Source organism: Micromys minutus (assembly GCF_963924665.1).
Source record: "Micromys minutus genome assembly, chromosome: 13".
NCBI lineage: Eukaryota > Metazoa > Chordata > Mammalia > Rodentia > Muridae > Micromys > Micromys minutus.
In genome coordinates this window covers 45253334-45541691 of record NC_137982.1, presented here as the reverse complement: position 1 = coordinate 45541691, position 288358 = coordinate 45253334, and the positions used below count along the sequence as shown (strand labels likewise).

At 44.0% G+C, this 288358-nt stretch overlaps 5 protein-coding genes and 1 pseudogene across 8 annotated transcripts in view; 3 read left to right on the top strand and 3 right to left on the bottom strand.

Moving 5' to 3' along the window:
* Nucleotides 1–91550, top strand: part of WIPF1 (WAS/WASL interacting protein family member 1) — a 96130-nt gene extending 4580 nt beyond the window's left edge. Inside the window, exons 2-8 of the mRNA XM_080927011.1 lie at nt 73690–73778; nt 77091–77220; nt 80095–80259; nt 82916–83653; nt 85164–85376; nt 86115–86228; nt 88700–91550. Coding sequence (XP_080783137.1) covers nt 73728–73778; nt 77091–77220; nt 80095–80259; nt 82916–83653; nt 85164–85376; nt 86115–86228; nt 88700–88755 — 1467 coding nt within the window. The 5' untranslated portion in view covers nt 73690–73727 and the 3' untranslated portion in view covers nt 88756–91550. The remainder of the gene's footprint in view (nt 1–73689; nt 73779–77090; nt 77221–80094; nt 80260–82915; nt 83654–85163; nt 85377–86114; nt 86229–88699) is intronic.
* On the bottom strand, nt 8970–9445 carry LOC308429196 (small ribosomal subunit protein eS24-like; annotated as a pseudogene). Its single transcript has one exon. The product of its transcript is annotated as a small ribosomal subunit protein eS24-like (transcript).
* Nucleotides 91551–129587: 38037 nt separating the features above from the next.
* On the top strand, nt 129588–172596 carry GPR155 (G protein-coupled receptor 155). 3 transcript variants are annotated; one of them, XM_080927327.1, is made up of 17 exons: nt 129588–129692; nt 132932–133095; nt 133473–133949; nt 141843–141906; nt 144148–144313; nt 145153–145308; nt 146884–146967; nt 147691–147808; nt 151014–151098; nt 151191–151281; nt 152038–152248; nt 158606–158710; nt 161486–161622; nt 163322–163417; nt 165566–165630; nt 166616–166753; nt 170359–172596. In XM_080927327.1, exons 3-17 carry the CDS (start codon nt 133496–133498, stop codon nt 170678–170680), a joined length of 2292 nt encoding a protein of 763 aa, XP_080783453.1. In that variant the 5' UTR covers nt 129588–129692; nt 132932–133095; nt 133473–133495; the 3' UTR covers nt 170681–172596. The 3 variants fall into 3 exon arrangements, with proteins under 3 accessions (XP_080783453.1, XP_080783451.1, XP_080783452.1); XM_080927325.1 differs by having other exon boundaries at nt 141507–141906; XM_080927326.1 differs by having other exon boundaries at nt 141507–141906; nt 170306–170408.
* Nucleotides 172597–177750: 5154 nt separating this feature from the next.
* On the bottom strand, nt 177751–202211 carry SCRN3 (secernin 3). The gene is made up of 8 exons (XM_080927014.1): nt 202127–202211; nt 199300–199460; nt 197302–197483; nt 196351–196547; nt 193344–193553; nt 184517–184679; nt 183564–183738; nt 177751–179696 (listed from the first exon to the last, which is right to left on the bottom strand). Exons 2-8 carry the CDS (start codon nt 199456–199458, stop codon nt 179526–179528), a joined length of 1257 nt encoding a protein of 418 aa, XP_080783140.1. The 5' UTR covers nt 199459–199460; nt 202127–202211; the 3' UTR covers nt 177751–179525.
* Nucleotides 202212–202295: 84 nt separating this feature from the next.
* CIRSR (corepressor of RBPJ and splicing regulator) lies at nt 202296–228632 on the top strand. Its single transcript, XM_080927200.1, has 10 exons — nt 202296–202425; nt 204252–204346; nt 207420–207493; nt 207916–207926; nt 208021–208085; nt 208361–208409; nt 209622–209739; nt 224263–224369; nt 225511–225596; nt 226833–228632. Exons 1-10 carry the CDS (start codon nt 202354–202356, stop codon nt 227503–227505), a joined length of 1350 nt encoding a protein of 449 aa, XP_080783326.1. The 5' UTR covers nt 202296–202353; the 3' UTR covers nt 227506–228632.
* Nucleotides 228633–237374: 8742 nt separating this feature from the next.
* Nucleotides 237375–239930, bottom strand: SP9 (Sp9 transcription factor; the record flags this gene model as incomplete). Its single annotated transcript, XM_080927179.1, has 2 exons — nt 237375–238817; nt 239910–239930. The coding sequence occupies 2 exons, from the start codon at nt 239928–239930 to the stop codon at nt 237375–237377; spliced, it is 1464 nt and encodes a 487-aa protein (XP_080783305.1).
* Between the last annotated feature and the right edge of the window lie 48428 nt (nt 239931–288358).

The window sequence follows — 288358 nt, the reverse complement described above, 5'->3', positions numbered from 1 at the left end:
GCCTTATCAGACAGGACCCTCCCATTCCTGGCTTCTGCTAAACTGCGGTTCCCATTCCCATCTGAACGCCTGTCCATCAGCATCCCTCCCTCTGCCTTCTCTACATCCCTAGGTGAGTTCTACAGACTTTTCAGATTGGTCACACATTCTTAAGAAGACAGTAACAGTAGGGTTTGCTATTCTCTAGAGGAGCATAGATGGTAAGTGAGTGGGAGGTTCTGTTAGCCCCACTCCTCTGTGGTACCGATGGTAAGCATGGCTCACACTGTGTGAGAGCTCACTCCTGCACACTAAATGCCCCCAGCTCCCTTGGCTCATGCTTCTCAGCCATCTGTCCCTGTTAGCTTGAGTCTCACCTGTACTTGTTTTCTGTTCTGTCCTGTATTGTGGTCCTTTGTTTTTTCACCTTTGACACACAGCGGGCTCTTCAAAGCTGTCACGTTTTAAAAACATCCATTTTTATTCTTACTCCCCCCAAAATGTTGTTTGTTTATTAATCATCATTAAGTGATGGTAACTTTCTCACCCTGTCAGTCAGAGGTGAGGTGAATGACTTTTCTAGGAAGTCAAGACAGATCCTTGTTTTTGCAGAAAACTATGATTTTCAAGATGCTGGGAAACACCTTTCAACCTACAACTGGACTTTCTACTCTGAGTGATCTGCATAAAGTGACATCCGTTGCCATGGTTAATTTAGCTATTGAGTTTCTTTATATCCAAAATAGGAAGTAGTTCTGATAATCCATGGGATTTGTGTTCTTGTTGAAGGGATGGATGATCATTACTAGAGATCCTAAGAGGTAATATTCTCTGCTCCAATCCTGCCAGAGACAGAGGTAGGTAGATCCCTAAATAGAGGCAAGTAGGGACAAAAAGCTCCCGACTAATCACGGGGGTACATTCTTGAGGTGACACAGGCCAACAGCCAGGAGCATCCTGTGGGAGCATCCAACAGTTAAGACCCAGGTCTGGGGGTCCCACAACAAGCCTAGGATAAGAAAAGCCCAGAAATACAAGTTATTTTAGGAAACAAAGCCAACCTACATCCTCCTATTCATAGTGACTCCTGAAAGGGGAAAGATGTGGGGAGGACAGACCCCAGACCCAACTGAGAGCCCTATCCAGCCTAGTGGGCACTCCTTTAGAACAATCAAAGTGACTTTCGCTTGCTCATTTGTTTTTCAATGTATGAAAACCCCAGACAGTCTTGTGGGCATTCAGTTTTTTCCAGGAGCTTTTTCCTTTCCCTCACTGAACTTCTCCGCTCACTCACTCTGATGAAAGGGAGTGCTCCAGAGGCAAGGACTGATCCAGGACCTCGGCAGCTTCTCTTCACCTGAGTGTGAAGGCTCAGCCTGGGGCTAAGAAGAGGTGCACAGCACAGCTCGAGAGAGAAGTTTAAACAAAGCTGAAGGACACTGGCCTCTCTGGTCACCGACTCTGGTGACCTTGGTCCTGCTGTGCCCGGGGCTTGCAGCAGGAAGGAAGTGATGCATGAAATGGGGCCCCAGATCCGGTTTTCTGGGCTAGTGGAGTCAGTTATAACTTCAAGCCAGCCAAAGCGGATTTGTTCTTTACATATCTTTAATTTTTCTTACACAGACAATGCATGCTCCTTTAAAACATGTCTCTGTGTTAAGATGTTTATATAGTCTCCACTAAGCAAGGCTTGTTGCTTTAAATACTTGCAATCTGTCTGTCTTCTCTGTCTGTTTATCCCTGTCATGCCTTGTCTCCTCATACTTTGACCAGCCTCACAGAATTTGGGGAAGTGCTACACATTTCTGTCGTATTTTATTTTTGACTATATTTGTGGTAAAGTAATATATATATACATATATGTATGTATATGTATGTGTATATACATATATACCGAGCAGTGAAGCATTTAGTGTTTCTTGGACACGAAGCTGTACAAACCTCCTCCTCCTATTCGTGGTCATTGTTATATGGAGCTGAGAATCAAACCCAGGATCTTCAGCATGCTAAACACACAGAGTGCTGTGCCCCAGCCCCCTATCATGTTGTCTCTAACAGCTGTGTAGCATTCTGAAAGTGGGATGTATTTAACTAGTCCCTTATTGTTGATCACAATCACTCAGCACGTTTACTGCTAGTAAACCGCCAGCTCACCTGTTAGTTTACTCTGTGACAGAGTGTCTCATGACATCATTTACTGTGGACCCTGCATAGACCAGAGGGCTGTTGGGTGAATTTTGGGTTGTTTTGTTTTGGCCACTTGTATTTCCGATGACCTCAGCTCATTTCTTAAACATCCGCAAACATTCTCTCGTTGACATGTGCAAGAGATTTGTGTGTGTTGAACAAGAAAGACTGGTCTCTGCGAAGTGTTACATTAGCCATCAAATAATGCCCAGGAACCCTTGGGTGGCCCCTCCCCCAACAGAATAGATTTGCATCCCACAGAGCCCTGAGAAAACATGTATCCTAGCTATTTACTTTCCGGGAATGTAAACAGAGAGCGCACTGTCTTGACCACAATAGTGGTGTGTTGTGGAGATGGGTAATGGAATAGTGGAGGCGGTCAGACCAGGCTGGGGCAGAGGAGAAAGGAAGCAGCCAGCTCTTATCCAGGCCACATCCCATCAGCACCGCCCCCTCCCCAGCCAGCCCAGTGTGTGCCATTAGGCAGGCAGGGGGTGTGACTTCCAGGAAGGACTATAGTAATGGATTGCCCAGGAAAGGGTTAGATTGTGGAGAAGCGAGAAATAATGAACCAGTTCTCGACCCTACATCTCAGACAGCAGGCTTAGGAACATAAAGACAAGCTTTCAGATGTGCCAAAGATTCCTGATTATGTTTTTGAGGACCTAGAAAAAGGCAACATAGTTGGAACCCTTTATAAGACTTTATAAGCCAATAAGGTGGTTTATTTTAGTCAGGGCTTGTGTGTGTGTCCATTTCTGTAATCTGATCACCATGAGCACACTATGAAAGAGAGAACCCAGAATGGTGGTTTTAAAGAATATTGGGGTTTTATAGTAAAATCACACATTGTCCTTTCTCCTAGTGTTAACACTCCTTACTTTCAAAATTTACATTTTTTCCCTGAGACAAATCAAAAAATTAGGTTGTATATGGGGGCTATAGAGCTTCTGTTAGTGTAGGTTCGAGAGCTGGGAAGTCATTTTCAAGACAGTATAATTCCCTTTCCCATTAATCTGTTTTTGAAAAGGAGCTAGAACCAGAAAAGAGCAATCTCTCATGATCAAAGAACTATGAATATAATATTATGGTCCTATTTTAGCCATAAAATTCCTTTGTGTGTAAAAATATTTTTCTTTTTTCTTTCTAAATACTTATTTATTTATTATATATAACTGCACTGTAGCTGTCTTCAGGCACACCAGAAGAGGGCATCAGATCTCATTACAGATGGTTGTGAGCCACCATGTGGTTGCTGGGATTTGAACTCAGGATCTGTGGAAGAGCAGCTACTGTTCTTAACCGCTGAGCCATCTCTCCAGCCCTATGTGTGGGAGTCTTTAATCGACTATCTCCATTGCTATGATAAAACAGTGCATTCTTTTCCCTTGGAGCTTGGGAGAAGTTTTATTCTCCCACAGGCCAGGCACTCACATCTGTGCTGCCGTCTCAGCCCAACGTGTGGCTCTGTCACGTTTGGAAAATTATAGATCACAAGTGAGTATGTCCCTGCTTGCTGAAGACATGGCTCTTTGGAGCGTCTTTGGATCTTCCACACAAAAGTCAAATATATCTTTTCATGCTTATGATCCTAGGACTGCCCGGGGAAGACAGGTCGATCCAGAAGCCAACCAGCCTACCAACAGTGAGCTTCAGGTTCAGTGAGAGACCCTCTCCCAAACCAAACCGAGAATAGAGGTTGACAATGGGTGTCTTCCTCTGGCATCTTCATGTCTGCACACTCGAATACAGATGTGTGCACACATACATAAATTTTAAAAAGACAAAAAGAAATGTGTATGAAAAGTTGATTCTTCTCTCTCTCTCTCTCTCTCTCTCTCTCTCTCAAGCTCTCACTTCTAAAGATGATCAATGTCAGTCATGCTGACACATGCTTTCTCTCTTCTTACACAACTATCAATACCCACATTTTCACAAATCGTTTCTAGCAATAAGAGTGGACTTCCACACACTAGTGTACAATTCTTTTTCTTTCACAGCACTAAGGATTAAACCCAGGACTTCAAACAGCTCCAGGCCACAGTTCTTTTGAAATACAATAAAGCATCATAGGTGTCCCCTATAGATAAAAGAAAAAGCCTCAGTTACAGCATGGATGTTTAAGATTCCTTAACTTATTCTTCATTCACACTGTTTCCAGATTCCTTCTGCAACAGTCGTTCTTCTGAGAACATGCTCTGCACGTGTGTTTGAACATGTTAACACACAGAGAGGCTTTTTTTCTGTCTGCTGGTCCCTGAGGTGGTATTGCTTCCCAAAAGCTGTAGCAATTCACAGTCTACTGAACACTATTTGAAAGTTTGCCTACAGCCCTGCCACAGGCTCACTTTAGATACAAACTTTCTGTTCCCCTTTGCTTCATCTGTTTTAAATGATTCCTTTATGAAGTCCTTGTCACTGTCTTAAAGAGAGGGAAAAAAAGCACATATTCGAATGATTCATGTCCCATCTTTTTCTTAATTTTTTAATATGTGTATATGTCTTCTAGAATCAGAAAAGAAAAACTTGTGCCTAATCTCACAGAGATTAATTGTTCTGTGGTAAACTAAAGCAAAACACTTATTTTCTACTTATAATAATGTTAATAGAGACCTTTCAGTCCTGATTTTTTTCCCCTTCTAGACGTATATTATTTAAGACATTGTCTCAGAAAATATAAATGTATTAATGGGAAGAGCAGAAATATACCAAATACAAAGTTGAGGATACTTAAGGACTCTTAAGCCTACAGAGCTAATCGGGTCCCTCTCAAATCCAAAACTCTGAAGAAAAAGGCTCTTTGAAGACATTCATTGCAGTCTCAGCCAAAATTACACACAGAGGAACCTTAGCAGATAGGGATGGAAACCTGGCGGGCACCCTAAGCTCCGCCCTCCCCACACCTGCTGATTGTTCTGGGAGGTGAGACCACATTCCACACCCCCTGCCCTTGTGCTTGCTGTGTTCATTATAAAATTATTTGTATATAACTCCAGCAGGACACTGGCTAATCAGAAACAGCTGCATAACTGCAGTGGTTTATAAGAACAGAATAACAAAGTCAGTCAACAGGATTTTTTTTTTTTTTTTTTTTTTTTTTTTTTTTTTTTTTGTCTTTGAGTAGGTCAGGCCAACTTTGTGTAGCCCAGAATAACAGTATTTTTGTAACTAACCTTACACAGATGGGGGTGGGGGAGGATCACTGGAGCCGCAGAAGTAGGAATTGAAAATTAGGAAACACTGTGGGTTCTTAATAGCCACCATAGTAAAGTGGTGCTTGTCTTTGATGTTAATTACCACTTAAAGGGCTAGGAGGATTCATAAAGGGACATCCTGTTTAAAATAAAGACTCTTCTTTAAGGGTTGGGTCCCCGGAGTAAAGGCTGAATTGTCCTCCTCAGTGTCCCCAAAGAGAAGTCTGTCAGACTTTTAGGACTGAGGCAAGTCCCGGGCTTCATGCTTGGACAGCATAGCAGATGAGACAGACTGACAGACATCTCTGCCCGCAGAGATCTGGACCACATCAGGCACGAGACATCTGTTTCCTAGGAACCCTGAAGCCAGTATCCTATTGTGGTGAAGAGAATTTCAGTGATCCATATGTCCTTGCACAGAGCCCCAGAGACCCACTGCACCTGGGTGAGGGCACAAATTGTTCCTATGGAGACTCCAGTACTGAAGGACCAGAGGCAGGCTGGTGGGGAATGTGCTGCCACTGTGAAGGATGCTGTCCCTGCAAGGCCATGTCCCTATCTGCTCCTTTGCTCCAACTGGTCTTCAGACATAATGCAGGCCCCAGGAATGCGTGCTGGTCTCAGATTAAGACTCGACTATCACCAGGCTCCATGACTCAGTCCCTTTAAGACCCTGCGTTAAAGGCAGAGATGAAGGGAACAGGGCAGTCAAGAAGCTTTGTTGCATAAGAGTCAAATGAACTTGGCAGTGATACCGCACTCTTCAGAAGGAGAGGTCACAGATCTGGAGGGAGATAAAAGTTCAGGTCTCTCTGGTAGGACAGCACTTTTCACCTCACTGTTGGTACTAGAAACTGTCAGAGATCTGATGAGCACGAAGGGGTTTTACTGTGTGATGAAGAAGGGAAGGACGATGCTCTCATATTTCTCACTGAGCTAAGGTAGCACACGGGTAACATGTAAGATTAAGTTAGACTCTATGCAGCAACTAGAAAGCTGCGTTTATACTCAGTGTGCACCGGCTGAACAAAAGACATTAGCTGGAACAATTGTTTAACTATGGCAAGGAGGCTTTTAAAGCAATATTGCTTTTCTAATGTTTAATAATTGTACTATGTTGTTACATATTATGCTGTCATATACTATATATATGCTATAGTAATATAACTTTGATTTAAGACAGGGTCTCAATAGGTAGCCCTGCCTGGCCTGGAACTAACTTGCTATGTAGACCAGGCTTGAACTCACAGATTCTTCTGCCTCTGCCTCCTAAATACTGGGATTAAAGTGTACACACACACACACACACACACACACACAAATTCATAGACACTTTGAAAGTCATTGCTTCCCAATGAGTGCTCTGGACAGTCCCAGTTCAAACCTCACACGACTCTATGTATCATGGAGGACACTTGCCATGATACTGGTGACTCCTGAGGGATAAGAACACCCACATGGAGAAGCACCACTGAGAAGTCTGACCTGCTGTTGGTTGGTGGCTGTGGCCATTGCTTTTATTTTTACTTAGGAGGAACAACACATTACTGTTTTGGCTCAGCTTGGACTATGATGGATGGCAGCCAGTGAGAGCTGAGCAGTACTCTTGAAATGTCTTGAAATGTCGCGATCTTTGCTGGCAGGGCAGGGCTCCCAGGTGTGCATGGGAAGGTCCCATCTCTGCATGCTGACCTGTGGTTTCCCTATAAACTCAGATGTCCAAGACAGTGGAATCGAGTCCTAGTTAGCGTCGTCTCTTTGTCATCCCTGATCCTAGAAATTCTGAGATGGAGAGGAAACCCCGGGAGGTTTCTGGGGAAAGGTCCAGTTTATCAGTAACAGAAGGGTAGGAGTCAGGTGCTTCGGAACTTCAAGGAGAGGCCCAGCAAGAGGGCCAGGAGAGAAGAGCAGCAACCTATCTTCCTCAACAGGGATGGAGAGCCTCTTATAACTGAGCTTGCAGGTAGCCGGTAGTGCCTAGAGCTGGTGACTTAGACTAAGATGTGGATTCGAAGGAAACACTCATTGGAGGATCTCACGATTACTCAGCCTCTGTGTAGGACGCCCCCTCCTCCTCCTTGCCTTGCAAGCTCCCTGCCATCTTTATGTTTTAGCTCACATGTCCTCCTTCAAGCATCCCCATTGCCTTGCAGCGAGCATAGCATAGACCTTAGTCTCTCCCATGGTCAGTTGAGTGCCTGCCTCCCTGTTGGGTAGTGAAATGCTCGACGGACGGACGAAGCAGGACTTTCCATCCTTCTTTTCCTCCAGCACCAAAATGCTTAGTGGATAGGAAGTGCTCAAAGTTCCTAGCTGGATGAAATGTGTGTAAACGCCTTCTCAACACTGTGACATTGAAATCTTAGCTACTGTTGATACCAGTTAAGTAGGTCATGGAATTGAGCAAGCCCCCCCCCCCATTATATTGGCAATCAGTGCAGTTCTAAACTTAGAATGACAAAACTTTACCTATTTTTTTTTATCAGTAACCAAGAGTTAGGTGTCTCCTAATTTCTTCTTGACCTGGGTGTTTCTCACTTGGACTTTGCCGAGTTCTCAGAAATTGGTGAACAACCATGTTTAGAGAAGTAGTGGTAATCCAGTAACAATGTTCATATTTTTTAAACATTTATTTAATTTCCTCTTTGTGTGTATGAATGTGGACTTATGCATGGTCTGCTGTGCAGGTGGAGGTCAGGATGTCTTTTGGGACTCTCTCCCCCTCTCCCATATGAGTCCTGGGAGTTGAACTCAGGTTGTGAATGCCTTTCTCCAGTAGGAGGGGATGGAGCTAGTTTGGCTTAATTCATACCCCAGTTCAGTGACAGAACAGGAACACGGAGAGAAATGGTCACTTCCTTCTTGCAAGGAGAACTGGATCTCAGACATAGCTTTGAAGGGCTTAGGATCAGGGAGCTGTGGCCCTGCAGGCCTTGGGGCTGGAGAGGCAGTAAGTTATGGGTTCTTACCAGGCTCCAGGGTGAAGCTTGAAGCCTTTCGTAGAGGAGGTTTGGGTGGCCTTTGAAGGCTTCTCCACCAGGTGTTATGACTCAGCACTGTCAGGACCAAGATGGCTCCTGTTGCCCCAGACCACCCTCATACCTATAGAACAATGGCTTGGGGGTCCTCAGAGCTAGGAGGAGAGTTCAGTGTTTTATAAGATAAGACAGGGACACCTCTCAGCGAGACCTCAACACAGCCCCAGGCAGCAGGGTGGGGTTGAGGGCTTGAAGGGTTGAGGTACAGTCCTTTGTTGCTGTGCCCATCTGGGGTAGGGAGGTGTCACTGTTAGGAACTGGGAATCTTTGTCTGTCATAGTAAGCTTAAACATTTAACTTAAATTTAGCAGATTTCTGACAAGATTGACAGCTAGTATCTACTAAGGATATCTGAATGAGACAATGTGTGTCTGTTTTTAATTATTTGCTCTAGATTGTATATTGCAAACAGGTTATCAGGCAAAAAGGTTACATTGTAACTTAATGACAGTAACAAAAACAAGGCTAAACATATTTGGAGGCAGTGATCATTAGCCTTTTAATGTTATCAATCTTTAAAGTAATATTAAAATTACTATTTATCAAGGGAGGATAGAACCACGTGAAAATCTTATCTCAATTGCAGTGTCTTTGGAGATTTTTTTTTAAGTTTATTTTGTCCTCTCAGAAATCCGAACATCAAGTCACCGCAGATCGACTCCTTTGGCCTTTTACCAGCACCGACACTGGCCTTGAAGCCCCCCTGACCTTCTTCGTTCTGTTCTTGCGTTCCTTTCGCTGTTCACGGGAGGTCTTTTTCTTCTCATAAAGGCCGTGCCTTGCAAGTCTGTGTTTAGGCTCATTCTTCTTTGCATAATCTGAAGAATCGTAGATCATGCCAAAGCCAGTTGTCCTGCCACCACCGAAGTGGGTTCTGAATCCAAACACAAAGATGACCTCTGGTGTGGTTTTGTACATTTTGGCCAGCTTTTCCCGAATCTCTGTCTTCGGTACCGTTGCCTTCCCAGGATGAAGGTCGTCAGTGACCATCTGTTTCCTCTGAAGCAGACGGTTCGTCATGAACTTCCTGGTCCGGATGGTTACCGAGTCATTCACGATGGCTGCGGTGCCGGAGCTATAGAGGAGGTAAAGACTGTAGAGATCTTTTAAGTCAGGTTATTCTCAAGCAAGGCAGTGGTGAAGCAGGGACTTTCCACAACAAAGATGGCGGACAGTCATGTGACTGCCTTTAACCAAACCAGCACTGAAGCTATAGCTAGTCATGTGACTGCCCTTAGCTAAGATGGCACTGAAACTACAGGTCCTCTCCCCTCCACCCTTAGCAAAGGTGATGGAAAGTCATATATTACATCTTATAATGGAATGGCATTTATTTTCAGAATCGCGGCTATGTATTAGCAAAGAGACGAAGAGACATAAAAAGACATGGAAATGTTTCGCTTGGTGACAGGACAGAGTATTTTGTGCACGTGGGATCTCTCCCTACCATGTGTAGAGCAAGTCCCACCCAAGGGAATAGGTCTTAAGGTAGGGTGGGGTGGAGGGGGCTGTCAGCTGTAGCATGAAGACCGTGCCTGGGAGTTCCTGCATTCATGCCAACCAGTGGAGTAGCTTACCAAATCGCTGATGTTTGGATGGATTAGCGCTCTGACGGCTGGAAAATGGGTCTGAATGACAGGCGGGTGTGTCTGGATGTGGTCCGTGAGGCCGTGGGACCATGAACCTTCTAGTTTACGAATCCGAGTCACAACACCGTTGATTTGTTTTGTAATGTGGTGGCATGAGGCAGCAGCAGGGGATGCCTTGGCGGGCCCATGCTGAAGCTTTCCCGCCCCCCACCCCCACCGAAGTACCAGCCATACGATGGGTCTAGTATAAAATGAAGCTTATTTGGGGCATGAGAAGGTGGGCATGGGAAAGAAAGGGGACAGAGAGGGCCAGAAAGAGAGAGGAAAGAGAAGAAAGAAAGAGTCTGGCCAGGAACATGTAGAGAGAGGGGGAGAGGGAGAGGAGGAGGCTAAACAGTCCTATAACAAGCCAGGCTCCTACTAAGCTGTTGTTAGGTAACTGCTGAGCAGAGCCTAGATGAAATGCTAAGAGCAAACCATCATTGGCTTGAAGCTGATCTCAGCACGGGTTCTACACAGTTCCCTCCACAGGAAGAGCGTTTGAGGGAACTGAAAGGGCAAAGCTAGCGAGCAGGGATGTGAGACTCTCCACGGCAACTGTGGAACACCACACTTTGTAGGCTGGATGAGACACGGTCCATTTCTTCCCTCCACCCCTTCCGTCAGGGCCCACTGTCAGCTCCTACCGTGAGTCCTTTGCTAGAAGGCTTCCTGGTCACCCTTCCAGTCCAGGAAAAAGATAAATCAAACAAACACCATTCCCAAGAGCATGTCGACGGAAGTCATGTTCACTTTCACCTTATCAGATGTGGGGGCCAGTTTCAAATCCATGGTTCAGTCATTGCCTGTCCTGCCTTCTTTCCTTCCTTCCTTCCTTCCTTCCTTCCTTCCTTCCTTCCTTCCTTCCTTCCTTTTGTATGTATGTGGAGGGTTGCACACATGTGTATGTTTTTAGAGGCCAGCAGTCAGCTTTGGAAGCTGTTTCTCAGGACAGGTATCTCTCCACTTTGCCTTTGGAGACTCTCTTACTTAGACCAGGCTGGCCAGGTGTGGCCAGGTGTGAACCTCCTGTCTTCCTCTGTCACGCTGGCATTTCAAGTACTGCTTCATGTGTGGTCTTGTATGTGGGTTCTGGGGCTGTAACTGGGGTCCTCAGGCTTGTGCAGAGACTACTGTGTAAACGGATCTGTCTACTCCAGTCTGGTGTGACTCAGGCCATTCCAAAATGAAGGAATTAGAGGTGGAGCTAGGCTTCTGATTTAGATGTTTCTGATGTCCAGGGTTTTATACCTGCTTTGTTTTTTATTCGAGTGACACTTTAGGACCTGCTGTGGGGTGCGTTACTCTGTCATGTTATCAGGCCTCCTGTGAATGTGAAGTTAGGCCTCTGGGCACATGCAGACTGCCGCCTTAGAACCGGAAGTTGTAGAGAATGGCTTTAGCCTTTCTCCTAAACAGCCAGGAAGAAGCCTTCAGGGAGGGGCCCTGCACCATGTGACCCCAATCTCCCCTACTCTCGCCCCAGCATAAATCAGTGAACTCCCTTGAAACCAGTAGTGACTTGCTTGCTTACAGGAACTTGAGAGTATACTGTAGTTGACCTTGTTGTGTAAGATGATTCAAGGACTTCCTCCTTCCCCTCCCCCCATGAAGAAAATCAAAAGGGCCCACAGGAGAACAACTTTAAGAATAAACTCAGTTCTAATTTGAGCCCTTTGAGCGAGGGTGTTTGCATTGTGTAGATTCTAGGGGTTAGGGAAGCAGATGCCAGGGTTACTTCAAAATTTCCCAGAATTAAAATATTGGTATTTATTTATTTATTATAATAACACTGAAAGTCTTCAGACACACCAAAAGAGGGCATCAGATCTCATTACAGATGGTTGTGAGCCACCATGTGGTTGCTGGGGATTGAACTCAGGACCTCTGGAAGAGCAGTCAGTGCTCTAACCACTGAGCCATCTCTCCAGCCCCCTGAAATACTGTTTTTAGAGAATATGCTAGTGTAACAATTTGTAGGAGGAGCCACAAGTGGTGGCACATGTCCTTTATCCCAGCACTCTGGAAGCAGAGGCAGGCTGTTCTCTGAGTTCGGAGCCAGCCTGCTTTATATAGTGAGTTCCAGGACAGCCAGGGATTCAAAGTAAGACCCTGTCTCAAAAAAAAAAAAAAAAAAAAAAAAAAAACCACCCCAAACCAGCACCTCCCCCAAAGGAATCTGTACATTGAAATAGGAGCATATGGAGCGTGCTCAGAGTTGGGACCCTCTCCTACACCAGAATAAGTGGTAGACATGAAGAGACAGTGTGGCAGCATCTGAAAGAAAGGTCTTTGTAAGCATCGTCTAGTGTGTAAAGAAACAGGGTCTGAAACAGTGCCTGGTACCTGCTTTGACTGTGGTCCAGTCAGAGATACATTTTCCATTGAAGTTGGGTAGATGATGTATATATGTATGTGTGTATGTATGTGTGTGTGTATGTGTGTGTGTGGGTAGGTGGATGGATGGGTGGATGGGTGGGTGGGTGGATGGGTGGGTGGGTAGATGGATGGGTGGGTGGGTGGGTGGGTGAATGGATGGTTAACTAAATGGATGGGTGGCTGAGCAGATGGATGGATGGGTGGATGAATGGATAGAAAAAACTGTTTTATTGAAAAATTCGCATGTTTGTCAAATATACTAATTGTCTGTTCTAGAATGTTTTTATTTCTTTATTATTTTACTGACTTGACTGAGATCATGAGGTTTGGAAGCAGGGAGGTGCCTTTAACGTCTAGCATGTTTCTTAAAATGAAAATAAGCTGGGGCCAGGAAGACGACTTTTGGGTAAAAGGTGCTTGGCATTCAGCCCTGGAGACCCGAGTTTAACCCGGGGAACACACGTGAAGGTAGAGGAAAGAACCAACTTTACAGAGTCGGCCTCTGACCCAGCAATAGAAGAAAAAAAAAAGGAAAAGTTGATTGAAACTTGCCAGGGGATGGGCAGAAACTCGGTGCATGAAAAAATGCCAACTTGAACAAGCATTGATCAGGCAGGTATAAACCAGTCTCGTGGATGTTTCATCAGATTTCTGCAGGACCCAGCGACTGAAGCTGTGTGGTAGGGGTGAAGTTTGCCTCTCTCTTGCAGTCACTCCTGCTAGTGAGGAGGTGGAGGAGCACAGGGGTGATGGTTGATGGAATAAGGACATGCTGAACCTCCATTCTGTTTGGACCGGAAACGATTACTTTGTATTCCTGATGCAGAAAAGTCACGGACCCTGTTCATGGCTGCCTATAGTTTCATGTGTGTGTGCTGATTGGCGTGGTATTACATTTGAAATCAGTATGACTTTAGAGTGACAGAGAAATGAGTCCCCAGCAGGAACCATGATGTAGGGAACAGGCTGTGTTATGTCTCTAATTCCGTGTCTCTTATGTAGGTATCCAATAAGTGGCCTTGCATGCTCTGCTGTGCCGGGAATGTGTCTCAGTAGCAAAGTGCCTGCCCCGCATGTCTGAGGCCCTGGGTTCAGCACCCCAGCACCACATACATCCTACATGGAGAAAAGGAGAGGAAAGCATGCTATTTAATACTTTCAATTAGAATTGTAATATTTTAATTGTATCTCTATATAATATAGATACAAGAAAATCTCATTACAGATATCAGTGTTGCTAATGAAGTGTTCATTTGAAGAGCACTTGATCAAGGTAGCAGAGAAAGGGACAGAAAACTTAGGTCATATAATAGAACTATCCAAACTTATTTGGGCTGAAGGGGAGTGTGTGTGTGTGTGTGTGTGTGTGTGTGTGTGTGTGTGGTGTATGCAAAGTACGTACGTGAATGTGTGTGTGTTGGTCATCACATCCTGACTGTCCAAAGCTGCTCTTTAGAGCTGGGCTGAGCTCTCCTTCCAAGGTCAACATTCCAGATGACCTGACTCAGGCTTCTGTCAGCCTGGTTTCTACAGGGTAGGTTTCTGTGGAAAAGAGGATCCTGGTTCTCCAGGGGTCTTTGTGCTGCGTCTAGGACCACTCTAGCGCTAACAGGTCTGAAGAGTCAAGGACGGTGGAGACCCTAGTGGAGTCCACGCAGAGTTACGTGCGCCCTTTGCACCCCGCCTCCACAGCGCCCTTCAATCAGGGAGTTCTGCTCAGCTGACGTTCCCTGTAGCCGGAGACCTGAGGCTTCAGACTTCAGCTAGACACTCTGTTGCAACATGGCAGTAGCTACATACTTCTTTCCGAGAGAGGGGTGTGGGGACAGAGGGAGAGGGAGGCAGAGAGGGGGAGGGGGAGAAGGAGAGAGAAGGAAGGAGACATTTTACAGTTCTTCCTCCAGCTCTGCCACCATCTGTTATGGCCTTGCCTCAGTTTCTTCATCCACAAACTGGGGAGGCTGCAGATGTGTGTGACCTCAGCTCAGCCGCCTGTATCTCTCCCTCTCTGGCCCGAGGAGTGTTTTCTGGCAGGAAGGAGTGGCTGCCAGGGTTTCCTTTCCAGGCAGCCAGTGAGGACATTCTTTCCTGTGCCTGCATATGGAAGCAATTTCTAGATTAGCCAAGGCCCTAGTGCTGCTGAGCTCACCCGGAGCCGAGGAGCTGGGGGAAAAAGAGAAGGATGTGGTATGTGTTTCCCTGTGTTTTCTACCACAGCGCCTCTCCTATGATCTGCTTTTCGGTGCTCGGTTTGGGCAGGGCAAGGCTTGAGTGTATTTCACAGTAAAATGTTAATAAACAAAGCCAATACTTAGCTTGCAGCTTCCCCCTGGAGGGCTGAGCCCAGGGCTAAAGGGGGCTGTGAGTTCCTGAGTTCTGTCCCACTATTCACTCTAACCTTTCTCTCTATCCATTAAAAGTGAGGGTGGTTAAGGAATGCCTGCCCTGCTCTCTGTAAAGTGAGAACATCAGCTGAAGCTTGGGAGGGGAATTGTTTTATTATTTCGTATCTCTTCTGTCAAGCAACTCCTTTTCTAGTGTATCCGCCTGAACCCCTCGGGGCTGGCAGGGATTGTCACACAGACTTGGCCCCTAAACCTAGTCCAGGAGAGGGACTTTCTCTAGTGTGCTCTTTCTCACCAAGCTTTATCTGTTGCCCAGGGCCCCATAAATGAAGACTGCTTACGTCTTCCACCTCTCAGACCCGAACCCCAGAGACTACTGAAGAGGACATGTTTACCCAGAAATGACTCTCATTCCCTTCATCCTGTCCCTGTCTCCTCTACTGCCCAATGCGCCACTGGTGGAAAGGTTAAGGCTAATTTTCTTGAGCAGAGCTATTTTTTCCTAGAGATGAGTTCTGAGCAGTTACGGAGATATACATCCTTACCAACACTCAATAAAGTTATTGAATTAATGTCCTTAAAACAAACAAAAAACCCAAAACTATGCTTTCCAAATTGTTTCTGGAAAATCTCCCAAAATCAGTAGTCTGATAGATGCCAAAGGTTTCTTAGCATGGGACACATTCTTTATTTGTTTTGTTTCCAGGTCTGTGGTACAGAACCTTCTGGCCCATCAGAGGGAGCACATGCTTACAGTGAGCTTGCAACCCGGGAGGGCTGGAGATTCTTTACACCGGCCATCAGAACCTTTTATGGTTGGCCCTCACCTCAAGATGCACATGATTAGCTGAGGTTTGTTTGACATGTATGGATTCCCTTACTCTATAGAAAGCAGATGAGAAAACCTGGAGCATTCCACATTTATAGAGCTGTTGGAGTCTCTGCAGTGCTGAGTAGAAATGACCCACTTCAGGTTTCCAGCTGAACTACCATCCAGGAGACAGAGCTGAAGGTAGCCTTCCTTTCTGCCACTGATGTGGAAGGTCACCTGGGGTGAGGTCGGGTGATATATTTCCCCAGTGTGCTTCCCACACAGCACACATGCCACTGACCCATAGGGTTGAACCCAGCACTCTGGGAAGCCCCCCTGAATCTCCTCGCCTGTCCAGAGCCTCCATTTGTGGTCTATATTTGTTCAGTGGGTATTTGTTGAGCACTCACCATAGAGGCTTAAGGCAAGGTCCATGTCTCCACAGAGTTTGCCTTCTGTGAGGGAGAGATAAGTGTGAGCAGGAAGATGCATAACTTAGGTAAATTAAGATAGTGATAAACTGACCTGATGATTGGTTAGAGCTTTGTTTCTCAATCTGTGGGTCATGATCCCTTTAGGGATGGACCAACCCTAGGATTATAAAATCCTAGATACTTAACATTATGATTCATCACATTAGCAAAATTACAGTTATAAAGTAGCAGAGTTATTTTATGGTTGGGAGTCACCGCAGCGTGAGGTGTGGTTGCAGGATTAGGAAGGTTAGAGAACATTGGAGATACAGCTTGTGATACAGTTACCCAGGAAACTTGAGATTGGAGTGGCAGGGACCAGGCACGTGGCATCTGGGGAAATATGTCGGGCAAAGGCAAAGCAGAGGTCCTGAGGTGGAGAACAAACTGCACACACCAGTTAGAGAGAGGGAGTGTGGGCTTGTGGGAGAGGGTGCAGGCCAAGTCAGAGATGGGGGCATGGGCAGATCTGAGGCCTGAAGTCCAGCTGGGACAGTCTGTGGGGTAATCAAATCTGGCTTATGTTTTAGTAACTCAGTCAGCTCCAGGCCCAGCTCTGCTGTGTTCTGATGATGATAACCTCACACTCTGACCCATACCTGCCAGGTCAGATTGTCGTGAGGTCTGCCTGCCAGTCTCCACAGTTCATCCACCCACCCAATAAACACTTACTAAATGCCTACTAAATAAAATCACGGGAGAAGACGCAGCCTGGAGGCCATCAGTTCAGGAGAACAACATTTCTTGTGCCAGGCTCTTTTCTTTCCTACAAGGTGAAAACTCGTGCCTGGTGCCTTTCCTCTGCCCCTGCTCTGCCCTTGAAGTTACTCTGAAGAAAGTTACGGACTACAACTTCCGTTCTCTGTGTCCCTGGGTCAGCAACTCAGCATCTATTCAAGTGTCATTATCTAGAAGAAGGGAAGGTGTGTGTGTGTGTGTGTGTGTGTGTGTGTGTGTGTGTGAGTACCTGTTTCTATGTGTGTGTGTGCATGTGTGTCTGTATCTCTGTGTGTGTGTCTGTGTGAGTGCCTGTTTCTATGTGTGTGTGTGCATGTGTGTCTGTGAGTGTCTGTCTGTGTGTCTATCTCTCTCTCTTTCTCTGTGTGTGCATGTGTGTGTCTATGTATATCTCTGTGTGTCTGTGTCTTTCTCTCTTTGTGTGCTCATGTATGTGTGTATGTCTGTCTCTCTCTTTCTGTGTCTGTGTGTGTGTCAATGTGTATGTGTGCATGTATGTGTTTGTGTATGTCTGTCTCTCTCTTTGTCTCTGTCTCTTTCTCTCTGTCTCTCTCTCTTTGTATGTGTGTGTGTCTCTTTCTCTCTGTCTCTGTGTGTGTGTATGTGTGTAGACTAGAAACAGTGGGCTACTCTTTCTCACTCTCCATTGTAATTTTGAGATAGTGCGTCTGAACCACCTAGTAGCTGGACTCCAGGGATGAAAGGGTTGTCAGGCTTGGTGACAAGCTGTTTACCCACGGAGCCATCTTGCCAGCCTGCTACTTTTCCTTTCAGTCTGCTATTTCATATAAATGTTACATTGGTTGTCACATAAATTCACCGGGTGTAGTAACTGATTTTCTTTTATGTATGGAGTTAGTGTGTTATATGTATTTGTATGATACATGTGTTTTAGTTTTCTTTTCATTGTTGATAAAACGTCGAGACCAAAGACGACTTAAGGAAGAAAGCATTTACCCAGCTCACGGTTCTAAAGGGAGCGTCTGTCATCGTCGGGGAGTCATGGCGGCAGGGAGGTATGGTGGCAGGAAGCTTTAAGATCACATCTTCTCTGAACCTAGGAAGCAGAAAGCAGAGTAGGAAGCAGGGTGAGACTATAAACCTCAAATTCTGCCCCAAGTGATATCCTTCCTCCGCCAAGACTCCACCATCTAAAGGTTCTCAAGCTCCAACAGCGCCAGCAGCTGGGATCATGTGTTCAAGTATACAAGCAGATGGGGGACAGCTTTCATTCACATTGTCACAATGTATTTTAAATGTTGCTGTGTAACGAGTCACCTTAGAACAGTGTTTAAAGCATCAGTCACTTTACTTGCCCACAATCCTGTAGTCTGGGCTGACTTCACAGCTGGACAGCTCTCCTATTGTCTGGGGTTCTTTTCCATCTCCTATTCTAGCTGGGCAGGAGGTTCCTGGGTAGCGGAGTTTAGGTGCTCTCTCTCTTTTTCACGTAGGCGCAGGATTGTAGAACCAGTAGGCTCTCGTGTCTGAAGTCTTAAGGGTCAAAGTAAATCACAGCGACAGAGCGAATTCCAGGTGGAAGACTACGCAATGTGAATGTCAGTGGGTATGGCTTATCGGCAGCCACCAGAGGATTTAGTCACCACACAGTTGTTTTCAGTCAGTGGATCCAGTGAGTACATGCGATGCCAGGCACGGAGCATCCAGTGAACAAGTGAGGTACCGTTCTGCCCTCATGGGCACGGTCCACGGTGAGCACACCTCAGTCATCGTGACGTTGGCACAGTGTGGAGAATTCTGGGACAGGAAGCAAGAGGATTATGACCTAAACCAGGCTTGGCTAAATACCGTAAGACCCTGTGTCAACCCCCCTTTCAAAATTATAAACATGACATAGGCTTATCTGTCATGAATGCACAAGCATAGCAGCTGAGGTCACTGGCACTCAGCTTGCACAGACCTGGCTAACCCAAAGTCAGCTATGGAAGGAGGAGAGCCCTCCTACTTAATGTGGATTGTTGGCAACTGACAGAGTCTTGGAAAGAGGAGGACATAGTACTCTCAGGTGCATCCCTACGGCATACCCACAAGGCTCCAGTGGATGATTTCAAACCCATGGACACAGATCGTATGTGTCAAATTCAGTGGGACCCCAAAATCATAAATATGGGAAAGAGATTTGTAGGGAAGAAGAGGATATGGCAAGGTAACAGAGGGTAACCAGACATTGTATTCCATGTATAAAACTGTAAAAGAACACAAGCTAAAAAAAAAATACCAAACAGAGCCAAACCAAAACACAATCAAGCAAAACCACGGGAATTCTCGGTCACAAAGCCAGACACGCCTTTTGGCAAGATCACATTGACTGTGGCAGACTGAGGATGGAGGGATGTGGGCCTGGAGACTCCCAGAAACAGTGGCAGAGGGCCAGGCCAAGGGGCGTGTGACACGTGTCAAAGGTAAGAGGGAGTGGATCTGTACGTGGGCTATGCAGGTGCACGTGAAGAGGCTGGGCTGACCGTCGGCTTGAAAAGTCAGTGACGGTCTCATCCCTGCAGTAGGAGATTCTGGGGTGAGACAGAGGGAGTGGGAAGGTTGTACTAAAGGTTACCAAGGGGACTCTTGACACATGAGATTGGATGCTGTGAAGACCTACTGTGAGCCCCTCTAGTGCTCACACCATGAACACTGGTGATCTTTCTGCTTCTCTCCTGCCTTCCCTTAGAGAAAAGGGGAGTGTTCAGGTCTGAGGCACAGCATCAGGGTGGCTGGTGACAGCACTGGGGCTGGAGAATTGAAGGATTCAGGGTTGGTGGGTGGCAGAGGCACGCTCAGATCACAGGGTTGAGAAATTCAAAGATGAGATCGTTGAGAGAGAAATTGAAAATAGAGAAAAAGAGAAAAGTCCAAAGTTAAGCCATGACCGAAGAAGACATGAAAAAGGAAAGAAAAGCTCGTCCTGTGGGAGAAGAGGATGAGCGCAGACTGGAGAAGGCGACATGAACGATTTGGTTCCAGAAGCTATGGCTCCTCCATGGAAGGTTCTAGAATCTTGTTCCTTTAGGCCTCCTTTTAACCTTAGTCTCTAAACATTAGAAAAGTAAAATGGGCCTTTTTCTCCCCCCTGAAGCCCTCCGTGGGCAGAGAATAGGCCTTTAGATACAGTCCCTGCTGTATAAAAGAAGAGATGAGTACTTATTATCTGAGATAATGTTATCTTGATAGTTATCCAAGCCCCTTGACCTTTCATGATTAGGATCTGTAGGAGAAGAAAGGACGTGCAAATGGTTAACGTGAATTAAGAAATCGAGTGAAATGCTTTGTTATCTGTTCCCAAGTGGTCTGACAGAGAAATATCCGTGGCCTCGGAGAACGGAGAGGGAGCAGTCCCCATGATCAATTTTTAATAAACATAAATGGCATAATAAATTATGCATGGAGGAATGGCGCAAAGCATTAAACAATGAAGAATAAATTATTTAAACGATTAAAAATTGTCTGTCATACATGTGATGTATGAGAACTCTTTTCTCTTCAAGGAAATAGAGCAAGGTTTTAAAGGGAGCTTCTTCCAAAGAAGGTTCATTAATGGGTGGATCTCATGGGGTCTGCCAAGAAAGGTGGTCCAGTTTGGAGCCCTGTGTCCTTGTGCTTTCCTTGTGTGTGAGAAGCGACTTGCTGGTGAATGATCCGCCATCACGTGACTAGTTGTGCAAGCACTGCCCATGCTCCAGAAGGCTCAAGGTCTCTTTCCAGGTACCTAGGGCAAGTGTCGGAAGTACAGTTTCTTACACAGACTTAACATTCCAGGATTCCTAGATAAGAGGCCGTCCACTGCATAGTCCTGCCTCAGGCACAGAAGTCCCAGCTAGGCCCGCCTTTTCTGGCCAGCCTCGCCTTAGAGGAGTCACATTTATTCAAAGCATCGTGTTACAGGGCACGTCTTATCACCGAATCAAACATATCTACGAGTAAACTCCATCTCTGCTGAGTATCAGTTCTGGCTCTTATACCTGTTCATTTGATTTGCCACAAGCTCAGTTTTCTTATTTGTAAAAGAAGTCTAGAAATATCCACCCCAAAGGCCGTTGAGCATGGACCCAGAGCCTGGCCGAGACAAGACCCTCAGCGAGTGTTTATTATTAACCACAGAATTAGACAATGAATGTCAGAGTCTCAGAGAGGGATGAAAAGCATGGCTGGGCACAGTGTGATAGAGGAAACACTTGTCTAGCAACTACAGGGCTCTGAGTTCAGTCCCCAGAATGAGGAGAGAAAAGTAGCAACCAGAGAGGACTGTGAATAGACCAAAACAACTAGAGAAACCCCCAATGATCCCAGAAAATGACCCATTATCTGATCCAAATCAATCGTTATAAACTGTGGGCCCAGGGCTGAGTTTTGAAATGTATTTGTAAAGAAAACAAAACCACCCCCCCCCCAAAAAAAAAAAACCCAACAAATCCAAATTCCTTATGCAGAGTCACAAGCTGTCCACTGTTTATTTCCATTCCCTGTCCCCACCTGCCTGTGCACCTCTGCCTGCTCTGGGAGCTTGAATTTGCTACTTGAGGTGGTCGTTGTCTGCAAGCTAAATAACCTCCCGTTCTCTAGAACCTTAAATGTTTGAATGTAACTTCTGAGCATCGGAGTGACCCATACCCTTAGCAAAAACGAAATGAGGTTTTTGCCCAACTGATAAATTTTAATCAAATGAATGGTTCACTTTTTTTTATCAGCTATCTTCTTTGTTGTTATTCCAAATTAATATCTACCCAACACCAGTGCAGACCTTCCATTGCCTTGGGACTTTGATTCCTTCTAATGCAGAAACTGGCTAATTAGAAATGTAATTATAGATATTTATGGCTGGTTTCTACAAATAACCATGTTTATCAACGGAAGTTCAAGTTCAAAATGTTTTAAAAGGTGCCATTAAATAATCACACTTGCAGGTAGGAGGTGGGTCTGTGTCCTTTTTACTTTAACCCAGGAACTTCTTCACTGGTACCATCTGGCAGCAGTGACCCCGTGTGACTTCCAAGGCCGGGTCATAAAAGGCTGGACTCGGCTTGTTCAGCGGGAATAATAGCACTTAGAGCCTTCCTTGAACAAACCTGTGCGAAGCACACCTGGGCACGGTGGTGCACACCCATAATCTTAGCACAAAGGAAATTGAGGAGAGAGGATTGCCATGAATTCTAGGCCAGCCTGGGCTACATAGTTTTTTGACCCTGCCTTAAAAGAGAAGAAAGGAAGGAAGGAATTCAGCCAAGTACTGGGGTATGTGCTATAGTTTGGTACTGAATATTTTCTTAGCACACATAACCTGAAAAATAAAGAAGAAAGGAAGGAAGAGAACTATAGACGTTTTTTTGTTTGGTTGTTTTAAAAGGCTGTGTGTATATACTCTGCTTGACACACTCAATAGCTCATCTGGCCCTTCTAGGCCAGGCATGTGTATAAATGAGAGGCCATCTTGGAAACAGACCCCCAGCCCCGGTGTTCCTGCTTCCAGTGCAGATGGCGAACCCAGTGGAGACCACAGATGTTACAAAGCAGTTACAAAGCTGCCTCCACTGTACTGTTTCTGAATTCCTGGTGACATGAGTGATCCACAGGGGCAGTGAAATGGTGAGGGTCTTCTACAGCTAGCTGTCGGGTCATTTAGTACATGCTAATGCATACCTGGAGCAGCCAACCAGCAATCTTGCCCAACTTTATAGAAGGCTTGGTAGCTATCATATAACATGTTGTACTTGCCCAACTTTATAGATGGCTCTTTAGTTACCATATAACATGTTGTACTTGCCCAACTTTATAGATGGCTCTTTAGTTACCATATAACATGTTGTACTTGCCCAACTTTATAGATGGCTCTTTAGTTACCATATAACATGTTGTACTTGCCCAGCTTTATAGATGGCTTGATAGTCACCATATCACATGTTGTATTTGCAAGGTCATGACTGAATATCACCCGTCCCATCAAACTGTTCCATACAACTGCTAGTTTTTGTTTTTGTTTTTCTCATGGAAGATAGTCAGGGAGATAGTAATCTTTTATTCCTTCATGTTTTGGTTCTATAATGTCCCCCAAGGTCCATGTGTTAAAGGCTTGGTCCTAAATGGTGTACTACTGAGAAAAACCTTTGAAATATGGGGCCTAGTGGGAAGCACTTAGGCCATTTGGAATTATGGTATCCAGCTCTTCCTCACTCTCTTTTGTGTCCTGGCCTCAAGGTGGTGAGCTCTGTAGACTTACTTTATGTTCCTACCATGATATGACAGTACCACAGGCCAACGCTTGGGTCTTGCATTGAAACACCCAGCTCTGTAGGCCCAAGTAAACCTTGAAACATGTCTATCATCTTAGACATCTGCTATAACAACACAAAGCTAACTGACACGTCTAGCTGATAATTTGGAGCTGGGATAATTTGTCACATATGAAAGGTGACAAATCCAGGTTCTCCTGTAGTTTTATGGCTTGCTTGGAAGGTGTGTTACTTATATTTTCATTTATTGGTAACTGAAGGTCATCACTTCCTTACTAATGATAATAAATTGGGCACAATCACAAAAGGGTACTTTGAGCTTTTTAAATAATAACACTGCGAATATCCATAAGCAATAATTTAATGTAATAATTATTCATGTTTAATGGTGTCTTAGGGTTTTACTGCTGTGAACAGACACCATGACCAGGGCAGTTCTTATAAGGACAATGTATATTTGGGGCTGGCTTACAGATTCAGTGGTTCAGTCCATTATCATCAAGGCGGGAAACATGGCAGCATCCAGGCAGGCATGGTGCAGGAGGAACTGAGAGTTCTATATCTTATTCCAAAGACAAATAGGAGAAGGCTGGCTTCCAGGCAGCTAGGACAAGGGTATTAAATCCCATGCCTCAGTGACCTACTCCAACAAGGCCACACCATAGTCCCTGGGCTAAGCATATATAAACCATCACACATGGGCAACATTGATAATTTGTGTGACTATGAGCATTTGTAAAGTAATCTGAGCCCATAGGGCAGACTAGGCTCTTGGGGCCTGATGTAGCTGGTGTTTCACAGGCCCTTGGGATGACGTGACATGTCAGTCCTTCCTTATGGAACTACGTGAGTTACCACTTTGTTTACCATTGTTGAAGAGCTGGAAGCTTGGAGGATAGGACGTGGCCAATCACAGGGTAGATGATGGGATCCCACAATGCCCAATGACCAAAAAGCTTTTTATTACTTCTTTGTATGGAGAATTCTGGAGTTTTTGTTTCTTAAAAAAACATAGAAATATAATAAGGCATGTTTTCATTTTAATCCCAGATGGGGGTACGGGGCTGCTTTGCAGCAGCTGACTATGATTTGCCTCATGCTCTAGCAGAGGCACGATTTTGCCTGCTGCAGATAGTTTCTGCGGTTGTGTGACATCTGGGATTCTGGGAACTTTTCAGAGTGTATGTAAATGGGAGAGCCCCAATAGGAGGGGCTGATGGCTGTTGGTCATTCAGGGGGTGTTGGTTATGGTTTGTTAGTCATGCTCAATGAAGAAACAAGAAGAAAAAGTAGATTTAAGGATGTCTCTGTCTCTCCATCTCTATCTCTCTCCTATCCTTTCTGATCTCCTTTCTGGTGATAGGAGGTGAGACAGGGGCAGAGGATAAAGGGTGGGAAAAAGAAGAACCCCAGACAGACCTTTGTTCACTGTGTTTTTAGCCTGACAAGAAGTATAGGCTGTGTCTGGCATAGCAACTCTATGGTGCATCTGTGGTTGGTCAGTAGGGCAGTTGGTTCTTTTCAGGCTATGTGACAATTACCCAGAATGCACCCCTGCCAGCCGCCATGACTATTTTGCCATTTCTCACAGTGCATCCCTCTGAGGAGAGCCCACAGGTACTCAAAGCACAGCCCCTAGTAAGTGTTGGTTCAATGTTCTTTTTTTTTTTTTAAAATATCCCTCTTCTTAATAAGAACACTGTTGGGAAGCAGTCTGCTTAACAGTAAAGAGAAAACTCAACGGCCCAAGTAGCTCGGTCAGTCCTGAAAAGAGCAGTCAGGAAGCTGTTCTCACGGGCCTAGAAAACGCTTTCCTATACTGAGACCTTAGGAAGATGAGGATGCTGCAAGTGATTAGGAAGGATGACGCAGAATCTTGAGTCAGCACTTCTTACTTTGGAGCATGTTGTGTGCACAGTGTGGATCACTGACAGACTGAGGTAGGCTGTGGCTCTTGAGAATGAGGGGTTCTCTGTATGTTCTCTATAGCTGGAAGACAGTCATCTTCATTAGAAGATGCCAGCCAGCTTTCCCTCGAAGGAGGAAGTACCCCTGGGTGGGAGCTCGGGCTGTAGTCTATACCGGTGCCATGATAGGAGAAGGCCATGAGCCTATGTGGGCGGGTCCAGAAAGAAGAAACTGACCAAGGCAGAACACCTCTCCTGCAGTACTTGCTCTGACAGAGGCCTGACAGTCTCCTCATTTACCTTACTCAAGGGAACTGAATTTGGAGGGGCTGTCACAGAAAGGGTGCTCATCACGGAGCGGCAAAGTCACTGCAGTGGAGCATTTTCTCAGCTGCTGTCAGAACAGGAAGAGCCACTTTGGAGACAGGCTTCTGCCTCCACCCGGTTCAGTAAGGTTAGGTTCACAGGGCCTGCGGAGGTAGAAACACATCTGCTCAGTTAGTTTTGAGTGCTATTTCCTTGACTGATGTCCGGACGGTCTAACATCCTTTACGTAATGGTAAGTCAGCTGTGGCCCCAAGCGGAGACAACAAAATCAACTATGCTTGGAAGTCCTAGAAGAAAGGCGGCCGGCGTGTAGTGCCTCGGAGCGCTGCTTGTGCACTGAAGCCAACTGGCTAATGGCAAAACTACTCTCCCGGAGAAAAATATTTAGGCCAGATACTTTATCAGAGATTCTGCAGAAAAGGCAAGTCAAGACAGGGTAGACCTTTTAGCCTAGCTAGTCTGAATTATTTTGGAGGACTGCAGGCTGTGGGGGTGGTCCCTATTTGCCTGGTTCTTGGCCCTGGGATAATACAGGCCTCCCAGGTGTCTGAAAGAGGCAGTCTGGCTCTGCATTGGTGAGCTTGCTTTCTCAGGGACATGTTCTTGGCTGAACTCTTACCACCTTAAGATTTGGATAGCCCTAGGACAGGGTCTCCTTCAGTTAGAAAGCTTTTGATGTCTTTAAGATGTTAAAACCTCTTAAATATGTATTTGTGTTTGTGTATACATATAGTCAGTACAGAGATGAACTTAAATGGTTATCATTCATAGACTCTGGAATATGAGAAGTATACATCTTTGAAAACTGGAATCACATCTAGTCTGGCAGAGTGCAGACACACCAGGAGTCTCAAGAAGGCTGCAGGTTTGTGTCTCATTTTTGGTCACTCTGAGTGTCATTGTGGTATAAGAGGGGGCATGGGATGGCCACCCCTTCTGCCATGTATACTGTACAAGTAATCCTCCTGTCTCAGTCCACAGATGGGTTATAGGTTTCCCTTTGGTTGGTTGGCTTTTTTTTTTTTTTTTTTTTTTTTTGGTAGCCCAAGGCAGTTTATCATTGTGACAATCCAGGGTGGTTGTGATGTTTGCTTTGTAACATTAAGTTTGTACTTTTAATCAGGCTAGGTGGCTTTTGTTAAAGCCTTATTTGAGCATCTTGTGTATTCTGTAGCACGCTGTGCTTGAACATAATGGATTTTCTCCCACATGCACATTTCTTCTTACTTAGGAGAGCTTCACACCTATAATATCTACTTACTCGAAATATGATCAAGCTTTGATACATATTATAGTTTATATAATGATTTCCCAATAATGGGGGAAGTAGAGTTTATTAAAAACTGGGGCCAGAGAGGGCAATGGCTTAGCTGGTAAATACACTTGCATGGAATCCTAGTGACTTAAGTTCCATTTGTGGAACCCACATAAAGATGGAAGGAGACAGCTGACCCCACAAAGTTGTCCCCTGACTTCCACACACATGTATAGTGGCACACATGCTTCCACCCCATGCACACACATAATACACACACACACACACACACACACACACACACACAAACACACACACACACACACACACAGTATAATTTTTAAAAAATTATAAAAACAAAACTTGCAACTGGTGACTTCCGCTGTCTCTTGCCTTTGTGACTGATGCTCCACGGTACCCCAAAGTGAAAGTTCAACCTACAAAATGTTCAGGAGACACAGCTCAATAAACACACTTCATGATATTAGACAGAGATGGTTGATTATTTCTGTACATAAATTTGTCCTTGGAAGTTAATTGTTGGGTATTATGTTGCATTTAGTACCTAAGGATACCATTGAAGTATATATGACAGTCATTTAGTAAATTTGAGGCATCACCCAGAGTACTGACTTTATTTTCCAAGAGCTGATTGAAGGCAGAGAAAATAATAGAGGCTGATACACAAAATATGGTGTTTCTCATTCATTATGACTGTTACTAATTAATAAACTCTTAACAGATGTTTGTGTTTTGTAAATTTACTTCCTTTGCAGAACATGTAATTTAGGCTGTCTGCAGCCACTTCAAAATCAAAATCAGAGTCCAGGAAAAAAAAAATAGGATAAACACACCAGGTTGGGTTTGATGCTGCTCAGCTGGATATGACCCACACTAATTATAACCTGCATAAATCTGAGGCTTCCCACGACCAGATTCTCCCTGGAGTCTCAGTCAGAGAACAGCCACCTTAATACCAGAAGCCTTAAAGAACAAGTCTCTTTAATCCAGGTTCTTCCAAAGGGCCCTGAGTAACTGTAGAACACAAACACTTCCCCCAAGTTCAGTGGTTCAGTGAGGATACCTGGTCTTCCTTCAGAGCCCATGGCTGATTCTCAGCCTCATTTTATTTCTCTCCACCACATGGCTTCCTGTCACCTATGGTGCCTTTCTTCTTTATCACAGTGATGGTGTAAGTCATGTACCATTTTCCTCTGTGGTTCTAGATGAATGCAAGTAATCCCAAATCTAGGAACAGAAGTGCCACAGAATCACCTGCAGGCTTACAGCACTGACTGTGGCTTTCTAGAATGATCTAAACTTCATTCCTCCTAATTCCCAAATACCCCTTATTGTCTGTATGCAGAGCACCCCAGAAATGAAGTTCTTTGCTTGACTTGCTAATCTAGAACTTCCCAGGCATAGAATTCCTTGCCTATCAAGAATGACACTCCTTCAGTCTACAAGAAAGAACAGGGCAGCATGGTATACGTTCTTGCCATGGTAGTGTGAAGATCTGAGTTTGGTCTCCAGAGCCCACATAAAAAGTGGCCCAGAGCAGTGTGCTTATAATTTAAGCACTGAGGGGTAGATACAATCCAAGTGGAGATCGCAGGGGGATTCCTGGGGCTTGCAGGGAAACCAGCCTAGCAGAATCTGTGAGCTCTGGTCAGTGAGGAACCCCACCCCAGGTGGAGAGAGAGAGAAATTGAAGAGAGCTGATGTTAATTTCCAGCTTACACACAGACATACACATGCATACAAACACACACATACACAGGATATACACAAATACACATATGTATACACACACAAATATACACATACACACCACACATACACACACAGACACTGAGCAGCATATGAATACAGGCATCTTGGTTCTTAGGACTGTTTTGCCTACTTCTGGAATTCTGTATTTATTGAGGTTCTTAACCTCATCCTGGATGACAACAGGGTCTTATTTTAATGACCAAGAATGATAATTTTTATTCTTAATAATTACATAATTATCATTTTGAAAATACTCAAGCATTCATAATTCACTTAAACTAGGGACTTTCTAAACATTATTTTATCTATCAGGGTTTTTCCTTTTATTGAAAACAGTTTTTTCATATCTCTATATCTATCTATCTATCTATCTATCTATCTATCCATCCATCCATCTATCTTCTATCTATCTATCTATCTATCTATCTATCCTGATTATAGTTCTCCCTCCCTCTGCTCCTCCCCAACTCCCTCCCATCTGGATTCACCCCCTTTCTGTCTCTCATTAGCAAATAAACAGGTTTCTTACAGATAATGATAAAACAGGAATAAAAATAAACATATTGGAATAGAACAAAACAGGTGGGGAAAGAGCCCAAGAGAAGACACAAGAAGAGACACACTCATTCTCATCCTTGGAATCCCACAAAAACCTGTAAGGTATGCAAAAGACCTGTAGGGTAAAAAAAAAGAGAGAAGAAAAAAATGAATATTTAAAAATACCAAAAGAAAAGACAAGAAGAAAAACTCAACCCAACACTGAGATGGTGACCCAACAAAGACGCCCTTGAGCTTGCTTTCTGTTTGCCTTTACTTCCGGGCATGCCCTACCCTTAGGAGCAGTTTGTGTCCCCAGTGAGACTCCCTTGGAGAAAACTAAATTTTGATTTTCTAGTCATTATCAGTTGGAGCTAGTGTCAGGGTTAGGGACCTGGCATGTATCCCTTTATCCTTTCAGCTCTAGGGCCCCACCTGGAGGAGACCAGTGTGGACAGCGTGACTTTTGTCCCTAGCCAGTCTTTTCATGAACAAAGGATTTGTCATTTCCATTCTGTCTTGATTAGCAATAAAGATGAATGAACAGCTTGGTTATTTGCAACTTAATTCTATAAGGTTGACAAAAGCCAACACGGTTTATGGTGTCAGGCCCTGTGGCATGCCAAATAGTGACCAGGCTAGGTAGGGCTCTGACTTTGGGAGCAGATGGCCCAAATCCTGTTAATTCCAGCTTCTACTACTTTGCAGCCACACAAACAATGTTCCACTGTGTGGTGCACCATCAGGAGACCTTTGTTGACCTTTCAACTTCTCTTTAACTGTTCCAAGGGCTTACAGATATGGTGCATACAGTCTGTTTGAATGAGTGCTGGGGGAAGGCCTTTGTGTGATGTAATGCCTCAAAAATCCCCCCACACCAGTTGCTCCCTGGTGTGCCCAACCAGCTGACTTACACTGTGAAGCTCTCGAGCCAAGTGCTTCGCAGTGCTCTGCCCCTTCCTACACAACCCAAGGCAGTGTGCACGGCCTCTGGGCTCACATCTCTTGGAGGCCGAACAGCAAGGGGACAGTTTGCACGTGCCCCGGAAGTGACACTGGACGTTGTCAGAAGCTTTGGTATCAAATCCCAGTTCCACCACTGAGTTACTGGTTCAGGGGAAATCCCTTTGGTTCTTGGAAGGCTGGGCTTTCCATGCCGGACAATAAACATGAATAATTAAAACTGATCTAGTTGTGCTTACACAAAAGCACCGTTATCAGTCGGACTATCACTTCCTGGTTGTCCTATTTCTTACCAGTTTCTGAGCAGTAAATCAAGTTCCTAGAAGGCATTTTAATTGTTCCTAGACCTCTATCCCCCTTCCTTCAATGTTGCTCTAGTCGGTGAAAAATTAAGTATGGAATTTAAATGTTAGCAGTCATTCAAATGCACACATTGTAAATGCACACACACACACACACACACACACACACACACACACATGCATGCACTCGCACACACGTGCGCACAAGCTCACAGATGTACAACCAATACATGCATTTTGTGGCCAGAATTTCTTCCCCCATCTCTTGTTATACCAATGCTTAAATGAATGACTGCTACCTTGTTTCCAGAAAAGAGAAGTTTACAGGGTTCAGTTCCTCTGACTTCTTAGCTGCCCATTAGGAAAGTCGGACGTCTGGCTGTTTTTCTCAGTTGAATTCCTTAGCTCTTTAGAGGATGTGTTAGCATTCCCGTGATCCTGCCTCATTCTAGAGCAGATACCTTAGCTGGTGACTCTATCAATGAAACGTGAAGTAGTCACAAACACCTTGGGCAACCTCCCTTCTGCACACACGTCTGCAAGTTGTCCTAGTATCTGTAGACTTCAGAGCCTAAAGTTTTTAGAGACTTTTTTCCCCAAGGATGGTTTTTGGTTGTGTCCCAGCTTTGGCTTCCTGGCTGCTTCTCTACTCCACACTTGCTCACATGATTGGTTAGAACTATAGTCTACCTGGAGATCCAATCCATGTACAATCACCAAACCCAGACAATATTGCTGATGCTAAGTACATGCTGACAAGGGCCTGATATAGCTGCCTCTGAGAGGCTCTGCCAGATCTTGATAAATAAACACAGAGTCAGATGCTCACAGCCATTGAACTGAGAACAGGGTCCCCAGTGGAGGAGTTAGAGAAAGGATTGAAGGAGTTGAAGGGGTTTGAAACCCCATAAGAACAACAATACCAACCAACCAGAGCTCCCAGGGACTAAACCACCATTTAAGGAGTACACATGGAAGGACCCATGGCTCCAGCTGCCATATGTAATAGAGGATGGCCTTGTTGGGCATTAATGGGAAAAGAAGCCCTTGGTCCTCAATGCCCCAGTGCAGGGAATGTCAGGGTGGGGAGGTGAGGGGGATGGGGGACACCCTCATAGAAGCAGGAGGAGGGGATGGAATAGGGGGTTATGGAGGGGAAACCAGGAAAGGGAATAACATTTGAAATGAAAATAAAATATATTCAAGAAAACAAAAGGAACTCTAGTCCACCCTCCATACAGGAAGAGAGGAAGTCAATGGACACATTGCAGTTTGCACTCTGATATCAATTTCTAGAGCCTGGTGTAGTGTTACTCCTGAAATCCCAGCCTTCAGAAAGCTGAGACTGGAGGATTGCAAATTTGAGCTCAGTCTGGGCTTCACAGCAAGACCCTGCCCCATCCTTCATGTGCCCCAAAGAGAACCATTCCTGGCTCTGTAATGTCATCCTTTGCTTTGTCATTGTCGTTACTAACACGGCGTTATCACTTCATTTCCTGGAAACGGTGACTTTGCCATTACCAGGGTCCTGCTGACAGTGCCCTGTCACTCACCCAGAAAGGTAACATGTGTTTGATATCTAGAGAAAAGTATAGGTAGGATTTCCAAATTGTTAAAAATTGAAAGCACACATTCACAGTCAAGGTTAGGGGGTATTACAATAAAAAGCATGCTCGGTCAGCAAACACTGAGAAAGGGGGAGACTAAATGGGAAACATGATGCATATGCTCAGAAAGAGATAAATGGGGGTACATTAAGTTCTTCTAATAAAACCACAGGGTCTCAGATACATCAAACGGATGATCAAGATGTAGTCACAGCTTGTCCACCGGGACTGAGCCAACTCAGTTCAACTCCCAGCACAGGAAGAGCAAAACGCCCCTCTGACTGTTTGCTCTCTCAGGATTGTATGTCAATTAACACTACACAGAAATTCAGCCGTAGCCGGTGAATGCCAACTAACACAACAAATGTAGGAATGGAAACTTTAATATTAAATATAAAAAAACAAAAGCAAAGCTTTGGACACGAAAGAGTATAAATCCCAGAAGAAAACTTAGCCACAGTGGACAGGACTATGTCTTGTCATTTAATTAGGTGAAGCAAAATCTGGGAGTGCAATTGAAACAGTAAAGCACAAGAAAATATGACTAAAATGTTTCTCATAATCATATGAGGAGAATTTAACAAAATCTTTTCAGACTTGCATTGATGAAGAAAAGACATGCAAGAGAGTCTTTGAAATGATTAGACACTGTGTTAAAAACTTTTGTTCAACTGACCAAGGAAGAAAGAAGAGAAAATTAGACATGAGTTGTCCACATGTAGCAACAGAAAAGTATTAAAACTTTCTTGGTATTTTTCTGTCTGCGTGTGAGAATTTAAAACATGTGTACTTATAACACGGGAAATACAGCATATCTGTGACCACAGTCTAATAGTTTGCCACGTGTACAGAACTGAAACGCTGGGCTCAGGGTAGCCAACACATCATCACATATTTCTCCTTTGTGCTCCGAACAAGCAAAATTCTTTCTATTGCTCTCTGCTTGAAGAAGACGAAGTTAATTAGCCTGTTAGCCACAGTTACCAGGCTGTGCTGGAGGACCTTGAACTTGTTCTCACCATGCAGAGGTGTCCCTGTATCTACTGGACATCTTTCATGGGTGCACCAATTTACATGCCCACTAACAGTGTAAGAAAGTTCCCCTTTGCATCCTCAGTCAGCACTTGGTTTTTATTTTTTATTTTTGGGTGTTTTGTTTTGTTTTGTTTTGTTTTGTTTTGTTTTGTTTTGTTTTGTTTGTTTGTGAGATAATAACCATTCTAACTAGAGTTAGATGATATTACTTTGCGGTTTGGATTTGCATTTCCCTAGTGCTCAGAGAGAACTGAGCATGCTAGTTGCCTTCAAATTCATCAGGGGACTCTGAGCGGTTTAGTGATTCTAAGTGTGGTTTCTGATGTGTAAAGTAGAGATGACCAAATCTAACTCACAATATTGCAAAGAGAATTAACATCTGTATGTAAAGCACTTATCTGGGTGTCTACAGATGGCAATGATCTGATAAAGTCACTGAAGGAGACAACCAGGGTAGCAGCATGTCTTCCAGCCCCTTCTGTGAGAAAAGGCTGGGACTTTGTCTGTGTTCATTTGTGAAGATGTGTATGTGGCAGTGGCACATTGCTCCAGGAACAGACTGAGCAGAGAATCTGGAGAGAGGAAGGGTAGGCTGTGCTGGTCTGCAATGCCTGCAGCCCCCAGTAGGGAAGCAGGAGCAAGGATTCTCACCTCACTACTGCTGTCCCCACCGCTGTCCCCACCACTGCAGGGCATGTGCTCCTCATCCACCAGGCTGGGCTGGGGGCGGGGGGTGGAGTGAGGAAGCAATCACTAGAGCCAGAAAGCAAACCCCTCAAAAGAATGTAAGGCTCAGAACTTGGCGTGAACTTGTGATTTGAGGTAAATAGGCCGTATCTAGTAGTGGTTAATAATCCTGCATTTTAAAAAAATCTGTACACACTACATACTGAATTACTTTCATAACAATACTTGTTCGTTTGGGGGAAAATAAGGGAGGAGAGTTAATTGATGTTGAGTAGTTCCAACAAGAGTTAATTATCCACCGCTTCCCTCGCCCCAAGACACCACCAAATGTAAGATAATTCCTTAGCTTTTAGCATACTTTTCTTTGTCCCAGAAAATATCCAGCTATGGACTTGAGTTAATGTTTCAATATCACCTCACTCACTCTTACTTACATCTCCTATCAAACATTAGTGATGGAGGTGACTGGGTGTAGAACATATGGGCTGTCTGTATGCTCTCAAGCTTCCTATAGCTTTCCAACTGCTCTAAAAAATAAAATCCTGCTTCACATAGAGCCCTTACTGTTTTTCCTCCACAAAGTTCTTTGTGGTGCACATCTTTAATCTCAAAGCTTGGGAAGCAGAGGCAGAGAGGCTGGAGAGGCTGGAGAGGCTGGAGAGGCAGAGAGGCAGAGAGGCAGAGAGGCAGGAGAGGCAGGAGAGGCTGGAGAGGCTGGAGAGGCAAAGAGGCAGAGACAGAGGCAGTTAGATCTCTGAGTTCAAGGCCAGCCTGATCTACAAAGTGAGTTCTAGGACAGCCAGAGATCCACTGAGAAATCTTGTCTTGAAAAACAAAACAACAAACAAACAAATAAATAGAATCCTAAAGATTGCAGAGTGGGGTTGATAGATCTGGGGTTAAAGCCCTTACCACACAAGTGTGAGGACGAAGGTTTGGATTCCCCAGAACCCATGTAAATGCTTGTGAGTGTCACCCATGTGTAATTCCAGCATCCAAAGAGGATCCAAAAGGGTATCTAGCCGGTGAGATTAGTCATCCTAGCAAGCTCTGGCGTTGACTGAGAGACCCTTCCTTTGTGAACAAGGCAGAATGATTGAGGATGATTCCAATATCATCCATGTGGATGCACATACAAGTGCACCCTGCACATGTGTACCCATACATATGAAAACATACATATGCATACATGCAGACCACAGACACATGGAAATGGGAAAAAAATCTTTAAAAATTTGAATTATATCCTAAACATTTTTAATTTAAAATTTAAAAACAAAAGACACGTCCACGTGGAGAAGCCCAGTTAGGTGTCTGAAGATGTTTACTGACCCTGCACACCACAGCGCATGAGGACCTACAGACCCACTTAGTAGAAAACAGAACTAGAAACTGAACTTAGACTGTGAGACACCTAATTGCTGCCACGTGTTCACGTGAAGCCTTACTGTTTGCCTCCACAAAGATGGCGAAGACTTACCATTATTTGTATTGTAAAGCTGATGCTGTGTCTCTAGGGGAGGCAGCCATCTTGGCTCAGCTAGCTAATCCAGATGTACATACAGTTCCCAAACCAGCCATCAGCTGTCAGAACGGGAAAACAGTTACGGGTGTTCCTAAAGCCAGCGCTGTAATCATGTGGTGAGACCCTAGAGTCTGTCCGTTATCCACAGGGCTCATTCGGGGCTAATTTCCTTACCGTGGGGCTCACATGGAAACCACACTCAAGAGCCACATGGAAAATACTTCCGACCCTTGACACTCTTGTCTATAGTTCCCTTGCTGAAATCCAACCCCCCCCCAAAAAAAAATCCCTTTTAAAGCATTTTTGAACAAAGAATTTTGCTGGGATAGCCAGAAAGAAACCATTTTGGGGCTTTTTGGCAAGAGTCAGGTTGGACAGATTGGAGCCAATTTCTGCTGGTCTAGGACATAGTTTTAATCCCGCATACCACTTCCTACATCCACACGTTTCTGAGAGTTTGGACCCTCTTGAGAGGACAGCCAGACAGGAAAGCTAGAAATCGCTCTCCCACTGCCTTCTCCCTTGTCCAGGTCAAAGAGGCACATAGCCAGACACCCTTTCTTCTTTTCATGCATCAATGTCCAGGGAAGCCGACAACACAGTAGCTCTGTTTTCTAACCCAAGAATTAGGGCACAGTGTCTGACAGCATCACTAAACAGGCTGCATGAACTTGAGACTCTCAGGAAGTTCAGGGTGAGTGGCCACGGTTGCGGTAGGACCCAGAAATAGGAGCCCAAACCTGGTTCTGTTCTGCTGGCGATGGTGTATCTCCTAGAGGAGAATGCGGAGACATCACAGCAACAGAACTATCAAGGGTCCTTCCTTAGATGTCCCTGGGTGGGCATCAGTCCCAGAGACCCAACTGCAGGAGAATGTCTCCCTTTGTAGGTTGTGGAACCCCAACTCTAGACTGGAGAGCCCAGGGAAATGCCTCTCTCTTTCCCTGTTTTCCTCTGTCCTACAACACGGGGTTTACCTCCAGTCTTATCTCTTCTTTACTTGTGCCCTATGAACTCCCCAAAGAGGCCAGGGGACCCCCGTAAGAAGATGGTCTTTTCTATAGGTGCAGGGCCATCCTGTGTAAAAAGAGCAGCTGGCCGGTTGTATCACATGCCTCTGAGCAGTTAGAGGGGCAGGCAGAAGAAGGTACCGTGAGGAAGTGCAGTGTCACATGTAGCTCACAGGAAGCCGGCCAGAAGATAGCCGAGGACTGCTGCGTTCAGTTATTTTTCAGCGGATTGGAACAACACAGGTTAGTGCCTTCTTCTGTCTACAAACCCTCCATGGTGGCTCTAAGTTAACCACTTGTTTGACTCCCATCCCTTGACCTGACTTTACGTGTGTTTCTAATGAAGAAAAAAAAAAAAAAACTGCCCTGGCTTTGAATGTAAGAGTCTGTGCAAAGCTGGTAACCACACGTTGTTAGAGGAACAAACATTGAGCCTCTGTGGTGAAAATGAAATTCTCAGAATCGCTGGCTTCCTTGTTTAGGACGTCTATTCCTTTAAAAAGAATAAACTTCAGATGTTTGTTAAGTACGTTATTTCGTGGAATGCAGCTAAGCCTCTTCCCATTTTTACTCACTAGCACAAATCTGAAACAGGACTGGTCAACTTTGTGTTCGCAGACAATGTGTGGGGCATCTGTGGGGTGTTGGAGGAGAAATACCGTGGCTAAAACGTGCTTCAAGGCTGTGTGCAAAAGCTTCTTGTTTTATGGACTTTTCGTCTCATAAAACCTATGAGGTTTTTTTGGCTTGCATTTCATGTAAGAATAACTTTTCAGGCCCATACATTTTTTCTGCCCCACCCCCTTCCTTCCTTTCCTTCCTTACATGAGCTGTGGGGAGAGAAGAGGGGGTAGGGCCGCTTGAGAGTAGATGGGGAAGTCCTCGGTTTAAGAGGCAACACAACCTGGACGGAGGCTGAGCAGGTTCGGAGAAGCCTTGGAGCTTGGTAATGACTAAAGCCTCCTGCACACTCTCCTGTGTTCCACGTGGTAAAGAAGACTGGGTGAGTCTAACACAGAGTCAGAAAGTTGGGTGAAGGGTTGTGGGAGTAGTTCTCTAGAGCAGCATCTAACCAGCCCGGAACTGATCATCTGATCACCACCGAGGGCACACTTCCACACGAAGAGCAAAGTCAACAGACATTCTGACAAAGTAAGTGGCTGCTTCCAGACCTGTAAGGAGCAAGGAAAATGTCTCAAGTCTGAGTCAAGAGGAAGAAGGAGGTCATGCCGAGTTAGAACAGCTGAGTTAGCCCCCCGGGGGGGGGGTTGTTTTGCTTTTGCTGGGGTTGGGGCTGGGGCTCAGTAGGTACGACACTTGTCTCCAGTGCACAAAGCCCCAGTTTGGTGCTGGTAACTGCAGCACCACGTAAAACTGGGTGTGGTCCTGCATATGCCCGTAATCTCAGCCATCGGGAGGTGGAGGCTGGAGGATGGGGTCTTTAAGGTCTTCTTCGGTTACATAATGAGTTCAAAGCCAGTCTGAGCTACCAGAGACCTTGTCTAAAGCCAAGTACATAAACAAATAGCAAAAGCTAGAGGCGACTAGGATCAGTTTCCGGTTTCCTCCGTCTTGGGTCTGGCTTTGGTTTTCTAACGTGTCTGTACAGAAAGAAGAGCAAGGGGTGAAAGGTCGGAGGACTCACGTGTTGCTTACATTCCAGTAGTGCAGAACAGCCAGGGCAGTGATGAAAGTACGCGCTGGCATGTACTCGGACGGCAGCGTATTTTCATTTTTTACTAGCGCGTTGTGCAAGAAAGTGGAGAGGAAGCTGATGCTGAGGGAAGTTCTCTAAGCTGAGATCTGAGCCTCACTGTTTTCCAAAAAACATTCCCTAGTGCTGACAGGGGCAGCACATAATTCCATCGGGTGGAGCAGAGCAGGTCGGGCTCCCCTGCCATTGGAGCCTCTCACACAAGTACAAATACCGTGAGTCTGCAGTAGGGCCGGCTTCCTGTTACATGGTGCTACCCTAGAGCAGGGGAGAGGCTTGCGGCTCAGCCTCGGCTGGGTGTCTCTGGAAGGAGCACTTCATTTTGCTTCTTTTTTGCTTTGTAGAGTTTGTCAGAGAGCTCTGCTGTTCAGGGAGTTTTGTATTATGCTAATCTGCTGTTCATAGTAGAAAGGGCCTTTTTATTTTGTTAAAATGCTTTCCAGATGGACCTGATGTCTTTTTTTTTTTTTGCATACGTATTGATCCAAAAGCTGTTTCCGTTTCCTCTGCTCTCCGTAGGCATTTCTTGGCCTCTTCTTTTTTAAACCAGCTTTCTGCCTCCACTGTGTTAGAGATGCCAGAAACGTTTTCTGAAGGGTTCTCCATATACATCCTGACATCCAGGCTGCAAGGGGTCTAAAGAAAGGTGGGTGCAGGGTGGCGCATGGGAGTCGTGCTGCGTGGGAAGGTACCAGAAAGGTTTAGTTAGGCACTGCCGCCAAGTTACTCAGATCTCGGCTTGAAGGTGAAGAGAGATGAGTTGTCATCTTAAAGCTGGAGAAAAATGTCCGTCCTTGTGAGAGACAGTATGGACAGCTTATGGAAAATCTAGAAGCGGGGGCCCTAAACCTTTGTTTCCTCCAGATCTGACACACGCAGTGACTTCCCCCCCCCCCCAGAATCCCATGTGACTCGAGCGTAGCGCTGTGACTCATCAATGTGACTCATCAATGCCCCCAGCTGTTTGTTTGTGGATACTCCTTTACCTATCAGTTTGGTGACTTCTTCATGCTGATGAAAAGTTATTGCTTTGAGACCGGCTGAGGAGGCAGCGACCGGAATGTCTGTTCCGATGCTGCCCGTAGTGACCTCGCCTCCTCGGCACTGTGTTCATCCTGCATTTCGCTACGGGTTTTACAGTAACATCGGTTTGTGGTTTAGAAAGACTTTTCATCACTGTGACAAAATGTCTGCTACGAGCTGTGTGATGGAGCAATGATTGGTTTTGGCTCACAGTTGGGAAGGTTTCAGCCACTGGTTGGCTGGTTCCTGTACTTGTGGCATGACAGGACCACTGTGGAGTAAGAGAATGGCAGAGGGAAAGAGGCAGGAAGGGACTGGGATAAAGTATATCTTCCTAGTATATCTTCTTAGTGGCTGCTACCGATAAGAAGGCCCCACCTGTACTGTCCACCACCTTCCCATAATGCATCCATCGATGAAGTCAGAGCCTTCAGGATCCAGTCACATCTCAATAGTCCTAACTCTGAGCATCGCTTCAGTGGGAGCTGAGCTTCCAAAGCATGAACTACAGGGAGAACTCAGATCAAAGCTATAGCAGCTGAACATTGTAGTGTGACATAAAAGGAAGTTGTAGACTTGTAGTAAGGAGTGTGTGTGTGTGTGTGTCTGTGTATGTGTAGTATGTGTGGAAGAACCCCTTAGGGATTTTATTTTCTTAGCTAACAACTGTTGCAAGAGCTGGGCTCGAGGGTGCACGCCTTTAATCCCAGCACTTGAGAGGCAGAGGCAGGAAAGTTTATGAGTTTGAGGCCAGCCTGGGCTACATGGTGAGACTCTGTCTGAAGCATGATTAGATGGTATATTGGAGTCTATAGTTATTTGAACCATGTTTAGACTAAGAGGTTACACATGTACGGATGCTCTTTTGGAGAGGTTGCCAATGGGTACTGCTCTCTGTGTGGTGGTACTTTTAAGTGTCTTCTTTGATCTCTGGGACACCAGTGGGAAGACTCAGTCTTCCTTAAAGGCATTAGAAAACTGTAGGAAGTTTCTGACTTCAGAGTACTGGATACAGGTCCAGAGGAGGAGCTGCCCAGTACCTCATCAACTTGCTATGCAGAAAGTTGTCCGGAGAGAGAGAAAGAGCTATTAAAGGAAAAGAGTTGGTGTCCAGCTCAGCTTGTCCCACACTGGGCCTTCTCAGGAAAATAATACAACCTCCATAACTCACTGAAGTGAGCGTGCTTGAACTGCCAGGAATTCTCCCAGGATCTCTCCCACAGAGCACCATGCCTTCCCACCTTCTCTTCGGTCCTCCCTCTTCATGTCTTCTCCCAAACGTCTCTCCTGCCACTCCATGCCTATTGCCTTCTGAAGGCTCAAGCTAGAATTTTTATGTGTATATGATATGTTCCCTCATGCAGCCGTTCCACCCAGAGCGTTAAACAGGTTCCCTGTGAAAAGAGATCACAGTGAGGCTGCTGAGCAGATGTGTGCAAGGGAAATACTTCGGGAAGAGTAGCTAGTATGAGATAGATCCTGATGAATCAGGAAGGATGAATAGTCTACTAGTTTTTTTTCTTTTAAGGATTTATAAGGAAATAGTGTTAAGAGAAGACCTGAAAAAGTCAGAGGTAATTGGCCCTAAAAGACTCAAATGTTGTTATTGAAGAACTGTTTTTCCCTTCCTCGGTGCCAGGAACATCTGGCTTTGGGAAGAGTTTAGGAAAGAGACTTGCAGATGCTCTTGACATTATTTAGAATTCAAGGAGACAAGTAGAAAAAATATATAGAGAGAGAGAGAAAAAAAAAAGAGGAGATGTTAGGACTTTTAAATATTGGAAACAGACCCAGAAACGTCAAGTGACCTGACAGAGGTTCGAACAGCTTGTGAGTGTCACTCAGACCGAGGACTGATCCCAGCACTGGGGTTTGGTTACAGGCGCCTCTGTGGTACCCAGAGCCCGACTCATGCCTAATGAGGGGTAGACCAAGCATAGCCTCTGCTTGCAGCTGCTTCCTCCTACACACTCCTGACAGATAACAATGCATCTGTAACCTCGTGGGCATGTCACCCAGATGAAGCATGTGTGTAATGACCTGGTCCCGGAGAAGTGAGGGAGAGGGACAGTCAGCAATGGGCTAGGACAAGAAAGCAGACTGACTCTTGCAGACGCATGTGTGGGTCAAAAAACGACAGCCGACATCTGTTGTGAGGTGTGGATGAGTTTGAGGTTCACTGGCCTGGGTGAAGCAATCCTCAGGAGAGCTAGTCACCGTCAGCACTGGCTCCATGGCTGCTGGTCCACCTCCTGAAATCTGCAGCAGACTCTTGTGAATTTTAATGAGGGTCAGCTGAGGACCTCTTTGGTGAGGGCTGGATTTGAAGTTGTTAACCAGCCTCTAGACCAGCTCCCATTTGGACTCAAACTTCTTCTTTCACACACTCACAACACAGATCACGTCTCTGACCCTAGAAAGCATGAGGGAATTCACACTTGTGAGTGAGCAGGCACTCTCCAATGTTCTCTAACCAGCTCAGTTCTGCCCCGGTCCACGTCGAGACATCGTCCAACAGGTGGAGGGCTTGGTGCCCAAGACTGCTCCCCATCTCCCACCTCCCACCTCCCCACTTTAGATGTGAGTCGTAAGTTGCAATGCCTGTGGGTCTAGCTCACGGGCTGCAAGTCGGTGTCTCCACAACCCTGCCTCGGGTTTGACTAGCTTGCTAGAGAAGAGCTTGTACAACAGTGGGTGACGGTCGTGCGTACCATTGATTATAAAGTGTGTCTATCACAAAGGACTCTGGTAAGGAGGTTAGTGTGTCACAAAGGACACAGGCTAAGATGTGGGAGAAGGGACTTGGTGTGCCCCTTCAGCGGCAATCTGTGGACCTTCCAGCTCTCAGGACACTCTAGCCCCGTCCTGCTGGGTTTGGTAGAAGCTTCATTGCAGAGGTAACGCAGGATGTTGACAGACCAGGGAAACCTGTCTGTTCTGCGTTCTTGGCCTTTCTAGGCAGCAATCTGCCATCCGGGGTGTGGGGCAGGGAACCCCTCGGGAATGGAGGGCCTTCTGACTACTGTAGGGCAGAGGCAAGTCAGAGAAATCCTTTGTTACCTCTTCCGAGAATAAAAGGCTGGAGATTAGATGTTTCGTGATCCACCTGGGAAAGTCCTGGCTTCTAGGACCTGCCTTGGTCAGGAACTGCAAATAAAAACCACAAGTTGTTCCTTTTAACAGCGCAGCCACTGTTTAGGGTCGTTCCTGGGCAAACAACAGATTCTTCTCGGTGTCACTTCCTCTGTTCTCTAAAACATCCCTAGCCGGCTGGAGAGATGGCCCAGTGGATAAGGGCACTGGATGCTCTTCCAGAGGACCCAGATTTGATGCCCGCACCCACACAGCTCAGAACTGTCTGTAACTCCAGTTCCAGGAGACCCAGTGCCTTCTACCAACCTCCGTGTGCAACAGGTGCACACCTGGTGCATACATACGTGCAAACAAAACAAAACCTACGCACATAAAATCAATAAGATACCACAAGCGGGAAGGGTGTTGAAGGCTTCCCCTGATGTTCTTCAGCACTGATTCAGGTAGACTGGCTGGCCAGTAAGCCCCAAACATCCCCCTGTCTCAGCCTCTGCCGCCCTGAGGTTACCAGCAGGAATGGCCACACCAGGGTTTTAAAAGTGGGTTCTGGACACTTGAACTAAGGATCTCAGGGTTGTGGAGCAAGCACTTTATCACCTGGGCCAGCTCTCCTGCAGCGTTGCAGGAAGACAGGACACACACAGGCTTTGCCACTAGAACTCTTTAGGATCCTGGGCTTTATTACATAGTCATGCTTGGATTTTGCTTGACTTCCCCCCCTCCCCTCCTCTTTCTTTCTCCCCCTCTCTTCCTCCTTCCCCTCCTCTTCTTTTTCTTCCCTTTTCCCTCCTTCCTTTCCTCTTAATTCTGAAACATCTGTCAATCACTTTCCATGTTAGACCTTCCCGTCCAATTGGAGACTATGAACCCTGAGCAACATACCTAAGAAACACTACATGATTTTTCCATTGTTTTTAAAGCAGCATCACTCTGTAGCTCGGACTGGTCTCAAATTCACTGTCTTCCTGCTGCAGTCTCCCTCGTTTGGGGATCACAGACGTATCACCATACCCAGCTTTTTCTAAAGTACACGTTTAGAAAGTTGGAGTCATGCTTACTGAGTAAACAGGAAGGGGAAAGACAGAGGCAGTGGTGGGTGTGTGCGTTTGGGTGATGGTGATGGGGACGATGCTCATGAGAAGTCAGCACAGACTTGATGGGAGAAAGCATAGGACGGGGAGGCAGGAGCATGCCTGGAATGGCCACAGAATAACCAGGAGACATTGCAATTCAGGCCAAGTAAAGGAGAAAGCAGATGTGGGAAGCAGGGTGCTGGAGGTCCAATAGGCTAGTAGGGACTTTGTCTCTCATTCAAAGTGAGAAATAACTTTGAGAACTCTGGGGGGCGGAGGAAAGCGTGGTGGCCTTCCTGTACTGTAGACTTTGGGAGCAGAGGAAAGGGAGAAAGAAACAGTTAAGAGTCCTGTGTGCTGCAGCAGTGAGAGAGCTAGAGAAATAGCGCTGTCAAGAGCACCCGAGTTTTCCCTCCAGGACCCATGTGGTGTGGCTCACAGCTACCTGTAACTCCAACTATAGGAGACCCAACGCCCCCTACTGGCCTCCTTCGGCACAGCACTCACATGTACATACCCACACATACCCACGATTAAAAATAAAATCTAAAAAACAAAATTTGGTAAGATTAACTGTTGGGTTGAATAGCATTTGGTGGAGAGAGGCGTCAAGGAAGATTCCCAGAATGTTGGCCAAAGCACATGAAAAACAGAAATGAAGGCAGCGGGCAGGGGGGTTATACAGCAGGGTTTACCAAGTTTAAGATTCCTGTTTGAGGTCCACGTAGAAAGTGGGATATACCCAAAAGAGTGTTCTAAAAGACCCCTGCCACTCTTTCTCAGAGGTGTCACTGGTACAGTGTCACTCCAGAATTAGCCTGTGACCCGTGAAGCACTTGTAGAGGATGTGGGCAGGGCTGCTGTGCTGTGTGCAGCCTCTAATTTCTGAGTGTCAGCTCCGAGAGACGGTGCTCTTAGGGGTAAGCGGGAAGAAGGCACGCTTCTAGTCTCAAGACTTACCTTCAGTTCCTTAATCACCAACTGACTCCACAGTGTTTGTTTTAAGAAACAAGAGTCTGCATTTTAATAGAACTAGCAAGAACAGTGGCTGATCAAGTCCAGCCTGCCTTTGCTGATGTGGGAACAACATGGAGACAGGTCAGACGACCGCAACCTTTATGTTTATGTTTATGTACGTGTTGTATTAAAGATAATCAGGTTGCATTAATCCCAGACATTGCGCAGTTCCAAAATTTCAGGGAAGTAATCTTAGGTTATTTTCCTGTGAAAAGGAGGTGTATTGTATAACCAAGGAGAGCTGAGTTCTCCTAGATGAATTCTGAGTCATACATGCAAAACCGTTAACTTACTTTTAGACACTTTAAGTCACTTTTTGGGTCTTTGCTCTAACTAGCTGTGTGAGCCTGTTGTGAGTGTGTATACCAATAACCGTAGGATTCGGGAGACAATGGCAGCAGGGTTGTAAGTTCGAAGCCAGCTTATCTACATGGTCAGAACATATCTCAACAAACAAACAGAAAGAGGCTTATGCAGACACAACCCAACTACTTAATATGTATATTTAGTATTCGTTAACACACTGCAACAATACTGGCATTTCTTCACAGAAACAGATTAAGTTCTAACTTCTTATTGCTGCTCTCGGATACTAAGAGCACATCTGTCACATCTGTCTGTAAATTATCTCCTTTGGATCTTCAACCTGCATCAGAGGCAGGTGCTGTGGGAGTCTTGTTTACTGAGATGAGAACTCCTAGGGGGGGAGATGACTTGGTTGAATTCCACTGAGGTCTCTCTCTCTCTCTCTCTCTCTCTCTCTCTCTCTCTCTCTCTGTGTGTGTGTGTGTGTGTGTGTGTGTGTGTTTTCCGAGCTCTCCCCATCTACTTCCCAGAGGATGAAGTAAAACAAACTGGAACATTTTAGTAGTTCAAAAGACACTTAGTAATTTTGCATGTGCGCCCAGCGGCACCGCAGAGCGATCTTCATGATAAATAAGCCTAAAATAATGCGGAATCTGTACATTTCCAGTAGTTGCTCTTAGGTGAGAAGATCCACGAATAACATGTTTTTTCCTTGGCCTCTGCCTCATTCAGTGATGGATGGACACTTTGGGTGTGATGTCTGTCACCTGCAGGCTAAAGACATGGATCCTGCAGATCCACAGAGCACCTGACTTCTCCCCAACAGCAACAAAAGCCTTTGGCCAGCATCAGTGTCCTAGTCTGTGCTCTCAGATATAACTGGACGTGGGGATACTGTCAGGCAAATGGCCCAGAGAGATCCGAGTGAGAGGCTCTGCAGGCCTCAGGAGTAATCCAGGACCCAGAAGCTCTGGCCACAGCACAGGGCACTGGGAGGAAAGCTGGATTCTGTCCCATCCACGCAGGCCAGAGTGCTGTCTGGATTGAGGTCAGCTCCAATAGCAACACCCTCCCCCAGGGATGAAGACGTTAGGAGGGGCAGTGTTCTCCATAGTTGGTGTTTGTTCTTGTTTCCCCTGATGCAGAAATGCTGGATATTAAACAATCAGGATGCTTCAAAACCAGTTAGTGAGTTGTTCGCAGCTTCTGGTGCCTGAGCCAACAGCAGAGTCACCAAGGCTTCTGCGATTCCACAGCCGAAAGGCCAGTACCAGGCACTGCTCTGGGACCCAGTTCCAGCACTAGACACAGTCCAGTTAGGAAACGAGTTGCCCGTGGCCTCTGTCTTACACTGAGAAAATGGGAACAAAGCATTCCCGTGAGCAAGCGACAAGAAATTTCCACTGAGATCCAGGGTGGCAGAATTGAAGCCCGTAGTCGTATGTCTAGTCAACTGGTACTGTGGCATAGCCTCATCCACAGCAGCCCAAGCTGTCCCACATTTGCTGGCAGCATGGGGACCACTGTCATGACTATGGAGTGACAGAGGTGAAGCGCCACCCTCCTCTCCAGGGATACTTTAGATTATTCCTGTTCTCAGTGGCCCCAGTTAAAAGATTTCAATGTTTCTGCAGGAAAACATTTATCTCCCCCGTCTTGGTTTTTTTTTTTTTTTTTTTAAACTTTGCATTAGAAACGTGGTTGTTACTTCAACTGAGGGCTTATTTGTTCCTATAGCTTGCTAAGATCCACCTGCCCAAGGTAAGCAAAGGGTCCTTACTAACTGAACTCCAGGAGTTAGTTACTCACTGGGGCCAAACATTTGCCTTTTGCAGCTATGAGGAAAGTCTTCAGAGTTGGATATATTTCTGAGTGGAAACCCACTTTTTAAAAAAAAAGATCTCTCACAGACATAGTAAACCCAGATGGTGGACCACAGGGATGTGTGAAGAATCTTTGTGCCCATCCTTAAAACACCCAACTGGCTTTTAGATGGTGTAAGATATACTGTTTACTTTATATGCAGGGGCTTTCAACCTGAGGTCTATAAACTGGATAGAGAAATAGTGCTTCTGGGGCTGGAGAGATGACTCAGTGGCTAAGGGCACTTAACCAGTCTTGCAAAGGACATGGGTTTGATTCCTGGCACTCATGTGGCTCACAATTGTCTATGACTTCAGTTTCAGGGGATCCTGTGCCGCCTTCCGTGAGTACCAGACCTACATGTGGTGCACAATCATACATGCAAGTATGACACTCATACACATGAAAGAAAAAGGCAAACAACTAAAAAGGAAGCTGCGTTTCTGTCTTTACCAGCCCCTAGGAATTTTGCATTTTCTTGGGTTGTGAATGTAGCCAGCAAAGCAAGGTAGGGCTGGGGGCCCTTGTGACATCTCCTGCAGGAAACTGTAGATGTTTTATGTCACCAGGTAGCAGGCAGCTTACAAGACAGTGTACCCCTCCTTCAGACCCACAGTCTGCGATATAACAAGCGTCCGCTGCTGGTTAGCTGCCCTGCCTGAGGAACGGATTTAATGATTCACTTTGGTGAAGGGCATGTAGCGGAGAGGAAAGGGTGGCCTTCTGAGATCAAGTGACAGAGACTTCCGCTTTCATCCTCACTGTCCTGTTCTGTGAAGAAAGACAACCACAGTCTCATGAACAACTATCCTATAGAGAACTATGACACTGAGCCAAGGAGGACTGGGGTGGGCAGAGACTGAGCGTGAGTAAGCTTGGAAGCAGTCTCCTCCTCAGTCAGACCTTCAGAAGACATTATAACCCTGGCAGAAACCTTGGCTGCAGTCCTGTGGTAGTCAGTCAGAGGCATACAGCTAGGCTGTGTGCGAAGATCTCCGCCCTGTGGGTTCTGTGCTATAATATAATAGTCTTGGCTTTGAGTGCTCATGAGGTTCTGGGGTAATTTATTACACACCAGTAGATTAATTGGCGCATATTATAATTGCAGACGTCTCTTTATATTGTTTAGGCTCATTTCCAATTTGAAGAGCCTAATAGGCTAACCACTGGATCTTGGTATTCAACGCATAAGGAAACACACACACTCATGTATAGCTAATATGTCTTAAGCTGTTTCGATGCCATGAAACTCCCTCATTGAAATTTCTCAGTTTTAAAGTCTTAAGAACTTATGGATAACTCAAATTCAAAATCAGTAAGCTAGGGCTGGAGAGATGGCTCAGTGGTTAGGAGCACTGACTACTCGTCCAGAGGTCCTGAGTTCAATTCCCAGCAACCACATGGTGGCTCACAGCTGTCTGTAATGGGATCCGGTGCCCTTTTCTGATGTGCATGAAGACAGGGGCAGTGTAATCACATACATAAAATAAGTAAATTAATCTTTAACAACAACAACAACAAAATCACTAAGCAAACGAGGAAATGTCAGGAGGGCATTGGTAGGTGTTATAGCTCTTTCTGCCATATGAGATGTACAGATGGAAGCTGAATCTCCGAACTTAATCAGCTCTGAAAACTCTGGAAGCTGAGTAGTTCCCTTGCAGGTGGGGCTTCCAGCTGTGCGGTCGAAGAGCTGGTGGGAACAAGTGCCAGCTAGAGCAAGGACAGTCTGAACAATAAACAGTGGGTAACAGTGGCTCCATGTGGGAGGGTAGGGATGGTGGGGGAGGGGTGGGGAGGGGCAGGGAGGGGTGGGGAGGGGTGGGGGAGGGGAAGGATGGGGGAGGAGTGGGGAGGGGTGGGGGAGGGGGAGGGTGGGGGAGAGGAAGGGTGGGGGTTGTTCCCCAGCAGACTCTATATGAGAAGGTGTCTGCCTGAGCTGTCACCCTTCCCTCCCTAGCACTCTGTCCTGATCTCCTTGGTGGTTTTTGAGAACCATGGATAAGCAATTCTTTATTTAAATAATTATCAATTAAAATATATCTTATGGGGAAAAACATAGTGCCATATGAAATTCAAGGCTCGGCTGGTAGCCCATGCAAACATGTCATTGTCCCCTGTATCCCAGGATGTAGGAACAGGAGGATCAAACATTTGCCTTAGCTATATAAGACCCTGACTCAAACAACACAAATCAACACCAACAGAAAAAAAATTATCATGGATATAGCTTTTTTTTTATTAGGATGTCACCCAAATATTAGATTAGATGAAAAATAAAAAGATTAAAAATAAAAATTAGATTCCATTACAGATGGCTTTGAGCCACCATGTGGTTGCTGGGAATTGAACTCAGGACCTCAGGAAGAGCAGTCAGTGCTCTTAACCACTGAGCCATCTCTCCAGCCTGTATGCATGGCTTCTTATAGAGGATGATATGGTCTCAGAAATGCATTGTGGGTGATTTCATCCTTGTGCTAACATCACAGAGTGCACTTATACAGAAGGCAAAAGCACTAAGCAGTGTCCGACAGGGCCCCCATCATCTCTGAGGTCTTGTCCCTGACTGCAATGTCATTGTGTAGTGTTATTTTGTAGTGTGAAATTGTCACAGAATTGTGCAGTTCATTATAAATGCCGGAAGCTGAGAAATCTGACTTAAGAAATTGCCAAGAGTCTATACATGTCCGAATATTACCAGATAATCTGTTGAGGGGCTGGTGAGCTGCTCTAATGGTTAAGAACAAATGCTACTCTTCCAGAGGACTTGGGTTCAAGTCCCAATACCCACACCCAGCAGTTCACAACCACCCCCATAGGTTTAGGTCCAGAAGGATCCAACACCTTTGTCCTCTTTGGGCACTTTATTATGTTCACATATCTACACACAGATACAGACATATGCACATTACTAAAGATAAGAAAAATAGATGTTTTGAAAAGGGAGATAATCGGCTGTAGTTGTGGATCAAAATTCAAGGTTGCATCGGGGTGTTTTGTAACCTAGGAGGCCCAGTTTAGAGGGAGGGATTCCCTGTGCCTCCCAAACTTCCAGTAAGGTGTACATACTGCCTACTTTGCCTTCCCTTCTAGAGCAGAGGGAAAGGGTGGGCAGTGACTTGGGGACCCTCATCTGCAAAATTCTATTCCACTTCGTTTACTTCCACAAATTCCAAGGCTGAGAGTCTTACTCGTACAGAAGTCAGCCCAAGGGTGGTGTCTAAGCATACAAAATCCAGTGTCGTGGTCGGACTGGATATGGCCAGGTCATGCTGAGACTGTGTTAGAAGCAGAGAAGACACATGCATAGCACGTGAAGGCTTGGTACAGACAGAATGTTGCCATCTTTCAGGAGAGAGGGTCATGCTCTGGGGGAATGAAGGAGAAAGACAACCCACCTGCACAAGGCCCATGGTGAAACTCGATACTTTGTATGTGAACCTAAAAACATTAATTTACAAAAAGAAAGATTTACTTCAGTGGTTATAATGGTGTTTTAGATATCTTAGTTACATAAGGTGCAAACTTGAAGCTGAGCATATTTCATGTCACCTTGTGAAATGTAGCGATGAGAAATTGCAAGTTTTGCCTGGCATATGTTCCTCCTGGACAGTGCTGGTCTGCCTCTACCCATCCGCGGAAAACAAAGAGCTCTCTCTGTATAAGTGTGGGAGGGTCGTGGCTGTAACCTGATGGTGCTTGTCTGTGGCTCTGTTTGCCCCTCTCTTGATCTCTGGGTTTGTGATTCCAGTGGTTTTCTGCACACACCCAGGAACTCTCTGGATCTCGAGCTCCAAGTGCACAGATCTCGCTTGTGTGAAAGCTGACCCTGCTCCTTTTTTTACCGTTCTGTTTGATAACTCCCGCTCCTGTCTTGTTATTTCTTACTGTTAAGTATTACTTAGGCACATCTCATGTTTTCTACATCCCACCCCGGTTGAGACAAGCGAAGCCAGCCTGGACCAAGACATATTCATCCCCCGTTGTCAAAGTTTCTAGCCTTTTCCCACATTGCCACTAGAATGAACTTGACAATGGGCAGAGTGAATAGCTTAAATAGTTTCCATGGATTCCTCAAGCGTTCTACACGAAGGCCCAAATTCCTGAACACTGCCTGGCCCTGACACCACTCCAACTTCACTGTGCACATAGGTTTCTCCCCGGGGCTGTGCATCTGACTGCACTTTATTCAATGCCCCTCTCCTTCTACCCCGGGCGCCTGTAAGCGCAGGCGCAGTTCCTCTGGGAACCCCTTTCTTTTGCTCGGTAGCATCTATGGTACGTTCTGCAAGCCTGTCACTGCCCAGTCAAACACGCTATGGCGTGTTCATGTACCGTCCTCCCCACCTCTCTCCAGCGTGAGTCCCTCACTCCTTGCCGTGGGACTCTCCTCTCCTGTGTCAGTACTTACACAGGAACTTGCCTTTGTAGAAGGTTAGTAAACGCACATCAGATAAGCGCTCAATGGATAAATGCTGACTGTGTTTATGGTGCAAAGAAATAAATAAAAAAAAAAAAAAAAAAAAAAAAAAAAACCTATAGATCCAAGAGGGATCTTGCTGAATAAAGTATAATTTAAGATGTTAACATTTGCTTTTTCCCTATAAAAAGAATTCTTTCTGATTAAGTACATGAAGACAAAATAGAATTTAGAGCATAACTTCTTTTGCAAATACATCTGTCTAACTTTCTCCTTATCTTGGTAATGGTGAGCAGTTGTTTCCATTAGGTTGGAGGGCCAACCCAGACTCAATAAATGTCTCTTGGTACATTGGCCAGGCCACTGAACCTCTCCAAGTTTGCTCACTCTATTCAGACACTAAGATAGTTGATCGGCTCAACAATTTCTAATGCAGTTTCTATTCTGAAATGATTTTAAAGCATGCTATGCCTTCTGGGGTCCTGAAGTTGTGACTTCCAGTCAAAATGGGTTTGTTCTTAATAATAGGTCAGCTCACCTTCTAGAATATCATATATGAACAAGGAGTTAAAATGTATGGGCCACTGTTCTGACCCATCGAGGAAATAAATCAATTAGGGTAAATAAATAAATCAATTTTCCGAAAAAGTTACCTTTTGTTATAACCATGATGCCGCGTGTGAACATTCACTTTATGTGGCCAGAGGGAAGGAGGGTGTGTGAGCATTTCAGTAGGTCATTTGTACTAAACAAGTGTAAATTGTCCAACTTCTGCACAAGTCTGTGTATAGGCATTGGTTTTTCAGACCTGGAACTTGCTCTGTAGATCAGATTAGCCTCAAACTCACAGCAATCCCCCTGCCTCTGCCTCCTGAGTGCTGGGCTTAAGTGTGTCTCCACATCCAGATTACATAAGTGTATTAGTGTCGGCATATTTATAAAGGCAAAGTTGGACTAAGTGGATAACAGCAGGGGGATGTTAGGGGGAAAAAACCACTCTGCTTTTACTTTAAAAATCACATTTCCAACGAGCACTTAAGTAATATGAAAGAATAAGAAAAGCTGGGCTGGAGAGATGGCTCCATGGTTCAGAGCCCTGGCTGTTCTTGCAAAGGCCTCAGATTTGATTCCCAGAACCTATTTAACAGCTCACAACTGCCTGTAACCCCACTCCTAGGGTTTCTAACTCCCCGTTCTGGCCTCTGTGAGTACACCCATGCACATAAAATAAAAGCAATTTCTAAAATATATTTATTTATTTAATGTGAGTACATTATAGCTGGTTTTTTTCAGACAGACCAGAAGAGGGCATTGGATCCCATTACAGATGGTTGTCAGCCATCATGCGGTGCTGGAAATTGAACTCAGGACCTCTGGAAGAGCAGCCAGTGTTCTCCAGCCCCCAAAATAAATACTTTTGAAAAATAAAACCTAGGTGTCAAAAGATACTTCAGAACCACATACGTGGATAATTCTGACTTTAAAATATTTGAGGCATACATGAAACTAGAGGAAAACACTTTCCAAAGTTATCAGTGGATGAGTGGATACTGTGGCTGATATCAATAATCATGACATTTGGGAGGTTGAAGCAGGAAGGTCAGGAGTTCGAGGCCTGCTTGGGCTAGACAGAGATATCTTCATGAGACCCTGTCTCAGAAAGTTATCAATATTCACTGCTTCCTATCACCACTATAAAATCTTTAAAAAACGTGTGTGCCACCGGTTTCCAGAGTAGATGTGTGCTGCTCCCATGTTTTAGGGGTACGGGATGCTTGTCAAAGGCACTATTCTGAGTGCTGTAGACACGGAATGGCGGAGGCTTTGGTGCCTGGTGTCTAGTAACACTGGATTGCAAGGGCCACAGACACCTGGCACTAACTGGGGGACTTGGGACTCCAGGACAGAGGGGACAATAGGCTAGTGAAGAAAGAGGTGTCTGTGCGTCTCACCTCGGGTGACACCTCGCCAGGGCACATAAATGCCCATGGAACCATCTTCAACGGTGTCTTCTTTCAGAACAAATCTAGCCAGCTTTAGTAGGACACTGGGCCACCCCTTAAGGTGACTGACCCCACATCTCAGGAAAGAAGACCTCCAACAAAGCCTGTGCCATGTCTGCTGCCATTTGGCAAGCTTTTTGGTTGTTGTTGTTTTTCTATTGCAACGTCAGGGTTTGAACCTAGGGCCTCAGTTAAGTTAGTGAATACTCTGCCACTGCACTCAAGCCCTGGCCTTCTATGTGAATTTTTTAAAAGACTTATTTATTTACTTTATGTATGTGAATACACTGTTGCCGTCTTCAGACACACCAGAAGAGGGCATCAGACCCCATTACAGATGGTTGTGAGCCACCATGTGGATTTGAACTCAGGACCTCTGGAAGAGCAGTCTGTGCTCTTAACCGCTGAGCCGTCTCTCCAGCCCCCTTTATTGTATCAATCTTTAAAAGCCCCCATTTAGAAATGATTGACTCAGTGAGCTCCAGACACAGTGCATTATTATGCAAAGTCGAGATTTGCAAAGCTAGGCTGAGGCAAGGTTTCTCTGTCCCAGAACTCACTATGTAGACCTGGCTGGCCTTGAACTCACAGAGATCTACCTGCCTCTGCAATTGAGTGCCAGAATTAAAAGTGTGTGCCACCACACCCAACCACCTAGGTCAGATGTTTTTATTAGGGGGTTTTCTTGTAAGGATGGGCAATAAAGGAGGCAGGAAATCCAGGACCAGCACTAAGGGAGGTGCTTACCGTATTGAAGCATGTCTCTCCTGAGACAGATCATGTAAGTTCAGATTCTTCCTATGTTCTCTGTCTTGTGTGTGCTTCTACTTCATCATTATCTGCAGCAGCACCCCCACTTCAACATCATATCAAACCATCACCGCCACCCCCATCATCACCACCATCACCATCCCCCACCGCCACCCCCCACCACCACCCCCCACCACCACCACAGTCATTATCATCAACACCATCACCATGTTGTGAAACAGGAGTTGATGACATTTGAAAGCACCTATAGCACTCCTTATCACACAGCAAGAGTTCAGTAACTGTTAGTTATTGTTGTTCCTAGTTATCGTTCTTGGTATTCATAAGGATTGTGGAAGACTCAGGTGCAGTTGGGTACCTCAGAGTCCTCCGGGTGCCTACATCCCTACAAAACACATGCTGTCCTCTCCTCTGTCTGTGAGCTCACTGCCACTTCTCCTCTTCGCTCTCCTCTGCCGGGACTTTATGAGTCCCATTTAATTCTTCAGAGACTAGGAGGGGCTGGAGGTGTCTAGGGGTCCCTTCTTCCTTCCTTCCTTCCAGGCCAGAACAGTTCACAGTGTGAGCTCCATCCTGAGTGTGACTACCCTCGTCCAGGGGTCAGCTCTTTTCCAGTTGGCTAGGGCCGGAGCCGCTCTCACGAGGGGAATGAAGGCACATCAAGGAAGCTCTTACAAATATAGAACTTCAACTCCAAATAGTCTTAGAGGCTGTGAAAGAAAACATTTCTAAAGGACATAAGACCATGGATAAGGAACAAGATGAACTTTAGCCTTTCCCCCGTGAAATGGGTTCATTTTCTAAGACTTGGTAGTTATTGTTAAAGTCCACAGAGGAAGCCATGTGACTCAGAATTATGGGAATAAAAGAAATCCTCAAAGACATTTGCTGAGCTTGGCCCTTGTTGGCCATCCCCGCCCCCCCTCTACAGCAGTCCACCTTGTAGCCTGCCCCTCTCTTCTGCCTGTTCACAGAACAGCCACGAAAAGCACGGTGTGCATAGCACATGGAGAGATACCAGTGGGGCTTCTCATGCTTTTCTGAAACTGAGAGAGACCCGTGTAAAAGCTATGGAGGGATGGTAACACTGCACGTAGACCTTCCCACAGACGGCACGTCTCTGTGTTCTGACACTGCTAAAGAACCACACATTTCCACTTCTCTGTGCCTTCAATGTGATAAGAAACCTATTCATTGCAAAGTTAGACCACACTAGTCTGCAAGCTGTGTCTGGCCTAAACTACTGTACCTCTGGTGCCAATGGCTCAGTGTCTGCAGACAGCCGAGGACAGGCAGGTGGACACGTAGGCGGGCTAGTGCTTTCGGGCTTGGAGAGGTCTTTGTTCCTCTGGGCCATCTGTCTTTTCCAGATGCCTTTGATTTGGTATTTCCTCTGGCCAGAGAATAGCATGGAAACACTGAACACAGTTTGCTCTAGCCCTTAAGAGTTCTTTCCAGAGAACTCTCTAGGGTTCTGCTGGGTTTGACCAGCTGCAGAGGCTGGCTGAGCGGCGAACCACCTAGAAAGACAAATGGCAGAAAGCGTAAGGCTTGGACAGCCCTCAGGAGCCCACCGTTAGCAAGCAGTCCACCTTCAAAGTCACAGCCAACCCCTGAAGAAACAAAGTGCTGTTTGGCTGTTGGAATTGCTCCATCATAGGATCTGGACCCTGAGTGGTTTTTAGTTCAAAATCTCACCAACCTGTCGAAAGCTGATGACACAAAATATTAGTCACCCTTTCCGTTTTCCCCTCCCATCCCCAAGGGACAAAGGGAAAAGAATGGTCCATCAGCCATGAGGTCAGTTTTCTTCTAGGAACAAAAATGAATTTTTTTGTGTACCCTTAACCCTATCTGGTTAAATATGTCAGAAGAACAACTTAAAACCTAGATTAACAGCAAGATTCGAAGAGTGGCTGACGAGGCTTTTCCCAAGTTTATTTGAAATAAACATCAAATGCCTTTTGAAATTTTGTTGGGTAGGTGGCACCTCTTTACTTAGAAAAATAACCGCTTTTACAGAAAATGATGCTTCCTAAAATCAAGTGAAATACTGGTCTCTATTACTGATGTTTTCACCTCAAGATTTAAAAATTATCATCATCATCATCATCATCATCATTATTATTATTATTATTATTATTATTATTATTGTCAGGGTCACAGTACATAGCCCCTGGCTGGCCTGGTACTGGATGTATAAAGCAAGCAGCCCCCAAACTCAAGAGCCCCACCTGCTTTGCCTCCCAGGAATTAAAGGCACATACTACAAGGTCCAGCTACAGGTTGTTTTTAAATGAGCAAAAATGAAAATTCAGTACTGGCTAATCTCAAGTTGGCAGTTAGACCAGGTATTGTTAGGATTCTCTTCCCTCTATTAGTTTTTCAGGGAAAGGACCCAGGCAAGAAGACTCCATAGACAGGTCTCAGCAACGGGAGACAGTTGTGGGCTCAGAATGAGCTTCCAATTGGGAGCGGCCCAAGGAAGGAGGTGTCAGACGTGTTTCCCCATCTGGCTTCTGGAGAGCAAAATAAGAGAGGGCCCACCTGTCTCTTAAGATGGGAAGCCTCTCAGACTCGGTTCTGTTTCTGCAGCCGCACCAGGTCCATGTGTCTTTTACTGCATCCCGATCTCAGGGTGCACAGCCTTGCCCTTTCATTCCTTTAACACATAACAGAATGGCTGTATACACTGGAATTCCTGCTTTCTACATGTATGTAGCTATGGCCAAAGTAGACTTGTCTCTTGGGTTTATTTTGAATTGGCACTAGGTGAGCTATTTATTTCCTTTAAGCCATACACAGGTACATTTGAGCTGTCTTTGTAGGTGAGGACTTATCCCCGCCAGGGTATCAGCACCCCACCTCCTCCCATGTCATTGCTTTGAAAGAGTTTTGTATCGGGAGAGCAGAGCAGCTCTACCCTGTGTCTCAGGTTTGAGGAAATGATGGTTGGCAGTAAGATGGCCGGGGTCTCCAGGAAAAGCCGCACATTGCCACGGAGACATCCGCCCTGTTGACACGCAGAGGTTTAGGTGGGGTCGTGTTCCCGCTTGGCATCTGCCTGATCTGAGAAACCCACACAGAGCTTTACAGTGTGGCCGTTACTGAATCGCTGATGCTTCCAGATTCTCTGGTCCTGATACACTTTAGAAATTGAAAGTAGTCGGCTTCTGGGAAGATTAAGTGTGGATAATGGGAGGTTCTGTGACCAGAGTAAGATTTCACGTTGGCCTGCATACCGCTTTCCATGGCTGCCCTGCAGGGAGAGTTGGCCGCATGAACTCTTTTCTGCGAGGCGCCATGTTTTACGGCAGCTTTATTCAGCCCTTGTCACTGGTGTCTTCCCAATCAGGGTGCCGTCACCTGGCAGTGGCTGAGCTTGGGCAGATAGGTAGGCTGGTGGCCCTGTTTCCCACTTGCTTAGGCCCCTTTTCTCTGTTCTGCACTACCTCTGGAAACGTTCACAGACAATTACTGTTCCTTTGTTTACCTTTCTGCCTCTAGGCTCTCAACCTTCCTAAATCCACAACCCTTTAATACAGTTCTTTGTGCTGTGCTGACTCCCAACCATAAAATGATTTTCATTGTACTTCATAAGTATAATTTTGGTAGTGATGAATCCTAATGTAAACATCTGATATGCAGGACAGGTTGTTCACCCCTAAAGCTGTCATAACCCACAGGTCGAGAACCATTTTCTCTAGACTAAACTGTGGGACGGGACTTCTGTGAAGTGCTATTAGTCATCTTAGTGAGTCCAAGAAAGACCATGTTCATTGTAGGATGCTGGGACAAGTGGCTCCCCTTTCTTCTGGACCGTAAACTTCCCTATTGGTTGGAAACAGCTCTATTCGGTGACATATAAGGTAGTGAGCATGAAACCAGTTTGCCAGTGTCTAATTTGGCTCGGCCTGTAGGAAGCCCCATGTCTAGGTGTGTTGGACACTCTTCTGTGCTAGTGGTTGGGAACTGGGCTGGCACTGGTTGAATGGATCGATGTCAGATATCTGAGGTGGGGATGAGGATATTTGGGAGCTGCGTCCGAATAGACCGAGGTGACCAGTACATAACGTTTTTCAAGTACCACACGAATTCAATTCTCCCCTGCCTTGCATCCCTCTAATACCCTTTCGCCCCCCTTATCTCTCAGCGCTACTCTGCCCCAGCCTACCCATGTTTCCTCCTGTACCAAGCACAACCTGAGAAACTCTGTCCACTGATGATGAGATCACCTCTGGTGCCCAGTGTCCACTGATGATGAGATCACTGCTGGTGCCCAGGGTCCACTGATGATGAGATCACCTCTGGTGCCCAGTGTCCACTGATGATGAGATCACTGCTGGTGCCCAGTGTCCACTGATGATGAGATCACTGCTGGTGCCCAGTGTTCACTGATGATGAGATTACTGCTGGTGCCCAGGGTCCACTGATGATGAGATCACCACCAGGCCCAGTGGCTAATGTTCCATTTTGTTTTTGAAAAGAATCATGAAGCTTAGTATGAGAGTGCTTGTCTACACACGTGAGGCCTGGAACTGGTCCCCACCACTGAGGGAAAAAATATATTTTGCTTCGAATAGAAGGAAATAAAAGACTAACCCTGAAATTTAAAAACAAAACTCCAGTAACATTTAATTAAAAAAAAAAAAAAAAGATGTCATGGCTGCAGAGATGGCTCAGCAGTTAAGAGCACTGACTGCTCTTCCAGAGGTCCTGAGTTCAAATCTCAGCAACCACATGGTGGCTCACAACCATCTGTAATGGGGTCTGATGCCCTCTTCTGGTGTGTCTGAAGACAGAGACAGTGTGCTTATATATGATAAATAAATAAATAAATAAATAAGATGTCATAAATAATTAATAAATAAATAAATAAGAAGTAAACAAATGTGAGACATTGTTGGTCTCACCGATAATCAGAAGTAAAACTAATGTAGCCCGTGTGCACAATTTTTACCTAATATGTTGGCAAAGATTGATATAAAATCTTGCAAACAATGTAATGGGCATGGGATGGGTATGTCATCTGAAAGTCTGAGGTAGCAAAACCCTTAAAAGAAAGAAAGACAGTTAGTATTTCCCATATGGTCTTTATACTATAAATGTTGCCTCCTGCCCTGTCCACATTCTATCAGGAGCTGTCACTGGCCCAGAGCTCAACAAGTAGCCCAGGCTGGCCAGCAGGTGGGCCCCAGTGAGCCGCAACCAACTTTCTTTAAATCCTCACATACTCAGTGCTGGGGTCGCAAGCACACCACCATACTGGCCAGGTATTTGTTTTGTGGCTTGTTTTTGATGTGGGTTCTGGAGATTGACACTGGGCCTCATAATTGCAAGGTAAGCTCTTAACTGACAGGGCTAAGCTACCTCCCTGGCTCCGTGGTTCTCAGCCTTCCCGATGCTTTGACCCTCTGATACGGTTGCTCATGCTGTAGCGATTCCCAACCATAAAGGGTTTTAAAAATTGCTTCTTCATAACTGTAATTTTGCTACTGTTGTGAATCTCGATGTAAGTATCTGACATGTGAAAGGATTGTTCAACCCCACAAAGGGGTTGCCACCCACAAGTTGAGAAACGCTGCCTTTAGATGCTCCTTCCTCTTTAAGAGATGTTTAATTTATCTGTTTATTTGTTCGTTTGGTGTGTGTGTGTGTGTGTGTGTGTGTGTGTGTGTGTTCATGTGTGTGTGTGAGAGAGAGGTCTAACAACTGAAGCTGCATTTAAGTCACATTATGAACCAGACTTCTGTGGGCTAGTCCAGAAGTATGGCTGAATGCAGAAAGCCCATGCCTACAGACCTCAAACAGCCGAGACTGAGCTGGAGTGCTGTGCATTTGTATCAGCATTGACCCTCCGTGTGTGAGCTGGAGAAGCTAAGATGAGCTCAGCCAATACTAAGTTCATGTAGGTGGGGAACTGGGTTTGTTTAACCACTCTAATACCCTAGTATCTAGAGCGACAGGGGCATGTGGCAGGTGTTGTGTATATGTTGAATAGTGTTGCTCACACAGGGGTCAGGTGACGACATCACGTCACAGGGCACTCAGTACTTCTGTGCCTACAAACCATGGGCGTCGTGTGTTTAGCTAGAAGAGGAAGCAGAAGGACTCCATGCAGGGTCAGTGCAAGAGGAAAAGACCAGGATTGTCAGGGCCTCAAGCTTAGAGAGGCTTATCTAGACAAGGAAGCGTTGGTGAGGGAGAGAAGCCATGGGACTGGGTCACGTCGTGAACAAGGGTGGAGGTGATGTTGGCATGTTCTGTTACACCGGCTTTACCACAGCACTCAGACAACCAACCATCTGTGAGTTGCCACGACATAAGTGTTACTCGGAAGCCAAGAGTAGGGCCCAGGTCGCGTTCGATCTGTTGTTTCATTTTCTTTTGGTTGTTCCGTCTGTTTGTTGTAGTGAGTGGTGATGGGGATAAGACAGGGAGAAAGTGTTTAAATTGCCTTTTCCCCCTTCTCTTCTGTATGCTGCTGTATTGTCCTGGAGGTAGCCGAGAAAATATGAACCATGTGTTTTTATGCTGCTTGGTATTTTGTTATCCTCAAAGCTGTCAATATTTAATTGTAGTCATGGAGCTTCTTTGCACACAAGCCACCAACTGGTCATCCTGTTGGAATGGACCTGGAGGCACAGCAAATGGTCCAAGACTTGGGTTGGACAGCTTCTGGGTTGCAGGGGAAAGAGTCATTTATCAGTAGAAAACCCTGCCCAAAAAAAAAAAAAAAAAAAATTGTGGAGTTGCTCGTCTTGGTTGCCTCTTTTCTGGCCTTTGCACACACATTTGGAAGCAAGGATACTGACTCCTCCGCAGACAAGCTGGGAGGTTTTTTGTTTGTTTGGTTTTGGGGGTTTTGTTTGTTTGTTTGTTTTTGTTTTTCATGTTTTCTCAGTCAGTCATTTGGAGAACTCAGAGCAGCCAGAGGGAGGTACTTGGAGGGAATCTGGGGTCATCTGGGTAGAACAAACTCTGGTTTGGCAGGTCACAGAGAAAAGCACAATGTGCTAAGAAGCAGGGGAGAGACACAGGGACCCAGTGAAGCGGGGCAGAGTGTGAAATCTCCCCTAGGCGGTGGAGAGTAACAGAGTTGTCGGCTGCTGCCCTTCCACAGCCGCAAAGGAGCATGGGAAGTTCGCCACCGGAAGTGGTTCCCCTGCTTGCCTCATGCAGTGTCCACGGATAACAAGCGCATCTTCAGAGAACTTAAGTGAAGTAGCCGGGCCTCCATACATCATTTCAGTTTTCAAGAAAAGTCAGCGTAAACAAAAGAAATTTTCTTTCTACTTCTCTCTCTCCTTTTTTTTTTTTGGAGACAGGATTTTAGTGTGTGGCCCTGGCTGTCCTGGAACTCACTCTGTAGACCATACTGGCCTTGAACTCAGAGATCTGCCACTGCCTCTCTGGTGCTAGGACTTAAAAGCCTGCTCCACCACTGCCCGGCTAACCTTACATCATCTTGGGTGAGGGTGGCGGCACAGCACACAGAGCCAGTGGCCAGGCATCTGCATCTGTGTGTGGAATCTCCCTGGATTCCACAGCAGCCACTATAGACGAACTGAAGCTAGAGACTCTCAAGACTGATTTTCAGTGTCCTTGGACACATTGTTTTCCAAACGTGGTGACAAGCTTTTGACAAGAATCTCATAAAAAGAATTTTTTTTTAAAACAAGGACAGATTCTCAAAACAAATACTGATATTTACTTGGGAATAACAGAACATTGAAGGGGGATTGTGGTAGTGAACTTGGGTGTGTTCAAAGGGCTTTGAAGGCAGATCCTTCAAAGCCAAAAGTGAGGATCAATATCAGGTATTTTGAAACAATCTTCTGGCCATGGTGATTGATAAGGTGGCTTCTGACAAGGCAGATGCTCTTGGAGAAGTGCTTTTTCTAAAGGTATCTGGGTGCCCTGTGCATGTTGTGGTTCTGGTCAACCACGTGTAATGGTTGCTGTTAGGCCACGTGTTTTCATAACATGCCAGCGTTATTATTTTTTTAATTTATTTTATATATGTGGCTACACTGTCCCTGCTTTCAGACACACCAGAAGAGGGCATCAGATCCCATTACAGATGGTTGTGAGCCACCATGTCGTTCCTGGGAATTGAACTCAGGACCTTGGAAGAGCAGTCAGTGCTCTTAACCACTGAGCCATCTCTCCAGCAACAACCTCCAACTCAGCTTTTCCCCCCTTGTTGTTAGGGTTGACACAGTAAATCCTTTTTTATTCTGACAACTTTTCCTTCACAGTCTGAACAACCCTCTTCATTGATGGCATATTTATATTTCTGGAAAGTCAAGCAGTGAGCGTAACCAATATTTCCAGAATTAAGGCAGTTCAGCTTCCGGATTTCAACTTCATGGTGCAAGGCCTCATGCGTCAGTATCGACCACGCTTTGCCCGTTGGCCTCCTGGGCACGATGCTGGGCAGTGGCAGGAATTTTTGATAGCCTCTGAAGGGTGAGGGGAAACAAGAAATGAGCACAACCGATTTATTTTGTACGCTAGGATGTTTAGTTGATTGCATGCAATCTACTAAATGTAAATTTACAGCTCTTTTTTTTTTAAGTATATTTTGAACTGATACATAAAACATTCTAACAGATACATATTAATGGAATGATGTCTGGATATCTGTAATATTTAAATCATTTAGACGTGTCTCTCCTCAAACATCATTTCTTTATGTCGAAAACTCTCAAATCCTTCCTATAACTTTATTTTACGTCTCTGATATCTGCAGTCACCCCATTGTTGCTTCCGTCAAACTGTAACTGATTACCAGCCACACTATTTTTACCTTACAATGGGTTGTTAAGTGGTAGCCCACCTTGTAAGTCAAGGAAGGTATGTAGTTACTTTACATTTACATAGACACTGGAGTCAGGGTCCTGGATGAGGTCACTATATGCTTTTTCTCCACCTACACTGGTATCCAATAGAACTTTTAAAGGGACAGCTCTGTGCTGAACGGGATAGTCTTTCATATGCTACAACGCAAATGTCTCAGTCCCAGGAAAGTCACTCACTGGACCTGCAGATGCCCCCTGTTTCCTCTCTTCACAGAACAGTGGGGTCAGCCTCTCTCAGGAAACATCACCAGCCAGGCCTGGCCCACAAGCAGCCATGGGACTCCAGGGGGCATCTCGGGTCAGTGTGGTCTCCTCAGTGACATCTGCAGAGACATGATGTCAGGCCCCAGAGTACAGAGTTGTATCTACCCTTTCCCCCTGGGATTCCAGAGAGACTTTCTGCTCTTTATGGCCCTGCCCTCCAAGAGAAAGCATGAAGGAACTCTGGGCTACAGAGAAGGCTGGCGAGATGCCATAACCCTCATCCTAGAAATGCTTGTAAGGGCCTTATTTGGCCTTCAAACCATCAATAGCCAACCAAAAAGAATGGGTTTTTAGCCAGATGTCAGTAGCAACTCCTGGTATATGTGCAGGGACCAGACACGACAGGTTGTGGAGGGGACTTTCCAATAGTTTGCTCCTTGGGCTGTAAGAAACCAATCTCTGTGTTTTGTATGGGTTTCCCCTGGAGACACTTGTGCTGGAACTTGGTGACCAACTGGAAAATTTTCACAGTTTAATGAAATTACTGAAAACAAGAGGGTAATCTCAAAGGATACATGCATGGACTTTCGATGAACAGAAAAAAAAACCCAAACCATTTTTTTTTCCTACAAAGAAATGAGGTTAGTGATGTTCTAACCTGGAGCTGGGATGTTCCCTGGTGCCTTTTTGTGTGTTTTGTAAGCTCTGTGATGTGTTAGCTACTGTTCCAAACAGCCGGGGAGACAGTATTAGGCGAGACAGCTGCCCTCAGCCATAGTGGCTACTGTAGCGAGAAAGGCAGATCATGTCAATAATGCCTGCTGTGAGTGAGGTGGACAGCCAAGACGGGAGTGCTCTTCGGGGAGGACTCAGCAGGCTCAGAAGAGGGAGAACACAGAGATGAGGAGGGCAGGAGAAACTGGCCCTGCTGAAACTGCCAGGGGAGGGCCGGCTCCCACTCTACATGGAAGGAACTTAGACTTCATTGGCTGTAAACGGAAGGCCGCTGAAGCTTTGAGCCCACAGCACCTCTCAGCTGAGGATTCACCTCCGCATGCCCAAGAATGCCTAGTCGGTGTCCAGAAATGGCTTTGAACGTGAGGAAGTCTTCCCGGGCATTCATAGCTAGAGCACAGAGTTGGGTCTAGGTGAGCTAAGACTGTCCCGGGAATGGGTTTGTATGTTAAAGGTCATCCTGGTAGAGAAGACAATGTGAAGGCGGGCCCCACCCACCAGTCCTGAGCCTTCTGTGTTAGTAAGGCACCTCCCTCCTTACCCCTCAGCTGTTTCTCGTTGCTTCTTGGAGTACTTACTGCTTTCTTCTCTTGTTTCTTAGCTCACTGCTGTGGGATTTTACTTACTCGCTTACTTTTTTTTATTGCCACAGTTACTAAAGTCTCTGATTTCAGTCACAAGTATCACTTTCAGTAACTTTAATCCTTTCCTAGAAAGAACTACCTACGTCCTCGGCTATTATGGGGAAGACTTCAGTGTCCCCTTTTACCCAAAAGCCAAAGAGATTATTTTGAGGTGAACAAACTTTTTCTTAACTCCACACCCAAGCAGGCTGGTAATGAATCAGGCTCCTCCAGCCTCTAGTGGATGAAGAAGGGAACGAGACATAGGCTTTGTTGCTTCTTGTTTGCTTGTTTTTCTTCAAATTTTGGAAAGGTAAGCACAGTGGTGCGCAACCCTAATGCGCATTCCTTGCTCAGCTTTCAACCAATCATCTCGGGACCGCGTGGTCTCTCCTGTCCCCAACCACTTGCCTTCATTTTTCTCTAACTTTGACACTAATCCAGACAAATCATTTCATTCACAAATACTGTAGTATGAATCTCTAAAAACTCAGGACTCCTTGTAAAAATATAACAATTACAATAACACCTAATCTAAAATCACATCAGTAAATAGACAATCAGCATTTAAATTCTAGTCACTCTGTGGTTTTTTTTTTTTTTTTTTTTTTTTTTTAGTTTTTTAAGAGGCTTTTGTTTTCATTTTTTTTTTTGTTTTTTTTTTTTTTGTTTTTTTTTTGTTTATTTGCTTGTTTGTGTTTTGAATTGGGAACCTTACACATTGCATTTGATTTCTCTGCTAAGTCTCGGGTTCCCTTCTAGCTCTTTCTGAATCAGCCTCCTTCTCAACCACCCCTTCCCCACGTTTATGACATGCTGCAATACAGCCAGCACTGGCCCCACGAGTCTTAGGATACCTCTCATTGGCGCTCCTTTATTCGGAAGAAGTCACTTGTTCATCTCTGAACCTGACACTGCAGTCAGGGAACCCTGAGGCAGTAATGAACCCAGTGGTTACTTGCTGTTAGCCCAGTTGCTACAGGAGCAGTGATCTCTTCCCAAATCTGAACTTCTACTCTAAGGAAGGAACCAACTACTCTTACTTATCACGTGTGCCCTCAGCCTACTCAAAGCACAATGTGAACACACATCTGTAGTTAGGGTTGAGCGCAGGCAAAGCTCAGCCCTCAGACTTGCGTTCTCTCCATCCCAATTCCTGCTGGTGTTTAGTTTCATACCCAGGGTGGCCAAAGGATGCATGTGGCAGGCGGTCCAATCTCTGCATCCTCACAGATCACATCCGCTCTCCTCCCAGGCCGTTCCCTTGGTTCACATTACATAGTGGGCCATCAGCAAAAAGAGGTCTGAAGGTCTAAGCATATGCCAGAGCATGGGCAGCTGTGTACCACTGTCCTGCGGACGCTGTTGCTGCATATGCAATGCACTGAGAATGTCTCTGGATCTGAGAGGGAGGGAGGACGTTGCTCCACAAAGTGAAAGGGCAGGGGTTCAGGTGGACCTGGAGCCCCCAGACAGGAAAATCACTGCTGTTTGGTGCTTGTCTGGTTTATGTGCGAGTTTCCAGGTTAGCGGTTATGAAAACGCCATGACAGACATGACCACGGGCCATTCTCATCACGGCAGCTCCTCAGCTGAGCTCCTCTCTTCCCAGGCGACTCTTAGTTTGTGTCAAGCTGACAGCCGAAGTTTGGGAAGTCTGGGAAGGAATATCACGTTACCGTGGAATTTCCAAGAAACTCAAAGCCGCTACTTATTGAACACCTCAGCACTGGGATTAGATGCTGAGGAGACAATAGAGAGCGAGACAAACAGGGTCTCAGCTCTCACGGAGCTTAAATCGTGGTGAGGACGACGTACGAACTGGTACAACATCAAGTGATGGTGTAGGCTCCTCAAAGGGAAAGCGGAGCGGGAGGCCATTTTTACTGCCAGCTGGACGAGGGAGGACACAGGGACACAGGACAGGAAGGCCCAGGTGAGATGACTTTAGAGCTACAAAGCCCCGAGATGTAAATGAACTTGGGACAGTTCAGGAACAGAAAGGGGTCAACCAGCACAAGGGTTTGAGCCAAGCTGTGGTGACGCACATCTGAAATCCAGCCCAGTGTGGGCTGAGGTCAGGGGCAAGGTTACAGCAAAGCGAACACCAGCCGGGATGACAAGGGCTAGGAAAAGAGGTCTCGTAGGCCTCTGTGCTGAGGCAAGGTGTTGGCGTTTGTAAATGAACGAGAAGTGTTGGAGGGGTTTAAGCAGGGGGCCGTTGTCAGATTCACATTCTATCTCGTGTGTAATACACACAACTCAAGTATAGTCCGTGTACACCGTGTTTGCAGATCTCATTAAAGATGAAATGGTCCCGGTTCTATATATCTGCTCTCTGGAGTTCTTGGGAGCTCCTGCCTGCTAAGTGACATTCTGCCTTCTTACTGAGCTTCACTGATAGATGGAATAGCCTTGGAAAACACACATATAGAACAGTCTCTTTGTTTCTCTCTGTGTCTATGTGTCTGTCTCTCTGCCTCCCCCGCCCCTTCCTGACCCGAATGTGTGAGTCTGGGGTGCCTAACATAGTGAACATCAAAATAACTCTGTAAATCCGTTGACAAGTCACCCCAATGTTCTCGTTTTAGAACCCGCTATAGTTAGACTTCCTCAAAGATTCACCCAAGCATTTAAGTTCGAGGTGATAATCTTTTCTGTTGCCCCAAGGGCTTTCAGAAGTGGAGGCTGGCTGCCAGCCTCTGCCTCCGCTTGGCCTCGTGCCTAACAAGTCCTGTTTGAACACTACCTGCACTAGACCCCCGCTTTAGGCAACAGGTCCTGCATCCCTTCAGCCAGTTCCAAGTGAAGAAAAGCGCCTTAGTCATTTTACTCCTGGACCTTCACTTCTAGGAACTGGGCCCACGGCCTAACATCATGACATGCTCATTTAATTCAACTCAGATCTCAGGGAATTTGGGTTCACTGCCTTTTGAATTCAGAGCCCATTTGCCTAGCACTCAATATCAGTATTTCTGGTACTGGGGTGGAGCTATCATAAGCACCAGAGAAGATGTAATATTCCTGGTCCCAGTGCACCCTACAGGGGTCTCCCCCAACCACTTCCACTGATGCTGTCTCCCAGCTTTTCTCCGGGATACCCACTCAGGTAAGGGAGTTTTGTCCTGGGGCTTTGTCCATCGGAGTCAGGATCCCACTTGCACTTGATGGAGTTTCTGTAATTATATCTCACTTTTCATTCTTCCACCTGAAGCCATTTTCCCCAGTTACATGATATATGTTGCAAAAATGAATGTGAGTTTCTCAGATGCATCAAGAAAAAGGTATGGATATTAGAGAACTGTATGGATATTTTATGTTACTCTATACCGGACCCGAGGCTGTGAAATCCTGAGTTATAATCCCTTGCCATCCACCTCAGAAGTAAGAAACCTGTCTTCCCCTTCTGCCCCCACTCTCTGTCTGCTTTTGTCAAACATCTAGCAGAGTTGATTGTCGCCCCGTAATTATGGAGACAGGAAACAGGACAGTCAGGTCTACAGCTTCTCTGTGTACCTTTATCCTGGCGTAGGCCCTGGTGGCATTTCCAACCTCACTTGCTCTGATGCACACCTCCCCTGCGTCCTGACTCTCTCCCGGCACTCTTGAACGTTCTGCAAATGAGGAAGGCTCACTTACGCTAATTCTTGGCGTGCTTAAGGGTTTTTATTTCTTCAGTGACTTCTCAATATTACCAAATGAAATAGTCAGAATTCAAGGTTGCGCTTTCTAATTGAATTCTTTTGAAGAAATTTTAAGTTCCAGGAGTAATTATTTTTGTAGAGGTGTTGGGGGGGGCGTTACTAGGAGAGAGGCACACAGATCCACTTACCTCTGCATCAAGTGGAAGGAGAAATATTTTTCTTTTCTTTTCTTTTTTTTTTTTTTTTTTGTTGCTTCTTAAGTAAAAACCAATCTAGTTTCTCTTTCTGTAGCAAAGGAGGAAGGAAGAAACGAGAAATTAATCAGGCAGGAAGTGAATACCACAGAAGGATGCCTGCCTCTGACTTGGTGTGTCACACTAAACAAGAAGAGGCCAGAGCTTGTCCAAAATGGCTGCCCAGAAGCAACCCCTCGCCTGTGTTAGGCGCTGATGCCTTTCTGAAGGACAGCTCTCCCTTCTGGCTCTTGTCTTGCTTGTCTCTCTCTGTCTGCGTCCCTGACCATGCCTTCCTTTTTAACGGTAAGAAAAACTGTACTCAAACTCAATTTATTTCCTTTATCAGCAAAAGGGAAGAACTAAGTAGTGTTTAATGGGCCATAGTCAGATAAAGATGCTTAATTGTTCTGTGGAACAGCGTGTGACTTATTCCTGCTATGGTGAGGGTGAGTACTTCAGAACTCGTTCTGGGCCAAGATGTAAGTGAGCTTTTCTCTGTAGAATTTTCCCTGACCATTGGACAGATTTGGAGCCACGTTCGTTTCTTTCCCATTTCCCCAGAACATGGAGGCGTATGTCAGTTAGCTTGGCTCTGCTCTGGAAAGTCAGCTCAGCTCCATAGAGTTGCCTGAGTCCTCAGCCTGATCTGCCATGGGATTTTTAAAGTATAAGAAGTCACTGTCAGTTTCAAAGCAAGCCCCACCCTACCGGCACCCCTTGCTTGCCTGAGGCAGCAGCTGTCCTGCTCAAGAGGTGAGGTTCTGGCTCAGGCAGTCTATTAGGAAGACATTACTTTGTCTTTTAGAGTAATTCGATCCGAATCAGAACAGTGCCGAGGCATCTACCGATGATAATCAGACTCAGAGCCATTTGTCATAATTAACTTCAATATGATTAAGATTAAATGACGTCAACCATAAAATATAACTTTAAAGCTGTGCACACAGAGACCGAAATGTTTTACGGAAGAAAAAAAAATTCTCTAGGCTGTGTTTGAAAAAGTAATTCATGTTCCTCTTTCCCTTTGCAAAAATATCGAGCGACACTTTTCTCACTAAGGAGGGCGGGTACAGCTTTAGTCAACCAGCACCAGCGTCTTCACCAACTCGATGGCGCAACTGTTGTGTAGAGCAGAAACACAAATGTAAACGAAGGCTGCAGAGAAGTCCCGTGCAGAAAGTAGACAGTTCTGCTTTAGACCTGACTAGACTAAGAGGAGAGAGAGGAAGGGGAGGAGCTAGGGAAGGCTCCTAGATGGTGGATCTTAGACTATTTCCCTCCCCAGGGTCTCCTGTTAATCTCGCAGCACTTTGCTGAGTCTGATCCAGTCAAAACTCCTTTATATAGGTCTGAAGAGATTGAGCGATTTGCCTAAAACACATTCGGCTTCTCTGATGCTCTTTGCAAAGTGTATCGGTAGGTGCTGGTGCGCACCTCGCCGTACCTCCGTGTAAAATGTGGAGCGGACAAAGAGCGAGGAACAACTGTGCTGGAACGTGTTCCCTGGGGCTAGCTTCAGTGTCATTCCAGCTCTGGCCTGAAAGCCGGAACTCCCCTAGACCCATGCTTGACCTGTTGGAGGGGGTGAGCTACAGAGTCCCAGACCCTTGAGGTCTTGTAACATTTGAATGACGTCATTTCTTTAAATTCTGATGCATTTGTGCCTTAAAGTTTGACTTTTAAAAACAAGTTATCTATTTACCATGTGTGTGCCATGTATTGGAAAGAACATTTACTCTGGACTGCCCTGAATACTCATCTGTATTTCGTGATCTTAAGTTTTAAAAAGTAAGACAAACAAAAAACAAGAGTAAGAGATGAGTTAACTAGGATACTTTTCTGGAAAATTTAAGATGGGCTTTATTTTTTGTTTATTTGTGTGTGTGTGTGTGTGTGTGTGTGTGTGTGCCTTTGTGAGTTTGTGTGCATCATGTGCACATAACCTTGCCTGCTGAGACAAGATCTTAGAGGATCCTCTGGAAGTAGAGTTAATAGCAGTTATGATATGGGGGTTGGGAACCGAACTCAGGTCCTGTGGAAGATCAGTAAGAGATCTTAACCTCCGATCCATCTCAAGACTCACTGTATACACGTGTTTCATCTCCTTGTGATTCAGCGGTGGCGTGTGAGTGCACACAGGGGCTGAGGTTTCACTCTCTCGTGGTTAGAACGTAGGAAAGATGGCAGCACCCATCACTTCGCATGTGATTTGTCCTTACGGTTGCTCATTCTTCTTAAAACCTTGAACAAATGGCCAATTCTTAATAAGCCCTGCTTCATCTAACTTTTGAGTAGCTCTACTAAGAAGACAGCTTCATGTCCATTGACAGTGAAACGGGACTTAGGCAGGCTAAGTCGTCTGCCCAAGGCCACCTAACTACTTCATGTAGAGGAAAATTTTCTGGGTTCCAAAAACTTTTTCCACCTGCATAGCTGGGAGACCACATGGTAAACTGAACAACTGGTTTCCAGGTCTTTTGCTAGTCCTGAGAATCAGGACTAGAAATTATCACAGCAACATTTAATATATGCTTAAAAGGATTCATCACAAGTAAAATATTTTTCTTTCTAAGTGTTTTGACCCTTTTAGAAATAAATCTGGTGACATTTTGGCACATATCACAAGGCTATACTTGAGATGATAAAATCAACATATTCAGCGCTCTCTCCTCTCTCTCTCTCTCTCTCTCTCTCTCTCTCTCTCTGTGTGTGTGTGTGTGTGTGTGTGTGTGTGTGTGTACTGCAGATTGGAGGCAGAGATTAATTCCTCTTGGGAACACTAAATGTGGTGCTGAGGATTTAGGGAAACTTCAGCTTTGAGAGTTGAGCTCCTTAAAGAAGGTGCTTGTAAAAGACAGAAGATGGGGAGAGAAAATTGGTGTGGCTTATACGGATAAAGTAAAGGATTCTTGGTCCTTACCCCTTAAGCTAAAGCACAGGTAGCTAAGTCACCCAAGTAAGCTCCGTGTTCTTAGTTTTAGAAGGGCCTGGCATGCCTGTAGTTTCTGTTAAATTTTTAAATTAAATAGGCAAGATCCTGGGTTAGAATGCACTCTTGGTGGTAACCACTGCTTTTCCTGTAGTGGCCACCACTGGAGTGAAGTTATGAGTCTGTCTCCCGGGTCCCTGACACTCCAGATTGCTCTAAGAACACTTTTAGGGCCACAAGCTGGCACCTGCTCTACCACCGAGCTGTACCTCAGCCCTAAACCAGCTCCTTATCTAGAACTCTGAATGAAGTGGGCCTGAGTTAGCCATGCGAGTGCAGCAAGTACAACCCACTGAAGTTGTTTCAAATGAGCTTCGGAGTAAAGAAAAAGTGTGTTGTGGGAAGGGGGTGGAGTGTCCCATGTGCGGCCAGTGTGGGTCCCACTGAACAGGGGCAGACCGTCCCTCGTAGGGACTGTGGGGGTGCTTACTTTGCTTCCTCCATCCTCCTGTTTGTCTCCTTTGGATTTCCTTTTCCCTAAGCAGAAATATCAGCTCAGAAGAGGTGAAGTAATTAGCAATAAGACCAACAAGCCTTTCTGCCAGGGTATTAAAAGTCTCTAAGATGGTCTGAGAGGTCTCGGGGGTGGGGGTGGGGAAGTTGCCTAGCAACTGGTGTCATAAAATAGAAACTACAGGCAACTGCACCTGTGAAAAGTTTGTGTTAAAGAAACAGGATGACTGTGGTTAACTGTGAGCATCAGTTTTCCCGTTGAGCCCTTTTACAGGAAGTTGAAGAACAAAGCCAAAGTCACCTTAATTAGTTTTAGCGGCTTTCAGGCTTTAAAGACATCCAACTCAGTTTGCACTGTGGAATCTCTAAAGAATAAAAATCCAGAAGAATTTTTCCAGTAGGGAATCTCAAAATTCTGAGCTTTAAAAAAAAATCGTAATTTTAGCCACAATTTCATATTACTAAGTAACTTTATGTGCCTTCAAGTGGGCCCATAGTTTCTGGAATGAACATCCTTGTATTTATTTATTTTTCTGGTTGTAATAACAATGTGAATTAAGACATTTGACTCATTTAGACACTACTGAGTTTTGTGTATTCTAAAATTTCTTAATTAATATTTCTTGGCCAAATGTGGGGGGGGGGAGCGGGAGAGAGAGAGAAAAGGAGAGGGAGAGGGATGGAGAGGGAGAAGGAGGGGAGAAAACACATTTGCCCAGCCTGAGCATGGGGGATGGGTCCCCAGGCATGCATGCTTACATGTATTTATAAGCTAGCAGAATATACATCAAAATAGGAACTATTTCCGGCTGTTATTTACCCAAGGTCCCTTTTCATCTAAAAGTTAATTATTACTGAATCCTTGTTTTCCGAGTGAAAGGAAAAGATGATAGGGCACCAATGAACGGAAAAGTCACAGGGCACCAATGTTGTGAAAAGATGACGTTCCGGGTTTCAGCACCAATGTTAGGGGAAGGGTGAAGAGAGTGGGGGCATATGGCCCATGGAGGTGCGGCGAGGCCTGAGGACAAGGGAGATGCCTCTGGGGGGCCCATGTTGGGAATCCTTTCTCCCTGAGGGACCAGCCACACAACAGTATAGTACAGAATAGAGTTTATTCAGGTTATGGGAGAGTTAAGAGGGTGGTAGAGGAAGAAAGAGAGAGAAAGAGAGAAACAGAGAGACAGACAGAGAGAGAAACAGAGAGACGGGGGGGGGGGGGGGGGAGGCCGGCCATGAGTACGTGGAGGGAAGGGGGGGGGAAGGGAAAGAAGAGGAGGGGAAAAGGTGGGAGAGCAAGAGAGGCAAGAGAGAGAGAAGGGGTCAAGCAGCCCCTTTATAGTGTCAGGTCACTGGGGCGGAGCATACTTGGCTACTGCCAGGTAATTGAGGGGTGGGGTTTACAGACTCCCATTGCTGAGGACAAGTAGGACTTCCAGTGTATTTACCGACTGCTCTTCTCCACAATGCTCCCCTTTGGAATCAGGGGAGAAAACAACAAAGCCAAGTTGGAAAGGAGCCAGGCGCACGCACACAAAAAATCATGGAAACAAACTAAGGGTGTTATTCAGAAGCTCTTACTGGACTTAAATGGGACCCAACCACAGCGTTTAAGGCAATATTTACAGAGCAAGATACTCCGAGTTTTCCAATAGCCCCCTGCAATAATAAACCATAACCGGATAAAGCCGCTTCCAGTGGCCTCTCATAGAACCCCTTTCCCCCAGGATTAGAGAGTAATGAGTAAAGAACTTGGAAAATATGGTCCCTTTCAGGATTTCTCTGCAGTTCTGGCTAACCTGGGCTTGCTATATAGCCAGACTTACTGCATAGGCCACAGACTTACCATGCTCTTCTGCCTCTGCCTCATAAGTGTTTGGATTGCAAGGGCGTCCCAGCATGCCGGCCTAAATTCTGCTCATAGTTAGCTCGCTTTGAAGGCGCTGGATCCCAGATGTCCCCGGTCTGGTTTGGAAGCAGGTGTGGGAGTCTTTCTGTGTGGTTCTCAGCAAGCTGTCCTGCAGTATTTTAATGGATGGTTTGTCTTAAGGTGTATATTTTCCACATTAACTTTTTAGTGGTTGAGCCAAATTAATATTTAAGGGCTAAGAAGTTGTTTTCTGCAGTTGGCAAGACTATTGAGGATAAAGGAAAATAATTCCTGTGTTTGGAATTTGGGCATGATGTTGCATAGACTTCAGGTCATCAGTGGCTGCTCACTGGCATAAGGCTCAAGCTTTGTAACAGAGATTCTAAAATTTCAGCACTTTTGGAGCATCTAGGGATCTCGTTAAAATGTTGGATGTGTCCAAGGGGAGAAAAGATGGGAGAGTGGAAAGAGTTCATGCAAATCGGCGAGGCAGAGTAGGTGCTGCTTGAAACGTGTCTGACCAGACTGGGATGCATTTCTGGTAGCTTCTAGAGATTCTTCCTGCTTCCGCAGGCACAAGCTTACATCTGCAGACACATGCTCACAGCTGTCCTATGCCGCTGTGGCCTGCAGTGCAGGGACAGAAATGGACAGTGTTAGTACTGGGTGTGACATTTAGTGTCCTGCCATCTCCACTCAAACACTCCCTCTCACCAGGGCCCCTCCTGAACAGTCCCGCTAGGGTAACTGAGGGAAGTGGTCCATGTCACCGTGGAAGAGAAGTAAGGAGCTTCCAGCAGGCTATTATCAAGAGATCTAATGCACCAATATGTCCTGTTTTTACAGATTTACCCTCAAGACTGCTGAAATTCTAACTATCCAAGATGCCTGTCCCTCCCCCACCAGCACCCCCACCTCCACCAACATTTGCACTTGTAAGTATATTGTCTTTATTCAGCTTTTGCTTTTTGTTTTTAAAGGCAGCTTTTTAGGAAGAGTCTTCCTGTATAGTCCGAGCTAGTCTGCCCGAGACTAGGTTATTTCTGAAACATACTCATACAGTGGATTTCTCCCTTCACTTCGTGCATGAAGACGACCAGACAGGTCAAATGCTGACACATGGTTGTGTTTGTTGTAAATGCACTGGCCATGTAGGTCTGCTTTGCCAGGGCCGTCTTTTCTGAGGTTAGAACCTTCTTGAGACCTCTGGAATCCACATAACATAAAGAATATGTTTGGTCAAGGTCTCCTGGGATAGAAGTTTACAGGCCTGGAGTGTTAGTCTTCCTGGATTATTAGTCTTCCTCTACCCAATCTATCAAAGCAAATAAGGCTTTGAGGGAACAGTTCTGGAGCTCAGAGGCAGGGTGCACTGTCTCCCCATTCAAACAGCCTTAACTCCAGGAAGTGAAGGAGTTCTGCAGTGCATTTGATATTAACTCCAGGAAGTGAAGGAGTTCTACAGTGCATTTGATATTAACTCCAGGAAGTGAAGGAGTTCTGCAGTGCATTTGATATTAACTCCAGGAAGTGAAGGAGTTCTGCAGTGCATTTGATATTATCTAGCTTCACTTCTTCCTTCTCTGCTTCCTCCCCTTTCTTTATACACTGTTCTCGACAAATGTTACCCCCACCACCACCTTCGCACACACTCTCACACCCCACTGAGCCTGTCCTTGTGTCTGGATAAGTACTTTCCAAAGGGTTTCAGCACTGGACCCCTCCTGGTCCTTGGATAAGGAGTCTGTCAGGGAATTTTAGGACATCCACCTTTAGAAAGACTCCAAGACTCACTTCCTCCCAAAGCCCCACCCACCATGTAAGCCTTTGCTGCTTGGGAGCCACACTGATGATCGATCCCTTCATTTCTCGTATTGGGAAACTGAGGCTGGGGAAGAAAAGTCTCCCGCTCCAGGTTCCTGTGGCACACATTTCTATCACTCTCCTGACACCCTAACCTACTAACAGTTGCTCCCCCAGCTTCCTGTGCGAATTCCTAAGGGTATAAGGACAGAAATTGTGTCTTAAGCATTTAGAAATATGTATAGCAATTTGATGGAAGTTAGGTTTATTCTCAGATAGGATTTGTGTATCTCTTTAACCAACTCATTTTTTTATAATATTTATTTTTCATCTTATAAGAGTGTCAGCCTATGAAATTTTTAAGCAGCCCTTGCTTGGATTAATTAGAAAACACGCTTAGCTGGCTGATATGGCAAGAGCAGTTTTTCTTTATCCCTCCCAAATGGGAGCTGCCGATCACTACTTGTTGGCGCATGGGTTACATTTTAGAATTTTAATGCTGATATACTTACTTTAATATGTGTTCTAAAAATGTATGATTGGCATATCAAAGCCAGTAGCTTATTTAAAAGCTGGTGATATAATTTAAGAGAGAGTGTTCATTTTTTTAAAAAAGATTACAGTAAATGAATTTAATGAAAATATTAAGTAATATGGAACAGAGAAGACTTTAAAAGTCATAAAAGCTCATCCTAAGAATTAAAGGTTGAAGGTGGATGTGATGAGTCGCCTGTAAGCTAAACTCTGGAGGCTGAGGCAGGAGAATTGAGGCCAGCCAGGGATATAAACACAGAACTCAAAGAGCAAAGCCAGGAGGAAAGGGAAGATAGATTGGTGGTCACCAGGCAACACTGACCTAGTTGAGGGTCCTGGTCTGCCACTTGAGAGAGGTTTGCATAAGGAAGTCAGGTGACAAAATAAATCTTCAAGCTAAGGGCGGGGAGCCTCTGTGGAAGCTGCTGACTCAAACAGAAGATGTCCAGTGTGGGTCCATCAGAAAATCTCTAGTTGATTTTTATTCTTAAAGGGACCAGGTGGCTTTGAAGGTATAATAGAACACAAAATTGCTAGCAAAACCAATTTAGCCATGGGAAGAATGTGTGTGGAAGTACAGTGGAGAAGCTCCCTACAGGTTGATTCCAGGGGATGTTGGGGGCTGATGGGGAAGGAACATGTGGAAGCCCACAGTCACCCTCTCAGATAGAGGCAGGTCCTGGCATCAGACTGCTAGAGTTCAGACCTCAGCTCCTCGTCCTAGCCTTGATGCCCCTGCAACTAGACCAAATGATTTAACTGACTACACTGCAGGTTTTTGTTGGTGTTTTTGTTCTGGGTTTGTGTGCACATGTCTGTAAAGCAGAAATAACACGCAGGGTCAATGAAGACTAAATTAAAATGAAATAGGATCTGCAGAAAGTGCAGATCGCTGTCATCGCGGCAGAAGGACCTCTCCCCGGTTCACTGCATCTTGGTGCACAGTAATTCTGCCTCTCATGCTGGCAATAAAAAGCTGAGGGGGCATCAAACCATATGCTTCTCACCTTCTATGACCAAAACTGGCTTATCTGGGACCTCACCTCTTCCTGAAGGGTGGGACCAGCCCAGGAGACTCAGGTCAGCCAGACCTTTGGCTTTGAGGTAGCCACATTGACCCTGGACGGGATCCACACAGGAGAGGTGCTTGCCTTCAAGCCTATGTGTTAGACTTGAGTGTCTGCATTCCTAGAGTATCCCTAAAGGACCAGGACCTCAGTTTCACAGTCGGTAACTTTAGGATTATTTTTAAAAAATAATAATAATGCCCAAACATCTTTAAGTAACTGTGTATTTGCTCTGGGCCAAGCTTTCAAAGGAATTAAGTATCAGAAACATGTTATGGTCAACTGAATGTGAAGGAATTGTGGGGTAAGGAAAAAAAATATTCTATTCTATAGTGGTGTGAGCTGACAGGAGTGATTTGATGTATGTAAATTATGCCCTAATAAATCTGACGAATTAAAAGAGAAACACACTTTTCTCAGTTATTCAGAGGGAATCATTTCCTAAAGTTTTAGAGAGTTGAGAAACCCACTCTGGTTTGACAGGGTCCAGCATTTCCTTGCAGCAGGTGTGGGCAAATAATGGGAGAGGCTGTCTGCTCCTCAGGACAGAGCAGACAAGGGAGTCCCCTCAGACTTACTGTCCCAGGAAAGGACCAGCATGCCCTAGCTTTCATGGGCAGAGTCTGAAAATTGAGATTTTTATCAGAGACTCAGTATTTTTGTGTTCTGTTGCTGTATCTGCTCCCAGGAATCTGGGTCTTAAGGAGAATGACATGAAATCCAAACACTCCCACAGAGTGTTCAGCCCAGAATCTTAAATCCAGGTTGCCTGTCTGACTGGGTGCTCCGGGGCAGGGTTTTATGCCCAAGAGCAGCTGATGAGTCCATGTGGTTGCCTTTCAGGCCAATACCGAGAAACCCACCTTGAATAAGTCAGAGCAGGCTGGGAGGAATGCGCTTCTCTCTGACATCAGCAAAGGGAAGAAGCTAAAGAAGACAGTCACAAATGACAGAAGTGCGCCAATATTGGACAGTGAGTAACGGCTCTTTCCCATGGTTCCAAATGGCTTCTATCTTAGTGTCAACCTATGCCTCCAACTGGATCTGTCTCTGTCGCTCTTTGTCTGTCTGTCTGTCTGTCTGTCTCTCTCTCTCTCTCTCTCTCTCTCTCTCTCCCTGACAACAGCTGCCAAGCTAGCAAAAGACAGAACTGAGTTAGTCATTGTAGCCACAGCCTTAGCTTGAGCCCTCTCTAATGCCTCAGGAAGCCAGCATAATAATTCTTTGTCCAAGAAACACACAGCAGTGATTCTCTGAATTACTCACAGCGCTTTCTGGAGATTAACCCGTTGCTCCTGGCACCAGAGACAGTGAGGCAGCGTGAGACATGGAAGTGTCCGAGCTTTAGAATCAGGAGTCAGGAGTCAGGGCCTGACACACAACATCATCAGAGCCAAGCTTTACTGCCTTCATTTGGAAAGTGGAGACGGGCACCACTTTACTGGCCACACAAGTCTGTTGTGAGCTTCCAAGGAGACAATGCTTGTGCAGTACTCTCTTGTCTGCTAAGAGGAATTCTAGAGAAAGACGTGATTCCCAGGAGCTTGGAGACAGGAAACCTGCCTGGAAAGAAGCCAGTCTTGCTGTTTTGTGATGACCCTTTTCAGAACTAACTAGAGTCTTGTGAAACCATATTAACTCCTTCTGAGAGTAGTAACCATCCCCTTCAATGGCCTCATCATTTCCCACCAGCCTCTGTTCCCTAAAGGTTACACTCTCTCTCTCAGGAACACACTGAGGACCAGGTTTCCCACATTAGAGCCTCGAGGGCTACATTTAAACTATATAATACTTCGATATATGAACAATGGGTAGAACTCCAGGGAGACCATGCTGATGGGTGTGTGTGATAGTACAGCACACTTTCGGTTTACAGCAGAACATAACTGTGTGCGTGTGTGTGTGCATTACGTGTGCATGGGCATGTGCGAGTGTGTGTGCATGGTGTTCTGAGCTGTCTTATTTAGTGATGAGTAGTACTTGAATGAGTTATATTATCGGTAGTTAGAAGTTAGTAAAGTTTTAGATGTCATACTAAAGCAATTTCACAAGCACTCTTGAAATTGTTGCTGTAATTGGGTTTAGCCTGTTAGGTAAAATAGTCCTTGTTAATTCATCACCAGGATATGTCCGTAGCAGAGAGCTGTACACCTAGGAAAGACAAAGAACTAATGGCTAAGTTAGAAAAACACATTAATGAATAAAATGAAACCTCCCAAAGTCAATTCAGAGATTTGAGGTGGGTTTTCTACAGTTGGAATAGAATAATGAGTCTCATGCCGAGACATCTTCAGATGGTTCCTTTTGTGAGTAGTGAGATTTACAGGTGTGCTTCATGATGCTTGGCTCATTTTAAAATCTTGAAGTCAATTTCCTAGGAAACCACTAATTTGTCAGACTTTACTCAGGGAGCCTGCATAAACACCAAAAAGACAGAGACTTTCTAAGATTAGTTTCTCTCTGAAAAAATGTGCATTAAAAGGGTTTTTATTGCTAAGCTCTGTGTTTCAGTTTTCCATAAACAGCTAATTCAAAACTGTATGAATCTTTCCCAAGCCAGAAGCCACAGAAAGCTTTTTGTTTAAGTGTCATAAAACTGCCACTGTCCTAACACCAGAATGTGGCCCAGACACTGTACACACAGGGGGTCCACAGGCCAGTGTGATCCACCTGGGGGCAATCCTGCTTCCCAGAGGACGTGTGGCCATGTCTCCAGATGTTCTTCTGAGCGTTTTGTTTCTTCCTTCTTGCTTTCATTTTGTCATGGGGATGGAAGCCGTAGCCAAGGGCATGTTAGGCAAGCCCTTTACCATTGAGCTACCTGACCCGCTGAGCCTGGGTGACACCCTTAGCCATCTCTACCTGGGTAGAGCTGGGAGGCTTGTAGTGGGCAGGATCAGAGACTCTGTCAAAGGCAGGGCAGCCACCCAAATAAATGTCAGCAAGGAGTTCCAGAAATAAGAAAATGACATTCGGGCTGGAGAGATAGTTCAGCGGTTAAGAGCACTGACTGCTCTTCCAGAGGTCCTGAGTTCAGTTTCCAGCAACCACATGGTGACTCACGACCATCTGTAATGGGTCTGTTGCCCTCTTCTGGTGTGTCTGAAGAGAGCAATAATATACTCAGATACATAAAATAAATAAAACTTTAGAAAAGAAAGAAAAGCAAATAACATATACCATTTATGAATAAGAAAACACTAAGCAAAAAAAGTAATTGATCAAGACTGAAAATAACCCCATTTTTAGTAATAGATTTAAAATCTATTCTAAATATCAAATAATAAAAATTTAATAAAAATAAAAATCAAATAGGTATTTGATACCTAGTTAGGTATTTGATAAGATTCCACATTATAAGTCTTTAAACCTAAAATAGAAGAATCCTCCTTTTCAGTAAATATTTTTTAAAATTATGGTAACCTAATAGTTAATATTTAGCTTCAGAACAGAAGCGGTCTCATTAAAATCAGAACACTGTTGCCGTAGCAACATTGATAATCCACATTGTTAAGGCGGTTCAGCCATCAAAGTAATTATTTATATAAAACAGAAAGAAGGAATACAGTTCTTAGAAAGGAAGAACATTTATTATTTGAAACTGTGTGTCTATTAGAAAATGAAAGGTCATTTTTTGTGTGTGTGTGATTTTTTAAACTGAAAACATACAGCAAAGTGGCCAAATCAAATGAAATTTCTTGGTGCTAATACTAAGTACAAAATGTAAGAGGAAAATGTCCCTTTTGTTTTAAATGCCCAAGGTCAGCGCGTTCTGTTTCCTCTGTGTGTTACAGCTTCCTGGTAAATGCTCCTGCATTTTCTCAAGTGTCTTTCCTTCCGTCTGCAGAACCAAAGGGAGCCGGTGCCAGTGGCGGTGGTGGCTATGGTGGAGGTGGTGGTGGAGGAGGCGGCGGTGGCGGTGGAAATTTTGGTGGGGGTGGTCCTCCAGGACTGGGAGGACTATTCCAGGCTGGAATGCCGAAGCTGAGGTCCACCGCCAACAGGGAGAATGGTAAATAAAATTCTTTCTCTGATGTTCTAAACAAGGGGCAATTTGGCAGTTAGGCTCTGCCCTTTAAAACAGGTACACTGTTTGTTTACGAATTTCAAGGGCTCCTGTGAACCTTTCTGTTTTGGAGGTGCCTGGACGGGGGTTTGAATAGAAGATGTGTCAGATATGCGTTGTGCTGTCAAGAATTTTGCCATTAAAGTGCATTCTAGAACTTCTGGAAATCAAAAACAAAACCAGTTACACCTTTCAAGATGTCAACGTCTTATGAGGGATCAGGGTGGGCTTCTTACCAGTAAGGACCAGGCAGGCCTGTAGAGCTATGTATATTTGGACAGTATCCTTAGGTTAACCCACCCTCCAATGCTTTTCTAAAGGGTGAGCTGGAGTGGGAAGAATGGGGAATGGAAAAGAGAAAGGGGGACCTGCCTCACCCACCTCCCCAGACTCTTCCTAATGACCTAGGAGTGCAGCTCTCTTTGTCAGACAACCTACGGCATTTTCAAGGACATGGTGGAGGGTGTCCTAGAAGACACAGCTCTAGCCCTCACTCAGTAGCAACAGGAGTTTAGCACGGCAGACACTTGGTATTAGAAACCAGTGCTCTGAGCACAGATAGAGCAGCCCTTATATGAAATCCCTGAAGGTTGTATTTTCAGTCTCGGATATTGCATGACCGTGATGAAATTGATTGAGGACAGGACTCGTGCCTAAACAGAGTTCACATAGGTTTCAAGTAGGCCTGTTACACTCAGCTTGAAAGTAGTCTCATGCACCGGGATGAAAGTCTCACACTCTTCCGAAGGCAAAGCCACTGGTCCCTGGGTGGCTGGCTGTAGGTCCTATTTTTCTAGTCTTCTGTTAAAACGTTTTTCCCCAAAGCACACAAAAGGATGCTAGGCAGCTGCCAGATGCATGCACATCTCATGTGTAAAGGGAGAAGAATGGAACAAAAGGAAAGTGAAGAAGGCTTTGAGGCCAGTGCCAGGGATCCTGTGCTGGTTTAAGATGGATGGTTAGCTATAGCTTGCATGTGAATCTGGAAGACATAGCATAAGCTAATGGTACAGGATTATACCACCTACTCAAGAAAAATACGTGCTAAAGTCAAAATTTTAAATGATCTTGGGTTCATGTTACTCCACCGACTAAAGCTGATCAAGTGCTTCTTGTGCGGAGGACAGACTCTAACGACTCCCCTACAAAACTCCTAGTGGCCTGGCCACGTGGACCTCCTTTCTGTGGACTCAGTGCTCCTGTGCTGTGACCCCAGGCTTCTGGTGTGGAGCCTGGAGCTTCTGACCATGACTACCCTCTACTTGAGGTGTGCTTGGCCTCTTCTCCCAAAGTGTGCACGGCCTCTTCTCCCAAAGTGTGCACTGCCTCTTCTCCCAAAGTGTGCACGGCCTCTTCTCCCAAAGCTGCTCCTTCTTGTTAGGTCTCCGGGTCACATGGCCCGTCCCAGAGGCACTGTCTCTAGCACCCCACCAGGCCTGGCCTTTCTGGGCACTCTCGATCCATCAGTTTCCTTTTTGTACTAATGACCACCAGAAAGTGTCTCTTTACTACTTTATCATTTGCCTCCCATAAGAACAGAAAATGTAAGAAAGATAACTTTTTTTTTTTGCTCGTCCACGTCTGTTTCTAATATCTAGAAAGTGGGTGTAGAATAAATATTTGTATATTACTTAATTCATGGTTGAAGTGGGAGATGTTTCCATGGCAACCATTTTTTTTCCAAGAATGACCTTGTGGGACTTGAGAAGCTGCTCTCCCAGAGGACCTGGGCTTGAGTCCCAGCACCCTCATAGCCGCTGACAGCTGTCTTAACTCCAACCCCAAATAATCCAACACCCTCTTATGGCCGGCCAGGGCACTGTAAAATGTGGGGTGTGTGAAGGCAAAACACTCAGTCATAATTTTAAAAAAATTAATCTTAAAAAAAAAACTAACTTGGTTTGAGATTTGGGGAGAGACTGTTGATACTCCCTCCTCTCTTCTCCACTTCATTCCTCCTTAAACCACAATTTAGTTCGACCAAATTCCACAACACTTGTTCAACCAAAGCCTTACAAAATTGTTACATCTTGCCAGTACTGAGGATTGACCTAAATATGGGGGAGAAGCTTGTCTACTTCTTTGCAAATAAAGTTCTTACTCATACAAATTTTTCCTAATTATTTTAAATGTCATAATTCTTCACTAAACCCTCCCCACCCTACCCCACACACATTTATGGAGCATTTTTTCTCTCAAAGGGATTAGATACACACACACACACACACACACACACACACACTGGGGTGGGGAGAGACTTTCTTTGGAGGAACTACATTCGCACACCTAAGATGGCTGACTGAATTCTTTTTCAGATCTGAGCAGTACAGGGCGCAGGGGAATGGACAGCAGTGGAGATCCAGGCTCCCCATGCTGTCCCGTATTGTCCTCTAGTCATAGCAACCTTTCCAGAACTATCGCAGGTGATGCGGTAACACATCCTTTTGAAAGCCCAGCTGTAAAACCTGTACCTGGCAGATAAATACCCACACCAACATGTTAAATAATTTAAAGTTATCCGTAGGAAAGGGCCAGCACTCACCCTTGCCCTCTGGCTTATTTGGGGCTCCTCACGTTTCAACCCTGTTCTCTTGTTCTTTAGATTCTGGAGGAAGCCGAGCACCGATTTTGCCACCAGGAGGAAGAGCCACATCTGCCAAGCCCTTTTCACCCCCAAGTGGCCCGGGGAGGTTTCCTGCACCCTCACCAGGCCACAGGAGTGGGCCCCCAGAGCCGCCCAGGAACAGAATGCCTCCCCCGAGGCCTGATGTGGGCTCAAAACCAGATAGCCTTCCCCCTCCGGTACCAAATACGCCAAGACCCGTCCCGTCGAGTCTGCACAACCGGGGATCCCCAGCAGGGCTGGGAGCCCCCAGACCCCCCTTTCCCGGAAACCGAGGTGCTGCTTTTGGAGCAGGCTCTGTGCGCCAGAACCCCTCGAGCTCCTCCTCTCCATTCCCCAGGCCCCCTTTGCCCCCCACCCCAAGCCGCGCCTTGGATGACAAGCCCCCTCCACCACCCCCTCCCGTGGGCAACAGGCCTTCCATCCACAGAGAAGCGGTCCCCCCTCCCCCCTCACAGAACAGCAAACCTCCGGTGCCTTCCACCCCGCGGCCTGGGTCGGTTTCACAGGCACCACCTCCTCCGCCACCGCCCAGCCGTCCAGGGCCCCCTCCTCTGCCTCCGGCTTCCAGCGATGAGATCCCCAGGCTGCCCCAGCGGAACCTGTCCCTCACGTCCTCAGCGCCTCCCTTGCCTTCACCCGGACGCTCGGGGCCTCTCCCTCCCCCACCCAACGAGAGGCCCCCTCCTCCCGTGAGGGATCCGCCAGGCCGATCAGGTATGGCAAAACTGGGGATGGCATGTCCCTAAGTCCCTGCTCTCCCAAATGTCTAAAGCCGTGCACGCTGCTCCCTACCGATGGTGTAATGTCGTGGTGGGTGCGTGGACATCTCAAGAAAGGGGCCAGATAGTTTGTGTCCAAAGAATCGAGCAGTCCAGCTGACTTGGTCAGCCTTGAGAATGAAAAGGGAGGGACTGTCATCTTCCACCATGCCCTGCTCTCCTAAAGGGAAGCTGCGCTGTCTTGGTTGGGAGTAAGTTCTCCTGAGAGTTCTATAGACCAAGCAGTTACATCGCAACCAGAATTAACTAGTTCTAGCTTCCTAAGCCAAGCTTTGAGTCCGCTTTCTCTGCCCATTAAAGAAAAATCTTTTAAAAACCCACTTTGGAGGTTAAGAGCACTTCTAGCATTAGAAACAGATATCCAGGCAAAAGCCTGTAGCCTCAGCTCAGGGAGCCGTGGGAGACCAGCTTCGGGTGCCCCAGGTTCAGGAAGAAACTCATACTTTACATATTTTTTTTTTAAGGAAATGGTTTCAAATGTATTGGTAATGTATATTTTTATATATGGGCCCCAACATAGCCAACAGCACTTTCGGGAGCAGAACCCACTACCTACTGTCTGTAATGGAAGAGTAAGATCAGCAGTTTCTCACTCCTGAGCTTCTACACACACACACACACATACATATACACACTGATTTTCTACCCACACACCACACACACACACACACATGTACACCATAGACATATACACACACACATGCACCACACACACACACTGCTTTTCTATCCACATACACACCACGCACACACACAGGAATGAGCAAGAAGTGACTTGTGCGGTTCTTCAAGTAACCAGTGTTTGGCTCCTAGTGCCACTTGTGCCTGATACCCAGTGCATCGCAGAAATATGCTTGTGTGATTTCCCACAATACTGCACACATAAAAACTTAGTACTGTACCAGCAAGACAATGGGCTCAGCCAGTGAGAACATCTGTGACTCAACCCTGGGATCCAGGTGAAGGTAGAAAGCAAACACAAGCTTTCTAAAGTTGATTTCTGACCTCCATGTGTGCGCCATGGTGCAAACACACACACACAAATAATTTTCTTTACATTTAATAAAGACCTAAACTAGCTTTATAAAGGTCTTACTCCTTTTAAACAATTCTTTCGAGGTATCACAATAATTAGCTCAATAAGTCTTTAAAGGGATAAAATGTTTTTTCAATGACATGGTTGTCAATATAAATAGATTATTAACTGTTTCCAGTTTCACTGTTTGGTCCCCAGTCCCAGTGGTTACTTGAAGCCAGTTAGCTGCTATTCCATGTGCTTGGTTTACATATCCACTGGGTGTGTGTCCCCTTCATGTTTCCAGCCATGCCCAGAAAGGCCCCGCCGTCTCTCCTTTTCCCTAGTTGGAGGGTGTGTGTTCAGCAGACACTCAACCTCACGCAATGTGGATTTAAGGCAATGCTTCCCTAAATGTCTTTTGCTCCAGGCCCCCTCCCACCACCACCTCCAATAAACAGAAATGGAAGCACACCTCGGGCTCTGCCTGCCACCCCTCAGTTGCCATCCAGGAGTGGAATGGACAGTCCCAGAAGTGGGCCTAGGCCTCCTCTTCCTCCGGACAGGCCTGGTGCTGGGGCACCGCCCCCACCCCCACCATCCACATCAATTCGAAATGGCTTCCAAGACTCATCTTGCGAAGGTGAGTGACGCTTGTTTATGTGACGTTCCTTGTCCTGTCAGTGACCCATACTGCACAGAACTAACATTCCATTTTAGGACTCTCCGTGACCCCCTATCGAGATCGCCTCTTCCTCCCGCCTTCCAAAAAGGCATCTCATTTTGTTTTTCTAGTTTGTTCCTTATTTGAGTTTCAGGGTGGTTAACTTAATTCACCAGAGATTTTATAATGGTTTTTGGATGTGTGTGTTTGCAAATTACCATCTTATGATCTGCATTTCTGAACTGTGAGCTGGCTGTGAGCAAGGCCCAGTGGCCTAGTTATTCAGTTGCTTTCCTCGGCCATGTTATCAGAAAGGACCCAGTTAGACTCACCTGTTCTTCTAGAGGACCTGAGTTTTATTTCCAAAATCATCTGATGGGCAGACATACATGCAGCCCAAATACCCATACACATAAAATTAAAATAAAACGAAAAAAAAAAATTAAATGACCGAGTTGTTCCTGGGCCTACTGGTGGGAAGAAAAGTACCCTGCATCTTAGCCTCCATCGAGACCTGGGGATGAGACCACTCCAGTTCAAACCATTCTTGCTTTGCTTTGCAGGCCAGGATCATTGAGGCAGCCGGGCACATTGGTCTCGCTGTGGCTTCTCTGTTTTCTTCCAGCCACAAAACTGGAGCTGGTTTCTGTGCATGTCTGTCTGTCTGTCTGTCTTCCCCACGTCCTTGTGCTGAGGCTCTGTTTGTCTCTCCCACAGATGAGTGGGAGAGCAGGTTCTACTTCCATCCGGTTTCTGACTTGCCACCTCCAGAGCCATATGTACCAACAACCAAGACGTACCCCAGCAAACTGGCCAGAAACGAAAACCGGAGTAAGTGTCTCTGCCGTAGCATTGTGCAGGCTCCTACTGTGAGAGCCTGGGTGCCCGGGGATGGCCTCTGGAGTGGAACAGGAAGCGCCATTAGGAGCTGTGTGCACTCCGGCAGTACACCCAGAATGATCAGTAACTCCGTGATGGTGACACTGCCATCTTAGAACGCGTCTGGAGGACCAGGGTTAAGTTATCTTATTTTGCTCTTTGGGTCATCCCCTCCATTTTGACCTTCCTAGGAGAGCAAAGGTCGGTTACTCTTCTACTTCTACTAGTTTGAGACTGGCAAAATGTATAAATTAAAACAAAGTACTACCTTGATCATTTAAATGCATTATGACCATAGATTTGTATATGTATTCAACATATATACATATATATGTATATATATATATATTCAACAGTTTCATATATATACATATGTATGCATATATATATATATATTCTCACAGAACAGACATTTTCATTCTACCAGACACTCTTCCTATTGTTTTCCATCTAATTCTGACTTTTTACACAGTTGTAGTGACACTAGACCGTATTTGGTGGCAAGGTTTTACATAACACTACTTAGTAAACACGCCCCTGTTTTATCACATGGTTTCATTCCATGGAAGTCCATTAAGTCTCCATACAGGAACTTCCCAGCATTGCACATCTGGATTATCTCCCATTGCTAGTGTGCATGCCGCCTGTATCTTCTCTCTGTAGAAGGAGAAATGTGAACCAACAGGTAGAATAGAGACATTGGAACTTCACACCAAAGTATGCACGGGGGTAAGGGGGGGTGAGAGAAAATAACGTGGAATATGTGGAATATGGAAAGGTGGCTCTGCTAAGATTCAGGCTCCCAGAGACCTAAGCCTCAGAATGAATCCCTCAAGTCTGACAGTAGGCCCAGCACCCAGAGCTAGGTCCTTGTTCACTAGCACAGTACCTCAGAGAAGCTCGGGGCCTACTGAGTCCTCCTCAGCACACAGCTCTTAACTGCTGGTCACTGGGTGCCCAGCCTTTGAGCAGCTTAATATCAGTTGAAGTCAAGGCTGCTTAGAAGCCTTTCAGGGAAACTTACCAAAGAAAGAAAGAAAGGAGGGAGGGAGGGAGGGAGGGAGGGAGGAAGAGAGGGAGGGAAGGAAGGAAGAAGGAAAGAGAAAGACAAGAAAGAAAGAACGAAAGAAAGAAAGAAAGGAAGGAAGGAAGGAAGGAAGGAAGGAAGGAAGGAAGGAAGGAAGCAGAGCCAGATCAAAAGAGGAGTCAGGGACACAGAATTGTGCCTTGGGCAGTAGTTTCTGTCATGTACAATGTACACTTTGGGGTTAATGAAGTAAGTCCATTTCGTCTTGTGCAGACTGCTGCTGCGACTGTAAAAGGTTAGAATATATTGTAAGGGGTTCTCCAAGAACAAATGGCAGAAACAAAATATTCCTGCTTGAAAGGAAAACTTCAATCCTAAAAATTTCATTCACTTGGAATACTGAGTTTGTAGACGGTGCATGCCCAAAGTTATAACTAAGGAAACTATCGTGTTGGCGGTGGAAGTTTTGGATAAAAATGAGCCTTTACATGCAACAGATGCCTTTAGCTGTTTTGTGAATGAATGTGTACATGCGTGTTCATCGATAGGGCACATCTATCTGTTATAGGAACAAGAACAAATTCACGTGAAGAAGCTCTTTGCTTAAACTCTAAATAGTTTCCCTCATTTATCATAAACATTCTTAGTGGAACTTAACTATCACTTAGATTTTTTAAATCAATAACAGAACCACTTTCCCTTGCCTTCCAGATTTTTAATGTTATAGCCAAGCACATTCCTTCTCCACCCCCTTTATGACTCCAGCAGTGACCGGAGCACCAGGACAGTGACCGGAGCACCAGGACAGTGGCCTGCTCACTACCTCAGCTTCCCTGAGCAACAGCCCCTGAAAGAGAATAGGCTTTTGAAGTGGTTTTTAAGTTGGTGATTCTTCAATGCCTAACCCCCTAATCTTACAGATTCGCTTTCAATGGTTCTAGGATGTACTTAAAACAAACCTAAAGTTGATTTTAATAGAAAATCATTTAATGAAAATGAAGCCTTATCAGATAACACATTTTATTCTGCTCTTTTCAATACCTCAGCCTCTCAGACAACCTTGAGCAAGGTGGGGCACACCCTGAATGCTCCCTTTTTGCAGCATTGTACAGGACCACCTCTCCTCTAGCTGGCCACTTGTGGTGTATCAGGTGACAGTCAGACTACATGACTTATGCCTGTCTTACATAACCTTGTGGAGGTACTCAGTAGCCAGCACCCATCATGGACTCAGTAACCAGTACCCACCATCTTCTACTCACAGGACTCCGTGTTTCCTTACTCCCAGCCTCAAGCTCTGGGTAAAGCAGTGAGCACCTTTGCAGCCGTCTCAGACTTTCCCCAGTAAACACAAGCTTCTAACCAAAATTATATTTTATCTGCTTTCTCCATCCAGGTGGATCTAACAGAAGAGAAAGGGGCGCCCCACCCCTTCCTCCCATTCCGAGGTGATCTCTGCCTGCCGGGCTCTTCCCAAAGTTCCAGAGCTGCTTCTGTTGTGGCTGTTTGAAAACTGCACGCCCCCCCCCCCCCCTCGCTTTGCCCCCTCAGAGAAGAGTAGGAGTGAAGAAGCCGAGGAGGGAGCCCTGCGCCCGCCCGCCCCGTGGGGGTGGGAAAGAAGCGCCTGGCTCTTTATGTTGTAAATATTCCTGAGCTATTGCTTGTGTCAGCCTCAGCCTGCCAGGGTTGGCTGCTGGGATCGATGAGCTTTTGTTAGAAGGAGGCAGAGAAGAATTGTATCCCAGCTTTCAGCCCCACGGAGGTCAGACAGTCACTGCTTTTTTTTTTTGCTACAGGCTGTAGTTAAATTCCCTGAGAGCAGGTTTTCTCTATGCCTTCTTGCTCACTCGGCTTCCGGTCTGTTTCCACGAACCACAGACTGCCGGAGCAAGTTGCTGAGCAAGCCTTACTCCGTGAAGCCCTGTGGTTGCAGGATGTCCAATCTTTGGCAGGCCGAGGTAGGCTCCAGGACAGAGCTGTCTAACAGAAACATAATGTGAGCCCCATACCCAGGCTTCAAGTGACCATGCTTTAGAAAGATAGAAGGAAACAGATGAAAAGAATTCCATTTTACTTAGCTCTTCGCATCTGAAATATCACTTCAGCCTGTATTATTAATGAGATATTTGCATTTTTGGTACTAAGTCTTCATACTCCAGTACTCACAGCCAGATTTCAAGTGTCCACACGTGCCTAAGCACCACACTTTCAGACAGTCTGGAAGACGGGCTAGTGCAGAAAGCTTGTGCCTAACAGGGCAAATTGAAGTTTAGCAATTCTAGAGATGTCCCAAGACAAAGTCAGAACTTGATATGATGTTTGGCAGACAGTGAGACCTTAGCTTTTTGACCCTCATTTTGCCTTCTTCCTTAATATATATGTACAGGTGTTTTCTTCAAAGCATCTTAGTCAGAAAAGTATCTAGTACAGTTTACAGTCGCATGGAATAAAAGCCACTGCAAGAGAACCACACTGGTGTGGGCACTTCCTGGCTCAGAGCCTCCCTGGTTACGGCCTTGCAGATTTTCTGTGGCTCCTTAGTCTTCTACTCCAGAGAAAACTTCTTCCTCAGCTCAGGAAAGGCTAGGAGGGCAAGATAGGAGAAGAAAGTCAGAGAACGTACCAAATCAGAATTATGGGAGAAGGGGACAGCTCTGATGATGGGCAGGACTCTGCACAACCAACTGAAGTAGAGTAGATTAAGGAGCTTACCAGTGGCACCTGGAAAGCATTGGTTTTGAATTTCTCCGGAGAATTGTTGTCTTGGATCTGTACAAGTAAGTTCCGCTAAAGGACTGACTGCAAAACGGGCCAGGCTTGCCTTTTATATATATATATATAATTTTGTTTACAACATTTTACTGGGACTTTCAAATCTAGCTGTAGAGTTGGGAAAAGATTTCCACTTTGATGTTTTATATAGTCATGTTTAATGTTACCATGGTCTATGAAAGCACATGGCCACATATGTGTAATCTACCTGAACTTTGTATTTTGGGTCCAGTGTATTGTTCACATGTTGCTGGGAGATGCTAACAAAAAAAAAAAAAGTCAGTCCAAAGAAAAATGGAAAGACATTCCTATTTATAGAATGATTGTTTCATTTATATAAAAGCATAACTTAGGAGTTCTAATAGATGAAACGTCTAATAAATTATAATGTGATTGATTTGAATATATTGTATTTTTATAACATTTCTTGCCAAAGCCCTGGCTAGTTCTTTAGAGAGTAATTTTCCTTCCTTCTCCACCATTTGTCTGCCTTCCGAGAAAACAAAGAAATAAAAGGTTCAACAAGCTTGACAATTTTTTTTATTTCTAACATTTTAAAATATATTTTCAGTTCTTTAATCTGATACACACTAGGATAAACATCCATTTGATAGACACTCCGTGACCCACTTTACTGAAAATAGACTCCTTCCTTGTGCTGTGAATGGCAGAGAACGGTCGGACTCAAAAACTGCGGGTCTGACTATTTTAAGGGATAGTGAAAATTGGATAAGTCCTGGTAAACCTCAGTTTTCCGGGTACATTTCTAAGTCAGGAATGGGGTTACAGCTCAAAGTTGCCATTCATAATAATGAAGGTTTAGAATATATTTTGCAAAGAATGTTTCATTAATACACCTACATCCTATCTTTGGAAGTCAGTGACCCAATTGCATTTAAAACTCTAGAGAAGTTCTGTGTTTGGTTTAATCTATGGCAGATCACAAAAAAAAAAAAAAAAAAAAAAAGACTATTTTCTTCCCTGAAATCAAAATCAAAGCTTACATGTATGATTTTTTTCCATAATATTTCCAGTTATGTGTATTTAAGATGCAATGTAGTATTTTAACATTTGCAAATCATTTTATATGGAAATATATTACAGTATTAAAATTCAGTGTTCTGTGTCTGTTTGACTATGCATTTTATTTACTGAAAGCTGAGAAAATGTTTAACCCAATGGTGCCTTACTTGTGATCTGAAAATAATCGACTTTTTATGTCTAAGTAGTGGAATAGCTGCATATTTGTAAAGACTGTTAGGCCTTTATATTTTAACTTGTAATATCAATTTTTTATTTTAGTACCAAAAACAGGGTGGCTACTGAAGTTTTGGTATGAATATAATTTTCCCTGTTTATAGGCAGGAGCTGTAGGGTTTTTTTTTCCATGCCACTTCACTGTATAAACGGACACAGAGATCTGTGCCGTCAGGTAGTTAATGGTAGGGTAGAATCTACCTTAGACACCTGCATGTTTGTAAGTTAGCCAGACAATAAATAAAAAGCAGAATGATACGATGTCCACTTGTGGCTTTCTTCTCTGTGCAAATATAAACCAAAAAGCGAACGTCTGCCCCCTGTTTCGTACTGTGGTAGTAAAGACAAACTCAAAAAAAAAAAAAAAAAACCTCTTAAGTATGTAAATATTCGTGAGTCATCACACCTCAGGATCCCTCTGTGTTTGGTTGGTTTTTTTCCTTTTTCCTGAGGCTGCATCTTAGTCAGTAAAATGGATGCTGGAAGCCATGGAAGAGGGAGATGTGAACAGAAACAGTAAGCCTTTGGGAGCTCAGGGATCCCGAGAGCCCCCCAAAGCATCTGCCGTGCACACGTGCCTGGGATGCACACGCCTTGGCACAGCACAGCAGTCGAGCACATAAGAAGGCCTGGCCTCATCCTTCTGTTCGAAGTCGTTTCCCTAACCCTGTGCTGTGTGTACAAAGTGAGGAATGGTCCAACGGCACCCATGTGTGTCAGACAAGGTGAAGCACTCTGCTGGCTTACTAGAGCAAGGAAACACATGGTTGCTGCTAGCCGTGTGCAGCAGGAGGGCAAGCAGCGATCCCACATTTATCGGAAGGCGATCAGCTAGCAGAGGATTCGAGGTGTTTTACAGGTAGCAAACATGAACAGGGAACCAACCCCATCAGCATTGCAAGCTCTAGACTCATGGCTTGAGGATGCGGGCCGCCCACCGTGGCACCGGAAGCCGTGCACACATCTGGAAACAGACAGGACCAATACCGGGTCTCAGCTTGCTTTTTCTCCTTCCTGTTCAGTCTGGGAACGCCAGACTGTGGAATGGTGCTGCCCACAGCTAGATTCTATCTTCTCACCTCAATTAAAACGATCTAGAAACTTGACAGTCACGCCCCGAGGTTTGTTTCTAGGTGATCCAGGTCCTGCAGACACTTTTAACCACTACTCTCTTGTTACCACTCTCATGTAGGTTCAATCTGAACTCACAGAAATTAAGAGCCAAAAAAGAACCTTCTAGATAGGGCAGCCACAAAGCTCACATCTGCAGTGGGATACTTCAGGGTGGAAAGTAATGATCCTCTTCCATGGCACAGCGGGTAGCCATTGAGGCTGCCCCAGCAAACGAGGCCATGTGTCTTCCCTTCTCAGAAGTCAGCCAGCACAGTCCTTGTCACCTCTCAGAGGGGCAATTTAACATCCACCAAATGACATGCTACAAACATGCTACAAACATGCGGACACACAGTGCAGTGGTGAAAATCCTTCCTGCCCTTTCCCTGTTCCATGAGTCTCAAATTTGTTGCAAAGAAAAACCAATGAAGAGGCCACAGAGTCAGTATGCTCTGTACACATACACACACTTACGTATACACATGTATACACACACCATGCACAAACACATGTGCACATGCACACACTCCATTCATACTTAAGCACACACATACACAGACACCATATATAAAAATGCACATGCACACACACATACATACACTCTTTACACACATACACTTACACATATATACACACACATACACACATGCACACACTCCACACACAGACATGTACACACACACCATACACAAAAACATACACACACTCTGGCCTCATCTGTCCAAACTGGGACTGTTCACTTATTTATCTATTCAGTAAGAGTCTAGTGAACACTGGGTGTGTGTTAGTGTCATGGCAACAAAAGCGCATCCCACCATGTTGGTGAAGTGACATCCCAGTACCAGGCCATCAGGCACAGTGGGACCGCACTCAGCCAGCAGGGGGCTCTCTACAGTAATAAACACTTCAGCCCAACTGAGTAACATAGTTGATGCCTTAGTTTCTGTCACCTCAATGGACGAATTATATCTTTTTTTCCTCTTTAATTTTTAACCTACAGTAAATTTGAGAGAGAAAGAACCAAAACTACTTAGAAGGGCTTTTGCTGGTCAACCAGAGGTGTGGAGGGAAGGTGTTGTTTTGATTCATTTGAAAAGTAAACTTATGGGTTCCCAGGTCTCCAAATAGTCCAACTAACCAAACACTTCCTAGATTTTTAATGTCACCCGTGTCCTTTCTCTCCTGTCATTCTTGTGGCCTTGCTCTGCCCCACTTGGAACACCTGCTGTTCCATGTCTAGTCAGGGAGTTACATTTAACACAAGGCTGTGGTTCTCTTGCTGGCGGGTGTTCAGAACTCACCAATCAACCTCACAACCCAGATCCCTGAGTCTTGCTTCTGTTAGTATCCAGGTGCGTTTTTCTTAAATCTGATTAAACTCAAGCTTTAAGACCCCCACATACACACATAAGAGAAGTCCACTCATTAAGGAGGTTTTTACGGTTTGGGTTCTCCTTGGGTTTCTTTTGAGAGGTCTCACTGTGTAGTCCAGGCTGGTATCAAACTGACAGAGATCTGCCTGCTCCTGCCTCCCAAGTGATGGGAAGTGTGCACTACCAACCAGACCTGGCCAGGACTTTGATACCTGTTATATCAAAATATCTTTGATATATTTTAATACAGCATTTTATTGTTTTTCTTAAAATGTCATAGCTTTGAGCCTCATGATACCCAAGTCCCCGATTCAGTAATCATTCTCCTTACCTTCTGGTGCAGAACTGAGCCTAAAAGAAGGTCCTAAAAACTTTTCTAACGGGTTTCCCAGGAGTGATGAGGATGCGGACAGATGGGAGGCAGCCAGGCGTTCACCTCTCAGCACGACCAGAAACACTCTTAAGATAATTTGCTGACCGAGCTGCCTACACTCGGAATCAAAAGCACCACAACATGACCTCTCTAGGGAAATATATTTGATCTCTGAGGTGCTTGGAGGAAGCGAGCCTGGGAGCCTGGATGTTCTCAGCTTAAATCTTCAGCATGCGAAGCCTGCTGAACACCTGGAATACACATCACAGGGACCTCCCCCACCCCCACCCCTTCCTGTTTACCGTCTTTCTTAGGGAAGTTAAAAGTCGTGCACCAAGATTGGCTTTCGCTTCTGATAGTCCCAGAACAAAGCAGCAACAGACCAAAAGAGAAGACCCAAGAACAGCAGGAAACTGAACGGAGGTTCCTTCTTCCCAGGTGACTCTACATCCAGAGATGTTCTTTGGCACATGTGACCCCCACCACACACACACACACACACACACACACAAACACACACAATCGACAAAAATGTCTTTTAAGAAAAAAGAAACAAAGAAAGAAAAAGGAAGGAGATATCAAGACCCAAATTTGCCTCAAGACAACCGCTTCCAGTGGATCCAGGATTCAAACTCAAAAAAGACTGCTATTCGGGGGGAAAAATACTGCTATCCAGACAGGAAGTGCAGCTAAACAGCATAGCCTGATGGGAAACTTTACATTGTCCTTATTTTGCTCACTGGACCATGGTTGGATTGACTTTAGCCCCACGCCAGCATTTACAACCTGGGATATAGTGACAGCCCCCTCTATCTCCCTTTGACTCTTCTCCCTCCTCATCCTCCCCATCCTCATCCTCTTTCTCCTCCTTTTTCTTCCCCTCCAGGTCATGATATACAGCCTAGGCTGCCCTAGGTTCTGGGAATCCAGGCAGGACCAGCATGCTTGCCTGCACACTATTCGATGCGTGTGATCTAACCTCCTTCTGCCTCTGTTCCTTGCCTACAGCCGGTGGCTGTAATGCATTGCCTTGAAGCTTTAAAAGAAATGGTTAGGACTGTGCTTTTCAGCCTCCCTGTCAGAGACCCACACCATTTTAAAATGACCTCAGAGAAGCTGCTGAAATTTCAGTGAACAGTTCAGGTGTCTGGAACTCTGTGGAGAGCGAACGTTCTCTCCTGCACAGCTCTCTCCCTAGCCAATATTTTGGGGCCACTTGTAGGGTCTGTATCTTAAATCTGTGGTACCGAGTTTATCTTTTATCCCCCCTCGGAGCTGGAAAACGAGGTGGCCCCATTAAATAACCGATGACAGGAGTTGCTCTCTATAAAAGTTTGGAACAGACTCTGCTTCAGTCTCCCAGCCCTGCACAGAGGGGAAGTAAGGTTACAGCAAAAAGACAGGCTCGTGTCTGACAAGATTGAGACAGCGCCATCAGTTTCGGAGGCTTTCCCTGTGCATTACCTCTCTGAACCCACAGCATGAGGAACACGCAGAGCTGGCAGCACTGAGAAGTGACAAGCCGGTGGCAGTCTCGTGGGGTTAGTTGGTTAGTATCTTTGAGACAGGGACTAGCTAAGTAGCCCACACTGACCTAGAACTCATGATCGAACCTACCAAGTGCTGGGTTTACAGTCCTGTTCTGACAGCATCTCACAGCGTTTGTGTTGGTTTTAAAAAAAAACAAAAACAAAAACAAAAAAAAAAAAAAAAAAAAAAACAGGGTCAGGCCAGGTATTGTGGCAAGTATACAGGCCTGTGAGCCCAACTGTGGAGGCTGAGGCAAGGCCGGCCTGGTAATTAGCAAGACCCTGTCCCAAATTTAAAGGAAAAAAAAATCACAAAAGGCTTTAGATGTGGCTCAGCCATAGAGGGTTTGCCTAGCCTGTACTAAACTCTAAGGTCAGTCCCCAGTATGACAAAGGGGTGCCACTGCACCTCCGTGACCACTCCAGTCGCACTGTTTTGTGGCATTTTATCATAATTGTCCTAACTTATTTGACACATATTACTGAGCATTGTCTCAATTGTAAGGACGCAAAGGGTCAGATCGGCTGCAGAAATGAGGGCCTGCGTTACTTAATGATGATGTTTCAGGAGTTTTTGGAGCTAGCCTGTAACTCCAGAGCGAGGCAGGGCACGCCACTGCTCAGAAACGCCTTCTGAGAACTCACAGAAAGAGCCCTATGGAGCTGGGTTGAGCCGTGTTGATTCACATGCACATCGAACATCAGTGCCCCGTCACCTTGGCTTGGATTCGCAGTTTCTCACAGCACTGGGTGAGAACCCCTGCCTCAGGACCACCACAGAACCGGTCAAGGGCAGACACCAGAATTCACCAAAATGAAAGTCTCCAGAACTCAAGGAGCAAAGTTTCAGACTTAACCATCCTTTGGCGGGAGTGTGGCAGCATGCAGGCAGGCATGAGGTTGGAACAGTAGCTGAGAGTTTATATCTCACCAACCATGAGTCACAAAGCCCTGTGACCTTAGGCATTCAAACAGAAGATAAAAGCTACTAGAGAAAAATCTAGCCTTAAGACTCTCAAGGCAGCCTGTTAGAAGGTCTTCCTCCCCAGGGATGATGCTCCTTCAGTTAGCAGGGCATTACCACAGCATAGGTTCCCTCCACACTCAGCAAGTGTTTCCAGTAGCTGAAAGAAATCCTTACAAGATGCGCGGGGGGGGGGGGGGGGGGGGCACTGGTCCTCGTGCAAGAGTCCCCTGAGAACGTGTTAGGGATCCTGGATCCTCTGCTAGAAATTTTGAGTCAAGAGATCCTGGGCAGAGCCTGAGAATCTGTTTCAACAGGCATTTTGATGCTGCCTGAAGCCACTGGTGACTTCTGCACCTTCGATGGCCCTGTCTAACTAAGGCTCACATCTATAATAATTAGCTTTGTTTGCATTAAAGTATTGTCCACAATCTCCATCGACTAAGCTGATTAAAAGGGTAACGCAGTCAGCACGGTATTGTTGTACCTAGAACATAATCTACCTGGCAATTACCCCACCCGCTCTGACCATTAGTCCTATTTCCCAGGCGGCGTACTGACCTCACGGCGTGCTGACCTCACGGCGTGCTGACCTCACGGCGTACTGACCTCACGGCGTGCTGACCTCACGGCGTGCTGACCTCACGGCGTGCTGACCTCACGGCGTGCTGACCTCACGGCGTGCTGACCTCACGGCGTGCTGACCTCACTTAGTTGTTGTTTCCGCTTTACGCCGCATATCCCGCCGCTTGTAGTGGGGATCCAAGATGTTAATGGATGTTAATTATGGATTTTTAAAAAATCAAATCAAAACAGCAAAAATCACGAGAAAGGCTGACAAGCCTTCACCCTTAATCATCTCAGGGTTAACTAATGATCGGGATTCTCTTCGTTGAGGTACTTATGCTGCATCTTGATGTTGACTATCATAAATATAACCGAGCTATTAGGCTCTATTTTTCATTGCAGATGAAATTGATGCATCTTTGTGTGGTGTAGCCTGACATGGTAAAATTGTTGCTCTCTAGGTAGGATATTCATAAAAACGTAATTATCGTAATCAGAACACTCTTTAGGCTCATGAGCAGGGACTGGCAGCTTCGTGATTGGCAGTCCTCAATCACTTCCCGGAAAACAGAGAAACTTCTTAAAGCAGCCTAGGGATCATTAATGTCAGAAACTATTCCAACCAAACAACAAAGGGTGCCCAGATGGGCCAACAAGAGCTCGGGGCAGCCGCCTCTGCCTGCTCTGAAATCTTAAGGTATTTCACTTGGTTTACACATCAAAAGCAGCGCTGCTTGCTGAGAGAGAGAGGAGAAAGAGATCTCCTTTGTGTAGTTCCGAAACCATTGCAAACTTTATGCTCCCGTTTGCCTTCTTGCGTTCATAACGAAATCGAGGACTAGCCCTGCACTGCTGTGAACGCACCAAGCCTCTCGGGGAGAAGGGATGTTGGTTTCGGGTACATCGTGTCCCAAATGCTGGCTCGGGCTTTATACCTTCTAAGTTCGGTGGTACTGAAATGTTGACGACTTAGAGGGACGAACAAAGTGAAGTGAATAGGCTTTTCAGCTCAGAAGAAAGCCGTCCATTCAAACAGGGCAGGCCCATAACCGCCTCTTTTCACAGTCCTTAGCAGGGAAACAGTGCTCGCCTTTCTCCTTAATGAACCCCTCCAACATCCTATGACTTCACCATCTTAAGTGAGACAAAGAATTCTACAGTCACTTTCTGTCTGCACCTTCTCAGCCGGAACTCCTCCATTTTCTCAGACGAGGCCTTCCTGCAGGGGAGGAGAGGCAGTGAGGAAGGCCCACTTTTTCTCTGTGCCCCCACCTCATGGACAGTGGTTAATTTGGGGCTCTAGCAGGAAGATGGGAATTAACTGACCATCTCATGCAGCGGCTTCTCTCTTCCTGAAGTACACAGCAAAGCTGTTCCTACCTGTGCTGGATCCTCTCAGGGGTCCTTCACAGACACTGCTGCCCAGCACGTCCTCTAACATGCCTCGATTAGCCAGACTCCCTCAGCTCTGCAGCTTCCCGGTGTTGGAACCTCACAGCCCCTCTAGGTGGCCCCATTGGACAGAAACTAATGTCTCCTTTGACCCAGTCCACCCAACCATGGTCTCCAGCATGGCTCTACCGTCCGTCCCTCCACAGGAAGACCAGCTTGCAGTGACACTGAGCAGTCAACCTGTCTCTTGTCCTGTCCCCTTCCAAATCTTCAGTCAGCTGAGGTTGGTTGTGGGAAGGAGTATGAAGAACCCAGCGCATGAACTGCAGCACACTGAGCCAACACCACTCACTCCGACGCTAACGTATTCACTAACACCACACAGTAAGCTGTAACTCACCAACACTACTTAGTAAGCACACCAGCATCACTTACAGAACACAAGGTCCAGCCCCTTGCCTCCTCCTTCTGGCCCAACTCCGCCACTAGCTTTAGTCATGGAGTTCTGTTCTGCTAGAAGGTTGGCTAGTCTAAAGCTCAAGTATAACCAACAGTCCTCTTAGTTGGCACACCAAGCCTGGCCTCCACCTTGGCCTCTCTCATTATAAAGGTAATCAGTGTTTTTCCTGCATGTATGTCTGTGTGAGGATATCAGAGCCCCCTGGAACTGGAATTACAGACAGTTGTGAGCTGCCACATGGGTGCTGGGAATTGGACCCCCCCCCCATCCCATGCTCTGGAAGAGAATCCAGTGCTCTTAACCACTGAGCCATCTCTTCAGACCCCCTTTTTCCGATCTGTATAAAACCTGGAATGGGAAGAGAAATCTCAGAGGTCCAGTATCTTCTCACCTTTTATGTAGGCAGGGAAGTCAGGCATGACACCATGAGTCAAAACCAGAGCGTTTAGGAAGTGGAAGAAGGAGGATCAGGAGCTCAAGGCCAGCCTGGGATACATAGTAAGGCTAGCCTGAGCTATTTGAGACCCTGTTACGAGGATGAAGGAGAACAAGGAGGAGGAGCGGGTGGGGAGTAGGTATGAAAAATTTGAGTCATGATTTTCTTTTTTATACTTTTTTCTGATGCCTCTCTTTGGCTTGTCACATATGTTCCCCCTTGGTGACTGGGTGAGAACTCCTTATTTAATATTCTGAAATGTGTCATATGGAAACTAGCTAAAAGCTTCTAGAATTTTCTTGCGAACTGATTATAACAACTATTTGAGGACATATATAGCAACGGAATGAGGGCATTTTAGATAAAATTTGAAAATATTTCAAAGAGAAAGATTACTTTCAAAGAGATGCGGATTTCTAATCTCAGTGGTGCCAGAGGAAAGTAAATCCCTGCACTTTGTCAGAGCCTCGTCTAGTCCACTTATGACATAAAGCATTTAGCCTAAATAACCTCTCGAGTCCATCCCTAGCTCTGTTTACAAATGTGTAAGACCTGGAAGGAAGGCAGGACTCTGTTTCTGCTATCGACTAGACGAGCTGGTGATGTGAGCACAGAGAGCTCAGCTCCACCAGCATGCAAGACCCTGGGTCGTTTTCCACACCAGACTCAGCCCCGAGTGTACGAGAGGTAGCCCTTGACACAAGGAACTCACAGACATGGAGGAGAAGGTAGGCATCGTAAGTGCTACTGAGTAGACTGTCTTATTTACCCAACAAGCATTTTGGGAAGCTCCCCATTCTGTGCACTAAACACCATGGAAGGGTCACTGGAACTGAGCCTGGGGTGTGGCCAGCATAGCATTTTTAAATCTGAGCTTTGTGGTTACAAGGAAGAGACAGTTCCAAATAGAATGCACTATCAGTGACAGTCAACAGTCCCAAAGAAGTCTGTGTATCCACAACCCCGTGAGTCCAAAAACAGCAGACATTGCAGTTGGAAAATGATGATGGGCTTGTCTTCCCTTCTTCCTTTTTTTTTTTTTTTTTTTTTTTTTTTTCCTTTAAAGACATTATCAGTCTAGATTCATTCTTTTCTAGTTTGACTGCTTCATTTTTTTAAAAAGAAAATGTACCTCTAGCATACCTAATAGTTGTAAAAAGGCTTGGGGAAGGCCCAGAGAGCCAGGTAAATACACGGTATTTATTCAGCTGTCCCGAGTCATTGTCCATCTCCTTACTCCGAGGTCTGTCTGTCCTCTCCCTCCCAAACTATCTATATCTCGAATCATTCCTATAAGAAATCCCTTAGAAAGGAAAACAACCAGGAAAGTAAAAAAAAAAAAAAAAAAAAAACCTTGTCTTCGTGAAAGTTATCCTCAAGTATAGTCCTCACTGCATTGAAGACTGGCCTGCTTGTCTTTATGCTACAGAGGCAGCAGCAAATGCACTGGTCAAGTGTAAACTTTATCTGAGCCTGGCACTGCCCTCAGTACCATCTTAGAAAGTCCCCGCGATTCTAGCACATTCTCTGTCTTTGGTACCAGAGCTATAGCAACTTGGGTTACTGCTCTCGGGGAGCAAGCAGCCCCAGTGGGCTCAGAAGTTACTCCCCACACTTCTGTGCCCTCCCAGCCTGAAACTGACCTGCCTTCTCTTCGGTGACTTTCCCACAAGTCCAGTGCAACTCTAGAGTGCACCACTCTGCGTGTGCCTAAAGGCTTTAAACTGCACTGTGACCACGGACATTTTAACTCTCCCAGAATTCTCATCGGGTGTCTTTTCAGGAGGGGTTTGAAGTCCCAGTTTACTTTGCCTCATTTCAATATCTTATATCTATGAAGTTGAAATCCCTTCTCAGCAGGATCTCTGAAGAGACCGGTCTTCCTCCTGAAGATGCATGGGGAACTTTGCCTGTAGGACTCAGGAGACGGGAAGCCTCCTACAGAGATGTTCAAAACGAAGAGCATGCGGAGGAGCCCTCCAGGGGAGTAGAAGAATTAGGAGTCTTAGAGCTATTACCAGAGTGATCAGACTTTCCTGAGACTCCAGGGCAGATCGTTTGATATCTGGGTTTATGATCACCATCTTCACAGTGGATGAAGCCAGCAAGTGCCAGTAGCTGTTCGGAGTGAAAGCTATGAACAATGAATCCTTGTGAGGGAGCCATGGGGTGGGTGGGGAGCCTCCCTCGCTGATGTCACCCACTTAGGAGCCAGTGCTTCCTCACCCAGCACAAAGATGGTTTGTTGCCAGGGCTCTTCTGGAACCAGAGCTGTCATCACCTTGCTATCTGCAGGGACAAAGGTGTAATCTACTGACCACAGCACAATAAAGCTTTGCTTCCAGACAGCTCACTCGAGGGTGGCAAAACGCAAGGAACTGGAGTGGGAACAGACAATCAGTAGGTGTCCCAGACATTTTTAACTCTAGATTCAAAATTTTTAGATTTAAGACATCATACTACACACACACACACACACACACACACACACAGAGTATATATAACACATGTATGTCATATACTATGCATGTGTAGTCCTGGAGACCAAACCAGGGCTTCATACATCCAAGTGCTCTACCACTAAGCTGCAGCCCGGCCCACGCTATGTTCCTTTTAAGTAAATCTTCACCTCTCTGCCTGTGCATCTCAAACATTCTGTTTTAAACTCGGCTGTTTCACTACAAAGGATGCGATTCAGAAATTCGAATTCGCCTACCTAGTGAGAACGCACTGTCAAGCCAAATGCAGCAGGAGAGTCTTCCCTTTCTCAGCCACGCTCAAAGTCAGTTCGATTATGGACTCGGAGAATAACCCTTGAGATACATTTTCCTTCCAATACTTATTTGCCAGCACAGAGAGAGGACACTGAACTGCCGTCTCTCCTTAAGTTCTGTGTCTTTTGAAATCTGAATTCCACTCAAAGCTACTCTTACTAACATAATACTATATGGTCAATTCTGCTAATCTAATGCTTTGGACTCTAGTAGGGTAGGAAGCTTTATTCTTCTTTTTCCACAAGTGTGCATGAGTGGTCTGCATCCATGTGTGTACTCTGTGTGTTTGTTCCATCTGTATGTTCAGTGTGCACGTGTGGAGACCCATGGTAATATGGAGAATCTTCCTGAGTAACCCTTCCACTTTTCTCTGCAGCCTGGTCTTTCACTCAAACCTAGAGCTCACCAATATGACTAGACTCACTAGGCAGCTTGGTCTGGGGCTATGGTCTCCACCTCCCAAGACTGGAATTATAGGTGGGTGCCACACTCACCCAGCATTTATGTGGGTTCTAAACTACAGTTTTCTTGCTTGTTCAGCAAGCACTTTAACCACTGAGCCATCCCCCCACCTTCTTGTTTCTGCAGAGCCAGTGACTGAACCCACGGCCTTGGGTATGCTAGGCAAATTCTCTCTCACTCGGTTACTTGAAAACTCAAAAGAACGATTCATAGGCTTCCTCTCCAAGTACCCAGGTTTTAAATAGCAGACAGCAGTGCTAAAGAGATATATTTGAGTCCAGGCTTTTAATCCCAGCATTTGGGAGGCAGAGGCAGTTGGATCTCTGAGTTCGAAACCAGCCTGGTCTATTAAGTGAGTTCCTTGATAGCCAGGACAACACAGAAAACTCTGTCTTGAAAAACTAGGTGGGAGGGGTTGTGGTGGTTGGGTGGGTGTTGAAGTCATTAATGTGTTTGTTGGTTTGCTTGTGTCCATGAGTGATCACTTAAAAATGGATTAAACTGGTACTTTTCTTCAATATGAAGGCTGGAAGTTCAGTGTTCGCAGGCTGGTATTGTGTGGTAATCTGGTAAAATCAAACTAAAATTTAAGATTTTTTTTAAAACAAGAATGATTTGGATCCAGAACCCTGAGCAACCTTAGTTAATTATTCCAAGACCATTTCTCTCTTTTTACATCATTCTGACACATTGATATCAATCTGTAAGCTAGCCCTCTGTGCTCAAGATGGCTGCCGCAGCTCCAAATACTCTCCACAGACTATCTGTGCATCATGGACAACATGTGAGTATCCCTGGTAAGGACAGAGGGGGCTTCCTAGAAACCATCAGAGCTTCAGAGACCAAGTGTGTCGTAGGCCATAGCGGCAATGGGATTTCCACTGGGTGGGGAGGAAGGGCGGTTAATAAACACAATAATGGTGTCTGACGGGAGGAGGAACTTAGAAAATTTGACTTAGACAGACTAAAAGTTAAAAGAGTCTTTTGGTTGTTTTCCAATGGCATCTTATCTAGAAAAATGAGCTTATGACCAAGGAACCATTTTCTCCTGTTGCAACAATACAAGAAGCAGGTGTGTGGGACTGAGAAGGGGGTTGTAAATTTATGACCAGATTGAGGGGTGTCATCAGTAAAGAAAGAATGTACAAGGTTAGTTAGTTGCTGCAAACATCATGAAACAAAAGTTTGCACACGCCACATACCTTCATTCAAAAGCCCAACATGTCACCAGTGAAGTCCTCTTGTCAAGCACCCCACCGCACACATACTCCAAATCAGATGAAACTTCTAGATCTTTTAAAAGCCAGCTCAGAGGCAGCATAGGAAATAAGGGAACTTATTAAATTGCATCAAAAGGACAACAAATTTCAACCTCCAAAGGAGTTGCACTGGACAGAATCAGTCATTTCTCTCTTCCCAGAGCCCCATCCAGGCCAGGTGTTGGCTGGTCTCCCGTGCAGGGGAATTAAAATCAGGAAACACACTAGTTATGGCTCTGAGCTTGACAAATGGCTTCATTTCCAACATCTCTATAAGGCTGGTAGCAGGTATGGGCAGAACTGGCCAGTGAAATGATTCTCCCATTCTTTGTTGTCTGCACAGGGTGACGTCACAGAGGGAGCTGAGGCTCCAGTGTGTATCTCTGTTTTTATTCTATGGGAAACTTACTGATAGAAGGGAAAAAGTTGTTTCCTCTTCTCTTTCTTACTAGAAAAAAGAAGCTTGCCTTAACTCATTCCCTGATGTGCTTAGGTAAAGGAGTTTTACAAGTATCTGTGCACCAAGCACCTTGGAAAAGCTAGGAAGCTTACCAATTCTTGGATCTTCAAAGGGATGTCCCTAAGAAGGGGGGGCATGGAGCTCACTACATTGCTTCCAGTGGGGGACAAGAAACAGACACACCCCAGAAATGGCATCCTCAAGGGGCCAGAGAGGCATGGACTTCCTGCATATGTGTGTAAGGCAACCCCAGAGTGTTCCCTCCACCAGAGCTGCAAAAGTCCACCTTGGACTCAACCCCAGAGGTCATCCCAGCTTACCATCGACTCATGATAACTACAGCAAGACAAGAGGGGCGGCCATTCCCTGCCCACCTGCAATGTTCCAAGACAGCTTTCCTTAGGGCTCAGAGTGCCCAGAACTTCTGGGGATACCAAGCAAATGAGAGACCTGTCCAGTCTGGTTTTTCTCCCAGTCTCTCTCTCTCTCTCTCTCTCTCTCTCTCTCTCTCTCTCTCTCTCTCTCTTTCCTCCCTCCTCCCCTCTTCCCCCCTTAATAATTGCCAAGAAGCACCTGGTTCAGTGCCTTTGGGGTTAACACCAGGAAATCTTAGCTGTCATCCACAGGGTTTGGTCATCTGGAAACACATTGGTGGCTGGTTGAACTTCTTGTTCAATGAGAAAACAAAGCAGACTGAATGAGTGAAAGAAACCAAACACTGGGCAACATAAACTCTGTGCCATTTACATAAAGTTTGAGAACAAACTAAACCCAGAGGTGGAGAGATGGCTCAGCGGTTAAGAGCACTGACTGCTCTTACAGAGGTCCTGAGTTCGATTCCCAGCAACAACATGGTGGCTCACAACCATCTGTAATGGAAATTCTAGGAGATTCAATACCTTCTTCATGCAGTCAAACCATAAAATATAAAAATAAAATGGATCGAGAATAGAATTAACTAATAGAGAAGTTATCTTTGGCCACATATTGACTAGGAGTGGGTACAGGGGGCTTTGAGGGAAAGGTTTATCACGTGACTATGTTACCAAAGCAGGTATCCTTAGGACATTACCTGGGAAAATCTCTTCCTGGACTTGTCAGGCTTGGGGGCTAGGGGTCAACCAAGCATAAAGAGATACAAGTCCAAGGCCTGATCCCCCTCCCTCAGGGTCTGGAGGTGTCTATGCTGTGGAATAAACAAAGTGGGCTGAGGTAGGAGAAAAGGTAATTAGAAGGAAGATGAGCTAACAGCGGTCTGTCAGGTGTAAACAGTGTGGCTCTTCACTTTGAGAAAACAGCAGCATTAATTCAGTTTAACCAGCATATGCTTGCCCCTCTGACATCAAAATGTCACCCACAGAACACTTTCTGCAGGTGTTTCTGAAAACTGTGGTTTCAGCCAGTTTGAACCACCCAAGGCCTGATTCTCTAAGTTGCTTTCAAGAGGCCGTAAGTACAGAGCAGAGATGTGCAGGCCTGTGGTTACAACTGAGGCAGGAGGAAGGCTTGAGCTGAAGGGTGCACGGCCCACCTGGGCACCGTGTTCAGACTGCGACCGAGACGTCAAACGGTGCTGCCAAGGCGACTACACATCTGAGCTAGTGCAGTTCACTCAGGGATGTCCTGGGTTGGTGTTTGGTTTTGGTGTTTTTGAGTCAGACTTCTTAGGTTGACCTTGAACTTCAATCTTTCAGTCACAACCTTCCAAACCCCCGGGATTGCAGGTACACCCAGCAAGCTAATGCCCCGAGTGAGTTTTAAAGTAAAGATGTGCTGTGAAAAAAAATTTTTTTTAATTAGAAAAGGAGAATGACTGAAGCCTCTTCAAAGAGGAAACAGGTGAGACGGGAGAGCTGGCTCAGCAGTTTAGAGCGTTCCGCTGGCTGCTCTTCCAGAGGACCCGGGTTCGATTCCCAGCACCCACATAGCAGCTCACAATGGAGGATCTGACACCCTCACACATGCAGGCAAAATACCAATGCAAATCAGATAAAAATAAATCCTACAAAGGGATAAAAGTAACAGGGTGGTGGTGGTGGCACAAGCCTTTAATCCAGCATTCAGGAGGCAGAGGCAGGCAGATCTCTAGGAGTTCCAGGACAGCCTGGTCTACCAAGTGAGTTCCAGGGATGAGTTCCAGAGCAGCCAAGGCTACCTAGAGAAACCCTAGCTTGAAAAACCAGGAGAGGGTGAGAGAGAGAGAGAGAGACTCCTTATAGGGACCAGGTGTCACTCCCACAGGAGTAGAATCCACTGAGCTCTAATCACTTATGATCCATGTGCCTTATTGTTATGGAAATGTTACCTTCACTAAAGCAACATTGTAAAAGAAGGCAAGCCAAGAAATAAACACTGGCTCTAAACAGTAATAGACAGGCTGGCTCCAGCTCACCTATTACTGGGGCTGCTTACCTCCCCCTCTGCTGACTCAGTTCCATTGCAACTCTGAATGAATCTGGCTAATGAATCCCAAACTGCGTGGGAAAGTCATAAGACTGGAGGGGAGGCCCTAGCAGGAGGGGCTTCTGCCTAAGGAGTGGAGCGAGCACGGAATTAACGTGCAGAGATGAGGGACCCAAGCTCCTGAGGTTCAAGTTCCTGCCTTGCCACCACATCGTTACCTTAAGCAGCTTTCCCTCAGCTTTCTGTTCCTCAGTTTCGTATCCTAACCTGTAATAGGATTAACAATGAGGATTAAGCAAGAGAAATCCACGTAGGTGCACTGAGGAAATATCCAAAAGCAACATATGCCAAACCAGTACAGCACTTGCTGGTGTCACCTCTGCTATCCTTGCAGGTCACCTAGACTCTGTCATCCCTACCCCAGAGATGGAGCTCCGAGGCCAAATGTGCATCGACGGCAAATGGGCAGAATCGAGATGTGAATCCAGACCCGGCTTGTCCTTTCCCGCGGAAAGGCTTCCAGTGCTCGAGAGGTGCTCAGTTGGCAAAATGCTTGTCACGGAAGTGTGGGGACTTGAGCTCAGAGGGCCCAAATCCATGCATAAGCCAAGCATGGCGGCAGGTGCCTGCAATCCCAGCACTGGAGGTGTGAGACAGGAGGAGTCCTGGGTTTGCTGGTCAGCCAGTCTAGCTGAATCAGCAGCTCCTGTTTCCGTGAGAGACTTTGTCTCAGAAACTTAGAGACATTGGATCTCAACCTCTGGTTTCCATGTACACGTGAACACATGGTTACAGGTATGAACATGTACATATGTATACAACACGCACATATGCACAGAAAGGACTTCCTAAAGATAACTCCGATCGTCCCAAACCTCCACCCCCTTGGTTTGCCCTAGTGCAAGCCCATTTCCTGTAGCTAAGGAGTGAGAACAACCAGCTTGAATGACAAATCATTGCCAAAAGATGGTGAACCAAAATTGTGTCCCCTCTCAGCCCCGATCTTCTAGTAGGGGAGAGATATTTTTGTATCCCAGAAGTGGGGCACAGGAACACGTGTTCCTACCAGGAAGTGTTGGAATACCTGGCAGATAGAAGTTAAATAAAATCAACATCGACGAGATTAGAAGGGAAGAAACCGAAGAAAGTGCATCAGATGAATAATTAGACCAGGTTGCCACGATGGCAAATGGCCAAAACCCCAGCACACAGGAGGAGGGGGGAGAGAGATTGTGAGTTTGAAGCCATCAGAGCTCCGTAGTGAGACCCTGTCTTCAAAAGTAAATTTAAAAAAGATCCAACCGAGAGAGGATCCAAACTCAGAAAAGCACTTTGGTGGAAAAAAAAGGGGGGGGAGGTCTGAATCAACCAGTAGAGTTTTAGTGTGAGGAGTTTATGTACGCCATGACCTTCTAAACTAGCTAGATGGAAGTCTGGGTGGGGGAGAGGCCCAGGAGGAAAAACACAGGAGGGGATGTTAGTTAGGAAAAGCAGTCTGCAAGGGAAGGCGAGCACCGCTGGCTTCTTCAGCGTCCCGGCAAAGGAAGCCGGCAGACGTGCAATGTTCATCTTCTATTGCTGCTGAAACAAACGGGGAGTATTGTGGCTTTCGACAACACACATTTGTTTCCTTAGAGTTATAGTCAGAAGTATAACCCAAGCCCTAGAGGTTAGAAACAGCACCCAAAGTACATCCTCCCCGAGGTTTGAAGGAGGCTTTCCCATCCACCTGGTGCCCACCCATACTGCCACTTGTCAGCTTGCTCCTCCTCTTCGATCTCCAAACCCAGCATAAGAGGGGCTCTGGTGCTTTTCTGTAGCCACGCCCTCCCCCTCCCAGTTCAGCTCAGCTGGGGAAGATCATCCCTGTCCTAGCATAATCATTCTACAGAGTTCAAGGCCATCAAAGGCAACAGGGAGAAACCCTGACTTGAAAAAACAAAACAAAACAAACAAAAAAATACCCAACCAACAGGAATTGATTTCTGGTGCTTATAGTCAAGAATTCTGACTAATCTTTTGTTTGTCCCACCCTTACTTATCTGTAAGTAAATGCTTCCTGTGGACATTTTCATACACCCTCATGGAGAGATGTACTCGTAGATGTGAGAAAGCCTATCAGCTGTACACCCTCACAGAGATTAAAACATCTGGGACACGGGTCTCTCATCATTGGCCTGGTCTTTATTTGTAAATCCAGCTCCTCATATGTAGTCAGGATTATCAGATATTATGGAAAACAAAACAAAAACAAATATAAAACAAAAATAGTTCCGTAAACATTTTGGGACAGATCCATCCTGTCTCGGAAGAAAAAAAAAGGAATAAAAATAAAACCTTAACATAATACCAACAAAGAATCCAGACACACTCCAGGACACTAAGCATAGTTTGCCCACCTACAAGAATACTTAGGTCATAAAAAGAAGTTTGTAGGGACTGAGATTGTAGCTTAGTGGGAGCACCTGCCTAGCCAGTGAGGCCTTGGGGAGGAAGGGAGGAGTCAGGGAGTAATGAGTGAGAAAGGGTTTTAGAAAATGAAACCCCGTAAGAAATCATGACTGGTCTGTCACGCATCGTGAACTCACTAGGTATTTGTGGAATGGATAAATAAAGGCTGGAGCTTGTACAACTGGAAGCTCAAAGGTGAAAAACTCCCAACACTTACAGGAAGGGGAAAGCAATCGGGAAATATAAGACAAACCTTTAGCAGAAGGGAGAATTAACCCAGATGGTCCAACATGTACCACATAGCAGCTCAAGAAAGGGATGCACGGAGGGTGGGATAAGGTAGAAAGGCTTTAAATATAAATGTTTTTGAGCTGAGACTTTTCCCAACAAGGGTATTTGTCCTGGAAAGGTACAAAGGACCACCTCTGAATAGAGAGAAGTCCTGGCCCATAGACAGATGGCAGTTTATAAAGGTAAAAGAAGAAATGCTGTGTTAGGCTGAGGTATTTAATTTTAACTGGGCATGTTAATTAGGTGAGCCAAAGGAGGCCTTTGCTGAACTCCAATAAAACTCATGGTTCACCAAATTGTACTTTGGTGGTATCCTCCTTGGATCTGCCATAGGTTCCCTCTCTGGGATGATAGATGTGTGTAGCTTCTCCCCAGGAAAAGTTTTGTCACACAGCAGAGGTTGGTACTGTGGTCCATGTTGCTGAAGCAACCATGTACCTACTCGGAAACATAAATAGCCCAGGACTCTGAAGGGCTTTGTTATGCCAAGGACTCTTAGCCCTTTGGTTGCCCATTATGTAAGTGGAAAGGAAAGAGAACCAAGGTCCTGTTCTGATGTGTCTGCACAACACTACCCTGCTTATGATGCTCCGGAACCAAAGCGGCAGCTCCAACGTTACCACCCAGGCAACAAATCAGCAACCCCAAGTCAGAACTGCAGGTGTCACTGAGGTTGGGCTCCCACGACACCACAACAGTTTCTAGAACCGTCATTGCCTCCGTCATTATTGTGGAATAACCATCCACACAGAGCACTAGGCGGAGCTGGCTACAGCTTTGGATGTTTCCAGGAGAATTCCTGTCACTGGGGAAATAAGGCCAGTAAGGGGGTGGGGTGGCAAACTGTTGTTGTAAATAGTTAATATTAATTGGGGGTTTTTATACCTCCTTGAATCATTTAGTCCCCAGACAAAAGATACAAACCTTTACATTTATAGGTCTTACTAGTACTAGAGCTGGGCAGAGATCTACCCTCTAAGCTATTTTATCTACTTTCCCATCAATAACTCCAAGTTATAACTTGTCATGTTCTGCCTGGGCTGCTCTTGCTCCAACTGGCCAGCTTTCCTGACCATGTTCCCAAAATTCATTTACACCAGGGCATTTGATCTTCTCTCTACCTTCTCTCTCCTTTCATGGTTCTGTCTCAGACCCCAAGTCCCCTAAATGGAGAAAAACACTGCCTACTTCTCTTCTGCTCAGCTATATGCTGTAGGCATCTTTATTGACCAATTAGGGAAAACTTGGTGGACAAGGTTATATAGCATCACCTGGTATACATGAGGATCCCCTCCTCACTACTGAGGAAACCAGAGCCAGTATTTAGTGTTACAACACACAGCAACAGACCTCAACAGTTTTGAATTAAAGACCAAGGTTTGCACCAAAAAAGTTGGTAAACATGAGAGAATTCACCCATAGGCCCAGACCTTCAGATACAGAATTTAGCATTACAATACACAGCCACTGACCAAACCTCAACACAAACCTTCACACCTGACTTCACTGGATCCTTTTCCAAGTTTGAAGATGCAGAAGAAACTCTCTCCCTTTGCACATTCTGTGGAGAGGAAACTCCCCCCTCCTCCACCTCTTCATTAGATTTTAATAAAATAATGAAATTCTGTATTTTCAGAGCCAGGTTCTGAAATGTCATTCATTAACATTAAAGATAGAATGCCAAGGGGTGGGGCTTAATTTTAGAAACAGAAAATGGAGTGTTTGGTGAAGTGGAAATTTCTGGTTTCTTTGGAAACTCAATTATGCCATGTGACCCCCCGCCCCCCCCCCAACTGGAAGTCGTCTTGTGAGAGAATGTTCTAAAGAAGACACATGAGAGGGCATGTGATGTGTTTGCTGGGGCAGATGCTGGAGAGGGTGTGTGATGTTTGGAAAGAGTATAAATGGAACCCCACAGACAGTGAGAGGACGCTCTACCATTGCAATGCTGAGTAACACTTTGCAGGTCCTCACTTAATAGACAGAAACTCATCCAAGAACTTCGTGTGGTATTCCAGCTGATTCTTGCCGCCTCCGCTGACTGGAGCCAATTTGGTGGAGCCTTGCAGTTTCTGCTGGATGGAGCTGCTGCTGCTGATTCGTGTCTGGCGTTTACTATTGACTGAACTGCTGGTATCCTGACAATGAAGAGGGTGCTGCCCCCAAAGAACTCCTTCTAAACAGGTCCACAACCCCCTTTTCCTGTTAAACTTTTTCCTGTTAACCTTCTTCCCAATTTCTTGGGTTAGAAGGGAAGATGAAGTATTCAAGAGCCCTAAATAAAGTCGACTTATGCAAAAATCTAAGCCTACGGTTTAGATTTGATTAGGTAAAATAGAAATAGTTTCCCTTCTTCCAAAAGGCAGTCTGATGGCTACAAGACTTCTATCAGAGCCCGGTGGGAAGGCTCCAACTTGTTGGGTAGCCTGCTGGGAAGCCAGAGCAGTCACTGGAAAAGGACTTAAGACACAGGCCCTTTTGGGAGTGCCGTTTGAAAGTGTTGTGTAGTAAAAACAAAAGAAGGCTCTGAAAGGAGGAGTGGAGAGACAGGACACAGCTAAGGGAACCACAAAGCAAGGAGTTTCAGTCTAACTCTGTGGCAACTTCACGCCCAAGGCGAGAAAGGGCGCCTGGAGGAGAGAAACGGCAGAGACAGGGTGACAAGATGCAGAGACATCTGGGAAACGATAGAGATCTTTTAAAGGAAAAAGGCCAAAAGATACAACAAAACGCGAAAAATAAAAACAAAGCACCACCCAAAATAACATTTAAAAACCACCAGAAGGCAATCCTGCAATTTAAGGGAGGAATGGTAGTTTGTCCTTGTCTCTTGTGTGAGGTTTAGTCTTGGAAGGGGCGGAGCATTTGAACAGTTTGAGTGATTGTGGACCGTTCTGGGAGCTAGGCTCAGATCTCTAACCACAGTCTGGTGAGCGCTGAGAACTGGCAGGCTCTTCAGGAATGGGAAGCAACACTGAAGGCAGCTCTTCAGTAAACCGCTGAGGAGTGGGGAGGGTGAGGCTGTTGTGATTCTCCAGGACAGAGGAGGACAACGAACCCCCAACAGACAGGAAGAAAACAACCCCAGAGGCGCCTGCAGAAGGGCGGGGACGTGTCTGGGGTTTGGGGTGAAGATTTATCTAGTCCCTGGGTAGCAGATACTAAAGTTCCTGCGTGTTTCCTCCACGGAAGCACTGGTCCTGCCGCAGGCACCTCCTAGTGCTGGCGAGAAGTCTCAGTGCAGCAAAGATAAAGAGCCTAGGACACAGAATAGTGACGGAACTGTGAGCTGGGAGAAGTTGTGAAAGCGGTGATGACTTCTTCCTCCATCCAATACCTTGCATGTTCTCCTTCCTTCAGCATCCTCTGTACAGCTATGTGGACACCCCAGCAATACTGAGAGAGCTTAGTGGACCCAAGGGAAACCACCACTTCTACACCCTGGTCAAACACCTTTGTGACCGGAAACAAGCAGGCCCACCTTTAGGAGATGACTGTTCAACCCCTCTCAGGTCTGGGAGCGTTCAGCATCTTTTGAGTGTTCTCCTTTTTGAAGTGGGAAAATGTTATTTTCATAGAAAGCACTAGATGGCACTTGTGATGTATTCAATAGTTGCCTCTGCTCCTTTTTGGATAAGGTGTGTGTGTGGGGGTGCAATAAATATTAAAATGGGAAAATCATCATTACAATAATGAAGATCAGTATCTCATGATTGTGTTTACCGTGTTACTATGTATGAGCGATATCTTTATGCAGTGTTTGCATTTAAAATCTGGGCTTCACTCTATGAGAACTGCAAGACGGAACTAACGTCTCTAATATATGGAAACCTGTCATCAGTAAAATAATAAAATGAAAATAATGTTTGATTTATACAGAGGTTCATTACACGGTTGTGTTTTTAATGGTCGCCCTCTTCCATTTGCAATATTTCAATTTGAAATAATGAGAGTTGCAAAAAGAGGTTCCCAGTGTCCATCTACTGCATAAAGCAAAATAAGTTATCCTTAATTTCAAAGAAAGCATTACAGTTTAAAGTATTTCTGTGTTCTGTTAACAAAAAGAAAGGGGAGTGAAGGGAAGGGAAACAGCAGATGTTTCTCGAGTTTCACCATCTTTACAGCACTAACAAAGGCTTGAGGCACATACATTCTTTTGTGTAGTTCAGTAGTAAGTTCACCAGGCCACTTGCTTAATGATCTCCTGGTCCCACTTTAATGTACAGAGATTGTAAGCTTTTATCACAAATGCCGGCTGAAACAGTTCCTATTTAAAGTACAAAAAAAAAAAAAAAAATGTTGCCAGATACCATGGCAACAAGTGTAGCCTGCAGTTGTCACATCTTACCTCTACCTGTTGTGGAGCTGGCATAGGAAAAGTCTATGCATTAGGGTCTCCAGTGGCTTTCTCACTTTCTAGTCTGTCTGTCTGTCTGTCTGTCTGTCTGTCTCTTTCTCTCTGCCTCCAGCCCCATGGTTGTTCCTTATTTTAAATGTACTTTTTTTTTATTGCTATAGCTTTCTAGGATAATTATACACACAATGAAATTCTTTGGGAACAAGATGGGTTATAAATAATAATCGTTCTAATATGACGTCTTGTAATGGCGTTAATTTGTAGGTTTGGGATGACATTGACATCCTGAAAGTAGTATCTCAGGGAATAGTAAACTCAAGTCATCATAACTCAGAGCTAAATATGGAAAACAGTGGCAAGACTGGGAAACATCTTAGATTCAAGTAAGGCTGACTCTTTAGATGCAGGGGATGGGTTCCGGATAACTGAAGCACAACGAGACTTCCGTGGCACACTTGTCAGGAAGTAACTAAATAACTGGGAGCCTGGGGCCAAGACTGGACACTCCTGGATTCCAGGTAAGACTAGCCTTCCATTCTGTTGTCCCATGTCCCCAGCCTTGTGTTCCTCTCCTCAAGATGAAGGGTGTGGCCATCCAGATTTGTCTGAAATAGCCTAAGAAAGATCATTTTGACCCGGAGCTACTTCACCGCCTGTGTGCTGAGTCAGAGAAACCTGACCTTTCTTAGCTAAATGTGAAATCACTTCAGCGTGTTCTGTTCATTCACAGATTTATGGTCCCCCAAATATGGGGAATTAAGTCTGGAACAAAAGGCATCTCTTGAAAGGTTGTTAAGCATAAAGTGGTACAAATTTACAGCAAGAAACAGCTCAGTAGTCCCATAGTCTTAAATTGTGTAAGATGTAACTCCTTTACTATAGGCTGAGAAATACCAAGTTTCATTCCCACCAAGACCACCTGTAAAGGAAAAAGGGAAATCCTCTTACCCTAAAAACAGCCCCATGCGTGAGCACACCACAGGGTGGGGGGAGTTGGGGGGATGTGTGTGTCTGTTAGGCTACAAAGATAGATTGGTTGAGTACCCCCCCAACACCCTGAAAAGACTCCAAGTTTCATTGTGGCTTTCTTTGAAAAGAGTTACCACAAATGTAACTAGTCAAGGTTCAAACTGAGCTCTTACTGTATCAAGTCGGGAAAGTATAAATCCAGCGAGTTTCCGGTATAAGACACAACAGGACACACAGAAACATGAGGAGGAAAGGCCTAGAGGAAGAGGAGAGCAGAGCCTGGAACGAGTTATCTTTAAGCTAAGGAACGCCAAGGAGGGCTGGCAGCTACTAGAAGCTAAGAGGATTGAGAGGTTCTATCTCCCTCAGCGTCTCCAAAGGAAGTAACGCTGCCCACACTTTGGTTTTGGACTTCCGGCCACCTGAACGGTATGAGAATATGTACCTTTCGTTTTAAGTTACTCAGTCTGTGGCTCTTTGTTATTGTACTCCTTGGAAATTAATACAACTTTAAGAGGTTTCCTTGTGTAAAACCCTAACTGGTAATGCCATGGAAATAGGTGTGTGAAGGAGGGGTGTCTTAGTACATTTTATGCTACTATAAGCACATACCTGAATCATGAGACTTTATAAATTAGAGAGGTTTATTTAACTCATGATTCTAGCGGCTGGAAGATCCGAACAGGAATGGTGGAGTCTGGTGAGTACAGTTCCTTTCCACTCTTGGATTGTATCACTTGTAGGAAAATAGTCACATACGGAAGGGCTGAGCTTGTTGAGTGGCCTCACATTGTGACAGCATGTTTTCAGAAAGCGATCAGTCTCATGGGCCCTATCCCACTCCTGGGGACAGAGCTTTCCTGATTTCATTAACCCCACTGGACCTCCCTTTTAAAGACTCCTTCACCTAGCGCTGCCTCCACCCTGACAGGCCATCGGGAGCAAGTATGGGGAGATGGAGCCGGAACCTCTGGCTGCCATGTTGACATTGGCAGAGGGTGTGGCCAGGATGTACTGGGAGGATATCACTGTCATGGTGGTGTTTTTTTTAACTCAGGTTCAATTGTAAGAAAGGTTAAGAGTCTCACTCTGTTGCTAAGGCTGACATGAATGCCCTTTAGAACATTTCCACTCACTCCTCAGTGAGCAATTCAAACCTTAGTAAAGAATAGGCAGACAAAGGATGCTGGGTAATTAACAGAAGAGAGGAAGGGAAACCATCCTCAGTGCAACAAACAAACAAACATTAGGACAAACATTTGTCCTGTGGGGACTGGTCGGTTCTTCTATGCAGCAGACAGAGCTTGGGAGTCAGGCTGGAGAGATGGCTCAGCAGTTAAACACACTGACTGCTCTTCCAGAGGTCCTGAGTTCAATTCCCAGCAACCACATGGTGGCTCACAACCATCTGTAATGGGATCCAGTGCCCTCTTCTGGTGTGTCTGAAGACAGCAATAGTGTATTCATATAAATAAAATAAATCTTAAAAAGAAAAATAAAAGAACTTGGGAGTCCAGAGCCAATACTGGTCCCTCCATATGGATCATATACTGATCCTTCCAAGTGATCTCTCCATGTGGATCATATAGTTTATTTCTTTCATAAAGGCTATTGAGTGTTCTCTGCACTTTGGAACGAGAGACACAGTGGTGAGCACATCAGACCAGGCCAATGCTCTTATGGAAAAGGCACGTGAGCTTCATGCAGGTGAGATCAGGTCTTTGACAACACGTAAGAGGATGGTGTGATCTAGAGTAATAAAGTGTGGGGAGGTCTGCTTGGATTGAGAGGTAAAATAAAGAGATGAGGTGAGCTCTGAGTCACGAGGAGACATGAACAGGGGAAGAACATTCCAGTTAGTGGAAACACCAGAATGAAGATGAAGATTTCGAGAAAAGAAGGAGCCAGGCTGGGCTTTAAGGAGAGACAGGCCGTGTGTGCGCATGGAGAAGGAGAGGTAGGAGCCAGACAGTTGCTATGGTTTGAACCTGACATCAGGTGATGCTGTGCAGGCTAAGGGGGCAGTGAGGAAAGGGTCCCCAGATCAGAAGATGGAGGTGGAGATGAGATGTGTTTCTGTGGGACTGTGGAGAACTTGCAGTTCTGACCCTATGCACGGCAGCGTTTGCTACGACTAGTCAGTGGTAGTTATGTGCGCTTTCCACGAGCGTGCGCGCACACACACACTCTTCTATGTGAAGACACTTATGTCCAGGAGCATTGCATTAAACAGGGAAGCTGTTGTCATTGTCATGTGCTTCTCAGCATCCTCATGTGACAGTGGATAAAGAAAGACCCGGGAGGTGAACACAGGGAAGGCTATGTGAGCTCGAGACGGGTCATGTCTTTGAAGACACATAGGGTTGGAGAGCCGCATTCCGGATTAGCTGAGAAGGAAAATGGATGGGGAATGCGTGATACTTAGACAAATAAACTCATCTGAGTGGATTATAGCATGGATATAAAGTGAAAAGAAAAAGTCAAGTTGAGATCTGCAAAGCAAAGATAGATGACAGGGAGCTTCAAAATCTAAGGTTGTTTGTTGAGACAGAGCCTTGCTGTGGACCTCAGTCTGGCTTTGAACTCCCAGGAATCTGCCTTCCTCTGCTTCCCGAGTGCTGGGGTTAAAGGCATGAACCACGGACCGGCAGACATTTTCTGAAAGGGTCGGAAAACTGAAGGGCTTTGTTTTGTTCTGCTCTTTTGAGACTGAGTCTCACCCTGGCCCTAGCCCTGGAAGTCGCTGTATAGCCTGGGTTTCGGCCATGACAGTCCTTTTGCCTCGGTGGATTAGGATTAGGATTGTAAGTGTGTACTGCCACACCAGCTGTAAAATGTTTTACAGAGCACGCACCTTCTCAAGTCTTTCATTGTACCATGAAAGCAGCCACAGAGGATACTCTTATGAATGAGCAGGGTTGTCTCATTTCAACTCTATAAGGACAGTTACAGACTAGAATTGGGCCTCAGGCTACACAAGTGAGGCAACCTAGTAAACATGTGTTGTTGGGGCTTATGAAGTAACCGTGGACAGGCAGTGTGCTTTATTTGGTTCCTTAGTCTATCTCTGAGCTCCCTCTCTGCCTCCTTCCTGATTTCCAGGCTTTCAATCTGATACCTCCTTCTCTCATATGGGCAGGGAGGAGATGTGTTCCCAGATCCTGGAGCCATCCCTTCTCATACTCTCTGCTCAGCACCTGCTGCTCAACCCAGTCTCAGCCAGCTACTACATGGTGTCTCCCGGGCGCACACGTTAATTTTGGGAAGGGATGTGGCCTGATTCAGGTTCCAAGTTCGCTGGTGTGTCTGAGAAAGAGGCTGTCTTCTTAGAGCCACCAAATGGAATACGCCTTTGAGAAATGACGTACAGGCACATAACTTCTGAATTTCTGGATTCATTTTTGCTTTTACTAGAGAAGCCATGTTTAGAACAAAGGCAGAGTGGAAAATAGCAGAGTTGGCAGGTTTTCCGTAACGTGTTTGAGCTCTGAATGAAACCGACATGCAGCAGCCCTTTCGTTTACATGTATCTATTTTACTATATGTGTATAAATGTTTTGCCTGCATTTATGTGCACCGTGTGTGCGCATGGTGTCCACAGAAGTGAGTAGAAAGCAGCAGATCCTCCGAAACTGGGGTTAGAGCTGGTTGTGAGCTGCCATGTCGGTGCTGAGAAACCCTGGTCAGCACCACACGGAAGCTCAAGTAAGAGCGACAAATGCCTTCGAGCCATCTCTCTAACCCTAAGATGTTTAGCTCTAATTGTCAACTTAAATTGTCAACTTGATAGAATCTAGAATCACCTGAGAAGAGAATCTTAATGAGGAACTGCCTAGATTTGGAAGTATCTGAGAAAGATTATCTTGATTTTGTTAATTGACATGAGGAAGCCCAGTCCACCATGGGCATCACCACTCCCTAGATTTGGGCCCTGAAATATTGAAGGATGAAAACGAGCCGAGTGATAGTCATCTGTGCGTTGATTCTCTCTGCTCTTGGTCGTTGGATGTGTCTAGCTGTTTCAAGTTCCCCCCTCAGTTGTGGACTATAACCTGGGATTGTAAATAAATCCTCATCTTTCTCTCTTAGCATTGTATTTACCAGGGTATTTTTGTCACAGCAACAGAAACATGGCTAAAACACAACCCGAGGGCTGAGTTGCCTCCATGGTTGAAGTGATTACCACACAAGCATGGCGGCTGGAGTTTACATCCCAAGTCACCACATGAGGGCTGGGTGGTTGACATGCCCTGTCTGTAACTCCAGCCTCTATAGACAGAGACAGGGGATCCCTAGAGCATGCTGATCAGCAAAACTCAACATAGTAATTATCCCTGGGTTGGACTGAGGGACCTTACTTAAATGAATTCGGCAAAAGAGTAGTTGAGGATGACTCCTAACGTCAATTCAGTTTGCAAATGTTCACAGACACATGTGTTCACAAATATGCATATATTATATATACACACAGAGATGGAAAGAAAAACCAAACGACCACAACCCTAACATCTATCCATCTTGGACTTTCAGTTCTGTTAGACACTTTTCTTCCAGATGTCCATCTGAATTGAGTTTTCTATTACTTCAAAATTGGACATTCCATTGTCCCTGCAAAATACTATAAAATGAGCAGACAAGGGAGTTGGTGAAGTCTGAAGCGATTAAAGTGGCAGGAAGAAAAGGAAGAGAGTTAGACACCCTAGGTCATCAGAAAGGGAGAATCTATATGGAAGGCTACTCTGTACCAGTCTGACCAGTATTTCCACACTGAAAATGAAACAAAGGAACAGCGCATGAGGAAGTCTCATCCACCCACAAGAAAATCCATGTAAGATGTCAAAACAGAATGTTAAAGACAAAACAGACATTTACTTGAAGGCTTATGCAATACTAGTCCAATTGATGATCTCACCCTTGGAAGGAAAGAAGTGAACTAGTTCACCACGAAATTCTATAACCGACCTATAAAACACCGTGTAAAACTGAAATTAATACTAAAGATGGAAAAAATAAAGACCTGTAAGAACTGAATGCCTAGGAAGAACTTGTGGCTTGTGGCTTGGCACAGAGGAGGTACTAGATGAAGAACAAAGAGAGAGAGGAAAAGTACCCAGATGCTGGATCACAAAGTTCTTCCCAGAGGCCAAGGTAGGACTGATTGGGCCAGTCCACTGACATGAAACCTGTGGGAGTCCCAGGGGGCAAGTGGACAGGTGACAGATGGAAGCTGCTGGGAAGAAAGGTCAGCCTCATTGAGAGTCTTCAAATTTCACTGGTTAGAAGAAGACTATTGGAGCTGGAGAGATAGTTCAGTGGCTAAAGCACTGACTTCTCTTCCAGAGGTCCTGAGTTCAATTCCCAGCAACCACATGGTGGCTCACAGCCATCTGTAACGGGATGTGATGCCCTCTTCTGGTGTGTCTGAAGACAGTGACAGTGTACTCATGTAAAAAATAAATAAGTTAACTTAAAAAAAAAGAAGAGGAGGAGGAGGACTATTGGAAAGAGGAGTACAGATGGAAAGAGAGAGATTCGAAGAAGGAGAGGCAACTGTGGAAAGGAAGATGAAGTCTGGGATGGTGAGGGAAAAGCCAGAGTGTCTCTAAGACAAGTGAGGATGATTCAAATGCAGAGGAAGGTAATTTCTCAGGAACCCAGGGTTCAGTAGGTGCAGGACGGGGGGAGGACCTGATTCTCTGCACGTCTGTCACGGCTTACACCCAATTAGACAATGCGTTACTTTAAAAGTCATCTCAGTTATGCAACAGGGCCTTAGTGTTGTTTTCAAGGTAAGAAGAAGGAGGTCGTATTAAGTTTAGAGTACCTCAAATGTTATAACGAAAAGCAGGAGAGGAAAAGATTACAACAAGAATTTTCAAAGGTTTTGAAGAACAAATATGCCTGGCAGAAAGTCTGACATAACTTCCTACTTTAAGATTCTGAACACACAGCAATGAGAAATGAGACATTAAAAAGAGGCAGCTGGAGAGGTCTTGTTCTGACTGGTTTCAACAAATAAGAAAGGAGCTGGGAGGTCCCGTTCTAATGAATAATTCTTTAAGAAAATCTAAAACCCAACAACTTTACTAGATCCATCAGAGAAGCAGAGTCTTGGGATAAAGTGTTGCCCCTGAAATTGAAGAGACAGACAGATGGGTGGGCACAGAAAACAACTTACAAGTGAATTTGGACAACAGGTATGCTCAGCCTGTGAACATACGTGTGAACATACATGACAAAGGGAGTCAAGGAAGCACTCAAAGCCAGTGTGTCATTAGACCCAGGGCCTTGAGAAGGAGAGCACACCTGGGATTATCCAGTGAACACGGCCTAATCATCGAAAGCAGAGTGAGTCCATGAGCTGCCATCAGGGGACATGATTCCATGAAAGAAAGGCCAGAGCTTTGCAACATTGCTGGCTTTGAAAATTGAGGAAGAGGGTCAAAGGAATGTGGGTGGCTTCTAGAACCTGGGCTGTGCTGCTCCCCCAAAACTTTCTGAAGAGACTGGCCCCATGGAGGCTTTGACTCTGACCCAGATGTGGGGCAGCTGACTTCCAGTGTTGTAAAACAGTAAGTTCATATGGTTTCAAGTCACTACGGTCTTTGTAGTTCACTATATGAACAGTAGAAATTAAGCAAACACAACATGCTTGAATATTTTTCTAGACACTCCAGTGCCTACCGAAGAAAGAGCACAGCAGTTCTGAAGAGGGAGTAGGGGCTGCCAGAAGCCAGGTTCTCTCAGGAGACACTTCATCTAGGAACCCTCAGCGGCTCCTCCGCCAGAGTCAGCAAGGCTTCCGGGTAGGCAGAAGGCCCATTCACCTGGGTCCAGGTACATGCTGGCTCCTGGCAAAAGATGCAGAAATCTACTGCAGGAGTCCTTACACTGAGTTCGCCACACCTAAGTAAGGCAGTGCTTACGCCAGGGACAGAATTGCAAACCGTGACTGCAGTAACTCACAAGGCTAGCAGGAAAAGTGTAACTTGGGCTGGTTGGGTTGAGCTTCACCTGAAAAGGAGGAACACTGAGTACTCTTCATGTGGCTGTAAGGAAGGAGAAGACAGCTTCAGACCCACAATCGCTCCTCCCTTCCTCCCACCTCCCTCCCTCCTTCTTTTCCTCCCTTCCTTCCTGTTGGTCCTTTCCTCCCCCTCCCTCCCTCTCTTTTTTTCTGTCTCTTTCTTTCTTTCCTTCCTCCTCCATTCCTTCCTCTCTGTCCTTTCCTCCTTCCTCCTTCACTCCCTTCCTCCCTCTATCCATCCCTTCTTCTCCCCCTCCTTTCCTTCCTTCCTGTCCTTCCTTTCTTCCTTCCTCCCTTTCTAGAAGATAAGGTCTTGTAGTTGCTGTGTAGCCAATGATGACCTTTGAACTTCTGATCTTTCCTGTGCCTCTATTCCCTAAATTTTGATGATGTAGGTATACACCACTTCAGCCAATTTATGTAGACCCGAGGATGGAACCCAGAGTCCCATGCATATAAGGCAAACACTCTACCAAAGGAGCTACATCCCCTGCCTCAGCCTCTCAATTCCTGATGCTATTTCGGGCACTTCTGTGGTGGTCAGGACACTGTGACAGGTGGGATCTATATGGCTTGAGATGCCATAGATCACAAACCTTGCTTTTATGAAGAATGCTGTAAAGGGATTCACATCATGGCACAGAGGAGAGTCGTGGGTTTGGAATCCAAGATCTCAGGGCTGTGGACTTCTGGGTTATTCCAGGGTAGATTGATTCCAAATGGCAGAAACATGTATCAGTCTGTGATTTTATACTGAGGACTTTCGAGAAAAGGGTACAGGTTAGTGAGGCAGGAAAGGACCACCCATGATCTGTCAGCAGCCAAGGGAACTGTTTCCATCCCAACCCCTTATTCTGAGATGGATGGAGTGGCACTTCTTATCGTGGGCAGATGGGAAGGCTGACGCTGGGAAGAAGGGTCATCATTTGGGCCCACATTACTATTAGTCACCTGGAAAGAGAAAAACAAGCCTGACCTGGCTTGGCTCTGAACACAGATAACTTCGTTTCCAAGGTGGCTCTTTTGCTAGGATGACTATTGACTGTTGGGACAACTGGGAAGAATTGTAAGCCTGGCTGCACTGGTTTAAGTGATAGTCTCTAGAAGGCAGAGAGGGCACTGAGGAGCTGACATTGAGGGCCTCTGGTTCTGAAAGTGCATAAATGAGCCAAGTCGGTAACAGGTGGGCACAAAGGGGAATCTGAAGCAATCCTGAGGGCAGGTAGAAGAGGGCAGGGATGAATGATCACAAGGGATTTAACTAACTCCAGACCTGAGCCAAGAACTGGAGAGAGCCGGTGGATATGAGAGGTCAGAATAGAGCACAGCTGTGGGAACCTTCCAGGATTTCATCAAAAGCTTTCTTTCTGTGAGGCACTTGGTTTTTCATTAGACCTAACATGGAACTGTGGAGTGACTTATACAAGGGCATTTTCAAGGCCCTGGAAGACATTAGATAGGGTGAGAATTGTACTAGACATTTGACAAATATATAATCGCCTACCCATGGCAGGAGTGATTATTAGCCTTGGGGCCACACACACTATCAGCCTTGTATCTTCAGTGCAGGAGAAAATAAGTTGACTTTAAGATAACTTGTATTTCCAGTAGCTGATAACTCTGTTATCTTCCTTGAACACCTTTGGTAGATTTTAAAATCTCTTTGTACCTTCCTTCTATTTTATTTGATTTTCTGTTGGGGACTTATGATGTTGATTGTATGAGGAGTTCCCGAGGTGTTCTCTGATTGTGACAGAGCTTTCTAAGCTTTGAGTCTAGAATGGGACTCCAGTGACAGGTGGGAATTTAAGTAATGGTACCAAGTGGGACAATTTTAAGAGGCACAACTTTCAAGGGTGGAAAAAGTGAGTGAAAGTTGTCATACACTGGGCACAGAAAGGATTTCTTACATAAAGCACCGAACACACAAATCGCAAAGGAGATTAGGCAAGAGCCATATATTAGAAAATAGCATCTCTGGGGGGAAAGATTAAGAGGAATTATAACTGGTTCTCAAAAGCTAAATTTTTAAGTGGTGATGAAAAGACCGGGCTAGAGACTTGCTACATAGCACACGGCTCAGCCTACGGATCAGAAAATTACTTCGTCCACTTGTACCTGTGACATGGGTTTTCTGAGTGGGTTAGGAAAGGCACTGAAGTGAAGACTGACCCGAGTGGGGACAGCAGTTGTTTTGCTTTGCTTTTCCACACAAAGGTCAAACCAACAGGCACCAGCAGCCACCACGGCTACAGAGCTCTGAAGGAAGATGTCAGATTCCATGTGCCTTTGTCTTATCATGAGAATGTTTCTCCCCAAGAGGGTCCTGATACTCTAGAAAAATACTTCTGTCTTCTTCTTATACAAATATTCATGCCTGTTCTGGGGCACATCTGTGATTCTAGAATTTGCATGAGAATCGGCTGCAAAAGCCGAACTATAAAATACATACATGTTCATGTGTATTCAGATACACACACATCATGTCCTGGACAGGATGGCAATAACATTTATTTAGATACTCTGCCTGGGGCCCTGGCATCTGCGTTTTTGGGGAATTGTGTTCTTCACGTCTGAAGGCCTGAATGAGAACTAGCAGGACAGAGTTTGGGATTTTGGGCTGTGGTTAAATAAGAGCACTGTTAATCCTAATGACCGCTCACCACTACCACATTCTTCTTTCTTTTCATTCATTTGATTTTTCTAGGACTTCATTAAACCAACACAATAGAATCATTCAGGGAATGGATAACCTGTTTGCACCAACTGCTACCCACATACAACAATAAAGAGATGAGAAAACTGAGATTTGGGGAGCAGAGGAAGCCCTGAGCGAGTGAATGTGGATTGTAGATATGAGCACAGTCATGATGAGGACCAAGGCTTTGGACCCACAGGAAACTGGCAAAGCCTTTCCCCATATGGGTCAAGCTCGAAAGGGGCAAGGCCTTCTTCTTCTAGACCAAGTGTGAATGTTTATAAGTGCCCTTGTTTACATACTGCCCCAAGGTCACCTGATGTGGCCACAACAAATTAAGTTAAGCCAGTCAGAGGATCGACAGTAAAACTTAAGCTGTGACAAGTTTATTGAGAGAAATTAGACTATTCCTTTATCAGACACAGAATGTGGTGGTGCTTCCCAAGATCAATACAGTTGGAGCTACCAGGATACAATGATATTCTCAGGATGTACAAGATTAATGTCTAAGGGAAATTGTCCATCAAGCTTCTATGTTTCCTTGACTATTAAGAAAACATACAGAAAAACACAAAACAGCACGAATGATTCACTGCCTGATGGAGTTTCTCAAAAAACTGAAAGGGCTATATTGCCCCAGGAGCCACAGACTCTACCCCGAAAAACCTGTGATCGCAAGACACCAAGGCCAGGCCAACTCCATGGTTCCCTGCATGTGTGATTTGAAGATAAATAGCATCCCAATTTCTCCCCATAATATGAGTGACAAACTCCTAAAGCTACATTGATGGGGTGCTCTTTTCAGTTAATCATTCACCTCTATTCTCTAGCTAGCCTCTTCTTCAGACTATACAGTTGGGTAAGATTACATGCAGCTGGGAGTGGGGGAGGTCCAGGACCAGGGGGATGGCTGTGACCTCACTGAGGGTCAATGACCCTTCCTCCCACTCCTTCTGCCAGAGAATGTTAAGAGCTCAACATGGTGAAGACATGGGCAATCATCTTTATTCTGGTTTTGAGACACTGTCATATGCAGAGAACAGAGTTCCACAACAGATTTTGTCATCATATTTATTCTGTGTCACAGCCAATGATGAGTTTTCGTTTATTGCCCGGCGACTCTCAGTTCCAAAAACACATCTGGTTACTCTTCTACCAAACTGAGAGTTAAGTTTAGATACCCTCCTGTCTGCTACTTTCATTTCCAGTGAAGGAGGCAGTCTATGAAAGAGCAGGTATTTCTGTTTTTAAATGACTCCCTAAATCATCGCATTCACGTTTTAGGGTGTACCCCAAGAGTCAGAATGCCAACGAGTATTTACCAAGTGTTTATTGTATGGCAAGCAATGGCACACAATGCCATAAAAGGGTGGTGAGAGCAATGTGGACATCCATCCAAGAGAAGGGAAGGCTCTGCCTCCTGTAACAGAGGAGACTGGACCCCTTCAAATATATGCTTGACACTTTTGTTTAGGTGCATACTTCAGGGGGAAAAGTAGATGGAGCTGAGGTTATGAAATCTCTCTTTCCCCAATTACTTTCTCCGTCTTTGTGCTGTTTACCTCAGTGTTCTACCTAGAAGCTGCCAAATAAAAGTTTGTTTTTTTTTTTTAAATCTTGTTAGTCCAAAGTAAAGATAAAAATCCTAAGTTTTCTTCACTTCCTCTTTCTAGTATACAAAACTGGTTAGATACCACCCGAATTTAAAAATGCTTTGTGCAGATTCCATCTTTTAACACTGCCTGTTAGTCTGTGAGCTCCCTTTGCTGACTTGAAGAGGAGGCAATCGTATCTCTTTTGTGTGTGTGGTGTGTTCTTTCAAAATAAAGTGGTCAAAAGAAAACCACAAGGATGGAGAAATTAAGTCTTGAAACAGACTGGCTGTGACCCCAAATTCACCATGACTCTATTTTATGGTTTCTACATCCTGTCTTAATCTAATTCACTGATTTTACTTGTAGTTTTGCAACCCAATTCTATTTTCCTGGTTTTTCCACTTGGCTTTTTAAATGCTGGTGCAGACAATGCCCCCTCCCTTCTTTATGCAGATCTGAGCTTACTTGAGGTCAATAATAAAATCAATATCCCGGTGAGATGGTCAGGCCCCACCTCCTCTCATTGTGTATTTAGTACCATTTGAAAAGGAAAGGAGAAAAACATGATGTCTTAGGTGCTCATGAAAGCACACATACCTGTAAGCATAGGCAACGGTAATTTTCATGGCCTTAAAAGCAACCTGAAATTAAGTTAAGTTAGAGTACTTATGACAAAGAAGTAAACCATGTAGATGCATATTAAAATTAGGCTACAAAACTAAGCCAAGTGGAAAGCTGGGAAAAAGAAGAAATCAGTTTCTGAAGTGAAATAACTACATGACAGTTCTTTATAGCAAAGAACTCACATTGAATAGAACACTTCAACCTCCTGGTTAGCTGGTAGGCAAGGGAAGCAATTATAATTTATTCAGCCATTCAAAAGCTATTTATAGAATGCCTATCATATGTCAAAGAAAGCACTCATCTAAGCTCTAAGGATAAAAAGATTACAAGTGCAGGCCTTTGCCTTTTCTAAGTTTATATACCACAGTGTGTCAGTGTTCCTAAATTGTTCTAGTTTGTGGTGGGTTTTCATGCTTACCTGTTTTAGCAAACAGTAGTTGAATAAAAGAGTTATTATTAAGTCTTGTTCATCATTTTTTTATAACCAAAGAAAGTACCTTATGACTTACTGTAGACTTTGGGTTTTTTTCTTTCTTTCTTTCTTTCTTTTTTTTTTTTTTTTTGAATTTTATTTTCAAAGTCTAATTATAATTCAGATTGAATGAGCAAGCAGAAAAGCAAGAGAGCTAACTATAAGCAGACAGTGATGTATCAGGTGTAAAGCAATGGTTTGCTAACATAACTGTGTACATTCATATGTACGTGTGCTGATGCCTTTCTTAAGTATTGTCAGCTCACAGAGTGTGTTCATTCTTCTGTTCAGGAGTGGGATCTGAAGCCTAAACTCCCAGGGCCTTCGATGGAAGGAAGGATAACTCCGAGAAATTGTTATAGATAATGCCTAAAGGTTCCCAATTTTAGGTCTAGCAAATTCACTCTTTGTAACCCCTCCCTTCTTTGTAAGTGCATTCAAATAGTTTTTCATTTCCAGATGGCAGAATTTTAGAGATGAAAAATATATTAAAAACTCTCTATCCAGCATCTTTCTCTTTATTTTAGTGGATGAGGAAATTCTTAACATTCCCTACTTCCTCTTCTTTATCTCTCTCAGCTGTCCCGCTCTATAGTACTTTTGTAATACCCCTCAAACTTACTCCCTTTTTACTGCCATTAGCCCAGAGTATGTTATTTCCTTACCTTGGCTAGTTCCAAAGTCACCATACTGTTTTTCTTGCCTTTCATCTCTCCACTTATCCTGGGAAAACTTCCAGATCATATAGCACAAAATCCACTGACATGTTCCAGTGTGGGGAAATTGTACCAAGCTTACTCTGTGATCAAAGGATAAGCTAAGATAACACAAGGAACTCCTACAGGTTGGCCTTAACTTTTAGGCCTATCTTTCAATAATAGTCAAAGTTCACTAAATATTTAGTTTAACTAATCTTCAAAGTTTCTAAGTAGAAATCCATTTGGCCTTGAGATAACAGAGATATATTGATATAATTTTTAAAGTAGTTAGGCTAATAGTTAAAAGTGAGAAAGACAAAGAATGAACCAAAAGGGAGTAGGCTATATTTTAAAAAATAGTTTCAATTTTGCTCACCTTCCCTTAGGCTTCATATCCTTAAGCCAAATCTTGGTTTACTATGCTTTTTTTCTTAGCAAATCATATAGTAATTTAATTTAAAAGTACAAATAGTATTGTACTTTGTGCTAAAACTGCACAGATTAATAAGGTATAGTGGTTGCCAGACAAGACATTTAAATTTGCAAAGCAAGCTTTGTTTTTTGAAGAAATGCTTAAAATAATCACTGAGATCAGTCTTTAAATTGGAAATAATTTTATTTCATAAAGTCTCTTCAATTTCACACATTGAGTTCAAAAGGGCCCAGAAGATTTCCAAAAATCCTTGGAGATTCCTGTCTGTAAGCTAAGAGAATACAGCTAAAGTTCCTCCATAATAGAAATAAAAGCAGTCACTGCTGGCACACAACTAAAACTTATATTTTAATCTCTTTTGAATTAGGAAGGTCAATGCTAGTTTGGGAAAGGTAGAAGGCAGGGTATGAGCTCACGTCCTTGCTTTTATAACTCTTTACTATGCAATGATGAGGCTAACCAAGAGGAGAATTGACAGGATTACTGGAGGATGAGGTTAACAGAAAGGATGATAGGCCTCCCTGAGTCTGAGCAGAGGCGGAGAAAACTAACATTGCCAATCGCCACCGCGGCAGCCATCTTGTGGGAGGAGAAAAGCCGGAAGTACTGCTATTGGGGCCGGGCGACCCTGCGGCTCCGGCGGGGGCGGGGCCTGAGGGCAGGGACGGGGCTGTGTGGGAGGGACTGGGGCACCGGGGGCGGAGCGGTGTTGCCTGTCACTGTGGACGGGGCCCAAAGGCGAGGTGGAGATCCGCGTTCCGACCTTCTGGTTAGGGCCTCTAGGGCGGAGCACGGTGCCTCACAGCTTGTGGGGTGGAGTTTCGAAATGGGGACCTCCGTGCTGGAGGCGGGGCCTCGGGCGGGGCGGAGCCATGTCCGGAGCTTGGGGGCGGGGCCTCACGGCGGAGTGGAGACCGGCTTCTCTGACCTCCAGGCCAGGGGCGGGGCCTGAGGGCGGGGCGGAGGCGGGGCGGAGGCACCGGGCCGCAGAAGCCTAAGGTAGCTGACAGGACCGCAGCGGCTCGCTCCTCCCATTCTCGGAACGTGGCTGGGCATCTGCTGCTGGCTCAAGCCGCTAGAAGAGGGCTCGGGGCGGGAGATGACGACGGTGTGCTCGCTGCCTGGCCCTCTGAGAGCATCGGCTTTCTCCTCCTCGCAGCCGGAGCTGCAGACCTAGCAGGTGAGATGAGCCCTAGTTGCGTTTGCTCCGGTCCCTGCCCCTGGGGTCCCGACCAGTGGGCAGCTCCAGGCTCCGGTGCCCTGGCGCCTCGGCTCGCTGCTGTGCGCCTGAAACCTGCGGGAACACCAAGAGATGGTCTGCTCAAAAGGTCTGCGACTTGTCCCCTCTGGTGCCAGAGCTGCGGTCCTCAGGTTGCAGGGCACTCGGTTGCACGTGCGCCCACACTGGCATCTCGGACTTTTTTTTTTTTTTTTAATCCCAAAGTGGCCTTAGGATCTGCCCCTCCTGAGCGCCAAGTACTTAGTGCTTTGCGCTAAATTTCCTCCCTTACTTTACGGAGCACCTGATGTTGTGACTCCCATGCCTGGGCTTTCCACTTCCACGGGAGTCAGTTGCCCTCGGGATTGTCTATTTGGTTAGGGACTATGCACTCCTTATCTTGGCGGGCCAAAGTCTGTCCCTGCAGATAGACCAGGGTAAAGGCGGTGAATGGATTGCCTGTTGATGTTTAAGAGTGCTTTTATAGTGCCGCAAGGCATTAGGATTTTCTCCTGTAGAAAGGGTCGTAGTGTTGGAGAACAGAACAGCCTCAGTTTAAAGCCCCTTTTTTTCAAGTTAACACTGCACCACATTTTAACTAAATAGCAATTAGCCTACAATTTCAGTGTTTTGGTGATGTTATCTAAGTCAGATATAATGTGACCAGACGGTTTGTATACTTCGTTTTCTAGTGTCTGCCCCAGCGTTTTGCAGTGATAGGTCAGTTTGTTGGTTCTGTAACAAGCCTTGTTTTTGTAGATTAAAGGACTGGATGACATTTTTTTTTTTAAACTTTGTTGTGGTTCTTGTTACTCTTAAAATGTGCTTAGAAAGCGTTTTTTTTTTTCTTTTTTCTTTTTTCATGTTTAAAATGATATGAAATAAAACTTTAGAGTTATTCTTAGTTCCCCCCCCCCCCTTCCTTATTTTGACACAGCTGCTAACTTAAGTCCTGGCTGGTTTTTCTTTGTAGCTGGGCTTGAACACATGGTCCCTACCTCTGCGTCCCTAGCGCTGAAATTCCAGGTGTGGGACATTATGTCAGACTAGAAGTCATTTTAATTTTCGTTTGCCTCAGGAACCATTTATAACACTGGAAAAATTAAAAGGGGGGAAGGGGCAGATTGCTTTTAAAAGTTTCATTTAGTTTTCAGTTAATTGAAAGTTGAGCCCGGGAAGGGTTCTTTATTCCCTGTCAATAGCCACTTAAGATCCAAACTCAGTTCAACTCTTGGCCTCTGGGTATGAAACAGAGGCTGGTAACTTTATAACACATGCTAAACTGGCAACTTTGTGAAATATCAAGTATGTCTGCTGCTGAGGATCTTTAAATGTCAGGTGTGTTTGTATAGCTACTTAGGACAATGAATGCCATTTACCTTGTTCCGTTTGAAGCACCAGGTCTGCAGTCTCTGCCCCTCTTCTTCTCATCCGCTTTGGTTTATTCTTTGTTAGTGTCTCAATGCAGCCCCAGTTGCCTTTGAACTTGTCTTCCTGCTTCTGTCTCCAGTTGCCTTTGAACTTGTCTTCCTGCTTCTGTCTCCAAGGACTGGGTTTCCAGCCTAGGGCACCACACTCAGCACTAGGACTCCTGCCTGCTGTTTCTTGAAGGCCTTCTCTGTGATGAATTGTACATAGAGCATCCTTTTCACACAGTGTTTCTCAAAGGAGTTTTCCCACTCACTGTACAGTTAAGGAAACTGACTCAGGGAGGCAAAGTAATTGACCCAAAGAGTTGATAAATGTTAAGGCTCAAAGTCTTTCACTTAACTATTGTTAACTAATACTGCCGTTTAAGCATGCACACACATACTCCTATATATTACACATCTACATTGTTGCTCTAATGTGTAAGATATCCAGACTAAGAAAAATAGGGATTTGTGAGTTATTCAAGCAAAGAAATATAGGGAACTTTGGAAAAGCATCAAAGGCTGTACCAGCTTCTCACTCCCTTTTCAACGACATTTTAAGGACACATTTCCTAAGAGCGCCAATGTTTTAATATTTAAATCCAATTGTTAACCAGCTCCTTCAAGGAAGACTTGTGTGTCCCAACTGAAACGTGGCTATATGCACCAACCACAACCTAGCTGTGTGTATCAGTATAATTTGGTGCTTATTGGAAAAGTTCAAGTATGTGAACACTGTAGGATTTGTTTCTCTTGACCACTCCTGCTTAATCTTGGGGGAAAAAAGGAAATACTTGTCTTAATCCCAATTAAATATAAGGTTTTTTAAAAAAAGGGTTTGGCTTCTAGAGTGCAACACAGGAAATATTCTCTTACACAACCCATGTATTAGTTGATCTTTGGTCTGTCACCCAAGTCTTTTGAATGTGGTGTGGGTGTTTGAGAACTTAACCCAAGCATTGTAAATTACACCAGATTTTTTCCCTCCCACCTTATATAAGGCTACTTTAGATGGTAAGCCTAGAACAAGAACTTAGAAACTGTTAATTACCATCATATTAATTTCAAATTAGCAATCAAAGCCAGTTCACCTCAGGATTATCTAAAGTTTGTGCTCACTGTGTCTCTGGCAGCAGGAGGAGGGGAGTGTGACAGTTGCCACGTGAGCACGCAGAACCTGCTCTTTAAAATCTCACGAACAGCTTTAGAATGTTAGAATACAGCTTGTATTTGGGGGGGGGGGGGTGTTGCTGCTGTGAACAACATTTGTCATTTAGAAAAGAAATCCACTCATGAACTATGTAATACCTAAGAGGGAATGGACAGGGGGAGAAGAGGCTGGTTTAAGAACAGGTTGTTATTTAATGAAAAATGTTAATGAATCAAGTTTTTCCCCCCTAGTGCCTATGTACCAGGTACTGTGCTAGATATTAGGGACACAAGAGTATGTAAAGTTGTTGCTTCTGTGACATAAAGTCTGGTAAAGGAGACAGGGATAAATCAGTCATTTGAAGGCCTTGGAATAAACAAACTGAGAAAAATACACTAAAGGGAAGGATCATGATTTTATTTGTGAACAAATCATGCCTAACTGTGTGATTAAAGAAACCTCACCTGATGAAATGATTCCTGAACCATATGGTTGAGTTTGGGGGTTGGGTAGGTGCTAATTATGTGGGCAGTGCAATGGTAGAGAACCTTTGAGAGGGAGCACCAAGGGTGTGTGCCTACATCAGAGGAACTAGAAGGCTGGTGGACTGACATTTTTCCATCATTTTTCCCCCATAGGCTCCCTCATAGTTCCCCAAAGTTCCATCCCTCCTTGGATAAGTGATTACTATGTGCCGACTGTGATTAGATTGTAAGGGTTCTACTTGAAGCAGATACAGGTGTTGGCTCCTCACAGATGAAAAAGTGAAGCACAAAGACTTAAGTTTTTGGGTTCAGCGTTGGTAAGTAATACCCTGTGATTCTCTCTTTGCACTCTGTGGGCCTCCTCCTCTTGTGCATCAGATGGAGGTGGGTTGGGGAATCTCTGGAGAGAACCACAGGGCATCCCTGCTGCTGTATTGTTCGTAGATCTTATTTTATACAGGTCTGGCTCTAAAAGTCAAGTGGTAATGTCAATATTTTAAGCTGACCTACCTTTGAGAGTGAGGTACCTTCCCCTCTTTTTCCATTGTATTTCCCCCTGGTGGAAGTCGAAGGGAGTATAAACACTTATTTGGCCATTTGGTATGTGAGTAAGTCCAGGGTTGCCTCGGTCTATCTCAGTCTGAACACTGAATCTTCTTCTCCTCCTTCTCTTCTTTTTTTTCTTTTTTTGCAGTTTGGAAGTGGAGGGAGAGAGAAATGGATTCTTATCTCTCATCAAAGAACTCAACTCTTGCTGTAAATATGAACGAGACTTTGTCTGCCACTCATGGATTTAATGCCACCAATGAACCACCTTCAATGTCAATAACCAGGCTTTTCCCAGCCTTACTAGAGTGCTTTGGTATAGTCCTTTGTGGCTACATAGCAGGCAGGGCCAATGTCATCACATCAACACAGGCCAAAGGACTGGGAAATTTTGTCTCCAGATTTGCCCTTCCAGCTTTATTATTCAAAAACATGGTTGTGCTTAATTTTTCCAACGTGGATTGGGCTTTTCTATATAGTATCTTAATTGGCAAAGCCTCTGTTTTCTTTACTGTGTGTGTACTAACCTTGTTGGTTGCCAGTCCTGAGAGTCGGTTTAGCAAAGCTGGTCTGTTCCCTATTTTTGCTACACAAAGTAATGACTTTGCTTTGGGATACCCTATAGGTAAGTTATTTTTCTTCTTCATTTTAAAAAAAATGTTCAAGCATTTTATGTGGTAACATACGGTTTTGATTTATCTAAGTATTTGTCAGTATTCTGTATGAGTTATTTATAACTATATTAGTATATTTTTACAAAATATATTCTGATTATAATTTCCTCTCCCCCCAACTCCTCCCATTCCCTCTCCGCTCACCCATCACTTTTTCTTAAAGCTGTCTTAAATTAGAACATATTTTTTTTCTTTAATTTCAGAGTTTAAGGACCACTTAATTATCCACCTAAAATAAGTAGCCATGCCCCAACACCTTAGGGGGTACTCTTTCTAATAGTATTCTTTCTCTTCTCAATTATCTCATGTAAAGAAACCAAATTCCTAGAAGGGACCACAGTCTGATTTAAATTACGTTTAAAATAAAGTCTTAGGACGCTATGGGAGCATCGCCACCACAGGTCAGCAGTGGGAATTTACTCGTGACTTTGACTTTCCCACACCGCTCTGGTTCCTGTGCTCTAGAACACATAGACTATGTCTACATTCAAATTTGTTATGTGCTCGTTTTTGAAGTTTTTAACTTATTATGTTGAAGTTAAATTCTTGCTTAAGGTCAGAGCTGCCAAGGACCTGCAGCTGTGTGCACAGCTGAATTTTTTTTTTTCTGCTTTTGTTTACATTTTCTGTTAAAACAATAAGCACACTAATTTGAATGCTGAGGTTTCTTGAGAGGAAATGCATTCTGCTTTTCAGAATATACCACCATTCCTAGAAACCACTTTCTCATATCTCAAAGTGCAGTTGTGTGTGTTTTAGCCACACAGCACAGTATGGGGGACTCTTGGGCCTGTCTCCACTCCGTTGCTTATGGGAGAGCGCTACATGCCAGTGACTGAGTCAGCGGCCAGGCAGCAGTCCTGCCAACAAAGTTCTCAAACACTGAATTTATATTTTAGTGAAAAAAAAAAACTAGTTGTGTGATTGAAACTAAGATCCTAGTCAGTGTCAACAGGGGCCAGAAGAATAGGTAAGGGGCAGGTGTGAGGAGAAGGTGCTTGGGGCCGGGTGCTGGCTTCAGGCTTCTCTGACGATGCATAGTCTGAACAGAAATCAGGTGCACAGTTGAAACCTGTGGCAACTCTCAGGCTTCCTCAGTTTATCCCATCCTCCTCCCCCAAGCCAGTTCTGCACACACCGAAAAGATTGTGGAGAACTTGGCCTTTTTTCCACCTCTTCCCACATACCGAAGAAATCAGATAACACTGAGTAAAGCAAGAGACCGAGGGAGGAATACAAGGCTCTCAGGAAATTCGTCTGTATATAGAAGTTATAGATATTCCTTTTACACTTACTAAACTTTAAATTGACATTGCACAGCTGAGGTTAATGTTTGTTCATCTCCTTCACGGGACCAAGAATGTAGTCTGGTCAAGGATTTGTAATATTAGGACTGCACAAGTGGCCCGTGGCCTCAGTGTTAAGTATTTAGTAAATATCATTCTTATTTTAGACTCGAGCTACATGTATATAGTTTCATGCCTTTATAAACTAGTGAGCTCAGGAAGAGAACTAACGTTTGTAACTTTATAGTTTACAGGGGACTTTATTATTTGAATAGGGCACATATCATCACTTTCAAATAAGGAGACAGGGTTACAGGGTTGTTTTAGGGTCACGCAGCTGACATGTGCCTGGGACCCAACTCTGGGCTTTCTGGTTCTATATCCCACATGCTCTTTTATGCCACACAGTTACATAACAAGGCTAAGCCTATCTTAGAGGACCCAACCAACCTTTGTAAATTTAGCAGTTTCAGATAGAGCCAGATGGTTTTGTCCTTAAAACTATGTCCAGGAGGCTTAGTAAGAATGTTTGCTGCAAAAGCAAGAGGACCTGAATCCAAACCTCCAGCGCCCACATAAAGGCCAGGCGTGAGGGTGTTCGCTTCCTGAGGCCCTCTTCTGCTTTGTGAAAGATCTTGTACTCTGTGTGCTTGCTTTATGTGTGTGTTTCTTTGCCCTTAATAAAAGCGTTTCTTTACCAGCTTGGGAAAAAAAGGGAGAGCGGGCCTTTAACCCTAATACCGGGAGGTGGGGAGAGGCAGGCCCTGGAGTTCACTTGCCAGTCAGCCTAACTGAAACAAGCTTCAGGTTCGGTAAGAGACCTGTCTCTCACATAAGGAAGAGAGAGATGGAGAAAAGCTTCAGACAGCTTCCTCTAGCCTCTGGATGCACATACAGATGTGTGAACCCACAAAAGGGAAAAAAAGAACGGGAGTGGGAAAAAAAGCCCTTGGATAAATTTACTTTCTCTACTAAGACACTTTTCAAATTAAATATATATGCCAAGCTGGTTTTTTTAATCCCAGTTTTTCTCACATTCCACGTTCTATCAGTGAATTGGTAATAATCAGGCTCCTGAAAGTGTAGCAACCCAAATTGCCTGGATGGATTTGTTGGTCAGTTTGGGGTTATAATTTTTGCTGTTTGTGTGACTCACAGATAATGACATCAGGCTGAGGACTTTTGCTTTATTAAAAGCCGGTTGTATAGACAGCTTTCCCCTCTGCTTGTAAAATGGAAGATGGGCTACAGAACAGTATGCCATGTGTCTGCTCCCTAATGGGGTGTCTGTTGATACTCTTTGTCCGTCTGTCTTCCACTCTGTTCATGGTGAGCAGAGAAGACAGTCGCCAGAGAGACCTTTCTGGCGCTTGTTTTACAACCTCTCCTAGGAATTAATTCCCTCTGTCCTGTTCCTAGAAGAGCATTGATAATGTATTAGAAGAAACATCCTTCTTACGGTTGTATTGGCTCCTCACCTTCCCAGTTTACAGGTGACTTGGGAAATGCTGTCCCGGAGAGAAGACAGATAAGTTAGTGAGGAAAGGGGAAAAAAGATGGCTATGCATCTTCTGCATACTGTGACTGTGGTATATAGAAAATGGTACTGCATTGCTGTGTAGTTTTTAAGTCAGTATCAAATAAATTGCAGACTAAAAAGGGTATGCTGTCTCTTAGGACAGTTCTTTCCAAAAGGAACTTTTAAAAACCTAGGTATGAGGAGAAACCAAGAATCTACTAAGATGAAATGCCTACGTCAGCAGATCAGAATGGGCTTCCTGCCTCTGTCATTAAAATATACTAATAGGGCACAGTTAAGTCCTATAATTTATTCTTCAAACAATGCTGATAGCGTAAGTGCCCCGACTAATCATAATTATGCTCTAGAGCTCATGCTGTAAACAGAGAGGAGAGGAAGCCTTTAACTATATGCCATTCAATAAAGGAATGATCTTGTCAGGGCCTTTGTGTTATTTGCTAGGGATTGAAACCCTGCAGAAATCAAAATAAGAGACACAGCGGGCGGCTAATTTTATCCTGGTTCTTCCAAGCTGTATAATAACCCCTCGTAATGGGATTCCCCCTCCCTCTAAGAGCCTTATTTATAATCATTAATTAATTACAGCCTAATAGTTGATGTCGTGATTATAAATCTAATTTTAGTTGCTATAGGTCACTATATTCACGTGTATTTTCCTTTCTGACTGAAAAGATTGTCTTCAGCTTGCTAACAAAGGGAAGCCTGCCAGTTTATAAAGATGGAATGTTAAGTAATTATGGAAATGAGAGGCAAAAGAGACTAAAATTCCCACGTTGAACTCCCTTTCTCTAGGAATTTAATAAGTATTTATTTAATCACAATTATTTGCTCTCCCAGTAGACATTACTTCTTTTTGCCTTTATGCATTCATTCATTCGACTAAGTTAAAAGGCTCTAATTGTAACCTGCATTATAAATATTCACAATGTGTAAAAAGAAAAGAAATGAAATTTCAGTTAGATTGGAGGAGTGAGTTCAAGAGAACTATTGTACCAATAGTGAATACAGTTAATAATAATGTAATATTCACATCATAAAGAATTATATAAGAAAATACTTATGCCAGTGAGCTTAATTTAACCATTCCCAAAATGTATACCTTTCAGAATGACATGTGTTATATAACACATATCATTTTTATCTGCCAGTTTCAAATGAATTGGTAATCCCATCATTCATGGGGCTGAATGAGGCAAGAGCTGGGTGTTCAAAGACGGCTCAGTTGGTGAGGTGCTTGGTTCGTAAACACGAGCCTGGTGTGGATGTAAAATCCTGGTGCCAGGAGGTAGAGACAAAGATCCCTGGCGGTTGTTGGTTCACCGGGCATTCCGAATCAGTGGGAGCGGGTTCTAAGAGACCCTGTTTAAAAGAGCGCAGTGGGGAGTGATTGAGAAAGGCACCCAGCATCACCTCTGACTTCCACACACACGTGCACAGATACATGAAGATGTGCGCATACATGCATCAAAAGGCCAACCAAGGCGATAACTTTTAAAATAAAATATGGATTCGAAAAGAGGTTAACCAACAGCAAGTACATTATTATAAGATGCAAAATACAGTTTTCCTCCATCTGAAGCCCTCAGCACTCATCAGTCAACTCTGTTCATCAGATTTGCTCGTCGCCATGCTGGGTGGGGTCTATGGATTATAAAAGGATGCTTTCACTTTCTTGAGACGCCATTGGTGCTAAACTGTATCATGGGTTTCCAGAGATTCTAATGATCTATGCTGGAGACTTGGTCAAAGGCGTCCACAAGAAGCTAGCCTGAAGAAGTAGGCAAGTTTCAGTAAGGAACAGGTAATTTCAAGAAGTCAGAGAGTGAAGGCATGACCAGCAGGTGGGGCTTATAATTATGAATGCAGTGTTTGTCTGCCGTGCTGTGATGTGGACCTGGCAGATGGAGTCTTTGCTTTATGGAGCAGTAAAAGATGTGTTGGATAAATAAGAGATAATTATGGGAACTGGCTGTGCTCATTAAAAGGAAGCCACAAGGGCTGTTCCAGTGATGGAGGAAATAAAGAAATACTAATTTTGGAAAGTTTTGACTTTGAATAGTTATGATATAGTTGGTACTCCTTGGAGTTTATAATATGGTTGAAAAGAGTGGTTGAGGAAACACAAAAGAACATTGGCTAGTTAGATTCACTAAGTGAGCTAATTTTCAGACTTTCAACTGTAAGAACCAAGAGAAGAAAATGCAAAAGACTCTGAAAAGGAAGGAAGGACCATAGTCTTCCAAGTCTGACAGGAGCATGGTTCTAGCTGCTCCTCCTGAGCAACTATAATTAGTGTGCCTTGAACTCCCAGGAACAGCTCTTGCCACAGCATCCGAGTGACGAGGCTCTATATGAATGTATATTGTATGTACAATGCATTTATCTTATACATGCCTATAACCAAGTCGAATGTATAAGTTAGATACATCAAGAGCTTCACAATAACCAGTGAGACAGAACAGCGATACACTGTGAAGAGCCATGTGGGTTATGGTCTCTGTCCTTTTCTTTCAAGCTGCTACACTGAATGCTGCTCACTGCTGTTGCTACGCCTGGGTAACTGGGCATATAGGAAGGCAAAGCAGGGGAGGGAGTGTGGCTGTATTTGATGACTGCCTAATGATAGCAGGGAGAGAGGGAGAGAGGGAGGGAGAGAGAGAGAGAGAGAGTCAATTTCTATCAGAGTGTGGGTTGGAGGTTGCCACAGAAAGCACCTTTGCACTGCATTGTGGTCACTTTGGAAACATTCTTAAGACCAGACTAAAACCACAAGGCATTCCCCAAGTAGACACTCCACTTAGAAAACTTAGGTGGTGGGCCAGTACAGAACCCCGTTTCCTAGAGGTGAATACCAAAGAAGTGTTGCTACCTGGGAATGGTTGCCAAGGTGCTTCGTACTTAAGCAAGTAAAGAACCAGAAAACAGGAAATACAGCTACTGAGTCATAAAGCCAACAGCACATCTAACTTAGAAGCTGGTGAAGAGAACTGATGAAGCTTTTTGTAATCCCATGAGTTTAACCTCTGCTCTGTCTTGGAAATATCACAGACCCATGTGTGTTCTTAGCCGTGAGGAAAAGAAATGATTTGAATCTTATAAAAAGTTAAGAGTAGTTAATGAGCTCAAGGTGAAGGTCTGAGGTTATATAATTGGTTACATAACTTTAACAGGACATGTGTCTGACATTAACTGACTCCCCAGTAGGTAAACAAATATTTCCCGACCTGTGTCACTTTATCTTAATGTAAATTAAGGAACTCGATCTACTTTATTTTCACATGACTGCCTCCATCCTTGGGATGATTGCGGGGGTTCATTTTATCTTTCTTTCTCAGCCTCACATCCATTGTGAATGAGCTTTGTAGACTTCAGCTGGAGAGGCTCAAGCTCTGACCAAATTGAGGCCGAAGACCAAGTTGTGCTCCCAGAAGCTTTGCGATGCCTTGGTCCACCTCAGGCCAGTCCCTCGGAGCCACCTTCTAGAACTGCTAGACCTGTGATCCCAGCTCTTTGTCACCTTCCCTCTTCTGTCTCAAGTTCTTCTTAACCCCCCCCCCCAAGCCTTTTAAATCACCCACAAAGTATAGCAGTGTGCACCGCAATGTACCATTTCTTGTCAATCTCACACTTCTCAAGCCTCAGTAAGCAGGGGCTCTTTGGAGACATGCAGAGGGGGAAAGTAATGCTTTTGTTTTCTTAGGAAATGGTGGTTACATTTGCAAGAGTTAGATACACAGTGTGTGACGCCCTGCTGTTCCCCTCCCAAACACTTCCCAGATCCAGCCTGCTCTCCTTCTCTGGTCTTGCCTGGAAGCATTTTTTTTTTTCTTTCATTTTCCTCATAGCCGATGTGCCCCAGAAGCAAGGCACTACTGACACCTTCTTCCTCTTAGCCACCCGGTACTATTGTAGGACATTACTTTCTGCCTTCTTGCTGACAACCATTAAAGTTTCTGTTGCTAGTCGTTTCCTCTGACTCTCATCTTCCTTGTGAAGTTCTGCCTTACTCACTTGAGTTAGCATCCTCATCAGCAGCCCACTGAATTCTCTGCCCTCTCAACCTCCTCGTCTCCAGTGAGCCCATTCCCGTGAGCTGCCAGTACACACGGCCACATCTGGAAAATATAAACTTGATAGCTCACAATCTGACGAGAAACTCCTGGACTTAATGCGTGTGTCCCTCACCCACCTCACGTCAGCTGTTTCATGTCTCTGCGTCTTTTGACTACATCCACTACTGCCCTGGTGCTTTAGTTCCTGACTCTACTCCCCCGATCTGCCACCGTCTGACTCCTGCTTTATCACAGTGAAGCTGCTCTCTCCATGAGGTTAATCAGATATCTTGTGCCTACCACTATGTATATAGATTTCTATTTCCAATTGCTCTTTTAAAAATTTTACAGCTCTTGCCTTTTCTTTGAGGTTCATCTTTAAGCCCTGATCCGGGAAAATAGTTACGTTTTTTTATTAAAAATAATTTAAGGTAGAATGTTATTTTATAAACTGGATGGCACTTAGTCTAGTGTTTCTTCCTTGTCAGTTTTATTACTAAAATTTGCCTTTCTGACTGGGTTATTTGTCACTATTTACACTAATTTTCAATGATACAAACAAGAAAATGTTAAATGCATCTTTCTGTAATTCTGTGGTAATATTTTAAAACCAATATTCTTGTTTTACAGTTGAAGCTCTGTACCAAACCACATACCCAGAATATCTCCAGTACATTTATTTGGTGGCACCAATATCTCTTATGATGTTAAACCCTATAGGGTTTATCTTCTGTGAAATCCAGAAGTCAAAAGACACCCGAAATGCTTCTCAAAACAAAGCAAAAATTGTGGGGCTTGGATTCCTACACGTGTTGCAGAACCCAATAGTGTTTATGGTCTTTGTTGGTATCGCCTTCAACTTTATTCTTGATAAAAAGATCCCTGAGTATATGGAAAATTTTCTTGACGGGCTTGCAAATTCCTTCTCTGGATCAGCCCTGTTTTATCTTGGTCTGACCATGGTAGGAAAAATCAGGCGACTGAAGAAGTCTGCGTTTGTGGCGCTTACCCTTCTCATCACGGCTAAACTGTAAGTCTCGCTTATCTGATTGGGGGATTTTAGTTTGAGAATGAAAAGCCCATGTAACCAATCCATTGTGTTGTATTGCACATAGTTTTCCTTTAAATATTAATCCCTGCTTATATAGTTGTTGTGATTTAAAGAAAAATGGACTATTTGGGTATTATTAAAAATTATTTTCTTACTATGGCATGTAGGCTATTTTTTCTACTTTCTGTCAGAAAACAAAGATTATCAGGTTTCCTTCAGGCTTTTGTTTTCCCATTCAGCTCTTGTGTAAAGTTTACCTAATATTTTCAGTATTTTAGTAAAATCATACTTAATTTTTATGCTTCTGGGCATCGAACTCAGGGCCTTCTAAAAACTAGGTAACTGTTTTACCACTGAACTATGCTACATCCCTAGATCATGTTTTAAAAATAGATTTTGTAAAATTTCTAAGTCCATTAAAAATCACAAAGTAAACACATCTTTTTGCTTAAGTATAATAATTTTTAATAATCACCATTTTAAAGAATTTGGGAGTTAATCACTGACCATGAGTTTGGTTGAATATTCTAAATATAGGTAAGCCAGTATAAATGTTTTTGGAACATTATCGTTACTGGGGTAACATCATAGTGGAAATAGTTTTTAGTAAATAGTTCTGAAGTTTATTGGTTTGTCAGCTATGGAGTTGACAGAATTTTACTGCATTATGACCCAAAGTTCTAGGACATGCTTAACTGTAGAACCCAACTCTTATATAAGAGTTAAATTCTTGGGACCAGGACATTACACGTTTATATTTCCAAAATGGTAATATGTTCTTCAGAATGTATGAATTAATATTTCCACTGCATTGTTGTTTCAGTAATAATAATGTAATTTCAATGCTAATTAAACAGTTTAAAGATCTTTTATTCACTTTAGATACTTGATTCTCATTTTTAAATTAAAAAAAAAAAAAAAAAAAAAAAAAAAAAAAAAAAAACACGCTGGAGAGATGGCTCAGCCTTGATTCTTCTTTTAGACAATCAGGGTTTGACTTCCAGGACCCAAATGGCAGCTAACTCCAGTTTCAGGTGGGGGATGGGGGTGAGAGTGGGAGTGGCCCAGCTCCCTCTTCTGGCCTCTTTGGGCACTGCATGCACCCGATACACAGAAATACAAGCAGGGCAATACACCCACACACGTGAAAGATATACATACAATAAATTAATTTATGAAAAGGAATTGCAGTGCCTTAGCCTCATGAACTCTCTATTACAACAGATGTCTAAGGGTAATTTAGACTAGGGAGGTGGTTAGTGTGTAATAAAGCACGTGTTGCACAAGCATGAGGACCTGAGTTTGGTTCCGTAGCAGGCATGTAAAAAGCCAGACACTGTGGCACTTGCCCATAATCTCAGTGCTGGGAGGATGGAGATTCCCTGGGGCTTCCGGGTCAGCCAGGCTGGCTGCAGTGGCGGACCAGGTTCAGTAAGGGATCTGTGTCAAGAAAATAAGGTGGAGCACAACTGAGGAAGACATCCCATGTCAGCCTCTGGCCTCCACAGGCACACCTGCACATGTACATACATTCAAAATCCCAATGTGCCTCTAGGCCCTGCTGTGACAATGTATCTATCGGCGAGCCTTAGCTTAGTGACTGTTGTGTTCTTTCTGCCTAACAGTGGAGACTCTAATAATAGACTGCTCACCAGATCTGGCTTCCCTTTGTTTTCTGCTCCACACAGTTGTTTCAGTTCCCTTTGCTAAATCTCTCTTTATTTACAAATATCAAGAACTAAGATGCCTAGTTCCTACTGCTTTTTAGAATCTTGTGCTACAGTGTTATCATTGATTGAACCATTTAAACCCATAGTCGCAAAGTCAAAAAGTTTAGTAGAACTTTTCTTGAAATTAATTACTAAGATTTTCAACTTTTTTTAATCTAACATTTTAATTAACCAATAGAGGAAGCAAGAAAGCAGCTATAATTATAATGCTTACCTTTTTTCTTTTTTTGCAAGAAAACTTTGTAAAAGACCCCCTTTTATGTTCCGTAATGTTTGTCAATATTCCAGGACATTATTCTTGAAATGGTTCCTAGCTGAATTCTTGACTTTCAACAAAATATCCAACAGCAATAAAATACATGCATGGAAATGCATCTGCTTTCTAGGCAGGAAAACAGTAGTAACATAATTCCAAATTCACCAGTGCAGGTACAATCAGGGACAGCCAGGCATTGGTGGGAAGTACATTCTGTTTCTCTTCTGTCTCCAGCCTGGTGCTGCCCCTTCTATGCAGAGAAATGGTGGAACTCCTGGACAAGGGTGACAGCGTAGTGAACCACACAAGTCTATCGAACTATGCATTTCTATATGGCGTCTTCCCCGTGGCTCCAGGAGTGGCCATCTTTGCAACACAGTTCAACATGGAAGTAGAGATTGTATGTATTCACGGGTGTCCTCCAAGATATGGGGTTTCTGTGCTGAAGAGAAAACTGAAGTTGTAAAATGTAGAAAGCAGCATTCCTGTAGTGAGAGTTTGGGATTCCTAAGCTGCCTCCCTGTAAATGAGGAGGAGCTCTGCCACGTTATACAGCCAGTTATTCAATATGGGAACTTTGGTTACATGTTCTCTTCCATTTTTTTAAACCCGTTTTTTTTTTTTTTTTTAATTAGCCTCTATTTTGTTTCAAGTACTTATACATAAGCTTCAGTTACTTGCAGAGGCGTAACTTTTGAGATGTTGAGGGAAAACAAAACTATTTTGTTCATTATAATTCAATCCCCACAAGAAAATACCCCAACATAAACTAAGAAAATTGGTACATAAATGGTGCCTGTGTATATTGTGCATGGCATACACAGTGTTAAGGGGGTTCTGAAATAATATGAGGGACAGTTTCATTAATTGACCTATATCATGTTTGGTATAATTATTTTCTGTTAATTGATCCCCCCCCCCCCCCCCCGTTTGTGAAGAGATATGGGAGAAACTGTTCATAGGTTTGATTCATTCTTTTTCTAGAATGTAAATCATCAACAACAGAATTTGTAATATTTTTATATGTAAGCATCTTTTGAACCTAGATTAGAAAGAGGGGCCAATGGAGTATTCTCTTATAAAGGAGAAATACAGCATCAGAGAATGTGTTGGGTTCTAAAATGTCCTCACTAGTTTTCATTTTCAGTTTAAAATGCATTAGTGCACAGTGGGTATTTAAGTTTTTAAGCAATTGTTTAAGTAAGATTAGGACTCCTTAATTTGCTCTCATTTTTGCAGATAACCTCAGGAATGGTAATAAGCACCTTTGTGTCAGCTCCAATCATGTATGTTTCTGCCTGGCTATTAACCTTTCCTACCATGGATGCTAAGCCACTGGCATATGCCATTCAGAACGTTAGTTTTGATATAAGTATTATCAGCCTGGTCTCCTTGGTAAGTATGTTTCAGTGTCGAACTGAATGGAAACCATAAAACGAGTTTGAAAGTAACTACTAATAGAAAATTATTTTTTAAAATAAAACATTTAACAAAATAGAAATAGAGAAGTAAAACCTATCTGGAAAAATGTAACTTTGTAAGTAACTAAGTGTGCTTTTCAATCAGGACTTTTGAGCTGTAAAGTGGGCAAAGTGTGAGACTCAGAAAATTTGGATCTGATTCCTTGTCCTACTACAGTTTATCTATGTATCTCTTCGGAGTTACTTAACCTCTCTTAAGCTTAGTTTTCTTAGCTACAAAGATGATCATTTCACCCAGCTCTATGGATTGTTTTAAGCTTTGAGATAAGATAAGCGTTCTATGAATAATGATCACCACACAAATGACTACCTATTCTAGCATCGTGGGATCAAACAAGGTCTTTGGGTTCAAGATCAACTATTATGTGAAACTTCCGATGCATTTTCAAACTCGATTCTGCTACCTCAAATGTATATGCTTTAAACAGCTAGAGTATCCACATAGGTCAGATTGCCTGCTGAATTCAGTCAGAACTTTAGATTAGAAAAAGATAATGTTTTAAGGAATGGACGTATATACTAGCAATAAATAAATGCACAATTAATGAGATTTTTAGAAAAACTCATATCTATCACACAGTCTGGAAAATCTATGTTCTTTGATAAGAAGGGAATTCTTATCAAAGTGGGGAGAGAGAAGATGGCAACTTCTACTGGCAATTAAGAAAAAGAAGAAAATCGACTAGCAGACTTCCTGGGCACCTTAACTGTGGAACAGAAACACAGTCCTTATGCTGGGGTGTATGTAGCTCAGCTGTGGAACATGTACTTAGCATGCATGAGTCCCTAGGTTCTGGGTCCTAGCCAGAGAAGAGAGGAGGAAGAAGAGGAACCCAATCCTTTTAAACACTAGGAATACAAGATTAATCTTGCTGTGGGAGGTATGTGTTATTTGAAATAGGACCGCTTGGAATTTAGACTCCTCAGGAGCTCGTATCATAGAAATCAGAAAGGGAAAAAATTTTAAATGTTCTTTCCTAAGTAGTTGGTTGTGCCATTGTGTCCTCTCCCAGCCACCGTAGGTAGGCATACTTAGAATATGGCCCCAGTCAAGCCATGAGTTCTGCAAGAACGAATTTCTTAACCATGGAGTCTCCCATGCCTTTTATATCACTGTGGATACAGTAATTTATATTAACAATCTTCAATTTCAATGAAACCTGAAAATCTCTTCTGGGACAAGGATAAAGTGGATTCTCTTAAAATTAATTAAAAATAGTAATCATGAGACCAGGCAATCGTGACACATACCTGTTACCTTGGAAGGCTGAGACAGGAGGATCTGAAGTTCAGTGCAAACCTAAATTATACAGCAAGGTCCTGTCTCGAAAGCCAAGGGCTAGGATGTAGCCAGAGACTGAGTGCTTGTCTATCATATATAAGGCCATAAGTTCAATCCCATATCACAATAAAAAATATTTTTGAATGTTCTATTTTATAAGCAACTATAAAGATTGAGAAAAATAACTTGAACCTTTTTATCTTCAAGATCTGGTCTCTGACTATTCTTCTCTTGAGTAAGAAATATAAGCAGCTCCCTCACATGCTTACAGCTAATTTACTCATCGCTCAGGTTAGTATGCCTGTGAACAGCTAAGCAGCGCCTTCTCCTGGGTTTGTTGCACCATATAAACAATTGCTTTGTTGGATTTTTTTTCAGTTACAAGATCAAAATTATTAGCAGATATGATTAATTATATTGCCTAATTAGAATTTGTTCATGCTTATATATTAAGTATCACAACATGTCTTAAATTTTGAGATCAATAATGGTAGTCATTGACAACTTTGCATTTTAAAAATACAAACAAGGAAATCATTAAAAATTGAACTCTTACCTGGGTGTGGTGACTCCCTCTTATAATTCTAGTATTTAAGAGGCTGAAGTAGGAATGTGGCCATAAGTGACATCAGCCTATGCTACGAGTAAGACTTTCTCAAAGACTGACACCATACACAGAGAGAATTGGAACCTAACTTTCTTTGCATTGTTTAACATTGTCTATGTAAATCGTTACAATTTAAGGCCTGAATTTAGTCTGTAGTCTTTATTTTCATTTGATATGTACATTATTGAAGGCTTCATGGAAACCAAGTTTTTAATCATAAAGCTTGAATTTTAGTAAAACCAGTATGTAATAGTTGATAATCAGCAACAATTTTAAAAGAATGATTATCTTCTGTAAATAAAAGTTTAATGGGTTTGATTAGAGTAATAGTTTGTTTTTTGTTATGGTATTAAATCATATGATTTACTTCTAGCTACTTATGAAACCTTTTAATAATTTTTCCTTAGACTATTGTTTGTGCTGGAATGGTGATATGGAATTTTGTTAAAGAAAAAAATTTTGTTGGACAGATTTTGGTGTTTGTTCTATTGTACAGCTCCCTGTATAGCACCTACCTGTGGACAGGTAAGTCGGCTCATGAAAGGATTGTTAAAGTCTGCCCCGCCCATGACCTCAGTATCTATGGATCCATTTGAAGTCTGTTAGCACAGGTTTGCACAGTGTTTGCTCTGTTTGTTACACACATGTGTGCTCGCACACGCACACACACACTGAAAGAGAGTATATCTGCAAGGCTGAATTACCTGCTGAGTACTTTTCTGCCTGGCTCAGAGCCCTCCTTAGCTCTAGGCCTGTATCAGCATAGTTCCCTTGGAGACACCAGGTGGAAAAAGGCAGAGGGAAGGTGTGTCTCAGAGCTCACTGCTGGAATCCTGTGTGACTACAAACTGGTTTTGCCTCATACAGATGAACTGCCTTTGGGTCTCCCGTGTCCTTACTTCTAAAGCTGGCTTACAGCACATTACAGAGATATTCTGAGGATGAAGTCAAGTATGGACATTTATGTCTGGTACACAGCAAACACTCAACAAATGGAAATCTATTAGTCACTCAATAGAGGGGAAAGAGGCAATGTGAGAACAAGAAAAGTAAGTTAGAAAGAGGCCATGGAGGGGCTAGAGAAATGATTCGTGGGTAAGAGCACTGACTGTTCCTGAGGACCTAGGTTTGATTCCTAACACTCACGTGGGGGCTCACAACCATCTGTAACTCCAGTTCCCTTCGTAGGCACTGCATACACACGGTGCACAGATATGCAGGCAAGAAAACTCCTATAGATAAAGTAAAATAAAATTTTAGTGTAAAAATAGAGGTCCCAATGAGAAAGAATACTCTTTCAGTTGGCTCCAGAAAGGACGACAAAATACTTAACATTGCTGTTTTGAAATGCAACATTCATTTAGAAGCAGACATTCTTGGTATGCTTGTGAAAAGTACTGTCTGCATGTTGGGTTCCTATTACAAACCTGAAATTGTAAAACACTACCAGAAGGGACATTGTACAGTGGTTAATAAGCAAGGATCAGGAAGAGACTGTTGGGGAAGACCTTTGATTTCATGCCCTAAGGATCAGAAGTGTGTCCTGTCTAACCCTTTCAGAGTGTAGTAGCACTGTGGGAAGGAGTCTCAACAAGACAAATCCACACCCAACAGAAGACGGCTTGTGCTTCTTTGAGCAAGTATACCTGTCATAGCATGAGGTTTGTCATGAAATGTCAAGTTAAAGAAGCCTAGAGACTGTAAATTCCAAATATAGGTGGCCCAAACTGATCTCTAGCACCTGCATGTATTCAGGTGGAATTTGTAATGAGAGAAGTAGAATAGCAAATAGATCCATCTGTCAAAAAGCCCAGCAATCTCCCAGACCTTCAAACATACATGCTGAGATCTAGCTAAAGAACTTAGGAATTTACTGGTGCAGTGAAGGTGTCCTATGATCATCAGATTATTATAAATACAGCACAATTTTATGGCTCACTTGTTTAAGGCTAGGCTCACAAGCAAAAAGACAAAATTATAGAGCCATTCAGTGTATTTGAAAATCTAATGTCCAGTCATTTTCAGATTGGTTTACAAATGATCTTCACCATTTCTGGCCTCCTGCATAGCTGCTTGCTTTGTTCTTCCTTTAAAACCTCCTGCTTTTTAACGCTCCAGCTAAGTCCTACATCAGTGAAGCCCCAAGCTGTATGCGCTAATGAAATGCTTTCACATATACATTAAACGTATGCATGGTCATTTCCTCCACTTTTGTGCAGGTCCAGTTTGAATATTTCACTTTGCAAATTATGAAAGCAAGCCCAGATAGAAATCTCCCCAGCTCCCTCTGCAAGGGGGTGCCAGAGGTCGTCTGATAGTTCTCCACAGAGTAGGAAAAATCAGAGTATCAGGGAACCAAACCCTCCTCAAGGACCCCAGCGTCTGCTTATGTTAATTCTAGTTTAAAATGTTAGTTATCAGGTGCCATTTAGGTTCATTCTAACTGAAAGTGTCAATTACAAGAACGGATCTTATTTTGCTGAGGTACATTTCACAGATTGAAGTGTGCACTGGACGCCTCTCTTGTGTTTTGTGTTTGCATGCTTGCCTCTTTTGTTACTTAAGGTTAGCATCAGTCACTTCTACACACAGGGTTTATCTGTTTATGTCACCACCTTTCTTCAGACTACTAGAGAGTTTTTATTGGACTATAGGCCCTAACATCAGTTGGCCTTCACTTGGCTCAAACTTAATATATAAATCGAAATCTAAGTGCTGAAGAATAGGACTACCGAATTATATGATGGGTACATTGAAGGCATGCCAAAAAGACTGAAGTTTTCTTATAGATGTATTCTTACAAGATGCTGAAAAGTTCATCCTATGACCCCCCTGGACAGTTTCAGAACTCTATCTCATGTTCCTCAAAAGGCTGACTGCACCACCCAGCCCTGCAACTCAGGCAAAGCCTTGTTCCCTCCAGACCTGTGAAATTAAATGTTAATTTGAAATAGACGTTCCTGAGAAGTACTCAGATTCTGTAACCTTGTGGAACTTACTGAGTACCACATGTATAAATGACCGTCACGTACATGGGAAGTTCAAGAACTTGAAACAGGCTGAGTGTGGTGGAGTACGACTGTCATTTCAGCACTCAGAAAGCTGAGGCAGAAGGATCAAGAGTTTAAGGACACTTGTATACATAAGACCCCAATCTCCAAAACAAAACACACTTGAACTATTTTTGTCTGTATTAGGTTGTATCACATTTGTATTGAGTTTACATCATATTTCTATGAAGCTTAAGTTTGAGGCATTTTTCCAAATCGTAATCTGGGTAAGAAATGTTTATACTTCTTAGCACCAATAAAATGGAGTCGCTCTGAGAAATGTCTGTATACACTGAGCTTAGAATTCTACTTAGATTCTAATCACATTAGTGAAAAGCAAACGACAGCCACTATCCACTATGGCCTTTGAAAAGAAATCCTTCAGTAAAACGAAGATCTAAGTAAAGAAACGATTCTAGGAAAGAAAACACAAATGATTTTTAATAGAAAAAAAATGCTCCAAACAACATTTACTTATAAGGAGGAAAACTTAAAAGCATGGTGGTACATACTTGTAACTCCAGGACTTGGGAAGTGGAAGGAGGGCGTCAGGTAAGCTGGCTACTCAAAAACCAGCCAAACAAAGTCAGCAAATGTGAACTGGACCACCAGGGTATTAAAATACAGAGTAAAGTGCTGCAGCTTAGAGTAATCATTTCTTTTATAATCTTTGTTTCTAGGCCTTCTAGCAGTTTCTTTGTTTCTTTTAAAGAAGCGGGAGAGCGTTCAGATCCCGGTGGGAATCATCATCATTTCTGGCTGGGGGTAAGTGGCAGGTTTCTGTTTGCTTCCGGTTTCCGGTTTCCGTCCGCAGCTTCCGGTGGCTCACTGTGTCTTTCCAATGGCCCTGCTTACAGAATTCCTGCTCTCCTCGTGGGTGTTCTTCTGATAACTGGGAAACACAACGGAGACAGCGTTGACTCGGCTTTCTTTTATGGAAAAGAGCAGGTGAGAACAGTCTGTTGGCACTTTCTTCTGGAGAATGTCACATCTTTTCTGGCTTATGTACTTTGGTATTAAAATTAAATTGGAAATATATTTTAATGTATTGTATAGGACATTGGTGATTTTATATCGCCCTTGGACACCTCAAGATCTAAACTTTTTTTTTTTTTAACCTGAAGATTTCTAAGTGTTTACAACTTGGTTATTTTATTTTATTAAGATTTATTTGTTTTTATTTGTGTACTCATGTTTTCCTGGAACGTATATATGTGCATGAGGTGTGTGCTGGAGCTATAGAAGCCAGCACAAGGAGTTGAATCCCCTGGAACTGGAGGTACAGAGTGTTCTAAGCTGTCATTTGGGTTCTGGAATCCAGTGTCTCCAGCGTCTCCAGGTCCTCTGTAAGAGCAGGATGTGCTGAGCTATCTTTCTAGCCCCTTAGATGATTTTTATTAAGATACATTTATGAACTATGTTTCCTTTGCTGTAGGAAAAAAGTGAACAACTTAGCAGTAATAACAAATGACAAATGTGTTACTCTCTTTTTAAATGATGTGTTTTGCCTGTATGTATGTCTGTGAGGGTGTCAGATCCCCTGGAACTGGAGTTATAGGCAGGTGTGAGCTGCATGTGGTTGCTGAGAATTGAACTCAGGACCTCTGGAAGAACAGCCAGTGCTCTTAACCACTGAGCCCTCTCTCCAGCCCCCCGAGGTGCCATTTTGAAAGCTGGCCTAACATCTTTTTCTGATGCTGGCAGATGATCACCACGGCAGTCACCCTGTTCTGCAGCATCCTCATCGCTGGAGTGTCACTCATGTGCATGAACCGTACCACCCAAGCTGGTCACTACGAAGGTTTCGGCCAGTCTCAGAGTCACAAACCAGTAGATCCTGGAAGCACTGCATTTGAGGAGAGCCTAGCACCAACCAGTGAACCAGAACTCTACTCAAGTTCTATCCCAGAAACAAGTATGAGCCCTCCAAGTATTTTAAAACTAACAAAAACTGTCACATGTATCCTAGGTGTTTTTGTTCAATGGGAAGTCACCACGGTGCTCTAAATAGTATAGGTATTTGTCAAGGGAACAACTTGAATAATTAATTCGATTAGAGCTTCATTCTTCTAGCACTTCATTCATTAAGCTGAAATTAATGTTTTTGTCGAATTCTAAGATTCCCAAGAGAGGTTGGTTAGTTGGTTGTCTGTCTGTCTGTCTGTCTGTCTGTCTGGTTGAAACAGGGTTTTATTCTGAAGCCCAGGCTGGCCTCAGATTGTTGATCACCCTGCCTAAGCCTCCTGAGTGCTGGGATTCCAGACATGAGCCACCATGCTAGTTTCTTCAGTGCTGTGGATTGAACCCAAACCTCACACACTCTCAGGAGATGTTCTACCTCTAAGCCATGTCCCCAACTTTGACCTGAGAATTTTAAAAGTAAAAGGGAAGGAACATCTTTCCCAGGAAACTAAATACATTCATTTCCTATTTAAACAATATTTGATCAGGCAAATCCCATCAGTAAAACCAATTTTAAGGAGAGGCCTAGCTGAAGACTAATCATATGAACTATACATCTACAGACTGCAGTCCAGAGCCAAATCACACTTACCAACTGATTTTGTGTAGTTTCTCAGCTAAGAATGTCTCCTTTGTTCCTTTTTTTTCCCCCTCGACATTTTAAAAAGATTGATTTCAATTTAAGAGATTTTTTTTTTCCAGTGGCTCTTAAAAGTTCTCTGAAACTTGAATTTCCTGTCTACTGTGTGGGACACAATCACAGCAGTTCATTTATGGGCTGTCTGTAGCTGTGTTCATGCTGGGATGGCAGAGTTGAATCACTGCCCAGAGCCGATGGGGTCCCTGCCATAATGCAAATGGGCTCCGATCCTCCTTTTACAGCTTGTAGTCCATTAGCTGGGAAGTCAAGCAAGAACTTAAGGCAGAAGTTGAGGTAGAGGGTCTGAAGAGTGCTGTTTTCTGACTTGCTCCTCACAGTTTGCTCAGCCTACTTACTCTTTTACAGCACCCAGGACCAGCAGCCCAGGAATAGCACCACCACCAGTGAGCTAGGCCTTCCCAGGTTAATCATCAGTCAAAAAAAAAAAAAAAAAAAAAAAAAAGCACCACAGGCTTGCCCATGGGTCAGTCTGGTGGGAGCATTTTCTCCACTGAAGTTCTCTCTTCCAAAATGACTCCAGCTGGTGTCAAGTTAACATAAAACTGGCTGGCATGACTGACCCCTTGTCACCTTGACACACAAACCCTCTTCCTTTATTATCCATTTCCACGGTCTTACATTGATATCAATATCACGATGTAAAACGTTCCAACTTTTAAAAGCCCCCACAGTCTTTAAGAATTAAAATACTTTAAAAGTTCAGTCTCTTTAAAACTGTCTCTCTAAAATAACAAAGTCTCCTCACTGTGGGCTTCTGTAAAATTAAAAATAAATTAAATACTTTTTTACTCTGAGAGAACCAGGGCACAGTCACATTTAGACCAAAGCAAAACCAAAGTCCAAACATGTCAAACATTTAGGACTCACGGTGTGGGCTCCAATGGGCTTGCAACAGCACACAGCTTATCTCCTGGGCTCAGCCCGGCTCTAGTCCGCAGCTTCTGCTGACCTCAGTGGCCATCCCATGGTACTGGCATCTCTAAAAAGATAGGTCTCTAATGTACCTGGGTTTCACTTTTACCTATAGCCTCTCCCAAGCTCTCTTCAGGGACTCTGACCCTGAAGAGTCCTACAGTGCCAAGCCTCAACTTCCCTCAATGACCCCTCCAGTCTTGGGGGTTCTGCTTCAGCTCAGGCTACTTATTCACCAAAGGCCTCACTGGCTTCTCACAGAGCCTCAGCTGCTCTCCATGACCCCTTCATGCCTTCAAAACCAGCACCGGGAAGGCTCTTACACATCACCAAGTTCATTTGCCAGTGCCAAGTACAGACACGGTCGCCTCTGGACCACAGCTTCTGTGTGCTGATCCCAAGGAAACACTTATCAGAAGATTTAGCCTCAAGGATTCTGGTCTCTTCTTAATCGCAGGTCGTTTTTCAGACTCAGTTGGCCTGCATCAATTGCCCCAGGAAAGCAAGGGTTTCACTCAGTGGTACTGGTCTCTTGTTAATCACGGCTGATTCTATAGCCCCAGCTGCCCAGAACCACAGATTGTTAATTCAGAATGTTAAATGTCCCCTGGAGTCTGAAAATTCTCTTCAGTACGTCACACACCGGGCCTCCATCGTCTCTCTGCTCTCAGCACTATTTTCTGTCCCCAAATTCCAACACCCTTTCACAGCACTCCCCAAAACGTGGCAGGGTCTGTCACAGCAATACCCCTCGAACCTGGTACCAATTTCTGTCTTAATTAGGCTTGTTATTGCTGTGATGAAACACCATGACCAAAAATAGCTCGGGAAGGAAAGGGTTTATTTCATTGTATGGTTTATAGTTCATTATCCAGGGAAGTCAGGGCAGGAGCCGATATAGAGGCCGTGGAAAAACACTGCCTACTGCTTGCTGCTCACGGGTTGTTCAGCCTTTCTTACAGCGCCCAGGACCACCTGCCCAGGGGTAGCACTACCTACAGTGGGTAAACATCCAGCATTTTGTTCATCTGTTTCTTTACTGAGCGACACTTTGCTTTGAAACAAACGCTTTCACATCTCTGTTAGAAGCAGTGAACATCTGTATTCATATATGCTTGACACACCAAGACTGTTCTTAAGATGGTGTTTGTGAGCCATTGGAAATGTAAACACTCATGCAAACCCACTTATGTGGGTCTGGTTCCAGATTTCCTTGGGTTATACGTATATTGCTGGGATCTCCTTTTGCATATATGGGCAGCATTTTTAAATTTTCAGACAAACTGTTCCTGTCTCTCAGTTAGTCTGGATTTCCTCTAGAGCAGAGTCAGAATAGTTCTTCCTCCATAGGGTCTGGGGTCTACCCCCGCCTCTCTTTCCAGTGTCTGCTAGATTCTTATAATTCCTTCCTACCAGGACTCCCTCCCCACACACCGCCTCTCCTTATTTCTGGGTCCAGTCTAGCTGATGTGAAATGGCCAAACTAACTTTCCTCATGAGCTTTGTCCATATCAGGGTCCTGTGGTGCAGGTGGAGACCCTCAAGTCCCTCCAGTACCCGATGGTTCCTGCTCAGCCCTGGTTCTTCCTCCTTTCCCCGTGTACACTAGCAAACTCTATACTTTTCCCCAAACATGCTGTCACCTCTCTCCTTCCTGATTTTGTTGCATGGCCCTTAAACCTGGACTCACTGACAATCTGTGATGATGTCATCAGAATTTTATTCTTCTAAGGCTCTTGGCCATGTTCCTTTTAAAACTGAGGTTCAATTACACCTTCACTGAAACGCTAGAGACTGCTCTCCCTAAGCCCAGGCTACTTCCCTTTCTCACTTCATTTGTATTTTGCATTTATACTCTATACCAGTCTGATTTGGGGTCAAGCTAGAAGACCACCACCTTCACATAGCCCGCATTGTCTTCCTTCATGAATGTTTTAACTTGGCTGCCAAAGGTTAACATTTCTGGGAAACACTAAACAGGGTTCTTAAGAGACCTTGGGAGACTTTGGCATGTGTTAACCTTTTGCCTGACTTTTAGAAACAGCAAAAGACTGAACAGTAGACTATTTTTTCTTTTAAGATTTATTTATTTCATGTTTGTGAGTACACTGTTGCTGTCTTCAGACACACCAGAAGAGGGCATCAGATCCCATTACAGATGGTTATGAGCCACCATGTGGTTGCTGGGAATTGAACTCAGGACCTCTGGAAGAACAGTCAGTGCTCTTACCACTGAACCATCTCTTGAGCCCCAAACTGTAGACTTTAAGCCTGGTTAATATCACCACTAGCAAGAAATCTGATTTGAACTTATATTGTGAATAGGTCAGCTATCTGCCATGCCCATGGGAAACCTGCCGTATTTATCATTTATGCCTTCATCTCATTTCCTAGTTTCATTACAGTTTTTTGTTTTATTTCACTCTGTGGTACTAAAGTTGAACCCAGGGCCTCATGAATGCTGGGGAAGTGACCCCTTCCACCCTTACCCCTTTGCCCTTGAGCTGTATCTATAGCTTCTCCCCTTGTTCCTGTCTCACTGTTTTATACCTGCTCTTGTTTATTTGGCCCATTGCCTGTAAATACCACTTCTGACTTGTCTCTATCACTCTGGTTCCTAGTGAGATATCAGGCTCAGTGTACATACTTAGAAATGCTATTTTCCTGTGGAAATACAGAAGAGTGGGTGGGTAGGTATGCCAGGGGTCTGACACTATCACGAGAGCTGCTGGAGAGAAATGCTTATTTTACCTGTTCACCCATGTTCCTAGTTCTAAAATCTGTCTGGTTATGTGCCTTCCCTAAATCCTGATTTCTTCTGCTTTATTAGAAGTGCAAACACAAATCACCACAGATGTCCATCCTGACTTTAATTTGGTTCTTCAACATGGTTTTCTATCTATAGAGCTGGGGGAGAGAGAGAGAGAGAGAGAGAGAGAGAGAGAGAGAGAGAGAGAGAGAGAGGGAGAGAGAGAGAGAGAGAGAGAGAGAGAGAGAGAGAGAGAGATCCTTGAATCTAATTTCTTCTTGATTCTTCTTTGAGCACAACTACTAACAAACTGCAACCAGCGCCCCTGAATGACCAAGAACCACCCACCTTAGCAATTACCTACCTCTGAAAAGTTCCCAGAATTCCAAACATCACACAGTCCCTCACACTATCTGCAGCTGTCAAAAGGCACACTTCTGCTAGAGCGTGAGGCAAACCACAGTCAGCTGCTTCGGTGCAGCCTCATATCCCACACCTGGGATTAAAACAAAAACATATTCTCACAATAGTCCCAGAATCCTCACTACATCACACTGTTTGAGTGTGTGCTCAAGAATCTGGTGAATCTGGTGAAAGAGACGGCTCAGTGTTTAAGAGCCTTGCTGCTCTTGCAAAGAGCCTGGGCTCTGTAACTCAGGTCCAGGCAATCAGGTGCCTTCTTCTGGCCTCCGTGGGCACCAGGCACACACATGTATATATACATGCAGGCAAAACACTCATGCACATGAAAGAGAAATATATAGATCTTGAAAATAAAACACCATTTGTTTAATAAAAATATGTTTGGCTAATAAAGAGAAAGCTTAGGGGCTACTGCTAAGCCCTTATATTTGAAGGAAGAAAGTGCAAAGCAGTTTTTTTTTACAGAGGCCATGTTGCTTATTTATGTACATGTGTGTGTATGCATGTGCACACTCCCTATACATATGCTGTTCTAATCTTCTGGCCTCACGAGTTTTCTTATTTTTTATATTTTTTTTGTAATTTTATTATTTAAACCTGCATGTTTCTGAAGAGCTAGGCTAGATAATTTATTTTTCTGTTATTCTGTGGTTCTCTTTTTAACCTTGAGGTGGCATTATTATCTTAATTAAAAAGACATTTGTAATAGCCTACACATAATGACTTTTATACTTTGAAATCCTTTTGTTTTTAGGAATATCACAGAAGAACTTAAGTACATTATCAATGAGAGGTTAAGCCTAAGTATTACTCATTTTTCTAACATGTCCATTTTAATAGTTTCATTACCAAAATTATTGCTCTATTAATATTGCAATCTTTGTCAGGAAGCTCTATGGCTATATAACCGTAAAAAAAGTTTAAAGGGCATTGTGTGCAGTTACCTGAGGAAATAAATATATATAATAAATCTATAAGTGAACAAATATACGAATATAATAAATAAATAAAAGCAGAGAAAAACTACAGGCATGCGGCACATGCCTCTTGGTGACTCATGTAGAACAGCCTGCCTATGAGCCAGCCGGAGCTCCAGCTCTGGGAGCTTGAAAAAAGCAGAGAGCTGCCAGGCTCGCATCTAAGATGTGGGCGCCTGAGGGAAGTGATTGCCGAGATGAACCTAGAGGAGGATTTCATCAACAGCCTCCGGATACGGCTTCTGGAGGACTGTAAAGAATGGTCCAGAAAGATGGAGAGCCCAAGTCATAGGTGGTTTCATTTAGGCCAACTTTTCCGTGGTAGTCAGCAGAGCTGTTGTGTTTATGAAAATGATGAATGAGAGTCTTGCATCTTACAAAATGGTTTTAAATTCTCAGTTTCCAAAGCACAGTGGAGAGAAAGCAGGGTTGATTAAAAAAAAAAAAAAAAAAAAAAAAACTTTTCTCCCTGTCTCATCCATTGAGGGGACAACATAAAGGAGCTGATCATTTGCCTGACACCGTCAAATTGTTCACTTCATTTCTGTTGTGGGTGCACCCTCCTTACATTCTATTTCATCTTTCTAGGTTGCTGTTCTTGCTCCCTGGGAAATGGTGAATTACGATGTCCATCAATAGAGCCAGTAACAAACTCAAGTGCTAGTGGGCCTATGCCTTCCTCCTTGGAGAAAAGTAAGTGCTCTGGGGCTATGAGGATACATTTGAGGGTGGGGAGAAAGGGAACCTTTTTATATGTGAAAAGACACTACCCGGGCTTTCTACTGAAGCTGTGCGCCGTAGCATATGGCTTGGGAATACGTTTCCAATGAGATGGGGGAGAGTTACAAAAAGATCGTAATCATAATAGAAACAGAACACTTACTAAAAATAAAATTCTTAACATAGTATTATAATAGATACACACTTCCCAATAATTTAATTCACATGCCTGAGGGCATAGCTCAGTGTGGAGTACTTGCCCAACAAGCAGGAAACCCTAGGTTCAGGCCCCAGGACCTTCAAGGATTAATTGAAGTGACAAGCCCAGGAAGTTTTTCCCAAACCAATTGAACTGCCCCCTAGCTTTACTCTCTAGGACCAGGACTAATTAGTTCAGATCTTTCATAAAATTCAAGAGGTAATAATAGTACATTTGTTTCATGTCAAAATAGGACATAATAGGGTATTTGGGGCTCACGTGGATTTATCACAGATAAAACTTTATCAATTTAACTTTTAAAATTATAAGTTCCCCCACCCAAGTTCCCTCTCTTCATCCATGTCTGATGTCTCTTTTATTTTCCTTTCTGGGTTGGATTCAAGCATCTCCTTTCTGCCTCCTTGTTACTTAGCTTCTTTGAGTCTGTAGATTATAGCATGGTTATCCTGTAGTTTATGACTAACATTCATATAAGTGAATACATACCATGCATGTATTTTTGGGTCTAAGTTACCTCACTCAGGATATTTTCTAGTTCTATCCATCTGCCTGCAAATTTCATGATGTCCTTGTTTTTAATAGCTGAGTAGTATTCCATTGTGTAAATGTACCACGTTTTCTCTTTATCTATTTTTGGCTGAGGGACATCTAGGTTGTTTCCAGTTTCTGGCTAATACAAATAAAACTGCTATGGCTATAGTTGAGCAAGTGTCCCTGTGGTATGCTGGAACGTTTTGGGGGTATATGTCCAGGAGGAGTATAGCTGGGTCTTGGGGTAGAATTATTCCCAATTTTTTGAGAAATTGCTAGGTTGATTTCCAAAGTGGTTGTACAAGTTTGCAATCCTACCAGCAATGAAGGAGTGTTCCTTTGTTCCACATCCTTGCCAGCATCTGCTGTCACTTGAGATTTTGATCTTAGCCATTCTGACTGGTGTGAGATAGAGTCTCAGAGTTGTTTAGACTTGCATTTCCCTGATGAGTAAGGACTTTAAACATTTCTTTAAGTGTTTCTCAGCCATTAGAGAGTCCTCTGTTGAGAATTCTGTTTAGCTTTGCACCTCATTTTTTAAATTGGGTTATTTGGTTTGTTGATGCCTAATTTCTTGAGTTCTTTATATATTTTGAATATTAGCCCTTTGTTAGATGTGGAGTTAATAAAGATCTTTTCCCAATATGTAAGCTGCCGTTTTGTCCTATTGATGGTATCCTTTGCCTTACAGAAGCTATTCAGTTTCATGAGGTCACATGTATTAATTGTTTATCTTAGGGTCTGAGCTGTTGGCGTTCTGTTCAGGAAGTTGTCTCCTGTACCAATGTGTTCAAGACTATTCCCCACTTTCTTCTCTATTAGATTTAGTGTGTCCAGTTTTATGGGACTTAGGTGTGAAGAGAGTGGGGGTTGTGGAGACTGGAAGAGGGAACAGGAATTGGTGTGTGTGTGTGTGTGTGTGTGTGTGTGTGTGTGTGTGTGTGTGTGTGTGTGTGATAGGAGAGGCTTCTCGGAGGCTGTGGGAGTGACTTTAGCTGAGACTCCTTGGAGCAAGGAATATGAAGTCTGAACTGGCCGACTCCTGTAGCCAGGTGGGACTTGCAGTGGAGGGAGGGGTACACCAACCTACCCACAAAGCTTTTGACCCAAAATTTGTCTTGCCTACAAGATGTTCAGGGATAAAGATGGAGTAGAGGTTGAGGGAACAGTCAACCAATGCCTGCCCCAACTTGAGACCCATCCCATGTGAAAGAGCCAACCCCTGACACTATTAATAATATTGTCCTCTAAGAGACTTCATCTAGCAGCTGATAGAAACTGCAGAGACCCACAGTGAAACATTAGACGGAGCTTGGGGAGTCTTGTGAAAGAATTGGGGGAAGGATTGAGGGGGCCAGAGGTCAAGGACACCACAAGAAGGTCTACAGAGTCAACTAACCTGGGTCCACAGGGGCTCCCAGAGACTGAATCACCAACCAAAGACCATGTGGGTTGGACCTAGGTAGCAAATAGATCCTACACACATGTAGTAGATGTGCAGCTTGGTCTTGTGGGTCCCCTAACAATTGGAGTAGGACTGTCTCTGACTGTATATTCCCCTCCACTAGCTGGGCTGCCTTGTCTGTCCTCAGTGGGAGAGGTTGTGCTCGGTCCGCTATGACTTTCTCTGATGGGGGAGGGGTATGAGGGTGGAACTAGGAGGGCAGCTGTGAGGGGCACTGCAATCAGAACGTAAAGTAAGTAAATAAGCAAAATGAATAAGAAGATTCTATAAATTACATGTAAACTATAAAAAGTATCCTAAATTATCAATCATAATGATACAACATACATTTTTGTAGACAAAGACCTTCGTTAAATATGTTGAAGGAACTACTGCATGCTGCTTGTGCATGAGAGACTCCAACAGTGAGGTCATTTTCCAGGGTCCCCGACAGTCAGACCCTGATTCTTAGCCAAGTGGGGCTTCTGTGCTGTTTGTCTGGGGAAGCCATCTTGGGTTTGAAATCACTACAGCTGTGCTCACTGTTTCGTAGCCGACCACTGTGTGAGTCGCTGTGACTCCCAGAACTGCATCCTGGCCCAGGAGGAAGAGCAGTACCTGCAGACTGGGGACCCGCAGCTGACGCGACACGCCGTGCTGTGTTTGCTGCTCATCATTGGCCTGTTTGCGGTGAGTGTTCCTTCTGCGCCTATCCGGGGTCATCTCTTTAAGAGGTGGTTTCTCTCAGAGAAGCTTTGTTGCCATTTTGCAGAAGTATGGTGGCTGGGTCACCTGAATTTTAGCATTCAGCTAAATGTTTGAGGTACAAGATGGGGACAGGGATCCTCTATTGCACAAGTGCTCCAATGGCCTGTTCCCCTCACATCATTTATGTAGTCTATAACTATTGAACTAGAATTTGCCAAAGCAAAGTGTTCCCATGATATATTCAGGACTTGAACTCTTATTTCCTGAAAGATATTTTCAAATAAGCTTTTAAAAATAACTTTTTGAGGGGCTAGAGAGGTGGCTCAGCAGTTAAGAGCACTTGCTGCCCTTACAGAGCACATACGTTTTGATTGTCAGCATCTACAACTCAGTTCTACGGGATCTGAGGCCTTCTTCTGGCCTCTGGGTGCACCAGGCAAACACATGGTAAACAGACATACACACAGGAAAGTACTCGTACACATAAATCTTTAAAAAATATTTTAATCATGAAAATCTTCGTACTAACGAGAAAATAAAAAATAACTACCATACTAATGCCTTCTATTTTTCCTTTATTATTATTTATTATTATTATTATTATTATTATTATTATTTTTTTTTTTTTATTATTATTATTGCTGGAGACTGAACCCAGAGTGTCTTGCATGTTAAGCAGAAGGTGAACTACTGACCTCTAACCTCAGCCCTGCCTGCTAACTCTTTTTTAGCACACTCTACATGGTTGTAATGTTCAGGCTTCTGTGTGGCTTTCTTTTCACCTGTGTCAAACAAGGTCACCTGACTGAAGTCTCTGGAGCCATTGTTTTTAACACATTTCCCAGTAACCACGGAAAGGCAACATCATAATTTATTCAAGTACCTCTTTATTTCTAATTGCTCATATTTTTTCAAACTGCTCTAATAAACACCTCCAGACATTGTATTTTCAATTGGTAGAGTCCCAAAATTGAGACACTGTATCAGCGTCTGTATTTCTGTTTCATTCTCCCGATTCTTTTCCAAAGAGTTAGTGCATATTTATAGACTCCTTATGCCAGCATCAAATACTGAAGGATTTTTCATTTTATCGCTTATGCGTACATACTTCATTTTATTGTGTACATTTCTTTAATGGTAGAAGGGTTTTTATTTGTTATCGTTTGTGAATTATCCGTTGTCACACATCATTCCTTAAGGTGGCCCAAATGTGACTTCTCTAGAGATGGGAGATGGGCCAGAAGCCTCTGTGGCCTTTACACGCAGACACGGCGCGATGCTAGCCAGCATCCCTCAACAGCCATCTAAGTACAAAAGTCACAAAATAAATGCCGCCAAGAGCTGCTGCTAAGTGATGTTATTGTTTTCACTGTGTCAGACTGACTTCCAGGCCCCTCCACAGGAGGCTAGCCGGCAGTCCCGACATATTATGTAAGCTCCCGTATTGTGGAGTATGTCTTCTTTCTTCAAGTCTGATCAGAATAGACGTGCTTTGAATGGCACCTGTCATGAGAAGAGGTTGAAATCTCGTTTGAAAGACAAAGCTTCTACATTCTCTGGATGTTCTTCCCGTTTAGTCTTTCCCCCCTAATTATTAACTAGCTAAGTTATGCTCAGCTGGATGGAGAGAAATGTGTCTCATGCTTAATTCTCAGGTGCTCTTTTTGCTCCCCCTTTACAGAATCTCTCCAGTTGTCTGTGGTGGCTGTTCAACCACGAGACGGGACGACTCTATGTTGAATTACAGTTTTTCTGTGCTGTGTTTAACTTTGGCCAGGTATTTGTTTAGGGAGAACCGAGAGGGCTCTGGTTTCTTGGGTGGGTTGATTTGGGGGTGGGGGCGGGGGTGCAGACGTTGTTTTCTTTGAAAGCAGAAGGGTTTAGTTTGTCAGTTGCTGACGCACTGGACAGCTGCCAGCTGCCGCCAGTCTCCGTAGAGATGAATTATTATATTGGTTAAAGTCCTCAGAACGTACACTGAGTGTTTCAACCAGAAATACCAAATACTTTGTTTTGCTTTGGGGTTGAGACGAAGAATAATAATTTAAGTAGAAACAAGATGTCCTCAAATTCTTCCTAAACTTATGATCGTTATACCTCACTTTGGTAAATAACTTGTTTCTTGAGCCTTTGTTCTGGCCACTTACACTACTGAACATTGTGGGTTTTTTTTTTTTTTAATGACAGGAACTTAAATCAGTATTTATGTGATGTGTAAATAAATCTTAGCAAGAGGGGGGTAGTAGCTTTTCCTTGAGAGTCTACCAGGTGCCAACCATTGTTAAGGATTTTACATTCATTGTCTCTTGTAAACTCCAAAATACCTACAAAGTAGATATGACCATTTCTCCTGGCATGTTACTATTAAAATTGATATTAATGCTTAGCATTTAGAAGGCTCTAGGTTAATTCCGAGCCCTGGAACAAAAAGGAGCTATTTAAAGAAAAATAACATTTTAATATTGGGAAATATTTTATGTGCAAAGTTTAAATTTATCTTTCGTCAGCCCGCTTTTCTTACCCCTTCTTTTTTAAGGTTCTGGGGATTGAATTTTCACTTGGGGTTTTGTACATACTAGGCAAGTGCTCTACACTGAACCATACCCTCAACTCAAACCTATACTGTTTGATTAGAGAACATTCATTCGTAAGCTGAATATTAACTTGGAAAATACTGGTTGGAAATCACTGCCTACTAAATTTGAAATATTTTGCCATATTTGCTGTAGGAAAAAAAAAAAAAAACGTCAGTTTATGTTCCCACATGCTTTTGCCTTCCACTGACTGACCAGTCAACGTATTTCCTGTTTGCTTTGACATTGTTATTGGAAGAAAACTAACAAAGTATAAAGAAACATTATGTAATCGGTTTATTAGACAAACATGGGCACCCCAGAGTCACCTGATACCAGTCTTACTGGGGGGTACTATTTAAGATCTGACATATGCCAACTATAGGATGCTAGGCTGAAAATTCACAGTATCCCCTGCTGCCCCCCTCCCACCCCCCCACCCCCGTTAGCATTTTGCATTCAGAACGCCCACTCCATGCTGAGCCAAGCTAGGATAGGCGCTAGGATAGGCTTTGCCAAGAACAGAGCAGAGGGCAGGAATGTTGCCCTTCAAGTGCTGCCTACACAGCTTATGCCTTCGGTGGTTAAAGACATGAGAAGACACATCTCTCTCTCCAGTCCATCCTCCTTGTAAAGGCTCAGTGTGCCCACGTATTCTCTTCTGACAGTTTGTAGTTTAAGGGTGAAGACAATCAAGTCCTTTGTGTGTGGGGGTGCGGGGGGCGGGGTATGTATGCGAGTGAGTAGATTTGCCTGTGGAGGCCAGAAGGAGATGCCAGATCTCCTGGAACTAGAGCTGCAAGCAGCTTTGAGCCACCCAGCAAGGAGGCTGGGAACCGAGAGTAGCCTGCAGTCCTAACTGCTGGGCCTGCCCGCAGCCTCATGGAACAGTGCGCAAAGGACCATGCTTGCAGGGCATAAGTCTTTGGAAGACCTTTCATATCTACAACATAATACTAAATGTATTACAGTTAGATATCACAGGCCTTGCTGGTTATATTTATGAGGTTTCAAGAGAAAAGTAGTAAGTATTTAGACACAATGAGAGGGATTTTTTTTTTCCAGATAGGGGGAAACAGAAGCCTGTGGGCTTTAAGTGATTCCATTTTTCTTCAGTGAGCTGTCATGCAGATGCGGTTTCAGCACTGGCTTTCCTCACCCCCCTAATTACTGGAAAGAGACAGCAAGCAGGTTGTCGTATGTGCCCGCAGACACTGAGCCTACGTCTGCTCCGGATGCTGAATTTCAGATGCCGCTCTGATCACTGTCGCTGCTTTCTCACAAAACGTCTCAATTCCTGTCTTAAGGTTTTACTGTTGATTTCAGACAGAATAACTGTTTTCTCCCCCTAGGGATTCATTTCCTTTGGAATCTTTGGGTTGGACAAACATTTAATCATCCTGCCTTTCAAAAGAAGGTAAATTTGGTTTTGAAATAAGCTTGTATATCTAAAGGTGATGACAAGGTCATTCTATTAGAATATCGATACCTTTGTACTTCTATATCTGCTAGAAGACCACTGAATAGCACACAAAGGTTATCCGTGGAATCATGTATTCGTTGCAAATAATTGCAGAGGAAGTATTGGGGGAAGTGTTACAAATCCAGCATTGTAATTTGCATTTGTAATTTGCATAGAAAGAGTTGACGGGCACAGACTTCTATCCGTGCGATTAACTACATACAGTGAGATGAAACTGGCACATGAAGGCAGTCGGTGGTGTGCTACCCCATTAACGTCTACACCGGGTTGATTTGACAGTAGGCTTTCTCTTCCTATCAAACAGAGTTTACAGAGATTTTAAGGATTCTCTCAACTTTGGAGAGTCTGTTGGCTTCCTGTAATTTTTTTTTAAAAACTAAACTCAGTGTTTCCTTATGAAAAATAACAACGTAAAAAGTCTCAACATAGGGGTGGAGAGAGAGGCAGGGAGACTGTTTCATTGCACAGACAGCAGAAGTGCTAACGTGTATTTCCCCTTCCTGCTCACCACCCTAAGGGTCAGAATCATTTCCAAGAGGAAAGTGTAACAGGAAAGCCCTTCCGCTCAGTCACCAGCTTCACAATGCTGGCCAAGTCGATTGTCAACAGTTGTATTGGCTGGATGGACAGATGGACAGGTCTTGGCATTTGTTTCTGTGGTGCTGGTATTTGAAATGGTGAAATAAAAATCCCTAAGTTACCTTGGTCGGCTTAGTTTCAATTTTAGGTTCTGAGGTAGTCTGAGACAGCCTGCCTAGTTCCTCAGTTACGTCTGTGCTGAGAACCCTCAGGGGCTCTGCGGGCTCAGAGATCAGTGAGACCCGGGTGTTGATGACAGAGCTGCAGGGACAGTTTTGGATCAGCCACCTGCTGAGGCAGATAGGATCTTCACACACTTGTTCTCTCCCCTTGTTTTCAGGCTTGAATTCCTGTGGAGCAGTAAAGAAACAGCAGAAGACAGGGAGTCCCCGGTCTCTGAGGAAATAAAAATGACCTGTCAACAGTTTGTGCATTATCACCGTGACCTGTGCATCCGAAACATCGTCAGAGAGAGAAGGTAAAGCAATAGCGGGCTTCAGAGACGATGGTTCCAGATCATTAACGCGAGGCTTTAATGAGCTAATAGTTGTCTCCTGCAGGCCCTGTCGGGCAGCTTCGATCTCTGTGTGAAATGTGAGCTGCAGGACTGTGGCAGGACATTAACATTGCTCTGCGCATTGGCCATCAGCCTCTGTCACAAAGCACTGGCAAACACCAGCTCGAAGAGATTTCGTATTCTCATCCCCAAGCGCTGTGCCGTTTCCTACTTCTAATGACGCTGTCAAGAGAATGAAATGAAATTTCTGCCTCTTAATTAATTCTATGATTTTTATTTCACCTCAAGTCCTAGCCATTATTTCCTGACACTATATTTATTCTTCTAATCCCCAAGGTACAGAATGCGCTGCGGCAGGGAATGATGAGCCGTGAATAATCAAACATTACGGTGTCGAGAGTCTTAGTTGTTACGGGAGAGGAAATAAAACTAAGAAAATATGAAGAACCTAACACCTTTATGTGTACTTATAAAAATTTGGACATTAGTGTTCAAGATGGTTTATTTTTAAGCATTGTACCACAGTGCTCAACATGTATACCCTTGCCAGGAGAAGAACGTAGCCTGGGGTGGGAGGGGCCTGCTGAGTGCTTCTATCCTGTTCCTGAGCTGCCGCTTCCAGACTGTGTGAGACTTGGCAAGTTCAGTTCTCTAACTCTCAGACTTCCTTTTCCTTAAAAAAAAAAAATCCTACCCAGGGCTGGAGAGGTGGCTCAGCAGCTGAAAACACTTGTTCATGCAGAGACCCAGCATCCCAGTTCCCAGCACCCACAGGGAGGCTCACAACAGTGTGTAACTCTAGTTTCAGGGATCCAACTCCCTTTCCTGGCCTCTTGGGCACCAGGCATACACTGTGCACATAGGTAAATGCAGGCACAACACTCACGCACATGAAATAAGAATAAGTAAACCTTAGAGAAAAGTCTTATGGTGGTGGCCTTCGATGTCTGTGACAAGCCTTGCCCAATAGCCAATCATGATGAACTCTGAAGAAAAGCCTCTTTTCTGCCTTGAAAGGCTGCGCACAGTTTCACGATCTGTGGATAGATCTTTAGGGTTTTTTTTTTTTAGAGAAAATTCACATTATCTGTCAGGGCATTGTGCGTGCCAACTGTCAGGAAGCAGAACCCTCAGCGTTTGCTGAGCTCCCAGGTCCCAGATGGCTGGGTGGGCCCAGCTGGTCTAAAGCAGCTTATCCCTGCTCGAGTCCAGGATCTGTAGCCTGCGCTGTCACTCGCTGACACTCCTGTTCCACAGGCTCGGTGAGAGCGGCCGGATCAAGGGACACATAGCTGCAGTCAGTGCTTGGGCCGGAGGGACTGTCTCCACGTTGAAGAGGCCCAAACACAGACTGTCACTGATATTTTATGCGCTTGAAAAGATGTCTACCTCATTAACTTCTCTCTGATTCCTATATGTGGAACTTTGTATTTATGGTAAACTGCTTCAGATCTTTCCACACCTTCTTGTCCCTTCATCCTGCTCCTCACCCTCTATTTCCTGCTGCCAGGCACTTTAGATTCCGCAGCTTGATTGGTGCCTTCAGCGACTCTCGACTCTCGCTGTCTAGTGCACCTTTGTATGTAAACTTTCGGACTTCGTGTCTCTGGTTTTTTCCTTCACGTATTTCCCTCTTCTGTGTCTGTTCATACTTAAGGCAATCCAAATGTCCGTTAGGAAGGCAAATATTAAACAACCAGGAAGCCTTAAATGAACATTGAAGCAGGCTTCTTACAGCAGCTCGGCTTTTATTCTTAGTGTGCAGTGTGCGTGCAGTGGAAGTCAGGAGAGGGCGTCGGAGCCCCTGGAGCTGGTTGCAGGCAGTTTGAGCTGTGTGGTGTAGATGCTGAGAGGTGAACTGGGCGCTCCTGGCCACTGAGCCAGCTCTCCAGTCCAGATCCTACTTTAAAATCTTGGGTTTGCTGTAGGACGGACCCCACTTGTCTGATCCCTGACGAAGGAAGTGGCTATTCTGGCTGTTGAGGGAAAGAGACTATTTGTGGGCACTATGATCTGAAAATGAAGCTTAATTTTTTTTAATTTAATAAACTATGTTAATAAAAGTAGTTATTTTTTTCCCTTTAGATAGTCTCATTATGTGACCTATGCTCAAACCTGATTCTGCTGCCTCAGCCTCTCAAGCGCTGGGATAATAGCCATGCATCACACACAGACACACACAGACACACACACACAGATACACACACAGACACACACACAGAGAGAGACACACACACACAGACACACACACACACACACACGGACACACACACAGAGACACACACACACAGAGACACACACATACACAGAGACACACACACAGACACACACACAGACACACACACACACACAGACACAGAGACACACACACAGACACACACACACAGACACACACACACACACAGAGGCTACTATTAAAAGCTACTTCTGGGGGTGGAGTAGAGAAGAGGCTCAGCAGTAAGATCGCTGGCTCAGTGGTTAAGAACACTGGCTGCTCTGCCAGAGGATCTGGGTTTGATTTCCAACACCCACATGGCGGCTCACAGCCATCTGTTAACTCTAGTTCCCAGGGATCTGGTGCCCTCTTCTGGCCATTGGTACTGCATGCATATGGTGCCCACCAGACATAAATGCAGGCAAAACTCCCATATATGTGTGCGGTAAATATTAAAAAGGCGTAATCCTTTTATTCCGCGCTTTGCCGGCTCCTGCGTGACCATCTGGCACTGTCGGGATCTCTAACCTGGCGCTTCATGCCACCTCTAAGAACCCTGCTGCTTCTGTCCCGGGTGGATACAACCGCCCGGAGTGTTTTCACTCAGTTCCCCTTGGCGTGTTGTTGCCAAGCCTTAGACATACACATCCTAATTCTGAGGTGGGCTTTATGCTTTCCGCCACTACACCCTTTGAACTCTAGTGTGGAGCCAAGCGCATGGTCTCTGTCACTCGGTCCACGAGCTACGGTCCCCATCAGATTCCCTTCCCAGGCGGTTCACCCCGTCTGCCCTGGTGCTTCTGCCCGGGCCTGTTTCTTTACCCCACTGCCCAGCACAAACATGACTCTAAGGCCCGATAGCTTTTCATACAGGTTTATATATTCAATTCTCAATCCACAAACCCTCTACACAATAAGATTACATCCAATGGACAAAGATACAAACTGCCCTTCTATATGGGATAAATGACCTATAAAATCCCTTAACATATTTATATCTACCTAGTACCAATTAGGTTCATCTGGGTTCAGATCGCCCTTCCCGAGCCCCATCTTGATCTCCCCCTCTCCCCTCTTCCAATTTCCTCCCTTTTCTCCGCCTACCTCTCCCCATCCAATCATGTTAATGCCTTAACATAAACCTACAGCACTCCTGGCGTATTTTATTTTCGGCAGAGGGCCTTTGCAGGGTCGGGGGAGTGTATTTAGAACAGCCCCATCTCTGTCATGCCCTCAACTGCCATACTGTCCTTCCTTATTTCCTTCTTATTTTTCTTTGCTCGTCTTCCATCATGCAGTGCTGATGCCAGAATTGCAGAGCATATGGCTGAATCATTCCTTTGACATACAGGTGTGGTGCCAAGACCTCTGCCGGGACCTTCTGCGGCTGTGACCTGGTCAACTGGCTGATCGAAGTCGGCCTTGCTTCTGACCGTGGCGAGGCTGTCATCTACGGAGACAGGCTGGTGCAAGGGGGAGTCATCCAGCACATCACCAATGAATATGAGTTTCGGGACGAGTACTTGTTTTACAGATTTCTTCAAAAGAGTCCCGAACAGAGTCCTCCTGCTGGTACTGTAAGCAACCCCCAAGAGGGGAGCTTTAAAGAAATTGGCCACTCATCTCCGCCCTCCCCCTCCCCTAAGACTGAAGATACAGAGAGAACCCCATAGGAATCCCACCTGTAGCCTCATATCTGATCTGTTAGCTGTGGGACCTTGGGCAGGCCTTCTCTTCTGTAAGAGGACAAAGGCAAATGCGTTGTACTGACATGCTCTAACTTTTTTGTGCGTTGGAAACTGACAAGAGAAACCATGAAGTAAGAGTTATGTTAATGACTACGGTAGTTGCTATGGATACCACGATTGTCTCAATATTTTAAAATCATTTCTTTCTGGAACTGCCTGTTATAATTACAAAGTCGGCATCCAACTGGCTGCAATTTTAAATTTGCCAAATTTGGCAGGTTTGCTGCTCTCGAAATGAACCTTAAGACCGCTTTACATTTATCAATAATGCTTCCCCCAACAGATTTTTATTTATTCATAAAAGATTTTATTCCCTTCCCACTTCTTTGACAAATACTGCCCATTCAAAAATTACTACTGTTTTGTTTTTGAGACAAGGTCTCATGTAGCCCAGGCTGGCCTCAAATTCCTATGTAGCCAAGGATGACTTTTTAACTCCTGATCTTCCTGCCTCTGCCTCCTGAGTTCTGGACTTTTTGGTGTGTGCCAACATGCCTGACTAACCCCAGGATTTTTTTAAAGTAATTTTTAAATTTATTTTTGATAAAACACCAATTTTAAAGGTTTGTCTTTTCTTTTATCTAAACTAATAATGTGTACCAATAAGATGAAAATAAGAACATTAATATTATTATCTCTATAATTTTTCAAGGTAAAAATTTTAAGTAATTTTAACATATTCATTTAAATGTTATACAAGAAATAATGCCATGAGATGCGCTGTTTCTGGTAATTTCAAAGTATACTGTAGAAGAAAAATCTACTTTATTCCCTGCATCGAGAAAGTATATAGTCAGGAACTTAAATTCTAAACCTAGCATCCTACCTTTGAAACATGGTCTTTTCTGTGTCCACGTATTAAAAAAACAAAAAACTAATTAAGTTTAAACATAAGTAAGCATTGCTTAGTCCATCAAGGTTCTAAAACAAAATGGCGTGGACACAGATAGTTCCTAAGCAACAGGGAGGCTTTCTTATGGGTCTGGAGGCTGGGAGTACACAGTAGGCCCCACACGCACCTCATGTGAGGCCCCATTCCAGGCCACCGTGGTGGGAGGGAAGGGCTCTGGAAGAGCAAACTGCATGTTGACACACTTCTCTCAGGAGCCACACTTCTCTAGGTCCCCTCACTGGGGCTGAGTGTTGAAGGGACGCGTCCATAACAGCTCAGGTAAAGCCTTACTCGCAGATAATTTGCACATCTTTTGAACAACCACTTAATTATTAGCTTTCAGCAACGGTATAATTTATTTTAAATGTTATTTATCTTATTTTAGTGTTCCATATATAAAAGCCATTTAGGAAATTATTTATAGGGTTAATGCCCTGTCCCTTTTAATGTAGCAAATACATAATTAAAAGAAAACCTTGCATGGAAGCCTAGTGTATATAAAAGATATGCTGTTTATTTCGTGTTATGATCATGGAATCAGGACGTTTTAGGCAGAACTATATTGCTATAAAACTTGGGGGGGGTGAGATGCTCACACTGTACTCCTAATACCCAGTAGTACGCATAAGCGCCTGCCTTAGCAGCCTTGATGGCAAAACAGAATTCACATGTATACGGGCAACACAAACAAGCGAGGGAGTCTGTTCCGTTTAGGAATGAACCATATTAACTAGGCTCTTTCATTGGCACAAATGGGCTATGGAACACTATGTCCATGGGAGATTCTAGAAGAAAACCACAGACCAGAGTGACTTGCAGGTTCAGATGATACAAGCTCTTAAGCCATGCTCTTAGGATTCGGGATAAGCTAATTTTATTAGATGAAAATGTTTGTATGTTACTTTCTCACTGACAGCACGTTTCTCAATAAAATACCTATTTTACCTTGTGCTGTCATCTTTTCCTTGAATAATCCAAATGATGCTGATGATACCACACAATTCTTGCCTGTGAATTTTCTTTTTTGTCGTTCAATCCCTTCCTATACACATTATATATTTACACACAGATATTTCCTTTTTTTGCATTTATTTGACTTTTTTTTTAATACTCCAGATTTTATCCCCATCCTGGACCACCCTCTGACTGTTTCACATCCAACACCTCCTCTCTCTGTCTCCAAGAGGATGCCCCCTCCATACCCCACCAGACCTCTCCACTCCATGGGGCCTCAAGTCTCTTAGGGTTAGGTGCATCTTCTCTCACTGAGTCCAGACCGGGCAGTCCTCTGCTGTGTATGTGTTGGGGCCTCATGTCGGCTGGTGTGTGCTGCCTGGTTGGTGATCCAGTGACTGAGAGATCTCAGGGGTCCAGGTTAGCTGAGACTGCTGGTTCTCCTACAGGGTCCCCCTCCTCAGCTTCTTCCAGCTTTTCCCTAATTAAACCACCAGGGCCAAAAGCTTCTGTTCATTGGTTGGGTGTAAATAATCTGCATCTAACTTTTTCAACTGCTTGTTTCAGGGTTCTATAAGTTCCCACTCCCCCACTGTAAGGCATTTCATCTAGGGTCCCTCCCTTTGAGTCCTGAGAGTCTCTCACCTCCCAGGTCTCTGGTGCATTCTGGAGTCCCCCCCCCCACCTCCTACTTCCCCAGATTGACTGTTTACATTCTTTCTGCTGGCCCTCAGTTCTTTTCCCCCACTGGATACCTGATCAGGTTCCCCTACTCCCCTCCCTGCCCCCTTTCCCACCAGTTCCCTCCTTCCCTCCCCCCTTGTGATTACTTTCTTCTCTCTCCCAAGTGGGACTGAGGTATCCTCACTTGGGCCCCTCAGATTGTTGACCTTTTTGAGTTCTGTGAACTGTATCTTGAGTATTTCCCACCCAATACCTGATCCTGTTCCCCTCTTCCCTCCCTGTGCCCCCCATTCTTACTTCATATATTCCATCCTGACTGCAGTTTCCATTCCCCCCCCCCCATTACCCTCTCCACCCTTCCCCAGATCCACACCTCTCTAGCTCCCCTCAGAAAAAAGCAGGCTTCCCAGAGACATCAGCCAAATGGGGCATAACAAGCTAGGATGAGGTCAGGCAATACCATCACATCAGGGCTGGATAAGCAATCTAGTAGGAGTAAAAGGGTCCTGCTGAGGTGGAAAGTTCTTAGGAAACTCACTTGTGTCGCAAGATGTTTGTCTGGAAGCTGTCTTGTGAGTGGATGTGCAAGAGGGCACGTCATGTTTGGAAGAGAGTGTGTAGAATTGCACGGTGAACGGTCTTCAATGGCTGTGCAACGTTTCGATGGTCTTTGCTGGTCTTCACTTCTTAGAAATGCACCGAAGAATTTCTCATGGCATTCTGACTGATTCTTGCCACTTCTACTGACTCTTGCCAATTTGGTGGGGTCTTGAGGTTTCTGTTGGATTGAGCTGCTGATGCCAATTACTGTGTGGTGTTTGCTCTTGGACTGGACTGCTGATATCCTGACAATAAATGTTGAAATCACCCCCAAAGGACTACTTCTAAACAGGTCCACAACCTCCTTTTCCTATTAAACTTCTTTCTCTGCTACCTCTAGTTGGTGGCCTAGAGGGGAGGTTGAAACACTTAAGAACCCTAGTTAAAGTAGGCTTTGAAAAATCCAAGTCTAATCTCACAAGTAGGCAAGAGTCAGAGATAGCCTCTGCTCCCACTGTTAAGAGTCCCACAAAACCACCAAGCTATTTGACCATAACATATATGCAGAACCCTACAGGCTCCCTGATCTCCGGTAGCCCCCATAAGTCCCAGTACATTGATTTTGTTCTTAAGTCCCCTTAGCTTTTCCTTCCTCCTCTGGACTCCCTAAGCTCTGTCTAATGTTTGTCTGTGGAACTTTGCATCTGTCCCCATCAGTTGCTGGATTGCTGACAATTGTGCTAGGTTTCGGTCCCAGAACACTCTGCAGCAAGGACAGCTTTCATAAGTGAGCAACCAGGCGTGGTCAGTAAACAACTGTTACAAGTACTTTTAAAATTGGGCACACATGATCAGGCGATGTGCTTCCAGCACCGCCCATGCTTGTAAGATGTTATCGTTCTTCAAGGAAAGATGGGTTTTAGAGTTCCACGATCATTTTGATAAAAACCTGAAGAAAACCATTCAGTTTTGTTCTGGGGTTTCTCTGTGTAGCTTTGGCTGTCCGGGAACTCACTCTGTAGACCAGGCTGGCCTCAAACTCAAGAGATCTGGGCTGGAGAGATGGCTCAGAGACTAAGAGCACTGTCTGAGGTCCAGCCAGGCCCTGATGGCAAAGGAAGATGATGAGCCCCCACTACCCCAAGAGCTGTCTCCATGGTGACTTGTGAGCTGCCCTTTGACCTCTGCCCTTCCAAAGGGCTGAGGAACACTCACCCCAGGGTGGGTTTTGGCTTTAACTCATCCTTTTTCCCAGCTTGTCTCCAGGTCTCTCTGTCAGGGTTCTTCCCCGTCTGACTTTCTCTTAACAGTTTGTCACTGTCCCCTGTCCTGCCTGGGCTTGCTCCGTGCTCAGCACCAGAGGCAACGTGGGAAAAGCACGTGTGTGTCCCTTTCCTTCCCATAGCGTAAGAGAAAGACTCTAAGGAATGTAAGCGGCTCTGGAGAATAACCAGGGTCCCTGGGGATGTTTTGAAGGAAATCATTAGGAGTGTGGAGAGAGGACAATGGCGGAGTGGAGCATCCTCTGTAACGGTCAGCCCGGGAGGAGGTGGTGCTTGAACAGAAACTTGAAGCACTATAAGCAGCCAACTATGAGAAGAGCTGGGAGAGAAATAGCCAGAACTCCGTGGATAAAGGTCCTGTGGCTGCAGTGAACAGGCACTAGGAGAGTAACTTGTGGGATCCCAGCGGCTGAGTCAGCAGAGGAGGTTGGAGTTATGTCGGAGGGTGAGAAAAGACCCGAGACCCAGTTAGAGGAACAGACGAAAGAAATTCTACATTGATTTTTTTCCAACAATGGCTGATGATGCCCCTCTGTGCCTGTATTTGGCATATTTAGGGGCTTACAGTTCTTATTGGTGTTCCCCATGTCTTTTTAGTCACCAATGAAGAGAAGGGGGCTGGGCATGAGCCCCCGTGACCTCTAACATCTCACCTGAGGCCAGGCAAAGGTAAATGGGATTCGGTCACCCCAAGGCCCTCCTGGTATCAAACTTCTCACCCCAGGAACCCAGTATCCACATCCTGGGCAGCTGCACAGAGCTCACTCCCAGGAAGGCCCAGGGGTCCCTTTGTGACTGTCTCCGAGTGGCCAGGGCCTGCTGTGGAGACAGTGTGAGCCACACATCCCAGCAGCCTGCAATCCTGTCCACCAAACAACTGGTTGATTGAATGTCACACTTTCCAAACAGTTGCTATGGACACGGACTCGGCAGGAAACAAGTGGGGCCTGGCACTCATCTGGATCACACGGAGCTGTCTGGGGAGTTGGAGCCTGGACCCCAGTTTGGTAGAGCACATGGAAATGCAGGCACAGAACCACACCTGTTCGCCCAGCTTGGGACTTCAGCCACCAGAGCTGGGCTTCCTCTTCTGATATAAGTGTCTGTGTGACCATAAAACCTGTATGCTGGGGGTCAGGAGCAGCCTTGTAGCCTGGCTCTTGCCTGGGTCCCTCAGGGAGCTGTATCATGTCACCTTGGCAGGACTCATTTTCCCCAGACTGACTCAGGGCTCAGCAGCCAAAGAGGGTAAAGCAGATTCCGCCTTGCCCTTCCCAACCCGGTGTGAGAGGACAGACAGACTGCCACAATATCCTGTTGGTGACACCCAGGAGAATGTGACAGGAAGTGGAGCCACACTGGTATGGTTGACTAAGAAGTAATGTCAGGGACTGAAGAGCACCACTTACACAGCATTCAGGAGACAGCGGGAGCTCTCCACCCAGCCTGGCTTCCTGATTTCCCTCATGGTCCCCCAAGACTTCCTGGCGCTCCTTCACCTCACACCCTCTCATTTGCTGTCTCCAGGCTCTAGGCTAGAAGCACAGAAAGGACAGTGACACTTGGTGTTCCAGTACGGAACTGTGTATCTGGTGGCACAGCAGGGCTCCAGGTAGTGTGTGGAAACGGCCTGTGGACGTCGACTGATGACCAGGGCCTAAAAGAAGCCAAAATCCTGTCAGCGAAAGGCAGAGCATTTCAGACAGCACCAGGAAGGGAAATGGGGAGGAAAGGAAGTTACCAGAATGAAGACCCATTGGTGAAGACAGAAATGAGGCTACATGTCCGAGAAAGCTGGTGCTCCAAGGGAGCCTTGGAAGGACCCAAAGCATGCCTCTGATTCTCATGCTGAAGAGGCTGAGGTGAAACTGCTGAGTCAGCCCAGACTGGATAGGAAACCTTAGCTTAACAGACAAAAAAAGTGAAGAGGTGGCAGTTATGAGCAGTGGCTGCTCTTCCAGAGGACCCAGGTTCAATTCCCAGCACCCACTTAGAAGCTCACAACTGTCTGTAAGTCCAGTTCCAGGGACTCCTGTGTCCTCATCTGGCCTCCACATGTACCAGGCATGCAGATGACACACAGACACGTAAAATAAATTAACAAAAAAAAAAAAAAAAAAAGAGCACTGTCTGAGTTCAATTCTCAGTACCCACATGGTGGCTCACAGCCCTCTGTAATGAGATCTGGTTCCCTCTTCTGGCCTGCAAGCAGAAAGTTGTATGATGTATACATAATAAGTAAGTATTAAAAAAACAAAGCCTCCTAAGTGCTAGAATGAAGGCGTGGCTCAGCATTGTAAAAGTATATTGTAAAATACCGTTTAGAAGTAGCCAGCCAGTGGTGGCACATGTCTTAAATCTCAGCATTTGGGAGACAGAGGGGGTGGATCTCTGAGTCTGAGGCCAACCTGGTCTACAGAGTGAGTTCTAGAGCAGCCAGAAAAACCCTGTTTCAAAACAAACAAACAAAAAGAAAAAAAAAACACTTTTACAAAAAGAAGCTGTTTCCAAAATTTTATTCTGTATGATTATTTTTAAGGAAATGTTTTGGAGCTTAAGATATAAATATTTTTATCAAAAATCAAACAAACCAATTTTATGTAAAATAAGTTTATTAATTTTTATTTTTACAACAAATGAAATTTAAGAAAACATTAAAATCTCTAAAATACACTCCAAGGCATTAATTAACAACATGAGTATCCACACCAAGTATACCACAGTGAAAATCTCCACAGGTTAACTCACTTATAATAACTTATTATCCATATAATCCTTGTATTTTTTTTTGTGTTTGAAACTTCTGTGACTACTATGTTATACAGATAAATCAGCTAGCTAATTCACTCAAACTTACATTTCTGTATGAATTTTTTTCACCAGTATTTGAAAGTTCATTTAGCAAATATTATATAATATCAAAGCATCCAAATATAATACCAAACAATGGGCTTTCATGGAACTTCTATTATGAGATGGATAATTAACTGTATGACTAATTTGGAGCCACAGTTAATCTTGATTATATGGAAAGAAAAATGCCTAAGAAACTCATTGGTTAGCAAGTCCTAAGACTAAAAAGAATTACTTATATGAGCGGGAGGCACAGGCAGATGAACAAGAGTATCTGTTGTTGGCATCTGTTCAGGGCCGAGACTTTAGTGGAAGAACAATGAGCCTGTAAGAGTTTAGACTTGGGTGCTGGGAGGGGCTGGAGAGATGGCTCAGGGTTAAGAGTGCTTGCTCTCGTACAGGATCTAGGTTTGCTCCCCAGCACCCACGTGATGGCTCACAGCCATCTATCACTCCAGTTCAAGCAGATCTCAGACCCTCTGAGGGCACCAGGCATGTGCTTCGTACAGACATGCATGAAGGCAAAACACTCATACACATAAAACAAAAATTTCAAATTAAAGGAAGACATTTAGACTCCTTAGTAAGATAAATAAGTAAAAAGCACCTGATTAAAGAATGGGCCAAGATCTACAGACTTCATCAAACAAAGGTATACAAATGGAAAATAAGCATGTGAAAAGAAACTCAGCATCTGGAATTACAGATCAACTGAAAAACAAAGTGAGAAGCCATAGCTTCTGTCCCTGTTACCTAAATAAGTGAGAGGCTGCACTCAGATGGCGGAACAATTGTCAGATGCCTGACAATTGGCACACGGTGCTGCTGCAGGGTGTGGAAGACAGGGTGGCAGTTCCTCACTCACACCACAGGATCTGCAATACCTCAGTCCATCCACAATGGGTTGAACGCTTAGAACTACACACCAACTTGCACGTGGATGTTTACTCACAATTGTCAAAACTTGGAAGCCCCCAAGAGGCTCTTCAGCAGTGACACACCAACTGAAAGCATCATTCATGTGAAGAAGAAACGAGCTGTCATGGCATAGAGAGGCATGGTGAAGAAGCTAATCCCACAGACCTACTGTAAGATACAAATACTGCATTCTGGAAAAAGGAAAACTACCCAGATAACAAAAAGACTAATGGCTTCTGAGAGGATGCGGGAGAGAAAAAGCCAAACAATTGGAGCTGTAAGTTCGCTGCTCGCCAACTCTTGACAAAGGAGACTTGAGTTTGACGATAGGGCTTCTGCAGAATGTGTGGCAGTGTCAAACGGTGTAAATCTGGACATTTGTCTTGTTGAAGCGGGTTAGTGTTTGCCTAAAGCACAAAAATACAGTTAACATACTATGCACTGCTTAAGAGAAGCCCTGAGCTTCCTTAATGATAGCATGGCCCATGTATCATGTTTATGTCTCATGCTTTATGCAACCGAGTACTAATTACTGTGGTCGTATCAGTCAGAATACGACTTAATACTATGAGAAGAAAAGCAAGTCTCCTGGAAGGAGTATCATTACCAGGGTAGTGGGGAAGATTTCTGACCACTTAACTGATCGTTAAGAACTAATGTTTGACTGATAAATTTTAATTTCATCTTTTACATATCGAGGAAAAAGATTAGCAGTTTTATCCACATCAAGATGTCTGCTTTGGAGGATTGATTCTATCTCTTCAAACACTTCTTTCTCCAGCTTCTTCATGTTGTCCAGCATCGCCTTGCCCTTTTCCTAATGAAAATAATAAAGGTCAATATGCAAATATGAATCTAACAAAATCCAGTCCACTGGCAAGGTTTGTTCATTCTGGTTTCTACCGGTTTAGTTGCTTTCCTATTCTGTAGATACAAAAGGAATGAAAAAGAGATAAAAGAAATAAAACAAAAAAGAAAAGGGATGGCTTTCTTTGAGGAAAAAAAAATCATCGCTCTAAGATTCAGTTAATGCAAAAATATCAAATGAAGTAGTTACTTTAGTGGAAATTCAAGAACAATCACGTGGTACCAGTAAACAAGAAGCTTAGAACAGGACAACGGAAAATCTGCTTTGACTGAGTATTAAGAAATGTGCTGGAAATCAAGACTGAGATGCTTCTGTGGATTTAGAACTCACATATTTAAAGCCAATTCTATCAAGAAAGGGAAGGGGCCTTGGGTCCAGCTCAGTGGCAGACTGTTTTCCCAGCACACCTGAAAACCTGCGCTCAACCCCTAGCACTGAGAACAAGAGAGTAAAGAAATAAATGCCCTTCACACTAAGGACACAAACGGTAATGTTCAAGAGGAAAAGCAATAAGAAGACATTTTTTTCTTGTTTCCAGGAAGTGGGGTGTGTCCAGGACTCAGAGAAAGAAGCATTTTTCCTATGCATGCTGCTAGGGATTGAACCCAGGACCTTGAAAATGCTAGGCAAAGGCTCTACCTCTGAACCCAGGTTTTCAACCTAAATAAGAATAATTTTTAATGGTTGAAAAGTTATCAACTTTGCAGTCTAGAGGAAAGAAAGAACACTGCATACAAGCAAGCCCCATTTAGAACATCTGAACAATTATGGGACAGAGTACTAGGAAACATAATTCCCAACATGAAGTTGCATGCAGCCCCCCTGCCCCAGGAAGCACTGTATTTTATAATAATGGGGGGAAATAACTGTTAATAAACAATATTTAAGTAATTGATCACCTTCTTGGGAAACAAGCTCAGAAGTCCTGCCTTCCTGATATATAAAACAGTCAAGATGGATCTGAGAACTGCATGCTGTTAGGTTTTACTTATTTATTTGTGTGTGGGGTATGAGTGTGCCTCCGCTTTGGAAGTCAGAGGACAGCTTGTAGGAGCTGGTTCTCTCCTTTGACCATGAACTCAGGTCGTCAGTCTTGGTGGTAAGTAGCCATTTCAGCAGAGCTAGAGAATTAAATTTTTTTTTAAAGTACACATATGTGGGACAGTAAGATGGCTCAGCAGGTAAAGGTGCTTGCTAACAAGTCTGATGGCTTAAGTTCTATCCCCAGGACCCACATGGTAAAAGGAGAGAAAACTCTCCTGTCCTCTAACTTCACACACACACACACACACACACACACACACACACACACATACACACACACAGTGGCCAATGCATGCCCCATATATATATATACACAAATTAATAAACACTTAAAAACCATATATAACCAAGACAAAAATATAGAAAAAAATACTTGTTATGAGGCAAGGCAGGTGTTTTGAAGAATGAAACCAAGATGCCATAAGAAAACAAAAAATACAACTGACTATAAAATCATTTATCATAAACATTTAATTTCAGTTGACATTTTAAAAAAAGTGGCATAAGCTAGAATGGTGGCATCCAACCGCAGTCCTAGAGGCTGGCGGCTGAGGCACAAGGACCATTTAAATTCAAGAGCCGGAGTACAACTTGGGCAATATGGCAGAACCAGTCTTTAAATATATAAAATATGTGTATGTGTGTATTTATATATATATATATGTTAGTTAATATTTATATTACTGCCTCAATTGAGAAATAAGCTGAGGAAAAACAAATCACTCACTAACTGACGAGAAGATTTGACAGTAAGCATAGAAGATTTCTAGCCACACTAGTAATCAAGAAATGTAAGTTAAAACTATCATAGAAGTGGCTTTCCTTAAAGCACAGAAGTAGTTATTTAGAGGGGCAGAAGTAGACCCTGGCTCTGTGACACTGCCTTCAAATTCTCCTGTCTTCCAGTGCTTTAGAATGTCAATCCATAATGTTCATTAGAGTGTAACCAGCAATAGCTTTTATACCAATTCAATTTAGTTTACCAAGTATTTAATACTGCCATAAAACCTACCTCCTTGGAGCAGTTTATAGGGCAAAGGCTATGAACCCTTGAGTGCTGTCATGAGCAAAGTAGGGTGTGTTAGGTGGACCCAGGCACCAGTAGGGACTCCTGCAAGTATTACCAAGGAGAATGAGCAAAAGCAGCAGGACCAGAGGGCCTAGAATCTCAGCTGCTGGGGCGGAGGACCATCAACTCAAGCACTGCCTCCTTATAGACTGACTTCAAGACCAGTCTGGGCAAGCTAATGAGCCTTTGTCTCAGAAAGTACAAAGAGGAGGGCTGGGGACAGTGGTGGGAAGGACAGTCAACAGGTGGCAGGGATGGGGGAAGCATACAAGATGGCTGGCCTTTTTATAGGGAGTGACTTGGTGACAGCTCTTCCATTTCCTTTAATCTCCAGGATGTTTGTTTATTTGTTTTCCCATCTCTGTAGTTGGAGGAAACGTTAGGGAGAAGTGAACAGGTACAATATTGTAAAGTTATCTTCTGGGGCTGGAGAGATGGCTCAGTGGTTAAGAGCACTGTCTGCTCTTCCAGAGGTCCTGAGTTCAATTCCCAGCAACCACATGGTGGCTCACAACCATCTGTAATGTGATCTGATGCCCTCTTCTAGTGTGTCTGAAGACAGCTACAATGTACTCATATACATAAAATAAATAAATAAATAAATAAATAATCCTTTTTTTTTTATTAATCTTTTAACCTGTTCCACAAAATAAACTCATGTCTATTTCTGGAAATATTATTTCAAGTGATATATTGCTTTTCTAAACTGCTTCAAATTTTAAAATAATGAGGATCTATTATTTTTATAACAACAATTAAAACAAAACAAATACCTAGCTGGGCAAGGTAGCACAAATCTTTAATCTCAGCACTCCTGAGGCAGAGGCAGGTGGATCCCTGTGAGTTCAAGGTCATTCTGGCCTACACTGCAAATTCTGGGCTAGTCAGGAACATACAATGAGATCCTGTCTCAGAACTGTAAGCCAAAGCTCAAACTAAACCCCCAGCTCCTTATTTCAAGTCTGCAGAATCTTGATTGCTTTCTCCAGTTATGTCTGCTTGTTGGCAGCACTTTGGTCTGGGAACTTAGATATGCCAGCTAAGCATGCTCACTGACTTCCAGCCCTTTAAGTCACTGTAATTCTGTGGGGCTCTGGGATTAAGAACATTCTATAAAAAGACCAGGCTAAGGGCCCTTCAGAGACTGTAGTGTTTGGTGTGGAAGTATACTGAGCAAACTAAGCAACTTCCCCTGGTCTCAGAATCTTTATCAGAATAATAAATAATAATATTAATACCTTCCTCATAATGTGGTTATAAAGACTAAATGTGCCATACAAGACGGAATACAATAACTGTTCAGTAATTGTTAGCTATTGTCATTACATTCAAATTTAATTTTTTTTCTAAAATAGTCAACATACATATACTTTTTTAAAAATTGATTTTTCAAGACAGGGTTTCTCTGTGTAGCCTGGCTATCCAAGAACTTACTTTGTAGACCAAGTTGTTCTTGAACTCAGAGATCCACCTGCCTCTGCCTCCCAAGTGTGTGTGTGTGTGTGTGTGTGTGTGTGTGTGTGTGTGCACGCACATGCTACCACACTGGCTCACACTCTTAACCAAAGAAAAAGCTACATTTCCCTATCAGTCTGACAGTAACTGGTTCTAAGAAGGACAAAAAGAAAACAATACAAAATAGAAATTGAATTACATCTCAAACTATTCTTAATGATTCAACAAATACTATAACCTAACCTTACCGGACGGTTAGTCATCATTTCCAAGGCCTGTTGATGGTTTTGGTAGAGTAGGTGTCTTCTGTCTGGCTTGACATATGGCTTCTTTGCCACTGGCCTTTCAACTTCAAATGTTGGTGATTTCGTATCCAATAGTGGTGAAACATGTGGTACAAATATGAAAGGCTTAAAAACAGACCTAGAAGAAAGGGTCTACTTTATCTTTGTAGATTCCTTCTAATTGAGGTGTCTAATAATAATGCTTGTATTGTAATTGGTTCCCAACACATTAGTTACTCTCAGGCTCATCTCCCTTGTGCGTTTAGGCCGGAAGACCATGCTTTACTTAGCTTTGTATTCCCAACGCCTTGTGTTAGCTTTGGCCCAGCACTAAGAATATCAGAAAATAAAATGTTTGGCATTTGCCAGGGTAAAAGCAATCCTCAGTGTCACAGACAGTGGTTGTGACTTAATGTAAAAAAAAACAGCACCATATTGATAATATGAAAAACTGAAATGCTGAGGAAAAATCAAAATAAAATTGTTCCTAATGTAACATACAGTAAATTTTACAAAAGATACTAATGCCTTAAATCAAGACACGTTATGGAAGCCCTAAGGACACTTAATTAGAACTGACAACACTTTAAAGTGTGCATGTATGTATTTTCTAAGTAGGGCACATGAGTGTATCTAGTATGAGATCATTTAAACTGTTCACTGTTATTATCACTGGATATTATAAAGTCTGAGGTCAGTAAGAAAAGTGATCTACTTCCTTTCTTGACAATGTTGAATATGCTTGTGGGGAAAAGGATAACCACACACAAGAACCCATGAGCCTCTTTGTCTCATAATCATAAATAAAACTTTATAAAGGCTTAATTGCTTATGAAAATCGTACTGACAAAATCACCTACACACTACACCTACACAGCAGCCGTGACCTCTCGGGAGTTAGTGTTGGAAGACTTTACCTCTCGGGGTGTGGCGTCCCTGTGAAGAGGTGAATGCAAGGAAGGGTGGGGTCCTGAGGTAAAATGGAAACCATGCTTGCTGTGCTCAGGAATTCCCCCTTCATGTTGATGCCGCTGGGTCTGTCTCGAAGAATTTCCACCATCGTTTCAAAAGTTATGTTTCCTGTCGGAAATCAATTAAAAACCCCTCAGATAAAGCATGTATTTTACAAGCATAAGCGCTTTTCTCTATCAGTAAGATACAACAAAACATAGCAGTGTTGACTCTCCGGTCACCCAGAGGGGGAGGCCACAAAATCAAACAGCAGATTAGTCACGTTTGCTACTGTGTCACCTTGTCTATCTGGCAAGAACAAATACTATTTATCAACTCAATAAAAAACCATTGTGGAGGATGTGACGAAGAAAGCTATGGAATATAGCTAGGGACCTGGAGAGATAGCTCAGCGGTTAAGAGCACCTGTTGCTCTTGCTTTTTTTCTTTCTTAACCATTTATTTATTTATTTATTTATTATTTATTTATTATGTACACAGTGCTCTGCCTGCATATATGCCTGCACACCAGAAGAGGCGCCAGACCCCATTACAGATGGTTGTGAGCCACCGTGTGGTTGCTGGGAATTGAACTCAGGGCCTCTGGAAGAGCACTCAGTGCTCTAACCACTGGGCCATCTCTCCAGTCCCACCTGTCCCTCCTCCAGAGTTCCCAGATTTGGTTCCCAGCACCCACACGGTGACTCACAACCATCCATAACTTCCTCAGTCTCCAGAGAGTTGTGATTCATGTAAGCACTACCATATAAACAAGAATGCCTGTGAGAAACGGTGGAAAGTTAGGAAACGGCCAATATACCTTGAGATTGATAGAAGTCTGAGGCTGAGCTTAGCAGAAGGAAAGGCAGATTTTGTATAAGTAACCCTGACTGCCATTCACTGAAGGACATCTTAGCAAAGCTGTCACAGGTCGATCCTTGGATTAAAAAGCCAACCTCTGGGGCGAGGGGGAGTGGGTGTAGTTCCACTGTAGGCCTGCCTTAGTTCCCCTACAGTTCTGCCACTCAACTATGGAAACTGCGGTCACATGACCACATGGTGTTCATGCAAAACTGATAGTGGGCACCACCGGTGTGCCTGCAGGACATAGAGTATTATTTTACATGCACTTCCTGCTTCTCTTGCTCTTCACCTACTCCCGCATACCCTGTGTCTATCTCGGACCTTCCCACCCCACTTTCCTGTCTCCCTTCCCCTTTTCACTTCTCTCTCTACTGGTATAAGGATTACACCGGAGGGTCATGCTAACAGGTGTTCTACCACCAACCCACACCCAGCACACGTGCCTTCTCCCCCTTTCTTCCTTTCACTTCCTTCCTTCCTTTTCTTTTGTTTAATCTTGAGACAGGCTATTGCTAAGTTATCCAGGCCAGTTCTCAAACTCACAATCCTCCTGCCTCAGTGTTCTAGTGACTGTGACTATATGCATTCAATACCACACTTGTCTGGGATTTCTTTATTTATTGCCTAAAGAATGTCCCTTAGTATTTTAAGTCTCCAGTGGTGAGTAATGAAATATCTCAGTTTTATTTTGACTCTGTTTGGAGGATATTTTCACTAAGTTGCAGTCCACATTAGCAGGAACTATTTTTCTCCACCTGTACTGGCTGGTTTTGTGTCAACTTGACACAACTGGAGTTATCACAGAGAAAGGAGCCTCAGTTGAGGAAATGCCTCCATGAGATTCAGCTGTAAGGCATTTTCTCAACTAGTGATCAAGGGGAGAGGGCCCAGCCCATTGTGGGTGGAGCCATCCCTGGCCCAGCCCATTGTGGGTGGTGCCATCCTGGGCTGGTAGACCTGGGTTCTATAAGAAAGCAAGCTGAGCAAGCCAGGGGAAGCAAGCCAGTAAGTAACATCCCTCCATGGCCTCTGCATCAGCTCCTGTTTCCTGACCTGCTTGAGTTCCAGTCCTGACTTCCTTTGGTGATGAACAGCATGTGGAAGTGTAAGCTGAATAAACCCTTTCCTCCCCAACTTGCTTCTTGGTCATGATGTTTGTGCAGGAATAGAAACCCTGACTAAGACACCACCTTAAGGATGTCACTGTCCAGTCTTCTGGGTTCCCTCCTTTCTACTGAAAATGAGCTATCAGTTTTATATTTGCTTTTGTGAATATTTTCTCTGGGTGCTTTACAGATTTTTCTGTCTTTCCTCTGAAATATTATGCTGATGTAGCTAGTTAGTATCTTCTTTGTGACTTATACAGCTGCTCTGTGGCTTTGATGGCTTTTATTAATTAGAAAAAATTCTCAGCCAGTATCCTTCAAATACTGCTTCTCTCTACTCCATTCCTGCTGAGAACATGTACATGTACACACACATACACACACACACATAAGCATGCACACGCATACATGCACACATGCACACGCATACATGCACACATGCACACACAGACACTATTTTCTCTGGATCCATGCCCCGCTCTATATTTTCTAAAGACTTTTTAATCTGTTATTTTTCTTCTCTGTTTAATTTGTTGTTAAATCAATCTTCAGGTATATTTTTTCTGCCCGATCATTTCCACTTGGTTCCCTAGTTCACGGATTAAATTTTACATTTTCTCTTCCTCTTTCTTTCTTCTTATTCCCTTTGAGACAAGGTCTCACTATGTTACCTGCTGACCTAGACTCAGTAAGTAGAAAGGCAGGTCTTGAACTTGTGGCCAGTCTCTTGCCTCCATGCTGAGACAGTTGACTGCACCACCATGTCCAGCTCCAGATCTGGTTCCTTCATCTAATTCTTCCCAACATATTCTTTGTTGTTAATTTTTTTAAAGTTATTTTCAAGTTCAATGTGTTTCTGATGAAGTTAATAAGTGGACAGCCTGAGAACTGGTTTCTAATGTTCACTTTTGCCCATGTGGTTCTCAGTCATTTAGTCCTACGTGGTGGCAAAACTGATCATTTCCTTTCTTCCATTATTATGTGTCTATACACATTCTACATGTGATCACACGTGCTGGTGCACATGCTTATGCATTTAAGTAGTGTCATGAGGCTGATGTCTAGAGCCGCCCCCGACCACTCCTCCACCCTGTGAACTGAAGAGACTCCTAGGCAAGCCACTAATGTCATGTGTCAGCTTGCCCTGGGGATCACGTCTCTGCCTTCAAAGCTGGCATGCCAGGCAGGTCACCGTGCTCACCAGACATTTTAACATGGGTTTTGGGGAATCCAAACTTGGGTCTCCGTGCTTACACAGCAAGTACTTTAACTGAGGTTCCCAATACCAGATGATTTCTGAATGCTGAATATGACAAATAAAAATTTGTAAGAGCTCTGTGTGGAGTTTTCTTTTATATATATATATTTATATATGTATTTTGTATATATGGATGCTCTGTTTTTATGTATATCTGTACACCAGAAGAGGACACTGGATCCCATGGAACTACAGTGATAGTTGTGAGCAAGGGGACTGGGAATTGAACTCAGGACCTCTGGAAGAACAGCTAGTGCTCTTAACCACGGAGCCATCTCTCCAGCCCCAAATTTGAATTCTGTCTTTTTGTTTGTTTTTACACGGAGTGTTTGTTTTCTTACACAGAGGATTTAATGTGTGTGTAATAAGTAAGATGCAGACATGCTTTTACTCAGCTGAGATGGATCTGCTCCGTGCATTCTCTCCTGTGAGAGAGAATTCTGGGATCTCAACTGGACATTTAGACCACTTTCAGCTGATCCTCAAATAAAGCTGTCTTAAGGCGATTGGCACTTGTGGGATCTCTGGTTTGCTTTTAATGGCCTTAAAACAATTACTTTCTGCTTAATTATGCTGTATTTTATAATACCTTTAAATCAGAAACTGCTTTAGAACCAATTGTAACATAGAGTTAGGTTCTTGGTTAGAGATGTATCTCGGTGTCTAGGAGTACAGGGTCCTAGATTCACTATTCAAAATGAAAGACTGAACAGGAAAAGGAAGAAAGGCCCATCCACAGTATTAGAAGTCTCTTAATCACACTTATTCAAAGCCATTTGGGGGTGCTGATCCATGCCTTCAAGCAATGGGCTTTCTTTCTCAGATCTAAGAATTACTCTTAGGAGAGCAGTCTAATGCCGGATTTCTTTACAGCCAGCAGTAAGCTTTACCCATTCCACCACTATGCCTTTCATTTATCAACTATGTCAGCCTCCTGTTACTCTAAACTGGTACTGGTTTCTTAGTAGCAGCAACAGACATGGTGGGCCTATAACAATAGCTTTAAATTAATGTAAAACATCCTCTCAAGAGCCACAGACTAACAAAAAAAAACCTATGCCAGTAGCAGGTATGAGAGACCTCCTTTCAAACTGTTGGTCAGGGCACTACAAGATTCCCAAAATAACATGGCCTGTTGCTGCTGGCATTGGCTGCCTCCCAGAAGTTGAAAATCAAGTTCCTAATGCCGAAGACAACACCTACTTTGGACACAGGAGTCAGCAGATTTGAGCTGGAACTAACTCAAAAGCTCCCTTCCTGAGGATTAGTTCTCAGAGCACCACAAGGTCCAATCAAGCTGCTAAGGGAGCAGAGCACTCAAAAGTCCTACCCAGCTATGATGCCTCTGAACCACAGAAACCAGCACAGACAAACGCCTAGAAGTGCTGCAGTGGCTCTTAATCTCGGTGGGACCAACAGCTGTCTAATTAGACTCCGGAGCCTACTCAGCAGGAGGTAAGTCATACCTGCTACTATAAATCTAGCCAACTACACATGGCTGGGGAGGCAATGGATACCAGAGGACCCTTTACCACCACTTCCTAAACTAGTATAAAGCCTAACCACATTCTATATAGTTGTATTTATACCCACAGATAACTATCGATTTCACCCCCTCATCAAAGAAGGTACTTTTTGCAGTAAGAGACCATTACAGAAAACCACAGGTAATCAAAATGGAGAGAACAGAATGTGGGGTGCCCAGCCCGAGTTGATACATCTAAAAGACAGCTTTTGCGCCCAAGGTTCAGGACCACCATAAAAGGGGAGAAAAGACTGTAAGTCGGAGGATAAAGAAATCTGCTGCGTAACTGTCCTTTATCTGTGAAAGGAAAGCTATACCTGTGAGATATCAACAAAATGGCTGCCTAAACAAGACCTGAGCAATTCCAGCAAACACTGTCACCCCAATATAGATAAAGGGTCACTCACTGGCAATCGAGAACTGCTGAGAGAGAAAGAGAGGGTATGTGGGGTGAGGAGTGTGGGGTATGGGGGTGGGGTAAAATCTTCCCTGGGAAGGAGCCAAACTGGTTTTCTGTACTAAGTGGTCAAGTCCTAGAGACACATGCATGCAGGTGACATTATTTATTTATATGTCTATGGTGACAACAGTTAAGGAGGAGGTCATAAACTTGGAAGGGAGAAGTGGCCATATACAGGAGGGACAGGAGACAAATAGTAAAATTATAAATATATGCATTTTGTTTCTTTGTTTTCAAGATAGGTTTTTTTTGTTTTGTTTTGTTTTTTTGTTTTTTAATTTATAGTCCTCACTGTCCTGGAATTCGCTCTGTAGTCCAGGCTGGCCTTGAACTCAGAGATCCAACTGCCTCTACCACCTGAGTGCTGGGATTAGAGGTGTGCGCCACCACCATCCAGCTATGAAACTATATTTTAATCAGATTCTTACAAAATTGAGAAAAGGAAAATATAATTTCTGCCATTAGATACACTAGGATATCTTATGTGTTGCTGGAGAGACGGCTCAGCAGTTAGAGCACTGACTGCTCTTTCAGAGGTTCTGAGTTCAATTCCCAGCAACCACATGGCGGCTCACAAGCATCTGTAATAGGATCTGGTGCCCTCTTCTGGCATGCAGGTATATATGCAGGCAAATGCTGTATAATAAATAAATAAATAAATAAATAAATAAATAAATAAATAAACAAATAGATAAATTTTTTTTAAAAAGAATATCTTATGTGAAAATATTTACTGTCTTAAAATTGGTTCTAAAGAAACAAATAACTTTCATTTACATATTGTTGACTAACTACAGGTTTTGATTTCCTTACAAAACCCTACAACAATTGGGACTAGAAGCATATCATAATATAGTGTATGTACTTAGTATATGCTAGCCCCTAGATTAACTCATAAAGATAATCTAAAAGGTGAGACTCTACCTCTTCCTCTTCTTTAATGTGAGGCTCACAGCAAATCTGTATCCAAATTATGATCTTTTGATACCTCAATGAAAAAGGAAATGAACTTTCATGGAAGAATCAAAAGTGCTGCTGTTAAAGATACAAGCTACCAACCATTTTATACTAATGGTGACTGATTGATATACACACATATGCTCTTACCCAGTTCCTTCATGGTATAGCATGATTCAAATTCAAAAAGTACTTTACTGAATTTACAGATAACTTGTTAGAGGAGCTTATCTTTCAGTAAATCTTGAATAATACTGAGGAGAATAGAGGGGCTACATCTACACTGAGCCCTTGATATTAAACTCAACAATAAAGCAAAACCCTACCATTCACAACTACCTATCAGGCACAGAGCTTCAACATCTAGTGAGATTTAAAATGATTCAGGTCTAAATTCCTATAAATGGCAAGTTTTAATAAAAAACTATGTCAGAACTGTAACGCCGTGATAGTGCAGGTATTATGAAAATGCTTTCAGGATTTGAAACCTACAATTCTCAAAATGAAAGGAGGATTTACATGGTCACTTGAGTAGGACAGCTGTAAGTAATCCACTAGCAAGCACTGAATAAGTACCGAGACCGCAGCGGCAGGTCCAGTACGGTGAACGTAAAACACAGGGTGCAGTCTCACAGCAATTTAAACGGGTTACTTAGAATACACGCAACAATTTGATACATGCAGCACACTTAATAGTCATCAGCTAGGGATGGTGGAAAGAAGGGAAGTAGGCTCTTTAGCTAGAAAAAAACCAATTCAAAATTTAAACATAATATACACCAGTAGACAATTTCATATGGGAACGACTGGAAAGACACATATTTTTTGGGCAAAGCATTGAAAACTGGATAAATTGTACATCACACTTGAAAAAAATGAAGTCTGTGTCACACACGCATCCACATGAATTTCAGGTCTGCGAGCTGGTTATCTTACAGTTAAATATGACGATTATTTCAGTGTAATAGCTTATTAACTTACACTGTTCTATGTGGTTGTCTTCCTTCTGTCTGGTCGCCCTCAACCTTGAGATTACTGTTTCTGCTTCAGTCATGTTTGCCTGAGACAGTGACTATACAGCCCAGACTGGTACTGAACCCATTCATGTCTCAGCAACTCACACCCGGTCCATTCCTCCCGATCTCAATTATGTACTGCGACCTCCAACTCTGCAAGGGGGGGGTCGTGCAGAAGCATGAGTGCACATGTGCACACAGATGGAGGTCAGAGGTCAACATCAAGGATCTTCCTTCTTGTTCTCCACCCATGTTTAAAGACTGATTCAGATAGACCGGCAGTTCCTGTGGGTGGAGACCCCTGTGGGAGTCAACCAACCTTTCCACAGGGGTCGCCTATGACAATTCTTTTTGGAAAGGATCAAGAAGTGTGGCCTTATTGGAGGAGATGTGGTACTAGCAGTGGTAGGAGTGGGCTTTGAGGTTCCCAGGTGTCCCTCTGTCTCTCTCTGTCTGTCTCTCTGTCTCTGTCTGTCTATGTCTCTGTCTCTCTGTCTCTCTCTGTCTCTCTTTCTCTCTCTCTCTCTCTCTCTCTCTCTCTCTCTGTGTGTGTGTGTGTGTGTGTGTGTGTGTCTGCCTGTCTGTCTGTCTCTCTGCTTGCTACCTGGAGATTACAATACAGCTCTCAACTTCTCCAGCACTCTGCCTGGCTGCAGCTGTTACACTGCCACCATGATGAAATGGACTGACCCTCTGAAACTGTAGGCAAGTCCTCAGATAAATGCCCTGCCCATGGCGTCTCTTCATAGCAGTAGAATACTGACTAAGACACATGGGCTGGGGAAATGGCTCACTGGGAAGGCATTGCTGTGAGCTTTGAGTGTGCATCCCCAAACCGTGGCAGCTCACACCTGCAACCCCAGTGCTGGGTGCAGAGACAGGTCTCAGGAGCTTGCTGGCCAGCTTCCCTCACTGAAACGGTGGGCTCCAGGTTCAATGACAGACTGTCTCAGAAACTCGGGGGAGAGTAACCAAGACATTAAACACAAGCTTTAGGCCTCCAAATGCACAATCAAGGGTGTGCACACCTAAACATAAATGTGTGCATATACAAAGCCACACACAAACAAAAAGGATAAAACATATAAACAAGCAAAACTACTACTGTTAAAAGACAATTAAAGCAGTAACAGTTTAGCTCAGTGTGATGGTGGATGTCTTTAGTGATAGCACTAGGAAAGCAGAGGTAGGCAGATCTCTATGAGTTCAAGGCCAGCCTGGTCTACACAGTGAATATTAGGCCAGTCGGGGTCATATATACATATATACATATATATATATATATATATATATATATATATATATATATATATATATACATATACATATATATACTCTAAATTTTTATGTATTTATGTATTTATTTATCTAATTCAAATTTTAAAAAAATAGAAAGTTTCTTGAGGATTGAGAATATGAACTTGACCCTCAAAAGGAATCAGTATTTTCTTACAATGATTTAATACTTTATACATATCAAAAAATAGCTTATACTAGCCTAATACTTGGCTTTATTTAAATCATATTTTTACTAGGCAAGAGATCATTCCCACATTATAGCTGCACAAAATTCAATTTTTAAATGTTATTTAAATGCTAAAGCTTACCTCTGTGTTTATCCAGAAGCTTGTAGCCCTGACAGTATCTGCTTGGTGACATCATCATAGTGGCCGTGTCCATGTAAGAATACGCTGCGGTAAAGTCAAACTCCTCTTTGCCATCCCACCAGCCCCTCTGCTTAGCATAGTTTCTCATGTCTGGATGCTCCCGGTCAATCTTGGTTGTTATGGAAAACTGATTGGAAATATTACGAACTCCTATTTGTGAGGGATGAAAAGAAGAAGAAAAGCTACCTTTAACATAAAGTACCTACGTCTACATTATGATTCTCACTTACCATTTCAACCCGTTTGGCCATGAACATCTACTGCATATTCTAAACAACTATTTAAAATTTAAAAGTAAATGTTGAGATAACTGTAGACTCAGATGCAGCTATATGAAATAATCCAGAGAGATAGGACATGCTTCCCTCAGCTTCTACCCATCACATGTTAAAAACTACAGAACAATAGTAAGAACATGGGTGGGAATAGTGTTAAGGAAGAGAGTCCTTGGGCCATCCATCATCTTACCTGTCCATACCAGAGCCGTGCCTCTCCCAATCCTAGTGACTCATTAGCTCTAGTGCGTGAGACACGCACACGCTCCAGGTATACTTGGTATCTGTGTGTGAGACACATGCACACACACACATATCTTGGGTTTTTATATATTGGGTAAAGACATGTGCCACAAGCTGACCCATGTGAGTTCAATCCCCAGGAGCCCACACGGAGGAAAATGAAAACTGCTTCTCAGAGTCGACCTATGACCTCCACACATGCCGTAGCACATACGCCCACATATGCACTTATAAAGTAATCTTACATAAGAATTGTACAGTAAATAGCTCTTTAAAATTATTGAAGATGTGTAGATGTACATTTGTTCACTTGTGTGTGTGCAGAGGTGAACCTTTCATCTGTGTGTTCTGGGAGTCACTCAGGCCGTCAGGGTAGGCAGCAAGTACTCTTACCTGCTGAGCTCTCTTGTTGCCCTGCCTTCTGGCCTTTTTAACTCAGCCGAATTGGAAAGACTCAACATGTTATCAACAGCTCCTTTGTAACTCATATGATGCACAACACTTTGCTTAACATTTTAACACATACATACATACATACATACATACATACATACATATACATATGTACATGTGTACATATATGTATACACACACACACAACATACACACACACTACTCAATGGCCAATGTAGGTGATTAGCAATCTATCAGAGATGTTTCATTTCTGGGCTGGAGATACTCAACACAGAACAATCTAGTTCTTGAGATCATTCAGCACAAGGATGAGAAAGCACTAACAAGGTTATCTCAACAGGATGATCACATCCAGGAAGGCATTCATCTTGCATGACCAGGTAAGACTTTTCTCAATAGTATTTATATTCCTTTGCCTTTAGATAGCATGTTTAATAAAAGAAAAAGTGGTTACTGGTATAACCAAGGCAATCTGTGTAATAATAAAATGGATTCAATTTAATTTTATATATTTTATTAATTCTTAGAAAATGTCAAACTTAAAATATTAAAACAGTTTTTCTAAAGCTCATGAAAATAACTGGCAAGAACCTATTCTGAAGGGTAACCCTTGGGCTAGAGAGATGGCTCAGTGTTAAGAGCACTGACTGCTTTTATAGAGGTCCTGAGTTCAAATCTCAGCAACCACATGGTGGCTCACAACCATCTGTATGTAAGCTTATGGTGCACTTATATATAATAAATAAATAAATTTTAAAACAAAACAAAAAAAAAAAAAAAAAGGTAAAGCTCAAATCTTCCAGCACAGGCTCCCCAAGAAGTCCTTTTGAACTCCTCCGGGAGCTCACAATGACTTTCCTCTAAGCTTCACAGCACCCCTGGGTTCACATCGTTCACCCAACTAACTAACTAATTAATTGAGGCAGCTTCTCCTGAGTCCACAGCTAGACTCAGACTCTATGAAGTAGACAATGACCGTCAGCTTCTGCTCTCCCTACCCCCATCCCTCCCAGACACTGGGATTATGGCTGTGTGCCACTGGTCTCCGTTTTACACACTGCTGGTGACTAAGCCAGACAAGCACACCAGCAACTGAGCTGACCTCGGACAGTCCTGTTACAGGTGTCCTTCGTCTCCTTCGTAAGACCAGGAGACTCAAGATGCCAGTGCACAGGAAGCATGTGACCATGTTTCCACACAAGGCTGTGCTCTGCAGAACCAGGAAATGGGGATGAAGACTTCCGCTCTGCACTCTAAGTTACTTTCTATCTCCTGATTTCTTCACTGGGAATGAAGTGGACTGGCTGTGGAGAAAGCTTAATGATGATGTGAACTCAAGTCCCCAGGACTCAGGTGACATCAGGATGACGGCAGTGCCTAACATCCCAGAGCTTCTATGGTGAGATGAAATGCAATGGTAGAAAATCCCCTGAAGCATATGATCACACAGGCACAGTAAACAAACAGAGACCATAAGTCACCACAGGTTGTCCTCTGACCTTCACTTACAGAGAGGTCCCCCAACATGTATACATGCACACGTGTTACAAAGAAACACGCACAAGAAGATATAAGAGGAATATATGACCACAAATCACCCAGAGAAATCAATTCCAAAGCAATCAAATTGCATTTACTCAGTGACATCCAATTCTAAACCCTGACCCAAAGCCACGCATCCCCAGCCAAACTCCCTTTCTTTACTTCTATGCTCACACATGATACTATTCTGGAATTCAGTCCAAAGTTAGGAAAGGAAGAAATAACAAGGAGTGATTAAAAGAGAGAAAAAGCAAACAAAAAAACGCCACCTGTAATTTCTGTGAGCATGCTTCCACATCATCACGGTTCTCCTCCCCTAATGTTCTCTCCAATTCAAACCTTGCTTTGCAGTTTATCCTTCAATGCAATGGACTATAAATCTCGAAAGGCAAGTGAATGCATTATCTGCAGTTACCTGTAGACTTTATTAATGACATCATTCTAGAAACCAAATTGCAAACAGTTGTTCATACCTTGGACTTTTTCTGCTGCCCAGTACTTCCCGGAAGTCTCCAGAATCCAGGCTCCACCCCTGTCGGCTATCAGGAAGCTGTTATAGTAGCTGAGCTCCTCACCCTCCGCACAGTTACCACCTTGTCCGTATCTTTCTAACAAGTCAACGATGACATCAAGAGCCTTTGCAGCTGTATCCGCTCTTTCAAGGCCAAGCCTAAAATAAAATTACTAAAGCTCTCAGATTAAAAATCATTTCCTTTACTCATCTAAACTTCATATTCAAAAAGCACTGTATTAACTACACTCAAAGTAAGAAAATGCAAGTTAGTAGGCAAAATAAACTCTTACTTCTCGAGGCACTTCAAGCCAAAGAAATGTTTTTGAAGCCAAGATCCATCTTGGCAATTTATTGCAAAGTTATTTTTCTTTCAAGACTGAGATATTTCTTTTTAAAATGAAGGTATTAATCAACCATGTGATAAAAACAATTGAGGTATTTCTGAAGAATTATAATTTCTAATTTGGCCCCTCTGCCAGTTGAAGATGTGCATGGGTGTTCGTGAATGTAGGTATCTATGTGGTACACAGGTGTTTATGTGCGTGTTCGACTGACAGTGTGCATGCTTGTAAGCATGCCTGTAAGCAGAAGCCCCACAGCTTCCTCGCTCGAGTTCCACCTTATTTTTTGAGACAGGGTCTCTCGGTGAACTGGGAAGTTCGCATAAGCTAGAGTAGCTGCCCGGCAAGCCTAGGGACCTACCCTGCTCTGGTTCCCCAGCGCTGGGATTGTTGCAGACATGCATGAGCGCTGGACATGAAACTCAGTTCTCACGCTTGTGCAGTGAGGGTTGTGTGCACTGAGCCATGCGCTCAGTGACATTGAAGAGTCAAGGGATTCCATGCTGGTGTGAAGATGGATATGGGCTGGTGTCTACCACTTCTCACACTATCTACAGCGAGATTGTTACCTGACAAGGTCCATGCCCAAAAGTGCTTCCTCCTTAGAAATATCTTCTCTTCCCCATACAGCCTCATTCCCAATGCAGACGCCATGCTCGTTGGCACCCATTTCTGCCCCCCACAGCCAAGCTGGGCGGCTGAGAACAACAGCATATGTTTCAGGAACTTGATCAACTTCTATATAAGTACACTGTAAAAAGGAAGAGGCATACAACTATACAACCAAAAAAGAAAAGTTGCCAGACTTTAAAACACCATCTGGGACATGATCACTATGAAGGGAGGTGAAACGGGGCTACACTAAAATTTCAATAATAAAACTCATGCGGAATTGCATGACTCTAAAGCATTTATCATTTAAGTACTTTCTGAGTGTGGCCTATTATAATACACCCTGATAAGACAGGTCAGTTACAAAGATAAATCAAGGCGGAGCTTCATTCAAAAACAAAGACTTCCCCATTAACTAGGGTACAACAGATATTAAATATTTAAGGCCTGAATAAGAATGAACAGAGCTGCTTTGGAGGCTTAGGAGTGATGGTTACTAATCTTCAAATGGTTTCATGGAGAATGATTAATATGAGTTGAAGAGCAAGAAAGCAGTCCTCAAGTTTAATGACTAGCATGTTCTGAATAGTGACATATGTGTTATAGGTATGTGAGACCCTCAGTGACATGTCCTGAATAGTGACATATGTGTTATAGGTATGTGAGACCCTCAGTGACATGTCCTGAATAGTGACATATGTGTTATAGGTATGTGAGACCCTCAGTGACATGTCCTGAATAGTGACATATGTGTTATAGGTATGTGAGACCCTCAGTGACATGTCCTGAATAGTGACATATGTGTTATAGGTATGTGAGACCCTCAGTGACATGTCCTGAATAGTGACATATGTGTAATAGGTATGTGAGACCCTCAGTGACATGTCCTGAATAGTGACATATGTGTAATAGGTATGTGAGACCCTCAGTGACATGTCCTGAATAGTGACATATGTGTTATAGGTATGTGAGACCCTTAGTGACATGTCCTGAATAGTGACATATGTGTAATAGGTATGTGAGACCCTCAGTCAGGTGAGAATTGCTGGGGTCCCACATTTCCAGTGTCAGTGACCTCCAAGGCTAGATTTAAACATACAGATATAGAATTCAAAAAGTCTTATATTTAATGTGTATCAGTGTTAGAACATCAAGAATCCAAAAAGTCCGTAACAGAAGATAATATAACCTTTACATTTCATGTAAATAGACTCTTTAAACAAAAAATTTAAAGGACATTTTGTGAGAAAAAATTATAAAATATATGTATTGGGTGCCTAATAAACCTTTTAAATTAACTACAAAATCTATTTGTGGGGCTGAAAATGTGGCTGCCCCAGCCACTCCTCTTACCTAAGTCCCACATTTAAACCATCCTACGCTATTGTGAGGCTAGTTGAATCCATAGTCCATTTGTATATTCTTACCTTCTGTAAGATGTTGCCCAGGTTAATAAACTGACTTGAAAATCTTTTATCATATGAAACACATATAACATATAGAAATTATTCAAATATTTGATCAAAGAGACATGTTTTATGATTTTAGCAGCTTCCTCTAAACTAAAAGACCAGAAATAAAAGACCAGAAGTCTATTTTTGATTCAAACTTTTTTCAACCTTAAAATTCTTGAATTTTAACTTCAATGGTCTTCTGTCAATTGGTAGCTAATGAAATAAATAAGCGTTTATGGAGCTGGAGAAAATTCTCAGTGGTTAAGAACACTTGCTGCTCTTATAGAGGACCAGGGCTCAATCCATGACATCCACATGGCAGCTCACAACTGTCTGTAACTGCAGTTTCAGGAGATCCAACACCCTCTCCTGGCCTCCCTGGGCACCAGGCACACACATGTGGTGCAGAGGCACACATACGGTTAAAACAGTCATACACATAAAACCACCATGAAGATCTTAAATATCAGGTATCGCTAGCACAGCATGGATCTCACCTACCTTGAGACGTTTCTTCAAATCATTATGAACTGCAGCTGGAAAGTAAATTATTTCTTGTACTTCATCAAAGAGTCTGTCTGAATTTTTTCCAAAAATAACTCTATTTCCAACTGTTGATGGAGGTAATGCCACAAAGGTGTCACAGGAAGAGGGTTCCATTTCTTAATTTAAAAAAAAAAAAAAAAAGCATATACAAGCTTCAAGATTAAAAAGAGGAAACACTTTTAAGTATACATAAAACAAAGAGCTTTTGTCTGTGACCAAGGGATATACCTAAGAAGGGAGCATAGTGAAAAATTAAATATATTATCCCTGTGCATTCCAGGGCAGCCAGGTGAGTACAGTAAGACCTGTCTTAAAGAAACAAATAACAGAAAGTACAAAAAAACAGACTATGATTTTAATTAACCATGTACGGCTTAATAACATGGCAGTAAGAGCCACGTTCCTGTAGGTCTATGGTCAAGGTTCCTCTGTAAACCTCTCTCTAAATCCTCCCTACTCCTCTCCCTGTGCCCACAGCTGGTCATGTCAAGGTCGCTGTCTGTGTGTCTATGAGGCCCCTTACTGGACAGTGGGACCCTTGAGAATCGGAGGACCTCTTGCTGGCTTTTGCACCACTATTGAAAATTATGTAAAGGAGTGGCTTGCACCTTTAATCCCAGGAGCTGGGAGGCCGGGGTAGATGGATCACTTTGAGTTGGAGGCCAGCCTGGTCTACAGTGAGTTCTAAGAACAGCCAGGGCTACATGGAGATATCCTCCCCTCCCCCAAACATAACAACAATAACAAAACCAAACCAAAAACCAAAAAGGAATGTGTGTAAACAAATAAATGTTCCCAATATTGCTTCAGAGGAGGTCTCCTTTGGCTTAAGGAAAATGCTCAGAGACCATAATGTTGAAAAAGACAAGAATTCTGAAGTAGACACAGTACTTTGGAGAAATATAGCAAAGATGTCATGATATTCTTATTGTTGGGGGCAGAGGCAGGTGAATCTCTGAGTTTGAGGCCAGCCCTGTATTCCAAGACTGCCAGAGGTAATATCTCAAAAAACAAAATAAACAAAATCCCAACTTTATGTTCTCAGGAAATTCACATTTGTAACTTAGAAATATTGGTTGTAGAATGAACATACAAATTCTCTTCATCTGTGATCTTGAAAATCTTAAATTCCAGTTTGTAGAACCATTCAAGAACCCCTTTTTAAATTTTACTTTCAGAATAGACACGGTTTTAGTTTCCTTCTTTTATTTATCTTCTTAAAGATTTATTTTTACTATTTATGTGTATGTATAATAATGTCTGTTTACATTAAGAATTGGGATGCCCTAGAAGACCAGAGGTGGGCCTCAAACCCCTTGGACCTGGAGTTAGGGTGGTTAGGGTGTAAGGCATCGTGTGTTAGGAACTGAAGTCTTCAGGAAAAGTAATGAGCTGTCTTAATCACCGAGCTCTCGTTCTGACCCAGTTTCCTTCTTTTGTAAGAACCAAATCTTGCTGGGGGTGGTGGCACACACCTTTGATGCCAGCACTTGGGGAGCAGAGGCAAACAGATTTCTTGAGTTCAAGGCTACCCTGGCCTACAGAGTGAGTTCCAGGACACCCAGGGTTACACAGAGAAACCCTGTCTTGAAAAACAAACATGAAGAACCAATCCGTAGCATAGTTTTATAGAGGAACATTCTAACTATTTAAGAAAAGTTTTTAAAAACGTAAACCTAGTTAATGTTTTATTGAAAGGAAAGGAAAGCAGGATGTGGTAACACACCTGTATTCTCAGCAGAATTCAAGGGTTCAAAGCTAGCCTACGTTTCAAGATTAACAAAATGACTCAAGAAACCAGGTCACCATGGAACGAGTACGGGGTCTTCTCCTTCTCAAAGATGGGAAGAGGTACCACTGTTTTTCTTTTGTGTCACTCCTCTAAACTTTGTGATCTGTTTACAGTGTTCCAAGGTTACCTACCCCAACCTCCAGGCCCATCAGTATTAAAATAAATTATTAAAACACCACCTAGTAGGGCTGTTTCGAGCACTAAGTAAAACCCTGAAGGTGAAACCTAGCTTGGTAGCACGCCTGTAATCCAAGTTTGTGCGCTAAGTGGACCCTGTCACGCATAACACAAGATTTAAAAAAAAAAAAACAAAAACAAAACTGGAACACAGCCACCCTCCTCCCCCCAAGAAAGCTGTCATCTGTTGTAACTTGGCACATTCTTATCCTAGCTGGAGATCAGTGGGCTATGTCCTAGCCTGCAACGACTAAGAAACCAGCACCCGGGAGGAAAGCCCTTGGCCCTAACGGGTTCTCATCATTCACGATGTTTGCTAAACATATATCCGATTAGCTAGAAATAACCCAAGGAAGCTGGGTGTATTGGCGCGGGCCTTTAATCCCAGCACTAAGGTGGCAAAGGCCGGCGGATCTGTCAGGTCAAGGACAGCCAGCGCTACCTGGTGAAAGCCTGTCACAAAGGTACATAATAATAACAACAACAATTATGAAATAATAACAGTAATTGGGAAGGAAGAGCCTCGGTTCTTGAGGAGCTGACAGTCTATTCCGGTGCTTTTGGTAACACTAAACTTCTCACAAACGTCCAACAGTTTGGCGTTAGACTATCTCCATAATCTACATGGGAACTGCGCCGCAAAAGAAAAATCTTGCAACTGGAAGTAGGCGTTGCCAGAAAATGCTGGGCTCGACCTTCCAGACCTCGCTTGTGCGGGACGCCTGCGCTCGGGACGAAGCTAGCGCCGCAGAGCCCGCAGCCGCTCGCGACCCTGCAGAGTGCGAGCGACGTGCAGTCGCTCCCCGAGCTTACCTCAGCTGCGCACGCGCGGACGTCGGATAAGCGGCCGCAGGCACTGAGAGCAACGCTCCCGGAAGAGACGAGGAGGGGCGGGCCCAAAAGCGCTAATCCACGGAAGTGGTCACCCCCGACCTCGGAAGTTCTCCCCCATGCTCGCTTACCAGTTCCGGTGACGCTCCCGGAGTTTGTTTACGTTCCTCGCAGACCTAGCGGTTGGTTTCTCTGTCTGAGACTCCAAGATGGGGAAGTCATTCGCCAACTTCATGTGTAAAAAGGACTTTCATCCTGCGTCCAAATCCAACATCAAGAAGGTGAGTAAAGGGATCCGAAGAGGGATGTGCTGAGCTCCCTGGGAGAGTCGTATCCTCTACATGTCTGGAGCCGTCGCCGCTTCTCCCATGTTAACCCAAAAGACCGAATGATCCCCCGAGTCCGGCCTGTCAGTCACTGTAGAGACTGACGCAGAGCTTGGTAACACTGTCTTGGGCTCATTCAGGATCCATCTCCTAAAGCCAAGACTGCTGCTTGAGAGAGAAGATCTTCTGAGAGAAATCCTCCCCTACTTTCACTCCCCATCCAGTAGTGTGGTTTCTGACGGCCGCGTCCAAGTTTTGGCGTTTAAAATAGTCACAAGTCAACCAGATGCTGGACACCGAAGGGCCGTGGCGAGAATTACAGCGCGAAAGAATGGCGACGGAGAGTGTGTGGTCTTTGGATTCGGACCAGCATTCGTTAGTTAAGCACAGTCACATGAAGCCCTGGGGCCTCGCACAAAATAGTCGATGATATGATCATTAGCCTCCTACCCAATTGATTAAGGATTATTAGTGTCAGTTGCCCTAGTTTGTAAAAATTGTAGGAAAATTAGATAGTACCGAAAAAGACTAGAAACGAAAAATGAAGACTTAGCACTGTGTGTTAAGAAAAGGACTCAAAAGTACACAAATTTGTGAGACGACTATATTATGCTTTTAGTTGTTTCAAAACAGGTTGTGGGTCCTGTATGTTACCATGCATCCAAAGAATATATATATTAGCATACATGTACATTAGAATATCTGGAAGAACAGACAAGAAACGCTAACACAGGTTAGCTGCAGATATAGTTACTTAGGTTTCTAAGTCTTGTTTAGTTTACTTTGTACCTATTCCTAATCCCCCACGTGTCTATTTCTTTCCATGTTTCATAGCCGCAGTCTAAGCTGGTTTCAAACCTGCTCTCTAGGGAGGAGGGCCCTGAACTCCTCCATTCTTCTGTGTCCACCTCCCACATGAAGGGATTACAGGTGGAAGCCACTGCACTCAACTTTCCTTTCTCCTAAGTCATGAAATAGTTTATAATATGCAAAAGAATCATTGTGAGCACTTCGACAGTGGGATTGTGTTTTATTTTTGTTTTGGTTAATGGATCATAAGTTCCTGAGCATTGGAGACTAATGAAATAACTACAGTCTAAAGCTTGAGATGCGCAGTAATTTTCCTGCTTTGGTAGGGATTGTTTCAGACAGCGTCTCACTGTGTAGCTCTGGCTAGTCTGGAATACTTAGTAGTCCTTCCTCAGCCTCTTGAGTTCTGAGATTATGGCATGAGCCAACACACCCAAATAAACAGTGAAAACTGCTAAAGGACAGGTACCATCCTGGAAGAAGCCAGTGAACTGTAACCACAACACACAGGCCAAAGCCACCTGGCTTCTCTTCCTTTCATTTCAGTATATTAGGTGTGCTTCATTACAGAAGACACGTGGGCTGGAGGGCTGTCAAATTTGCTGGTGGCTAAAGCGCTTGTTGCACCAGTGTAAGGATCAGAGTTTGGATCCCCAGCCTCCACATAAAAGCCAGGAACATAGTAGCCCTTGGTGATCCTAGCCTTCGGGAGAAGAAGACGGGAGCCCTTCTCTACAGGCTGGTAGCTGGACTAGTAGAAATGTTGAACTCTGGGTCCATTGAGAGACCCTGCCTCAGTAAGTGAAAGGGATAGTGACTGAAGATAGTTTGTTTTAAACCCTACATCCCACACTTACAAACTTGCAGTCTCACTCACACACACACACACACACACACACACACACACACACACGCTTCTTACTTAATCTGAATCCAATTATTGAATTATATTTTGTTTCACTACAATATAGGTATGGATGGCAGAACAGAAAATATCATATGATAAAAAGAAACAAGAAGAATTAATGCAACAGTACCTTAAAGAACAGGAGTCGTATGATAACAGGTAAGTTGGTGTTGCCTGTTATCCTGTAACCACCTTGTTATCTTTAGAATGTGCAGTTATGGAGTCAGCCTCACTCCCATAATTATACACTGTCACCTTTTCAACTTGACCTATTCTTTACATAAAATTGGACTCATCCAGTCTGTAAGCAAATCCTAAATGAGGTAGTGGTTGCAGAGATGGTAAACACTACATGTTAACTTGCTAAGACTGATTAGAATGATTTCTCTTTAATACATTGCAATACAAGGATGCTTGGGACACTTAGAAGCCGGGTATCTTTGACCTGTGTGTTGTGGCCAGAGCCCACCAGCTTGATCCAGGCTAGTCCCTACCTTTAGCTACGTTCATTGTGTTTATATTTGGTTAATTAGTTGAGTGGTAGTATTTTGGTTCTATAGACTATCCTCTGAAGCAACACTTATTTTTGGAACATTTACATTTGAAACATGAGGCATTCATCAGTTTCTTGATAATTGGGCCATAACTATTAACATTGACACAGAGGTGTCTGCTCGATGCTATTTTCAGTTGCTTATCTTATGTCCTTAGGAGCAGAATTACTGCATCCTAAAATTTTACATTTTTTTCTCTCTCTCTTTTCTTTAATCTTTATTTATTGTCATTGTTATTTTCTTGAGACAGGGTCTCACGTAGCCTAAGCTAGGTTTAAACTCCCTGTGTAGATGACCTAAAAGTCTAGATTCTCCTGCCTTAACCCCCAGTGCTGGCAGTGTGACTGCACGTGTGGCTCCTGTGGGCTCCTTGGGCCCAGACCAGCGTTCTCCCACCCGAGTTATGTCTCAGCCCATGTATTAACAACCATGCTGACCAGTGTAAGGTGCTAGCTTGCGGTTTTGATTTGTATTTCTTGATGTCTAGTGAAACTAACCTTTTCATGTACTTGATTTTAAAATGTTGATGGTGTTAAAACAAATTTATAGGTATTTAAAATACATCTAAATTTTTGAGTTTGTTTAAGGTTTGTAATCCATCACCATATCAACTTTCAAAACATTTTATCATCTGAAAAAGAAATTTTATGCTCATTAGCAGCTGTCTTAGGTAGAGTTTTTCGGCTGTGAACAGACACCATGAGCAGCACAACTCTAGAAAGGACATTGCACTGGGGCTGGCTACACTTTCAGAGGTTGAGTCCATTATCATCGTGATGGGGAACATGTGCAGGCAGACATGGTGCTGGAGAAGGAGCTGAGGGTTCTGTATCTTGGTCAGAAAGAGCCTTATGAACCCCAAAGGGTGTGGCTTGAGCATCTAAGACCTCAAAACCCACCTTCATAGTAACACACTTCCTCCGTCCAGGCCACACTTCCTGATACCATCACTCCATATGGCCAAGCATCAAACACGGGCCTTTCCTATTCAAACCACCACAGGAGTTATTTCTCATTTCCTAATTTATCCCATTAGTGCCTCTTACAAGTAATTACCATTTTACTTTCTAACTATAAAAGAGTAGTTTTAAAATTATGGACACATAAGGCGAGTGATTAAAGAGTCTTTTGTGACTGGTTATTTTAATTTTTAAAATATATTTATTTGTGTGTGTAGGAGCATATGAGGACTTTGGTCTACATGTGGAAGTCAGAGAACAACTCCCTGTTTTCACACTATGTGGGTCCCAGGGATTAAACTTGGGTCAGCAATCGTGGGTGGTGGCAACTCTACCCACCAAGCCACACACATTACTGGCCCCTGATTTCTTTCCCTTAGCATTTTTTTGAAGCTCACCATTTGCATTAGTGCATATTCCTTTTGATTGAAACTAACATTCTACAATAAAGATGTCTATGTATGGTCTTCTGTTTATTTTTTTAACAGATTTTTTTTGATATAGAATTCAATGGAGAAAAGAGAATTACACACAGTAATCTAGTATATCCTTGGTGATTGCCTTTTCCAAATACAAAGACATTTCATACTTTAGCTTTCTCTAATACTTGGATTTTAGGGATTTATTTATGACTCAGCATAGTCATCCTGTTTTCAGTGGACTTTTCCTACAGAGCCCAACAGCATGCTGTGCACAGAATGGACAGAAGGAGGCTTCAGTTGTTACCAAAAATCTAGGAACGTTTGAGGTGTTCATTGTATTAGCCTCTTAGAGAATTTTGCTAAACGTCATGTTTGTTCTCATTAGAGAATTTGCTTCTCAGAGCTGGGAAGTTAGCTCAGTTTGTAAAGTGTTGGTCGTGTGAGTTTGGATTCCCAGCCCCTGTGCTAGGTGCTTTGATCCCAGTTCTCTAGCGGTAAAGACAGGAAGGTCCCTGCAATGTGCTGGTTAACTGTTCCTGTCCAGTCAGTGTGAACCCCAGGTTTATTGAGAGATCTTGTCTAAAAAGTAAGATGGAGGGCTGGCTAGATGGGGAAAGGCAAGTGCAACCTCTAAGACTCATGTAGAGGTAGATGTAGAGAACGGTTGGCACAAGTCTGTCCTTTGACCTTAACACGCATGCAGCCATGCTTGAACACATCACACACAATTACTTAGGAATATGGTAAACGGTTGAGAAAGACACTCCCTCTTAGCTTCTGGCCTCCATATGCATCCACATTCTCATGCACACACACAACACACACATCCCACAACTAAAAACACTATAATAGCTGACCATGGTGGCGTACACCTTTAGTCCTAGCAGAAGTAGGTAGATCTATCTCTGTGAGTTCAAGGCCAGCCTGGTCTACAACTTGAGTTCCCAGACAGCCAGATCTAAACAGAGAAACTCTGTCTCAAAAATCCAGAAAGAAAAAAACTAAATATATATTTTTAAGTAAAGGTTGTGGCATCAAACTATCTGATGGCATACAGGATTTCAAAACTCTTTCATCAGCAGTTGACAGTTTTACAGAAAATCCTGTTAGAATAACCATCTCATCTTCTGCCTTTCTTACTGAGAGAACTGGAGGGAGGGAGGAAGCCTCAGATTGACAGCAAGTTTCCAGTAAGGAGGCACTGTTCAGGGTCTGTCTTAATTTCTTCAGGGCTCCTGAGAGATAGTGTGCCGTCATATTCTTCCTCGACTTAAACTTTTACTGTTGCCTCATTCAGGTTGCTTATGGGAGATGAGCGTGTAAAGAATGGCCTGAATTTCATGTATGAGGCCCCGCCAGGAGTTAAAAAAGGTACCTGCCTTACTTCCTTTGAGCTTTGATGTAATTACCTGTAAGATTTAGAAGAGATGGTGTTTTTAAAGGTTATTTGTATTTTTTCATTGCTGTTGCTCCGACAATGTTATCATGAGCAAAGTAAAATAAACACAGCTTCTAGTGCAGCAGCTTATGTCCACTGGGGGAGATGCTCGGCCGGCAGAGGTACTGTCAGCCCTTTCATAATGTAAACACATCTGTAGTCCTTAGAAAACACACTTGCAAATGGAAAGTCTATTCACTGCCTGGGAAAACGTAAAAGCTTTAAAGTTAGGAATTAACATGCCTATTCTGAAGGACATTTCAGTGTTATGTCCTTCAGTGATAAGTACTAGACTTTCCTGCTGACATTTCTAACTTGTCCTGCTTCCCCCCTGTGCTGTGAATATGCAATCAAGAAAACAAAGAGGTAAAGTGCTTTTCTCTGTTTGAATCGATTTACAGTTGATTGGGATTTTATGGACAATTGACAGATTTTTTTTTTTTTTTACTGACTGTTGTAGAAAGAAGAAACAGAAGGAGAAACAGAGTACAAGTTCGAATGGCAGAAAGGCGCTCCGAGGGAAAAGTAAGGCTGCTTTGTTAATGGGAGCACAGGGAGGGAAAGGTGCTCTACTGACTCACCTTGTACAGCGTGCTTCATTCAGGCCTGGACCGGTTCCTGCCCAGTCTGTAAACTGTACATCGTCAGGCTACATGCACACTTAAAGACTGGTGTTGCTTTTATATTTTATAGTAATCATACATCTTATAATATTTAAAAACTATAACCTTCTTTCAGGTTAACTGTCATTGAATTTGTTAAATTGTATTATAGTCATACATTTGTTTTGTACTTAACAGATATGCCAAAGATGACATGAACATCAGAGACCAGCCCTTTGGTATTCAGGCAAGTAACAAATTGATTCTTTAAGAATCATTTTAATTTAGTACATATATCTTTACATTATTTTCCAAAAAAAAAAGAAAGTTTGTATTAGAGTTCTCTAAAGAACAGAACTGATAGGGTGAAACGCACACACGCACATATTAGAGAGGGATTTATTATGCTAGCTTAGAGGATGTGATTCAGGTAGTCAAGCAATGGCTATCTCAGGATAGCCATTTGGTCCATGAGTTGTGCGTCTGCAGTCCTAGTCTGTGGTCCTGGAGGATTCTTGGAGAGCTGCTGGTCTTTCTTTAGTCTGCGTTGGAATCTTGAAGAAGTTGGATTTAATACGAGCAGTCACCAGGAGCTGTGGCCCAGGTGTCATCATACTCTGATGAAGAAAATCTCTCTCGGGAGTCTCTGGCAGTTCGGGTTAGCTGACCCCGTATGTAGTGACGTTGCCAAGACTAGCACCACGGTGTTTCAGCCCCAAAGGAACTTTGTGCTTTACATATATGTTAAATGATAGGACTGAGGAGAAAACATGGAGTGTGGTAAGCACATGGAAGATGAGAATCAAGTTCTCTAGCTCAGTGAAAAAAACACGTTCACATTGTGTTATGAGGACCTGGCTTCAACCTGAGCAGGACAAAAAAGAAAAGAAAAAAAAGTAGCTGGGTGGGTGGCACAGGCCTGTTTTTCCAACTGTGAAAGATAGAGGTAAGTCAAGAAGACGGAAAGCTCAGCCTGAGCTACCTTGTGTACCGAGGGAGGAGGAGTATTTCAATGAATGAATTAAAATTAGGGAACCTGAAATTATACCATGCCATAACTCTGTGATATTTTACCATTTCTCTTTAGATGACATTTTATTGTAGAATATACAGACGGGACTCAGCTTAGATTTTAGACAAAATTTATAACAATATTTTAGTATTTACATTGAATTACCTACCATAATTATAGAATTGCTTTCCCTGGAGATCTTTTTTACAAGTAATTTAGCCAAATATGAGGTACATGTTTTATCCTAATGCTTTAGAAGCATAAGCAGATGGATCTCTGTGAGTAAAGGCCAACTTGATGTACAAAGCAAGTTCTAGACCATTTAGGGCTACTTAATAAAGCCCTGTTTTCAAAGAGAAAAAGAAAAAAAGCAGGATGGGGGACCCAGGTGGGATATTAGGCTGTTGGTATTTGAGAATAAAAATCATGTCTGTTATAATCTCTTAGGTTCGAAACGTAAGGTGCATTAAATGCCACAAGTGGGGCCATGTGAACACCGACCGGGAGTGCCCCTTGTTTGGTCTCTCTGGGATCAACGCCACTTCAGTTTCTACTGACGGCTCAGGTAGGCATCACACAAAAGTGACTTGTTTTACAATTTTTGTCAAAGAAGGAAAGATGAAATCACATTTTTAGTTACCTGAACTCTCTTGGCTCTAAGTTTAATTTACATTCCCCAAATAGAATGACCAGACCCAGTGGTGTAACTCAGCAGTTTATGAAGTCTTGGGCTCAGTCCCTAGTGCCGCTCTCCCTGCAGAAGGATGATAAGTGGGGATTCTTCAATGTCTGGTAAATCTGGAGTGCTCTGTAACAGTTTACAAGTGTCTGTATGAACTTTATTTATTTATTGTTTTGTTGTGTTTTTTTTTAAACAAGACCTCATAAAAGCCAGTCTGGCCTCAAACTCACTATGTTGCCAAGGTAGCCTTGAAAGTGGTGTGTGTGTGTGTGTGTGTGTTTGTGTGGTACACATTTGTGTATATGAATGCAGATGTGTGATTCCAGGAAGAATGGAGGTCGGCTCACATGAGGACATCAGAGGACACACTGCTGCAATCCAGCCTTGTCCTCTACATTGTCTACGACAAGTTCTCTTTGTTGTTGGGTGCTGCATACTCCAAGCTTGCTAGTCCATAAGCTTCCAGGCTCCTGTCTCCACTTCTACCTTGTGGTAGGAGGACAAGTGTCTTAGCTACTTTTCTCTTGCTTTGAACGGGAAATTCCCATTACCAAGGGAGCTTACAGAAGAAACACTCTACTTGGGGCTTACCATTTCAGAGGTTAGAATCCACGCCATCATGCCTTGCGAGGGGCGTGGCAGCATGCCGAGCGCCGTGGCAGTAGCCTCGAGCTCACATTCTTACCTGCACGTTTTTTCAGTTAAACTCCTCACTACCTTAGTATTTCATCAAAGCCCAGCTCACAGTAGGTCACAGTAGAAATAACATACCTCTACAGCATAAAACAGGTTACATTGCTTACAGGACTTTCAGCTCCTGATGTTAAAAGTAAGATAACCCAGGTGTGGTAGCACACATCTTTAATCCCAGAACACAGGAGGCAGAGACAAGTGTTTGAGGTCAGCTTGGTTTACATAGAGAGTTTCACAGTAAGCAAGGCAACAAAGAGAAACCCTGTCTCAAAAATGAACAAAAAAGGGATAGTAGTCTAACTCTGATTTCCATCATTTTAAAGCAGCTGGAAAATGTCTTTTCCTCTTTGTTCTTTTCTATAATTTAAAAACGATAAATATCCAGTATTGGAGTCATGGTAAAATAAAAACTTTGATAAACAACCTTTCTAGAGACCATTTGAAGGTATAGATAAAAAAGAACTTCAAAAACAGAGCCAGGGAGATGCCTCAGTGGGCAAAACAAAAGCTTTGTAGTCAAAGATTAGAAGCAACCCAAATGTTATCAGTAAGGCCTCAGAGTCAACGTTTATCTGATATAATAAATGTTGGGAAGGCCTTGGAGCTCTCTGGTAGAACACATACTCTTCTTTAAAACTACTGATGTGATGGGTAGTTTTAATATTTTTAGAAATGATTCATTTTTGATTGTATATAAAATGTTCTGTCTGCATGTATGCCTGCAAGCCAGAAGAGGGCCTCAGATCCCATTGCAGATGGTTGTGAGCTTCCATGTGGTTGCTGGGAATGGAACTCAAGACCTCTGGATGAGCAAGCAAACACTGCTAGTTTTGACATGTTTAAGTGTAGCCCAGGGTGGCCTCAAACTTGTAGTAGTCCTCCTGTCTCAGTGCTAAGATTACACGTTGAACTACCATGCCTGCTTTTGAAAATTAATTCTTTTAAGACTATAGTTTGCTCTTCCAAATAATTTTGAACTATGTATTTAGCATTGTACACCCCAAAGCCAGTAAATTTTGTGTTTTAGCTTTTCAGTCTAGCCAAGAACACAGACCTGATTATCCGCATTTTCCTATGAGAGAAAGACTCTTAGTCAAGACCAAAGTACAAAAGACCAGAAATAAAATGCAAGCACAAAGAATTTAACTTGGGTCACTTTAGATGATTAGAATCAGGTAAATGGCTCTCACAAAAAGTAGATTGGGTGGTCATGCTGCAGCCCATATTTCCTAACCCTAATAGTCTAAAGCAGTGGTTCTAAACGGGGGTCAGGGGCACTTTGGGGGTCAAATGACTCTTTCACAGGGGCCACCTAGATCCATTGGAAAACACAGATAGTTACATTATGATTCATAACAGAAAAATTACATTTGTGCAGTAGCAATGAAAATAACTTATGGTTGGTGGGTCACCACAACATGAGGAAAATGAAAGATATACTGAAAGAGCTTTTGAAAAGGGGGTTGTATTTTCAGCTTTTCTCATTTTTCAAGTAATCAATATTAGGGAAATAGGCAAGATAAACCATATGATTCTAATATAAAACCATGTTCATGTTTATTAGGACTGGAAGGATACAGAGTGAAAATGGTTGATATGTTAATTTGGTAAGATTACAGGTGATTTTTATTTTATATTAAATATAATTAATTAAAATTGGAAAAGAAGCTTAAAATTTGGGCCTCTCAGCATCAAATGTCATATGGTGGTCTTCAGAACACTAGTGTTTTCCTTTATATTTCCATATTAAACTTACTTTCAAAGTTAAAGGAATAGCTAAAGAGAGCGCAGTTACCAGGGTGTTGTAAAGGCTGTATTCATACTGAGGAATAGCTAACAGACTGAATTAATTTTTGCCTCAATCTTTATAGAAATATGATGTTAGGAAAATTTTCATTTTCAATTTTTCCTTCCAAATTGAACAAGATGTAAGTACAAGAATAAATACAAATAAATTTTAGAGACTTTGATTCTGTGTATCATGTACTCTGAGAATGTCTGAAGGCCCTGAACTCTGATTAAATGAAGATAAAAATAGAGCAGAAAGTTTTCCATCTGTGCTCGGGTTACATGAACTAATAATGCAAGTTCCCAATGGAGTCAGACATGCCAGTTCCTGAGAAGCTGAAGCAGAAAGATTGAGCTGCATCCTGAAACTCTGAAAGAAAGTCCTGATCTGTGCCTGATGTATTGTCAAGGTTGAGAACCATTTGCTTAAGCCACATGTAAGAACAATTGAGATTCAACAACATGATCATGTTTATTTGTGTTTGCTTAAATTGCAGAATTCATAAAAATCATCAGTTTTTATCCTAAGGAAATAATCATGGATATGTTATTAAAGATTTTGTGTAGTGCAGAGCAAAACTGCCCAAATATGTAAAAACAAGGTATTAAGTGGATAAGTATGAACGTTATTATTTACTGTGCAGCAGTTAAAATGATAGGAGGAGACCTGGCTTGCTGGTGCACACTTTTGATCTCAACACTTAGGAGGGAAAGGTGATCAGATCTCTGTAAATTCACGGCCAGCCAGGAATGCACAGTGAGACCCTGTCCAGATAAATAAATGATGGTGCAAAGATTTCTTAATGATGTGGACGTTGTTTACAACATTTAGTCAGATAAAAAGACAGGCTACAATACATTAAGATCAGAGGTTAGTGGTAGAGGCCTTGCCTACAATGTATGAGGCCCTGGATTGGAGCCCTAGCACCACAGCACTTGTAATTAATTACTTAATTAAGCAGTAGTTAAACTTTTGTTTCCTCTTCAGGTAGGCTTGGAGTGAAATGCATGATTTAGAAAAAGCGTTGGAAGAAAATAGATCAAAATGTTGGCATTGCTGTTATTGGACTGGTAGAATTGCATAAGACACTTTGCCCCATATTTTTTCTTAGCTGTATCTCCAACAGAGAAAATAAATCACATTTTAATTTTTAATGAATATTGTTTTAGATGAATTAAAAATTATACGTAGGGAATTGGGTATTTTAAATCACATTGCTCCATTAACAACAATGCCTTCAAAGTCTGACCTGAGTTTAATGCTAGCACTTAATGAAAGCTAACAGGAACTCTTAAAATCTCCTCAAAAACAAAATCAAAACACCGCTATATCAAATAGGAAGACAAACAATGGCTGTGTGTTCTGAATTTGAATGCAGTAAAAAATAAACTGACCAATTTTCTAATCCACTTGCTGATTCAAGCTAAAAACGTCTTTTCATTTAAAAAAAAAAAATCACCTATTGAATAATGTCCCACCAGTGAATAGAGATTATTTTTGCAATAAGGCAATTTCAGTGGATGTGGTTATCATGGGATAATCACACCCCTGGGGTACAGCCTTGTGCCTGTAATCTCCCAGGAGTGTAATTATTTCATGATAACCGCACCCCCTGGTGTTACATTATTTCTATTATGAAATTCTTAGTATAGTATATAAAGTAACTTACTTTGATCACTGGAAACTGCAAGGTGCTGTTAGAATATTCCAGCTGTGAGGTTTACAGAGACCAGCTATAAGATTTACTTCTCCTTTACAGAGTTAAATTAGGCAATCAAAATGCTTCTTTGGGCTAAGCTGGTTTAGAATATCTTTTCTGCTGATAAGATCATCTCAAGTTTGTAAGTTCCCATCCAGTCCAGACACATCAAAAATTACCTTCAAAACTTGTAAGCTTCAGCAGTGAATGAAGTCTGATAAAACATCTTTCGTACAGTGTAACTCAGTGGCTAGCCCACAGGCCTATTCTATAGTGGGTAGCTTTTTTCCCCTAACAATGTGTCATGTGGCCCAAGCCTGGCTTTACCTGATATGTAGCCAAGAGTTATTTTGAACTCTGATCCTCTGCCTCCACCTCCTGAGTGGGAGAGCATGCAGTGCTGGGGCTCAAAGTCAGGCCTGCATGCTGGGAGACCCTCCACCATTGAAGCCCTGACACCTTTATCCTTACTATTGGCTCTTGGCTTTTAACGTGTGTTACAGTTAAACTTCTTTTGAAAAGAGAATGGTTTTTCATCATTTTTATTGAGCTATAATTTCAAATGAACAATTCAGTTCTATGGCTTTTAATACATTTGCAGAGTTTTTTATCCACAGCAATCAATTTTAGGACATTTTCAGTACACCAAAAAGAAAAGTTCTCAGGGAAGGCAGCTACTGGTCTCTGTTAAAATAATTTAAAATTTTTGTTTTTCCTTCCCAGTCCTGCTCCCTGGTTGACAACTCTGAGACTGGTTATTTATTGTTAAAGGTCTAGGCCATGAGCTTTGGCTCATTCCCTGCCCATGTAGTGGTTAGTTACCTCTCTTTAGTCCCAGCTTGCTTCTCTAAGCATCTCCCTGAGTTCATCTACCTATTGGTTTATGTCAATCTCCATGGTCCATCTCCTTTTATTCTCTCACTATTTCCCAGAATCCTTTCTCTTCCTGCCAGTGTCCCGCCTCCTATTTCCTGCCTCAGCTCATTGGCCATCAGCTTTTTTATTGACAGGTGATGCTTATAAGAGTTTCTCTCTACAGGTCTCCTTTATGTCTGTAGACTTAACTGTTTTGGGATAGTCCACTCTTTGATGGAATAGAGTTTACTATGCTTACACACTTGCACAGTATGAATGGACATATAATAAACCTTCTAGCCCACCAAGAAACACATAAAGCAGTAGGTCAGATTGTCTTTATGAAATAAAAAAAAATGAAATTCTATTTCTTAAATGCTTCCTTTTCCTAGGTAAGATTTTGCATATCCTTGCATGCTTGACCTTAAGGCTTCTGTCTGTAGGATGCAGATGTTAGCCCTAAGCAGTCACTTGTAGAAGAACTGAAGCACTTTAAGGGGCTCATGCCAACCTGCTCCAGCCTGCTTCTTAGCTAGCCATCACACCCTGAACAGTTCTCAAAGTAACTGAACTAGTCCTAAAGCTCTAGTAATGCCAGTCACTGACTTTTACTATTATGGATTAGTAAAATGCTCCATTTAGAAATGTCCAGCTTCGTTTGTTTGTAAATTACTATATGATCATATGTTTTCCATTTTAGCTTGATAATATGATTGGTGGGTTACATTAATTGATTTCATATATTTGGGTTTTTGACAGATTGGATTCAGAACTCACTGGGAAGTTCTGACCAATCCCGAACTTTAGATTCTCTTGCTTCGGCCCCCAAGTGCTGGGGCTACAGTGCATACACCACACCCAGCTACATGAATTGGTTTTCAGATGTTGAACCAGCCTTGTGTATCTGGATTAAACACCATGTGGTTATGGTTTAAGTTGTTAGATTCGTTTGTGTTCAGTGTTTGATAGATTTAGATAGTACATAGATCTGGGTCTGAATCTTTTTATCTTCAAAGGTCATTATTTATCAAATTTCCTTAATTGTATGAGTAATCTTAGATTTTTCTCTTTTTTTAAAAAGATTTTATTTATTTTATGTATGTGAGTATACTATTGCTGTCTTCAGACACACCAGAAGAGGGTATCTGGTCCTGTCACAGATGGTTGTGAGCCACCATGTGGTTGCTGGGAATTGAACTCAGGACCTCTGGATGAGCAGCCAGTGCTCTTATCTGCTGAGCCTCTCTTCAGCCTCAGATTTTTGTCTTATAAGGCATTTGGTTCGTTTTAAACTCCATGACAGAGAGTTTTTTATCATGTTCCTTTCTTGTTGTTCTATTACACCTGGGGTGTGTAGTACTGTCCCTTCATTTTTTCCTAGTTTAATCATCAAATCTCCTTTTTTTTTTTTCTTTTTGCCTAGCCCTTTTCAGTTTTAGTGATCTTTCCAGAAAGTAGATTTCAGTGTGGTGAATTTTTCTCTCCTGTGTTTCTGTTTTCAGTTTTATTTCTTACTGAGTTTAATTTGTTGTTCTTTAAGGCAAAGCATTAGATTTTGCATTGGGTTTTTTTTGAGGTGCTGCAGATCTAACCATGGCCTGAACATGTACTAGCTGAGTGCATTATCATTGAGCTATACCTCTAGCCCCAGAATTGATGGAAACTTGTTTCCCTACATCCATTCATTTTGTATGTGTGAATGTGCACATTTGTGGAGGTTGGAGGCCAGCTTGGGGGGTTTGGGGGAAGCAGATCAATTCTCCTACTTATGTATATGCTGAGGTGAGCCTGGGTCATTAGACTGCAAGGACCTTTACCCACTGAACCATCTCACTGCCTCATGGAATTAATGTTAGAGCTTTATTTTTCTAAAATGTACATTCAGTAGTATAATTATCTCTCTAAGCATGTGTTTTACTGTATCCTGTGATTTTTTTGATAAATTTGCAGTGGTTTAGGTCTTTTGGTGTTTTGGTTTCTTTTCTTTATGTAGCGTTTTCTGAAACTAACTACCCAAGTTAGGTTAGAACATCTCAAAAAGGCTGCCCTGATCTAAGACAGCAGGTGCTTCAGGGTTGGGAATTCCCAGACTACTCATCAAAACCATTGCCAGTCAGGACTCCCTCTAAGGCAGCCCAGGATTACTGACTTACAAAACTCAGAAAAGCACTCTTCTTAAAGAACTATAGGTTATAGCAGAAAGGATTCACTGAAAGCAGGGCAGCAACCGAAAATCTATATAGAACACAGCTTGATAACAAGCCTCTCACCCTCCTGTGTACTAATAAAAATGATATGCTACATTAATTGACCAGGGATGCTCACCTGAACTGCTGGGAGTTCAATTATTTTAGATTAGATCATGTACCATGATTGGACTCGGTCTTCAGCCCCTTCCCATCCTTCCCAGAGCTCTGTGACTACCAGGCTCAAAGCCCAGCCATCTGATCACATGATTTGTCTTTCTGACATGTCCAGTCGCCATCCTTAGCCATTCCTTAACTTGAGCTATCTTAGTTCATCTCAGTAACAAACTGTCCTGTCAGCTGTGGCTGGCTGGCTGGTTCTCTTAAGCTATTATTTGAGGAGTTTCATCTCTCCTTTCACCCTCCGTGGGTCCTACTGTTCAGACTCAGATTGTCAGGCTTGCACAGCAAGAGTTGCCACCACCAAACCCGTCTTAGCAGCCCAGCTATATATTTTTGTGTAGTTGACAAATTTCAAATTTCTCTGGCTGGAAACAAAAGCCAGCCAAATTCTTCTAGTAGACAGCTGTTAGGTTTGTATTTTCCTTCATGTAAGATGTTTTTTCTCTCTCCTGACACCTCCTTGCTGTGTGTTGTTTAGAAGTGTGTTTGTTCTGCTGTTCTGTTACAATTTATAGTTTAAGTTTTGTGATCTGAGTACGCCTTGTACAGTTTCCATCTCTTTCCATTTGTTCGCTGTGTGGCCCAGAATAACTATTGTTTGATGAACACCATACACTGGTGTGGAAAAGGACATGTCTCTCGCTGGATAAAACCTATACAGGTCAGTTAGATCTGCATGGATCAGTTCACTGTTACTTCCTGATCTGCCTGCTGGATCCATCAACTGGTAGAAGGATGTCAAAGCCTCCAAAATTAGTAGTGGCTTTGCCTATTTCTAAACAAAACAAAACAACAAAAGAAACAGATCTATTAGTGTTCCCTCACATTTTTTGATATTCTGTTGTTAGGTAAGTACATACTTCAGATTAGTGGATCTTTTTGAGAATTGCTTCTTTGCCATTATAGTGCCACTCTTAACCCTTAATAACTGTCCTTGCTGTGGTGGTTTGCATAAGAATGGACCCCACAGGCTCATATGCTTGAATGCTTAGTGATCAGGGAGTGGCCCTACTTGAGAAGGATTAGGAGGTGTAGCCTTGTTAGAGGAGGTGTAGCACTGGCCCAGTGTCTTTCTCTTTGTGCTTTGGTGGATCTGGATGTAGAACTCTTAAGCTACTTCTCCAGTTCCATGTCTGCCTGCATGCCACTATGCATCACCATTATCTGTAATAACATTGGACTAAACCTCACATTGTAAGCAAGCCCAAATTAAAAGCTTTCTTTTATAAGGATTGCCATGGCCAAAATCTCTTCACAGCACTAGTAACCTTAACTAAAACACTTGCTTTGAACTCTGTAAGTGCCAAATTAGTGTTGATACTCTGGCTTGTTTTGGTTACTGTCAGCATGATATGCCCCTTTCTCTATCTTCCTCACTGAAGAACTACTTTTATTCTATCCTATAAGGTGAGTCTATCCCCAAACAAATTCTTCATTCATTTACTTGACCCGAGGTTTTCACTTCTTAGTGAAACATTTCACTGGATATTGAATTCTTTGTTGGTAGCTTTTTCCTTTCAACACTTTAAATCAGCCTCTTTCCCCATCTCCTCCTTCCCCCTCCCTTCCCTTCCCATGCTAAAGATTAGACCCAAGGCTTTGTATGTATTTATAAGTGTTTTGCCTGCATGTATACCTGTGCACCTCATGTGTGCCTGGTGCCTACAGAGGTCAGATGATGGTGTTGGATCCCCTGATACTGGAGTTAAAGGTGGTTGAAAGGCACCATGTGCTGGAAACCAGACCTGGGTCCTCTGCAAGAGCAAGTATACTTACTTAACCTTAGAGCCAGCCCTCCAGCCCCTAAATTATTTTTTAAAGTGATTCTTTGGAAAACCTACTGATATCAGTAATTAATTATAGTATTATTCTGTCAATAAATGTCTCTGCTTTTTGTTAAAGGCATGTCTGATACTAATAGAGGATTCAACTATGATAATCTCAAAGGGTGTTATGAATCTCAGATCACAATCATGAGCCCCACAGATCCTTTTGTCTCCCAACTGGTGCTGGATTACAGACATGTAGCACCATACCTCAGCTTTTTACCTGAGTACTGGACATCTGAACTTGTGTACTCTACCGACTGAGCGGTCTCCCCGCCCCATAAGTCTCTTTCCTATAACTCTCTCTCTCTCTCTCTCTCTCTCTCTCTCTCTCTCTCTCTCTCTCTCTCTCTCTCTCTCTCTTCTCTCTCTCTCTAGGTTTATTTAATATATATGAGCACACTGTCACTGTCTTCAGACACACCAGAAGAGGGCATCGGATCCTATTACAGATGGTTGTGAGCCACCATGTGGTTGCTGGGAATTGAACTCAGGACCTCTGGAAGAGCAGCTTGTGCTCTTTTAAAAAAAAAAAAAAAAATATATATATATATATATATATATATATATATATATATATATATATATATATATATATATATATATTATATAAGTACAATGTTGCTATCTTCAGACACACCAGAAGAGGGCACCAGATCCCATTATAGATGGTTGTGAGCCACCATGTGGTTGCTGGTATGTTACCTCTTCCAGAGGTCCTGGTTTGAACTCAGGACCTCTGGAAGAGCAGTCAGCGCTCTTAACCACTGAGCCATCTCTCCAGCCTTCTATAACTCTCTTAAACTCATTCCATCTACTACTGTCAAGTAAAGGAAATTAGTTTGTGGTTATCCAGATAAAAGAATAAAATTTAGTTTATCTTGTAAATAGTAATTCTTCTGCTCAAATCAAACTTAGCAAAGGCTGTGACCCTATATCATGAACCACTCAGCATGCCCTGCTTTTACCCTTTCCTTGAATTGATCTGTTGTTTGTGTCCCAGATGATGGCATTACAGACATACACCATCATGTCCAGTTGATTGGGTTGCTAAGGATCAAACCACAGTCTTCATGTGTGCCAAACAAGAATACACCAATTGAAAGACATCTCTAGCCCTCATGGATTGTTTTTGTGGCTCACAGATAACCAGAGCATTTGTATTCCTGTAATTAATTTAAAGTGAATAGCAAGTTCTGATGCTTCATGGTCTTACAACACAGAGGAGTCTGACACTCCCCTCAGCATACGAATTAGCTTTATTGTTGTATTACTGCTTTACATGTAAATTAAGTTGGAAACATAATAAAGATACAATCAAATATGTCATAGATGTTCATATTGATTCTGTAAGGCGAGGTTGTTTTTAACACTAATTTTGACTAGCATACAATAAGGATAGTTTCCTATTTCCTTGCCTTTGTATTTTTCAGCCATATGAGTGTTTAATTCTGTGTCTTGATAGTGACTGATAGCTGTCTCCAGCATGAACCTTGGGGTAAGGCAGTAAGGAGCTGTATCTCCAGCCTCCTCTCAGATGAACTGGCAGTGTGTCAGGGAAACTCTGAGGATGGCACAGCTTCATACAGTTCAGTACAGTTGGTTCTTGCATAACCTTTAGAAAAATCATACAGAGAACATCCCCGTCTTTATAAATAAACATCACCCACACACGTTATTAATAGCCTTGTTCACTTTTCCCTGGGACCTAGGCTACATGTCCCTGCTGCATTCCCTGCTTTTTATTGTTATTGTTTAAGTCATCGTGCAAAGCAATGAATTCAGGGAGACGGTTTTGTAATGTATACCACTATACCTTGTACCTTGTTTTTGTTCAATTGCTGTCTCCTTTTTGACACCCCCCCCCCCTTTTTAAGATAAGTTTTCTCTGTATCTCTAGCTGTCCTTGGAATTCACTACAGGCTGGCCTTGAACTCATCCACCTGCTTCTGCCTCACACGTTGTTTGGATTAAAGGTGTGTGCCATCACACCTGGTTTCCGTTTTAGTCTTTTTAAAAAGACAACTTTTGATAAGCTTTCTAGATATTTTTCAGTGTGCATATGTGAGTGCATATCCGTTATGTATTGTGTTCATGCCTGGTTCTCATGGAGGCCAGAAGAGGATATCAGACCCCTTGGCTTTGTTCTTAAAAGCCTGTTGTAAACCTCTGTGGATTCTGGGACCTACGTTCTCTACAAAAGCAGCAAATACTCTTTAACAGCTGAGCCATGTTTCCAGCCCCTCTATAAGCTTTCTTTTTTATTTATTTTATTGAATACATTGTTTATTGAATACAGGCACACCAGAAGAGGGCATCAGATCCCATTACAGATGGTTGTGAGCCACCGTGTGGTTGCTGGGATTTGAACTCAAGACCTCTGGAAGAGCAGCCAGTGCTCTTAACCACTGAGCCACCTCTCCAGCCTATAAGCTTTCTTAAAAGCAAGATTTTTACTGCACAGTGAGCATTTGGATGTAAGTGTGAGTTTCTGATCATTCCCCCAGCTAGCTCCCTCTTTGAGTAGTGTATTATAACTAGTATACTGATCCCAGAACTTGGTAGGGTGCCAGGTCATTCTCAGCGATACAGCAGGTTCAAGGCCAGCCTGGGCTACATAAGGTCCTGTCTCAATGCTCTTGCGCCCCTCTCCTGAAAAAGATTCTGCTTCATGGAAGCAAGTGGTGGTGCTACAGACTCAGCTAATGTGCTAAATGGGGGGAGGACGGAAATGAGAGCTACCAGTACAGACCTGAGGGAAATGCCTGTATTTGAACATACTTATTGTGAGTTTATCAGTGTCTGTTTGGCCAGGGGTGGCATCTCACAGCATCCAGCGCTGTCATGTTGAGACCCGATCCAGAGAGTGGTCAAGGGAGAAAACCCTATGTACACAAACACAGGTTTATATGTTTCTTATATACACACACATGCATACATGTTTACTGTGTCCATTTTATCTTTTCAAAGAGCTAGAGTTACTTGGTCAGCATAATCCTGCATAGTCTCTGTCAGCATGGCATGCAAAGTGTAAATATCTCCTAATCAACCTGCCTTGTCACACCTTCTCAACCCAGAGCTCTAAACCTCAGGCTTTTCTGATGGGAGGGGATTAAATACAGACATATGGGAAGAACACGTGCCTCTGGCTGGCAGGCTGTGCACACTGGCTGAGTGGGTGATAAGCAATTCCCGTTCAATTCCCAGTACAAAAATGACTGGCAGCATCCCAGTGCCACTGAAGCTGACAACCTGAGCTTGATTCCCAGAACCCCTGGGAATGGTGGAGGAGAGAAGCCTCTCACGTGGTCCTCTGACCGCCACACCGTACACACACCTACAAACAATTCACGAAAAGTCTTCTAAGAGCACTTTCTACAGCTTAGAAGAATAAGGTAGTTGAAAGCAGACAGTGCTGTTGAGAGTGAGGATGTGTGTGAGGCGTAGGGCAGGACTGTTGACAGTCCTACAGCGTGGAAGGCGTGCGGAAACAGGAATGAGTCTCCTGTCACACAGGAAAGTCACCTGCAAGTACTTAGAATTACTGTAAAGACATTGTTTCTAAAATATTCAAGTTATCCATCCTGTAATGAAGATAATTTAAACACGTAAAGTAACCTCTTAGGCTAAGAGTCAGGCTCCTGGTCCTTATCATGTTTGCCTTTGTGTGTGTTTCTAGGGACCCAACCCAGAATCCTGTTCGGGCTGGGCAAGTGCTCTTGTCCTGAGCTCCAGTATATGTGCTTTCTGAGTTTGTCTGATGTCAGTTAAAGTTGACAAAGAAATATAATTTTAATAATAAGGCCCATTTATACTTTATATAACTATGTTCAAGTTATGAAACTTGGAAAAACAACCAAAGTGGACTTTGTTTATTTCAAGCTGTTAGTTGTATGAGTAATTTTATGCCATCGGGGCATTTAATACTTAACCTTCTAATTTTATTTGAGGTTTTATTCATGCTAGCAAGAAAATTAAGTAAAACAATTTATAGAAATTAGCTTTAACCCCTGTACTCCAGTCATGGCCGATTCCTCACCCTACCATTGTCCTACCATTGTGTGCCTCATCCTTAGAATGTAGAGCAGCAGGTGTAGTTAGTTGTTGGTAATCTTAATAGAACAGGAGGCCTGGTGCAGGGAGGGATTAGTCTGTGCCTACACTTTTCTCATCAGAGCTGCTGTGGACAAGTAAAAAGTAAAGGGACTTGAACCGTGGTAACTCCTGCTTTGCAGAGTAGCGTGTAGCTGAACGCTGAAGTAAGTGCCAGAGACCAAACAAGAGAGAAAGAGCAAACTATTTGATCAACAAACTCGGAATCTGTTGCCGGGTGCTTTGTCTATCCTCGTCTTCTCCCTTGAACTGTTTGCTGGCAGCAGCCCTCTCCAACCTCATTATAGTTACATCATTGATGTGGCATCTGAGGCCATGTGTTGTCACCTAGTTTGTGACCTTCTTGGGAAGCAAAATGAGATGAAAATATAGGTGGGGAGGAAAGAGTCTCTCCTACCCTGAGTCCCAAGTCTTTTAAATTTCTAAAACATTTTATTAGTACATATTATGAGGCCAAAAAGCAGCTCAGTTTCCAGCCTGGGATATTGTTGCACAAGTGAGAACAGCAGCCTGCAGAAAACAAAGTGCACACACTGAGAGCTAGTCTGAAATGAGAGTCATCAGCCCTAGTCACAGAATACATATATACCTGTAACTAATAACGGGGGGGGGGGTGTATTGGTTACATATATACCTGTGATTAATAAGGGGGGGAGTGTGTGTGTGGTGTATTGGTAATATAGACACATGGTAGTATATTCAATATTGATATTTGTTTTTTTTTAAATTCTTACTGAGAATAACCAGTAAAAGTTTAATTGTAGTTTTTCATTATTTTGTTTCAATTTTATACTAAAAACTTGTAAGTGGACATTTCAATATGACAGAGTTACATAAGCCAAGCATCTCCATGCACATAAGGAAAAATGCAATTATTTTCTATTCTGAGTCTCCAGACTGCTGTTTTAGAAAATCATATCTGATTATTTGCTCAGCAGAAGATTATTGAGTTGATTTAGCTGTGATTTTACTTAACAAAGCTTCAACTGCATTCCTACTGTGGAGTCCAAAAAAGGTAGAGAAATATAAATGATACATTCAAACTGTGATTTTTGTGAACAGGGCCATCGATGCACCCCTCGGAGCTAATAGCGGAGATGAGAAACAGTGGGTTTGCACTGAAACGAAATGTACTGGGGAGAAACTTGACCGCAAATGATCCATCACAGGTAATGATCTTTTTATCAGTAAGCTGAAAATGTCTGGAAATCTAAATGTGATTGCTTGTGAATTGCTACTTAATGTTTTCCAATATGCATATATCCATAGGAAAGTAAGATAGAGCAAAGAAAATGCCTTAATGTATTTTGATTTTGCTTCTTTTATTACTTTAACCTAAATGAGAAACTGTTTATAAACCTATATTTTAATAAATGAAATGGCTCCTTTGGGTTTATGTGGATAAAATGTCTCACTGAATTGGTGATAGGATTGTTTGTTCCTTTCTGCTAACACACCCTTAAAGTGGCATTAAATGGAGCCAATAGAAAACTCTGTAACAGCTCCCTAAGCATTATAGAAAACCCTTGTTTATTAAACTGTACACAGATTCAGAAAATTAAGAGTTTTTAAACTTACTTCATTTTGTGTGTGTAAGAGCCTGGGCATGTATGTACCTGTATGAACACGCTCTGTGTGTGTGTGTGCACGAGCGTGCGTGTGTGTACCCACGTGTGTGCAAATTAAGAGGAAAACTTGGAGGAGTCAATTCTCTCTACCATGTGGGCATCAGGCTTGCTAGCAAGTGCCCTTATACACTGAACCATTTCACTGGCCCTGGTTTGAGTATTAAAGACTATTTTATTGCACATTTGATAATAATAACTATAATTGTAAAGTTTAAAGTTACTGATACTTTGATCTAAGTTTCATGGTCTTTAGATTTTTGTATCTGTACTGTTGGGGTTTGCATCCAGTGCTGTGTGCATGTTAGGCAATTATTGTTACAGAGCTGTGGATGCTTTAAGACACTCTTAGTTTATATTTCATTGAACTAAAGATGCTGTGAGTGTAGACAGTGTTTCGGGTGTTGAGGAGAGAATAGAAGCCTCCTGTGAAGCTTCTGTCTGTGTTTCTCTTTTACTTCTAATAGTTTCCAAGAATTGTAAAGCAGTTGTAGACCTTGCACCCCACTTTCACAGGTAGAACATACCTGTTTAAATATTCTAATTCCCCCCACGCTTCCCAGTCCGAGTACCACGCCATCTCTGGTATGTCTCTAACACAAAACTCTCAGTAACAAGTGTTTCCTTTTCTATCTAATAACTAACTGGTCTAAAATCTAGCATTTGGATGTTTTTATTGACTCAGGACTATGTCGCAAGTGACGGTGAAGAAGACCCTGAAGTTGAGTTCTTAAAGTCTCTCACCACCAAACAGAAGCAGAAGCTTCTCAGGTAAGTAAGGAGTCTGTGGGGTAGACTTGTCTCTGGTGTTTCCCCTGGGTTCTACATTCAGCTCCTATGCAGAGAGCTCTTGATTCTGCCCGAATTGTGTATTATATGCATTGATTGATTTCTCGGGTGTAGTAATACATTTTTGTCTTTTTAATAATAAAAAATTAGTGTTTGTATCCTCAAATTATACTAAAAAGCTATTGTACCTTTCAGAGCATTTAATTTGGAAGTAGATTTATTTGTAGCTTTTTCTTAATAAATTTATATATAGCTTTGCCCAACGCTTGTTCTTGGAAAATATTTTTGCCATTTTTTTCTTTCTTTTGTGAAGTTTTGTGAGGAATATTGAAAGAATGTTTAAATTTACAATAATGTTTAAGTTTGTAAAATACACTCTACTTGGGCTAAAGAATTCAAGAATTATGTACCAAGTCCAATAGAGGGCGCTCACCATGTTTCAGTAAATGGAAAATGGTGGCAGAGCCCACTGCAGAGGCTGGAGTCTCTAACTCAGCTCCCATCTAAACAGTTTATCTTTTCAGACTGAAGGTTCACAAAGCAGTGGAGTTCTATCTCCAAAACTAGAGGGTTGATGAGAGCTAGTGGGTAATTGTTTTATATAGTAAAATATCAGGGTATATCCTAATTCAGAACTTATAGATAATCCTGCTTTGATAATTAATGTTGTTTTGGTCTGGTGGTTTTGAGTTTTCAAGACAGGATTTCTCTCCAGCCCTGGTTTTCCTGGTACTCAATCTGTAGACCAGGCTGGCCTTGAACTCACAAAGATCTCCTTGTCACTGCTTCCCAAGTGCTGAGATTAAAGGTGTGCACTGCTACTTAGGGCAATAATGTTAATTAGTATTTCTGCACTTAACTCATGTATAAAGGGTTAACTGTGCACAGGTCCAATTAATGCTACACTTCTTTCCCAGGTTTTCTTTAAATCAGAGAACCTTTATTGAGAATGCTAAATAACTTCATGCTCTGACTCAGTATGTTTTACCAAAAGAATAAGTGATTCCTATTGACCTATAGTTGGAAGTTGGCTTAGTTTAAATTCTGTTCAATGTCTGCATGCCTGAATAATTTAAAAGGAAGAAAATGGTTTATCAGTAAATAAAGTAAACAACGTGTTTAGATGGGGACATCATTTTTAGTAGCATCTAAGAAGATTAGTCTGTTGACAGTTTCTCTTTTGTTGATTAAAAAAAAACTATTTCTTTCCAACTACAGGAAATTGGATAGACTTGAAAAGAAAAAAAGGAAAAAGAAAAGTGATAAGAAAAAGAAGTTACAGAAGAGCAAAAATAAACACAAAAAACGTAAAAACAAGTCTCCTTCCTCCTCTTCTTCCTCCTCCTCTTCTTCCTCTTCCTCCTCCTCCTCCTCCTCTTCCTCCTCTTCCTCGGAGACATCAGATAGCAGCAGTGAGAGTGATAACAAAGAAAAGAAAAGAGAGAAAGAGAAGAGGAAAAGAAAGAAGAAAGCCAAATGTTCTAGAAATAAATCCAGTAAAGACTGTAAAGAGGACAAGTCTAAGAACTTGCTTTATGAAGAACTTTCTAGCAGTCATAGTGACAGGGGAAAAGCACAGGAAAAATTAAGACTTCTAAAACAAGAGAGTTCTGGAGAGAATAGCACATGGGTCCATTCTGGTTCTGACCGGAAGTCCAGAAGCCACCGGCACAGTCCAGAGAAGAAAGGGTCTGACAGAAACGGGGGAATCCGAAGTCGTAGCCGGGCTGAGAGCAGCAGGCGAAGCAGAAGCAGAAGCAGGAGTCCTTGCAGTCAGAAGCAAAGGGAGGTGAGGAGCCGGCCCCACCGGAGCCCTAGTGAAGAGCAGAAGGGAAGAAAGGGCACCAGAAGCCATGGTGATGGTGACCATAGAAGAGAGCATGCGCGCTGAGCACCAAGGCGATCAAGAGAGCGGCAGACTCAACAGGGCTCCGGAGCAACCACTGGGCATCGAGAACACCTTTAGCAAGGGCTAGGGTGCACATTGTTATTTAATAAAAAGTCAACTCGTTTTCCATCTCTGTAAATTGTCATTTCAAATACTGAAGAACCTGTGTTGCACAAGCTTAAATTTTCAGATTTTTGCAGGGAATTTGTTTAGGGTATAGAAGTGTGGTTTTTGGTTTCTTTTTGTTATTGTTTCTTGTTGGTAGTTGTTTCTTCTGCCTTGTACCAGATTTAACATATGTAAGTAATTCTGTGATTTTGTTGTTGTTTTGACACAACATTTAACACCATTAAAATAGTAACAGAATCTTGAATGATTATCAATTCAAATTTGTTATTTTGAATTGAATTCAATATGAATTTGCTTGAAGCAAAATGTAATCATTGTTGAAGTCGACTAGGGTGAATAAAACACTAGATACCAATTAGCATTTCCTTAAGACTGTAAAAGCCTATGATATTTATAATTGGATGTCCTGTTGTCTATGTTGGCATACAAAATCACTTTAAACTTAACAGTTCTGAAAATCAGAATTCTGACATGGGTCTCACTAGGATACAATGAAGGCATGAGTAGAATTGTCTTCCTTCTGAAAACCAGTGTTGCCCAGTCTTGGTGTCTGCCCCCCTTTTCCAACAAAGAGGACTCACGCGTCCACGCCCTGGAGCGGCTCTGACACTAACTGTGCACCCTCCTCTTGGTGACCCTCGTCAGTACAGCAGGTCCACCTGGCCGAAGATCTGCTCCTGTAAGTCATCATGGCTTCAAGCTGTTAGAAACATGGAGGGAGTGTAGTTCTGCCTCGTCTCCCACAACCACCTTGGTTGGCATTACAAGGTCTTTCTTCAGGAGGTGAAGCAAAGCAAATGATGTAAACTAGATGTATTTAAACGTGTGTTGGGGTAGGGAGTTCTTTATGTCTGAGACAGGATCTCACCGTCACTATGTGTAGACCGAGCCAGCGTATAGTATTTTTTAGTTTAGCTGTGGATTTTGCCATATATTCCAAATGATTGATTTTAAAAAAAACTGGAAAATTTCAATTAAAATTGCAGGTAATATGCAACTAATTCAAGTGTGTTTTTTTTTTAAATTAGGGTTTAATTTTGATTTTTTTAAAGTATCTTCTGTCTAGTACAAAAATACTGAGTTTGGCCATCACAATTTTCAAGTTATGTAAGAAAAAAATTTGGAAGGAGTTAAAACTCTTCCATATCTAATGCACACACACAAACAGATGTCCTGTGATGTCGCTGCATCGAGGATGTAAATAGTCCTTTAATTATGCATACGAGGGAACCTGGAGGAGCCCAACTCCTTCCCCAAATCCTGTAATGTCTCCGCGCACCTCAGGTCCCACTCCTTCCTTAGGAAAACGTGCATTTGAAATTGATAAAGGCTAATTTACCCCGAGTTCATCAGTGTCGCTCTGATTATTTTCCGCCGTACACCTTTTTAGACTTTATAATTTTTGTAATGTCAAAACCTATGCAATACTTGCTACCTTAAAAGAGGGTTCCAAACCAATATAGTGTTCCTGAAGAAAAACGTGGAAATGCATCCTATAATTAAGAAGGAATTGAAGAAATACACTTTCTTACACTTTGACTTTAACCCAAATGTAACACCACCCTTAACTTTATAAGGTAGCCCCTAAGTTTTTTTTAATCTCCTATTTAATCCTTCCTGTTGAAAATATTAAACCATAAAGGAATAATTTTAAAAGGTCTAATCTTACCCACCCAATTCTGAGTGAATTTTACAGATCATGTGAATCTGCAGCTTAGGTTTTGGCCTTGGCCACCCACGGATGATAGCCAACTGCAGTGGGTCTGCTCTAACTTACAAGTAGACGGGGAGGCATTCTCACACAAACATGAAGCGACGGCCTTGCTCACTGTGTCTGCATGCGCTGAGGAAACTGCAGGTTGAGACTGAGAATGGTCTTTAAAATATTAGGCTTCTAGTAAGTAGCCAAAGAATCCCCTAAGTTCAATGAAACCAAACGAAATTCCACAAATCGAGACATGAGATTTGTCATTCTCCTTACCCTTAATAGAGAAAATCTCTTAAAGTAAGTCTGCGTACACGTTGACAGTTTTTCCCTTTGGCGTAGACCTGTATGCAAAGGTACTGGACATTTTGAATTTTAGGGACATGCTCCAGCTCTTCCTAAGCCTCATTTAACACAACACTACCGTAATAATTCCTGTAGGAGGCACTGTCGATTTACAAATGACCAGGAAAAAGCGGGTTGTTAGGTTGGGGTTTGTTTATCTGGATGTCTACATAGTAAATTAGTCATAATTTCTTTTAATAATTGCCTAAATGGGCAGAAATTACCGCGGCGTAGCGGCCAGAAGGCTCACCTTGCAGTGTGACATGGATCTCGCTTGAATTATAGTTGCAATAGAAAGACTTCATCTGAAAGATTATGGAGAGATCTTTCTTCCAGGTTCTTCCATGAGGCCACTGGATCCAATCAGTCTCGCTGCTGGAGCAGGCGTTTCTCTATTTCAATCACAAAATTTAGATCCACGCGGGCTATTTTCATGCTTCTGACCTAATGGACAAGACACTGGTGGAGCCTCTCAGGCAAGGCCGCATCCTCCACACCCCGTTCTTAGGACTAAGGAGCAGGCTAAAAAAATACTTTTGGTCTTATTTGGGTTTTCTGAGGAGATGAATTTTACTACAGTTACCACTTCCTGACAGGTGCTAACAGGCGGGGGTGGGGGCAGAAAAGAAAATACCCCCGAGACTGAGCGCTTCCCTGACTTGAAGTTTCTACTGTGTGGTTCCTAAGGCACAAAAGGGAGCGGATAATTCTTTTTCTCTTCCTTCCCTCTTCACTTCACCTCACACATAGCACCCCAGAGCCCCACAGTGTACCCAATACTGTAGAGAGATGAGGACTGAAACGCGAAGGTCTGATTGCAATCGAAGATTTGGCGAACGGCTCACGAGTCGCATACCCGCGACTGAAGACGTGGAAAAACCTCTGACCCTTGTTGGCAGCGGCTTTTAGGGTGCCGAGGCCTTCGGAACCGGCCAGATCTCCACTAGAAAGGGACATCGAGAAAGCAGAAGGCGGCGGGAGCATAATAGTCCTGATCAGGGTCACCAGGCCATCCTTAGATGCCACCTTTCCGGGATCCTCACCTGACAGCCAGGGACACAGTACAGGGGGAGCAGCTGGGCGTGTGGGAGCGCACGACCACCCAGCTTTCTGTCCACGCGCCTTATGAGAAAAGGTCAGCTTAGCTCTTTGCATGGGTCCCCTGGCGCTGGACTTCGGTGGTCCAAATTCATCCAGACGACACTCCCAGACACCCCCCCCCCCCAGAGGCTGAGGGCCAGGGCAGTTGCTATCGTCCCAGAGAGCCTGGCCCTTGTCGCCCTAGCCCGGCTGAAGCCTTCCGGGCCTCCCTCGTGTGTCCCCTACGCGGGTCTCAGGGCGCACTCGCCCTCCGAGGCTTGGGAAGCAAGAGAATGTTTCTGCTCGCTAGGGCTCCACAGGTGAAGACCGCGCTTCGGGAAGCCAACACGATTCTCCAGCTCCTGGCGCAAAAGAAGAAAATGCCAACTCTCCTAGCAATCTACAAAAAAGAAAGCGGACTGAGGGAGTCACACCCTATCCCTGCATTTCTTTCATCAGTGAATCACCCCAGAAGTGGCAAGATGCTGCAAAAAATAAATAAATAAATAAATAAATAAAAAAGAAGAAGAAAGAAAGAAAGAAAAAGAAAAGATAAAAGAAAAAAAGAAAAACAATGCAAAATCTTTTCCAAAGAAAAACAAGGCTACCATCTGGGAAAAACCTACAGCCCAAAACCTACAGCTTTCCCCAGACCCCGGCCAACTGACTCTGGAGAAATGTGTCCCTACGGACATTTAGAAATCTTAACTGGAGTCTCAAACACGGTACATATTTATACCAATGATATATGGGGAGGCAAGTCTGTATGTATTTACATCATCCATATTTCTATAAACTCCAGCGTCTGGAAAGGGTGGGGGGGGGGGAAACAGCACTGAACGGTTAAAATTATGGAGAAGGGATAATAACTGATTACTAATTTGAAAGTAAATAAACAGGTGACTTTTTCAGATCAAATTCCTCCTTGGATCGTTACAATAAATATCTCTGAAGGAAGCGCTCTATTTATGTTGTCATTGATTAATTCTTCACTACCTCATTTGATTTCGATTTAGAACGATTTGATTCTAATTTAATTAGCATGTAATTTGGATGTACATAATTACTGTAATTATGACATTCAGGTAAGGCAGCTTTAGGCTGAAAGGCAATTTCAAATTTTCTAGCAACCTACTTTGTACTGGGAAATGGACAAGGACTTTGCGCCCTGCTATCCAAGTAGTAATTAGCACATCTTTGAAATAGGCAGTGCGGCGGGGTTTGTATTAAAACAGCAAATACAAACCCAGCCGAGTACCAGCTACAAAGGTGGCTGTTGAGTTCCCAGAAGCGCGCTGCATTTTACTGGCTTGAGTTTAGGGAGCTGGGCACCCCGGAGCCTCATCGTCTTTCTTAAAGCTTCGGGAAACTGCGTTTCTTTCCTCTTCGGGCGGGCACGGGGTTGGAAGGTGTCGCTTTTTAAATAAAAATATAAGAACTGCTGAAGGGGGAGGGGAGGGGAGAAAGTCGCTACAAGCCGTCTGTAGCTCGTAGATGGGGGAGGGGTGGTGGACTAGGAAGAGGAGGGAAGGGGGCGGTGGGAGGCAGGGCGATGCACAGAGAAGAGAAAATTGGCCAACGCCCCCAACTGTTATCTCATTTCAGATTTGGGTTTCGAAAAGGCGAGGACAAAAGGGGTGGGTCTGTTCTGGGAGGGGGTGCGCACCCGTCGGGAGGGCCTGGAGCGACGGCTCTGGGGGCTCCTCGTCGCCCTCCGGGGCCCCCGCCGAGCTGCCCCGCCTCGGCTACCCAGATGCCCGCTGCGCCCAACTCTGCCAGTGGCCGCCTCCCAGAGCTCGCAGGCCCTGCAGAGGTCTGTCGAGGTGCTCGGTGGGTCCAGACTGGCCATAGCTGTGAGACTCTGGCTTTCCCTTCTATCCTAGGGGTTCTGGGGACCTGGAGGGGTCTTGGTGACCTGGTGGCGTGAACTGCGTTCCCGCCCGTCCTGGGTAGCGTCCAGGCAGATCCCATGGTCCCGCAGCCCCGGATCCCAGGGTGCTGGGTGAAGTGTGCGACGAGGCAAGCTGTGCCCACCGCGGGATCTCTATCCAGGGTGCACGTCGCTGCCGCTACCTACAACGCTTAGCCTTTTCATCTAGGAGTGTTGGAACACCCTGAAATCGCCTGGGAAAGAATGCTAAATGAGACAATGAAAAAGCTGGGTCCAGGGCCAGGCGGGGTGTAAGTCTGTTTTGCTTGGATTTTTTTTTTTTTTTTTCAGGAAGTGTGCTCCAGAAATAATCCACTTCCCTTGGAGCCACCGCTAGGCAATGTCCCCTCCAAACGGGGCTTGTCCCTAGCCAAAACACAAAACCCGGCTTTTCTTTGCCTGATTCCCTGGGCTGTCGGAGTTCGCAACAGAAGCAGGTCTCCAAGCGCTAAGAGCCAGGCGCCAGGCCGTCAGCGCGGACTCCACTCCTACGCAGGAGCTCTAGATGGCGCCAGAGAGCCGCGTTCGCCGTACGCCTCTTGGGGGGAATCAAGAGCTACTGTCAAACATAAAAGCAAATCAGAGTTTTCAGTTTTTTTTAATGTGTTAAGAATGTTATTCCTTAAGAAAATTTGTAGCTAAATTATTCTCACTTAAAATAAACACTTAGTATACCAATTACACAAATGGGCGGGATTTATGTGAGATTTACTTCATCTGCATTTTTGTAGTGGAAGAGAGTCTTGGTGAATACAGATAATAGATGCAAATAAGATTAGAGTTAAAATAAATAAAGTTTCCATGTGAATAAAAAGAAATTCAATTTTACACGACTGGCGACGATTTGACGGAATGTCCAGACACGCGGTTCAGGTGCACAATCTAATCTCATTCAAGGGTTTTCAAACGTCCTTGAGGAAAGGAGAATTTAAAAAAAAATTTTTTTTTCTTCTCCTTTTTTCCTCATCAGGTAGGACCCAGAGGGTCCTCCAAAGACTGGGGGTAAATTATGCCAAGAAAGAAAAATACTGGGGAGGGTGTGGATTGGGACCCTAGGCGCAGGCCCAGCAAACTTGGTCTTAGCTCATCTACTGCGCGCGAGCTGGAAACAAGAAATCCCTGGAAACTCGCTGAAACGAAATTGCATTTCTCCTCACCCCGGCGTGGGTGGGACTCCTGGACCCGGATCACAGTCCTAGCTTCACAAAATCCACTTCCAGGAGGCAGCCCTCATTCTCAGCGTGGGCTCCCCATCTCTACCCGGGGCCCAGTTAGGCCCAAGCCGCGGGAACGCGGAGGTGGCCCCGGGGAGGCGCAGCGGCACCTCAGCTGGGGACCCAGCTGGCACCCTAGCTCCGGGACCTGGCCTCCGGTGCACACTCTCTTCCATTTGTCTTAGTCGGTCACCACCTACTGGGGTCAAGGTCTCCCCGGGGTGCCTAGAGCGTGGGGGAAGCGGGGCTGGGATGTTTGCCCTGGTGGGTTTTCGACAAGAGCACGGGGCCGGGTCCCTCTTGGCTCAGCTTGGAGCCCAAGATGTCTGGCTGGACGCTGGGGTCTGGGCTGCCGCCCGCGGTTCACCGGAGCCGCAGTGATGGACGTCGGCTGACCCGCGGGGCAGAGGCAGCGCGCCGAGGCCTTGATCACTGGCCTGCGGAGGGAGCCCCTCCGGGAACGAGACCTGCACAGCCAGGCCCTTTGATCTGCCTTTATTATCAACAAGAAACAAAGCTGCCTGGGACCGACGTCCCGGCGCCCTCATTCCTCAGGAACCCCCAGCACGCACTCACCTCCGCACCTCCAGCCTGCAGACCCCAGACGCACGGGACACCCTATGGGCCTCAGAGCCTCTGTCCCGAACCCCAGAATAAGCGTACCCTGCCAGCTTTTCCCCGAGACCAGACCCAAACTCGAAGACGCCTTGGGGGTGGGGGTGCGGGGCGTCCCAGGCAGGAAGGGATGAGCCGAGAGAGAAAATGAGCAAAGGAAAACCAAAGGAAGAGGAGCCAGAGAAAGGAAGAAGCCACTGAACCTCACGCTGCAGACTCCCCGCTGGGAACCTTCCTGCCCTTTCCCCGTTGCCTTGCCATTTGGCCCTTCGGAGCAGTGTTTTTTTGGGTTTTTTGTTTGTTTGTTTGTTTGTTTGTTTGTTTTTTATTGTTAATACCAATAATTTATTCTTTCCAAAGAATCAAAAATCTCCATTCAAGTTTCCAAGGCCAGTAATAAAAAACGAGGGGGGGGGATTTATTGAAGCTGACTTCCCTTGCAGTTTCTATTGTGTGAGACGTCTTTTAGAAATATTTTTATTCTGTAAAAATGTACTTTCTTTTTCAAACTAACATTTTTTTTTCGAATTGCGAAATTGTCTCATTTACCAATTTTCCTTTCGTCATTTTCTCCCGTCTCCCTCTTTTAAACTGGGGCTGTTAAGTTGGTGGTCAAAAGACAAAGAGAGTGAAAATAATTTTCATTTCAATAATTGCCTTCTGGTCAATTTAACTGTGCCTTATTTTGAAAGAGACTGTCTAAATGAGATTCCTGTCCCAAATGTGTTCCCAGGCCTGATCCCAGCCTTTAATTATTCCTGAGGTTTTTTTCTTCAGAATAAGACGCCGCACTGAGTAATCACAAAGAAGGCAGAGAGCATCCTTGAACCTTTTCAGAAGCAGCCACTGATATTCAAATAACCTGCGATGGCCATTTGCCGGCGAGCGGACCTAGGCATTTCCAATTCACTATTTGCATAGACCAGCCGTCTTTGAAAAGGAGAGGAGCAGTTGTCTTCCATAACATTAAAAAGCCTAGTTATCAAATCAAGTGCTTAGTTTGGGGCTTTTAAAACGTTTACACTTTATCTCAGGTTGCCCTTTACCGTTTGACATGCAAATTTGGTGCAGTTAATTTAGACAATTAAAAAGATCTTCAAGGGAGCTTTGTCACAGAGAATATTTGGAGTTTTCCCTGTGGACCAGCTGAGATAAAGTTGCCCAGAACAAATGATGTCTAGGAGATTAATTAGATATTTGATAAGACATGAATCCCTAATAAGGGAATACAAGGCACAGGGGGCTGCTGTGTGCTCTAAGTCAAAATTAATAACATTTAACAAGATTTTCATTTAGGCATGAAATGTCTTTTCCGGGGTACTGACTCTAGTGATCTGTTCCCCAGAGATGCCTTCCAAGTAGAGGGCCTTGAAAAACTAAAAGATATTTTTTTCTAGAAAGATTTTTTCTCTCCATAAATTGTTTTAAAATCAGTTTAAAAAAAAAACAAACAAAAAAGCAAAAAACAAAAACAAACCCACCAGTTTTCTCTGAGCCCTCCGAAGATAGGCAGGTACCTCCCAGTTAAAACTATCAAAATACCTGGCTTTTTAAAAAGGCGATTCAAAGGTTTAAAATGTCACCTTTTGCAAGCCTTCCCATTAAGTGATACAACTACGAATTGTTATAACCCGGTTTAATTTATGCTGTTGATATACAAATAAATAATTTTGACTTCTCAAAAATGTATATGTGTCATGGCTTTTGCAACCCATATAAACTTCACTGCCTGCACCTAACATTAAGGGAATTTGTTTCCCAACCAAACATAAAGTTGATTCCACATTAAAGGTATTGTTGGGAAAACGGGATAATTTTAAACGGAGGAGTGTTGTTCAGAGTCCTTTAATAACACCAAAATGAAAATATGATGTCAAGATTCTCTTCATACAGATAAACGCATTTAATTTCTTTAGATGACCTTAACTTACGTGTTTTGAGTGAAATGGTAACTCAACATTTTAAATATCTTTTACATATATACTGACTTTCACAAAGTGCATCAGAAAATTAAAAAGAAACTCCCTGAATTTCAGGAATTCACAAAAAAAACTATTCGAATGAACATTTACAAGAAAATAAAAGAGAACACAATCCTTTGAACCCTATTTATACAGATGTTATGAAATACAGAGAAACTGTTGCTAGACTTCCAGTTGAGTATCTCACCTTAAGCCTTTTTTGATGCTTCCTTTTTTTAGAAAAAAAAAGTCTCATTGTAAGTAGACATCAAGCAGGACTTGGAGATTTTATATATAATATAATCCACACAAAGGGTTTGTTTTTATAGGTTTCGTTTGTTTTCATTCCAAAGTTCTGACAGTCCTTTGCTGAGTAGTAGCTAGATTTTTTTTGTTTTGTTTTTGTTTTTTGAGAAAAGGACAGAGAAGGACTGAGGGGGAGTGGGCAGTGGACAGTGGGGGGAAGGGACATTTCTGTGTATTGCTCTTCTCTGGAGAAGTTTGTTGGAGTGGGTGCCTGTGAGTGCGCGCGCGGGAGTATGCGTTCTTGCGGTTGTGGGTCTCCGGTGTGTGTGTGTGTGTGTGTGTGTGTGTGTGTGTGTGTGTGTGTGTGTGTGTGTGTGGTTTTGAACCTGTACTTATGTTGGAGGATGGCTCGCTTTTGTTTCTGGACCTCGAGATCGATTCTCTTCTGGACGCAATGGGTGGAGGGCAGCTCCGGCGCCGCCAGCAAGCCACCGCCCGGGGTTCCGCGCTGCTCCACCTCGCGCCCAGCCTGGGCTCGGGGGCGTCACTGGAGCCCCTGCCCTCCCGTGCGCCCACTCGCTCGCCCTCCGAACCTCTCGCTCCCTCTGGATGTCTCTACTCGCTCGCTCGCACCTCTCCGCCAACCTCTAGGAGTCGTTGGGACCGGTCGCAGCTTCCTTGCCTCCCGCCGAAGCCGCCGCCGCCGCCGCCGCCGCTGCAGCCGCCGCCGCCGCCGCCGCCGCAGCCGCCCGGGCTGCACTGACGCCGGAGTCGTGCAGGATGAGGTCGGGGGACTCGGAGCGGGGCGTCTCCAGGTTGCTGGCGTCCGTGTCACTGTCGCTGCCCTTTTTGCCCCCGCCGCCCCCGTTGTGCGTCTTAATGTGTTTGCTCAGGTGGTCGCTGCGCATGAAACGCTTGTTGCACACCGGGCAGGCGAAGCGCTTCTCGCCCGTGTGAGTCCGCAGGTGCCGCTGCAGCTCGTCCGAGCGCGTGAAGCGCTTGCCGCAGAAGAGCCAGTTGCACACGAAGGGCCGCTCGCCCGTGTGCCAGCGCAGGTGCGCCTTCAGGTGCGACGTCTTGCCGTACACCTTGCCGCAGCCCGGGATGTGACAGCTGTGCAGCCCCTTGCGTCGTAGGCTCGCCCCGGCCGGACCCAGACGCTCGGCCTCCTGGCAGTTGGGGCAGTCGCAGGTGGCACGGCCCGAGTAGCGACGGGCGGAGCGCGCCGAGCTGCCCCCGGCGGCGGCCGCCGCGGCGCCCGAGATCATGGCACTGGCGGCCGCCGCGGCCACCGCGGCGCTCGAGTCCGAGTAGGAGGGCAGCACCGGCTTGAAGCCGTCCTGGGCCAGGAGGTGCTGGCTGGTGGAGAGCAAGTGCGAGGCGGCGGCGGCCGAGGAGCCCAGACCCGTGGAGCTGAAGGCCGAGTGCGTGAGCGAGCTGAAGTCGGGGTTGTAGGTGCCCAGCTGCGAGTGCAGCGAGGCCTGGGGGGCGCCCGAGTGCAGCGAGCTCTGCAGCCCCCCGGCGGGGTTCTGCACCTCCAGCCAGGACCCGGGGCTGCTGTGCACGTCCCACCACGACGACGCCGCGCCGTTGGTCACCTCGCCCGCCGCCAGCGTCGAGTGGAAGCCGGACTTGTACCACGACTCGTACGGGTGCGCCATGCCCACGCGCGGGTACAGGCCGTCGGCCGCCGTCGTGTGCACCTTGGAGATGAAGGCCGACTGGCCGCCTGCCTCCTGCGGGGACACGCCGGCCGCCGCGGCCGCCGCCGCCGCCGAGTTGGAGAAGAGGCCGCCGTAGTCGCTGCTGAAGGCGGACGACGTGGGGGACGTAGAGGCCAGGCAGAAGGCGCTGTTGGCGGCTCCCGAGCCACCCGCCAGGCTGCCGGAGCCGCGGCCGCCCGTGGCCACAGCGAAGCCCGAGAGGCTGGAGCCGAGGTTGCAGCTGGACGAGGAGCGCTTCCAGGGGTGGAAGCCGCCTTTGGCGAAGGCGCTGGACTCGGGCAGGGTCGTCAGGGGGCTCGTGTTGCCGATCTTGTTGCAGGTCGCCGCCAGCATGGCCAACGGGGTCGTTCCGAAGCGTGGCTCTTCCTGGAGTGGGTGGGGTGAGGGAGGGAGCGAGGAGGAGGAGGAGGAGGGCAGGAAGAAGTGGGGGGAGACACAAAGTGCACCGGTGAGCAGCCTCGTTCCCCCCGCTCCGGTCCCGGAGGGCCCTGGCACCCCGGCTCGCGCCTCCTCCCCGCGCGCTGGCGCAGGACAGAGGCGATCACGAGCGAGGAGGAAAGTTGTTCTTCGATGAGAGTATAGATCAGAGATGCCTCGGTTTTCTCCACCTCGTTCGCTGCCAACCTTGTCTAGAATCAGACCTGGGTTGACGCCATAAGCCCGCTCTTCTCCCAGAAGCCCCCAAGTCGCCCTTCCGGGTATAGCATGAAGGTAAACACACACACAAGAAATAGCGGGCGAGGGCAAGGGGATGGCCAAAACAGCCACCCAGGGCCGGGAGAAACTTAGAACGCTCCTGGAATGAGTGGCTACGTCTTGGCTATTTTCTTTTATAGTTCAAACACGTCGTTTTGATATTTACACAAACACACACACACACACACACACACACACGATTACAAAAACAATCCAAGTATAAACGGCCCAGTGATGGCTTTCAAAGTCAAGGGCAAACTGAGGAGCCACGCTATTGTAAATGTTTATTAATGTAACTGCATGGCCTGCAAAGCAAGACTTTCCAGAAAATGCTGTAGTGTAATGCAACAATCCCCAAACCAAATGGCAGGGGGTGGGGGTGGGGGGATGTTAAAACCAAGAACGGAGGAAAAGAGACGTTCGGCTTTGCCTCAGAAACCAATTAAAGGGGGAACTTGCTTAAGAAATTCTTATAAAGGCAAAGGTCCCAGGTTCCAATAACTTGAAAAGATCAGTTCCGGAAATGTAGAAAATGCTAAAAGGAAACTAGAGCTGTGGTCTAGCAACAGTTTCTTGAGAGCTTCTGACCCAGAGAAGCCATAAGAAAACAACAACAACAAAAAACAAAAGCAAAAACAAAAAACCACCACCACCAACAACAACAAAAAATGAGCAAAGGCTTTGCAGCCAGCGCCTTTTCTTTTTTCTTTCTTTCTTGCTTTCTTTCTTTTTTTTTTTTTTTTTTTTTTTTTTTTTACTTACCCCAAGTATGGACGTGGCCATAGCAGGTCTTTGGGCTGCGCGGCGAAGCCGGGAGCGGTGTAAGCCTGGCGGCGGCTGGGAATCACGGCTCGGGTCCCGCGCGGCTCCCGCGTCCCGCGCTCGCGCCGAGCGGACTCTGGGCTCCCGCCGGCAAAACTCAGCCTAAGTGCGAGGAGCACCCGCTTTGAAGTGCCGCTGGCTGCGCCTCTCGCCCAATGAGGGCGCAGGCAGAGCAGACGGGAGCTGCCCCGCAGCCAATCAGACGCTCCGAGGGGCCCGAGCCCGGGCTCCTGGCGCGTGCCAGTCAAGTCTGCGGGCGTGGGTGGGAGGGGGGCGGGCTGGGGACAGAAGAAATTACAGCGCAATTAAAAATTTACACACACTCACGTACCAAGCCAGGTTTAAGTACCGTTGAGACCAAGCCGCAAGCCCCCACCACCACCATCACCACCCTGGCCACCTCAAGACGTTGCTACTGAGGGCTGACAGTCTTCACTCCCCACTTGTGGGAAAGAAGCAGGAGAGGTGGGGACACCCGGCCTAGGGCACAAGCGGAGATGGTCTGCGTTCACACGTTGTTGCTGCGAAGAACTTCAGCTTGTAGTCATCACTCTTGCTATGGATTTTATCCTGGTCGCGGTCCTTTCCCCAGTTTCCTGTTCCCACCGTATTCCTTTTTATGCTCAGAGTCCTATTGAGCAGAGGGCGCAGAGGACAGCTGGGCCTCTCCAGGCAGGTCTACACCCACAGACTTGGGAGAGCCCAGAGCCTGCTACATCCCGCCATTTCCCTCCAGCGGTCTAAGTGACTTCCTAATTGTCGCTCTGGCCTCTGACCCGGAGGGGGGGGTAATACAAGTGCCTATCACGCCAGAAGCTTCTGGTGGTAATTGAGGGCACCCTTTGTACGGCTTCGCCAGCGCCTAGATACCAGGTTAACCCAGTTGTCAAATATGACTAAACAGTGGGACGTGCTGATTATCTGCCGGGTTTTGCTGGGGGCTGGCGTGGGGGTGGGAAGCATCAGCCCATACAACACTCTGCACGAAGCCGCTTATTTTCACATTGTAACAACTTTGGAAACGGAGACCAGCGCGAGCGGCGTCCGCCCCCCACCGCCACCCCCGCTGAAGCTGCAGCTTGTGCCGCTGTTTGTTTAACCCGGTGGAGATTTGCATGTCGGATTTCAGGTTGAAGTCGAGTTTTAGGGGATGTTTATAGACTCTTTTTTTTTTTTTTTTCCTCCTTTGCTTCAGATCCAAACTATCTCCACCGCAGACTGCCAGGGCCTAGAAATTCCTTCTTCAGGGCCAAGGGACTCCAAAGGTAGGCTCATCCTCACCCTGTGGTCACAGACTTCGGAGGACCTCTCCGGAACCTTCCCCGAAGAGTCTGCGAAAGCCAGGCCACACGTGGGCGCCTCCGCGTTCAGCGAGCTGCAAGCATCTTCAAAGCCTCTCTGGACCTTGGTGTAAAAGAGGTGTCCTCACGCTTCGCGAGGCGCCGCCGCTGGAGGGTTTCCTGTTTCTGGGCTTCACTTTTTGTCTTTTCTAGGGTAGCCAGAGGCAGCTTTTGAACTAGAAACGCCAGCGCCCTCAGGCAAGTCTGGGTTACTAAAACGTGTAAGCACGTTCCCCCCCCTCCAAACCTCATCCTGCTCTCTAAAATCCTAACTATCAACCCTAAATGAGCGGGTGCAAAAGACAGTTTGTCGGGAAGGACAAGTCAGGAGGACGTGAAGGTGTGTTTCCAGGTTTTGTTCATTTGCAAGATCTCTAGGCCCCAAAGTAAGTTCGCTGCAACACTTCTTTCTCACCTTAAGGGGGAAGACCAGGCCTTCACGCACCCGCTCTTCCTCTTCGTGGATGGGGGAAAGCTATATGGATCCCTTTCGTTGCCTTTTACGAAACTGTGTTTTGCTCAGAATGCCTTTAAAAGAAAACTCTAAGGTGACAAAAGACAAGGAGGCAGTTATAGGTGTGTGTGGGGGGGATAGCCCGAGCAGCTAAGAAGGAAGCTCTGTGTCCTAGGGGACTGAGATAAAAATCTGAGGGGTGGTGGCAGGTAAAGAAAAACTCTAAGACTATGTGGTGGAAGGTGTGAGTGTGTGCATGGGGGGGGGTTACCAGGCTGCAGGACCAAGCCAGAAAGCCCAGCAGGGGGGACCCGGGAGCTGTTCCCAACAGGTGACTTCTGCCCTGGAAGGGGAGGCTGGCCCTCGGCTTCCCGTAGGGTCCTCGCGTGGATTTACTAATAGAGGGATTGTTAAGTGGCAGCGAGGCGTTTCCGACTCACCCTGGGCAGCCCCGGGAGGAGAAGTGCAGAGGGTTCCCCACGACTTCTCCTCCCCAACCCACCCTCTTCTTAAGGAAACCCGACCAAGGAATAAATAAGACAATTCGAAAAGCCACTTGGCACTGGAAACATTTTTAAGCCAACCATTTAAACAGTTCTCTCCCAGGCATCTCGGCTAGCAGCACACGGATCCTCTAGTCCTCCTCCTCCTCCTCTTCCTCCTCTTCGTCCTCCTCCTTCTTCCCCCCCACCCTCCTCCTCCAGTCCCCCCCTCTCCCGCTGTTTTCCACATAGTTCCAGCTGTCAGACTCTGGACGTGGGCTTTCGCATATTCCTAGACACACGCGTCTTCATCACAATAAAAGTTAGGGAAATCTTCCAAAAGAACACAAACAGTTCAACAATCCGGGCCGGTTCAACTCTAAGGTGGGGCTCAAAGGAAATCTTTCGGGGGGGGGGTGGGGGGAAGGAAGGGAGTAGTCCAGTTTTCCCCCCTTCCGTCTGACAGATTTTTTTTTCATCTTCTAAAAAATCTAGTTTTTAAACAAAGATCAATGTGTTATGCTAAAGTGTTGAGCTGACTGTTAAAACATTTGGGGAAATAATGACAATGTAACAAAGACCTGGTTTGGAGTGAATCATCACCCTTTTAAAAGTTAAAGCAATTTTCAGGAGAATAGCTTTCAGCAAACGCTTTACATTATTCAAAACGGCCAAATAATGCTCTATTATAGCGCCTGAATGCTGCCAGTCAGCCCCTAAGTGCAATTTGTGCAAAGGCCCCGGTGCCTTATCTCCACTTCTTTATAAAGAGGTGAATATAAAACAATTTCTTCCAAACCCAGACAGAGAGCATGAAAATTGCTTCCCTTTCTGCAATCAGAGCAATTTAACTGGAGTGCAATTAGCACTATTAAATGTCGCTTCTGCATAAACAAATCTGACTGAGCAGAGAAAGCGGGGTGAGAACCTCATATACACTGAAACTGATTTTTTAAAATTATGTATCCGGGTCCTTTACAATTGATCCGTGACGTTTTCATCTTGGCATATATTTACATCGTAAATACAGTATGGTAAAATCAACATGATTTTTGCCCCCCCCAAAAAAAACTATACGAAGCCCAATAAAGAAGAATGGAGTAATTAAAGGGAAGAGTTCACTTGCTTTGAACAAATATTGTTTCTCTCATCTCTGATCTGAGCAACGGCTCGGCTTGAGTTTGTAGTGTTCAAGAGGCAGAGCTGGGGGAAACAATCTCATCTTGAACACTCATCCCTGTTCCCGGAGCGGCCATGCCCCAGTTAAGATGCTTTCACCAAGCAGGGTGGTGATCCTGACCAGTTATTTCCTGAACCCCTCGTACTGTAGCTGAGGAAGCGTGAGGTAGCTACCACAGTCTCCTAGGGAGTTAGCAGCAGACCTACAACACAGAGGTGGGGTAAGGCGTAGTTGGAGACTCAAGATATGGGCGGGAAGGGAGGCGTTGGGCAGGGAGGAACCGAACGGTTCTCAAAATGGGTGAGGCTGGTTGCAGGGGAAGCCTGGGCCACTAGAATAAGAATGTGGGGCGCGGGGGGGGGGGGGCGGGTGAGGGCGGGAGCCCATTAAAGCATTTGTCTGACCTGTCCTCCCACCTGCCTTTATTTATTTATTTATTTATTTATTTATTTATTTATTTATTTATTTGCTAACCCACAGAGGCTCCCGTTTTGAATCATTTGTGCAATTATCAGGTCAGCGCCCGTGTGGGAATTGGGGGAGTAATAACTTCGGTTTAAAAAAAAAAAAAAAACATGCTGCATGAATGCGATTGCTGCCAGCCTTGAGCAGCAGGCAAGGAGGCCCAGTGCAGCCTTTAGTGCCTGTTGAGTCCAGGTGAATCCTTCCCCCCAGTTGGAGTTTGCCAATGTGACTGAAAATGAAACCCAGCCTTTGATCCAATGGGAAATCTTTTATAGTTAACATATATTTATGTCTTTAAAAGCGCCAGCCTTGAGTTCAAATAGATCAAGAAAAATTAGTTGAAAATTGAGGGACTCTCCCATGATTTCTGTGGAGTTCTGATTTAATCCTCATTTACAAACCCTTGCAAATAAAAAGTCAAGAAGAATCAATAGGCCAATGAGAGTTTTCATCTTTTTAAAAATTATTCCCTACCTCGAAGGTGGCACTTCTATTTAGAAGTGCAATGCATTCTAACCTCTTGAAAGTCTCCAGGAGAAACTGAACATCCCTGGTCTGTCAAGAACAGTCCATACCTTTGCTGTACAAATAGTCATCTGCTACTACATGTGACTGGACCTTATATTCTAAGTTTGCCCTGCTCTGTTTATCTGAGCCAAAAATGCACTATCAATTAAAGGAGACACTGGTATGTCAAAGGAAGGAAGGGAACTGGGGACTGTGATGATTTTAATGACTGCAATTATTGGCAGATTATTCAACGAGCATCATAGGTTTGTTCACTGCATCGCTAGGAAACCATGGGGGGGGGGGAAGCTGTTTGGTTTGGAGCTGTACTGTCCTCCCTCCAGACACCATGGAGGAGTCTCTCAGGTCTAAGCAAGGTGACCAGAGTCAGCACCTCTCGTCTCTTTTAAGAGCTGAGCTGCCCAAATGATACACACATATTGCCACCGGTAACTGCTGTCATAGCTTTACATCTGCATCTTAGCCTAGTAACAACAAAAGCCAGAGGCCAGAGGATTCTGATCATGTGTCCCCTTCTGCCCATCAGTTCCTTCAGTGTAACCGCTCCTTAGATAAGCCTGAGAGGTTTCCAACTCCCAGTCTTTCCTCCCCCATCCAAGGCACAGAGAAGGAAAATGCTCCAACTTTAAGAAGCATAACTCGAAGCTGCCCTGGAAAAGGCTCCCCTGTTCCTTTCTTTAACAATCTCCTTCAAGAGACTCCTTGTCATTATTGTTTAAAAAGAGAGAGAAAAGGAAAGAAAAAAAAAAAAAAAAAGATATGACCAAGAGTATATATTGGATTGTGACCAAGTTTTTTTTTTTTTTCTTCTGTAAATATAAATGCAGAATATATAAATCCAGAAGGTTTCTGAGATTGACAAAATGTGTTTTGGTTCACAATAATCAATAGATTGCAGGCTGGGTTTTGCTTATCACTGAAATGCTAATTTGGAAGTTAACATACTCTCTTCCTCTCTCCCCCCTCCCCGTGTGTGTGTGTGTGTGTGTGTGTGTGTGTGTGTGTGTGTGTGTGTGTGTGTGTGTGTGTGTAACAACTACCCTTAGCAATATTCCCTTTTCTGGGCACAGAGGTTGGATCGACAGGGTGCTCCTTCCGGGTTTTGTACTGACCAGCCTGGGGCTGGAGGTAGACTGAGTTAGCATTGAGACCCTTGTGAGCCTGCAGGCTTCTGCAAATGACAATTAGGAACCTATTACAAGCCATTAGATTGATCACTGTACCTTAAACAATGTGAATGATTTATGTGGCTGATTTATAATGGCAAAAAGAAAGACCTGGGAGAACATGGCTCCGGGCCTTTATATCCATGGCCTTCTGTGCAGAGTAGGGGACCCAGATCCTGCTCAGCTCAGCTCAGAGCCACCAGAGACTTAGACAACTTCTTAAGCAGAGACTCGGGTTCCTCGGCTTGTCCGGTGGGTGGAGAGTGTTCTTTGCCTGTGAGTCTTCATTCTAAGAAGAGTGAAGAAGATTAAGGCAGAGGGTCACCGAGATGCCACCTCCCTAGCAGAGGACACTACCAGCAGGGGTCCCAGCTGCTCCCCTCCTCAGTCTCTCCCCAAAAGGATGACTCACATATTTGTTTGTAAGTGTTGGGTTGCTGCATGGCCCCTTCATTACTGCGGGAACACACACCATTAGCCCTTGAAATTTCAGGTTGGGGAGAAGCAGCAGCTCCGTTCTGGTAGGACAGTGCCTTCGGGGGAGAAGGAGGAGAAGGGAGGGAAATCCTTGTGAGGGCTGATTTTTGGCTCATCTACACAGCAAAGACAGCATTACAACAGAGCTGAAGTGACCAAGGCCACTCTCCTGCCTGGGCCAAAGCCAGTTTGTAGTTGTCTACTTGCCAATCCCTGCCCATTTCCCCCACCCCCACCCCAGAGCCTGTAAGGAGAGGGCAGAGGAATCCCATTGTTTAACCTCCTACTTCCGGTGGACCTTCAGCTGTAGGATGGAGGGGCACCAGGGACTGGAAAGATTCTAAGTTTGAACATCTCACACCCAGGTCTAACTTTGCCCCTACCTTCCTCTCCTCGATCTTCCTTTTCCCAGTCTCTCTGACCCCCCCTTCTTACCCCAGTTCTGTCCCCAGCTCCTGTCCCTCCAGACAGGGCAGGCTATGTCCCCTACCTTAGCTTGGCAAGAAAGAGCTTCATCTTGATTTGTTCTTGAGTGTCCAGAACAAATCCTTTATTTGTGTCTAAGTATAGACTTAGATGTCTTTTGGGTTGCTGCAGATCTGCAGAAGAAAGAGAGAAAGGATAGAGAAACAAGCATGTGCCTGATTGAGAAAACCTAAACGGATCACATCATCTCCCAACCCCGGAACCCTACACCACACACACACACACACACACACACACACACACACACACACACACACACACACTTCCAGTGGCTCTCTGACCTTATTTTTCCAGAGTTCTCTGGGTAGTTCCTTCAGTCCTCTCCTGCCTGGAATCTCCTGCAACTCCAAGAGGCTGAGAAGAGGGAGGAGGGGAGTCTGACTGTGTGGCCATGAGATTCAGGCGTCCCTGTGACATAGCCCAGACAAATCCGTGCTTCTGGATTTCAGCCAGTCTAGAGTCCAATCCTGGTGGGCCGGCCTTCCCACCCCTTAGCGCTGTATCCTGTGTCCTCAGAGCCTTGAGTCTCTCTCTCTCTCCCTGGAGTATTGAATGCCATGGGGGTAGAGCGAGGCTCCACGCGCTTTAGGCACTTGCTTCTTCACTCTTTCCTGGGACCGCAGCAAAAGATACATTTGCTGACTTGCTAACACAGTTACACTCGCCGAGCCAGGGACGTCCATTTCTAGTTTCCAGCTAGGTGTCAGCCAAGTAGGATGGCCTTAAGGCAGGTGACAACCTACAGAGACAGGCTCAGAGCTCCAGAATCACCCCTGTGATTTTGTCCCGGGACGTTTAGATTTCTCAAAACCCTCTAGAAGTCTAGCAGGGTAGCTTGTGCCAGTAAGGGCTGGGCCTCTCCTCCACCTCCTGGCACCCGGCTCAGCATCCTTCACCGGGCAGTGAAGAGTACGTCTCCTTAGCTACAGCACCCCTGATCCCGCCCAACGCCCCCTTGCAGGAGCCCACCACCCATTGTGCACGCCCTCAATAGGCTGGGTTCCATCTGGGATGCATTGCCCTCTAATTGTCAACCCCTTATTGTGACCAAGTGGATGCCGCTAATCTTTACATTTATTGTTTAGGTAAACAGAGGCTGAATTTCATCAGTACGCAGGGCCTCAACCCTCGCAGCGCCAAGTAACTTAAGTCAACGCTGAAAATTTCAGGGTGTGCGTAATTACCGAACGTGTGGAATTTGCACTCGATCCTAACTCCACATCTTTTCTCCGACCCGAGGGCAGCAGGGGGGAGGGAACCCGAGAATCTCCACCCTCCAAGGAATCCTGGGCCTGCTCCTTAAGAGCAAAGGGACTTCACTGGAGGCGACTACGTGCTTGCCTTGGACCCACAAGCTGAGACGGATCTGGGGGCAATCCTAAACTTCCGAGCTGTACAATCCAGCGCTCAGCGTTCCCTTTGCACTGCATCTGAACACCTCTCCCCAAATCTGCTGCAGTGAGGAGGGGGTTCCCCACTCCGCGGGTCCTGGGTGGGTGGGGGGTCCTTAGGAATGGGTTGTTCCAAGCTCTCCACACACCGACGCGCCTCGGTCCTCTTGTTCTGCCCGGGTGCTCAGACGTACCTAGTTCTTTGCCCCTGGTTTGGAGCCAAAGAGAGTATGCTATGCTGGGGCGCGAAGAACGCGGGTCATTCGCTCTTCTTAAGAAGCTATTGTTTTCTAATTAAGAGGATCTAACCCGCGAGACTGCTACAAGACCAGGAGTTCACCTCAAGAAATGGGCGGTCTTCTGCCAAAGCCGGTATAAGCTTCCTAACTGCCTCTGGGCTCTGGGAGTGGATTTGGACCGGGTGGTTTGGGACTCTAGAGGCTGAGCCTCAAGTCTGGGGGACTAACAAACATTTTCTTAGGCAACTCGCTTGCAGGATTTTTTTTTTCCTGCTTCAGTTATAACCGGACGCTCATCTTGCAGGAGACTTTCTGAGTTTAAGTAGAATTCTGAAGTCGACTCCACATTTGCAAGTTTAGGGCGTTGGGGCCCACAGCATGGGGAGACAGCTAGCTGTTTTTCATTTTGGGAACTGGGCACTTCTCATAGAAGGGACCTTTCTTAGCTTTCCTTACAAGTTGAATAGCGCTTGCAACAAGAGAGAAATTAAACACAAAGGCCAGCTCAATCCTGACAGCCTTTCTTTCTCTTACCCTATTCTGAACCTCCCCTGTGCAGGCTCAAGCTACTTTCAAGTCCATGATTCCTACATCATATACACAGATCTTTCAGCACACTGACACACACCAGCACTGCTGGGTGGGGGGAGCAGACAGATAGGGTTTTAGACTGCAAACCTAACCCTTTTCTAACTTGTGGTTATTTTCACCTAGGACAAGAGGCTGTGGTGAGAGTAGGGGTGGGGGTGGGGAGGAGTTGAGGTAGTCTGGTAGACACAAACCCTTCCTTTGGAAGTCTCATGATGAGTCTGCTTCAAGCTTTGGTGCAAGCATTTGATCCTGGCCAGGTGTAAACCTTTGTCAGCTGTCTGTTCTCCCAAATGCCCCTAAGAACGTCAGTTTTGAAGGATTGTAAAGGCTAAATAACACTAGGTAGGAAAAACCCTGGCAATGCCTCACTGCTTACTGAGAATTAAGCTAAAAACAAACAAACAGACCTGTCCTATTTGGAAATACCACCTATAGCTAAAATACTGGGATTAAACCAAGGCCAATGGCCACCTCAGGACAGACTCACAGTGAATCTAAGCCAAGAAGGTGAGCAATATAACCTAGCAGCTAGTAATGCCTGTTGAATGCCTGTCAGTTCTCCATGGGTTCTAGGGGTGCTTTGTTGTTCGGTTTGTTTGGTTTAGTTTGATGAATTTGTCATAGATTCTCAGATTCTTTTTCTTTTTTTTAACCTGCTCCCTCTGTGAGTTCTTGCTGTCTGTCTTGGAGACCAGGATGACCTCTAATTCCACCTCTGAGATCCTCCTGCCTCTGCTTCCCAGAGTGCTGGGACTAAAGGGGTGCACCGCCATGCCTGGCCTGTTTTAATTTTTAAAGATTGATTTAAATTGTGTGTATGTCTGTGAGTAGGCACATGTGGGGTTCCCAAGGAGGCCAGAGCTGTGTTGTTGGACTTACAGGTGAACCACACCGTGTGGATGCTGGGAACTGAACCCAGGTCCTCTGCGAGGAAAGTAACTGCTCTTAAGCATGAAGCCATCTTTCCAGACCTTAGTTTGTTTCATTTTATTTTGTTTTGAGCTAGGGCTTCGCCACACTTCTCACACTGGGCTCAAACTCACTTATTTGGCCCAGGCTAGCCCTGTGGTCCTTTTGGAATAACACATGTATGCTACCATGCATATCCCTACCTTCCACGTACTGCTCATAAAGAACAGAGGGCTTGCTTCTAGGGATAACAGCTAACAGTTATTGAGCACAAATCGTATCACAGGACTTTGGCATGACCTTCACACACAGTATCTCATTTACCCCACACTTAACATTGAGTATTATTTCTCTCTCTCTCTCTCTCTCTCTCTCTCTCTCTCTCTCTCTCTCTCTCTCCCCTCTCTCTAAAAAGTTGATTCTTTTCAATTGTGTGTATTAGTATGTGTACACATGGGTGCAGGTACCTGTATGGACCAGAGGTGTCGGATGTCCTAGAGATGGAATTATGTGTACTTGTGAGCCTCCTGATGTGGGTACCGGGAATTTTCTTCTAGAAGAGTCTATGTGTTGCTCTTAACCATCGTGAGCCAACCATTGCTATATATAGCGTCAACTACATAATGAAAAGGAGAGAAGATTCTGTCCAGCATCAACAGATGACATCTTGGAGCCATCTTGCTATTTCTATTTCTACTTACTTTGTTTAAAATCAAATGTCAGATGCCTGTTAATTGTCTATATTACATGTTTATGTGAAAAAATACTTTAGAGACTTACAATGCCACATTGTGACTGTATTTAAACACATTTGAAATCATCTCTTAGGGTATAAAATACCTAATTAATGATCAAGTGTCCCCTTGACTCATAAATGATTTCTTATAATTATTTTTATTATTTCTTATAATTATTTTTATTAGGTCAAGATATTCTTATATAATAGCTAATTGACTCTTTGGGGGTTTCTGGGGGTTTGTTTTTTTATTTTTTGGTTTTTGTTTCTATTTTTGTTTTTTGAGACAGGGTCTCTCTACATAGCCCTAGTTATCTTGGAACTCTTTATGTAGACCAGGCTGGCCTAGAATAAGCGAGATCTGCCTGCCCCTGCTTTCTAAGTGCTGACACTAAAAGAAAATGCGCCCAAGGCTGGCTTTAATTACCGTTAAATCACTTTTAATCTATATGTCCCCAATCTCTCTCTTCCTTACTTTTTTAAAAAAACATCGAGTTACTCTTTTTTTTTTTTCCTTTGTAGTTTATTAGTTGACATGAGTCACTGGTCATGAAATTCTTTTTTTTTTTAAATGAAGAAAACAAAGCTCAGAGAGGTTAGAGAAATTTAGAAATGAATAGAAAAAATCTGCTTTCACTGCCTTCTAAGTAATGTTGTTTCTGCTGCATCTAAAATCAAATGTCAGATGCCACTGGCTTTACTGCACCCCCTTTAAGTCAAATGGTGAGAAAGCAAGACAGGGGTGACCAGCTCACCCCTCAGGGTTGCAGAGCATGCATGGCGCCCTTCAGAAACCGGACTGACCGAATAGTGACAGGATACTTCAAAGCCAGTCAGAACTTGGAACTGGGGGAGAAAAATTGAGACCAGACTCTGCATGATTAAATAATCCCTGCATCCCCTTCTATCTGTACGGGAGCAGATCTTTATGTTCAGCAAACATTTAATAAGGTAAAAAAGATCTCTCAGAGAAACCTACCAAATTCCATTTTCTTCCTCCTCTTCTTCATTCTTGTTGCAGTCTCTCCTTTGCTCTACGAAGCAAGATAAGGAGAAAACACCCTTTTTCAAGTAGTTATTTTAAAATACCAGTCAAATTAACAATTTGGTAGGTTGATTTGTGATATCTGCCTTTTGTTACGGTAGTTTTGAAACCACAGGTTACCCTAGCAACTGAATACATTTTTTTTTCTTTAAAAATTTTTTAGCTGTCTGGAGGAGAAAAAAAGAAAAAGAAAACTTCTTGCCAGAATTCCCCCCATAATAGCTTCCATTAACTGCAGTGACTTCTATTGGAGAGGCCAGCACTGCTGTCTCCTGCCGTCTCCTGCCATTCACTGATCTAGCAGATGTTTTGTTTGATAAGGCCAATTTGAGCTTTATAAAACATTTATTTTTTTCACCTCCAAGGAGCAAATACCAGTCAGGATGGGATTCGGCGGTGATCACTAGATACCACACAAGGGCCTCAACCTGCCGGTGGAGATGCTGGCAAAGAAGAGAGACTAAAACAAATCTAAAGGCTTCATTTACTAAAAAGAAAGGGGACAAAAAGAGAAAGAAAAAAAAAAAAAAAAAACAGGAGGGATGGTTAAAGAGCATCAGATCAGTCCCTTGGGACTGAACACGGGGAAGAAAGCAAGTGGAAGAGTCAAGTCTACTGTGGAATCAAATGAAATCCCTGGTGGGTAAGCCATTCCCGAAGACGGCAACGCGGAGACTGAGAAAACAGGAGAGAAGGAATGATTCATTTTTCATTTCGTTTGGGCTTTTGCAGAGCCGGGTGTTGGCGTTCCAAGTAAAACAGAAGAATCAGATGGAAAACACGCGAATGTCAGGTGTTCCCACAGCCGGGAGACTGAGTCACTTGTACCTGACCAAGATGCTCCCATACCCCACTAATGCCACGCCCACGTGCGCGGGCGGGGGGGGGGGTCCAGGTGCTGCTATTTACTAACACATATCCCGCTGATAAAATGATGAGCGTGTGAATCCTTTTCTTGGAGTAAAAAGCAGGGAAAGTATTGAGGTCTGAAGTTGTGCTGCATGCGGAGAAAAGTTTCTAGGCCCAAAGCCAGGCTGCGGGCGAATGAAAAAGCACAAAAAGTATTCTTCAGGCGGTTTGTGCCTTCAGGCCCCTTTTATGCTGGGTGAGAAGAGAGAGTAAAACAAATCTAAAGGCTTCTTTTACTTAAAAGAAAGGAATGAAAGTAAAGCAAGAGGAGGCGTGGTTAAAGAGTGTTAGATCAATTGGGACTTAACAAGGGGAAAGAGGCAGGAGTTTACAGCAGAATCAACTGGAAATGTTTGGTGGGGAAGCCATTCCCAAAGACCGCAACACATCCCAGTGTGAGATTCTCCCCACACAGAAGACACCACCACCACCACAGCCACCACCACAGCCACCTCAGAAAGTATAAAGAAAACCTGAATATTTGAGAGAAGAACTGAGGAAATTAGACTGAGAGATTCTTCTGAAATGTTTCAGAATTGATAACAATAGACACCCATTCCTTCATGGCCAGAACTGGACTTTCTCTTTCCCCCTCCTCCTTTCTACTTCCTTCCTTCCTTCCTTCTTCCTTCCTCCTTCCTTTCTTCTCTTCTTTGTCCCTCTCTCCATTCCTTCTTTCTTCTTCTTCCTCCTTCTCCTTTTTGTTTGTTTTGAGCTGGTCTAGAACCCACTAAGTAGACCAGGCTGACCTGGAACTCAGAGGAACGTACCTGCCTCTGCCTCCTGAGTCTGGGATTAAAGATTTTCAATGGCCACAGGCAGCAACTTATTAATTTTTAAGTAATCTCAAATGTGCAGGGGAGCTGTAAGAATCATACAAAGAAGCATTTTTTGTTTGTTATTGTTTTTCTTCACCAGATTCACCAGGGTTGTTGTTATTGTTATTGTTATTGTTATTATTATTATTATTATTTTGAGACAGGGTTTCTCTGTGTAGCACTGCACCCTGATACCCACTTTGTAGAGCAGGTTGACCTTGAACTCAGAGATCCCCCTGCCTCTGTTGGGATTAGAGGCCTGTGCCATCAGCCCAGCTCCTCGCCATAGTTTTATACCTGGTGTCATTTGTTTTTCTGTTCCTTTAGATGGTTCAGGTTTACAAAGACAATGGGTTGGCTTTGAGAGCAACAAAGTTTGACAGAGCGTGGGGATCCAAATAGGAAGCTACATTGTTATTCAAGAAAGACACTACTCACAAGCCTTCACATTTGAAGTCAAAAACCTAAACAGCCGAGGATGGAAATTTTGCGGAAAAGAATTCTGGAAGACAAAAGGCTAAACCCAATGCGAAGACAAGGTCTGTAAGTGGCAATTCTTTGATGCCTCAGTTCTTTTTAGTGGGCAAAATGATAGTCTGACCCATGCCAGGCAGTTCCACTATGGAACTATCCCCCAGGCCGGTTCTTATTTCTTGTTGAACATGCTGATTCCATGGCCTCCATTAGTCACTCATCTCACTGCTGTGACAAAGCACCCTGACCAAGACAAATAAGTCACAGGCACCAGCCAGGAAGCACAGGACAGTGAATGTTCATTCCCAGATCCTTTTCTCCTTTCCATTAAGTCTAGAACCCCAACCCCCAGAATGGCCTTGCCCACACTCAGGGTGGGTCCTCCCATCTAACTTAATGTTATCTAGATAATACCTCACAGGCATGCCTGGAGTCTTGTCTCCTAGGTGATGCTAGACTCTGTCAAGTTGACAATAGTAACCAATAGGATCTCTTCTAGTTAGCCTTGACTGTCAACTTGATACAACCGGAGAGAAAAGCCTGGATTGGGAATTTACCTACATCAGCTTGGTCTGTGGTCAGGTCTGTAGGTGATCGTTTTGATTAATATTTGATGCAGGAGGACCCAGCCCACTTTGGGCGATACTCTCCCTAGGCAGGGGGAGTGTATAAAGCTAGAACTAAGTGTGAGCCTAGGAGCCAGCCGGCAAGCAGCGTTCCTCCATGGTTTTTGCTTCATGGTCCTACTTGAGTTCCTGGTCTGCCTTCTCTCGGTGATGCACTGTGACCTGGAACGTAAGCCAAATGAACGCTTTCCCTGCCTTAAGTTGCTTTCAGCCAGAGTGTTTCACCAGGGAACACACAACAGGTTCTAACCTGGGAAGTTATGGATACTGCAAATGTAACTAATATGACTTGTGACATTTATAGCCCAGTTACTGTTACACAGCAACAAATCATGCTGAGAGTCAGAGGCGTTGAGTGGTTATTTATTATGCTTACAGATTTTGTGTGATAGGAGACAATGAAGCCTCAGGGGAAGGTACAAAGGCCAGGTATGTTCATGAGGCTACAACTTGGAGCTGGAGTCACCGAGCACATCTGCACACATGTCCCATCGATGACAGTGGACATTATCTGGGGCACCTTCCCACTAGTAAGCTAATTTCGGCTTCCTCAGTGTATTAAATTGAGCTCCTACAGTGAGTGTCCCAAGAGACCAACATGAAATGCTTTGCATTTTTGTGGTCTAGCCTCAAACTTTACATAATATTGTTCCCCTGAATGCTGCTGGTGATGCAGTCACAAATGTTTGCCCAGGTTTCCCCAAGGTGGGGTGGGGTGGAGAGGACATAAACTCCATCTTCCCATGGAAGTAATGTTGAGGTCAAATTGTAAAGAGAACCCTGGGATAGCCCATACTGCTCCACCCACTCTTGGAAGATACAGTCTGCAATGACTTATGTATATCCATTTAGAGGGAAAATTGATGTGTAAATAAATTATCCTTTGCTGCTTCTGGTAGCCGTGGTCTCTTCTCAAAGTCTGAGGTAAAACGTATTCTCCGTGTTCTCTTTACTAGGAATTATTTTCCACAAATTTTTAGAAGCATATGACTTACAATTTTATAGGCTTCTATTTTTTTCAAAACCTGCTTTAATAAGGGTTCTTAAATACTTTAACCCCCCCCCCATAGCCTAGAGACCAAAAGTAGGGGAGGCAGATAGCTAATAGGGGAGCGTAGACCTGTTTAGAGAAGTTCCATGGGGGTGATTCCAATCTTCGCTATCAGTAGTCCAGAACACTAGCAAAACACCAAACAGGAATCAGCACCCGTGGCTCAGTTCAGAAGAAACCATGAGGCTCCACGGATCAGAATGAGTCCGCTGAAGTGGCAAGAAGCAGCTGGAACACCACCAGAAGTTCTTTGGTGCATTTCTCTCTACAAAATCAGGACAAGGGAAGATAAAAGAAGAAAGCAAGGTGAACCAATGTCAGAGTGTCCTCAGTGAAACACAACAAGAAAGCAAGGTGAACCAATACCAGAGTGTCCTCAGTGAAACACAACAAGAAAGCAAGGTGAACCAATACCAGAGCCTCGTCCACTGTCTGCTGGGTTACGCTTATGCTCTTTCCAAACATCACGTGACCTTTCAAGCATCTGCTCCAGCAAATATCACATGACCTTTTATCAGACTCCAGAAAAATACCATGTGTCTGTTCTCAGCAAAACATCCTCTCATAAGACATTTTCCAGAAAAATATCACATGGCACAACTGAGTCTCCAACAAAACCAGAAATTCCCTTTAATTTTATTTTATATACTTAGTTAAATGTATTTATTATCTGGGGCTGGAGAGATGGCTCAGCGGTTAAGAGCACTGACTGCTCTTCCAGAGGTCCTGAGTTCAATTCCCAGCAACCATATGGTGGCTCACAACCATCTGGAATGGGATCTGATGCCCTTTTCTGGTGGGATAAAAAATGAAAATAAATGAATCTTTTTTTTAAATATGTATTTATTATCTACATATGAGTGTTTTGTCTGTATGTATCTCAGTGTACCACGTGCATGTCTGATGCATGAGAAGGTCAGAGGAGGGCCTTAGATCCTCTAAAACTGGAGTTACAGACAGTTGAGGCCCATGCAGGCACTGGGCCTCAAGCCTTGGTCCTCTGGAAGAGCAGCCAGTGCTTTAACTCCGGAACCATCTTCCTAACCTCCTGACTTACAGCATTTTAATTCATCTTATGCTCTCACACACGTAATATATCAACATAGCAAATTTTAGAACTTCTTATGGTCAGACGGATGACAGCAAGCCTGGAATTCCTGAGCATCCTTCACTGGGCAACAACCCTGTAGTTGAAGACATTATCTCTTGCATCTCATTAAAGTGTGAGGCCGGGGATGGAGCTTAATGGCAGAACACTGTGTACACACGTAAGGCTCTGCGTTCAATCGTCTCCTCAGTACTGAGAAATTAGGTGGGCTTGATAGAGGATTTCAACAGATTTTTCTAAAGTAGAGAAATATTGTGTGTTTGTCACCTGGGCAGGATATTTGTGCTTGCTCTGGCAGAATCAGAATGACGCGAAGTTTGCTGTGACTACAGTCTCAGGACGACATGCAGATCTGAGAGATGGTCTGTGTTGAGCAGCAACAACAACAAAACCCAGGTCCAGGGCCGCATTGTGCATTTTTAATGTTTTAATAATTCGTTTGTTTTATGTGCATTGGTGTTTTGTCTGTATGTGTGTCTGTGTGAGAGTGTGAGATCTTGGAGTTCCAGACAGTTGTGAGTTGCCAAGTGGATGTTGGGAATTGAACCTGGGTCCTCTGGAGAAGTAGTCAGTGCTTTCAACCACTAAGCCGTCTCTCTAGCTCAAATTGTGCATTTTTAAAATGAGTTTCCCTCCCACACCTAGCTTAAATGTTTGGGATATTAGAAATTTGCTTGCGTCTTTGAAAGAAACCTTAATCCTTTTCTTTGTTACCAAAGGTCTTTTTCTTTTCACTTTTATTTTTTATTTTGAAGAGATTGAGAAAATGTTGTGATGTTGGTTTAACAAATCAACATTTCATGTTTAAGTTTTTTAATACCTCAGTCCCGTTTCTCTGTGTCATTGGGGTTGACTTCTCAGCTGTAAATTTACTTGCAAAACCTCTTAACATTTGGAACTGTTGGCAGCATTTGAACCTCTGTTCACGTGCTGTGATCTTAGACTAAGGACTGTGTCCATTAGTAACACTCACCCAGAACTGTCTGAAGTCAGTTTTCAGATTTATAGATCTGACAGTTCACCAGACAGCTTGCTCTAGTATCTCTCAGTACCTCAGGCTTCTTGCAATCTTTTTAGATTCTTTTTAGCAGGCCAGCAACACAATGTTTCTCTTATGCCACAAGCGTTTGCCAGGCAGTGGTGACGCATACCACTAATTCCAGGTTTCAGGAGGTAGGGGTAGGTGGATCTCTGAGTTTGAGGTCAGCCTGATCTACAGAGTGAGTTCTAGAACAGCCAAAGCTTCACAGAAAAAAAAAACATTTTCAAAACAAATAAATAAATAGATACACAAATAAATAAATAGGCAAGCAATTGGTCTAGTTGAGTAACCTATCGGTAAAGATGGCAGAAAAGATACAGTTATATAGCAAGGACAGTTTCCAAGGAGAAGCATATGGGCTCTGCCTCAGTTCAGGTGTCAGATGAAGAGCATTTGTCAGAGCTCACCTGTTTCTGTGTCTAGGGCCAGTGCAATGGAATGACTATGCAGAAATACTTGTCTGTTATGATCAATTTAGCTGTGTGTGCTAAAACTATCAGAAATTAGGATAAACAGCATTGGTTTTAAATAGGAGGACAGAAGCCTTCTTCACAGATGGCCAGGTACCCCCAACCTCCTGTCCCCATTGCCCTGGGACTATCAAGGATCTAATGTCTCTTCTTGGATTTCAGTCAGCAAAGAAAACACGTTTTCCCTACTTAAGGATCCCCAGAGGCTTAATTCAAAGATGTCAGCTAACACCTCACATTCTAGACTTACATCTCTAGCTGTATCAGGTGGCAGGAAAGCTTTCTTCTTTGTGACCACAGCACTGGTTAGATGTTCTGTAATTGGGTGCCATGGTGAGAGGATTTGTGTCCCCTCTAAATGGTCCTGTGAGAAGCCTTGTCCCCAATGCAGCAGTGCTGACCGGGTTTCTGGGGGTGTTTAGCTACTACAGGTTTAGTACTGGTGGATGGGTAAGATCATGGAAAGAATGTGCAGAAGTGTTCTGATACTTGAGAAAGAGCATCCTGCTCCTGGGCTCAGCCTTCAAGTCGTCATCTTTGAAGCAGAGACTGTGTCCTCAGATAGATAAGCATGATGCCTTTGTCTTGGACACAGTCCTATAACTCGGCCAGCAAGACCTCTTTTCTTTATCAGTCAGCCAAGCTTAGCCATTCTGCTCCAGTAATGCAAATCAACACCAAGGAACTGATGTCATTCCTTAGCACAGAATAAATGCTTTGGGAAAGAATGATCACTGGCGACTTCTGTTCTCCACAGGTAACATGGTCACACACACACACAATAAAACAATAAACACAGATGATAAAATGAAAATAATTTGTCCTAACTGGTTAACAGCCTTCCAGTGAACCTCAAGTATAAAACTGCCTGTGAGGTGTTTTGGAACCTATGTGTGAAAGCACGGTATCAGATATCTTCAGTGACATACTTGCTGCCATTACCGTTATTATTAATGTGAGTGAAGAACCCATGTTTGCTATTGTGTCTCCAATGATGAGTGTAATGCTTGGTACATGATAGATCAGAAATACATCATTAGTGGTCAAAGCAAAATTAGGAGGGAAAAAAAGAATCTGAAATTCACGCATGCTCATGAAGATAGAAAAGGCCAAATAGTTATCCGGCAACCTCGTGTTTCTCATGAGAAAACAGTCCCGGAGCAAATACATGACTAACCCAAAATGTCAGAATGGCAGTTTTCAGTACAGTGGAAATGACAGAGGCGTAATCATCTTCAAAACCACGAGAGAAACACCAGCACCCCAGAGAGAATGTCATTCTCTTTTTAGTTACCTGGAGGAAAATATGTTGCAATATAATCACATCGCTTCTTGTTAGAATCCAAGGAACAGCACATTTTCTTGCAGTACTCAGATTTTGTTCTATTAACTACTGTTTCCAAATAGGAGGCTAACCAGTGGGGACTCAGATCCTTTTGTCATGCTAACATTTTGGTTCTAATGGTCTCAATTATGAAAACTGGTTCTGTAGATGGAACTACAATTACTTGCAATCATTTCTTTAAAAATTCTCATAATACTGTTACATAATTTTTGTGCCCAAGAGCTGTTTATTCTGTTTAAGTATTTCATGGGAAATCTACTTGAGCATGTACCTGACTCAATCAAGTCAACAATGTTCTGACACAAAAAAGGGTTACATTTACATATGAATGTTACTTTGATGGCTGCGATGTGTATGATCAGCAGTCCTCAGGAAATTGTCACACAGGGCAGTCAGCCTGGTTTAGAGAGGTAGCTCAGTGGTAGAATGCTTGCTTGCCTAGCATTCACAAAGTCCGGGATTCAATCCCCAGCACCTCAAATAAAACATTAAGTAACCAAGTTTCCATGTTAGAAACTATTAAACATTTCCCCTACTTTTTGACAAATGAAACATTTCTTTTCACTCCAAAGTTTATGGGTCACCATTGTGATTTAAATACATGGAAACAAAATGTCCCCATAGACCCATATGTTTGACTTTTGGTTCCCAACTATTGGCACTGTTTGGGAGGTTGTAACAGCTTCAGGGGATGGCACATTACTGAAAGAAATAAAGCCTCAACCTTTGAGGCTTTATAGTCTTGCCCCATTTCTGTCTGTTCTCTGCTTCCCAACTATATGGGCAATGTGACCTTAGGTTTCTGCTGCCATGTTTCCCTATTCAGTAGACTTACTCCTCTCAAAATATAGGTCAAAATAAGCCCTTTCCCCCCTTTAAGTAGCTTCTTATCATATATTTGGCTTCAGGAACCAAACAAGTAACTAAAACAGAAAATTAGTATCAGGAGTGGGGACGCTGCTGTGATAAACTTTATCCTGTGGTTTGCAGGCCTTTGGACATGCTTTGCAGAAAGAATGTGGAATAGTTTGTAACTTGGAGCTAGAAAAGCCTGAAAATTCTCTAAGCCTAGCTTAATGGTTTGTTTTGGGTGAGGGTTTGGAAAGCCAGGGTGCTTAGAGAAACAAGGACACTGTTATCTCAGCTATATTTCAGAAGTCATGAGGACTCTGTTGGGGACTAGAATAGAAACCATTCACCTTACATTGTCAAAGAGTCTGGCTACATTCTGCCACTGTCTGGAAAACTCGAGTGAGGCTGAATTAAAAAAAAAAAAAATAACCAATTTGCTCAGGAAAGGAAATCTCAAAACAGGATAGCATTAGACTGTGTTGAAGTTACTGCCCAATACTCTTGTCTAGGATACAGTGAGAAAGCCCAGCAAGTAAAACAGAAGGATATAGTAGAAATCTCCAGTTTGAAGAAGAAAGAAATGAATTTAAGGTTGCTGACAAGTTGAGTGCTAAACAGCTGCATTTGTTAAAGGGATTATTAGCCTCACCAAAGAGAACCCAAGTCTGCCTGGAGAAGTGTTTCTCCAGGGTTTGCCTTGTTCCAGAGGGAGCTCAGGTTGTGTCTTATCCTGGTAGCCCAACTTGGTCATGTGCGAGAGTCTCCCTAGTGATACTGGATTTGAAAGCATGAAGGGGCCATGGAGAACAGCTGAAGTGTGGCACCCTGAGAGGCTGAATGAAACTTTTGTGAATGTACGACCTCAGTTAAAGTAGAAGAGCCAGAACCAGAGAGATTATGGAGGGAAGTTAGGCTTGGTACCACTTGGTAGCATCGCAGTCCTGGAAGGAAACCCAAAAGAGGCTATTAGTGAAGGTACAGCCTAGTTGCAGCAGGAGTTCCCAGCATTCCTGAGATGTCAGTGTAATGGGCTGACCACCAAGAACAGTAGCAGGTATGGAGTGGAGGCAGCCCAAGTCTGTGAGATGCTATGGGCCATGCAGAGAAGCCCTGAGAAGCCTGGAAACCCGTGAGTCCCAGAAGCCCTCTGACGCTGAACTTTTTACATGGTTGCCGTTTGCTTTAGCTTAATGTGACTATGCCCTCTTGAAATAAGAGTATATAATGTTTTTGTTTGTCTGTTTGTTTGTTTTGTTTTGCAGGAACCAACAGTTAACAGACTTCTAATTTTAGAGGGACAATTTTAGAGAGGCTTTGAATATTGAAAGAGACTTTGGATTTTGTTGTTGTTCATTTGTTTTTGTTTTCAAGACAGAGTTTTTCTGTGTCACCCTGGCTGTCCTGAAACTTGTTCTGTAGACCAGGCTGACCCCGAACTCAAAGATCTGCTTGTCTCTGCCTCCCTAGTGTTGGGATTAAAGTTGTATACTACCTGCTCGGTGAGATTTTTAAAAGAGACCGAAGTGTTTGGATTTTTAAAGACTGAGACTTTTAAGATTTGGAATCTATTTTACACGGTGATATTGATATTAACATGATACCTTGGGTTTAACAAGAAAGAAAGGTTCTCATTGAATATCGATATGTTTGTGTATCAAGCTGAAAATAGGCCAATTATGCTGGCTGGTTTTCATGCCAAACAGACACAGGTAGAGTCATTTTAGAAGAATCTCAGATAAGAAAATGCTCCCACAGAGACTGGCCTGTGGTCTAGACTGTAGTGCACTCCTTAGTTGATGATCGATAAGGGAGGGCCTAGATCTCTGTGGGCGGTGCTACTCCTGGGCTGATGGTCCTGGGTGCTCCGAGAAAGCTGACTGAGTAAGCTGTGAGGACCAACCTGTCAGCAGCGTTCCTCTGTGGCCTCTAGGCTCCTGCCTGACCTTCCCTTTCCGATAGACTGTGACTGAGAGGTGAAATAAACCCATTCTTCACCAAATTATTTTTGGTCATGTGTTTTATCACAACAATAGAAACCCTTACTGTGGTAGTTTGAGTTTGTTTGGCTTTAGGGTGTGGCACCACTAGGAGGTGTGGGGTGGGTCACTGTGGGCATGGGCTGTAAGACCCTTGTCTAGACTGCCTGGAAGTCAGTCTTCTCCTGCTTGCCTTTGGATGAAGATGATGAACTCTCAGCTCTGCCTGCACCATGCCTGTCTGGATGCTGCCATGTTCCTGCCTTGATGATAGTGGATGGAACCTCTGGACCTGTAAGACAGCCCCAATTAAATGTTGTCTTTATAAGACTTGCCTTGGTCATGATGTCTGTTCACAGCAGTAAAACCCTAACTAAGACACTCACTAAGCCAGTATCTAATGTGGTTAATCTTAGCTCGGTTTCCTCCCATTCTGTAACTAACCTGTAGTCAATTTCCAATAGCCCTGTGTCATATCTACAGCCTTATGTCAACACTTGCTTTTTCTGTCGACATTCTAGCTCATTTTAAATTTTCTTTTGGATTTCCCCACTGTTTTTCAGAGAGCATTGTAGGATTCTGTATTGTATGGCTTCAAACTCTTTCACACTCCTCCTGAAAACCAGTTCCAAAGGCCCAAGAATCACACTAGTTTTAGCCACAGCAAGGACTTTACTCTTGGTATCAGTTTTCTCTATTAGCTACTGTTACATTGTGTGACCAAAATTCCTGACCCAGACAACTTAAGGGAGGAGGGTATATTAGTCACTTTCCCACTGGTGTGAAGAAACACCATGGCCAAGGTAACTTATAGAAGGAAGGGTTTATTTGAACTCTCAGTTCCAGAGGGTGAGAGTCATTACTGTCTCAGTAGGGAAGCTAGGCAGCAGGCAGGCATAGTGACTGGAACAGAAAGCCCAGAGCTCACATCTTACACCAAAATCAGAAAGCAGAGAGCAAACTGGGAACGGTGAGTCTTTCTCTCAAAGCCTGCCCCAGTGATGCACCTCATCCAGCAAGTCTGTGCCTCCTAAATAGCCCAAGCAATGCCACCAGCTGGGGACCAATTATTTAAACCATGAGGACTTTGCATCCAACCATCACAGAAGGGTTTGTTTTGGTTTATGTGTTCTGAGAGCTTCAGTTTAGCATAGCAGGAAGTGCATGAAAATCAGCTCAGTTCATGGTGTGGGGGTGTGTATCTGAGGCTGTTCACATCATGGTGTATTAGCAAGCACAGAACACAATAGCAAACAGGGTCTGGGTGTAATTTCAAAGTTCTAACTCTCTTGACCTATTTCTGCCAACTGGGTTGTACCTTCCAAAAGTTCTACAGTCTCCCCAAATAGTACCACGAAACAGGGATCAATGCTGGAAATGCAATCATCTCAGATTCAAACTATAAAAACACATCAAAGACCGTATATATTGATCATTATCACAGAAAATAATGGAACATTAAAAGAAGTTCAAAGAATGGTCCAAAATGCCGACATAAACCAGTTGTGAAAGCTAATTTTTGTAATCCCAGTGCTTGGGAGACCAAGACAGGAGGATTACCATCCGTTTGAGGCTAGACTGACCTATATATACCATGAATTCCCAGTTATCCTGAGCTACAGAATAAGACCTTGTCTCAAAACAAATGACTAAACAATTAAACAGTGCTGAGTGAAATTGGGCATGGTGTGTCTTAGTGAGGGTTACCATCACTGTGATAAAAGACCATGACCGAGAGCAACCTGAGGGGGAAAGGTCTTTTTTGACTTATGCTTTCATGTCACTGTTCGTCCCCAAATGAAGTCAGGGCAGGAATTCAAACGGGACAGAAACTTGGATTCAGAAGCTGATGGAGAGGCCATGGAGGGATGCTGCTTACTGGCTTGCTCTTTATGGCTTGCTCAGACCGCTTTCTTATAGAATCCAGGACGACTGCCTGGGTTGGCACCACCCACAATAGGCTGGGCCCTCTCTGTCAATTACTAAAAAACATGCCTTACATCCAGATCTTATGAAGACATTTTCTCAACTGAGGCATCTTCCTCTCCAGTGACTCTAGGTGTGTGTAGCCAGCATATGGTGATCCCAGATCCCTAAGTTTGGGAAGGTAAGGCAAGAGATTAAAAAGTTCACTCTAGGCTATACCGGGAGGTTAGGGTCAGCCTACAATATATAACAACACTCTCTCAAAACAAAAGACAAAACAAAGGATACTCCAGAAAAATTCTAAAGATGAAAAACTGGCCAATAATTGACATTTTTTGGTCACAAGATGTTAATCAATTGAAATTGTTGCCAATGCTTATTATGTCTACTGAGAAGATTCATTTGGATTATTTTTTACAACTTACATAGGTCTATGTAGCATCACCTAAGCAAAAACAATGACCAAAGACCCACATCTAGTTAGATAGCTCCAGATGACTCTACCAACCACCACTGCAAATACACCCTGGAATTGTCACCAAGTCAAATTCTTCCTGGTAATCAGTTCTAATGTTTTTCTGTGTTTGAATACAAAGTTTCCCAAATTTTATGCAGATGACATGGCTGGTGGAACAGATGATTTCAGACAGCATGGGTGATCTTTCCTCTCAATCATGGTATTTTCTTGTACAGCAGAAACACGATTAGGTCAAAAGTCTTTACTTCACAGATGATGTTTTAATTCATAACTACACACATCACTGTTGGATTTCAGGACATGGTATGTAGAAGATGATTCTATAATTTTGCAGGAAGGGAAAAAGTTATAAACAGAAACAAGAATTGTGTCTAGGGAGATAGTAAAGTATTTGTAAACTCAGCTAAAGTCTGTCAGTAAGTTTGTCAAACAAGCACCTGAAATCAAGGACCAAAGTCAAAAAGCAGACGTGGTCCTGTGCTGTGACTCCAGTGCTGAAGAGAAGGAAACAGGCAGAGAGATTTCTGGGTTGAGAGGCCAGCCAGCCTAACCTGCCACATGAGACACCATGACTCAAAAACCAGACCAAACCAAACAACGAAAAATCACCAAAAAAGAAGCCCAACCACAACAACAACCCCAAGGTGAACAGCACCAAAGGTACCAGAGAAATAAGAGGCAAGGGTCACCGCTCACCTCTGTCTACACACAAGTGCGAGTGCGCACTCGAGCACACACACAAACACACACACACACACACACACACAGGAGCTTGAAAGAGAAAGAGACAAGAGAGAGAGTCAGAGAGAGACACAGAGAGAGACAGAGAGACAGAGAGAGACAGAGAGACAGACAGAGAGAGATAGAGAGAGAGAGACAGACAGAGATAGAGAGAGACAGACAGAGAGAGATAGAGAGAGAGAGAGAGAGAAAGAGAGAGAGAGAGAGAGAGAGAGAGAGAGAGAGAGAGAGAGAGAGAGAAGAAAGAATCAAGCAAACACTAGTCCTTCCACCAGCTACATTGGATAGTTGAAAAGCAAGTGCAAATATTTGGAATAAAAATTATTTTAAGCGTAGAATTTTGTTCCCATTCAGAATGTTCAATAAAGATGGAGAACAAAGCATAGTCATTTTCAGAAGTTCAATAACTCAGAAAGTTTAACACCCATAAATTCCAGACAAATTAAAATCTTTAATATAGCACACACTTGTTCTCAGCAGGGGTGGAATAAACAAGACCAGATCCCTCTCCACCCCATTTGAAACAACTAAAAAAAGGTCATGAAATATAATAAACAATTGTTCCTCCCTTTTATGTGTATGTGTGCCTGCGTGTGTGTGTGTGTGTGTGTGTGTGTGTGTGTGTGTGCATGTGTGTGTGTGTGAGTGCGGGCTGATTAAGGGACTGTGGGAGTCAGAAAAGGATGTTGAGTGTCCTGCTCTATTTTTCTGTGTCTTATTTGCTTGAGACAGGGTCTTTCATTGAACCTGGAACTTGTCATTTTTCTGCTGAGCTGGCTGCTAGCCTGGTGAGTCCCAGCGATTCTTCTGTCTCCACCCCACTGCCTCAGAGCCGGGCATACAGGCCTAGGGTAGCCACAGCTCCTTTCGCCCGGGCTCCAGGGATCTGCACTCCAGCCTGCAGAGTTTGTGCTTTGTACCCACCATGCCATTCCTTGAGCTCGAAACAATGGTTCTTCAGACTCTAGAGATTAAACAGTGGACGGCAGTCATCCCTAAATGAAGAGAACTCAGACTGTCCAATGATGGAGCCCACACAGTGCTGAGGTTTCCAAGCTGGGACTGCAGCATGGAGGGATTCCAAGAAAAGCCACCAAAAGCTAGAGCTGAGAGAAATGGAAACTGCTGGAGTTTATAGAATGAAGTGTGTGTGTGTGTGTCTGTGTGTGTGAGAGAGAGATGTGTGGGTGTGTGAGGTGTGTGTGTGAGAGAGAGGGGTATGTGTGTGTGTGAGAGAGGTGTGTGTGTGTGTGTGTGTGAAAGAGAGAGAGAGAGAGGTGTGTGTGTGTGTGTGTGTGTGTGTGTGTGTGTGTGTGTGAGAGAGAGAGAGAGAGAGAGAGAGGGAGAGGGAGAAAGAGAAAGAAGGGTGTCTGGGCCCCTACCATAGGTAATGGGCTCACCCAACTACAAGGTACTCACACAGGGCTAGAAATAGTGCCAATTTCTGCTGGCTAGACTGGAAAAATCTTGTCATTCACTGGGCACTGGGTAGACTACGCAGGGTCTTGTTTAGTGGTAGAAGAAAATTAGCCGTAGATGCAAGTCTTTGGCTCCCAACTAATGAGGTTAAAAGCAGGACCTAAAAAGATCAAACCTTTTCTCAAGGGACTTAACTGTGTCTCAGAGCAGAGCTCAGAAATATTTATAGCAACATAAAAAATATCCAGCCTCCAAGAAGGTCAAGTTCACAGTACCTGGAATCTAATAAAACAAACAAACAAACAAACAAAACCTTATAGGAGCACTTGAAGGGTCTGGCCCTGCAGATCCAAAGCTGCAGGAGCTCTACGACACTGGGCAACAGCCTGATATCCCAGAGGAGCCCCAGGAGCATCCAATATTGATAGTGTAGCAGAAGCCAGAGGCCTGGAACCAGACCAATGACTCATGGCAGTGAACATTTGCAAGTAAAGCTGTTTGGGCAAAGGGTGTACTGAGTGACACACCGCAGCTTCCACAGAGAGATTTTTTATAATTAGTTAATTAATTAACTTTGAAGTGGGCAGGTTGCAAGGGGAGGGCAGATATGAGGGGACCGGAAGATGAATGAGATTGGGGTGCATGATATGAAACTCACAAAGAATAAATGTTTTTTTTAAAAAAAATGCTCTTTAAGCTGTACGTATGTTCACAGGTGTGTAGTATGTTCCGGGTGTCCAGTATTCATTAGCTGTATCACATGATGTTCTTGAGTTCCATGTAGCAACTGCTTTGAGCTTCCTGTGCTCTCGTAAGTGACCACTTTGTAATATTCCTGTAACTCCAGTAGAGCTCATTGGTTGAGCAAGAGTATCAAAACAAACAAACAGACAAACAAAAAACGATAAAGCATATGAAAAAGTATGGCGTTTATAAGGAGAAAAAAATCGGGTGAAACTCAACAAGCTAGACATAGCATAATAAGAATGGTTGGCAAGGACATTAAGATAACATTTGTCACTACAGTATTAGTAATAAGCAAGGAGCATTTGCCAATGCCTGGAGACAGTGTGGTACAACCTGGGGGTAGCCCCTAAACCATGTAGGTCGAATCCATAAACCAGGTCAACATTTCCACAGTGAATACAATAGCTTCCCAAAACAAAGTGTATGTAGCTCAAATTCTCAATAATGAGATAATAACAATGATGATGAAGAAGATGATGAAACACTCTGGACTGGAGCTCAAAATGAAATTTGAAAGTAGAATTGTGGGAGACAGGAAGCTGATATAAGATACAAGAAGATAAAAGCTGAACTTCTAAGCAGGACAATGTTAGTGACTAGGATGGATACACTGTCTAGGACTGACCACACGTTAGACACTTAGGGGAACATTGCCCAACCATCAAAACAACAACGTGAATCTTGCTAAGGAAACCCAGACACAATAAGCCTGGGGTGAGGGGGGGGGAAAGCAGGTGATCCGTGTGCGTGAGACAACTTCAAATGGCCAAATACAGATGTCACTGGAGCCCTAAGAAAAAGGCTGGTGGTGACAATGAAATCAATCCAAAACTGGTACCATTAGACTTGATAAGAGCTACAATGTTTCTAAGTTTGATAAAAGGAATGACAACAGATCTGAGAAACATCAATGATAGCTTGATGGGGGCAAAGAACAGGAAGAAAATTGTATCAAAGCAACATCATCATCAAATTGTTTCAAATGAGTGATAAAACTTTTTATGTGTAGGGAGCCGTAGTGGATTTGGGACAAGGAGCTGCGCCCTAAGATGGCGCCGGTGTCCACCCTCTCTAACCAGTAAACACTCCAAGAGCGCATGCACCTGTATCACGCCACACTACTGACCAATTATGATAAGACACCTCAGCTGGCGGACGGGTGGGGAGAATAAAAGGTGATAGCCTCCCCGGCACGGGGCTCCCCAATTCATCAATGCATCAAGAAAGGAGTCCTAAATAAACTGCTGAGAGAAGAACCAGGGTGTGTTGCATCTTTTCCTTGCGGGACGAGGTTGGGCGCGACATTTATGTAGTGTCAGAAATCAAACCCAGAGATTTACACACGATAGGCCTGAGGTTGGTAGGTTAACAGGCTACATCCGCAGTCCAAGAGAGAGTGTCCAAAGCAGCCGTTACTTCAGCAGTGCCAAGAAACAAAGAGGACACAGTATTTCCTGTCCAAGTCAATGTGAGTGAAGCCAAACAAAACACCACAAGACAAGAAGAAGACAAAATCAAAACTGGGTGAACCAACGACTCCAAAGTGCTTAAAGGAAAAAATAAAGTTCAGCTCAGGGGCGGAGGGTGTAGCTCAGCTGAGCTTGCTTAGAGTGCTTGTTTAGCATTCACGGAGCCTGCCCTCCTTTTAATCCCCAGCACCAACGGGAAAGTAATGCCATAGGTAAAGACAAACTGGACTGATGAGGTGGCCCAGCAAGTAAAGTCTACACAGTACTCCAGCATCCGTGATGGCTGGGGTCCTGGAACCCTGACTAAGGCGATGAGACAAGGAAGTGAGAGGGAGCACAGATAGTGAAGAGATGACAGATGTGTGCACACAGGAAGGCCGCGATTGGGTGGTCTGGGCTCTCTGATGGAGAAGCTGCGACATCGCTGAGGCTCCGTGTGTTTATGCTATAGAGCCACCCTGGGAGGTGGGGTTATTGCAGACAGATGAACAAGGAAGCAGGGGAGAAAACTGCCGTGGGTATTTTCTTCATGCACTGCCAACATTCTCCCCCAGACCAGAGAGAGGCTTTTCAGAGTCCTTAGCCTAAAGTGGGAAAGGCTTTGCCATTCCTTGGGTCTGAGGTATGGGGGTCCTCAACATGGATGTGTTCATATTAACAACACACACACACTCAGGATTTCCTTGGCTCCCCACAGTGGGGGATGACTGAAATCCCAGAATCCTAGAAAAGACGCACGAGGACTGTCACAAGTTCGAGGCCAGTCTGGTTTCTATAATGGTCTGCCTATTCTTAGATAGCCAGGGTTACACAATGAGACCCTGTCTCAGATCCACAAGCACACACACACCAGTACCCTATCACCACCACCACCAACAACAACACAGGAATGAAGGTAAGAATGATTTGTTTGACAAGCATATCCTCAGTAATGATGTGGGTCACTGTGTGGTTCTCTCTTTGAAACACGGCTCTACTGAGTGCTGAGGCCGTAATAACAGTAGAGTTTGCAGGTAGGCGCTGTGCATCAGACTCGAGACTAGAATAGGAATTTAGGAAGACAGGAAACTGGCTTTCCTCAAGCTAAGAGGCACGGTTACTAGAACAAGATGGCAAAACTGAACCCTGTCCCTTCTGCACCTTTGACAATAATCTCAGAGAAAAGGTGGTGAAGCTAGAAAGGCAACTAGACATTTTTAATGGCTCAGTGGAAAAGAAGAGATTCTTTTCCAAAGTCCATCTTGCTGTGTGCGGTATATGTGCTTGCATGTGTGAGTACATGTGTATACTGTTGTATAGGTGTGCAGGACAGAAGTCGATTATCGTTTTGACTGGGCTGGCTAGTTCCTGTCTCTGTTCCCTAGGCTTGGAATTGCAACTGTGTACCACAGCACCCAAGGTTGTCTTTGCTTTGTGGAGGGGCTGGAGATCCAGGCTCAGGGCCTTGTGCTTTTACAGAAAGCACTTTACCCACTGAGCGATCTCCTCAGCCGTGATACAAATTCTATAAATCTTTGCAATTTGAGAATTCAGACTATCTGGATTTTTTTAATGTAAGCCACATTTATGCATTTGTTTATGCATATGCAAGTGTGTACATGTGTAGGTTGGTGCCAAAGCGCTCGTGGGAAGAAGGTCAGAGGACAATTTGTAAGAATTGGTTCTCTCCTTTTGCCAAGCGCTCGTGGGAAGAAGGTCAGAAGGTCAGGGGACAATTTGTAAGAATTGGTTCTCTCCTTTTGCCATGTGGATCAAACTCAGGTCACTTGGCTTGGAGAAAAATACCTTTACCTGCTGAGTCATTTTGCTGGACCTAACTTTATGTGTATGTGTGTGTGTGTACATATATGTTTATATATGTATTTTTAAGATATTGTTTTCCACCATAGTTTCAAGGCTTCTAGTACCCATCTGTCGCATGTGGCTATCCTATTTTTCTGGGCTCTATTATGATATCATCATCTTCTTGGTATCATTGCTTAATTTTATTTAGAGCATGTGGAAGAACCAATTCTTGATCCTAATGCTGTCTTTAGAGAAGAGATCTGTGGGTATCACTTGGTGAGATGATGCACTGATATGAGAGCTAAGGCTCCAAACTCGTCTCTCCTCTGTGCCAGGGATATGACAGAGACTTTGGAATCCCCAAGGGACAGCACCTAGCACCCGAATGCATGATCCAACCCAGAGGCATAAACCTTGAACTTGAAAAGTCCTAAGTTCTTCTTCCTGGACTGGTGTGAACACACCCAGCGTTCATCAGCTCGGATGGATGAAGTTGCTAAAGAAACAAGTATCCCTTAAAACCTTCAAATCTCACCACCGAAGGAACTTCAAAGGAACCAAGAAGAAAGGCCGAGAGTCATCTTTATCGATGGGAAAGAAATGACTAGTCAATCCATACAGGATTTCTCCAAAGAAATTTATCTCTTTTCTTGAGACAAGATACCACTGCGTAATTCCAGGCTGGCCTATCTCAGCCTCCCACACGTTGAAATAGAGAGATGCGCAATGATGTCCTTGCCCACACTGCCTCACCACATCAAACAAGTTGTGGGGCCATCCCACACTCACACCCTCAGGGCCAGCTCTACGGTGCTGCCCACGCCGGGTGTAGGGGACACATCGGAGTTCTCCAGTTGGTCAGGATCAGGATTAGCTCTGCTGTTCTCACGACCACAAGGCCAGGTCTCCCAACTGCCATAGGTGGTGAGGGGCAAGGAGGAGAAGGGTCTCTCTCCCTCGTCCTTGCCAGCTAGGAATTTTTAAAGATAGAAGTGCTGCATAATTTTAAACGTCTATATCTTGATCGATTTGACAAGCGTATACCGGCAAAGCCTTCAACATAACCAAAAGCACAAACATAGCTGTGATTTGTATAAGCTTTTCCCCACCTTGTTTATTTATCTAAAGTAACATAACTGTTAACTAGAGGCACTGTACTAAAGCAGGCCCCCAGTACTGCCATGGTGTCCTGCTTAGAATTAGTGTGCCTTGGCAAACACCTTCTCTTCTCTTTCTTCTAGTCCCTGTCATTCTCTTCTCTGTTCTTGTGAGTTCGCTACTTGGAATTCTTCAAAGCCCCCCAAGAATAAAGTATTTGACCTCTGATTTATTTCACTAGCACAGTGCTGTCTAGGTTTGTCACACCACACTGATGGTAGACTTTTTTTTTTTTTTTTTTTAAATAAGGCTGAGTAAGATTTTGTTTCGTATAATACACTTCCTTCTCTTGATGAATGTTTAGATTGCTTCTGCAGCTTGGCTTGCATGGGCAATGCTAGAAGCACACACATGGTTTTGAGATTTTTATTTCTTTTGACCTTAATACCCAGGATGGGACTTGCCATTCACGTGTTTGCCTAGCTTTGTGTTTTGGAGCATCCACGCTGTCTTCAATAGCGGCTGCAACAATTGGCGTTCCCCCTAAACCATTTGTGAGGGTTCCCTCTCTACACGTGTCACCAACCTTTGTTACTTTTAAAAATGTTTTTTAAAAATTATTGATTGTCTCTTATGCACATTGGTGTTCTGTCTGCATGTATTATTTCTGTGTGAGGGTGTCAGGTCTTGGAGTTACAGACAGTTGTGAGCTGGCAGGTGGGTGCTGGGAATTGAACCCAGGTCTTCTGGAAAAGCAGTTAGTGATCTTAACTACAGAGCCATCTCTCCAACCTCATTTTTTAAAAGATTTATTTATTTATTTATTTATTTATTTATTTATTTATTTATTTATTTATTATATGTAAGTGCACTGTAGCTATCTTCAGACACACCAGAAAAAGGCATCAGATCTCATGACAAATGGTTGTGAGCCACCATGTGGTTGCTGGGATTTGAACTCAGGGCCTCTGGAAGAGCAGCCAGTGCTCTAACCACTGAGCAATCTCTCCAGCTCCTTCCAGCCTCATTTTTAAAATTGTTTATTCTTATAGATGTAAAGCAGTATCTCACTGGTTTGCATATCTCTGAAAATTAATTGTTAATTGATTTTTCATTAGCCTGTTGGCTGTTTACCCCCTCCATATATATATAGATATATAGATTATAGATATATAGATATATAGATTATAGACATATAGATATATAGATATAGATATAGAGATATAGAGATGTAGAGCGATGTCTCTTTGGCTATGGTCCACTTTAAAATTGAACTTTTATTTAATTTTGTATTTTTGCTATGGAGTTGCAAGAGTTTCTTGGAAAATTTAGGTATTTGTCTCCTGTCAAATAGATGGCTTACAAATGGTGTAGACTGTGCTTCCATTTTTAATATACCTCCTTGGCTATCCAAAAGCCTTCTGGTTTGCCCTAACCTCAGTTGATCACTTTGCTTTTGTTGTCTGCGTTTTGCATGTCACACTCAACATATTGCCTCCAAGAGCAGGACCAGGAAGACTCCTCTGCTTCTAGGAATGGTATGTGGTGAGAAGTCCATTTATTATTATTCTCTATGATCACATGTATTCAATAGAGTAACAGCCAGAGCAGCGAGGCAAGAAATCAATATAAGGCACTCAGATAGGAGAGAAAAATTATCTCTGCAGATGCTACGATTATATATAAAACACAAAATCTCAAAGGCTCCGCCAATAAATAAATAAATAAAACAGGTTAGGAATCAGTAAAGTTGCAAGAGGCAGAATCAAGCCATCAATGACTGCACGTGTGTGTGCTTGTGCGTGCCTGCCCTAACGCCAGCACATAGACTGCTAAGGCAGGAACTATGGTTTGACGACCAATCTTGGCTACATACCTAGTTCCAGGCTATTCTGGGCTACATAGTAAAACTTTACTTTTTAAAAAGCAGTTTCCTTTCTGCAGAACAACAAACAATTCAGAGAGAAGTTAAAGAAACAATCTCACTGACAGTAGCAGTAGAGATAAAATAATTAGGAATGAACCCAGGGGGTGAAAGTTATACACTAAAATCTGTAGAACCCGTATGAGGCAACTTAAGGAAGACACACATAAATGGAAAGTCACTTTGGGGGAAGAGTTAATCTTGTTACAATGCCTATGTTACCTGACATAAGTTATAAATTTAACAAAGCCCATCAAATACTGACACTTCTTTGTAGGAATAGAAGAACACCTCCAAGTTCATATCGACCTGCCAAAATGTCCCTGGAAAGAGGCCTGACACTATAAAGATGCAGTAATCGAAGCAGTGTGTCAGTAGCTTGGAAATAACCCCCTGCGTAAGTCCATTCAACTTTGACGGAGGCAAAAAGGATGGTTCTGCCTATTGTGTTTTTCAAACTACATATTTGGGTGTAAAAAAGCAAAAAGCTTCATAACAAATATTGACTCAAACTTGAAAGACTTAAATCTCAAATTCCAAGAGACCAGAACCAGGAGACAAAGTGCCCGGTCCCACAGCAGGACAACGGACTCTCCTCCTTTGGTGTTGTGGAGTCTACCTAGGTCTTGCCTTGGCTAGTAGCCTAGCCTTCCCCACGTCTTTAACTCAGACTGGGCACGAAAGAGGTCTGCGTTGGTCGAGGCTGAAGTGGAGCTGAATACTCATGTTTTAGATAAGGAAGTGTGATCTGGACATTCTGGGAAGGAGAGACATGTCTTGTCCCAAGAGGGTGGGGGCATTTAATGATGCTCAGGGTCACTGTGATTAAAGACAGACTTCCATCTTTCGTTTACACTGGGATACTGCAAAGACCCATTTGTACAGGGAAAAAAAAAAATCAAGTAAGCCAAGTCTGCCTCCTTGAGGATAGCTGTATGATCTTTCTGTGTGTCCTTTCTCCAGATCGATATGTTTTAGTCCCTAAGTCCCCTTTCAGGAAGGGGAGATTTGCTTGGTCTAGATAACATTGCCTCTCTTCATAACCAGTTGTGAAAATGTTTCCTGTATTCTAAACATCTCCAAGAGGAACCAGCTCCAACCTGTTTCCAATTGGGCTTCATTCTACTGGCTGGAGAGAAGTAATCCCTTCTCCCATGGGCAACATCAAAGGAAAGATGGCAGGGTTTGGGGGGGCTGGAGGATGCGGTCAGCGATGGTTAGACTGCAGGTCTACAAATGGCAGAATTACATTTGTTATGATGTTTGATTGGGCTCAAAATAGGGTAAGTAGCATGCTGGGCAGTGGACCTACGGTAAACATATTAGGCCATCCGCGCTCTACAGGTGTTTTACATATAGGATTCTTTTATGTGTAAAACCGGGGAGAAAACAGCTGCTCCACAGCCCTTCTTTTCCCAGCAGGCCTTTTCTTTAAAGGATAATGAATATATATTGCTCCCTGCACATTCTCTATTTCTGCTGTCACAAAGATTGTATCCAGGAGGCACTCGAGTCCAGGAGATCCATTTGATGATGGGTGAGTACCACAAATTAATTTGGCTGGATTTCTGGAAGTTGCACCCAACTATCCTGTCCTCTTTGAAGTGCCACATAAGATGGCAATTTGACGGCTGCTGGCTCTCTGCAGTCTCTTTTGTGGTAGATGAAAGGACCGGCGTCATGTAAATCACTACAGGCCTTCAGACTTTCTGAATACATTGTTCCCTCAAGGGACAAGTTTGTGTTGGCGGGAAGGTGACCCGTGCGCCTTCAGGGGGATGAAAAGTGTGGATGGCTCCTTGGACTGCCTGGGATGAGCCAGAAGCCTTCAGACTTGGTGGAACACAAGAGCGTCTGAATGGGAAGCTGGCTGCTCAGGTGGTCACCTTGTGACAAGAGGCATGGACCCAGATGGTGGCCCTAGAATTCAGTTGCTCACCAGAGTTGACTTTGCTCATAGGATGGCCATGTCTGCTGGAAGCAGGAAGAAAGGAATGCAACATCGTGTTGAGAGCACTCGCTGCTTCCTGGTTCCTTCCGTCTGCTTTGGGACATACCTTAGATCCAGGAATTCTCAAGGCCAAGTTGGAAGCTGCAAACTCTGCTCACATCCCATCAGAATCTCTTTGAGTCAGGTACGGCATGTTTTATGTTGTCCATTTTTTTTTAATTTATTGCTTTTATTGTGTGTGTAGGCGGGAGTGCAGGTCCACATGTACCACGGTGAGAGCGTGTGAAGGTCAGAGGACAACTCTGTGATGTCCACTCTCTCCTTTATCCTTCAAGTGGGCTCAAGGGATTGAACTCATGTTACAGAACAAGCACTTGACCCACCAAGTCAACTCCCAGCCCCGGATACTGTATTTTTTCTCCTGGTATTTCCTGCTCTGCCTGATGGCTGGCACTTGTTATGGAGATAGGCCCATGGTATGCCTATGCCTGTAACAATACAAGCATTTATTGTGTACATTGTACCTAAAAGCAGGTTGAAGTTCAGGCAGGAGGATTGCTATGAGGTGGAGGCTAGCCTAGGCTAAATACTGAGTTCCAGGCAAGGCAGAGCTTCATAGTAAGACCCTATTGGGAAGGCTTTTAAAGTGTGTGTCTTTGTGTGTGTGTGTGTGTGAGTATGTGTGTGTGTGTGTGTACACATACATATATGTGTATACACACACACACTCAGATGAAATATCAGAGAAATTTTTCTATATAGGGACAGTATAAATACACCTACAATCTGAACTTACCCTCTAGGTACAATTTTCTCGACTTCTTGGGTCTTTGGAATACTACATTTCTACAGTTGCTGGTAGTCTTTGTAAAGCGTTTGCAAAGAGCAAACTGCTTGAACCCACTATCAGTTGGTGGTTGGTATTTGGAACCAGAAGCAGATATAATAGTTAATCAACGGTGAGCAGTAAGTTTTATATGTCTTATTTTAGCATGAATTTAATATTAGTTTCTCTTCTTTTACAGCTAGCACCTCCATTTTTACACCTCCATTTCGTAGCACTTTAGTCAATCGTAGTCATTGGCAAGTCTGTGGCCCAAGTGCCTCTTTGTCTGCTTGTGACTAGAGTCATGGAGTTGCTTTATTCAGAAGCGGTCAGTGAAATGACTCATCCTGACAGACAAAAACAAACAAACAAAACAAAAGCTGAGTGTGATGACACAGGCTAACCCCAGCAGAAACTCTGCATTTGAGACTAGCCCCGACTATATGGCAAGTTTCAGTCCAGCCAGGGCTACACATAGTAAGACTTTGTCAAAACAAAATAAAACAACACAAAACAAAAACAAACAAGAGAACCTCCCAAAACAAAAACAAAAACAAAAAAACCCCAAAACTAAAAAAAAAAAAAAAAAAAAAAAAAACCATAAAGAATCTCAAATAAGGAAAGTTTGGCCTTCTGACTCACTTTTAAAAATGAATAGAACTTCCAATTCAGCACTCTTAGGCAAGGAAAACCTTGGCTACCTTTGAAGATGTTACAGGACATAAATAAAAAAGGCACACAGACCCTTGTCCTTCTACTTCTCAGAGACATTCAGACTGAAGCCAGTGTCCCGCCTGCCACCACGGAAGCAGCATTCTAACGAGTGGATGCTCTGATCATGAGTGTGAATTATTGATGAGCCACAGCACAGACACTGGCAAACCACAGAATCTATTGTAAACATCTTCTTACAGACACGGTAGATTCTGCTGCGCCACGGTGAGTTCTCAAAGCCACAGAGACACCACGGGAGATTGTTCCTGGTCTACACATCATTATTCAAGGAGTTTACGAATCATAATAATGGAAAATCACACAGAAGGAAGAGAGAAGGAGCGTAGACTCTGTCAGCAACAGGGGTGACATTTTTATTCAAGAGGCCCCTAATGATGGGAAGTCACAGTGTAAGGCAGAAACGACACTGGCTTTCCGTAAAGGACACACACCAGTTGTAGGAGAACCACTGTGGCAGACAGATAAAAATAAAGAAAAACAAAATTAACGAGACAAGTTGGACTGGGGCTGACATACAAAACAACAACAAATCACAGCACATTCTGGAGATTAATTTCAACGAATCTTCTGAAATAAGCGGGGATATGGACTGTATCAATATTAATGACGCTGGGAACGAAACTCAGAAACAGCCACAGCATAAAACGGCATATGAAATGGTTTTGTCCTTAAATGGGTTGTAGATTGGATCACAGGACCATCAGAAAAATGAAGGGACATCTACAAGGACATCATAACAGGGCCAGCTGTGTGATGAGCAATTACAACATCAGTGCTTAAAACCCCAGCTTAAAAAGAGAAACACCAGAGCGGAAATAAAAGAAAATGTCAACAGTCTGCAGAGGAGGCAGAAGGAAGTGAAGCTTGGGTTTTATTGAGACTCAGTTGCTTGCGCTGTCTTGTATCAGCTATCTTTGATAAAATGGACAACAGGCATTTGAAGAGAAATGAGGATTTGATTCATTCCTGTATTGCATTCCTTCCCCTTTGGACTGTCTGAGAGTCCGCCTTGCTTCCTGTTGCTGGGTGTAGGCATTTCTGGAAGCTGTTTAAGTGCCGTGGGTTCCTATAAACTGGAGTCTTACGTACCTGCACAACTCAAAATTTTCAAATGAACAGTTTAAATGTGTGATAACACGGCCTGCTTAGACCAATGTTATAGTGCGAAGTTTTACGACAGACAGTCTTGCCATTAAAAGGCAAACGATCCTTTATTTGTTGGTCTTATTGACATTCTGGCTGATAGTTTTATAAGGGGTGGGGAGCAACGTGTCATGACGACTTCTACAGCTCTGTGGAATGCAGAGGAAAAGGACACGTGCCCTAAGCTCCTTCTCTCTTCCTACGGCTTTACAACATGAAGGATTGCAAGGGACTGAGCTATTTCACAAGCTGCTGAGCCAAAGCAATGTCTGCGTGGAGGGGAGGGGGCATGGGGTGCAAATTATTTTCAGCCCACAGTTCCAGGCAAAAGTGTGCCTAGAACAACAGTGCCTACTAGGCTATGTTCCTTGCAAGTACCCTCCAGAAGACTGGTGGAAAGGTAGGGGATCTCTGGAGAAGTTAAACCAAGACAACTTTCAGTGTTGATATGGTGGTTCGATTAAGAATACCCCCTCCCCTCCATAGACACCTATGTTTGACTACTCTGTGGTGGACCTGCTTGGAACGAACTAGCCACTTTGCTGGAGGATGTGTGTCACTGGGGCAGGCTTTGAGGTCTCAGTGTCTGTGTCCCTCTTGTAGAACCAGCTGTGAGCTCTCAGCTGTTTGTTCCCTCTACCGTGTCTTTTCTCCACTAACGCTCTGAAACACTAAGCCCGATGAACTGTTTTCTTGTTTTAGGTTGCCTTGGTTATGGTGTTTTATCACAGCAGTGGAGAAGCAACTAAGACAGTGGGTTACATAACAAGACTTTGTTTTAAAATGGAAAAGGAGAGAGGGAGGGAGAGAGAGAGAGCACTTGTATTATCCTTCTTTGAATGTAGATTTAATGAGAAGTAGATTATAATGAGTCATCAATTATGAAAGACTCTAAGATTTCTTCTTTGCTTTCTTGAACCACTCACTGTCAGGGAGGCTGCATTTCCCCAGGGTCACAGGAGTCCTGTGGAGAGGCCTACCAGGCAAGGAACCAAAACCCCTAAGAACAACAAAATAAGTGAAGCCACCTTTTCTCCCCCTCCTCTTCCTTCTCCTCTTTCTCCTCCTCCTTCCTCTTCCCCTCTTCCTCTCTTCTTGTTTTTCAGGGCAAGGCTCCTCTGTGTGACCCTAGCTGTCCCAGAACTCATTCTGTAAACCAGGCTGGCCTCAAACTCAGAGACCCACCTTCTGCCTCTGGAGTGCTGGGATTAAAGGCTTGTGCCACCACCTTGGTAACCCAGGCCTTCTGCCATGAACCTTATGAGTGAGCAGTACATTAGCCCCAGTCAAGCTTCAGATGATGGTGTCTCTGGCCAGCATCTTCAGGTTGATAGTGTGGGAAGAAAACAGCACTGTAACTTCAGCTTCACCCTCGGGGTTCCAACCTCAAAGCTGGCGGAATTCATGTTGTAGTCTCCCTTTTCTTTCAATCCTAGCTCCAGCTCTGGAGGACCTGTTGATTGTCCGAGCTGGCCTCAGACGGGTTCATGCATGTTAGGCAAGCACTTTACCAACTGAGCATCAGCTCCAGGTCCTAAGAATATTTTCTTCTGGCATGTACACACCTGTGTGTGTGCATGTGCTTGCACACATATGTGCCCGTGTGTGTGTGTGAGAGAGAGAGAGAGAGACAACCCCAGCCTTCCCTTGTGTCTTATTTCTTTTTGTTTTGAAACAGTCTTACGCTGTAGCCCAGGCTGGCTTGGAACTTGTAATCTTTTAGCCTCAGTCCCCACAGTACAGAAATTATAGACAGTGGTCCATCCCTCTAAATAGTTAGCTTAAGTGTAACATATCTTGCCATGAGTTTCTTTAAACCTGCACGAGATCACTTAGCAAATCTAAACTATGCACATAGAGATTTTGTCAAGCTTTTGGTTTTCAGCCATCTCTCTGCACACATCTCCAGCCAGGTTCTCCTTTCTGCCCATTACTCCTAAGAGATTTATCTTACTTTGTATTTAATGTGTATGGCTATTTGTTCAAATGCATGTCTATGTACCTTGTGAGGACCTGGTGCCTGGGGAGGTCAGAAGAAGGCATCGGATTCCTTGGAACCGCAGTTACCGATGGTTGTGAGCCACAGCGTGGTTACTGATAAAGAAAATGTGGTACATCTACATAATGGAATACTGTTCAGCTTTTAAAAACCAAGACACCTTGAGTTTTGCAGGCAAATGGACGGAACTTGAGAATATCATCCATCCTGAGACAGGGGCATGCCTTCCTCTCACAGGTGCCACCAAGCATGACTCGGACAAATACAGACACCACAGCCAAACAATGAATGGAGCTTGGAGGTTCTTAAGGAGGAATAGGAGGAAGGATCATGTGTCCTGAAGAAGACAGGAATACCACAGGAAGACCAATAGAGTCAGCTCACCAGGATCCTTGGGGCTCTCAGAGTTTGAACCACCAACCACGGAACATACACAACTGGATCTAGGCCTCCCCTTCATATGTAGCAGATGTGTAGGATGGACTTCATGTGGGTCCTGAACAACCGGAATTGGGGCTGTCCCAACAGCTATTCCCTGTACGTGGAATATGTTTTACTAGCTGGGCTGCCTTATCTGACCTCAGTGGGAAAGGAAGCTCCTATCCTCACAGAGACTGGAAGTATGGGGGTGGGGAGGGGGAATACCCAGGGGCCCCCACCTGCCCAGAGGAGAAGGGGAGGGGAAGGGTAGAGGGTTGTGGGAGGGGTAACTACCTTATGTGAAGTAAATGTAAAGTGAATAAGTAAAAACAAATTTAAATTAAATTAAAGAAAGAAAGAAAGAAAGAAAAAGAAAGAAAGAAAGAAAGAAAAAACAGCTCTGCATCCAAGGCAAGCCATTTGTCAGCAGCAGGAGCATCCAGGGTTCGATGTTGCCTTTCTCTGCTAGTTGCCCCTGTGTTTCTACGATCTGTCTCATCCCTCATTCTGAAAGGACGTCAGTGCGTTTCAGCCGTAGGCCAACACCCCGCGATACCTCTGTAAGCTCCGGCACTTCTACTTTGCTGTGGAATTGCCCTTACCCTTCTGTGGGAATCTGCTGCCTTCTCAGGGAACTAATGCTATTGCCAATATTTTCCTATCATATACTCTAATCAGTCCTTGTCTGTTGGCTCATCCCATTGACATCCAAGCATCTTTTAGCGCCTCTCGTGGTTAGAGGCTCATTGAGATGTAAGTACAGGGTACAACTAAAGCCCAGTTAGAGCTTTGACAAAGTTCCTGGCTCCTCCAGCTACAGAAAGCATCTTTCCAGGGAACCCTCTACTCCCACAGACTAGCAACTCACTTCTGTAAAAGTCTCTAAGCACCTTCTAGAACTCTAGAAACTCTGGAAATATTTTCACTTATCTGAAAAACAATACTTAGCTTCAAGGTTGGACAATATACTAAGAGAAAAACACGGTTTATTTGTATTTAGGAAAGTATAAAAGCAAGGACTGAGATGTTTAGCTAGTTGGGTGAAGCTGTTTTCAAAACCATTTATTTATTCCTTGTTATGAGATACAGGGTTCCTCTGTGTGGCCTGTCCTGGAACTCTGGTCTCTTAAACTCAGCTATCCACCTGCCTCTGCCTCCTGAGTTCTAGGATCAAAGGTGTGCACCACCGTGCCCTGCTGAGGACAGTAACTTGTAACAATAACCTCAGGCAATGAAATGGGGCCATTTTCCTAAAGTGCTGCAGAAGTGACCCTGGGTCTGCTTTTCCTCCCACAGATTGCTACCTCTGGCCCCTCTTATCCCATAATTCTCTGCACCATCCTTGATTTTTACAGTTGAGGCTTTTGTAGGTATTATGTTCTACCTGCAAAAATGTATGTCATCTCTTGCACTCTACAGCTGAAGTCTACCTAACTGTTGTTTTGTGTGCATGTGTGTGTGTGTGTGCGTGTGTGTGTATGTGTGTGAATGTGTTCATGTGTTCGTGTGCACGTGCGTTTTAACACAAGAGCTGAAGCACAAGATAGCTGACAGCCATCCGGTCACCCTAAAAAGTGCTTGGAGCATGTCAGCGAGCGATACCAACCTGAAACTGCACAGCAAGGGCCCATCTCTCTCCGGCTTTCCTCAAGCTAGAACTGATCCCCCTCGAGTCTCTTCCGTGCCGTGCTGCCTAAGACACACCTTCCAGTTGGAAGGCGAGCGTCTGCAGACCCAGATCTCCTGTTCTCACTCCTCTCACCTCACGTGGCTCGCAGCGGACTCTGTCTCCATGGTTATTGCAGAAACTGCTCTCTTAGAGGAAATGGCTTTGGGAATCTCGAAATGACTCTAAGTGGCCTGCAATGATTGTAAATCTTTATGTTAGGGTCTTTTTTTTTCAGCCCTTGCACATGCTACATGCTACATGCTAGGCAATTGTGTTAGCACAGAGCAATGAATATTCTGCGTTGCTGGGTCTCGAGTATGTGGAGGGTGAGCGTTTGAGAATACAGAAACTATAATTGGTACGTTAAAGGTGAACAAGGACCATATTCCTAGAATGTTAATGTAGAGATTGTATGGAGAGAGGACAGAACCAGATGTGAAAATGTTGGTCAAAGGCAGCACTGGAAGAAACAGAAGGACCACAGAAATAAAGAAAGGCAGCCGAGAAGAAAGGTCTGGCCATGTGTGAAGGTTTGCACCTTTAATCCCAGCACTCCAGAGGCAGAGGCAGGGAGATAGATCCCTGTGAGTTCAAGGCCGACCTGGAATACATAGCAAGTTCTAGGCCCACCAGAGTGAAATAGTGAGGCTTGGTCTTAATCAAAACCAAATAAAACTTATGAAGAAAAATCAGGTACATATGCAAGCCATAGAGAATTGAAAGAGTACCAACTCCATTGTCTTTCTCTCTTTCTTTCTTTCTTTCTTTCTTTCTTTCTTTCTTTCTTTCTTTCTTTCTTTCCTTCCTTCCTTCCTTCCTTCCTTTTTTCCTTCCTTCCTTCCTTCCTTCCTTCCTTTCTTTCTTTCTTTCTTTCTTTCTTTCTTTCTGTCTTCCATTCTTCCTTCCTCTCTCCCTATCTCTTTCTTTCTTCCTTCCTTCCCTTCTTTCTTTCCTTCTACATGAAGGACTGGTACTGGGGACTGGATAAAAGCAACAAAGCTTTATGGCAGGCACTATGAACAGAAAGGAAAGAAGGAAAGAAAGCAATTCCTGACCTACCTTGTAGCCTCAGGGGATGCAGGGTTCAGGACAGGGTAGAAAAAAAGCTACAGGACAGTTGGATATTGTTGGATAGAGGCTGAGAGGTCGGAGTCCATGACTGAGGCTGTTGAAGATGAAAGTCTGAAAGGGTGGCTAACCATTTGGGACCAGGGGTAGGAAGAAGGAAAGGAGCCAGGAGGCTTAAGTCTAAAACCCTAAAGCGCTAGGGGTTTGTCGAAAGGGAGAATTCACAGGATGAATGGCCAGATAGCTTGGTGGCTAGACAAATGAGGTTGTGGGTGGCAGATGTCAGAGGAAGGGCCGTCTGAAGTAGTAACAAGTCTTAAAGTCACTGCTCAAGGAGAGGAGACATATGCCGAGTTACACAGAAGAGATTTATTTGTGTTATGCCCAGAGGAAGCATTTCCTAAAAGGTCTGTCAACATGGCTTTATTGTCTGGTCCTTTTTAAGCGTGGGGAATATTGAAAACCTCTGTTTGCTAGGGAAGATGGAAGATGGGTTCAGGAGAGCAAGCACATCTGGGGACCATTAATTACATGTAAAAACAAAAACACTCTTAGAGCAAGAACAAGATGGGGAGGTGAGCACTCACCTCTCCCCACGGCAATAACCAGCTAGGAAAGCATTCTGTACACAAATTTTCAGAACAAGGCGATTTTATTTGGCTCATACATCCTATAAATCTTGAAAGGGAAGAACTTTTATTTAAACTTTCTTATATAAATTCCCCTGCCCCTAAAAAACAGCATGGGTTCTCTTTTATGTTCTTGTCCTCTTCCTGGGGTTGTAAGTGTGAGTAATACAGTGGACCGGTGATTTCTAACTTCACACCATCTGAGTGTTCACCATTGCCCTCACGTCACACTATCTGAGTGTTCACCATTGCCCCCACTTCACACACATACATCATTGCTCCAATTTCCCCCTCCAGAAATCAGTTTTCTTCTAGTGGTTTTCTTTGCCGAAATATGGATTCCAATCTTAAAACAAAAACTGAAAGAAGACAGCACACAAACCACACTACACCTAGCACACACACATTCGCTTTATTGAAGACATCCCCGCAGAACCCTCAGTTTAAATTAAATAAAGCTGTAAATAAATGTCCATGGTATTACAATGGCTCAAGGGGAAAAAACAATCCAGTTATCTGGCGATTGACAGATGTTTGAAACTGAGCAGCGGTGTCTCCAGATGTGGAACAAAACAGTGCAGGACGGATTCATTCTCTCCACCAGTGTTCTTGGGCTGTGACGTCAATCTTTTGCTCTGCCCAGGACTTAAACCATCAGCACTTTAGGAGTCAGACTTTGGGACTTTTCAGTCCCTATAATCCTGAGAGCCAATTCTTCATTACGAATCTCAGCCGTATGAAAAGGGCCCAGAAGTTGCTCTTCAAATTTACCCCAAACTGAGGAGCTCTAGTTGCAAGATCTAGGCTCTTAAATTGGCCTTTCAGATTCTTTATGTTCCTGGTTCACACATACATGTTCAACATACATACATGCATGTGCAGGTCATATTATTTCCTCATTTACTCTCCTCTTCTTCTTCTTTTTTTTTTTCTTTTTTGAGACAGGGTTGGTTTCTCTGTGTAGCTGTCCCAGAATTCACTCTGTAGACCAGGCTGGCCTCAACAGAGATCTGTCGCCTCTGCCTCCCTAGTACTACTTTTAAAGGTGTATGCCCTTACCACCTGGCTTCTGTCCTTTTTGAGACAGGGTCTCTCATTGAATTCTTAACTCCCTGATTCAGCTAGCCTGGCTGACCACCTAGCCCCAGGACTTTTCCTGCCTATCCCCTTCTGCCTAGGACTGTAGGAGAGCATGTCTTTTACGTGGGCTCTGGGTATCTTCTGCCTAGGACTGTAGGAGAGCATGCCTTTTACGTGGGCTCTGGGTATCTTGCTCAGGCCCCTACGGTTGTGTAGCAAGCACTTTACTGACTGAGGCCAGGTTACAGCTTTTTTTCAAAGCTCTAATTCTACTCACAAGGTCTCCAACCTTCCCAGTGCAGTAAGTTTCCAAAGGTCACACCTTATACTGCTGACGTGTTGGGGGTAGGATTAAGACATTTGCATTTGGGCAGACATGACATAACCATTTGGTCCATAACAAAACTCAGTTGCTACTGCAGCAACAGAAGATGCCTCAAGCAAGAAGAACTACCCACGTAACCGCCCCACCCCAACAATCCATAGACTCAGGAGAAGTGATATAGTCGCTGTTGCTTTCATGTCTCTAAAAGTTTGGGCTTTTACATAGCAAGAGATAACAACATGGAAACTAGATTCACCTCAGGGGTCTCTGTGACGCACATCTAAGTCATGGAGACCAACAGGAAGGCAGAGACAAGAAAGGCCATGGGAGAAGATGAACAGGACACGAGGACAGGGTGAGTGGATTGGAGTCCAGTGCTTTTTTTTTTTTTTTTTTTTTTTAATAATTTTCTTCCATTTAAAGAATCAGCTGTGGACATTTCATTTCTATTCCATCACTGTATTCCTCATTCCATGTGCAGCAAGCACTTAGACCTTTCAGATCTCAGGTTTGACGCTCCGGCTGCTGCACGGCAGAGCGTGCTAGAAGAGGCTTATCCATTCGTGCTCTTATTTTCATCAATCTGGAGTTTGAGTTGATGCTGGACTTTCCAGGTTTGAGAAGGGACGAGTGTTTTTTCACATGGAGATATGCACGCTGCGGTGGCCAGAGGGGTAGCCTCTACTAGCTAGTCTCTACAGATTACTCATCCTCTGCTCTCGTCCCCAAATACTTCCTCTAGCGGGATATATTTCCTCCTGATCGTATCAAGAGATCGAACTTGCTTCCCCCTCCTTGATTCTAGTTGGCTGACCAAAAGAATGTGGACAAAATTATAGTCTACGTTTTCCAGACTGTGACCCAAGAGATCTGACAGCCTCTACATTCTCTTGTTCTTGAAATGCTTTTAGGCACCAGGGTGTGAGATACATGAGTGGACAATGAGGCACATTAATTAGTGACCCCAGATGGCAAACACCAAACATTAGCCAAATAGGTGTACAATTGCGTCTATCTTTCAGAGTTCCCTGGGGGCACACTGTGTAGTAATGTAATATAATTGGTGATAACTAGAATTTAATCTGGGTCCAGTGCTTTTGTTCTTTTTCATGCAACTGAACAGTCACCAATACTTTAATAGAAAAACTGAAAGTGTAACAGAGAGAAAAACACAATCTATATTAATAAAGAGTGCTATTCTAAAAATCTTGTATATTCTTATATAGAAATAAATCCTATACTATTACATAATGTGTATGTTGGTATTTTATATGCAATATACATATAATATATAAAATACATGTACACATGTTGACAAAATCATGTTACATGAATGACTGCTTTCTTGTAGAGTCATTAACTGGTACCTTTAATTCGCTTGATTTCTTGTAAACTGGAAGTTAGAACTAATGGTTCATCTAGATTCAGTTTTAACTTTTTTAACAAGAATAGCTCTTTGGCGCTACAGAATTATATTGCTGTCACAACAGGAGATGTGGTGGTTGGACTGATAATGCCCCCCAAAGGCTCATATAGTTGTTGTTCAGTACCTAGTTGTTGGAACTGCTTGGGAAGGATTAGAAGGTGTGGCCTTGTTAGATGAGGTGTGTCACTAGGAGCAGGTTTTGAGATTTCAAAGCCAAAATCATCCTCCCTCTGTCTTGTAGTGGTGTCTCTGAATGTAAGCTCTGAGTTACTGCTCTAGCACCTTCCCTGCCTGGCTGTTGCCATGCTCCCCACCATGATGGTCATGGACTCTAACCCTCTGAAAATGTAAACCCCAAATAAACTCTTGCTTCTATAAGTTGCCTTGGTCATGGTGTCTTCTCACAATGTGGTGGTTTGAATGAGAATGACCCTACAGGTTCATAGATTTGAATTCTTGGTCCAGGGAGTAGCACTATTTGAAAGGATTAGAAGGTGTGGCCTTGTTAGATGAGGTGTGTCACTAGGAGCAGGTTTTGAGATTTCAAAGCCAAAATCATCCTCCCTCTGTCTTGTAGTGGTGTCTCTGAATGTAAGCTCTGAGTTACTGCTCTAGCACCTTCCCTGCCTGGCTGTTGCCATGCTCCCCACCATGATGGTCATGGACTCTAACCCTCTGAAAATGTAAACCCCAAATAAACTCTTGCTTCTATAAGTTGCCTTGGTCATGGTGTATTATCACAATGTGGTGGTTTGAATGAGAATGGCCCTACAGGTTCATAGATTTGAATTCTTGGTCCAGGGAGTAGCACTATTTGAAAGGACTAGAAGGTGTGGCCTTGTTGGGGTGAGTGTGGCCTTATTGTAGGTCTACCACTGTGGGTGGATATTTCTTTGAACAGTTAATAATCACATTGACCAAACTGAAATTGTCATGCTTCAAGAAAAGAAATCCTAGCCAACACTTCTCTTTGATGTTGATGTTTATAAATAAAATATTTAAATTAACTTTTGATTCTGTAAGAACACCCATACACATCTTTATTTTTTCTTTTGTTTTATTTGTTTGGTTTGGTTTTTTGAGACAAGATTTCTCTGAATAGGACTGGCTGTTCTGGAACTCACTCTGCAGACAAGGCTGGCCTCAAACTCAGAGATCCACCTGCCTCCTTCCTGAGTGCTGGGATTAACGACATGTGTAGCACCACTACACTGCTCCACACTTCTTTTTCAGTGGGCAATATTAATTTTTTTTTTTAAAGAATGGTCTTAGGTTTCCAGCAAAATGGAGAGGAAGGTACAGAGATTTTTTTTTATTTCCCACCTTTGCCTACAATACATGGACTCTCATTACTACTCTCCTTGTTGGAAT

Coding starts and splice junctions, on each gene's coding strand:
- GPR155 (XM_080927325.1), top strand. CDS start 133,496: ATGGATTCTTATCTCTCATCAAAGAACTCAACTCTTGCTGTAAATATG. Junction 133,950..141,506: donor TGCTTTGGGATACCCTATAG/GTAAGTTATTTT, acceptor CTTGTTTTACAG/TTGAAGCTCTGTACCAAACC. Junction 146,968..147,690: donor CTAATTTACTCATCGCTCAG/GTTAGTATGCCT, acceptor ATTTTTCCTTAG/ACTATTGTTTGTGCTGGAAT.
- SCRN3 (XM_080927014.1), bottom strand. CDS start 199,458: ATGGAACCCTCTTCCTGTGACACCTTTGTGGCATTACCTCCATCAACA. Junction 196,548..197,301: donor TTGGGCATGGACCTTGTCAG/GTAACAATCTCG, acceptor ATTTTATTTTAG/GCTTGGCCTTGAAAGAGCGG. Junction 183,739..184,516: donor GGGACGCCACACCCCGAGAG/GTAAAGTCTTCC, acceptor CCTTTCTTCTAG/GTCTGTTTTTAAGCCTTTCA.
- CIRSR (XM_080927200.1), top strand. CDS start 202,354: ATGGGGAAGTCATTCGCCAACTTCATGTGTAAAAAGGACTTTCATCCT. Junction 204,347..207,419: donor CAGGAGTCGTATGATAACAG/GTAAGTTGGTGT, acceptor TGCCTCATTCAG/GTTGCTTATGGGAGATGAGC. Junction 225,597..226,832: donor CAGAAGCAGAAGCTTCTCAG/GTAAGTAAGGAG, acceptor TTCCAACTACAG/GAAATTGGATAGACTTGAAA.